This window comes from Odocoileus virginianus, chromosome 31 (assembly GCF_023699985.2).
Source record: "Odocoileus virginianus isolate 20LAN1187 ecotype Illinois chromosome 31, Ovbor_1.2, whole genome shotgun sequence".
In the NCBI taxonomy this organism is placed as follows: Eukaryota; Metazoa; Chordata; class Mammalia; order Artiodactyla; family Cervidae; genus Odocoileus; species Odocoileus virginianus.
In genome coordinates this window covers 8,785,778-9,067,215 of record NC_069704.1, presented here as the reverse complement: position 1 = coordinate 9,067,215, position 281,438 = coordinate 8,785,778, and the positions used below count along the sequence as shown (strand labels likewise).

The 281,438-nt window shown below is 52.4% G+C and overlaps 4 protein-coding genes and 2 long non-coding RNA genes across 19 annotated transcripts in view; 2 read left to right on the top strand and 4 right to left on the bottom strand.

The window, feature by feature from the left end:
• The window catches only part of KIF12 (kinesin family member 12), a 12,790-nt gene extending 4,609 nt beyond the window's left edge, over window positions 1–8,181 (bottom strand). For 2 of the 3 annotated variants that reach the window (XM_070459245.1, XM_020906690.2), the window contains exons 1-9: window positions 3,059–8,181; window positions 2,923–2,988; window positions 2,747–2,825; window positions 2,471–2,598; window positions 2,274–2,349; window positions 1,526–1,660; window positions 1,217–1,352; window positions 178–269; window position 1 (exon numbers count right to left, since the gene is read on the bottom strand). The exon at window position 1 is cut by the window's left edge and continues 150 nt beyond it. In XM_070459245.1, the coding sequence (XP_070315346.1) occupies window position 1; window positions 178–269; window positions 1,217–1,352; window positions 1,526–1,660; window positions 2,274–2,349; window positions 2,471–2,598; window positions 2,747–2,825; window positions 2,923–2,988; window positions 3,059–3,084 (739 nt within the window). In that variant the 5' untranslated portion in view covers window positions 3,085–8,181. The remainder of the gene's footprint in view (window positions 2–177; window positions 270–1,216; window positions 1,353–1,525; window positions 1,661–2,273; window positions 2,350–2,470; window positions 2,599–2,746; window positions 2,826–2,922; window positions 2,989–3,058) is intronic. The other variant, XM_070459246.1, reaches the window with a different exon arrangement.
• A 46,619-nt stretch (window positions 8,182–54,800) lies between these two features.
• On the top strand, window positions 54,801–202,489 carry COL27A1 (collagen type XXVII alpha 1 chain). 5 transcript variants are annotated; one of them, XM_070459240.1, is made up of 61 exons: window positions 54,805–54,954; window positions 61,530–61,600; window positions 66,081–67,798; window positions 75,998–76,051; window positions 80,177–80,230; window positions 90,026–90,079; window positions 91,544–91,597; window positions 100,864–100,908; window positions 101,549–101,602; window positions 102,031–102,075; window positions 105,322–105,375; window positions 106,259–106,303; window positions 115,108–115,161; window positions 117,435–117,479; window positions 126,138–126,191; window positions 126,898–126,942; window positions 130,281–130,334; window positions 131,645–131,698; window positions 132,540–132,593; window positions 135,396–135,449; window positions 135,598–135,651; window positions 137,777–137,821; window positions 139,185–139,238; window positions 141,099–141,143; window positions 146,361–146,414; window positions 147,077–147,130; window positions 147,366–147,419; window positions 151,247–151,300; window positions 156,957–157,010; window positions 157,546–157,590; window positions 157,674–157,718; window positions 158,004–158,057; window positions 159,162–159,215; window positions 160,089–160,142; window positions 161,537–161,590; window positions 163,467–163,520; window positions 167,461–167,568; window positions 170,048–170,101; window positions 170,215–170,322; window positions 171,495–171,548; window positions 172,501–172,554; window positions 176,809–176,865; window positions 177,029–177,082; window positions 177,845–177,898; window positions 178,183–178,236; window positions 179,022–179,075; window positions 179,159–179,266; window positions 179,729–179,836; window positions 180,684–180,791; window positions 182,507–182,560; window positions 183,043–183,105; window positions 183,620–183,673; window positions 183,816–183,851; window positions 183,962–183,979; window positions 184,186–184,221; window positions 184,476–184,502; window positions 187,677–187,742; window positions 188,554–188,722; window positions 189,773–189,882; window positions 199,010–199,228; window positions 200,461–202,489. In XM_070459240.1, exons 1-61 carry the CDS (start codon window positions 54,890–54,892, stop codon window positions 200,605–200,607), a joined length of 5,529 nt encoding a protein of 1,842 aa, XP_070315341.1. In that variant the 5' UTR covers window positions 54,805–54,889; the 3' UTR covers window positions 200,608–202,489. The 5 variants fall into 5 exon arrangements, with proteins under 5 accessions (XP_070315345.1, XP_070315341.1, XP_070315344.1 ...); XM_070459241.1 differs by lacking the exon at window positions 54,805–54,954 and adding an exon at window positions 59,923–60,121; XM_070459243.1 differs by lacking the exon at window positions 90,026–90,079.
• Window positions 171,210–176,950, bottom strand: LOC110146054 (uncharacterized). The gene is made up of 4 exons (XR_011484921.1): window positions 176,657–176,950; window positions 175,464–175,756; window positions 173,354–173,539; window positions 171,210–171,418 (listed from the first exon to the last, which is right to left on the bottom strand). It is a non-coding gene; the product is annotated as an uncharacterized lncRNA (long non-coding RNA).
• On the bottom strand, window positions 190,911–191,357 carry LOC110146056 (uncharacterized). Its single transcript, XR_002316395.2, has 2 exons — window positions 191,242–191,357; window positions 190,911–191,078 (listed from the first exon to the last, which is right to left on the bottom strand). It is a non-coding gene; the product is annotated as an uncharacterized lncRNA (long non-coding RNA).
• A 12,957-nt stretch (window positions 202,490–215,446) lies between the features above and the next one.
• ORM1 (orosomucoid 1) lies at window positions 215,447–218,999 on the top strand. Its single transcript, XM_020906680.2, has 6 exons — window positions 215,447–215,737; window positions 216,124–216,266; window positions 216,505–216,575; window positions 217,341–217,448; window positions 217,587–217,690; window positions 218,825–218,999. Exons 1-6 carry the CDS (start codon window positions 215,570–215,572, stop codon window positions 218,888–218,890), a joined length of 660 nt encoding a protein of 219 aa, XP_020762339.2. The 5' UTR covers window positions 215,447–215,569; the 3' UTR covers window positions 218,891–218,999.
• A 2,127-nt stretch (window positions 219,000–221,126) lies between these two features.
• Window positions 221,127–278,296, bottom strand: AKNA (AT-hook transcription factor). 8 transcript variants are annotated; one of them, XM_070459238.1, is made up of 22 exons: window positions 278,262–278,296; window positions 261,750–262,136; window positions 257,437–258,479; window positions 255,455–255,529; window positions 248,962–249,118; window positions 248,087–248,244; window positions 245,711–245,770; window positions 243,258–243,385; window positions 242,591–242,798; window positions 240,740–240,894; window positions 240,466–240,648; window positions 239,380–239,626; window positions 238,170–238,276; window positions 237,364–237,575; window positions 235,246–235,408; window positions 231,943–232,119; window positions 231,183–231,298; window positions 230,405–230,551; window positions 228,029–228,124; window positions 226,234–226,350; window positions 225,789–225,981; window positions 221,127–222,295 (listed from the first exon to the last, which is right to left on the bottom strand). In XM_070459238.1, the coding sequence occupies exons 2-22, from the start codon at window positions 262,021–262,023 to the stop codon at window positions 222,037–222,039; spliced, it is 4,275 nt and encodes a 1,424-aa protein (XP_070315339.1). In that variant the 5' UTR covers window positions 262,024–262,136; window positions 278,262–278,296; the 3' UTR covers window positions 221,127–222,036. The 8 variants fall into 8 exon arrangements, with proteins under 8 accessions (XP_070315339.1, XP_070315338.1, XP_020762341.2 ...); XM_070459237.1 differs by lacking the exon at window positions 278,262–278,296 and adding an exon at window positions 277,573–277,686; XM_020906682.2 differs by lacking the exon at window positions 278,262–278,296 and adding an exon at window positions 268,189–268,352.
• Window positions 278,297–281,438: the final 3,142 nt, after the last annotated feature.

Here is a 281,438-nt window from a genome sequence, read left to right as displayed (position 1 = left end):
GCTGGGGTTGGAGGATCAGGGCTCCATGGGGACTTGGGAGGGGCTGTCATCATCAAAGTCACAGGGCCAAGGGTTTCCACCATAACCTCCCATGCAAGCCCGAGTTGGTTTATCCATCCAGAGGCAGACCCTTGCTGGGTGGCCCTGGGCCACTCCTTTCCAAGCTGGGGCACTCACAGTTTGGTGGCTGATGTAGAGTGTGAGCAGGGCATGGCTTCGGCTGGAGGCCTGGTTCAGGGTGTGAGCAGAACTCCTTCGACGGCTAAGACCTAGAGAGGAAAAACATCCTAGAGTTGGATGTGGTAGGAAGAGCAAGTGGTCACCGATGAATAAAAAAGGAGCGAAGAAGACATCCTGATAGAGGGGCCAGCTGGTGGAAAGGCACAGCGGCAGGAGTGGAATGATGGGTGTTGAATCAGTTCTAGCTCGAACAGGTAAAAGGGGACTGGAGAGAACTGAGGGGAAGAATGTCAGTCTGATTCACATTTTACTAATATCAACATCTCTCTCACTGCTGTGTGAACAGAGAGAAACTCAGGCAGAGATCGACTGGGAGGCATGGCACAATGCTCGGTTGGAACCCTGAGACTGGCCACAGCCGGTGCTCAATAAATAGCTGATGAATGGATGGGTGAGACCCAAACAGAAGAGCCTTTAGGCCAGGGCTTCCCAGGTGGCTCCGTGGTAAAGAATCCACCTGTCAATGCAGGATTCACGGGTTCGATTTCTGGGTTGGGAAGATCCCCTGGAAGAGGAAATATTCTTGCGGGGATAATCCTATGGACAGAGGAGCCTAGAGGGCTACAGTCCATGGGGTTGCAAAGAGTTGGACACAACTTAGCTACTGAGTATGCAAGAAGTATGACTTTTACTCTCAGGGTTCTGGAAAGGGATAGGGATGTGGTTTGCTTTGTTTGATGCAGAAGCATGCACTTAAAGGGGGAGATCCCTCCAGGAGGTAAAATTGAGGCTTGACCGAGGCAGAAGCCTAGTGCTGCAGAGAAGGGTAGGAAGAGTCTGGAAGGCAGTATCAGTAGGCCTGAGGGGTAGGAGTGGGGGGCACCCTTGGTTTGTGTCTGAATTGTTGGTTTGCTGGCCCTTTTCTCCCACAAGGGTCATCTCTGAACCCATAGCTCCTGGGACCCCGAGAGCACTAAGTGAACAGGTAAAATACTAGCGTCCCACGTATCCCAAAGCAGCTTGAAGTAGCACGCACCCATTTGCAGAAGTTCCATGAGGGCCCCCAGGCTCCCAAACTCCACCACCCGCAGCTGCTCCACATAGAAGCCCCGGGTCTTGTTCCAGCGAACAGGGAGGGGCCGGGGAGCCCCCAGACTCAGCAAGTCCCGAATCTGAGAGAAGAGGGTGGAGGGTGAGGGAGGGGCCTGAGTCCTTGTTCCATCCACCCTCAGACCTTAGGGTCAACAGCCACCCTCCCACCCCACCTATTCTATTTCCAGTTTCCTTGGAAAGAAATGCCTCCCTTTCCTTATGGGCTGTCTTTCTAGCCATCCCAGGCCCCCACCTGCTCATTGTAGATCTCCAGGTAAGAAGCCTGGAGAGTGACAGGAACATCCATGTGCTGGACGCGGTCTAACAGCCAGGTGAAGGTCCTCTGCACGATGCCAGCCAGGCTGGGGGGCACAGGCACCCCCTCTCCCTGGGAGCAGAAACAGCCAAGCCTGGGGCTGGGCTACCACCATCACCACCACCGTTATAATTACTCTTTGTAGAGCACTGTGCCCGGAGAAGGCAATGGCACCCCACTCCCCTACTCTTGCCTGGAAAATCCCATGGACAGAGGAGCCTGGTGGGCTGCAGTCCATGGGGTCCCTAAGAGTCGGACACGACTGAGCGATTTCACTTTCATGCATTGGAGAAGGAAATGGCAACCCACTCCAGTGTTCTTGCCTGGAGAATCCCAGGGAGGGCGGAGCCTGGTGGGCTGCCGTCTATGGGGTCGCAGAGAGTCGGGCACGACTGAAGCGACTTAGCAGCAGAGCACTGTGCCAAGTTCCCATACCCTCGGTCAGTGCTATCCCTTCCATTTCACAGAGGGAAAACCGGAGAGCTAGTGAGTAAAGGGGACACCTGAACCCAGGTGCTCTGGATTGGCCGAGACCCTTTACCTTCCCTGATCTTTCCTTGCCTGCAAATAAACGGAGCTGGGCTGCCCCGTCCAATTCCTTTCCCTCTGGGAGTCTGCGCTCCCCAAGGCTTCTCGCTCGCCCACCGATCCCTGACCCCCGGGGCTTTGCTAGAGCTCGGCCCACCTGGGGAGGAGGTCCGGTCAGGGTGTAGGTCTTCCCGGAGCCGGTCTGGCCGAAGGTGAAGACGGTGCAGGAGAAGCTGCGGGCCGCAGGAGTGTGGCTGTACCGAGGCTGGTGCGTGGTGGGCTTGGGGGAGAAGGGACGGAGGGGGGGCGGGGGCGGGGCCGTGCGCGGGCGGGGCGGCCCCCGGTTTCACTCACCCGCGCAGCGCCAGCTCGCCCAGACGCCGCACGCCGCACGCGCGGAACACGTCATCTTGGGTGCTCGCTCCGTCCAGCACCGCGCCGAAGCGGAAAGCCACGTCCGGGCCCCCGCCCGGGGGGCTCACCTGGGGAAGGGGGCCTCAGAGAAGAAGGCGGGGCACCCTGGGGAGGGCGGAGCTCGCCTCGGGGAGGGCGGGGCCTGGGGGAAATTGACCTGGAGGGACCTGGCGTGTTCCCCGAAGGTGTTTTTTTGGGGGTGGGGGAGGTCCTCACCTGCAGAGTCCGGGTCCCTGAGCAGTGCAGCACGCTCTGCTCCCCTCGACGAAGCTCGGCAGCGCTCATGGGACGCACCCTGTGGTCGGACGAGGCGGGGAGGGGGCGGATGGTCCATCCTGAAATCTCCATCAGTCCCTTCCTCGCCGCGGACCTCCGAGCCAACCTACGCCTACCTGAGCACCACCTGGATGGGCGTTTCTGGCCCCTCCGGCCCCTGCTCCAGGTTCCGAGCGGGGTCCCTGTGGCAGCAACTCGAGTTAACCGTCCGTGTCCCTGCGGCTCCTTGAACCTCCCTAAATCTGTACTTACCCGTCGGGCGACCCGCGTTCCTCCATGTCCTGCTTTGCACACAGAGTTAGCTCCGCCCGAGTCTGGTTCTTTTCCTTCCCCAGTACCCTCCCCCTTCACACTGGGACTGGCTATACACACTTAGATCCCCCACTCTCATCGCCCCCCTTCCCCAGGCAATCATCCATCCGGAAAGGCTCGACCTGCCCAGGGTTAGCTAGTTAAAGATTTACCCAAACTCCCACCTGCGTGGTGGAAAAGTCTGGAGCTAGAGGGTTCGGTAGTCTGAGGATCTCTTGCCCTTGGCCAGTCCCATCAGGAGGGACCACCAGACCAACCTCCTCTGTGCACAGATGGGGATACCGAGGCCGGGACTGGGACGGGCTCAGCCCAGGCCACACAGACAGTCTCGGCAAGCATGGGACCAGGCTCTTTCTACTCTCTCCGCATACTCCTTCCGTTTTGTAATCTTCCTTCCCACCTCACCCCTCCGCAGCAATTCCAGCTGCTTCCAGCTGAGCCCAGGGAGGGGAGAGGGGTCTAGAGGAATGGGAGGGGCCCAGGTCCCAGGTCCAGGAAGGTGCGGCTGGATTGGATTCCTGAGCTTAGCAGACTACTAAGGCTCCAAAGCATCTGGTTTAAGCTTTGGGCCACCTGCCTCTCCAAGGCCAGGGCAGTTTAACCCTCTCCTGGCCTGGCTGATGAGAGCAGCAGAGATGTCTGTGAATGTGCTGAGATGGGGCAGTCACCCACTCAGTGCCAGTCTCCATACAGGGCACCAGGACGGAAGAATCCCATGCAGATCCTGCCCCTTCTGAGCAAACAGTCTTGCTGGGAAGACAGGTAAGTTCAAATTAGTGCTGGGGTTTAGGGGGAGGGTAGATTTGGAGGCCTGTAGGAGCAGGACGGTGAGAGTGGTGGGTGAGGATGTTCCAGGCAGAAGGAACACCCTGCAGGAAGGCCAGGGTAGGGTGGGGAGATGTGTGTGGCATTGAGAGGTTTGAAGCTGGGCCCCACTCGTGAAAGGCACATTAAAGAATCTGGACTCATTCCCCAGAGAATCAGGAAGTCAGTGAAGGGTTATTAACAAGAAAGTGACACCGTCAATGGGTATTGATTGTTATAATTATTGCCATTCTAGCTATCTCTGCCTGTTCTCTGGATACTTCTGTTAATTCATCTTCCTTCAAGCAAACATTAGAATGAAAGTTCTAATCATCACCCCCTCTCAATGCAACATGATCTGTACACCATAAATGACAGCCGACTATCAGAGCAACCCAAATAGCAAATGGTGTATCTTGGGTGGCAGTGAGTTCCCCACGCACTGGAGGCATGCACGCCAGAGCCAGTTGACTTTCTGGATTTATAGGGCTACTAGCTAGATCTGTAGGGAGAATTAGAGAGAGCAATGAGCCGCTGCCTCCAGCTCTGCCACTAATGAACCGCAGAGCCCTGGGCAAGTTATTTCCTCCTTCAACCTGTTTCCTACCCATGAAAAGAGATTATCATTCCGTGATTTCAATGAACCAGTGTAACTGAAAGTGATTCTTATATTGTAAAGAATTATTTAAAAGCAAATCCCTGGTGAGCTCTAAGATTCTTTTTTACTCTGAAATTCCTTAATTTATTATAATCTTTTGAATAACTGAGGTAGGCAGGACAAGAATTACCATCCTTGGTTTTCAAATTAAAAAAACAACAACAGGACGGTAGAGGTAGGCAGGGGAAGTTGTCTAAGGAGAAAGCAGCTGTAAAATGGCTGATCTGAGAGAGTGTAACCGAGAACTTGGAACTTTTAAGTCCTGGCCTGAACTTTCTGCTCCAACAGGTTGCCCTTTTCAATTGTAAACCCAGCAAGTGAACAAGTTGCTCCTTTAAATGCTTTTGAAAGTGTTAAGGACTCAGTCACTCACATCTTAGTGTGTGTTGGTATGATCAGACTGCTGTTCCTCCTCAAACTAGGGTGAGGGGAGCCACACTGAAGGGATTTTGAGCAGAGTGCCTAGACTAAGGGCCTGTGCACGCTGGCGTGTGATGAGCCCAACCTGGATCTGAATGTGGTCATCACTGGGTGTCCAGAAGCAGGAGCACAGTTCTGGTTCTGGTCTCTAATGCTGAAAGTGGACGTCTGCTACCCTCATGTTGAGCATTCATTCAGCAAATTTGTATTAAGCCTCGTCTATGCACCAGGCTTCCAGGCATTTGAGATACATTAATGAACGAAAAGACAATACTAAGTGTCGGGATGTGGAGCACCAAGAATTTATACGTTACAGGTAAAAGTGTGAAAACAACTGTTTTTTGGAAAACTGTTGGGCAACATATACTAAAGTTAAACACGTGCCTGTCCTCTGACCCAGCAATTCCACTCCAAGATCTGTGCCCAATAGAAATGAGTCATGCTCCCACCCAAAGATGTATACAAGAATGTTCTTAGTAGCTTTATAGCCCTATTAGCCACCGCCTCCATCACCACTGCCAGTTTTTCTACCTCCATCTTTGTCATCACCGCTGCCACCACCACCACCATCACCCCATCACCATCATCACCAGAACGACCATCACCAACAGCTACACAAGCAGTAGGGCCCATAATTATTAGTCACTGCAACCACCAGCTCCACCACCATCATCCCTGTTACCGATGTGTGTAGCCTGTATTTATTCCCTGAGAAAATTCAAGATGCACTACCTGGGCCCCAAGCCTCACATTGACCCTGGTGCTGCCTGTTCCCACAGCTGGAACTGAGTCCTTCTGTGTCCTCCTCCCCCTTTTCACCCTGCTTTAAGCTTGTCCTCTACTTCCAGACTGCACCTTTTCCTTGGGAGCAGTGGGACTCCTGTGTTTGAGGGACAGATAGAGAGAAGGCATGCAGAAAATCTAAAATTCGGAGAATTTTAGAAACCAGCTGGACCCTGCAGTCCAAGACCACCCCCAAGAAAAAGAAATGCAAAAAGGCAAAATGGTTGTCTGATGAGGCCTTACAAATAGCTGAGAAAAGAAGAGAAGCTCAGGCAAAGGAGAAAAGGAAAGATATACCCATTTGAATGCAGAGTTCCAAAGAATAGCGAGGAGAGATAGGAAAGCCTTCCTCAGTGATCAGTGCAAAGAAATAGAGGAAAGCAATAGAATGGGAAAGACCAGAGATCTCTTGAAGAAAATTAGAGATACCAAGGGAACATTTCATGCAAGATGGGCATAATAAAGGACAGAAATGGTATGGACCTAACAGAATCAGAAGATATTAAGAAGAGGTGGCAAGAATACACAGAACTATACAAAAAAGATCTTCATGACCCAGATAACCATGGTGGTGTGATTCACTCACCTAGAGCCAGACATCCTGGAATGCGAAGTCAAGTGGGCCTTAGGAAGCATCACTATAAACAAAGCCAGTGGAGGTGATGGCATTCCAGTTGAGCTATTTCAAATCCTAAAAGATGATGCTGTGAAAGTGCTGCACTTAACATGCCAGCAAATCTGGAAAACTCAGCAGTGGCCACAGTACTGGAAAAGGTCAGTTTTCATTTCAGTCCCGAAGAAAGGCAATGCCGAAGAATGCTCAGACTACCACACAATTGCACTAATCTCACACGCTAGCAAAGTAATGTTCAAAATTCTCCAAGCCAGGCTTCAACAGTACATGAACCGTGAAATTCCAGATGTTCAAGCTGGATTTAGAAAACACAGAGGTACCAGAGATAAAATTGCCATCTGCTGGATCATCAGGAAAGCAAGGGAGTTCCAGAAAAATATCTACTTTTGCTTTATTGACTACACCAAAGCCTTTGACTGTGTGGATCACAACAAACTGTGGAAAATTCTTATCAAGAGATGGAAATACCAGACCACCTGACCTGCCTCCTGAGAAACCTGTATACAGGTCAAGAAGCAACTGACCTAGAAATGGACATGGAACAACAGACTGGTTCCAAATCAGGAAAGGAGTATGTCAAGGCTGTATATTGTCACTCTGCTTATTTAACTTATATGCAGAGTGCATCATGCGAAATACCAGGCTGGATGAAGCACAAGCTGGAATCAAGATTGCTGGGATAATATCAATAACCTCAGATATGCAGATGACACCACCCTTATGGCAGAAAGCGAAGAAGAACTAAAGAGCCTCTTGATGAAAGTGAAAGAGGAGAATGAAAAAGTTGGCTTAAAACTCAACATTCAGAAAACTAAGATCATGGCATCTGGTCCCATCACTTCATGGCAAATACATAGGGAAACAATGGAAATAGTGAGATACTTTATTTTGGGGGCTCCAAAATCACTGCATATGGTGACTGCAGCCATGAAATTAAAAGATGCTTGCTCCTTTGAAGAAAAGCTATGACCAACCTAGACAGGGTATTAAAAAGCAGAGATGTTACTTTGCCAACAAAGGTCCATCTAGTCAAGGCTATGGTTTTTCCAGTAGTCATGTATGGATGTGAGAGGTGGACTATAAAGAAAGCTGAGTGCCAAAGAATTGATGCTTTTGAACTGTGGTGTTGGAGAAGACTCTTGAGAGTCCCTTGGACTGCTATGAGATCCAGCCAATCCATCCTAAAGGAAATCAGTCCTGAATATTCATTGGAAGGACTGATGCTGAAACTGAAACTCCAATACTTTGGCCACCTGATGCAAAGAACCCTCAGGTGGCCAAGACCCTGGAAAAGACCCTGATGCTGGGATAGATTGAAGGTGCGAGGAGAAGAGGACGACAGAGGATGAGACGTTTGGATGGCATCACCGATGCGATGAACATGAGCTTGAGTAGGCTCCGGGAGTTGGTAATGGACAGGGAAGCCTGGCGTGCTGCAGTCCACGGGGTTGTAGAGTCGGACACGACTGAGCGACTGAACTAACTGGACCCTGCGGGGGTGCCTCCCCAGGCTTCGCTAGGGGGCAGCAGAGCATCGCGTCAACGTGGCCCCCAGGCGCATCACAAAGGAGGCTTTGTGGAGCGCGGGCACGCTCTTTCTATACATTTTCTCCGGAGCTTGTGTGCTGTGGAGGGGCTGGCTAGCCTGGTCCTGTGGACAGGGATGAGCAACCCCTCAAGAAGGATTCCCTTGCTCCTCAAGGGAATGAATAAAAGCAGCATTGAGCAATCATGGGGCCCTCCCACAAACACCCTGCTCCTGGCTCCAGCCCCTTCAATCCACTCTCCCTTCAGCTCCAGCCATCCTCCCTGAGAAAACCCAACGCGGACTCCCTGGGGCGGCAGAATAAGGTCTGATGTTCCCTACCTGGGACTGCAGACCATTCAGACCCAAGGCCATTCGGGTTCTGTCTCCTGCTGCCCCCTCCAGCTGTCCCGCTCCACTCCCCACCACCCTCAACCCCTGCACCCAGTGCTCCAGCCCAAAGCTTTCCCAGGCTTTCCTTTGGCTCCTTTAAACCTTTGCCGCTGCAGTCCCCTCTGGTGGACTGCTCCCTTCTTGCTGCTTGGTGGATCTGTCCTGCAAGTCTTCCCGTGCGTAGAAAGCCTTTCCTGGCACCCCGGACCCACCAGGTCAGGTTGGAACCACTTCAGCATCCCCAGAGCCTCCCTCTTGTTACAAGGTGGATCACACTGGATTGCTCCTCCTGTCTACTGGGGAGCAGGGACCATGCTGCTCCATCCCTGGAATCTCTGAGCCAGAGCCGGGCCCTGCACACAGTAAGAATTCAACAGATGCTGATGAGAGGGAGAAAGGAGCCGAGGAGGAGGAAGGGAGCCTGGCGAGAGGGCTGCTGGCTGCCTCCCACCCCGACCTCCGTGTCTCCTCCCTCCCTTCCTCTCCAGGCTAACCGCACACTCTCAGCTTCATGAGCTAAGGACTCATTTAGGGACCCATTTATCATAGAGATCATCAGCTCCTGCCACAAAGCTGCTCTCAAATATGCCCAGAAACTGAGTGATACTCTTCTAGCCCCAGCCAAGCCAGCCTCTTGGGCCCAACTGTGAGCTACAGATTTAGAGCTCCCGTAGTGAGGAGGATAGGCTCCAGTGGGCCCTGGAAAGCCCAGGTGTCCGTGCCCCCTGCTCCTCCCGACGCATGACACAGGAGGGCTCATCCTCCCTTGAGAGGTGCGGAGACCGAGGCCCTGTGGGAAGAGGTGGAGCCCAGCCCAGGGCTCGCCCGGCCAGGCAGCCTTGCCTTGGACTGAGATGGAGGAAAGATGAGAAAGAAGATCAGCGAGGAGGACGGGCTCTCTGCATCACGTGACACTCATCTGTCATTGCTCCACTCGTCTCCCCCGCGGAGGAAAAGCCAGATGGGTCCAAGGCCTGTTGTGAAATTTTCCAAACAGAGCTTGCTGTAATCTTTAATTAAAACATCAATGTGGGCCACAGGACTCGTTTCACAGAGTTCTCCAAAGCAGGGACTGCAGGGATCGCTGAATGAACGTCTCTCTGGCCCCCTAGCCCATTTTACAGATGGTTAAATGGAAGGGGGCCAGCACAGGCTAGAACGCCAGTTGCATGCGTGATCAAGAGTAGTAATTATAGCATAAGATGGAGAGAATAACCCACTGGCAGCCCTGGGCCACCACTCTTTCTCCTTAAGTGCCTGGATCCTCTCCTCCAAAGCCTTATCCAGTTTCTCTGCTGTATATGGTGGGTACTGGGCTTCCTCGTAAAGAACCTACCTGCCAATGTAGGAGACATAAAGGATGTGGGTTTGATCCCTGGGTGGAGAAGATCCCTGGAGGAGGGCATGGCAACCCACGCCAGTATTCTTGCCTGGAGAATCCCATGGACAGAGGAGCCTGGCGGGCTACAGTCCATAGGGTTGCAAAGAGTCAGACATGACAGAAGTGACTTAACACACACACGTGCACATGGTGGGTACCGGCAGCCTTGCCAGGCTTTCCACTAGACAAGGAGCCTGGTGAGGATTAGGGACTCCATCCGCATGCTCAGCACAGGGCCTGGCACAGAGACACACTCCCTGTCTGTCTGTCTGTCTGATGAAGGCATGAAGGTCCAGCCAGAGGAAACGATACTGCCTGAAGCCAAGCTTCATCTTTTGGTGAAGATGAGGCTCTATAGGGTGGTTGTGAAATCAAAGGACCCAGGGTTGTTGAAACTCCCGTTGTTTCCAGGATCTCAGCTCTTCTCCCTAGAAACAGAAACAACTTTCCCCTGACTCAGTCCACCCACTACTCACCCAGGAATGACTTACCTATGAGCTGGATATCTTCCTCTAAAGGCGATAATACATAAGAGTGTTTAGGGACATTAAGTACTGTCTCTTGCACAATGATGCCTCATGGTGTCTGAAACCTTCTGGGTCAGAGGGCTGGGAGTTAATGTTTATTGACCACTGAACACTTTTTCTAATTTAATTAATTTTCAAAGCAGCCCTCTGGGATTGGCACTACAATTGTCCCCATTTTACAGATGAAGAAAATGAGGCTCAGAGATGTTTCGTAACTTGCTCAGAGTCAGGCACTCACTGAATGGTGTAGTGGGGATCTGTCTGTTGCCAGAATTTGTATTCTGTCCTCTACTCTCTGCAGCCTTTTCCTGTGAGCCGTTCTGCAAAGCTAAACTTGGATAACTGAAGTTGACCTTTTGCGTCCACAATTTGCCTTAATTTTACCGTCTCTCTTACAACAGGCTCCCCTATCAGCTTTCACACTCCCCTGCCTTCTTCCCCGGGGAAAGCTGAGTGATACTTTAAGGCGTTGGAGCTCCACCCCTGGCATCAAAATTACCTGGGGACTCCAGGCCCCACCCGTGGAGAGTCTGTTTAATTGGTTTGGGGGTGGGGACCAGGCATCAGTGTTTCCAAAGCACTCCAGATGGTTTTAATGCACAGTCAGGATTGACAACTCCGGCTTTCGATTTTTCTTGATAACGAAGTCATTCCATGCAGCATGTATCTTGAAGTGTGTCCTGGGAGAGTGATTTCTCAGATCTTGATGGGCATTTTTGAGACCTTGTATCTGCTTTATTAATAGAACATCTGGGATTTCCCTGGTGGTACAGTGGATAAGACTCTGCCTGCTAGTGCAGAGGACACGGGTTCGATCCCTGGTCCGAGAAGATTTCACGTGCTGTGAAGCAACTAAACCTGTGCTCTAGAGCCCACGAGTCATAACTACTAAACCCACATACTGCAGCTGCTGAAGACCACGTGCTGAGAGCCTGTGTTCTACAAAGAGAAGCCACTGCCGTGAGAAGCCCGTGCACCGCAAGTAAAGCGTGGCCGCAGCTCACCGCTACCAGGGAAAAGCCCACACAGCAATGAAGACCTAGTACCGCCAGAAATAAAATAAATAAATAAAAATTATTTAGCACATCCGCCCTTCTCTTGGGACCAGACTTCCAGAAAAGCCATCTCATTGTGGCCTGAGAGTCCCTCTTTTCAAGCTTAGAATCCACTGAGGATTCATAGATTGAAAAGTGCACAACTGCCCACAGTCTCTGCCTGCAGGGACCATAGGATCCATTAAGAGTTTTCCAGATTTTTCTCCCTTTCTAGATATTCTCCACTCAGGTGACAAGAAGCTGTCCGATGTGTAAGGTGAAGCTGCACTATCAAGTTGAATGTGAATTAAGCACATTCAAAGCACCCACTCTGTGCCAGGTCACTAACTAGGTGCTAATGATCCACTGTGTCATTTGTGTTGTTTGGTTGGGCATAGAGAAGCTGCACACTCTCCCAGGAAGCCCTCCTGGATTGACATGGGAGCCCTCTTCTGAGGACCCACACCTCCCATACCTACCAGCCCCAGGACCTGAGCCCATCTGATGGAGTTGGGGTGGGGCAGTAAAATCTGTCTGCCTGGGAGAACTGTAAGCTCTCTGAGGGCAGGGACTGGGTGTTGAATCAGGGTATGTCTGTTAAGCTGAATGACTCACAGCAGTTAAAACCAAATGCCATGGGAGCACAGGCGAAAAAGGTGAATCCTGACCAGAGAGCAAGCGCTGGGGAATCTGGGAAGGCTTCCTGGAGGAGGCAACATTGGGACAGGCTTTATAAACGGGTAGAAATTGGGACAGGCAGAAGGGAAAAGGAGCATTTCAGGCAAAGGGAACAGCACGAGCAACGGCCCAGAGGTAGAACAAATTGAAGAGCAAACTGTGGTTTAGTGGGATCAAAGGCCAGGGAGTGTGATGGGATCATACTCCAAACTTCCAGAACACAGAAGTTTCCATGGAAGCCCTGGGAACGGTTCTAAGAACTGGTGTTCACTCACTCCTCCAGATGAGCCTGGAGATGCCCTAGCGCCCCTCCTTGTGATTATTCAGGCTCTCTCCAGAAAGCCCCGCCCACCTTATCAGCACGGGGGTGCTGAGTTCCAGCCTGGGTGGGGGCCAGGCCCCACTGCTGACTCGCGCCTCTGGCAGCTGAGGCGCTGGAACATGAAGCTGAGGCTTCCTCACCAAGTCCAGCTGCCAAGCCCTCTGAGCTGGTCCCGCTGGAGCTGCAGGAACTCTCCCGAGGCCACGAAGTCATCATTTCCCTGCTTTGTGACCCGAGGGACACACACACACACACACAGCCTCAGTGTGCGGGAAGGACAGTGGACAGAGGCATCTATGCCCTGCCTCCTTCAGCACTCTGGGATTTCTGGGAATAAACACTGTGCCTGCCTCCCTGTGGGAGGAGGAGAGGGAGACTCAGCCCCCCGCCCACAACTCCAAGACTGTCGCGGAAACAGAGTCATCGTCTCTCACCGAGCCTCGGAGGATTTGATTAGCACCAATTTGCAGGGCTCTGCACCCCTTCATTCCTTTCCAACCTCATATCTGTGGGCCCTTCTCCTTTTCTGATTTCCATAACCTGGACCCTGATGTCCTGTCTCCCCAGAATTTAAAGGGGCTGAATTCTCTCGGCCTTACTTACCTCTCTACTTTGGCACTGTGCTATTATCACAATAGCACATCCACCTGTACTACTACTTCTGTACGATTGCTGCCACTGTTCACTAGTCCAGCCAGTGCTTCTACCACCACGCTCCAACTACTGCTTCTGTTGGTACTAGTCCTTTACACTATGAGGAATGCAGGATCTTAATTCCTTGACCAGGGATCAAATCCTCACCTCCTGCAGTGAAAGCACGCAGTCTTAACTGCTGGACTGCCAGGAAAGTCTCACTACTTCTTAGGTACTTTAGTAAGAGTATTAAGAAGTACTGGTACTACCAGTATTTCAGCTACTATTACTAGCATGATTTATATTACTACTACCATCGCCTTAGGGTTTCCCAGGTGGCTCAGTGGTAAGGAGCCCGCCTGCCAACACAGAAGATGCAAGCTTGATCCCTGGGTCAGGAAGATCCCCTGGAGAAGGAAATGGCAACCCACTCCAGCATTCTTGCCTGGGAAATCCCACGGACAGATGAGCCTGGCAGGCTACAGTCCCTGGGGTCACAAAAGAGCTGGTCATGACTTAGCAACATCCATCACCTCTACTGCGGCCACTAGTATTTATCCTGCCACTATTTTACTGCTGTTACTGCCACTATTTTACTACAACAATGAACTTCTATTTACTGCTACTTCTGATAGCTCAAACATGATGAATTAAACAAGAGCTAAGCTCAGCCCTATCAACTGACGTCATTTATCACAGTAACAGCCTGCTGTGCTGATACTATCCTCCCTACTCTATGGATGGGGAAACTGAGGCGTGTGGGAGGTAAGTGCCTTGGCCCAAGTGCAGGGACAGGAAGAGAATGAGACTGGATCTTGACCAGCAGCCTGACTCTGGGGGCCAACTCTGAGACCCAGGATCCTTCTCCTCCCCTGTTCTTTGTCTGGTTTCCTGAGTACATCCCTGGGTTATCTTGAATCCTCAGGAAAAGATTCCTTGAAGTTGAAGAAGGGAAGGGACCTTACCCTTTGCAAGATGTCTAGAATGCCATGAGCAAGGCACATAGTAGTTGCTCAGTGCACACATTATTTCCAATCAGTGTATAATGGAACTCTCCTAACAATCTTTTATGTGAGGACAAGGACCTGGGTGTTACAGCTGGGGAAACAGACTCTCAGGAGTGCTGTGATCTATCCAAAGGCTGGATCTGGGACTGTATGCCAGAACTGAAACAGAGCAAGACGCTATGGTCCTTGTCCTCCATGCCTTCTGCCTACCTTTTGTCTGTGAAAAAACCCACTGTAGCCAAAGAATAAGCTTAATCAGAGAAGTGAGAACATGCAGGAACAAAGGAATACAGTCAAAGGGTGTGTGTGTGCTAAGTCGGTTCAGTTGTGTCCAGCTCTTCGCTGGACCCAGGGACTGTAGCCCACCAGGGTCCTCTGTCCATGGGATTCCCGAGGTAAAAAGGTTGGAGTGGGTTGCCATGCCCTTCGCCAGGGGATCTTCCCCGCCCAGAGATTGAACCCGTGTCTCTCATGTCTCCTGCGCTGGCAGGTGGGTTCTTTGCCACTAGCGCCACCTGGGAAGCCTTTGTCAAAGGAGTGCAAATAATAATAATTCAGACATTAAGCATAGTCAAGGACCTTCAGCTCCTTTTCAAAAGCTATAGATAATGTTTTGAGCCATATCCTGTGAGCTGTCCTATAGATACTGAAACCGCCACCAGACTGGAGAAGTTTACTACACTATGACCGGACTGTAGCCATGACATAAACTGGTACAACTCTGAGAACTGGCCTCAAGGAAACGGGAACAAACCACCCCTGGAACTGAAGATCAGCTGCACCAAAAACAATCAAGGTGACACTGGTCAGACCCCTGCTGCTCAATTTCAAGATGACTGTCAGAACTGACTGTGCTGTTTCCACCTGTAGCCCCCTGCCTCAGCCTATAAAAGCTGTTGCCCCGCTGATTGTCAGTGAAGAGAGTTGGCCTTTGGACAGACTCTTGCCCTCCCTTCCCTGCCCCTGGCTGCCAGAATCAAAAATAAAGAAAACTTTCCTTTCCACCAACCTGGTCTCTTTATTCGCTTTTTGAGTGGCAAGCAGCCGGACCCCACTTTTGTTACAGAACTGTCTTTTCATGACCTCACACATGATGTGACCTGCTCACCCTTGGCATGAGCTCTTCTATGCACTCTGTATTTTACAGTTTACAAAGCTCACACATATATTCATATTATTTCTCACAATGACCCTCAGAGGGAATGATCAACTCCATTGTATGGATAAGAAAACTGAGGCTCAGATGGCAAAGACAGATTTTGGAGCCCTCCTGAGGAGTCAGTGGCCAATCCAGGATTTGAATCCGTCTGCACCCCAACCCCCGTGGAGCCTGAGAGTAGGGGCCTCCCAGCTGGAAGAATCCGAGAGGCCTCTCTTGGGACAGCCCTCCTGCTTTACTCTGCTCAGCCACCCCAGCCCCTGTGGTGGGCGAGCCCACAGCCCTGAGGGGTGGAGAAGGCTGGCTATTTCCAGCCTGGTACTTAAGGGCTGGCCAGGGAGTGGGGTGTGGGCTGGCCAGAGGGCTCTGTGTTCCCAAGAGGGTCTGGCCTTCGGCTGCTGAGACCGAGGCAGGGGGTCAGGGATTTCTGTCCAAGCCATCTAGGCTAGCCAAAGCTTGGCAGGCCACCCCCTCCCCCAAAAGGTAAGATGTAGGTAGCCAAGATGCACACAGGCAGCTCATTCAACCCCCTCCAGCTCAGCTGACCCTGTCCTGGGCTGGGGCCCAGGCTGGGCAGTGCCCTTGCTACTCCCGAGAGATGGAAAGAGCAGACTGCAGTCCTGATATGGGCCCAAGGATCAGTTACAAGCAAACACATGCGCTCTGAACAACTACTCTGTGTCACCCTGTCTCCCAGCTCGCAGTGGGTCTGGGAAATTGCCACCCATCCCAGGCCCCTCTCCCCCTGTATGAGAAATGTTCACGACACCAAGCCCTTTCAAAGCACCAAACATTTCCTGCCCCAGGACCTTAGCACGTGCAGTTCCCTCTGCTGAGGGCGCCCTTCCTTCAGCTCCTCACATGCTAGGCTCCTCTGTCTTCACATTTAAATTTTAAAAAGTCACCCTTCAGTGATGTCTTCCCTGACTCCCCAGGCTAATAAGTTCCTTCCAACTCCCTGCCTCCATCCACAACTTTTCTCTCACCCTCCTCTGCTTCTTCCTCAGCGTTTGTATTTAATTTTTAACCTACACATTGATGGGCTGTCTCCCCCACAAGAGCAAGGACAAATTTCACTTTGCTATCACTCCCTCAAGGTTCAGCAGATGGCCAGACACTTGGAATAAACATTTATCACCTGAGCAAATGGAAAGGAAGTGAATGCATTTATTTGCCCACATCCTCACAGGGGCATTGTACTTGAGGGCATGGCTCTGTCTCCAAGGCACCACCTTGCCCCTGTGAGCACGCTGAGATGGGGCCACATTCTCTGTAGCGGTCCTTCCTCAGCCCCAGAGGCACATCCTTTAAACAAGGGGCTCCGCATCTTCTCTGACTTCCTTTATGGACCCTCCAGCCTCTGCTTGCATACCTCCAAAGGACAGGGAGCTCATCCCATCCAGTGCAATATTAGATGCTCCCTTTCAATGTTGCGTGACCTTCCAAATGACAGGATGAGCTGTTTTTCACAAGTTCTCAAATGCTGGTGAGGAAGACTTCCTGTTGCTATCACAAGGCTTTGGACTTTGACAATGCACTTTTCTTCATATATTCCCTGTGCTCCAGCTACAAGCCAGAACTGTGCTCACCAAGTAGGGAAAACTTAGAGAGTTTGGTGGCTTGATGATGTTTAAGGTCTCTGATGGCCTTTGGGCCGGACAGCAGTGCTGTTGGTGGCACATGCTGTGAATCTGACGCCTCCAAAACCTCACTGTGCACACAGGTCACCCGGGGAGCTTAAGATGCCGCTTCTGACACAGCACATCTGGCCAGAGGATCTGCATCTCTCAAGTGACACTGATGCTGCCGGGGTATGGACCACACTTTGAGTGACAGGGTGTAGGCCCAACTGACAAAGAAGGATGGTGAGGCCTGGAGAGAGTAGGGACTTGCCTAGGGTCACCCAGCCCGACAGCAGGGGCTGAAGGGGGACCGTCCGGCTCCCCCGGCCAGGGCTCTGGAATTCACGGGGCAGGTTGGGCTCAGTGCGTCTTTGTGAGATGCAGCATACCTGGACTCACCCGGGCTGCCCGCCCCTGCCCATGAATAGTGGGCCTCTTTCCTTCCTGCACCAGGCTGGCGGGCGCACGCCCACAGACGCCCCCTCCCCTGCACACACACTCACACACACTCACACACCCTGGCCAGCCCGGCGGCCCTCCCTGTTAGGGGAAAGTCAACAAGAGCATTTGAAAAGTCTTTCTGTGTGGAGAATCTGTTTGTATAGGGGGAGGAAACGGAGAGCTGGCCAATAGGTAGAAATATTAATGAAGCTTGTTATAAAGGGCCCATTCACGGCTCTTCGAGTAAATAGGGCTCTTGTCGGGCTGCCATGTTATCTGCCAAGTTCAAGAATGTGGTTTGAAAAAATAGAATTTAAAGGGGTAAGGTGGAGCCTTAAATGGACAGCCTGCTGGAGCTGGAACCAAGGACGGGAGGAGCCTCAGCTGAGGGGCTGGAGGCACTGGGGCGCTGGGGCGCTGGGTCTTGGAGTGAGGGGTAAGGGGCTGCCCAGGAGAAGGGCAGGTGGGAATCACCGGAGGGCAGAGCTCAGAGGGCATCCACTGTCCACCCTCCATCGTCCACCATCCACCTTCCACTGGTGTGGAAGGCCGCCTTGGTGTCTGGCCCAGGGCTTACAGTTCTTCTGTTTGGACTCTGACATGGTGATGCGGGTCAGGAATGGAGTGTTTCAGTCCCACACCCAAACTCCTCTGGGCATTTTGCTTTCGGGGTGTTGGTAAGGGGGTCTCTGAGTGGCAGGAGGGGGGCTTTTTAGTAACTCTCAGCCACACGGCATCACAACCCCACAAAGCTCACCCAGCTTCTCCCACCCGCCAAATTCTACTTTGTAGACTGTTACCCAGACAACACATAAGACAGAGCACAAAAGACTCGAATTCTCGGTCCCCTCAGCCCACACAGGGCAAATTCTGCGTCCAGAGAAGGAGAGTGACCAACTCAAAGTCACTCAGCAAGTCTTTAGCAGAACTGGGACTTGCTTCTCCCAGTTTCTTGTTGGACCAGGTCCCCAGGACTGCAGACAGTGTCTGGCCCAGAGGAGGTGACTCGCTATTTCAAGTGCACAATGTTTTATTTTTAGCCCTCGACTTAAATCAACGTACAAACAAGGGTTCTGTCCTGTGCCCAATTTGCTCCTGGCCAGCTCTGTGGTCTTGGGCAGGTGACTCTGCCTCTCTGGGCCTTAGCTTTCCTTTCCATTGTAAAATGGGGTTATTGAGACCAACCTCTCCTGTGGAGGAGACTCAGAGAGGATGTTGGGGCGGTGCCCAGCGCAGTGCCAGGCCCTCGGTGGGTGGCCCAGGACAGTGGCTATGGCGTTTCTTTTTCTGTCCCAGCCTGAGGTACAAGAATAGAATTTCCAGAAGGACTGTTCCCCTGGTCTCTAGGTTTCAGGGGATGGTTTCTGCTTGGGTCCTAGAAGGCTGCCCTGTGCTGAAGGTCACAGAAAGCCTGCAAATTGGGAGTCGGGGGCTTCTGGCAGCACAGCTACATCTGTGTGTGAACTATCACAAGGGTCCGAGAAAAGGCCCTGCAGGAAACAGTGGCCAGCAGCTGCCCTTCCGTCCCCGCCTTAAAGGGTGGCTCAGAGTACACCTCTGCCTGACAAGGGTTAATCTATGTGTATGGAGCACATTTACACTGGCTTTTCTTTACAAATAAAAGGGGTGAAATTCCTATGAAGCAAAAAGGAAATAATCCATGCAAAAACTAAATGGAAACACTTTGGTAAAGACTCTGCCAGGCGCTTGCTGGGTGACCTTGAACGGTGGGGACTTAAGGACACTGGGGATGTAGGAAGGCCGCAGTATCCCCTTAAAGGGAGGTGCTGTGGGGTGCCATCACAAGCACACGTCTGGGGGCTCACAGCCCCAGGTTCAAACCTGGACTGTGCTCCTCACTGGCTGTGTGACCTTGTGCAAATGATGGACGTCTCTGGGCTTCCATTTTTTTGATCTGTACAAGAAACGAGAAGACAGGCTTAAAGTGTGTGGAGCCCTGGCACATCGTGGATGCTCATTAAATGTCAATTTCCTTTCCTTTCTGGGCCTCTTGGCAGGCCGAGGGGAAGCGTCTGACAGGTCTCACCAGCCAGACCTGAGAGGGACCGGGTCTGCAGGCCCCAGCACTCGCAGAGCCTGATGCTGACTATGTCTGCATAGCCCTTGACAGTTTGCAAAGCATTCGTCTACTCCCCTTTAGACCTTCACAAAAGTCCTGTGAGGTGAGTAGGGCACTGTTGACTCCTTACTGCGCTAAGACTAGGAGAAGGTGAAAGACTCAAACCCAGAGTTCATAGACTGGGCCCAAATCTCTCTTCGTTCCTTCACAAATATTGGTTGAGGATTATGTGCCAGGCATGGGGGATGCAATAGTGAGTAAAACTAGCCATAGAGGAACGGATGACGATGGGATGAGTGGATGATGTTTGGCTGATGGATGGATGGTGGTTGGATGATGAATGGATGGTGGATGGATGATAGATGGATGTGTAAAGGAAAGAATGACAGATTTCTTGAGGGCAGGATTCCTGTCTCTCCTTTTCACCACTGGGCCCTCAATACTGAGGATGGTGCCTGATACAGAGGAGGAGCAGAAACTTGTCACATGATATCTTCTTTGGTGGTATGGGCTCAAGAAACAGGCTACACACCTGTCTAGCTGTGTGACCAAGGGGAAGTTACTTAACCTCGGGGTGCCTCAGTTTGATCTGTAAAATGGGACTAGCTACTTTACAGGTCACTGTGAGGATTAAATGAGTTAACACGCAATGCTCTTAGGACAGGACTAGCTGGTGCACCGTAAGTGCCACGTAAGCTTTGATCATTATTATTTTTCTGGTTTGACTCCTGAATTCCCTTCTGTCTTCTTGCTTAGTCACCTCAGTTATGTCCAACTCTTTGCGACCCTATGGACTGTAGCCTGCCAGGCTCCTCTGTCCATGGGGATTCTTCAGGCAAGAATACTGGAGTGGGTTGCCATGCCCTCCTCCAGGGGAATCTTCCTGACCTAGGGACTGAACCTGCGTCTCTTAAGTCTCCTGCATTAGCAGGCGGATTCTGGTGCTATATTCTCAAGACAGGACTCTGGGTTCTCTGCCTGGGATGCCTCCTAGTAGAAGCATCTACTCAGGCTGCAGTCGAGAGAGAGGAGATCTTGGGTCCAGATCAGGGTCAGAGAAGTCCAGGGTGCACACTCCCCTGGGGCCAAGGGCCGGGCTGATCCCTGGCTAAAGGAGGCAGTAGAGCAGGATGGTCAGAGCTTTGGGCTGGGAGTGGAAGAGTCACGTGTCCATTCTGGCCCTGCCATGGCCCTGGGCCTCCCCAGTTAGACATCCAGAGAGATAGACTGCTGTGAACCAGTTGAGTCGCTGACTGAGGAAGCACGAATTAAGCTATCTTCAGTTCCTCATCCTCAATTTTCCTCTCTTTGAACGGATTTTTCCGGATCGGAAAAACTGAGCCTTTGCTAGCCTTGGAACACACACGCGCTCTCTCGCATGGCCGAAATGCTGTGTCAGCGTCAGCTAGTGGTTGAGGATGGCTCCAGATGGAGTGCTCATTAATGCCCCTGAGCAGGGCCCAGGGTCCCCCCGGGTCACCTCCCCGGAGCACACAGGCTGAGCTTTCTCTCTGAGGGCTGCCGACAGTCCCACCTTGTCCCAGCCCTGCGATTTATAGGAGCCGGTGGTTGACACAAATTCCCGCTCGGCGTGGGCTCGTGGGCCCGTGGGCTCCACTGGACGCCAAGAGCCACAGCTCCCGCCCGCCTGCCCCTCACTCTGCAAGTGAGTCACTGGGGTTTAGAGTGGGCCACCCTGGGGGTGGCTCCTTGTTGGAATAAGACAGTCACCTTCGAACAGAGCAGGCAAAGACAGCATGCCAAACCCTTAGCTTGGCAAAGCTTCTGCCCAGAGGGCACCAAGGCACCTCCTTCCAGCCAAGGAATTGCAGGCACTCAGGCTGGCATAGCCCTGTAGGAGCCACGAGCCCAACAACTCCAGATTGAGACAGGCTCGACCAGAGAGGGGAGCCGATGCGGCCACGGCGCAGAGCAAGTCAATGGAAGGGCTAATCACAGAACCATGGAGACCCAGTTCCTGGGCATCGCCTGCTCCCCTAATGGAAAGGAAGTAGCTGAGGGCCTTCCTGGCTGCTAAATCTGACCCCTGGCTCGTCTTCTGGGAGCTAGGTGGGCTCCTGGACCTCTGGTTTTTGGGACAGATTCCTGGGTCTCCCAAGCTTCCAGGGAAGCCGATTCGATGCCCCTTTGATATGACAGGAGGAGAAAAGGATGGGGTGTGGAAGAAAGCCTTGGGCTTTGCAGTTGGGTGCAGTTGGGGCCTAACCTTGGCTCTGTCGGTTCCTAGCAGGAGAAACACAGGCAACTTACTTAACTTCCTCTGAGCCTCTGCCTCCTCATGTACACAACGTGGCAACTTGTCACCTACGTGGTGGGTCATGATGTCAAGTGTTTGGCACACAGCAGGCACTTAACAAATGGTTGCAATGCGTTCCGCTCCAACTGGCTTGGGCAGCCTGAGTGAAGGGCAGGATGGGGACAGGCCCTGGGCTTTTTAGGTGACGGGGCACCGGGTGCTGTGCAGGTTTCCTCTTGGCACAGGCAGGAGAGCCCTGGGGTTGAAAGCCTGGTGGCCAGCTTGGGTTACCAACCTGCAGAAGAGGTGGGCAAGTCTCAGCACTCTCTTGGACTCAGGCTCCCTATCTGTGAAATGGGTGTTGGAATAGTGGATTGAGGGTGCTACTGCAAACCCCAGGCTGGCCCAGCTGGCAGAGTAAGAGCCACACCTACCCTGGGCCTGCTTCCTGCCTAAATGAGTGCTGTCTCCGGAGGCAGAGATTCCACCCAGGGCATCCAAGACAGGAGGTGGGTGAGCGGGTGGTAGGAAGAAAGGGACAGGACTAGGCTGAGCCTGGCAGAGTAGGGCTACTGTCTCAGGTCCCTGGGCTGGTCAGATCATCCAAAAGACTGGTCAGATCATCCAAGAGGGCCCCGTCTTCTTGGGTCAAGCCCAGGCGCTCAGGACCACGGGTTCTTGTCAGCAGTGGGGAGAGGGCCCCAGCCCTTCCCTCTGACGCCGAGCATCCTGGGCTGTAGCCACTCTGGCTCGGGGCTCAGACCCACTCCCCTGTGTTAGGTCCAAGCAGCCTGCAGAGCCTCCAGGAAGCAGTGGACACTCTGGGAGGCCGGGGGCCTAGTGAGTCAGGCTGCCAGAGGCCCTTCTGCTGCACAATGAAGGCTCCCAGCGGCAGAGTCACCGTCGCACAGTGAGACTCCACGCCTGCCATCTCCCCCAGCTCAGAAACCTCACTGGCTCCCCAGCCCAGAACCAACTTTGTGTCCTGGGCTGTATGTGGCTCGTGGAAGAACTTCAGGGTCCCAGAAGCCTTGACCTGCCAGGTGCCAAACATCGGCCATGTACTCTTCTCAGGGGAGAGTTCTGGAATTTCATCAGATTCACTTAAAGAGCCACCGCCCCATGGGCTGAAGTCCAGGCTCTTGGTCAGCATTCAAGGCTCTCCCCAAGCTGGCCCCAGGTCTCAACATCTGCCCCTTCTGGTCCCCCCTACTCCACTCCCTGCCCTCCCTTCCTCATCTCCCCTCCTGGACGTTTTCCCAGCTGCTGGCCTTCCTCCCAAGCCCCAAAGCATCCTCGAGGCCCCCTCCTTTGCAGTTTGTTCTCAGAACTGTCCTCTCCTCCACACGTAGCTTTCACGGGGCTTAGACCTTGCCCTCCCCTGCCCAGACGTTTGCAGTAGCCTCTTGTCCACCTGCCCCGCTCTCTCGTCCTCCAGCCGACCAGCCAGCGCTGCTGGGTCACTCTCCCCCCTCCCTAGAACTATTCTCTGTCCTAGGTGAGTTGGATGATACGGCAGAGGTGGGACGGAGACGGAGGAAGAGGAGCAGGCAGAGGAGGAAAGGCAGAAACAAGAGAGAAACAGGGAGGGAGAGAGAAAGGCCTTGGATTGCAGAGAGAAGCACAGCCAGATCAAAAGCGAGGCAGAAACCGGGGGAGACACATGGAGAGATTGACAAGAAAAAGGGAGGGGGGAAGACAGGGAGACAGGACGCAGAGAGAGGAGAGCTATAGCGTGAGAAACAGAAAGAGACAGAACGAGGCAAAGCAACGCCGGCACAGACAGGGACAGACAAATACGGAGACTGCAGCCAGAAAGGATTGGAGCCAGAAGTCAGGCAGAGAGAGAAAAGGAGACTGAGGCTGGGGGAGCCCTCGGCTGACACTGGAGAAATGGCTTTCCAGTGCCTTCCCGGGCTGGATCCTGGCCCTCCTCCCCTTCTCTGAGCAACTGATCCTCACTGGGGAGCAAAGGAGCAGAGCCTGGTACCCGATCCTGCCACCTGTTGGCTCCCCACCCTCCCCACTCTGGAGGCTCTGGCCTGGCTTGTGGTTCAAGTCCCATGTGAAGGGCTCCCCCCCTCATCACCCGCTGGCCCCTAAGAAGTGACCCTGGGCTGGGCTAGTGAGCACTGCAGGGTCAGGAACCTCCAGAACTTATCCAACTGGCTGCCAGATAAGCTGTGTGATACTGACCCAGGACCTTAACCTCTCTGGGCCTCTGGCGAAGTCAAAGGGCAGATTCAGTGTTGTCTGCAAGAGAGATTGAGAAGGTTTGTGTTACACCCTCCCAACCCACCTGCTCCCGACACCCTCCCAACCCCGTTCCCACTTGAGGCTGATCTTGTTTCACCGTATCTATGACCACCACTCTGGAAGGCGGGAGAAGAAAGAGTTGGGGGTGAAAGCTCTGGCCATTTCTTTGGGGAGTACGTGGCCCAGGGCCGATCTCATGTTCCATCCACATCAGCCTCTGCCTTAGCATCTGAGATGGGAGTTAAGTTGCCTGTTGTCAAAAAGAGTTTGGTTAACTGTTCTTTGCCCAGGAGGATCACTGGTCCTTGCAAAGCCAGGGTCCTGTTGGGAATCCTGGCAGGAGTAAGGAAGAACAACAAAAATAATAATAACGATGGCCAGCATCCACTGAGCTCTCACCTGCTACCTTGCTCAGCATTGAACATCCTGGTCTAAGTCACAAGACCATATGACTTGGGCACTCTGATTACATCCTCTGATAGTTGGGGAAACTGAGGCTTGGGGCCAGTAAATGGTGGTGATGTTCAACTCCAGGCAACCTGATTTCAGAGCACTCTTATCCCTCTAAAGGGCATGACAAGAGTGATACCCTTGTTGATGCCACACCTATCAAGGCATCACTTCTATGGGTCCAGCCCCAGGTTGGGGACCAGAAGACAGGATCAGCAGCCCCACTCTTAAATGCTCATCATCCAGTGGGAGGTGGCTCAGACAATAAAGAGTCTGCCTGTAATGCAGGAGACCCAGGTTCAGCTCTGGGGTCAGGAAGATCCCCTGGAGAATGGTTACCCACTCAGTATTCTTGTTTGGAGAATTCCATGGACAGAGGAGTCTGGTGGGCTGCAGTCCATGGGATTGCAAAGAGTCAGACATGACCGAGCAACTAACACCTTCTTCTTTTCAGCCCTGGGAGAGAAGACAGCTGCCCAGTGGGCAGAGGACTCGGCCCTTAGTAGTTCCTATTGCATGCCAGGTCCTGTAGTATGCATTTGGAGTATGGGCTCGGCCTGGGTTTGAATTTGTAATGTACAGCTTATCAACTGCGTGACCTTTGGCAAGTTGCTTAGCCTCTCTGTGCCTCAGTTTCCTTATCTGTAAAATATTTCCCCGAGTTGCTGCAAAGATGAAAGATACTGATTCATAGAGGGGGTCTTGGAGCTGAGTCTGACATGTGCCAAGGGCTTAGGCCTGTTACACACCATCTTCTCCATCACCATCATCATCATCTTCTTTTTTTTCTTAAATTTTTTAAAAATTTATTTGGCTGCATTGGGTCTCAATTGCGTTGCATAGGCTCCAGGGTACACAGGCTCAGTAGTTGCAGCGCTTGGGCTAGGTTGCCCTGTTGGATCTCAGTTCCCTGACCAGGGATTGAACCCGCAACCCCTGATTTGGAAGGTGGATTCTGAGCCACTGGACCACCAGGGAAGCCCCCATCATCTTTATCAGCACTTTTTGGAGACCATCCTGTTTAGTCATTCCTTAGCTTAGGGTGATTTGTTGCTATGATTATCCCCATCTTACAGATGAGGAAACTGAGACTCAGAAAGGTAAGATGATTTGCAGTAAATTAGTAAAAAGCTGAACTAAGATTTGAACCCACGACTATCAAACATGGCCTGTGTTTTTCTCCATCTTTATTGTGTCAGAGAAAAGACTCTTCCTTTTTTTTTCTTTTCCTTCCTCCCTCCTTCCCTTTATTTCTTTTCTTTTTCTCTCTGTCTCCCTCTCCCCCTCTCCCCCTCTCTCTGTCTTTCTTTCCTTTATTCAGGGAATATTTATTGAGCATCTTCTACATGCCAAATCCTATGCCGGGGCTGGAATTCTTGTGCTGACCCTGGAGACCAGAGAAATGTTTTCTGCTCTGTCCTTACTGGCTGGACCTGGGCCTCCCCCCACCTCTGGCTGCAGCTGTGAGGGGAAGAAAGCTTGGATTGGTCCCTAAAACGTGGGCAGGGGGCAGGCCTGGGAGGCATCGGGTTGGGAGGTAGGCTCCCTGTGTGCACACTGCCTGTCTCTGCATCCCACTGGCTCTATTTACCTTTATGAGAAAGTGCACTTGTCCAGCCCTGGGTTCATGAGGTAAGACCTCATCTGGTGGAGCCTGGGAAAGGATGTCTGGGAGGAAAGTGCAGACCACGGCGGGCACAGAAAGAGCTGACTCAAAGGGCAGGAAGCGGACACCTTTACCACGGTCTGCTTGAGTCTGTAGGGGGTCCCAGGCCTAGTGGGAGAGGAGCTTGGACCAGTCGTCTGAGCCCATGGTAGTCCCAGGGCCCCGAGAGAGAGGAGTTTGGACCCCTCCTTAGCACTCCATGAGGTGGAGTGCAGAGTATGTAAGAGGGGTTACCAAGTCCTCCAACATGAGCCATGTCAGCTCCAATCATCAGCCCTCTGCTCACACATTCCTTCCTTCTAGAACCTTCTCCGCCTGATTCCAGGGCCCCGTGCTGGATTCCACAACCCCTTGAGCCCCCGTTGATCGCTTGTCACGTGAACCAGAGCTGCCTGGTTATTTGCCTGTCCTGTTCTCACATCTGGGCTTTAGCACTTCTGTTTTCTTCCTTGGAGCTCTCTGCCAGCTTCACTCACTCACCTCATCCAGCCTCTTTTCAAATGTCACCTCCTCAGAGGAGTCTTCCCTGACCACCCTATCTAATCTAGCCTTGCGGTGATTTTAAAATCAAGGCTGCAAATGCTCCAATACTCTTCCTAGCAAGAGGTGGGGTCTCTGTCCCTTCTCTTTGATTCTGGGTGGACTTGTATCTGCTTTGATCCATTGTGTATGATGGAAGCGACACTAGGAAATTCTGAGGCTGGGTTGTAGAAGGCCATGGAACTTCTGCCTTTTTGCTAAAACACTTGTTTTGAGAGCTCTGGACCAGCATGGAAAGTCCAGCCACCCTGAGGCCCCCATGCCAAGAGGAAGACGAAGCCACATGGAGAGGTCGTGGTGGGGGAGGGGGGAGTGGTGATCTGGTTAGCCGTCCTGGCTGAGCCCATTTTTTACTTACCTAAAGCCAATGCACCAGACACATTGTTTTAGCTGCTTAGTGCCGCTGTCTTCAAATTACTGCAAGCTTGGTGGCTTAAAATAATGCAAATGCGTTCTCTTAACACTTCTGGAGTCAAGTCGCAAATGGGTCTCATGGGCTAAAATCAAGATGCTAGCCAGGCTGCATTTCTCTGGAGACTCTGGGGGAAATGCTTTCCTTTTTCAGCTCCTAGAAGCTGCCTGCATTCCTCAGTTCATAGTCCCTTTCTCCAACTTCAAGGCTAACAGCATATCATCTTCTAATCTCTCTGACTATGTCTCCTGTTTCCACTGTCATATTTCTTTCTCTGACTTTCCAGTGGCCCCGTCTGAGTAACCAAGGATACTCTTCCAACTTCAAAATCCTGAAGTTAATCACACCTACAGAGCCTTTTTTTTTTTTTTTTACCACCTAAGGTACACTATTCACTGGTTCCAGGATGAGGACGTGGGCATCTTTGGTCCGGAGCAGGGCACTGTGGTGCCTGCCACACACATGAATGGAGATGCTTGCAGGTGAGTCCAGCCCCCACCTCTTCGAGCTCCCACAGCCATTTCAGTCTTCCCAGTCCAGACCCCAGACCTCAAGGAACTGAGACAAGCCCTCAGCTTGTCTGGTTGTTATGTGAGTCACTCTGCTTGCAATTGTTTTTCACACCCCAACTGATAACTTTAACAAGCCTCAAGGTTCTCATCATATTCAAACCACTTAGGCTGCTTTGGTTTTCTTCACAATGCTTATAAAATTATACATTTATGGGTTTCCTTCTTTCTTTTCTGTCTTCCCCAGCAAATATAAGGTCAGGGGAATTAATGCCTGTTGCTATGTAACCAACACCCAACCATGCCTTCTAGATATTTGTTCAACAAATTCAAGTCACCCCCCATTAGACTGTAAGTTCTCCGAGGATTAAAACCAGTCTGTCTTGATAATCACTGGTTTCCCAGAACACCCGCTGGTTCCCAGCACAGGGAAGGGGTTCAGTACAGTTTCAGCAATGGCCTTTCTTTTCTTAATCTACCCCACTCCTCCCTGGGAATCAGGAAGTCGAAGGGGCCTTGGAAGTCACTTCTGAGTTCAGTTTTCTGGGGCTCACAAACTCAGCTGCCTACAGGGGCCAGCTGGGAACCTATTAAACCAGGCCAGTTGGACTGTCAAGTAGTTGGGAGTGCTGAGGTCTGTGGTCAACTGGAAATTGCCCTACCAGCCAAGGTATTTTTTTTTTTTAAAGGTGGACATATGGACAACCAATCAAAACACATCTTGTTATTCTCTTCCCCTTCCCTGGTCCCCTCATCCACTCCCTGCACCTCCTTGCCCTGCCCTGTGCCCCAGGAGGCTGACCTCTGGGGGCTGCATGGCCTCGCCTCGGCTTGGCTCCCGTGCCCCCTAACTTCTGGGTGGGTTTGCTTTGTGGGGGGACCCGCTACTGGAGGGCAGGAGGAGAGAGGTTGGGATATTTGCTCCCTCTCAGCTCCCGCTGCTGGAACTTCGTGATGGTGGCTTTCCTATTGTAGCTCCCGCTCAGCTCCACTAACCTGTTCCCTCCCCTCATCCCTTCAGAATGAGATGGCAAGGGTTTCTCACTGTCCCGAGTGCTTCACCAGCCCTGGCTGAGTCCCACAACCTAGCCCAGTCCTCTGTGGATGGCTTGTTTTGAATATTTCCACTGAGACGTTCCATTCTAATTTTTTTTTTTTTTTTAATCACGGTCACTAGTAGCAGCGTCACTAGCTATCAGCTACTTGGTCTGTTTGCCGGGAGCATTGAATACTCTCTCGGTTGACCCCTGTAGCAGCGTGTGCTGCCTCCTGCCAGGATCCTGAGTGTGACAACATCTGTAGACCTCATTTGGCCCTGGGTTCTGATCCAAGCCCCTAACCGGGCCAGAAGTTTCCCCTTCAGCCTCTGCCAAGGAGTCATTGGTTTCTGCTGTCCTCCCCCCACCCCCAGCCCCACCCTGGCCAGGCCTGCCTGTTCACCACCCTCCGTTTTCACCCTCTGTACCTTGTTTGAAAACTCAAGTTCCTTTTCAGCACGGGGTAAAATGTCCCTCCGGAGCCTTCCCCCAAACCACCCAGACCGCGTGGACTCATACGGGATGGCCCTTCACGTGGCTGTCCCCACCCCCACTCAGGTGACTCTGCTTCAGGTCAGAATCCCCCGGTGCTTGTCCTGGGCCTCGGAGGACCTCCCCGCCCTCCCCTGCCCCAACGTCACATCTGTGCCCCACACAAACACACAACGTCATCATCTGTTGATTTTGTTCCTGGGTTTTGGAGGCCAAGAAGAGGGTGAAACATGTCCCTCCTCGGGCTGGATTGGATTTTTTTGGTAACAATCATTGAGTCACATTTCCATTAATAGACAGATTTAATGAGCTTTGGAGACAATTTCCTTATACACTTGGCTTTTATCAATGGTGGCCAACCAGTTCCCCATAGCCTTAAAGCAGGAGGGAAGTGAAGTGAGTAGGGCACAAACTTTGAAGGAATGACATAGTTCAGGGTTCTATCCTTGGGAAGATCCCCTGGAGAAGGAAATGGCAACCCCCTCCAGTATTCTTGCCTGGGAAATCCCGTGGACAGAGGAGCCTGGTGGGCTACAGTCCACGGGGTCACAAAAACTCAGACAGGACTGAGTGACTGAACACTCACTTAAGGACACAACCTAAACTGACTAGAACCAAATGGGCCCAAGATGGCAGACAAGTCAACTTCCACTAGACCTTGAGCCTCAGTCCATGCTCATTAACACATCGGCAAGCTAAGTGACACACCCACAGGCGCCATGACAGTTCCAGGGCTGACCTTCAAAGACCAAAAAGTGGGTGGTGGCCCAATTCCTGGAATTCTCCGCCCTTTCCCCCAAATAGTTGGAATAATCCTCCCACTCATTAGCCTAGGAAATTACCCAGCCCATAAAAGCTAACTGCACCACACGGTGAGGCTGCTCTCACCTCCCGAGATGGCCCACAGTCTGTCTGTGGAGTGTGTTTCTCTCTAAATAAATCCCCTTCTTAGCTGTCACTTTGTCTCTCACTGAATTCTTTCTGCGATGAGATATTGAGAACCTGGGCGTCATTAAGTCCTGAAACCAGGTGTGTGATCTCAGTTGGAAGACTGTGGGTTTTAGCCGTGTTCGAGTCCCGGCACACGGGTTCAAGTCCCAATCTGAAGTGAACGTTTCATCCTGGTCTTCTTCACATAGTCCCCCAGTAACAAGGCAAGATGGTCTGGATCCCATCACTGCCCAGGTTGTTCTGCCACGGCCCAGCCAAAGTTGGGGGAGTATAGCTCTGGACCCTGGTACCCTATCTGGGTACCCAAAAGTCGCTATCCCTCTTTGGATCTTTTTTTTTTTTTTGAAAAATTTGGATTGGGTGATTTGGACAAAAGCTGAAGTCTGACATCCTCTGTATCGGGGCCTTCTTTTCCACAGCCCTTGACCCCAGTGGTAGGATCCCTTTATCAGTGTGATGACCCAACTAATGCCGTCTCCGTAGTAGGCTGTGGGCTCCTCCTGAGTAGAAACCTTTGTGCATCACCTGATGACAGCAGGTACTCAGTAAATGTGGGTTATATGAATGACTGCCTGATTGAATTTGAAAATATCGTTTTCAGTCCAGCGTGAGTACAGTCCAGCTCAGCCCCACGGATCACCTGGGGCCTCTATGCTGGCCCCTAGCCCAAAATGAGACACTGAAGAGCTTCCTTGAGCAATTGTTGTTGTTGTTGTTTTGAGAGTATCTTTTTTTCCTTGCAGCCTGCCTGGCTGCCAGGCCCCCTTGAATGCCCCAGCAATGTTCCTCCAAGCCTGCCCTGGTGGATAGGCCCAGAACTCTGTGAGGAGCTGCCTTAGGTTGCCCTTTTTTTTTTTTTTTTTTTTTCCCCTGCTACCTCCTAATATTAACCTGGCGCTGGGCCCCCGGCCCCCACGCAAGGATGGGAGGCCCTGGATGGAGCCAGAAAACAGATCCATCTGGAAATAGAAAAATAATCCCAACACTAGCGGTTTTGTCCGGCCTCCCCAGTGGGGTGTGGAGTAGGCCCATGAAAGGGGCTTTGAGGGCTGGTGGGTGAGCGCCGTGCATGGGCGCGCCTGTGCACACAGCATCAGCTGGGTACCCAGGCCCCCAGGGCAAGGGGACAGGCCTGCAGGGATAGGGAACTGTGTCTCGGCTGACTCTGGGGCCAGCCAGGACTCCACAGAGGTCCAGCCCAACCTTGAATCTGCATGATCTAGAGTGAGTGACTCAGGTTTTCAAGGCTACATGGCCCCTATGTTTCAAATGGGGGTTATAAAAGCTACGTCTAGGAACTGAGCCCGTCCGTGGCCACAGCAGCCCGCAGGGCGCCTGGGGTAGAGAAGGGGCTGGACGAATGGCAGCTCCAGCAGTTACTGTAACTTCTGACTTCAGGAGGTGTGGTGTCAAAGCCTTGCACCCACTCACAGGGTGACCTTGGGCCAGCCCACTGGGCCTCTGTCTTCCCATCTGGGCAGTGGGCCGTGGCCCAGAGCCCTGCGGTCCCGGGGGCCAGAGAGACACGTTCCTCAGCTTCTGCCCCAGGACAGAAGGAGGTGCCTCCCTCCCACAGGAGCCCACCTGCATGCACAGCGCCTGCGCGGAGGACTCAGAAGTGGCTGGAAGCTCCCCGCGGCCCGTCGCCAGCTCCCTAGGAGAGCCCGTGCGCATCCCTGGGCATCTGCTGGTTGCTCTCATTCTTTCCATGATTCAGGAGAGGCTGGACGTTGGCAGGGAGGTGCTGCCCGCGGAGACTCCAAGGGCCCGGGGTGGGGGCAGATGGAGTGGCAGGCTGGCCCCCAGCAGCGCCGGCTGCCTGCTTACCTTGCAGGAGTCTGTGAGGGCAGGAACCCTGCGTCTGGGTTTATTTTCACCATGCTTGGTATGTTCTTAGGCAAGTTAGGTCTTTCCTGGTTGCTGTGTCCCCTTCACTCACTCATTCATTCATTCGGCAAACACGTATTGAGTATCGCTTGTATGCCAGGCTCTGTTCTTGTCATCAGAAATATCAATGAATGTGCTTAGTCACTCAGTCGTGTCCAACTCTTTGTGACCCCACGGACAGTAGCCCACCAGGCTCCTCTGTCCATGGGGTTTTCCCAGGTAAGTATACTAGAGTGGGTTGCCATTTCCTTCTTCAGTCAATGAATGACGAAGTATCTATCCCCCTTGGGGGCAGGAGATGGGAGGGGAGCACCGAAGGGGCAGCAAGCTGGCGTAAGACGAGGTGACACTTTCAGACAGGCTAAGGGTGCAGTGTCCATGGGACAGCTGGGTGGGCCTCCAGGGAGGTGGGTAGATGATTGCGAAGCTCATGGAAGCCAGTTGTGCTGGAAACAGCAGTGGAGAGAGGAAGGTGCTGCCCGGCCTCAGTCTCCCCATTTCCCCACAGCCCTCTGCGCTGGTGATGACAGTGGGGATGGTGGTGATGACAGCAAGCATTTATCAAAGGCTTACTCAATGCCAGGCAGGCCCCATATCAAGTGATTTGTGAATTGTCTTTCATTATCAGAACGACCCTGAGGAATGAGTCTGATCATCCCTATTTTCAGAAAGAATTGAAGCTGAGAGGTGAGTATCTGTGGCCAGGTTTCCCAGTAACAAAGCCTGAGAGAGAGAGAGACCAGATGTGTGGTTTAGGGACAAAACCTGGAAGGGAGTGAGGGAGGCCAGGGGAGCAGGGCAGGGAAGGAAGGGGTGAGGTTGTGGGCTCCGCAGCGTTAGCAGCATGACGGGCCCTGCTGGACTTCTGTATCTGAGTCTAGGGCCCTGGCCTCCAAGGGCTGGCTCTGGAGGAGACCACCGCCTTGAGAAGTTCTCTGGGCCGGGCACACCGCGGGCGGAGGGGGCAGCCCTGTAGTGATGTGACCTGAGCTCACCAGGCTGCAGCTCTGGGGGCTTCTTGGGGTCATCAGGGGTCACTGGGGGTCTGAGTAGGAGAGGCCTTCTAGCTAGAGGCTCAGCCTGGGCTTCCAGCTCCTCTCCTGCCTGTCTTTGGTGCGTGTGATGGTGTGTGTGCATGTGTGTGACTGTGTGTATGTATGTGTGAGTGTGTGTGGCTGTATGTGACTACGTGTGTGACTGTGTATGTGTGTGAATGACTGTGTGTGCCTCTGTGTGTGCCTCTGTGTGTGATTCGACTGTTTGTGTAATTGTGTGTGTGCCTGTGTGTGTTCTCCTTTCTCTCTTGGCCCACGACCCTCCATATTTCTCCTTCATTCTCTCGGCCTGTAACTCAACGCCTCTGACCCTTCTCTTGCTCTCCTCCTGTGACGTTTCTCTTCTCTCTTGAAGACCTATCTTTCTCCCCATGCCATCTGTCTTGCTCCTCACTATCTTTTTCCACCATCCTCTCTCTTCTTGTAGATGACTGTCTTCTCTTTCTCCATTTCTCTTTCTGTTTTCGCTTTCCTATCTGTCCATCTCTGAATACTCTCTCTCTGTCTGTCTTCTCCTGCTTCTGTGTCTTGTGTCTCTGCCTTTCTTGTTTCTCTCCCATTTCTGTCCACAGCTGGGTCTGATCCTGGTGACTGGGGGCCAGGAGAACTGGCAGGGTACTGCAATAAGGCCCAAAGGGTGACAGGCAGGACCACAGGGGTCTTGCTGCCTAGGGGAGACAAAGATGCCTTGAGGTGGTCTCCTTACCAGGCAGCCCTCATTCTCCTCCTGAAGGCCAGAGCGTGTGTGCATGTGTGTGCGTGTAGATGTTCTGTGGACTGGAGTTTTGGAAGAGCTGAGAGCTGCGGCTGCTTGATGTTAAGTCTCGTGTGAGCTCAGAGAGGAGATGAGGGTCCCAGAGGGGAAGGGAAGAGACAAGGAGAAGGAGAAAGTTGGCGTTGCTGGGACCTCGAGTTGGTGGGAAACAGATAAAGCCTTCAAGCGTGTTCCGTGGAGTCCTTGGGAAGGCTGGGCATGACACATTGGAATCTTATCTTCCCGTGTTCAGAGCATGCCACACACACGCGCGCACACACACACACGCACACACATGCACACACGCGCACACACACGCACACACGCATGCACACGCACACACGCATGTGCGCACGTGCACACACACACACACACACACACACGCACACACGCACACACTGTGTGTGTCAGGCGTGGTGGGAGAGTGCCAGACTGGCCTCTACAGCTGGGAAGAAAGGAACCAGGAGATGCAGCCCCTTCTTTTTCACCTTTATTGAGATAAATAATTGACAATGACATTGTATAGTTAAAGTTATAGAACATTATGATTTAATATAGGTATATCTTGCAAACTGATTACCATGGTAAATTTAGTTAATGGATCCATCACTTCACATAATTACAATTGTTTTGTGTGTTTAAGATGGGAACTTTGAAGATTTACTCTCTTTGCAACTTTCAAATAGTTCAGTATAGATCTGACTAGAGTCTCTCTGCTGTCCATCACATCTCCAAGTATTCATCTGATGACCAGAAGTCTGGGCTTTCTGACAACCTTCATCTGACAACCTTCATCCATTTACCCTCTCCCTATCCCCTGCCTCTGGCAACCAGCAATCTGTTCTTTATTTCTGTGATTTGGGTTTTTAAGATTCCATATAAAAGTGAGATCATACAGTATTTATCTTTCTCTAACATATTTCACTTATCAGAATGCCCTCGAGGTTCACCCATGTTCCTGCAGATGGATTTCCTTCTTTTTTACTGTTGAATAATAAATATTCCATGCCCATGTAGAGATGTTACCACTTCTGATTGGCTTGTGTCTGACCCCACCCCCAGCCATTCTTCAGCTGCGATTCCAGACCAGAGTCCACTCTGACAGCAGCCTTTGGCCACCTCTGTTCAAGATGGTGGGAGGGGTTCAATGGAGGCCAAAGACAAGGGTGATGGTAGACCGCCAGCTGGAGATTGTGATCATCATCACCAGGAATCAGGACCTGGCCCGATGCTTGTATTTTCAGCTGGAGAATCAGGGCCTGGAGGAGGCGGATGGGGGGCTTTGGGGGTTTGGTGGACAGACTTGATCAAGCTCTCACAATGAGTTATGGTGGTCCAGGACCAGAAGTCAGGGCCTGGTGTGTTTTGCACGGCTGCCAGATGCCTCCTCAGAAGGTGTGGCTGTTCTCTTTCCCTAGCAGCTCCCAAGACCCTTCTTAGGGTTACAGGCAGGGCCAGGGGAACACGAGCCAATCAGGCCTCCCCCAAATATCCTACTCCCTTCAAAGCCCCTCCCTATCAACATTGCCACGCCCAGCTTTAATTTCCCAGAACTTACTTCCTTGCTGACCCCACAAACTGTACCCAAGCTGTGCCCAATTCCTCCGGTGTTCTGCTCTTGTCTTTGTCAGCAAAGAACCAGCCAGTTGTTCCAGTGACTCTCCAAGGTCACGTGGGTATAAACGTGTGTGGGATGATGAGCTCGTGAGGTGCTACTTGGTGCTGCCCTCTGTGTGCTTCTTCCTTCATCCTCAGTTCAGGCAGCTGGTCAGCCCTTGAGATGTTCTGGGGGCTGGAGTTTTGGAAGAGCTGAGAGCTGCGGTTGCTTGATGTTAAGTCTCGTGTGAGTTTGGAGAGAAGATGAGGGTCCCAGAAGGGAAGGGAAGAGACAAGGAGGAGGAGAAAGTTTGCGTTGGTGGGACCTCGGGTTTGGGAAACAGATAAAGCCTCAGAGTAGATGTTCCATGAAGTCCTTGGGAAGGCTGGACATGACACATTGGAATCCTACCTTCTTGTGACCAGAGCATGCCACCAGGTCAATGGACGTTAAGGTACCTCTGACCCAGACAGTTAGAACCTCAGTGGCCACAGATGGAAGCAGACGGACAAAGAAATCTCCCCAAATTATTCTGCCTAAGACCCCAGGACCTTTGCACAACCAGAACCAGGATGGGGGATGTAGAGGAGCTTCTTGCTTATGTGCTTGCCAGGTTATTTCAGTTGTGTCTGACTCTGTTCAACACTACAGCCTACAGTCTGCCAGGCTCCTCTGTCCATGGGATTCTCCAGGCAGGGATACTGGAGTGGGTTGCCATGGCCTCCTCCAGGGGAGCTTCCCAACCCGGGGATCGAACCCATGTCTCTTATATCTCCTACATGGGCAGGCGGGTTCTTTACCGCTAGCGCCACCTAGGGAGCCCATGAAGCAGCCTCAGTAATGACCAACACTGAATTTCCGGCCAGCATGGTGATACACAGACTCAATGCTGGAATTTAGTTTATCCAAAGAAAAAGAAAAACCATATTTCTTGTGCTCTGTGTTGTGGACTGAGAGTTAGCCTTCGTGCACGGTGAATAAATGAGTAAGACAATGAAAGAAGAATGAAGGATCCCTCTCTCACGTCCAGCTAACACAGTCAGTCTATCCAGAGACCTTCATCTAAAGGACATCTCCTCCAGATGGGGTTTCCAACTAGGGTAGGCCATGGAAGGACATATTTTGAGGCTGAAGGAATCTCTGGATCACCAGAAACAAGCTACAGCTGAGTCCAGGGACTAACCCACCTTCTCTGTTTTTTCCAGTTGTGAGTCCCTGGGGGAGCACACTGCCTGAGGAAACTAGTTACTGCCTTTCTTTCTCTCTGTCCTATAGGAATAGATGCTGCCCTGGGGAGACCAGGGCATTGGCTACCTTAGCAGCATCCTTGCCCACACCTGGTGACGTGGGCTGGGTGGGGCTGAGTGGGATTAAGTAGGGGCCAAGTGAGGAGATGGCTAGGAAAAGGTCAGAAGGCAAGTTAAGCTCTGGGAGCCTCCAGGCCAGGAATGTTGCCCATCACAGTGGTCGGGCAGCCACGTGGGGCGCCTTTGAGCAATATCCTTGCCGGGAATGAATACCCCCTTGTGTGAAGTCCTTGTCTACCCTAAAGTAGGTCACAGGGTTGAAGGATCACAGAAATCTTAGCCTCAGAAGCATGGAATCATAGAAGCCAAAAGGCAGTGCCAGGTAGGATTCCAGGATTTTAGAGCCTTAGAGCTCTGGCGCCAAAAGGCATGAGAAGTTGAACACTTTGGGCATGAAATTTTATGGCTCAAGTGATCTAGGAACCGCAGAACCTTCCACTTGGATGACCCTTGGAGGTGCTCATGTCTGATACACTCTCCAGTGCAGTGTTCCCTTCTAGAAAGTTCCAGAAGGTAGCTGTCTTCTTCAGATAGGCAAGGAGGTGACAGTAAGGCAGGATAGGACATAGGAGGTTTCCCTGTGGGGTCGTTTTAGCTGTCCTGGGTTGGAATTCCTCACCTAGAATGTCTCATCAGTGACTGTCGTAGAGACTGAAATTGCATCATTAGCCGTTCTGTCTCTGGATCTGAGAAGTCCATTGACTTCCAAGGGTCTGTTTTATAGTAAACCATGTCTCGGGTCAGAACTGCATCTCAGGACTTCCTCTACACAGGTTCTGATGAGCAAGGCAACTCAAGATCCAGATGAGTCTCTCTCTGCTGCTGCCCTGGGACCCTCCCCCCGACCCAGCTCCATCTCTGCGTCCTCCTTTCCTTTGCATTGACCACCCGGCTCCCGGCAGGAAACCAGCTGGCTGGGAGAGGCGATTCCAGCAGCCCTGAGGCTGGCCACCGTGTACAGTGTGCTCCCGCCTCTAATCCCACCACCTCCTGGGGGCAGGCGACAGGGGCAGCAGCCTGTAATTTGGGGGTGGGAGATGGGACGCCCAGGTCAGCTTCGACCACGGGGTCCCCAGAGGAAGGGAGTGGTCCAGGGGTTTGGGGAATCAAAGCCTTCCTCACAACTCCCTTGGTAACTGTGAAGATAAAAATATTTATGGACAGTTTTCCTCTCTCTGGGGACGGCCGGGCACAGAACGGGGCTGTTTTTTTCCTTGGTTGTGGCTGACCTCTCAGGATGGAGGGAGCTGAGACAAACACAGGTTGTTTATGGGGTCTGCAGCAGCCCCAGAGAGACACGCCGCACACAGTTTCCCCTTTTCAAGGGGGATGTGAGTGTCTGGAAAGTTGCCCAGAGGAACAAGGGTGGGTTTCTGTCTTCTATTAGCTTAGTTCTTGGTGGGGCTGAAGGGATTTTTTTTTTCCCTGAGAGATGGGGCGAGTGTGTTATGGTGAATAACATGTTTCCTATAATTTGCCTTTTGAAAACACAAGGAAATTTGCGTATGTGGCTGAAACAGCCTGGGCAGAGAGCCTCTGGTCCTTCATTTCCCCACTGTGTCAGGCTGCTCGAACTCAATAAACACTTGTTGACGAATGAATGGGTCATAGAAATGGCAAGCCAAGGCTGGAAGGAAGGCCCCTTGGAGATCCTCTGGGCCAAACTGCTCAGGTTTCAGGCAGGGAAACTGAGGCCCAAAGAGGGGGAAGGGATGGAGGCTGCATACAGTGGTAGATTTCACAGCTTACGATGATGATGATAACAGTGATAATGATAATAATAAACTGTTTCTGAGTATTGGGTATTTTACAATTTACCAAACGCTTTATCCTTGGCCAGATTCCCAGCAAAATTGTGGCAGAGGAAAGAAAAAGATTAGAATTCCTTTTATCGTGGACCAGAGAAAAGAAGCTTGAAGATATGGAGCAATTTGCCCACTCAACCAGAAAGGGGTGAGGTAGAGTGTGGCAAAAATTTGGGGCTGTTTTTCTACTTGGATGTGAAATCCACCCTCAACTCAGCCTGAAGTTAAATCCCAGCTCCGCCATATACAAGCTGTTAAAACAGTTCCCTGTGCACATCCAAGCCTCAGTTTCCCCATCTGTAAGTTGGTTCTTGCACTCTCCCCATTTACCGTACTGACTTTCCAGATTAGAATGGTGAGAGAACGGCACCAGAGAATGGATATGAACCCGCCTTGGAAACTGTCAAGCGAAAAGGAGGTCTTATTGCTAGAATTGTGATGTATCAGTGGATCCTTCCATCCATCCAAGGGAGACAGCATTCCGATTCCAGCTCTTAAGATAAAAATAGCTTTAAAGGGAGGGGGGAAGTTCCCCAGGATATCTGGGCGGGATAAAAATAACCCTTAAGAACAGCTGGCTCCTTTTCTTCACTTTGGTATTCACCCACAGTCTTCTGATCTCTTATTTGGTTTCCCAAGTCGACCTACCATCCCAGGCAAACAATCGTCCTTGTTCTGGGGCCAGGCAGTGGCAAATATATTCCAGGCTCTGGGAATAGAGGATTTGGAAGCGAGAAATATGGGTCCCATCCCAGTTCTGTTTGCAACTCTCTGTGTGGTTCCAAGCAAGTCATTCTCAGAGTCCCCATTCTTCTTCCATACAGTGCTGTCCAATAGAATTTGCTCCGAGAGTGGAAATATTCTATGCCTGCACTGTCCAATACAGTAGCCACCAGCTGCATATGGCTTTTGAACACTTGTATTTCTTCCTTTAGGTCTATTAGTATTTGTTATATATATTTTGTTGTTTCGTTGCTAAGTCATGTCTGTTTCTTTTTGCGACCCTATGGACGGTAGCTCCTCTGTTCACGGGATTTCTCAGGCAAGAATAATGGAGTAGGTTGCTAATGCCTTCTTCAGGGAATCCTCCTGACCCAGGAATTGAAACTGCATCTCCTGCATTGGCAGGAGGATTCTTTACCGCTGAGCCACCTGGGCAGCCCCCTTGATACATTTAGGTGCACTTATATTGTGTGCATACGTGTATAACGAGTATAGTATCTTCTTGTATTGATCCCTTTATCATTATACAGTGTCCTTCTTTGTTGTTCAGTCTCTAAGTTGTGTCCGACTTTGTTTAAAGCCTGTTTTGTCTGATATGAGTATTGCTACCCCCACTTTCTTGTTGTTTCCATTCGCACCATGTATCTTTTTCCATCCCCTCACTTTCAATCTATGTGTGTCTTTTGCCCTAAAGTGAATCTCTTGGGGCCGCATATTGTAGGTTCTTTTTTTTTTTTATTTAATCTGCTACTTTCTGTTTTTTGATTCGAGCGTTTGGCTGTTGAGCCCTTGAAATGTGGCTAGCGTGATGAAGAAATTTACTTTTATTTTATTTTTTAATTTTTAGGAATTTACACTTAAATAGCCACGTGTGGCTAGCCCTTTAAATGGAGATGGGGAGAGCCTCTGCCCCCTAGTCCTGGGGTGAGAAGGGCTGAATGCATGTATGTGGCGTCTGGCATGGAGGGGGGCTCACTACTTTTTTACTGGCCCCTTCTCCCCTGCTCCCCTTAAATATGGATTTACAAGTGTCTTTGAGCTGAGGAATCTTGCTTTGGGGACATACAACTCCTCTTTGCAGACTGATGGAGAGGTGAATGGAATGGTGGGGGGAAAGGGGCCTCTGGGATGGGTGGGCTGGGAGAGCAGGAAGCATGTCCAAAGCAGAGCACAAGGCCAGGACAGAAGAAGACAAAAATGGCTGCATCTGCCCATTTCTACCTCTATTTTTGACTTTCATGGGCACAGTGCTTAAAAGGAAATTATCTTAGAAATTCCTTTTCTTGCTTAGACATGGTTTCCATCATGGTTCCTATCGTGGTTCCTAGGTTTGAATTTCAGTTCAACTGGTTATCAGCTGTGTGACCTTGGGCAAGTTACCAACCTCTCTGTTTCCCAGCTTTAAAATGGGTAGAATAATTCCTACCTCAGAGACTTTTGTGAGCAATCAATGAGCTAAGGTATGCAAAGCTCTTTGCCTTGGGCCCAGCACATAACAAGTGCTTAAGAAACAGAAGCCATGGCCAATCTTATAGAAAGAAAACCCTTTAACTCCAACCCCAACTGGAGTCCAGTGAGATGCCTGAGAAGCCGATGGTGGGGCATTTCCAGAAGACCTCTTTTTAGGTGGTCCTCAAGGTGAGTGAGGGACCAGGCGCAAGAACAGGTCCTGGTACCCTCAGATGGCAGATCACCCATCAAACTGAGCTGGAAGCTATCCTGAAGTATCTAGCATTTCTGTTGACTCTGCCAAATGGCAGTTTTGGGGACCCATCCAGAGGCAAGAAATTGGCTTCTTCTTGAGGTAGGCGATACAAACGGATAGAAATTCTTTCCTGGGATCCAAGGGACACCGGTCTTTCTGTGATTTCCTGCCCTTGATTTTAGGACAGTCTCCACTTTCCAAATCCAACTTCCTTCCATCGCTGCCCCAGGCGGGAGGCATCTGCTGATTGGTCCTGGTGAAAAAACCCAGCTCACAGGCTGGCTTACTCAGGTCAAGGACAGGGTTAATCCTTGTTGAGTTGGAGTAGCTGAAAGTCAAAAGCTCCAAACCTGCTCCCAGTTAAGAACAGAGGATGTTTTTCATCAGCACGTATTTTTTTGTGGGCAAAGGGACTGAGGGGTTGTTTCATCCATCTGTTCATCTACTCCCTTGCTGGAAAATAGTTATTGAGCTCCTACTGTGTGCCAAGGAACACAGAAATAATTTCTTGTCCCCTGGTTTATAACCTGGTAGGGAGACAGCTACACAATGGTGATTACAATTGTGTGATGTAGGCTATTATGTTAGGGCTGAGAACAGGATGAGGCAAGCAAGGCACTTATCTGAGGAACAAAATTTAATGCAGTGCCAAAAGAATTCAATAAAAAAACTCAAAAATACTGTAATATTTTTAAAAAATCAAATGAATGTAAAAAATTATGAACCAAAGATAAAACTTTTAAATGAAGGCAGAATCGAAATGACTGATTATTTCTTTTGCCTCAAGCTGCAGTATGGCTTGGCTTAGCATTGTATTATGGGGAATGTAGGGGGACAGAAAAAAAGCAGGCACGTGATCCAGCAGGTGAGGTGCTGGGGTGAATTCATATTGCTCTGCACATCTCTTCCCAACTTTGCACTCAGAAACTGGCAGATGCTAAAATTCATGGCTTTCTCCTTCCTCTCTTGAGAGCAGGTTGTTAAGTATTTGCCAGTACACTGCTATATCCAGCCTGTACTGGGATGAGAGCAGGCCTTTAAGAAAATTTTCCTGGAAAAGGAAATACCTTCCAAATTTTGCAGAGTAAGAATCTAGAAAGGTAAAGAAAGAACATTTCTCTAAAGAAGAAAGTCCATGTGCAAAGCACCAGAGAACTGGTGGGGTGGTGGTGTGGAGATTATATTTTCTGGGAGGTGTCAATTTTATTTTTATTCATTAATTTTTTTTTGGCAACACTGTGAGGCATGTGGGCTCCTAGTTCCCAGAGCAGGGATCGAACCCACACTCCTGCAGTGGAAGCATGGAGCCTCAACCACAGAATGCCCAGGGCACTCTCAAAAGTGTATTGCTTCTAGAAAACTGAGAGTAGTCGAGTGTAGTTGGCATGGGTGATGCTGCAGAAGAAGGAAGTCTCAAGGAGGCAGAGAGAGTTATAGCATCAAGTGATGCCCAAAGACTGAGCAAGATCCAGGACTGTGCTGGAGGAGAAGACAGAAGATATAGGGGAAGAGGAGGATGCTCTCTGCTTCTGCAGCATCCAGACTACCAGCCCAAGCAGGAGAACTCAGTGCTGAGCTAATAAATGTTTCACAACAGGGTCTCTGGGGGGAAAAGCCCTGGTATATAGCATTGACCAGTTTCAGAGGTGGAAATACTCCCACCCTGGCCCATTTGAAGCTGCCTTTGTGATGTCACTGAATGCTGAGTTAAGCAGAGATGCTCATCATTACAGAGTACATCCACCTTCCAGCTGCAGCAGATGTAAATAACCCTGAGAACACAGATAAGAGTAAAATGCACCAAGATAACTAGAAAGAGATGAGCGTTGAGCATTTATTACTTTGTTTTTAATATAATTTGTTTTCAAAATTTTAAGTTTATGCAATTAGGTCATGTATGGATGTGAGAGTTGGACTATAAAGAAAGCTGAGCACATAAGAATTGATGCTTTTGAACTGTGGTGTCGGAGAAGACTCTTGAGAGTCCCCTGGACTGCAAGGAGATCCAACCAATCCATCCCAAAGGAGATCAGTCCTGGGTGTTCATTGGAAGGACTGATGCTGCAGCTGAAACTCCAATCCTTTGGCCACCTGATGTGAAGAGCTGACTCATTTGAAAAGATCCTGATGCTGGGAAAGATTGAGGGCAGGAGGAGAAGGGGACGACAGAGGATGAGATGGTTGGATGGCATCACCTACTCAATGGACATGGGTTTGGGTGGACTCCAGGAGTTGGTGATAGACAGGAAGGCCTGGCGTGCTGCAGTTCATGGGGTCGCACAGAGTCGGATATGACTGAGTGACTGAACTGAGCTGAATTTAGTTCTTAATAAGAGCTCACAATAACAGCAGCTCACAAACTTCCTGTAAGTTAAAACATCTCTTCTCGAGAGCCAATCAGAGTAGGCATGAGCCAGCTCCAGCACGCCACTGGGAGAAGAGATTTTGGTCCTTACTCACTGCATGTTTGTGGGGTAGGGAGTCAGTGCTTCCTGACTCCCTGCGCTTCATTCTCCCCACTTGAGAGACTGGATCAGCTTGGTCATGACGTGCTCTTTGCCCTGACTTTCTGTGTGCAGGGACATGGATGCCTGCCTCTGGGTGGTCTCCTGGGATGAAGCAGCAGTCCCTGGGTCACCAGAGAGTTAAAAGCAGTCAAGATTCTTAGAAGGAGAGGAGAAAGAACAGTCTGGGGCCCGTCTTGGCCCCAGTGCCTTATGTCTTCATCACTTCAAGAATTACTGTTTTATTCCAAAGCATTGGCAACTAAACGATCTGAGTATATTGCAAAAATAATAATAGTAATAAATACAATTTATATTTGCTATATTTTTACCATGTGCCAGACACTCTTCTAAGTGCTCTCTCTATATTAACTCATTGAGTCCTCATTATAGGCACAAGGTTGGTAATATTATTATACCAATTTAAAAGATGAGGATGTTCAATAAAAAGAAATAGATAAATAAATAAGGAGTTTGGGATTAACAGATACACACTACTATATATAAAATAAACAACAAGGTCATACTCTACAGCACAGGGAAATATGTTCAGTATGTTATAATAAACTATAAAGAAAAAGAATCTGAAAATATATATATACATATATATATAGATGCATATATTCTTTTTTTTGCCAAGAAGCCAACACTTTATTTGGGGCTGAAGCACTTTGTTATACACAGGAAACTAACACAACATTGTAAATAACTATGCTTTAATAAAAGATGAGGCGAATATTGTTATTAATATCCCAAATCAAAAGATGGAGAAATGTACAAAAGAGGTTACCAGGAGGTTAAATGGTGTGTCTGAGACCACACAGCCAGGGATTTGAACTGAGATATGCCATTAACCATTACTGACCTGTCCATCAAGGGCAGTGAGGGAAAAGGAGCATGCTTTGCAACTCAACGCAACTGGCAAAGATCCCATTAGCTCGGGAGCGACATCTAGTCAAGAGCAACTGAATATGACCAGATAGCTCACCTCACAGTGACTGATGAAGTTGGGAGAAAGGAAGGGTCACAGTGGTGGCATGTATTAATCACTCCAAGTTCACAGATGAGGAAACAGGCTCGAGGGGTAAAGAGAGCTTCTGAGGTCCCACAGCGCTGGCACAGGGTGGAGCTGTGATACAAGCCCAAGGGTGTCAACTTGGCCACACCCTACAGCCAGCCTCAGGCGCTGGGCAGGCATGGGGTTCCTATAAAATGACAGCCATTCCCAGATGTCAAGATAGGTGAGATCCCAAATAAGAATCTGGTTGGAAAACTGCAGTTAATATGGGGGAAATACCCCTCAATGAATAAATCTCCCAGCCCCAAGGGAGATGAACAGTAATCACCCATCCCTGATTATCAGCAGATCCTTTTTCACCCTCGCAAACACCTGTGCCTGGGTATTTGTGCATAGGTTCCTGCACTAGTGACAGCAGTTAGACAGGGTTCAGTTCCATTCAGTTCCATTCAGTCACTCAGTCGTGTCTGACTCTTCATAACCCCATGGACTGCAGCACGCCAGGCCTCCCTGTCCATCATCAATTCCCGGAGTTTACCCAAACCCATTTCCATTGAGTCAGTGATGCCATCCGACCATCTCATCCTCTGTCATCTCCTTCTCCTGCCATCAATCTTTCCCAGCACCAGGGTTTTTCAAATGACTTAGTTCTTCACATCAGGTGGCCAAAGTATTGGGTTCAAGGGGTGATAAAGTCTCAGAGGGGTCAAAGGGACATTGTTAACACACCTATAATTCTTTGCAGGAAAACAGTGCAATTGAGCAACTATGCATAGGTGAGAATATTCTTCACAGCCAAAGACTCTCTCACAACAACGGCTCTGGTGAGGCCAGGCTTGAGCCCCAACTGTCCTTCTGAAGGGCCAGACCAGGGCACACTTCTCTCAGATCAGTGACAACTAACTTGTGCATGGAACACCCCTAATCCAGAGGACCCCCAAATGGAGTCTCAATTAGGGCTTCTTATCTCTAGCTTGTCCTGTAGGCATGTTTTTGCCAGCAAACCAGCCCCAATGGCAGAGCCTTTGGGGGTCTCACCAAGACTAGGTACAAATCATTAGTCTCACTTTTATCAATTACAGTGTTATCAATCACAGTGTTTTCGAACACTGAACTGTGAAATGCCTCTGACTCATGAGGACAAAGCAATGCTATTAATCAGTCTGGTCATCAGTATGACCAGACATACAACCACAGGTCATTAAACAAAGATGAGAAATACATACTTAACAAACCATTCAGATAAGCTGAAGGGATGGGCCATGCTTAAAAAGGGTTCCACTCAGGAGCGCAAAACTCTACTACCCCAGAGGAGGCACAGGAGAAAAACTTAGGAGTTATCAGCGGTCATCAGTTTAGTGTGAACGTTGTGGTATGGTTACAAAAAAGCTAATAAGCATTTGGGTCATATTAACAGAAGCACAGAATATATATCAGGGGAGGTGATATTCCTGCTTAACCCTGTGCTAGGCAGATGCCACCTGGACCTTTGAGCTTTGCTGTGGTCCCTCGGCAAGAGTAGGAGGAGATGATGTTGGAAGATATGACAAGGCTGCCAGATAAGTAGTGGCTGGAGGAAATGAGAATGCTGGGCCTGAGAAAAGGATGCCTTGTGTGTGTGTGTGTGTGTGTGTGTGTGTGTGTGTGTTGGGGGCGTTGTTACTTTCAGAGTGATTTCAGCAGTCGAGTCAGGCTTTAGCTGATTTTGGAGCTGCTTTTCTCAATAGTCATTGTAAAGGGACTCCGATCTGATCATACTTGGAGATACGTCTGAAGAGCTCTTTGCTGGTTCTTGGGTGGAAAGGCAGAGTGGGGTGTGTGTGTGTGTGTGTGTGTGTGTGTGTGCATGTGTGTGTGTGTGTGCGCCTCCTCAGTCTTGACTTTCAGACTAGGAGAAACATCCAAAGGCACTTGCATTGGCCAACTTTTCCTGGAACTACCCACAGCAGGAATGTATCACATCCCATGGTGTGGGCAAGGGGTGATGGCGCGGCCAAGATCCTGGAGTATGGATTTCAGCTGGTGGAGGAGGGGTGACAACTCCCTAACACAGCTGTCTGTTCAGTGTCTTTGACAGCAGGCCTGCCACTTAGGAGTTTGCTAAAGAAGTTGTGGAACCGTGGACTGGATGCATTTTCAACTCTTTGAGACTCACCTGGGTGTCCCCTCCCCAGCAAGCTCTGACTGATCACTCCTTGGGCCAAGAAGATATCACCCTCAAACCTCACCACACACACAGATCCTGGTGTTATTATAGTGAGCCCTTGGGACCTCAGTTCTAGCCCCATTTTTGTACCTCACTGCTGGTGAACTTGGGCAAGCCTCTGCCCTTTTGGGATTTGGTTCTTCATCTCTAAACCAGAGATGCAGCGATCTGTGCCATGTTATGGGGGTTGTTATGAGGAAATTTGAGATGCTGGCAATGGACTTGTTCTGGGCTATCTGGGAGAGGGACTCTGATTGCCATTGCTGTCATTGCAATCCCCTGGCCTGTGTGGTATGAACCAAAGCTCCTATTCCCCTGCTACATCAGCTAGAACGCTTTCAGCTGGCAGCAAGAGAAAACCCTGCCTAAAGCAGTTTTGAAATGAGGGCACGATTGTTTTGAGAAAGGGCAGTCCAGTTGTGTGTACCTGATTCATCATCTCAGTAATGTCCGGAAGGACCTGGCTTCTTACTGCCTTTCCTCTCTGCCGTCCTCAGCCTGTGGCCATGGACCTAGGACTTACCACCTCATTGTGGCAAGATGGCTGCAACCTCTCCAAGTAACGTATCCTCACTCAACCATGTTCAAAGTGAAGAAAGGGGTATGTCGCTGGTCCATGTCTGTTTATAAAAGTGAGGGAAACTTTCTCAGAACTCCTCTCACATCTCAGTGGCTGGTTTGTGGCTTATGTCTACCCCCAGGCCACTCACAGGCCACTCACTGGCCACTCACAGGCCACTCACTGGCCAAGAGAAGGAGACCACCATGGTGGTCTTAGTCTAAGCAGAAGTCAACCCTTATGGCTTGGGGGGGACATGGTCTCTACTGAAGAATGAGGCTTCTTAGAAGAGGGCAGGGTGAAGATGGAATTCTGTTAGCAGAGATGATCCAACAGGGTCTACCCCATCTTGAGAACAACCTAGGATAATGGTCAACCAGCCTCCAGCTCTGCCTCGGCTCCCTCGCTTATTCCCTCCTTCCCTCAACTTTCTCTCCTTCCCTTCCTTCCTTGTTCACCCAAGGTCCAACTGAGTGGGTCCTGGGGAGTCTGTGAAGACAAGGCATAGCCACGTCTTCAGGAGGTCCCGTCGAGTAGATGCGTGAGATAAATACACAACCTGATGTGAAATAGTGGGATGGAGGCAGGGAGGAGTACAGCTGTGGAAAATCTGAGGGCAGATCCAGCGAAGAAAGACACTCTAGCAGAAGTGATGATGGGGGTGACGGCCTGAAAAGTCTCGGAGCTCGCCCACTGCTTGCTCTTCACTCTTGGTGGCAGGCGTGGCCCAGCATTCCTGAGCCCCTGTGCTGAATAGCCAATGGTTCCAGACACATCATCAGAGACAGTCCGGAGAACTTGATCTGCCACAACTGCCACATCTGGAAAATGGGTCTAATTCTTCCACCACTGGCTGAAGGGATTGAAGGCTGAGGAGACAGGTTTGACTTTTGACATCAACATGGGAGGCCTGGCTTCCCACCCCAGCCCCACCATTGACTCTGTGTGAACTTGAGCATCATACACCGTCTCTGAGCCTCAGTTTCCCCACCTGTAATATGAGGAAAGTGGGTTCAGCGGCACTAGGGGCTCTTTCAGGGCTGAATTTCTTTTGGGGAAGGTCCCCACACTTGGGTCAATATCAATCCCCTGCAAAACAATCTTTGGATGTCTCCCAGCTCTCTGCGACTTGGCTCAGCCCTGAGGAAATAAAACCAGACTGGAGAGTGGGGAAAAGGCTCCGGGGAGATGGTCTGGGATGCCCAGACAATGGGATCACGTGCCCAGAGGATATGCTCTCTCCTGGAGAGTGGCCCAGGAACTTCTCTGGCTTCAGAGCTCATTCCTCTTGGTGGAATGATTGTTTCTGGGGTCTTGGCAGCCAGTGGGCCAGAGTGACGTGGTCCCCCAGGCAGGCAGAACCCAAGCCCTGGGAGACAGGCGGGCAGTGATGAGAGCCAGTGCTAACTCCAGCCTCTTCCCCTGGGAAGCAGAACTAGACTGGCATTGTCTGGAGGGGGCAGAGGGAAGGGACCCTCTTGGAGGCTGCTTCATTCTCCAGCTTAGCGTTCAAGTTCAGTTTACTTTACCGGAATGCTTTGTCCTGGGTGTTGAGAGTACAGCCGGGAGCAGGACGGAGGACGACTGGTGTTCCCGCAGCCCCTGAAATTGGGCCCTGCTGCGCGGCCCTGCCGCGTGGCAGACGAATACACGGGAGGATCCCGCTATAGGAGAGGGAGCGGGTGGGGAGGAGCTGCCCTGGCCTAATCTGATAGACTTTACTCCCATGCATGCATGTCTGCCTTCCTCCCTTCCTTCCTTCTCTCCTTCCCTCCCTCCCTTCCTTCCTCCTTCCCTTCCTCCCGTGGCAGCTGCTCACCGCAGGGACCGTAGCTTGTATTCACCTGTGACCAGCTCAGGACCTGATGCACTTAGAGGTAACGTCCCCCCTCTCCCTCTCATCCTTCCTCCCTCCCTCCTTCCCTCCCTTCCTTCCTATCTCCCTTTCCCTCCCCCTCTCATCCTTCCCCCTCTCTCCTTCCCATCCTTCCCCTTCTCTCCCTCCCTCCCTTCCACCCTGCCTCCCTTCTTTCCTCCCTCCCTCCCTTCCTTTCTTCCTGCTTTCCCCCTTCCTTCCCTCCCTTCCTTCCCCCTCTTTCCCTCTCATCCTTCCTCCCTCCCTCCTTCCCTCCCTCCTTCCTTCCCTTTTTCCCTCCCCTCCTTCCTTTTTACCTTTCTTCCTCCCTCCCTTCCTTCTTTCCTCCCTCCCTACTTTCCCTCCTTCAATCATTTCACTCAGCGTCTATGGAGTCCTTCACATGTGCCAGGCACTGTGCTTCATGTTAGGGTTAGAAACTCAGCATGGCAGCTGCTCACAGCTTGCATTCACTGTGACCAGCACCCAGCTCAGGACCTGATGCACGGCAGCGTCTCCTGATTGGCTGAGTGACCAGGGAGTGAACGACTCTATCATGAGACATGCACTGTCTGTACATGTCCTCTGGGACACGCAGAGCAAGCCGGATATGAAAGAAAGGCCCGTCGCGGTGTGCCCAGCAGAGCCGGGCATCGGAAGATCGGGGCTTATACGTGGCATCCAAGTTCTCCTCCCAGCTCTGGGCACCAGTGGAGCCGGTGTGAGTTGAAAAAGGCAGGACTTCCTGACCTGTGCTCTCTGTCTGTCTGCCTCCTTGCTCACCTCCTCCAGCAAACCCTGGAGAGCAGGAAGCACACGGGTACATGGTGGCCCTCCAGAAAGGCCTGGTGGGTGAATCTGTGGGGGCTGATAGCAGGGTGGTGTGCACCCCTCTTTCTGCAGGTAGAGTTCATCTAGCGATTTAGCCAAACATTTATTGAGCCCCGACTAAGTGTCCGTCATTGAGCTACTGAGATCAACAGTTTCTCTCAAGGCAGACGTGCCCCAAAGAGCCACGGGTCCACGGCTGCTCTGCTTGGGCAGAAAGTAAGCCATGTGCCTCAAAGTGTTCTCACCAGGCTGGGAACTCCTAGCCTTCTGCCTTGTCCCTCATCTTCTTGGGCCTGCAGGGAGTGTCTGCTCAGTTCCCAGGCTGATCGCCTTCTGCCCCACAGAGGTGTCCCCCTTTCGGCTGGCCTGTGAGTGCTTCATCCCTTTCACAGGGTGGGGGATGGCTCCGTGGCTCCTGGATCCAACTTTCCTCAGGACTGTTTGTGCCAGGCACTGGCGCTGTGCCAGGAGCCTACTTGGCAGAAAGACTGGGTGTGAAGAAGCAGCTGAGGTAGGAAGCGAGGTCCTCTGTAGCGGTCTAATCGATGTCCGTGTCTCCTCCTTGCAACTGACCATGAGCTCCTGGAAGGCCATGAACCTCACTTCCTTTCCAGCCCGGGAGAACACAGGTAGCCCACAATAATTATTTACTGCACCGGACTGTTTGGTGAACAACCATCTCCCTCTCTCAAGCTCAGGACACGATGAGGATCACGTTCAATGTACCTTTTTGACAGATGAGAACAGTGAGGCTCAAAGGGGATGCCATCAATCTTTATGGACTTTGGGGGAGGTTTCCTGTGGGTCTCTGGGGCTTCCCTCACGAAAGCAAGTCTCCCTGGGGCTCACCACATCACACTCAGATTTGGGGGTAAAATTTGGAAAGAGCTTGGCACTCAGCCACTGACCTGCTGTCTGACCTTGGAGGAAATACATGCTCTTGCCTAGAAAGGTCCTTCTGGCCGGTAAGTTGCACATCATCACCCACGTGGTGCCATGGGGAAAACTGGATGGTTTCTCCACTTGGGCTCCCTCACTCCTCCTACAAAGATCTGCCTGAAATCTGCTCCCACCCCCCCGGCCCTTCTGTGACTCTTCCACTTGAGTTGTCATCCCCCATGGTTGTAGGTTTATCCAACACACAGTTGGGAGCCAAAGCCTAACTCCTCCTGGGAGCCTTCCTTGGTTTCTCTCGATCCTTCAGTTGGCTTGACAATTCAATTCACCTGTATCTATCTGATGGTATCTACCACATTCTTCTTGTGTTATCTTTATGTGATTGCAAGGGGTTCCCTATGACATGGCAGCATCTTATGTCTCCCATACAGGCTCCTTTCCCCGCCCCAAGCTGCTGACCACAATACAAACGTGTGTGTGCCCGGGAAGCAGGACCAGTTACACATTTGTCTCCACTCCATAGTGGCAGACCCTCTTCCCCCAACTTTGAACAAGGGTTAGCACATTGGAGGAGTTATAGGAGTTAAAGAAATTCATTTAAATTATTAATGGTTTGAGCATCTGTTTTATTCTAGGCTTTACGCTGGGTATGGGGTTAGATCTAATCATGACAATACCACGTGATGTGTCCTACAATATGGGCTGGAAGGGGTGGCTTCCCCGGCGGCTCATTGGTAAAGAATCTGCCTGCCAGTGAAGGAGACACGGGTTCGATCCCTGATCCAGGAAGACCCCACGTGCCACAGGGCAACAAATTCTGAGGGCCACAACTATTGAGCCTGTACTCTAGAGCCCGGGAACTGCAGCTACTGAAGCCCACACACCCTAGAGCTCATGCTCAGCAACAAGAGATGCCATCGCAATGTAAAGCCTCTGCACCACAACTAGGGAGTAGCCCCCACTTGCTGCAACTAGAGAAGAAGCCTGTGCAGCAAAGAAGAATGAGCATAGCCAAAAATAGATAAATAAAATGATTTTTTAAAATATGGGTGCAGGGCAGAGCTTTGAGCTTCACCTAAAAGGACAGAGAGTGTGTGAACATGCAGAAATGGGGCTTGGGGAAGAGAAGAACCTGGGAAGAGACAGCGTGGATAAGACTTTGAACTGGGCCAGCTTGTCTAGAACCTGGGTCCAGGCACCAGAAAGAGGGTGCTCACCCCAGACAGAATTTGAGGCTGGAGAGGTTGGCAAAGATCTGCTCGGAATCCTTTAGAGGCTAACATTTGAATTATCACGCTCAGCTCCGAAGACAGGAATCAGACAACCCCAGGTTCCAGCCCCACCTCCATCACTGAACAGCTTAGTGATCTCAGGAAAGTTATTTTACTTTCTGAAAGTTATTCAGAATCTCCTTTTTCTCATCTGAAAAATAGAGATAACAGGCCTTCCATAAGTGGTGGCATTTAGAACAGTGCTGCACCTGGCTCAGGGGAGGCATGTGAGCTGCAAAATACTAGCAGAAAGAAAATCCCCAAAGGAGGGGTATATGCATACATATAGCTGATGCACTGCTGTGCCACAGAAACGAACACAGCATGTAAAGCAACTATACTCCAATAAAAATTAATAAGAAATGAAAATACTAAGGGATGCCCCAAACCCTCAGTAATGAAATTTTATATTTAAGGGAAGGGGGTGCCAAAAGGATAACAAGAGTCAGACACGACTTAGTGACTAAATAACAAAAAGCAAAAAACCCACCAAGATACATAACATTTTAATGCAATATTTTAAAAATGTCATACATACACGTCAAAAAAATAATCCACGATGAACAAAATAGCAAAAAATGTAAATAAAGGCCAGCGCAAAGGAGGTAGCTCAAAACACATCAAAGATGATTGGTCTAGGAGTTCTCAGTCTTCAAGAGCCCTGGACTTTTGAAAACCCGAGAACGGGTGGCCCCTCTCCCCCAGAAGAATGTACAAACAGGTACAGTTTGTGCAGATTTGGGTGGTGTTCCTGCATGCCTGGGACTCGGCCAGGTGGAGGTTAAGAACTCAAGTCCAACGTGGCCATGCGAGGGTGGGTCCACGTGCCATCCAGCCGCCTGCGGGCACCGCAGTACCAAGCCGAGCCTCCGTCCTGGCAGCCTCGGGCGCTCTGCCCCCTGCAGGAAGCCTCGCAAAGGCTTGCTGCTGCTTTTTCTAACTTGCTTGGCTCGCCCTCCGCTCCCTCCTCCCCCCATCACCCCCCTCTTCGGCTTGGGACTTTTCCTAAAGTTGCTGAAACCAGACACCTTGCTCGACCGAGCCCGCGTGCAGCCACGGTTTAAAAGGCTGCCTTCAGCGCCCCCTCCCCGCCCCCAGCGGAGACTTCAAAAGGCCCGGCGGGCGCCGCGGCCCCTGCACCTATGAACCGCCCCCCGCGCCCGGAGCCCGTGCTGGAGTCCGAGGACGCAGAGCGGCTGAAGCTCGAGCGCAGGCGGACCCGGCGGGTGGCTCAGCCCAGCGCGCCCATGCCCCTCCCGGTGCCGCTGCGCTCCGAGCGCCCGCGCCCAGTTTAGGGAAGGGGACCCCGCACCCCCGCCCCCGCGCCCGCGCCCGGGGCTGCGGGGACCCATGAATACAAATGCCGTTAGGCGCCCGAGGAAGGACCGACCGTCCAGCCTCGCACCTAGGGATCCAGTAAGTGCCCCGGGGTTCCTGGAGCGCTGGGGATACGGGTGTGTGTGTGTGTGCGTAAAGAGACGCGCGGGTGGGGTGGGGGTGCACGTGCGAGGAGTGAGTGTGTGCCCTCCGCGTGCAATGGGCACTAGCGGAAAGCTCTGTGCAGGTGGGGGTAGGGCGCGAGTGTGTGTGCACTTGGGCTGTACGTTGAGTGTGTGCGCACGTGAAGGTATGTATGAGAAGTATGCACGCGGGTGTGTACGTTGGGAGGGTCTGACGAGGCTAGTGTGCATTTACGCGCATGTAAGCACTGATGTGCATGCATCTGCGTGGGTAGAGTCTGGGTGTGCGCTTGATTCCAGACACCCCAGGGTGGGTTCGTGTGAGCCCAGAAGGAATGCGTGGCTGCGCTTGCGTGTGAGTGAGTGTGTGTCTGAACTTGGAGCAAGTGTAGAGATGTGTGGGAATGTAAACAAGCCTTTGGAGGTGGAGGCGGAGGGGCTTCTGATGCCAGGGTTCGGACTGGACCTGGGAGTGTGCGAATTTGCCAGGTGTTCGTGGCTTCAAGGTGTGCAGGCCTGCGCTCCGGCGGCGGGGGGTGGGGGTGGTCTGAGTGAGACTGGTCTACGCTGAGGTGGGGAGGTAGGTTCAACTCCCGGTTCTTACCGCGTACAGAGGACAGAGAGATCTCCCGCACTGTAGGCAGACGCTTTACGGCCTGAGCCACCAGGCAAGATTGGGGAGAGAGAGGTGACCAGCATTAACAAACCCACCCACTACGTGCCCAGGGAAGTCCGTTCTCCAGGATGCTGTGAATCTGAGACGAAAATAGGTGTGTGTGTGTGTGTGTGTGTGTGTGTGTGTGTGTGTGTGTGGTGTGGTGTGGTGGGACACTAGTTGCTGTTTTCATGGGAGTCAAGACACCGAGCCCTGGTCCCAGATTTATCCCTGGAACTCCTTGGAACTTCGGGTTCCTTTCAGCAGTAGTAGGTCCCCTTACCTCCTCTATCTTTGCCCCCAACTCAGGGACTCCCGGTCTCACAAAGAGGTCCCGAATCTCCGAACTGTGACCACCCTGCTGTACAGTCTTGGCGACCTTCTCCTCCCTGTGAATCTGTTTCCCCATCTTTCCAAGGGGGCTGGGGGGTGGGGTGCCCCCGCGGGACAGTCGTGGGCGCGCGGAGGCTGTGTCCCCGGCTGTGGCCGGCAGGGGGCAGCAGGGGGCAGCAGAGGGCGGCCCGGCGCGGGGAGGAGAGAAGGTGGAGAGCCACCGCGGGCCGAGACTTTAAATCGCCTTCATTTCCCCCAAATCCTTCCTTTTCCTCTCCTCCCCCAGGCCGGCGGGGAGGCAGCTTCTACCGCCCTCCGCGCGCCCTCGCCCGGCCTTGCTCTGTCTCCGGGGACCGCCAGCAGCCCGCCTCCAAAAGTTTGATCATCTTTTTTTTTTTTTCTTCTGCTTCTTCTTCCTTTTCGGTGGAAGCAGAAAAGAGCGAGGCAGGGGCGAGCGCGGCGCCGGGACTCCTGGGACCATGGGCCTGGCGCGGGCGCCCGCGGAGCCCCGGCCGCGCTGCCTGCTTGCTCGGGCGCCCCTGGGAGCCGGACTGCGCTGGGGGCGCGGGGGCCGCGCGCTCTGAGCCGGCCTGGCGCGGCGGGGCGGGGGGCTGGCGGCCCCATGGGGCGCGCCCACACTTGCCCCCCGGGCTCGGGAGCATGAAGTAGGGGCCCGCCATGGGAGCGGGATCGGCGCGGGGGGCCCGAGGCACAGCGGCGGCGGCGGCGGCGGCGCAAGGGGGGTGAGTACGGGCTCGGGGACGCCGCCTCCCCAGCTTCTGGCGGCTCCAGCCCCGGGGCGGGCTGGGGTTCCCCGCCGCGCGGGACGCTTCCAGCGGAACGTCAGCTTCCTGCCCCTTCCTGCGCCCCTGCAGGGCGGGCCGCCAAGGGTTAACGCGGGCAGCGCCCCCGGCCCGGCGAGGGTTGGCGAGCCGAGCGCTGCCCGCCCTGCCCCGCCTGGCGCGGCGGCCGGATCGCGTTGGGGCGGGGGCCGAGCTGGGGAGGGTCGCTGCAGAGCCCGCCCCGGGGTCGAGATTGAGGGCTGGGGGTGGTGCCTGGAGCGGTGGGCGGGGGAGGCGGAGGGGGCTCTTTGGATGCATGGGGGAGGAGGGGTCTCCGTTTCTGGCTGTCTCGACGTGTTCCCGTGTGGGCGTCCATAGGTCCCCAGCCTGTGAGTCTCCGTTTCTGTCTGTTCTTGGGAAACTGCCTGCAGATTTCCAGGGCTCCTGCTTCTGTCTCGGTGTCTGTGTGTCTTTGCACGTCCCCTGTTTCTGGAAATCGCCGCGTGTGTGTCAGGCTGTTTGGGTCTGTGTGTCTCAGCGCTTCCTTGCTTGGGGAGGGGCGGGGGTGGGAGTGGGGGTGGTCCTGAGTTCCTGTCGCTTTCCCGTCATCTGTGTTAGGAAAAGTGAGAGCCAGCATGTCAGGGCAGAAAGGGCCCGGGGAGATGACTAATTCGAACCCCTCGTGGCACAGATGTGAGCCCCCGCGGGCCCCTGAGGGCCAGGGAATCTCTGGTTCCCAGCCTGTGGAGTAGAAGTTGTGAAGAGGGAGCGTGTGCAGGACTCACTGGTGTGGGTGTGTGTGGGAGCGAGCAGGCGGGGAGCAGCCCCTCAGGACTGTGGTTCATGCTCACTGCTGGGCTGGAGAAGCACAGAGCTTGCTCCCTGTCCTTCCTGCCCCCAGGAGCAGAGGACTGTTCCCAAGAGGCTGGTCTGGGTTGTAGCTCCGCCCTACCCCACCGGGTCCTGCCCCCTCTGCGCTGGAATCAGGGGGGCGATGCCTCCCCCTTTCTTTCCCATGTCTTGGAAAAAGCTGGCTGGCTGAGATTCCCTCGCCCGCCCGCCCCCCACCCCCACCCCCACCGCAAGGGGCTCGCGCGCTCACACACACACACACACACACCCCACCACCACCACCAGTAAGGGCACTGCTGACTCATTTTCTCCAGAAGACCCTGTGCCAGGGCAGATGCCAGCGGTTGGGTAGAGAGGCGGTGCCAGGAGAGCACCCCACAGCGGGGCCCAAGCTTTAGGCAAGTGGGCAGTCCCGCGGCTTTGAGACCCTGAGCATCTGATACCCTGAGCATCTGAGTACCCCAGATGCTCTGCCCGCTGGCCCCCTAGCTTTGCTCTTCCGCACCTCCCAGATCAGGTTCCACAACACTGTTATGGAGCATCCCTGGCTTCTCTTTGCTTCTCCGTCCTCCCTGTCCTCAGAGCACTCCCCCTTCCTTATGCTTCCATAAGCATGCTGTATGCCCAGGCTCAGTCATCAGCAACCCTGGTGTTGCGCTGGCGGGGGCCCTGCCCTCCACGTGTAAGCCCCTGTCTGCCCCTCTCTGAGCACACTCTACCTGTTACTTTATTGGCATATTCTCTTCCTCTCTCTCTGTGTTTCAGGGACCCTCTTGATACCCCACAACCTGCCTGACCCACAAAATGCCATTTCAATTGATGGCGGAAACGGAAGCAAAACATAAACTCACACCCATGAGCAGGGAGAGCATGGCAGTCAGGCCGTGTGAATCCCTGCCTCTGTCCTGCAAGCTGGGGCGGACACCTTGCCTTTCCACTTCTTTTTCTCATCCCCCAAACAGGCATCTTCATTTCCAGCAAGCAGGGTTTTGTGAGGATTAGTGGGGCTGTGCTTGTAAAAGGCTTTTAGAACAGGGCCTGGCATGTAGTAAGTGCTCAATAAATGGCAGCTGCTGTTTGTATCATTATTCACTTCATCTTGAATGGATGTGTGAGTCAGCTGGAAAATTCTGGGCCGCATCCTGTCCAGACAGATGACCTGTCTGTGTTCCCATAGAAGAGGTGTAAGGTGTGAAGAAGGCCGGGGCGTGGCTGTCTGGGCACATGGGGCCTGGCCAGTCCATGGAGGCAGGTGAGACAGGTTCACCCCTTTTCTCTTCTCTGTGGTCCTCTGGCCAGCATCCTTCCCAGCTCACTCCATGGGAGCGCAGCCAAGCCCAGAGACCATGGGTCTACTTGGCCTTGTGTTTCTATGCCCCGGGTCTCAGCTCTGAGCGCTCAGTGGATGTTCAGACTGGTATCGGTCCCTGAAGCTCCCCTGTGTTCTCAGGTAACAAGGAGGGAGGAGGAAATCATGCAAGCCAGCTGCAGGTTCTGGCAGCCTCGTGGTCCAGGAGTAACCACTTTGGGTGTACTGGCAGAGGGCTTTTTGCAGGAGAGAGGAACACCTGGGATCCCTTCTTGGAGGGCTCAGTGGCCAGGTTGTGTATTCAAGGTCAGGCTCCCTAACTCATGGCTTCCGTTCCGGCCGCCTTCTGCCATCTCTGGCCCCTGTGCTCTGGTCTTCCCGACATTCTGGAGCCCTGGCTTCGCTGAGCCAGGCCCACAAGTCAGCGGTGAAAACAGAAGTCTGGAAGAACAAAGCTCTGAGCCAGCGCAGGCACTAAACGTTATTAGCAGTAGCCTAAACAGGATTGGAACGGGAGCAAAAGAATCGGCAGGCCTCCCTCTGGGAGCCAACTTTCCAGGCCTGGAGCTTACTTAGATGGCTGTTGGCTCCCTAGGCTGCATCTCTGTTCCTGTTGGTGAAGGCTGGGGCTCTGGTCTCTGGCAAGTAGGAAGTCCCTGTAAGTCTTTGATTTCTTCTTGGGAGACGAGTCAAGCAAAAATGGTCTGCTAAGTAGTGGAGTCAGATGATATGGGTCACTGACATGCTGTGTGGCTTTGAGCAAGTTGCTTCCCCTCTCTGGGCCTCAGTGGCCCATCTCTCCAAAGGGGATGAGACTAGAATCTGGCCTTGAAATGATCTCAGAGGACCTTCTCCCACTCTATGAAGTGAAGTGAAAGTCGCATAGTTGTGTCCGACTTGTTGTGACCCCATGGACTATATAGTCCATGGAACTCTCCCGGCCAGAATGCTGGAGTGGGTAGCTCTTCCCTTCTCTAGGGGATCTTCCCAACCCAGGGATCGAACTCAGGTCTCCCACATTGCAGGCAGATTCTCTACCAGCTGAGCCACCAGGAAAGCCCAGTTCATTTACACTCTATACTCCCTTGCTATACTTTGGAAGTTTCTGGGTCAAGTGCACACGGAATCCAGGTCTGAGAGGGTCAGTTGCATTTGTTGAGGTGAATGAAAGGGAGACAAATATTTTTTTTTAAATAGCTCTTTCAGAGCTGAAATTCTTGAGTTAGAAACCATGGTGTTAGGAAGCTTAATTGAAGGGGCTAGTCTGATCCCATCTCCCCTGGGAGTCTTCTTTCTCCTGGGATTACAAATGTTGCCTCTGAATTTATCCTTTTATTCTCTACAGGGTAGTCACCTTGGCATAACTCCAGCAGGAGAAATTGACCGAGAAGGATGTGCGTGGTTCTTGTACCTTCCCCTCTCCACCTGGCCTGTCTTTATCAGCTTGGGGAGCATCCAGAAGGGTGGATGTGACGACACAGGGAGAGACTCAGGAATGAGGGCTGGTGCCTGGAAAAGGCTGGGAACAGAGGAGACCGAAAGGAAATGGAACAGAAACTAGTGAGGCTGCAGGGACACTGCAGAGCCAGGAGCACTGTCTTCTGAGGAGGTCTTCTCAGGAGAAATGAGTTCTCTGGTCCTCTAGTTTCAGGGACTGCTGACCAACAGAAAGGGCAGTTGATTTCTTTATTGCAGAACTTTCAGAGCCTTTGATACGCAGTTGTGCTTTGGAACTACCAAGAGTAGGATGTAGGAGATGGCTCTTCCCCAGTAGATCTGGCCAGCTTCCTGGTGTAGCCTACCTGGTGGGTATGGGAAATAGTACTGAAGACCTATGTCCTCAGAGTCTGCCCATGGTGACCTTGAGAAAGTACCTGTCCTCCCGAAGGCTCAGCTTTTGTCGAATCAAAAAGAGCTGCCTCTTATTGTTTGTCGCAGCTGATGGGGCTACCATTTGCTCTAAGTAGGCAGGACATGCCAGAAGGGTCAGCCTCTACCCCTCTCCCAACTGAGGGCAGCTAGGCACTGACCTTTCGTTGTTGCTGGTGGTAAGCTGGAGACAGGGAGGACAGGTCCCATGTAAAAAGCATTCTCACGGCAGTGGCAGCAGATTGGAGAAGAGAAGGAAGGAGCAAGGGTTATCCAGGAGCATCCTCGGAAAAAGTCAGAGGTGGGGTGGGCCTACTGGCATTAAGTCTTTGGGAAGATACTTTTTTAAAGTCCAGAGTCCTGTAGTTCCAGATGACATTCATTTCTTCTGTAAAAATACACTGAACACTTACTACATGCCTGCCAGGTGCTGGGAATCCAAGGCAGACGCGGGCCCTGTCCTTCAGGGACTTGAGTTAGAAAATGAGACAGGAAAGTAGACAGATATACATGGGATACCTTGGGAGGTATGTGCAGCAGACGGTGTGAAATGACACTCTGGCTAGACTCTAACACGTGAGTGGGAGCTGAGCAGGCGAAAGAGTGGAGTCCAGAGCACTTGAGATTGGCATGTGCTAAGGCCCAGAAGCCGAAGGCTTTCAAGGGACCGCCATCAGCGTCTGAGTGCTGTTTCAGCTAGCTTGCCTTATGCTGCATGTAATTCCCAATTGAACATGGCTTAAGCAGTAAGGGACTCATTACCTCCTATATCAAGAGGTCCAAAGGAAAAGCCGTAATAGGATTGGACAATTCGGCATCTCAAGTGTCATCAAACACCCACCGTTTTTCCGTTCTGGCATTCTCACAGGCTCATGTGGCTTGTTACTTCATGTGCACAAAACAGCTGCAGCGGCAGGTCTTCATTCAACAACATTCAAAGGCTAGAAGAAAGCCCTTACTGTGCTCCTTTGAAATGTTTTCTTCGAGGTCCTGATAGACATTCCTGACATCTCATTGGCCAAATTTGCGTCATATATGCAGGCCTAAACCAGTCAATGGCATGGCAAATTCTCAAGATGGACTTAGATCTATCCAGAGGTATCTAATTTCCTTTGTAGTTCATGTCTCCCTGAACAAGCAAGAAGAGGGGGGAGGCTATGGGTAGGTAACCACCAGTGCCTTCTCCATTGTCTAGGTCAGGATTACCACTGATGCTAATTACAATTAAATTGGAGGATTTGTTATTAAATCACAGAGCGTGAGCTTGTTTTCCAAAGCCCCCGGGGAGCTAGGAAGAACCTGGGACTCCCGACCTCCACTCTGGCAGATGGGTTTCCTGGATTACACAGTTCCCCAGAAGCACACCATCCTAGCCTTCCTCTTGGAAATGGATCCTGGGCCAGCGTGTCCCAGCCTTTGCCCTCACCACCCGCCTGGCGGGGTTCTTTCTGCCTGCCTCCTGGCTGGCCGACTCTGGCCACGTGCCGCCCTCCCCTTTGCCTGCCTGGGGATCAGATGCCCCAGTGGCTTCGGGTGTCACCAGTGGCTGCTCCCACAGGAAGGTGAAATCGGATCACTGCCTCTGCCCGTCTTGGCAGGAGCCCCTGAGCAGAGCATTAACCCTTCTGGGACCCAGCGTGGAAGGGCAGCAGGGTTGGTCTAAGAAGCACTTCTGTGGCTGGCAGCAGTCCGAGCCCTTGACATGCATGAGCTCATTTAATCCTCACGCCTGGCTTGCAAGATAGGGAACGTCAGCTGAACTGCAGAGAAGGAGACAGGCTCAGGGAGACTGAGGGACTCATCCAGGGTCACACAGCTGGTATGCAATGGGGCCAGGTTTGCACCTGAGGGGGAGGCCTGACTCCCCACCTTCTCCTCTTCTCTTCTTCCCTCTTCCATTTTCTGTGAGCATGAAGCTAGTAGGCAGCTTCCTTAACATGCAGTGGTCCTGGCTAAGCGGTCGTCTCCCACCCCCGGCCCTGAGTCTGGAGACTGAGTTCTTCTCTTTCCTGCCCTTTGAAGATACCTGTCATCTAAGCAGACCCCTCTGGTCTTCCTGCTGACCTTTCCTCCCCGGCTCTGCTGCCTACTGGGTCTCAAAGTCCTGAGGCCATAATACAGATGGGGAGACTGAGGTCCAGCGACAGGGAGGCGCAGGGGCTGGTCTTCTGTTGCCCAGTGCATCAGTAGCAGATTTTGATCTGGACCCTGAGTCTCCTGATGTCCTGGGCAGGGCTTCCTGCCTGTGACCTTGATTTACTGATCTGTAAAAAGCAAGATTGTATTTGTACTGTGTAAGCAGTTCCTTTTTCAGAAGGCTGTGCCTGGACCCTAGGAGTGTGGGCTGGTCCGATGGGGTCCTAGAGTCTGCACCTCACCTCCCGCCTCCCCTGGGCAGGACTGGGGTGGCACCGGGGCTGGAGGATCCCCTCCCAACTCCCCAGCCGGATCTGGACGCGCGGGGTGGAAGCTGATGCCGCATCTGCTTGTGTCTCCTGGTCTCTAGGGGGTTTCTCTTCACCTGGATCTTAGTCTCGCTCGCCTGTCACCTGGCCTCCACCCAAGGAGTTCCTGAAGGTAACTGTCTCTTCTCTTTGTCCAGGGGGAGACAAAGCAGGACGGAAGGGATCTGAGAATGCAGGGGTGGGAGACATCGGTGCTCCTAATGGGGAACTCGGGACCTCAATTTTCTCATCACTAGAATGGAGCCAATCATTAACAAATTCTCTCCGGCCTTGAAAGCATCCCGTTTGATGTTTTGTGAGGGTAGGAAGCGCCCAGTGCAGAAATGTAGAGGCGATGCTTTTGTTCCTCTCCAGGGCAGAATGTGAGTAAGTTGCACTAGGTCAGTAAGCCTCAGTTGCCCCCCTTTGTCTGATGGGTACCCCAAGAAGGGCTGACAAGAGGCACGAAGGCCTCCAGCATCCTTGCCCACTCGTGTGATCTGCACTTCCCTTCCCATGAGATGCTGCTTTTCCCTGCTATCCCTGAGGATCTGTCCAGGGGGCCCCAGGTGGCGGGTGGGGGGGCAGAGGGGGCTGGCTACATAGCTGTGCATGGAAACTGAAACCTCTCCCACATCTGTTTGTCAAGCAGCCACAATGCCTCTTAAAATAGCAGCCCCTCCCCCTCCTGCACGCCCGGCCGTGTTGCCGGGACAGGCACCCGGGCACTCCCAGAGCCCCTGTGGCCTGACCTGGCTGCTGGGCAGGGATTGGGCCCCTGGGAGGGGAGGGCTGTGCCCGGAAGAGACTTCTGCCGCCCAGCAACATTTTGTGCAAATGTCATATTTTCCAAGCTTGCTGTTTCCCCCACAAAGTAGGTGAACAGCTGTCCAGAGTCCTGAGTCAGGCACTGGGAAGGGGGGTTAGGGGGCGGAGAGGCTGGGGCAGCATGAAGCCAGGTTTATGTAATAAAGGGATCTTGCTGCGGCCAGCTGGCCGGGTCCCTCCATCTCGGCGTTGGGCTGAATTCATTCCCTGGTCCCCCAGCTCCTCTCCCCTGATGGGATCCTGTTCGCATCTCTAGCCTGCCTTCCAAGCAGTCGAGGGGCTCCAGTGCAGGAAGGCATAGTGATGAAGGAAGGACCTGGGGCCAAGCAGCCTGGGTTTCAAGCCCACTTCTGATTATAAGCTGTGTGATCCTGGGCAAGTTATTGAGTTGGCCAAAAAGTTCATTTGTTATGGGGGCATCCAAAGGAACCTTTGGCCAACCCAACACTATATATAGCTCAGCTTTCTCACCCTCTTCTCCGAAAGAGTAGGGATGACAGACAGTACCTGCTTCATAGATGATGGAGAGAGTCAAGAGTTAATGCTTGTAAAGCACTTGATACATAGTAAATACTCAATAAGCATCAGTTCTTCTTCTTATCATTGATTGTATATTTACCTGTAAAGTTGGGGCAACAGTGGCCCTTCTGTATCTCCATGGAGCCCGCAGGGGTCAGAGACCCCTGGAGGCTCAGCGGTGACCAGCTCTGCCAGCTCCAGGTAGCTGAGTCGGGAGGACTTGGCCGCTGAGCTACAGTGAGTGTGTGGGGGAGGCCTGGAGACTGTGTGGTGTCAGCTTTAAAGCCCACCTGGAGAGGGTGATAAGGGGAACCTCCTCGGTGCCCCCTGGCCTGGCCGGTTGTCATCTTCTCGGGGCAAGTGCGAGGGGCTGTACGTGGTAGGGTGCAGAGTGAGGTCTGCAGGGCTGGGAGCCTTTCGATCCCTGGTGAGGTGGGATGCGGAGAGAGGAGAGCTGGCTTTAAAAAGGAGCTCCTCCCTTTTAAGTTGTTTATAGTGAGAAGCATTTTATGGTAGTAAGCGGCTTTCCATGATTAAGTGTATAAAAGACACTGCTACTCAGAGAATCCCTAAATGGTGGCTTATTTTAGCTTAGGAACTGGGGACAGACAGAGGTGGGAGAAAGGAGGAATTTGAAGTGAAGCGAAGGCCCTTGGGTCCTAGAGAGGAATAAGAACCTTCAAGCCACAACCTGAAACAGCAGCCTGCAGCTACAGTTTTTATAATGTTCTTAGGACTCTGTGGCCACCTCCAGGTCAGGTTTCCCTTGTCTCACAGGCAGGGAAACTGGCCTGGCAATGGGAGGTGGGGGGAGTGCAGGAAGAAACTTCATCAGCGGCACAGAGTGCAGGTGTGGGTGAGGATCGAGACGAAGACCGCCTTATCATCTCCCAGGGCCCTGATGACGTCAGCACTCTTCATAGCCTCGTCTTATAGTGGAGGGAATGGAGGCTCAGAGTCCAGACCTGCAGGTGGTCTTGTCTGGCTCTGAAGTCCAGCCTTCTGCTTGCAGAACCTGCCATGGAGCCATTATGCTGCAACGTTGCCAGTGCCCAGGTTCTGAGGTTCCCCCAGCCCATTTGTCTCTCTGTCCATCCATCTCACAGCAGTCAGCCTAGGGTCTACGAGCTGGCTGCATTCAGCCCAGCGCACACCCCTTACTTTAGGTGATGAGGGAGAGAGCTTTCCACATTCAGGGGTCAGGATGCGGAGCTCAGGGGAGGGGGCCTTTGGACCTTTCCCAGAGCTCAGTTCCAGATGGAACCTGTTCTTTCCTGCTGAGATGGGGCTCCCGAGCAGGCTTCTGCAGGCGCTGGCAGCTCAGCTGACTGAAGGAGGTTGAATGACCCGACGAGAGGCAAGGTCAGGAAACCTTTCCATAAACACCCTGGAAACCCTCCTTTTGCTCTGGCAAGCTCTTGCCAGTGTAATTACCACACGGATGTGACCTGGCCAGACCACGGTCAGATGTCCAAACACTTTGCCAGAGGACAGAGGTTACAAGAATGCCTTGATTACTTCCTCTGCTCTCTCCAAAGCCACACAGGGAAGGGGGGGGTCACTGGAAATGTCCTCTGCCTTCCGTGTAGACAGTGGCTCCCCCAGTAGTCTGCTCTAGCAGATTAGGGTTCCTTAAGATGGTCAGACTAGTCCAGTCCCCTGGACATCCTTACCAAGCCCTGGTGACACCAACATTCCTGTTGGTCCCTCACTTATGGGACTGCTTCCTGGAGGAGATGGCTTTTCAGGCAGAGAAAGGGGGAAACGCCACATTGGGCAGTCTCTAATACTTTTAGCTCTAGCATTTGGTGATTATCATTATTTTTCATATTAAGAGCTATCCTTCAAATGTGCTTATTTTGTGCCAGGCCACTTCCCTCCGCCCCCCCCCCCAGGTGCATTAGCTCATTTAATCTTCACCACGTCCTTCTGAGTTTTGGCACTCCTATTATCCCATCTAAAAGGTGGGAAAACTGAGGCAGAGACATCACAACCCTAGTTGAGTGGTGGAGCTGGGATTTGAACTCAGGAAGCTTGGCTTCAGCGTCTGTGTTTTTAGCCACTTACAGACGGTCCTTAACTTGACAATGGTTCTATTTATGAATTTTCGACTTAATGATGGTGCAAAAGTGAAACTGTACTTGGAGTGTTTGATTTTGATCTTTTTGATCTTCTCCTGGGCTAGCGATATGCAGTACGATTATCTCTGTGACACTGGGCAGCAGCAGCCACAGCTCCCAGTTGACCGTAGGATCACAAAGGGAAACAACCCATACACTTAAACCATCTGAACCAGCACAATCATTGTTTCTTGGTTTCAGTATGTGTGTGTGAGATAGGTGCTCAGTCGTGTCTGACTCTTTGCGACCACATGGACGATAGCCCACCAGGCTCTTCTGTCCAAGCAATTCTCCAGGCAAGAATACTAGAGTGGGTTGCTATTCCCTTCTCCAGGGGATCTTCCTGACCCAGGGGTCAAACCTGGGTCTTCTGCATTGCAGGCAGATTCTTTACCATCTGAGCTAGCAGAGAAGCCCTGCTTATAGTTTAGCACTCAATATATTATATGAGATATTCAGCACTTTGTTGTAGAATAGGCTTTGTGTGGAGGCTTCCCTGATAGCTCAGTTGGTAAAGAATCCGCCCGCAATGCAGGAGACCCTGGTTCGATTCCTGGGTTGGGAAGATCCGCTGGAGAAGGGATAGGCTACCCACTCCAGTATTCTTGGACTTCCCTTGTGGCTCAGCTGGTAGAGAATCCGCCCGTAATGCCAGAGACCTGTGTTTGATCCCTGGGTTGGGAAGATCCCCTGGAGAAGGGAAAGGCTATCCACTCCAGTATTCTGGCCTGGAGAATTCCACGGACTGTATAGTCCATGGGGTCACAAAGAGTTGGACATGACTGGGCAGCTTTCACTTTCAGGCTTTGTGTGAGCTGATTTAGCCTAAAGCCTAACAATAAGTGTTCTGAGTTTAAGGTAGGCTAGGCTAAGCTGTGATGCTCACTAGGTTAGGTGTATTAAGTGCATCTTTGACTTAGGATGTTTTCAGCTGACATTTGCCGTATGGGGCTGTAACTGCATTGGAAGTGAAGGATGGTCTGTATATACACAGATCACACAGCCCAGCAAGGGGCTGGTTCCAGCTCTGCTCTGTCAGTCAGCTGTGGGGCAGCAGGCAGCAGTGGGTGGGCTGTCCTCACTGTCGCTGTGGCCGGAAGCAGGCCCTGACCGTGCCCTCTGTCCCGTCCCGTCCTCCCCCTCCAGATGTGGACGTCCTCCAGCGGCTGGGCCTCAGCTGGACGAAGGCAGCGGGTGGCCGGAGCCCCCCGCCCCCAGGGGTCATCCCGTTCCAGACGGGCTTCATCTTCACGCAGCGGGCCCGGCTCCAGGCTCCCACGGCCGCTGTTGTCCCTGCCGCCCTGGGCACGGAGCTGGCGCTGGTGCTCAGCCTCTGCTCCCACCGGGTGAACCATGCCTTCCTCTTCGCTGTCCGCAGCCGGAAGCGCAAGCTGCAGCTGGGCCTGCAGTTCCTCCCCGGCAAGACTGTGGTCCACCTGGGGCCCCGGCGCTCCGTGGCCTTCGACCTCGACGTCCACGACGGGCGCTGGCACCACCTGGCCCTGGAGCTCCGCGGCCGCACGGTCACCCTGGTGACGGCCTGCGGGCAGCGCCGGGTGCCCATCTCGCTGCCTTTCCACAGGGACCCAGCGCTCGACCCTGACGGCTTGTTCCTCTTTGGGAAGATGAGCCCGCAGGCGGTCCAGTTCGAGGGGGCCCTGTGCCAGTTCAGTATCTACCCCGTGGCGCAGGTCGCTCATAATTACTGTACCCACCTGAGAAAGCAGTGTGGACAGGCTGACACCTACCGGCCTCAGCTGGGACCTTTCTTCCCCCGAGACTCTGGCACACCCCTCATCTTCCAGAGCGATCCCGCCCAGCTGGGCCTGGAGAACCTGACCACTGCCATGCCAGCCCTGGGGTCACGGCCGGCAGGCAGGGGCCCTGGGGTGACCGTGGTGCCTGCCGTGCCCATCAAGCCCACGAGGACTAGCACCACAGGCCCGCCCCAGCCCATCACATCCCATCCAGCCTGGACCCCCCTGCCCTCCGCCAATCTATCAGCCAGTGAAGGGCCTCCTCCCGTGTCCCCGGTCCCTCCCGCCAGCTCCCCCAGACCTGTCCAGCCATTGCAGAAGAACACAGCCACCAAGACCCCTAAGAGTCACCCCGCCACACCGTCAGCCCTTTCTCCTTCAATTGCCCCGGTCAGAAGCCCCCGCCCCACCCAGAAGACAGCTCTGCCTGCCTTCATAAAGCCAGCCTCACCCACCAAGAAGCTGGTGCCACCTACTTCCCAGCCCATTCCTGCCAAAGTCTCCCGTCCCACAGCGAAGCCGATCCAGAGGAACTCCGGCATGCCCAGATTCCCGCCACCCAGTGCCCGGCCCCTACCTCCAGCCGCTGGCTCCTCTAAAAAGCCTTTGCCCCCAGTGGTCCGGGCTGAGGCCAAGATGAGTAGTCGTGCCAGTGAGCCGGCTCCTGCCCGCACCAGCACACACAGACCTCCCCCACCCACAGTCCCGCCCTCATCACCTGTCCCCAGTCCTAGCCCTCCCAGGACCGCTCGGCCACTGGCCACAGCGATGCCTCCCACCCTTGCTCCTGGTTCAGCCTCCACTGGAAGCAAGAAACCCACTGGATCAGAAGCCACAAAGAAAGCCAGACCCCGGAAGCCCGTCCCACTCAGATCCGGGAAGGCAGCCCGAGATGTCCCGCTGAACGATCCGACAAGGGAGTCCAGCCCCAGGCAGCCCCGGGCCAGGCAGCAGACCACCCCGGCCCCAGCGCTGGCCCCGGCGCGATTCCTGTCCTCCAGCCCCCAGCCCATGAGTACTGGCTATTCGCTCTTCCACTTGGTGGGACCCACACCTTTCCTGCTGCTGATTGGACCTCCGGGACCCAAGGGAGACTGTGGTTTGCCGGTAAGACTGGGTGGGTGTGCGTGCTGCTTGGAGCTTGAGTGACTGATAGGGGCGGTTGGGCGGTTGCTCTTGATCAGGGCAGAGGAGGAGAAGCTAGAGCGAAGAGCTGGTTATGGGCAGAGCCTCGACTTGAACCCGGGCCCCCCCATGCCTCCATCTCTCCCATATTCATGAATTGCACATCCTGCCTCAGATCTGTGGTCCCCTGGGATGAACTTGGGTCTGGTGGCCCCCTCCAGGTAAGAGCACCTCTGGGCTTTGGTTGGCCCAAGCCCCAGGTGACTGTGCGCTAACATAACCGTAAAGGTTGAGCGGCTGAAGGAAAACCACGAACTGACTGGCCCCTGGTCCTGCAGTCCCCAAAGGCCACCTCTCTGACTCCTGGGCCAGAGCTCCTCCCGTCCCCTGGCTTGTCCGCAAGTTTCAGGCGAAGGTTGTCCATGGGTAGTCCTGAATATGTTTTGTTTGGCACATGCAACATTGTTTAAAAAATATTTAATAAGTGATTAATATTTTTTGAATGTGAGAGATTTCTTATAAAAGACGGGGTGACCAGCTTTTCTTGGAAGAGGGAGAAAGGCAGTAGTCCGTGGGTTGTGGCCGGGTTGTTGCTGCTTCCTTGGACAGGACAGGCCCGTTCTTGTCTATGCTCATCCACACATCTCTTGATTGGTCTTCCAACCCAGTCCTTTCATCTTGTTTCTTTTACCTGCCCGGCTCCTGTAGATTTGATTTGTGGGCTCTGGTAGAGGAGTTTGGTGTAAGAAGGGTCAGGGTGAGTGTGAACAATCAAGGAAGAAAGAAAGAACATTCCACGTGCAGGAGACCATCTTGGGGTTGATGCCTCCAGTGTGCCTGGGACTGTCTCCAGGGGCAACGACCTTTCTGCAGCTGGAGGCCAATTCCTCCGGGTGGGGGTGGGGTGGGGGTGGGGTGGGGATTGATGAGATGGCATTTCCAGAAAGCTTGGCCTCAGCTCTGTTCTTCTGCCTTGGAGGTGACCACCATGTGGGTTCCTCCTTCCCGGGGCTGAGTCTCCCGCCAGGCCCCGGGCTTGGGGTTAGGCTCCCCGCAATGTGGAGGCATTGGCAGATGCTGGGAATTCCCAGGCCTTACAAACACACTTAATGAGTTTTAATAATCATGAGGAATAATATTTATTCAGTCTGTCTCCAAGGGGACTGAGAGCCCGTTTTTATTATAACCATATTGTAGAACTTATGGAAATTGTATGCATTGCTTTGCAATTATGTCAACATTCTCTTCAGGTCCCGCATTCTGAAATTGGCAGGGTAGGGAGCGGGGAGCCGAGGGAAGCAGGCTTCCACCCCCTCCAGGCTGCCCAATCCTACTCAGGCACCAGCTACCTTTGGCCTGTGACAGCTCAGCTTCCCAGGCTGTGGGGCTGCCAGCCTCACAGGGGGGCTGTGAGGTTGAAAGGGGGTGAATTTTCCCCCTCTGACAGAGGAGGGTGAAGTGTAGGGTCTCCACGCGGCCGGGTGGAGGGGGCCAACCCTGTCCCCCAGGGCTGTGTGTGATGCAGAGCAAGAGAGGCCATGGCCGAGCCTGCAGAGCTGGAGCAGGAGCAGGTTCCCAGGGTGTAGACTCTGCCTCGGGGCCGGTTGGCTGCCTGAGCTGCAGACTTTCCTCCTGGAGTTTAATGATGCGGGTCAGCAGGAGGTGAGGCCTTCTGCCGGAACTGGTCTTGAACTCCTCCCACCCTGATCAAAGAAGGTGCTGGAGTTGACCTGTTCAGTGGATGGGTGCTTAGGGATCATTCAGTTCATCCTCACCATTGTGCAGGTGGGGAGCCTAGAGACTGGGTCCAGAAAGGGCCAGGATTCACTCAGAAGCCACACAGCATGTCGGAGGCCGAGCTGAAGTTTACGCCGCAGCTCCAGACCCCAAGATCAGCATGTTCCAATCCACCCCCTAAGTGTCCGCTCTGAGATGCTAGGACTCAGGGCTTAGAGGCCGGGGGCTTGAGAGAGGGAGGCCTTGTCCTTGATCTCAAGTGAAGTGTTCAGTGTCTAGAACATCTGTTTCTATACCTAGCACATTCATAAGTAATTTCCACACATGTAGCATCTTCCTTTAGGGCCTTGTAGAAACTGGTCCACAGGGTAGGATGTGTCCCCTGACCCCTGCTCTATGAAGGAGAGGACCAGGGCTGGGGAGACAAAAGACTTGGCCAAGGGCACCCGGAATGATCTTGCAGGAGGAATTGGGATGCAATTCCTGCTTCTCCAGCCCAGAACAGATGAGGGCAAGAGGGAAGACATCAGTCTGTCCGGGTGCCATCCTGCCTGACGTCCTATGCAATCCCCTCATCCCGCCCGCCCCCCAGCTCGGAACCTAATCTTACTCCAGTAGGAACCAAGAAGCTTCTAGAAGCTTTGTCCAGTCTGCTGTGGCAAGCTGATCATTTATATTTCACCGGATAGCAGAAATTATTAATCAAAGTGGTGTCTTTGAGCAACAGCGATAAGAACTGATTCTGACAAGTGTTCCTTCTCTTCTCCCTTGTCCCCACCCAGAACCCTCATCTGTATTCGGGATGTAACCCCAGCAGAGCGGAAGCTGCAGTGCCCGGGCATGAGATTTAATTGTCTACAGTCTGGGTACACACCAGCCTGGGTTTAAATCCTGGCTCCACTCCTTACTAGCTCTGCAGGCCTGACCCACACGAAGCTTCAGTTTCTGCAGAATGTAAGAGGATAATAGCTCCCACCTCCTGTGAGGAAGCGAGTTGAGGGCTCTCCAGGGCCACCTGGGAGTTCTAGATTTGTTGGGTGATACAGGGAACTTCTTTCCGCTCCCCGAGGCTGTCTCTCCTCTGTGACGGGCTTTGGGAGAGTTCCTTTCTTAGAATTCACTCCGGGTCCTTTCAGAGCCTGAGAAGGTTTTCTTTCTTTCTAAAAAAAATAATTATTTGTTTATTTATTTTTGGCTGCGCTGGGTCTCCAGTGCTGCATGGGCTTTTCTCTAGTTGTGCACGGGGGCTTATTGCAGTGGCTTCTCTTGTTGCGGAGCTTGGGCGCGGGTACACGGGCTTTAGTAGTTGTGGCTCTTGGGCTCTAGAGCACAGGCTCAGTAATTGTGGGACACGGGCTTAGTTGCTCCACTGTATGTGGGATCTTCCTGGACCGGGGATCGAACCTGTGTCTCTTGCATCGGCAGGCAGGATTCTTTACCACTGAGCCACTAGGAAAGCCCCAGAGAGGGTTTTCAAGGCTGTATCTGACCTGTTCTGCGTGGATCTCAAGGGGCACGGGACAGGCTGGCAGAGACTGAGACACAGCTCTGGTGAGGCTGGCCAGGAGTTGTAGCCACTTCGAGAGGGAGCTCTGTGGGAGCCCCGGGGAGCAGGGGGGAGCATGGAAAAGCTGAGCTTGGCCCCGGGTGAGTAGGGGCGGGGAGGCTGCGGTTCACAGAGGCTGCACAGAAGCCGCACAGAAGCCCCACGCCCAAGAGGAGGCGAGTCAAGGCCTTATTTATTCACACTCAGGCCGCTGGCATTTGCACGCCCTTGCACTTTTTCCAAGCGTCACCTCGGGGAGACCCGGCTGAGCGCCTGGCCTGCAGCAGATACTCCATGACTATCTAGGAGATGAATGAAGGAATTTGATCCTTACAAAAAACAGGTCGTCCTGACACGCAGGCCAGGCTCTTTGAAGTTACACAGATCTCTGCTGCCGGTGGGGTAAGAAGGGCGCATGGAGTGCAAAAGCACATAGAATTTGGATTTGAAATGACCTGAGTTTGAACCATTGCCTGATCCAGCCATCTTTTCCTTCTTTCAACAGATGTTGAATGAGTGCCTTCTGGGTGCTAGGTGCTGTGTGACATTTGGCAAGTCACTTGACCTCTTTGAATCCCAGTTTTTACCTTTGTAAAAAGAGGGTATGGTACCACCTACTTTTCCAGGGCTGTGTGAGTTGTCTGCCTCCAACATTAGAATCTGGTTAGGGATGTGCTGATGGCTGAGGCAGGGGCATTGTCACCCTGAGAACCAAGAGCTTCTGGCACAGGAGGGCCTTTACGCTGTTGGCAGTTAGGAATCAGAACTAGATTGTGAGTCGTTTACCCCTTATGCTGGCATCATCTAGAACACAGGAGAACGGAGGAGTGTTGGCTTTGTCTTTGGCGTCTCCTTTTTGAGCTCCTGCTGCGTGCCAGGCTCTGTGTGGAGCAGTTGGCATGCTGTATCCTGTGGCCCAAGGCAGGGAATAGTGTAACTGAGGGGAGTTTAAGGAAGGAACTCTTTACAGAGGTGCGGGCACCGTCAAGGGAATCAACAGGGGCTGGAGAAGCACATGGGGTCCCACCTGAAGGTGCAAGAGTAGGGGGAGGTGTTGCCACGAGCCAGGGCGTTAAAACGTGAGCCGGGGTCTCCGACAGGAGCTGGAGCCAAACAGAGCAAGGAGGGAGAAGGGAGAGAAATACCCCACCCACCCTCTCCTGCTCTGCAGTTTCTTGCTGGGCCCGCCTGTTGACCAGACTCAGCCAGAAGCCTGCAGGTGCAGCCTGTAGATGGGGGCTTCCCAAGGACACAGAATGGATTTGGAGAGTGAACGGAGAACTCCCGGCACACATACACGTTATCTTGGGGAAAAAAAAAAAAAAAAAAAAAAAAATATATATATATATATATATATATATGGCTATTGTATTCCCATTTTACAGTGGGGCAAACTGAGGCCAGGAGGTACAAGGAGATGAAGTAATTTGCTCAAGGCCTCACTGAGAAGCCCTGTCCCAGTATTCCCTTCCCTAGGACAGAGACTGGGGAGAGCTCAGGGCCCTGTGGGCTAACCTTGGGAATAATCTTGAACTCAGGTAGTTAGCGATGGAGGAGCCTTTTGAGATCCCCTGCCTCCCCCCACCTGGCTACAGGCACCGAGCAGAGCCCTGAGAATGAAAGGTCATTGCTCAGGGTCACCCAGATGTTAGCAGCACGGTCAGGACTGGACTTGGGTCTCCCAGGTCCCAGGCCTGCGAAACCTCTCTTGCTTGCTGCCAGGGGCCAGGCCAGCCAGGATTTACTTCCTTCTGCAAAGCTTGGCAGGCAGGCTCTTGTCGCTGGACACAAGGGTGGACTTGTTCCGTGGGAAGGGGTTCCCCGAGGCCTGGCTGTCGGGGGCCGGGACCCTTGGGGAAAGCCCGAAACGGCTGCTTGTTTCCATGGCTCTGTTTGCATGAGCCCACCTCCCCCAGACAGGCCTGCGGCCCCCGCGCCCCTCCCCCTCAGCTCCAGGCCCTCTCAGAGGCCCCGTTGTTTGCAGCGTGGAGTGGAAAAATCCCACCCCGGCCTCGTGAATCATCCCAGAGTCACTCGCTCAGGCTTCAGGCCTTGGAAAGAAATGGCAGCATTTTTCCACTGCATGGGGAGCAGGCAGGGTCTCGGATCAAGCGAGAGGGGCAGGGGGCATCCAGCCTCACTGAATGTGGGAGGGTCGGACCTGGGAACGCACGCGGCTGGGCGGCTGGGCTGCTGTGTCAAGGAGTGCGGCCGTGAGCTCACCTCACCAGGCCGGGCCATGGGTCCTGACTGGCACTTGAGTCTGCTCCGCAAATGTTGCGGATGACGTCAGACTCCAGGCTGGATGCCCCCGTTTCTGGGGCAGGAAGCGTGCCAAGAGGGTGTGTCCAGGCCTCTCCAGTGTCGGCCCTCCCAGAGTCCACCAGGGAGCTACACCCCGCAGAGACGTCCCTCCCTGGAGCGCTACCCCAGCCCTTCACTCCGCTGGGCCTTGGCCCTCTTCTCTGGAAGCTGGGCATGATCTCACCTTTTCTCTCCCGCTGAATAACCTAGAAGAGGAAATCATCACCACCCAGAAATTCAGGAGATGCCCAGTGTGGGGGAGGTCCTGGGATGTTCATTTCACCGATGCCTACAGAGGAGAGGGGACTGGCCCAGGTTTGCACACCTAGTCACAATGCACCTGGCCAAGATTGTGTGGATGCTCCCCAGGCTAGGAGAATAAGTCAAACCCAGCTTCTCTGAGCTGTGTGGCCTAGAGTAAATCACTCTGCCTCTCGGAGCCTCTCTCTGCTTTCTCACCCGTGTAAAGGGCTTGGTGATGAGAATGATACCTACGGGAATGCTTGGCCTCAGACCCCTGCATTTCCCTTTGATTCTGGGTCATTCGGAAGAGGCGGGCCGAGGAAGGGCCTTCTAGGAAGGGAAATCTTTTGCTCTCCCCCAAAACAGATGCTGAGAAAAGTGGTGGCTTGACACTTTGAGTTGGGGAGTTTCCAGCAGCTTGCTTAACAGAAACGGCACTAACTTTCTGGGCATGAACTGTGTGCCAGGCACCAGGATTAGCACTTTTTATAGATTATCTGTCAGCGAGGTGCTCTTACCGCCTCCTTTTACAGTGAAGGAGTGAAGCCTTGGAAACTGGAAAGAACTCGGCCAAAGCCACACAGCTAGTAAGCGGGGGTGCGCAGTGTGCGCCCAGGGCCCTGTCTGATACTGTATTCTACTGCTCCTCAGGGAGAAACAGAGTAGGCTGGCCTTGATTCTCAAACCTGCAGTGGTAGATAGAAGACTAGAAACTGTCTGCCCAACCCCTGGGCTCTGGATCGAAGGAACGCTGCCGGCTGCCAGCTTGGCCAGAGGTACCTGGAGGCTTGAGGTGCCCAGGACTTGCCTGAGGTCACGCAGCAGCCCCCCTCCCTCCAGCTGGGGCTCTTTCCAGTGGCCCATTGGCCTTGGTGGTACCATATCTGCCTGTCTGGCTCTCTCTTCTGATTTTTTTTCACAGATGAGCAAGCACGTGGCGTTCACAGACCAGAGCTGTGAGCCGAGGCTGCCCAGTGTGAGATCTGGATTAATTACCAGCCAAATCATACTGGGTTTTCAACACCGATTCTAACTCTGGGCAGGAAACCTGGAATCTCATTGATGGTTATTTGAAACAAATGAATTCCCCAGGCCTCACACATCCTCGAAAGCCTGGCTTCCGTTGAAAGTTCTGTGTTCAGTTCTTTACATCAGACACTCGGTTAATCCTCCTTTTCTCCTCTGAAGTAGACAGGACAGGAGCTGTGGTGCGGGACAGCCGCGGAGACTCAGGCCACAGGCTCTGTGCCAAGTCTCCAGCTAGTAAATAGTGAGACCAGGATTTGCATGAAGGTCAGCCTGCGGCTCCGCAAGTCTGCTCGGGTGCCTCGCTTCCTATGGGAAGGAAGAGAACTGAGAACAGACAGGTGCTCCCCAAATGCCGTGTGGCAGGATTAGGCCTGTCTTATGGGGGAAATGGGGAGCCACTGAGTGTTGTTGAGCCGGGAGATGCCGTGGGAAGGTGAACCTGGCTGTGTGGAGGAAGACGAGAGGGGAGAGGGTGGAGGTGGGGCCCAGACCAAGTGAAGGAGGTGATGCAAGTTCTTGGAGGGTGATGATAGAGGCTGAACCCGGCTGTGACCCCTGGACTAGAGGGGACATTTGAGTGATGATTGCATACTAGGCACCGTGTTATATGTTTGCCATCTCATTTCATCTTTGCAGTAATCTGATGAGATGGGTATTATTGACCCTTTTATAGGCACAGGCTGGTTATGGAACCTGCCCAAACCCAGCTGGTAGGTGGCAGCACTGGGATTTGAACCCGAAAGCCTTGGCGTACACCCATTAGTGACACTGACTCTCTGTGTGTGACTCAGAGATGCTGGTGTGACCTTGGACAGGTCCTTTCTCTGCTCAGGCTCTGCAGAGAACTTGGCTGAACTCTGAGGTCTTTTGCTGTTTTAGTTTCTCAAACATTTGGCTGAGGCTTAGGGAGAGAGAGAGATGACTCATATCCCATTAATTCCTTTGAGGAGACCATGGTCTAGTGGGAGAGCGGGCTTCTAAGCAGACAATTCCCCGAATAAAATACAGTGGCCTTTAAAGCAGAGGGAAAGAGGGGACTTGGCCCAACTTGGGGGAGGGATCAAAGAAGGCTTCCTGGAGGAAGCGATGCCCTGAATTAGCTATGTAATAAAAGATGAGAGCTTCAGAGACCAAGAAACAACAGCTGCCAAGACCGGAAAGCCCCAAAGAGCAGAATTCCTCAGGTTAGGACCTCAAGGGACCTCTCTTCTCAGCTCTGGGGTCTTCATGCCCAGAGCTCTGCATAAGTTTGTTGAATGACTATCTGATCCCATTCTATTCTGCCACGTGGCACTGATGCTATCTTCTTGCTTTTTATTCAGGGTCCCCCTGGACTGCCTGGGCTTCCTGGACCCCCTGGTGCACGGGGTCCTCGGGTAAGTGATCACACATCGTGCTTGAGTTCTGGTTGTTTCAATGTCCTGTATCCCTTTGCCCCTGGAGTCCCAGCTTTGCTGTGTGTCCTCATGCTGTCTGGCATCCCTTTTCCACGTTGTCCATTGGAGTAGATGTGGGGCTTTTAGGGGTCACTGGGTGTCCAGACAAGGCATGGGACAGTGAGAACCTCTTTCAGGGTCTCAGCTGTCCATTGTGGGTATCACCTTTGGCAGCCTGGAGTAGAGTAGGGGTTTCTGCAGATCACATCCCCTTAGTTGATGGGCTTTGGTGTTCGGCTGGGAAAAAGCTGACTTGGAAGAGCATGACCCTTGCATCCATCTTCCCATCTCTGCTGGGCCAAGCTGGGGTAGGGATGCTGACAGAGGCAACCAGATGGGCCTTGCCAGGGATGGGGCGAGCTCCCCATGCTGAGGAGTTCAACCAGAGTCTGGAGGATGGCTTGGCAGGGCTTTGGTGGCTGATAGGAGCTAGCCCGAACCTCGGAGTGGAAAATATTAATAGCTCTGGTCTTTTATGCTTGGCATGTCACTTAATGCTGCCTTACTTGATCCCCTCTCCTTCCAAGACCCCCGTGGGCCAGTATGATCACTCTCATTTAGGGATGAGAAAACCGAATAACTCAGAAATGGAAGAGCCAGGACTGGAACCCAGCTCCTAACCATATGATACGGGGACTCTTGAGGGTCCTCTTGGAGAGAAATCTCTCCTTTTCCCAAGGGGGCTCAGACCCACGGCGCCTGGCATCTGTGCCCAGGCTGAATCAGCCTTTCCCACGCTGGGTGCCTGGTGAGGCCCTGGCAGAGATAGCTGCCTGGGGCATATTTTTAGCGCTGAGCCCAGTGGATGGTTCTGGTTATGCAATTACTCGAGCCCTAGTTCCCTCCAGACCTGGCCCTGTGCTCCCTGGGCCCAGGACTCTGGAATCTGCTGTCTGAAGTGGCATTTCCTCCTGGCTTTGGAGTCTCCATGGAGCACTTGCCCAGAGCTGGGGACACATGGACATTGCTGGCCAAGGGACCTTGTTGCCTGGGACCAGGATGTGGCCCCAGGACCTAGCCTCCCAGGTACTGGCAGTCTGCCTGCGTCTCTAAACTCCTTCTGAGCCCCCAGCTTCTGCAGGACTGTCCTCCTGACCCGACGTGTCCTCCTTTGCAAACTCCTCCTCCATCCGTGGCTCAGATCAAATGCTCCCTCCTTTTCTGATGATCACCTCCTTCTTGGAGCTCCTGTGGCAGTTAACTGCATGGATTCCTTGGTAGAAAGCTCACATTGACCATTGAACCCTGTCACCTGAGTGGCATATGCAGGATCCTCTCCCAGCTTTCTAGCCTTCCTGATAAATAAGTTCCAGCATTATCCCCATTTTACAGGTGAGGAGACTGAGGCACAGAAAGATGCAGTTACTTTGACTAAAGCCCAGCATGGAGTAAATGCCAGAGCCCAGATTGAACCTGGACAGTCTGACTCCGGAGCCCGTGACCTTAAACTACCTGTTGTGATTGTTTTCCATTCTACTTAGCTGAGCCCATCTGGGCCAGAGACAGGTCCTATTGACTATTCTTTCTTACCTGATGCCTAGCAAAGTCCCCTGCATCAGAATGTGCTGGGCGTATGGTTGCTGGCGGGTTCTAGTCTAGGAGTCGAGAACATTTCCCGTGAAAGAATGGATGCATGTACATGTATGGTTGAGTTCCTTTACTGTTCACTGGTAACTGTCACAACACTGTTTGTTACTTGGCTATCCCCCAATACCAAAGAAAAGAGAAAAAGAGTATTTCCCCCCCCCAAGAAGCTGTGTGACCTTAGGCAAGTCCTTTCCCTATTGTGGGGTTCAGTTTCTGCATTTATAAAACTTAGGATCTTGGTAAGGCATTTTCAGCCAAGATTCCTTCCAGCTCTGAAGTTCCGCAAGTGAGGGAATGACTCTCTTGACATCCCTCTCAGGCTGTTGGAGGACTCCCCCCCGCTCCCTGGAGCCCATCACCCTGTTTCTAGACTGGAAATTCCATAGATCGTAAAATTCCAAAGATAATACATTGCTGGGACTAAGCAATCCCAGTTCCTCTTTACAGATGGTGATGGCTCTGGGGCTCGGGGAGGGATCGGGGCCTTACCTGAGGTTGCCTAAGGCTTCATGGCTTGGCCCTCTCCACCTCCACAGACTCCCCCGGCCCAACCGGGGGAATCCCTCGGCCTCCCTCCACTCAGCTTTCTGGGCTGCAGCGTTTGTAGAATCGGTCTGCTTGGCTCCCAGTCAACTATGCGGTTCGTTTCTCTGCAAGGCAGTGGCTGGAGAGGGGAATGAAGGTGGGGGCGGGAAAGCAGGAAGCCCCCACCTCCCTGAGGGGTAGCCGGGTGCTCTAACCCTCCATCTGTGGGCAGCTGGGGGCACGACTGGGGAGAAGTAGTCATTCCTGACCTTGTCTACCACACCCCTCATCTCATTCTGGGGTACTGGATGTGAGGGTCCCCTCCTCAAACATCCTTCATCTAACCTTTTCCCAATTCGGGCTGAGCTTTGAGCTTAGAACCCAGGAGCCCAGACTGGGGTGAAGCTCTGAGGTCTTCCAGATTCCTTGGAGACCATGAGTTTCCCATCATTCATGGAATTGATGGGGAGACCGAGCCTGGGGAGAAGGGAGACGCAGAGCTGGGACCAGGTTGCATCTAGTTGACAGGATACAGCCTTTGGTGAAATATCAGGAAGGGGCTGGAGGGCTGATTATTTTGGAGGTTACCCATGACACCGTTATAAATCCCCTAGGCTGAGTGAGCTTCTGAACTCGGTTCCTTCTTGACATGGATGGAGAAGGGGAGGGTCCCAGCTCAGGCATGAAGGAAGAGGGAGGTGCCTTGGGCGGAGTGTGATGGGCTGCAGCTGGGAAGTTGGCCTTGAAGCGAGAGGAAGGAAGCAAATTCATACATAGCCCGATGAGTCAAGAGGGGCCAAGGAGGAGGCAGTGTGTCTGGAGGCTGTTGTGGTAGGGGGCACCCCTTGAGGTGCCTGTCTCCACCCTCAGTGCCTCAGATTATTCCTATTGGACAAAGACTCTCGGAAAGTAGTCGACTCTTAGGATTCTGTTTATATTACTGGGCTGCAGGATGCTAGCCCAGGGCCTTTGCAGAGAAAGTGGACATAAGGCCCCAGCTGTTATAAGGGACATTCAAATATGGCCTGGGAAAATCTAGTGCCACAAATAAGCCTTGGACTTGAAGCCAACAAACTGGGTTCCAGCCCTTGTTTGGCCACTACTCTGCTGTGTGACCTTGGCCAAGACCCTCTGACTCTCTGGGTTTAGTCTTCCCAGCTGTTTCATGGTCCCCGAGGGACTCTGTAAGCGCGGAACATGTAGGAATCTAAGGGAGAGAGCTCTGACTACTGCGGTGGCCCTAGAAGAGACGCGCCCTTGTTCGGAGGAGGCCGGTACTCCCGTGACTGCGCGTGCAGCTCCAGAGGATCATGCAGAGTCCAGTTGGAGTCTGAAGGGTACAAAGTTTCCCTTAAGCAGGAGGAGTCCCAGAAGGTTCCCTGGAGGAAGTGGCATTAAAGCGAGGTCTTGAAGGATGGGCTGGGTTTCATCTGGAGGGGAGGGATGGGAAAGGCATTCCAGATGATGGAACAGCATGGCATAGGTGATGTGAGTGGGAAGTACCAGGCGTGGGGCAGGGCAATCACTGAGTGTGCTGAGTCGAAGGAAGCAAGTGTGGGAGAGGCTGGTGCGGCCAGGTGCAGAGAGTATGCAGAGGTGATCCAGTTCAGGGGCTTGTGCTTGGAAGCTGCACATCTGAGGTTTGTCCATTAGCAGCCGGGTGACCTGGGAAAGTTGTAAAACTCTCTGGATGGCAGCTTCCTCATCTTGAAAATGGGAATCATGGTAGCACCTATCGTGTGGGTTAAAAAGGTAAAATGAGGTGATGTACAGAAAGAGCTGAGCACAGGGCCAGGCATCATGAGAGCCTTTCTGCAAGCAGCTGCCGTGGCCAGACTGCTGAGACTCAGCTAGCAGAGAAGACCCAGTGGGCGGGCGGAAGTGCCAGGCCTTGCTTTAGGAAGTGGGATGCTCCTCTTTTCCCCTCATCTCTTTTTCACTTTTCCCTTTCAGGGTCCTCCTGGGCCTTATGGAAATCCAGGCCTCCCTGGCCCCCCTGGAGCCAAAGTGAGTATATGTTGTGGGGTCTGGTGATACTGCCATGGGGTGGATGCTGGGGTTAAGGGCCCTGCATTGGGGGACGCTTCTTTTCTTAGGGGCTCCTGGCAGGAGGGCCTCAGAGTCTCCATGGAGGATCCATGTCTAGGCCACCAGCACTCCCTGAAGGCCTCCCAGGTGCCATGCCCCGGACTGGGCTGGAGATGCAGCGAGGAGTTAGGAGTTTAGCAACCAGTGTGGAGGAGCTGGGTGGAAAAGGGCGTCTGGAACTTAGGGCCCTCAAAGTGGGTGGGAAGAAAAGTCATCTGCTGCTAAACATGGGAGGGCCTTGGAGGTCCAGCCTCAGTGTGTTACTGGGTCATAGGACACACCCTGGGGAGGCAGGTCATGTTTTGAGCTGGGGAGGGATATGGCGAGGTCACGTTTGAGAAAAATCCCTGGATGCCGTGTGGAAGGCGGGCTGGGGGGCTGAGGACCAGAGTAGAGGCAGGGAGACCTGGGGTGATACAGGCCAGCGTGGGGTGCGGGAGGAAGGGAATGGGTGCCTCGGCGACGTGGAGGTGAGGTAGAGAGGACTCAGTGATGGACAAGAGGAGAGAGATGGGGATTCTCTCTTTAGCCTCAGTGGCCAAACCAGGGAACTGGAGGAAGGAATGTTGCCTTTGGGAATCTGTAGCCCAGCCAGGCGGAGATGATTAGTGGACATTCTGAAACTCAGGGGAGCTCTGAGCTGGAGCTGAAGCCCTGGGGGGTGGCCCGCACAGAGATGCCACCTCTGGGCTGCAGATGAGACCAGAAACCCAGGTGACTGGTGCTCTGATGACTATGGGGACTCCAGCTCTGGGGCGCCGGGAGAGACCAGAGCTGTCTAGGGCTGTGCGTGGAGTGAGAAGCCCCAGGATGAGTGTGGGGCCAGCAATATTAAGGTTATAAGAAGTAGCCTCAAGTGATGGCTGGAGAATAGAAGGAGGGGGACAGGGGAGCCGAGAGCACAGCAACTGAGCCAAGAAGAGCACGGGGCAGGCTGGGAACGGCAGAGGGTCTGCCTGGCTGTCAGCTGTGGGGTAACCAGGTGAAGCGCATCCCTGGGCTTTGGTTGGCCTAGGCTCAGGGTCCTTTGCTAACCCATTACAAAGGTCTTGCAGCTTGCGGAAAACCGTTAGCCGAGTGGCCCCAGTGCATGCTGTGATTGAGGGCTGAGCATCCTCTATAAGCTAGTTCTGACTCCTGGAGCTCTTTCTGGGAGAGATGTACACAGGCAGCCCTGGATGTATGACAGCGTGGCACCGGAGTGCTGGTGCAGAGCCCTCGTAGGGAGCGGTGGGGGCGCTCGCCTCCGCCCCTGTGGGCATGTGACTTCCGCCAGCGCTGGGCTGGGGTCCTTTCTTGGAAAGTGCGCCCAGAGGCCTTGCCCGCAGCTGCCTGGAGGTGCTCTGGGTTTTAACAAGGCAAACACCGATGATGCCAAGCACTGTATACTGAACCCTTACTCTGTGCTAGACACTCTGCATGCACTTCACGTAGCCTCATTTGATCTCCACAAAGACCTAATGAGATGGTAGAGTTACTGCACCCATTTACAGATGGGGAAACTGAGACTCAGGCAGATGATGAAGACCCTGCCTGGGAAATGGCAGTGGGACCTGCCCCCATGAGTCAGGCAGAGGGTCCGAATTCTCCTTGGGAAACTTCTGCTTTGCAGAGGCTTCTGGTCTCCCAGGCCTGGGTAGATCAAGATGCTGAGGATTAGCCACTGTTTTGATTGCCAGGCTTGCTCAAGAACACGCCTTTCTTGGCCTGCTCTGGGACTGTTTGGTCCTCCCCCCACTCCCCCACCACTCCCAGACTTGACCCCCTGCTTCTGTGGTAGCAGATGCTCCATCATCTTCTCCCCGGTCCACACCGGCCCCAGTCTGGCCTGCAGCCCACCCCTCATCCTGCCAGCAGATGTAGGGAGGCAGGAGGAGGACCTACCAGCTGCCTTTCCTGCCATTTTGAGGAGCTGTTCTGAGTGTGGTGAGGGAGGCTCAGACCTCGAAGGTGAGCCCTCCTGCAGCTGTGTGGAGCCGGAACCTGTGACTCAGGGCCTCCTGGACAGGTTTCCAGCTTGCTTCTGTATAAACAAATAAGGGAGTGGGTTCCAGAAAATACACTGGAATGGGAGTTTTCTCCCAGTAGAACTTCCATTAAAATGCCCAGGGGAAAAGTCACGCCCTTTTCCTGGACGCTGGACTGCGAGTCTAAGAGGTGAGCCCAAGTGGATCCAGGGCAGTTCAGTTGAACTGAAGGCCCCAGGCTGCTGGACTTTGGCCCTGGGCTGGTGTTCATCTGTGGTTTGGCCAGGATGGGGTTAAAGAGAGGCGCTTCTGGGACAGAATTCCTGAGATTGGAAGAGAATGTTGTGGATCTGCAGGAATGGGTGTGATTCTGGGGAGAGGGTCCTTGCTGTTTACCAGATCCTTTCTGGGTCTGGGTGGTGACCTGGTGGGACTGTAGGGCTGGCTCCCTCCAGGCCCGGTGCTGGCTCCTCCTTTTCCAAACAGTGTTGGCTTCTAAAGCTACCTCTGGGACCACTTATCTGTTTATTTCCCTTCAATGGGCAAACGATTATCGAGCATTTACTATGCGCCATTGATGGAAAAATCAGCCCAACAGGCAGGGCCTGCACGGTGGCAGGGAACCCGCCCATCATCTGCATGGGTCACAGTGGGCTCACTCCTGTACCGTATTTATTGAGCCCTTGGGAGTATGGCCTTGTGGGTTAAAGATCCCCCTGCCAGACTAAGGATGGGAGAGACTGGTGGATTGAGGAATCAAGAAGGGGAGACAGAGCAAAGTGAGGGACTTCATTGCTCTTGAGGTCAGGGGAGCAGAGACCCAAAGGGCCCGTGACTTGCTGGGGTCACTTGCAGTGACCAGCAGTGGCAGGACTGAATTTCAGGTCCTTGGGTTTTCTGGCTGGAAGACACTTATTAGGTCTCTACAGATGGTTCAGGCCAGAGCCAGGCTTCAGTCCCTTCTGCCTCCTCCAGAGCCCAAGGCTTTCCTTATGTACCACATACCCATATGTTCCACGTTCAAACCCATCAAGAAGAGGGTTTGTCAGTTCCCACAGAGTCAAGATCAAGGACTTTGAGACTGAAGCAGAGAAGCCAGAACCCTGGGTGAATGGTGTTAGCTGACCTTGGAGGCCAAGTGTTGAGTTATGTGTCCAGCAACCACAGTTGTCGTGCAGGAGAGCACGGTGGTTAAGAGCACGGACTCTGGAGCCAGATGGTGGAAGTTCACATCCCAGGTCTGTTAGTAATACCTTCTAGTTCTGTGACTCTGAGCAAATTATCTGAATTTCGCGTGCCTTAGTTTGCTCATCTGGAAAATGGGACAACAATAGTAGCTGTCCTCCCGGCATCCCCAGTTGTCATGAGATATAACTGAGTTAAGAGCAGTGCTGGCCTGTGGCGGTGGTCAGCTGTCAGCAGGTGCAAGGCGCCCAGCGTACAAGGGGGCACAGACAGGGACGGTTCCTGATCTTGTGGAAGCAAGCTGACCACACCATGCAGAGGGCCCCACATGAGAGGCACTGGGTGCTCAGAGACCCCACAGAATGGCAATTGATCTGGTCTGGAAGGTAAGGCCTGCCTTCCTGGAGGGTGGGAAGGTTGAATCAAGTCTGAAGGGCAGCAGGCCGCCAGGCCAAGGGGTGGGAGGAGGTTGGGGAGGGCAGCAGGCCTGCTGGGTGTGCTAAGACTTTTAGACTTCATACAAAGAGCAGTTGGAAGGTGTGAGGTTTGCAGCAGGCAGGACACGATCAGATGTACCATTTTGCAAAGGTCACTTAGGCAGTTGCGGAAGCTGGGTCCGTGGCCATCAAGTCCGTGGCCATCAAGTTGAAGGGTGGCCAGCGGGGAGGCCTGGAGCTGTGGCTGTGGTGATGCTGATTCTGGGCCAGGTGAAATCAGATGGGATGCAGGGCCCAGGTCAGGTGAGAAGCTCTGGGTCCTAGGTGGGCGGGGCTCTGACTATGCTTGTGCTGGGTGATGAGGCATCTGGCCCCTTTCTCCCTGGCAGCCAGCTGCCCCTTCCCTCCTCTGGCCTGCTTGGTTTGCAGTGAATTACTCAGGATTACTGTGAGCCCTTGGGCATCTGGGGAGGATAGGTGGGCAAGAAGGGCCATGCTTAGTGATCTGAGTGACTCCTTACAGGAGTCTCGGGCCTCAGACCCCAGCTTCCCCTTTCCCTTTCTCCAGTGACTGAAGTAGGACATATTCTTTAAGGAAAATGTGGAAAAGTCTAGAAAGTATCAAGAAGAAAGCAGGCCTCCTGATCTGGCCCTGCCTAGCGATAGGCACTGACTGCATTTTAAACAGCCTGTGCATCCAGGACTGGCCAAGAACCTGACATACTTTGCAGGGTGGATGTTATTACCCCCATTTTACAGATGGGAAAACTAAGGGCCAAAATGTCTAAGTAACTAGCCTATCTCTGATAAGTATCCAGGACAAAATTTGAATCCTCTGCTGTCTGACTCCAAAGCACATAGTTTTAGCGTATCCATTAGCTTCATAGCCCTTTAGCTCTGTAGATTAAGCTATATATGTATATATATATTATATATATATATATATATATACACACATGGATATACATATATATACATTCATGCTACATATATATGAATAATTTAAAATATGCTTGTACCTAAGTGCCATATAGTGTTTAGCTGTTATTTTATTAACAATTGCCTTGTAGAAAGACTGAACCAATTTATGCCACTGCTAGCATTAGAAGAGGATATTTGTAAAAGATAATTCATTATTGCTTCCAATACACTGCACTGATCATCTATGAATAATTTTCTTACATTTGCTTTCTATTTGCATTTCACCATTTATGAGTTTGTTTATTTTAGGGGTTAGGATGTTGTCTTTTGTTATTTATTTGTAAACATCATTTGTGTTTATATATGAAGGTTTATTAAGGCTTCATCTATCTTAACAAATTATTTTTGAGTTTATTATTTGCCTATTGAGAGTATTCGTGATGATTTTCACAAATGAGAGTGTTGCCTATTTTTTTTGAATCAACAATAACTGACATTTATTAGGAACTTACAGTGTGTCAGAATCTGAGCCTTCAGGAAAGCCCTAATTTGAAGAGAGCTCTATCATAAGTAGGGGCTTCCCTGGTGGCCGAGGAAAGAATCTGCCTGCACTGCGGTGGGCTGGCGTTTGATGCCTGGGTCAGGAAGATCCTCTGGAGAAGGGGATAGCAATCTACTCCAATATTCTTACCTGGAGAATTCCATGGACAGAGGAGTACAGTACATGGGGTCACAAAGAGTCAGACACGACTGAGCGACTAACACTACCATATGTAAAATTTATGATTCTTTACTTTTGTACTTAGACATTTCTTTCCCATACTAGGACCAGAGAGGTATTCACTAATATTGCATTTTATAATTTCATTTGTACTCAAAATTTTAAACCATCTGGAATTAATCTTTTTGGAAGTAGGTATGGGTATAGCTTTATTTTCCCAACAGTAGTTGATCATTTATTAAATAACTTTTCCTCCACTATTATATGATAGACCAGGGTCTATTTTAGGCCATTCAAGTATGTTTCATTGCTATGTTTGTATATTTTTAGGCTAGTAAAATACTATTTTATGACAGTTATTATCTTTATACTGTGTGTCTCCCTCCTCCACTTATAAAAAATGTTCTGGCTATTTAATCTGTCAGATGAACTTTATGCCCATCTTAATAATTTCATTAAAAAAAACCTCTCTTGGGGTTTTTCTTGGAATTGTGTTAAATGTGTTTATTTGTGAATAACTACCATCTTTAAAATATTAACTTTATCCATCTAAAACCATGCCATATCTTCCCATTTGGTTGAGTTTTTTAAATGTCTCATAATAAACCTCTATAGTTTTTATTGCATAAACCTGGCACATTTCTTACTAAGTTTATTCTTAGAAATTTCATATTTTTGTTGCTGTTATGAATGGAATATTTTCCCCATTATATTTTCTAGCTGGCTTACAGCTATTGAAAAAGAACTATTGACTTTGTATATTTGTACTTTTGGTGTTTATTTTACAATCATGCCCTTTGCTGAATTATTTTATTAGTTCTAACAGTATTTTACTTAGTTCTCCTGAATTTCTAGACAGGCACTCATATTGTTTGCAAAAAAGGACATATTTTTGTCTCCTTTTCCTCAAAGGTTAGTAGCCTTATTTGTTTTTCCTGCCTTATTGCTGTGGCCAGAACTTATAAACACATGAAATAGTAGTAGTGATAGTGAGAGACCTAGTGAATCTTCAGAGGACCTTCCGGAGCTGGGGCCAGGTCTGACCCAATCCTCACCCTAGAGTTGTCACTTGAGACGCCACTGATTTATTTTCTCACTTGAGAAATATTTTTCTGATGCCTCCTCTAGGCCGGGCCCTGTGCTACATACTCGGGATCATGTATCTTGTAAAAGATGACTTGCACAGGGGATTTCTTGGCCAGAATTTTCCGGTCCTTCATGGTTTGCTTCTTCTTTGTCTCAGCCCCTTGAGGCCTCATCTAACCACTTCCCAACTTCACCTGCAAGAAAGAAGCTCATAGTTTCCATTCCCGCTCTGTTAGTAGCATTTCTGGTTTAGTATATACCTTCCTAACCATCTTCTAGCTCCTCAAGTCTCTGTTAACTAGAGTCTGCTGTTCCATACAGAGGGAAAGGGACTCGTCCAAGATCACACAGGCTCATTGACTGGAGAGCTGGGTCTGGCACCCACGTCCTCAACCTCACCAAGGTGTAAACAATTAGTTAGACTTTATGATTCCTTATATCTCTTACTGGAGAATTTGCTGGAGTCTGGCTGGGAAGATGGATAAGTTTCTGCATCCCAGAAGTCACACCTTCAGCTGAGCAAGGGTGCCTTGAGCATCCCTGGAGCCTACACTGCATCTGCCCCCTTCTTGTCTTCCTCCAGCTTTAGCTTGGCTGATTGACTCTCAGTCTGGGTCAAGTTCTCCCAGCTTCCTCCTGTACTCCACGTATCACTGATCCTAGTTGTTCATCTCTCGTGTATTGAAATGTAAAGATCTTGGGCTCTGGAAACAGACTTCCTGAATCAAAATCCCACTTATGAATTATAGGATCTTGGACAAATTACTTACCCTCTCTTACCTCAGTTTCCTCGTCTGTGAAATGGGGATAGTGATTATGGCTCCCTTTTAGATTTATATGTTGAAGACTTAGAAGAGCACTCAGAAAATGCTAGAGCAGATCAGCATTACCAGTCTCTGGTTTCTCCCTTGAGAGGTCCCCACAGGCACGACTTGTGTCTTGATCCCCACCATGGTATTTCCAGTGTGCACAGTAGGATGTGTAGATGTTCAATAAATTTCAGTTCTTTTTTTTTGTTGTACTCGGGCAGGGATTAAGTCCCAAACATGGTGCTGGCTGCTGAGAGTGCAGAGAGCAGTCCATAGAAACTAAAATGCCCCCGGATATGACCTCTGGGCAAAGGAACCAATCTGGCATCCCTTTGGATCTGTTTCCCCCTTTGTAAGATGACAGAACCGGATGCAAAAGGCCCACCCCTGAGAGCATTTTAAGCCCAGCTCCTCTGTTGGCTGTGGAGCGAGGTGGGCAAGGGCGGGGTGGGTAGAAGTGGCTATCCTTTTTTGGCCGTTGGAATCCTGGGTGGCCCTGGGCCTGGCCTTGCACATGGACATAAAAGGCATTGGAGCTGGGCTTGTGAACGCCGAGGCTGGGAGAGTGTCAAGGGGCTGCTGCAGCGTGAGGCTGTTGATCCTAGAGGTGAGGCCTGCAGCAGTGACTTGGAGGGACCTCGGTGGACAGAGAGTTGGGGTTCTAGCAAAGAGGGACTGGCCTGCAGCCTGGGGCAGCCGGTGGGCATGTGGGAGAGGCACCTAGGCTTCCCATTTGTAAGTGGGGGCTCTGGAGTCAGATTGACCCAGGACCTAGTCAGACCTAGTGAGACTTGGCCTCTGACCTGCACGCCTCCCTGGGCTATGACTCAGCCCCTCTGAATCTGGGGCTTGGTCCTGTGTTGCCACAAGTGGGTGTAAGAGGCCTGGCGAGGTGCTGCATTGAGTGGGCCAGTGTTGGGCACGTGGTCGGCGGGCAGCGAAAGGGCGCCCTCACTCTTCTAAGGCTTGTTCCGGTTTGGATGCAGTGATTTCTCGTGCAGAGTGACTGAGTCCGGATTTGGAGGATCTGGGTCCTGACACAGAAAAGAATCAAGTGGGAACTAATTAAAGTTGGCCAAACCACCCTCCCCACGTGTCACATCCATCATCGCACTGGCTCCTTGCCAAGAAACCGGGATGCCAGGCGGCCATGTGTACCGGTACCCCTGTGTGTGTGTGCACGTGTGTGTGTGTGTATGTGTATGTGTGTCTGTGTGCATGTGTGTCTGTGAGCACAGACCTGTGTGTGTGCATGTGTGTGTGTGTGTGTGTCTGTGTGCATGTGTGTCTGTGAGCACAGACCTGTGTGTATGTGTGTGTGTGTGTGTGTGCGCGCGCGCTATGCAGCCCGCATTTTAAAGGTGAGGAAACAGGCTCAGAGAAGTGAAGTCACTTGCTTGAGACCCTGCTGCGAGTCTGTAACCCAGGACTTCTGACTCAGGACCCAGACTGGGGAGGGAGCTGGGGAGTGAGGCTAAGCGACAGAGACCAGGAGACTGACTTCTCAAAGGACTGTCTCCTGAGTCATTTAAGCAGGTCGGGCCATAGCCCAGAGCCCTCTTTAGCTGTGAGAGACACAGCTGGTGGGTGCTTCCCTGAGCACATGCTCTTAAGAGCCAGGATACTTGTGATGGGGATGCTCCCGTGTGCTTGGGACTAGGAATGCCGGTCTGACTGAGGACACGCTACTTGTCAGTTTCTCTGCTCTTACCTGCCTATTCTAACTTATTGGGTCCCAGGTCTCTGTTCTGGGAATTGAAAATTCAGGGTCCTAGTCTTAGCTCTGCCAGTGCCTCAACTTGGGGTCCTGGGCTGTCCTTTTCCTTCTCCAGGCCTCAGTTTGCCTGAATGTGTTATGGGGTAATAACACTTCCTTTGTCCGCTTCATCAGGCTACCCCACCCTGGTGGGGTGAAGGATATTGCAAACTGTGAAGGGCTATACATAGAGTAAGTGGCTGTTAGTGCACTGGCTCTAGGTAATTTGAGATGGTGAGGTGAGCATCAGGGGCTAGGAAAAGCAGAAAGAATCAAGCTTACCTCCAGGGTGTGTCTCTCAGAAGGTCTCTGAGAACCCTGGGGGAACACATCACCTGTACAGTGGGCCCAGGGGTCTATAGGTTGGTGGAGGAGGATGCAGTCAAACTGCATCTTGGGAATGTTTCTGGTTTGGCTAATGATGATTGGGGGGAGTGGTTTTCTACTTGGGGGTGACTACCTGCACAAGGACCCAGCAGCATGAATGTGAAAGTTCTGGTGGAGGAAGGTGGTCTGGGGATGGGGCAGAGGGGCCCCGTCTACAGGCTGGGCTGGTAGGAGGAGAGGAGTTCTGAATAGGGTGGGTGGTACCAGATGATGGAAGACCTGGGACACCCCAGGGGGAGTTCGGGCTTTGTCGGTAGGGTGGTGGGCAGCTCTGGAGGGTTGCTGAAGCAGGGGAGTGATGGGGTTGAAGAGGACCTTGTGAAGGAATGTGAGTGGGGTGGAAGGGGAGGGCATTTAAGCAGAGGTCAGGGATTTGAGCGGAGTTGGCGGGGAGATACCCTCTTTAGAAGACGTGGCGGCCAAAGTGGAATTGTTTCTGTTTCAGGGACAGAAAGGGGACCCCGGGCTCTCACCAGGAAAGGCCCACGATGGGCCAAAGGTAGGTTTCCAGGGACCCCAGCGCTCAGGGAAGCGGAGGAGTGGATGGTAGGGAATCCGCCTCTGTGCTCCAGCACAAACCTCCTGACAGAGGCCTCTGCGTAACAAAAGGCCGGAGGCAGGATGTAGAAAAGGACGTGGTCTGTTCTCTTTGAAGCCCTTCAGCTGTCCCTGCACCAAACCCAAAGCCGTCCCCGCTGCCTTCTTCCCTTGTGCAGCCAATAAAACCGACAAAAAATGTGACCTGTGGACATTGCTTTGGTGAATGTCCTTTGGCCTGATGCTCTGAGTGGGTTTTCTGCAGGGCCTGCTAGGTGGCCCTCGGCATCCAGAAGCTTCTTGGTAGCATACGCTCAGGAAGCTTCCAGCAGACATTCGAAGACCCCTCCAAGTTGGTTAGTTGGACACACAGGTGTGCGGATTTTCAGGACGTGGAAGGGAATGGGCTGGAGAGGCAGGGCTCCCTGACTCTGAAGCACCGAGACCAGAAGTTCTCCCATGGGAGAGAGAAGAGTTAGCCCCAAGGACTTCATTGCCCCTGAAGCATCCACCCTGTAAGTTAAGCAAGGGGCCTGGAGGGAGCGCAGGTCAGGCCAGAGCAGGGGAACCCAGAACTCCAAGTAAGGCCGCCCCGCGTCCCGGACACCCATCCTCTGGAAGGAGCCCTCAAGTCTGGTGTCCTTCTGACACAACCCCAAAGCCCTCCTGACCGGGAGGACTCTGCTTCTCAGCCTCAGCCCAGTCCCCGCGTGGGGACTTAAAGGTGGCGGCTCCTGTTGATTTCTCTGAGACACACGTGGCTCATTCCTTCACATCTTCGTGAGAAGTTTTTTCACTCAGCAAACGCTTCCTGTATATATACATCCACATGCACTCCCATTGGATTCTCGGAAGCTTATAAGCCAAGCAGCTGGGCCTAGCTTGCCTGGGAGGAAACAGAGGCCCCAGAGGCAGGTGGCTGGAGGCCACGCAGCTGGTCAGGTGCAGACCAGACTTTGTACCTGGGCTGGATGACCTCCAGGGGCCCAGGCTTCTCTCCCGCTCCTGCATTGTCTGCTGCTGGGTCTCATGGTGGTGGCAGAAATCCCCCCCTCCTGGGTGGCCACCATGTTCAGCACTGGCAGGAGGGAGGGAGGGGGATTGCCGATTGAAACAGGTTGCATGTTCTGCAGGGCAGTGGTTTTCAAACATGCTTTTGGCAGTGTAACCCATTCCCCAAATGGTACCTTCTGCCGAAGTCCAACATAGAAAACAGATCAAATGGAGCGACTGAGTCAAGTGAGGAGGGACTGGGTCCCCTGCCCACTTGGTTGCACTCACCCTGCACAGAGGACCTGAGTCTCCTCTGAGGCCTCTAGGCCTCCGTGAATCCTGTTCGCAAACCACTGGCCATGGGAGGCTGAACTTTCAATGAGTGTCTGCTCCTGTTTTCTCATCTCACCTCATTTTCTGCGTCTTTTTTCAGGGCGACATGGGCTTGCCCGGGCTCACTGGGAATCCAGGACCCCTTGGACGAAAGGTACACCTTGGTGTTGATGCTTTGCTTTGCCGAGTGGGTTTCCTAGCAAGTGGGGTCTTCAGGCAAGAGTGCTGTGTGCTGCCCACTTGTCCGCCTGCCTCTCCCCAGCTCTGGCCCAGATCCTCAGCAGTGGGCTGGTGGCCAGAGGGGAGAGAGGTTTCTGAGGCTCTGTGCTTACCCAGGGGCGTGGAGCACCTTGGCTTGGAGCAGGTCCCCCCACCATGGTTAGTGAGATGTGACAAGAAGTGACGCTGGTTTGCTGTCCTTCCTCTTGCAGCCCAGCTGCTCCAGGGAGGTCCTGAGGGTGCTCCTGGTGGTGGAAGGAATACTGTCAGAGCCAGGAGCCCCCATAGGTTCAGCTCCACCTGCCATGAGCTGAGGGCCTGGGACCTGCACAGCCCCTGTCTGAGCCTCAGCCTCCTTCTACCTGGAGTGACCATGACCTGCCCCCTCCCCCGTCCCTGATCTTCCTGGGGCTGTAAACCGGGAGTGAGATCTGGAGCCTGGGAGTTGAGAAAGTGGGCTCTGGGGTCAGCTGCATCTGGGCTCTGCTCCCTGCTCCACCATTTGCTCGCTGTGACCTGGAGCAAGTCAGCAACCTCTCTGGGTCTCATCTCATCCCTCCCATATACTGCAGGGAAATCCCTGTAGAGCCTGAGAGTTCTCTGTGCATTTTGAGCTGTTCTCATCCGCCCCCACCCCATCACTGCTTCAGTCAGGCAGGGAGTGTTAGCTCTCCAACAGCCTTTGGAGGAGGAGCTGTCATTTTCCTAGGTGGTGGGTTTCTGGCTGGCTGTGCCCCTGAATTCCTCTCCAGCTTTGCAGCTAGGGTATCCCATCCTTCAGACTCAACTCTACTTGTGCCCCCTCCAGGAAGCCCTTCAAGAACCCAGCTTTTGGCTCGAGAGCCTCTACGCTGCTCGAGGACCCATAGTCCATCTAAACGGCTTTCTTTTCGGCCCCCAGACCAGCCCCGCCAACCAGGACATGCAAAACTGGTTTGTCGCTCTTCCCACAGAGCCTCGCTCAGGGCCTGTGTGTAGTAGGGAGGACAGTGCAGAGTCAGGGTCAGCTGCTATTTTTGCAGGAAAATCCCCCATTGCAGACGGGTTTTCACTCCGTAGATCAGCCTAGGGCCGCGGCTTGAGCGTCCATGCTGGCTCCCAGCTGTAACCACAGCTGCCCTCTTCCTTGGCCATCTGGTTCTCATTCGGGCAGCCGTGGCATCTCCTGGCTCCATCTTGTCCGTGCTCTTGAGGGTCCCCGTGGCGCAGGTGGACATGGAACATCACTGCCCCCCTGGACCCCTTCTCCAACCTCCTTGGCCAGAACGGGTCTTGCTGCAGATCTGAAGAAGCCAGACCCAGACAGGAGTGCGTGGCTGTCTGTGAGCTGGGGAAACGTGGTCTCTTCTGGCTCAGAGAACGCAGAGGGACTCCCTCTCCCCGCTCACTTCCTCTCTGGGCTCCAGCACTTTCTGATGGATGAGGTGTGAGTGGAAAAGTCTTCTTCCAGTCCTGGCTCATAAAGCAGCCAGTGGTGGTCTCGCTTGGCACGGGAGTAGGAATCTAGCAGAGGAGGCGGGAGATGGAAAACCAGACTGGATTGGCTCCTGCCTGGGGTTCTCGCCTTCCTGCTCTTAGCAGATGTCCAGGGAGGCCCAGAGTCCCCAGCCTAGGGGAACCAGCTCACCTGAGCAGGGAGAGACATCTTTTCTAAATTAAGGAAGAGTCTCTGTGTGGTAGGAAAACGATTTGGCAAAGCCATTTCCACCGAGTCCCTCTGGCCCCGGTCTAGGCAAACACAGAGGAGCTTGGTCTGGCTGGCCAGTGTCACCTGCTCACAGTGGGTGGTGGGCAGATCATGGGGCCGCTCAGATCTCAAGGCAGGGACCCCTGACCGGTGGTGAGGGTCAGGGAGGCAGACCAATGGGCTGGGCAACCTCAGCTGGAACCATCCCCGTTTGTCAGTAGTCTCTCCTCCCCCAAGCATCTTCGGTAACAACAGTAGCCATTTTGCACTGATCCTGTTGGGTGGTTTGCCTGCATCATCTTATGTGGGGAGCCTTGAGCGAGAAAGAACATCAGTGGCTGAGAGGTGAGGTCAGCGTGTCCTTTGCTCATCAGCACACTGGATTTTGGTGTCACCTCATAGTGACGCCAGTAGCCCTATTCATTCATTTCTTCAACAGAACGAATTGATTGTCTTTTGTGTGTCCGGAAGTGTGCAGGCCTCTGAGCTGAATGATGAGACAAAAACCCCTGATCCTCAGAGGTTGCAACCTTGTGGAAGGAAGGAGGCAACAAAAATGGTAAAAACACGAGATATGTTAGAAGATGAAAAAGGCCATTGAGAAAAGTAGGCAGGAAAAAAGGAACTTTGAGTTGGGAGTTTCTCATATTGACTAGTGTGACAGAAAGGCTGACTGTTCCTCATCATATCTCTTCCTCATAATAGCCTCCAGCAGTTAAGCAGTATTACGCCCGTTTCACAGCTGAGAAAACTAAGGCCCAAATAGGTCTCATTCGTTCATTCACTCTTCCAGTCATTGCGCAAAGATGTTCCTATGTACCTGGCCCTGTACTGACACAGGTGTTACATGCCAGTGAGCTCACTGGGGGCTTTCAGAGATTGAAGTCCACAGCCCTGGTTCCCAGCCCCTCTGAGTGTGAGAACCAGTGGGGGAGTTTGTCCTCCACCTCCACAGGGTTCCAGTTCAGCTGGTCTAAGCGGACTAGAGCACTAGATTGTCACGGGCAGCCCAGGCCGAGAGCCACTGGGTCAGTGGACACAGCTGCCAAGGTCTCTAAATGGCAGAGCTGGGATTTGAACTCAGGTCTTCTAACCTTCAGGCCCTTTCCCTTTCTACAATGCCGATGGAAACAGCTTCTTAAATAAGAGCCTCCTCACCCTCAATAACGGAGAAGGCAATGGCACCCCACTCCAGTACTCTTGCCTGGAAAATCCCATGGACGGACGAGCCTGGCAGGCTGCAGTCCGTGGGGTCGCGAAGAGTCGGACAGGACTAGGGACTCACACACACACCCTCCTGTAGCCCAGAAGGCTGCCAGAGCCCTGTTTGCTCCTTGGAAGGGCAGAATCCTGTGCTGTCCCTAGTCTAATCCCCCTGCCTTCTCTCCTATAGAGCAGCGCTACTCAACTGCCTCCTGGGAACAATTCACAGTGGAGGCATTTTTGGTCATTACCCCCGGGAGCGGGCGCTTCTAGCTTTGAATGAGTAGACAGCAGAGATGCTGTTACAGATCTTGTCATGCATGGCACACACACCCCACCCACAGCAAAGACTGATCCAGCCCCCAGCGTCAGTGGTGCCAAGACCAAGGAATTCTGCTGCATAGAAACCCTCGAAGCATCCAACCCTGTGTGCCCTGGGCCTTCCTGCCTCCCCGTGTTTGCTTATGCTGGGCTCTCCCCTCCCTCCTCATCTTCATGGATCAGTCTCTCGATTCTACCCTCACATGCCATCTTTTCCAAGAGTATCTGCCCAGCACCTCCAGGCGGAATTCGTATCTCCCTTCTCACACCAGCCCGTTTTCTCAGCCTCTTTGGGACTCTGCATTTTCTGGCTAGCGGGCAACTCGTTGATATTCTTGGCATAGTTGTCAGACTAGAGCAAGTTCACAGAGGAGGGCCTCTTCTTCTGTGTTTCCTCGTGCGGGGCTCAGCACAGTGCTGGACCCGGACATCTGCTCTTTCACCCCACGCCTCCCTGCCTGCTCTGCCCATGGCAGAAATAACTAGTTGCTCTTTCTTGCCAAGCCTAATTCAGCCTCAGACTCTTTCTTAACACATTGCTCCAGGTAGACATGACTGATGGAATAAAGTTGGTACCCAAGTTGGAACTTCCTCTTGGCTCCCTCCTGCCACCCTGCCCATGAGCCCTCCCTCTGCCTTCTGCGTTGGCCACTGTCTGAGAATCTATAGTAAAATGGGCAGGCAGAGGGGGTCACCTGGGGGTGTATTGGGGGTGTGTGTAATTGACAAATCTTAAGGCAATCTCCTGCCTTTCTGCAGAACTGCCAGTTCTATCTGGACATAGCATCCCCAGTTCCATGTAGCACCCCCAGTTCCATGCAGTGCCCCTACTGAGGACCTCCTTGGATTCCCCCTGTTGCTGAGCTGTTCTGATCTTCTGGTGCCCATACCCACTCTGTTTTTTTTTTTTTTCTTTTAAAGAAAATTTATTTATTTAAAAAAATTATTTATTTTAAATGGCTCTACTGGTCACATTGTTGTGGCATGTGGGATCTTCAGTTGTGGCATGTGGGATCTAGTTCCCCAACCCAGGGTTGAATCCGGGCCCCCTGTTTTGGGAGCACAGAGTCTTAGCCACCAGACCACCAGGGAAGCCCCTCCAGCTCCATTTCTGCACTCCACTGACCCTCTGCTCTCCTTCAAGCCTCAGCTTACACCACCACCTCCTCTGCTTGGCTGTCTGTGCTCTCCCAGCAGTCAGTACTACTTAGTTCCGCTTCGTATGTGCTTAATATCCTATTCTAGAAGGTAGAGAGCAAGTTTGCTTTGTTTACCTGTGCATTTTCAGTGCTAAGATAGAGTCTGCCCTGTTGGTGGGGCTCCGCAAAACTTGGAATGAAGGAGTAACCAGATGAATGAAGGATTCGCACAGAAACTCTACGTTCCTGCTCTGACCTGTCTCAGGTACCCACTGAGCAGATCTCAGCATCAGATGCCTGACTGTACTGTGCTTTTGGACAAGCCACGCATCATATTGCAGAATCTTACAGAATCCTATTATTTTGGGGCCAACAGGATGCTTTGAGAGGTCAGCTAGGGAAACTGAGGTTCAGAGAGGATCAGGAACTTGGCGGGTCTGGTGTTGTGACTCACTCTGCCTCTTGGCAGATGTTTCTTCCAACTGACCCTTTCTGTTGACTGGGGCTCTCCGTCCTGCCGGCCGCCCAGTGTGGCCTGGGGGCTGCCAGGGTGGTAGAGAAGTTTAGCGGGAAGCCTCATGGAATGCTGAGCGGGTCTGGTGAGCTTTATTCTACTGCGAGAGAAGCTGGGGCCTCTTGCAGGCTGAGGTGGAGCCTTCGAGATCAGCGTGCGAGAGGCGATCAGCTGAGAGGTCTAGGCTGGTTCTCAGGACCCCCAGGCAGGGACAGGACCCCCCTCCCCTCCCTGCCCAAAGCCCAAATAGCATCCCAGCCGACAGGGAGACTGTCTGCAGTAACAGTGAGGTGATGTCTGGTTTTTACTTGTGCATTGTAAGCAATGATTAATCTGGCTCCGAAACCAAAATATAGCCCAAGTTCTATTATAAACATGGGTCCTGTGGAGACCCGCCTGCCGAGCAGCCAGAGGCCCCTTGCAGATTTCTGTGGTCCCTGGAACTCCCCTGAAGCCTCTGCTCTCCTCTCGTCCCCATCAGGCAGCCATCACCCATGGGGAAATCACTGCCCATGGGTCCACCTTGCGGTCAATGCCCGCCCCGTAATTGCTGGGGCCCTGGAGAAGGTAATGGTTTAGATTCTTCCAAGACCTGGGGCCCTGTCATTTGAAGCTATTTGACTGGCCCCAGCTTGGTAAACACTGTTAAGGTGCTTTCCAGGGAGCGTAGGAACCCCCATCCCCACCCCAACCCCATGTCTCTGCTGTGTTCAATCTCAGCTGCTCCCAGTCCTCTAAGAGAAACGGGTTCGTGGCAGTGTTCAAGGCCCTTCAGGGCCCATGGTTTGGAAAAGACCTAGGAACTGTGGCCTTCTGGACAAAGCCCAGCCCAGTGGGTCTGGAGTCGTGGGGAACTGTCTGGGCTTGGCCGTAACCTGCTAACTAGTCTTCGGCGAGTGCCTTTAACCTCTCTGAGCCTCGGTTTCTCATTGTATCCAATGAAGGAGGCTGTGAAACTGATGGCTTAGGTCCCGTCCAACTCAGACAGTGGGTTCATGATGCTACAGTGTGATCCACAAGCTCAGACCTGGGGAGGCGAGTCTGTAAGAGAGTCTTTCCCTTGGTATCCCTGTGACTCTTGCAGGTGGGCTGGGGTCTCAACAGTTAGGACATAGGACTTTGCAGCCTGCTGTGTGGCCTCTTTACCTCACTGAGCCTCAGTTTCCTCATCCGGCAAGTGGGCCTGGTAATTCCTGCCTCTCAGGGATGATAGCAGGTTGTTGATGAACTGATGTATCTAGGCCTTAGTGCGGGGCCAGGCATAGAGTGAGTCACTGTCCATGTCCCCGATGGTCATTTGCTTCCTTTTCACTGCATCCTGAAAAGAAGATTTACTTGAAATCTCCTCCTGGGATTTCACTGGCAAGTCTGCCAAAGGTTTCTAGCTTCTTTGTGACTGCAGACGAAGCCAAAGGAGCATGTGGTACTCAGGGCTCCCTGGATCCCTCTCTCGCTTCTCCTGGGATTCTTGCTCCATTATCGCACTGGCTGCATTATGGCAGCAGTGCATTATGCATTATATAATGCATATATGCGTTATGCTGCATTGAGGCAGCAGAAGATGGCAGAGAGAGGCTCAGAGAAGGCAGTCGCCTGGACTGAGTCACACAGCTTAGAGCTCGGGGCTCCACTCAGCTCTTCGTGGGAAAAGGCTTTGCTTGTTTTTCCTCATCTGCAGCCTTCAAGTGGAGAAAGGATGATGGTCATGCATCCTGTCCATGACACATCCCTGCTCACAACCCTCCTGTGCTTTCCTGCCATCTTTCCACCTGGCATGCTCTGGTTTCCTGCTTCCTCTCTGACCATCTCGTCACTCTGCCCCTCACCGCTCACTCATTCTGCTCCAGTCCCAGGGGGCTCATTCTTTCTTGAGAGCAATCTCAAGCCTCAGGGCTTCTGCCCCTATTGTTCCCTCTGCCTGGAAAGCCTTTCCCCAGAGAGCCAGCCCTGTGTCTAGCTCCCCTGCCTGCTTACCCGCGGTCACCACCCTGCCCAACGTGGGCCGCTCTGTCCTCTGCTCACGTTTCTCCACAGCACTAGTCGTTGCCACACATGATCCCTTTTTTAGATTTTCAGTGATGATAAAAAACACATCACGTACATTTTCCACCTGAACCCTGTTTGTGTGTGCAGTTCAGTGTTGGGTATGTTCACATTGTCATGCAATCGATCGCCAGAACTTTTTCGTCTTGCAAGACTGAAACTCTACCCCCATGTAAGCAAATCCTTGAGACATTATGTTTTATATTTATTTGTTGTTATATCTACTTAATTAGACTGTAAATTCTGTTAAGGCAAAGGATCTTGTCTTCTTGTTCACCCAGTGCCTAGAATGGGGCTGGATCTTGAAAGAACAGCAAATGTTTGTTGAATGAATGAATGTAATATAAAGATCATGCTACTAACAGCAGCTAGCCTTTATGGGGCTTTTGAATTCAATGTGGTGCTAAGTGCTTCACACATTATATCATGCAGTCTGCAACGCCAACCCCTTAGAACCCCCTTTTGCAAGATGAAACCAGGACTCAGGGAGGTGGTCCCAGGTCCTCCAGCCAGTAGGGAAGCAGGATAGGGATCCAGATTAATCTGAAACAAGAGATCTTAACCACTCTGCATGCTGGCTGCTGGCTGTGGCCTCTGCCTCAGTTTGCCCATTGGGGAAGAATGGCATGCTGGAGGAATCTCACCCAGCCATGTTGCATCAATCACATGGGCCCCAGTTCTGAGATGCAATCACAACGCTGAGCAGTCTCGAGGCGTGAGTAGGTGCAGAAGGAATGCTCGTAAACTCCCCAAACCTCTTGGATCAGAGCGATGCTGTTTATAATTAAAGAGTGCCGCTTTCTGGGGGTCTGCGGGGGTGCCAAATGTGTGTGCCTGTGGGTGTTTGTGGATGTGCATAAACTGTACATGCCCAGGGGGGCTGTGAAGCTCTCCGCGTGGCCTCTGGTGTCAGAAAGACCCAGTGGTGAGCTTGAGCCGCTGCTCCTTAGTAGTGGGATTCTGGACAAGTGACTTCTATTCATCGAGACTCGGTTTTCTGTAGGATGGAGATGATATAAACAACAGTGGGTAGAGGGGGTTCACAGACATCATGTGTGTGTGTGTGTGTGTGTGTGTGTGTAGTCTAGAGTCTCATTTATCACCAGCCTGGGGGAGCCCTAGGGCTTCTACCTGCAATGCAGGAGACCCAGGTTCGATCCCTGGGTCTGGAAGATCCCCTGGAGAAGGGAATGGCTACCCACTCCAGTATTCTTGTCTGGAGAAATCCATGGACAGAGGAGCCTGGTGGGCTACGGTCCATGGGGTTGCAACAAGTCAGACATGAATGAGTGACTCACACGCTGGGGGAGCCCTAGAACTCCTGAGTTCCAGAACACCAGGGCTGAAGAGTACTCGGAGTTCTGACTCCCTTGTCTGACAACCAGAGAAAGGCATCAACCCCTCCAGGGTCGCACAGGAAGTCAGAGACGGTCTGGACCCAGCCCAGGGCTCCCTGTGAGGGGGCATCTAATGGAGATAACCCCGTCTCCACCACACTGTCTGAAACGGAAGCCCCTGCTCCGTCTTGTTTCATAACAGCCCTAAGCTTAGGGAAGTTTGCAGTCTGGGGTTTCCCTGCAAAGAGCTCCTTACACTCATGAAATCGTCCAAGTGGCTGCACCCAGTACCACCTGAAGACACACACTCGTTTTGATTCTCTTGACCTGGAGACCTGGCCTTGGACCATGGGAATTAGACCATGGGGACAGGACGCATGGTTGGTACTGAAATGTCACCAGAGTCTTTCTCAGTTAATCTAGTGGCCTCTTTCCCCCTGGAATAGTGGCTGGAATCACTGGGAAGGAGGGTAGCTATTTGGGGGTCACACAATCGGTCAATAGGTGTGAGATCTTTTCTGATAGGGGGTCAATGAGAAGGTTCTGACAAAAAATTCCCAGCAGACTTTAAGGCCCTCATCAGTCCACCCATCACTTAGACATCCCTCCAGCCCTGCTTCGGATGTTCTTACCTTCTCTCTGGGTTTGGAAAGAAGGGTAGTGATAGCAGCATCAGTCTCTCCCAGTTGCCATATCCTAATTCAGCTCACAAGTCCTGCCCAAGGAAGGATCAATCCCTACTGTCTTCTGGTCTAAGAACCATTGATGACAGAGAGGAAACTGCAGGATGCCTGATGTACATATCTCCACTCGGAGAGCGGTTCTCAAACGCGTGCTGCCATGCGTCCCTGCCAAAGTGCCTGCAGCGCTGCAAAGGCAGGCGGGAAGGCTGGGCCTCTGTGATCCCTGGACCCAGACGTGTCCTCCTAGGCTCAAGTGGTTTCTTTCCCTCCGCAGGGACAGAAGGGTTATCCTGGACCGACGGGGCACCCCGGAGAACAGGTGAGGGCTGCAGCCTCAGCCCCGCCCTCCTCGTCCTCCCTTGCTCCAGTCCCCCTGCCTGCCCTTGGCCTCCACCCCACCCTGCCTGGTTCCACGAGTAAGCTCCAGAGCCAGGAGGCTCTGCCTCCCATCCCACTGGGGCCCCCACCCGACCCCACCTCTCCCCCAGCCACATCTGCCTGAAAGGGCTGGAGTCCACGCCGGCCCAGAGCTGGCATGAGCCGCTGGACTCTGGTTAGAGCCATGAATAGCTGGCCTGTTCCGGGCGATGTTAGGGGATATTATACACGCCGCCACGGGGTTTGCAGGAATTTTGGCTGCCCTGGCCCAAGTCAAACATCAGCCGCTGCCAGCGTGGGAGAGCCCAGCCAGGCCCCCTCAGCGCTTTATTCCTGGGCTGCAAGGACAGGGGGTTTTGTCCCTCCGAGCTGGTCGGACCGGTTTCTCAAAAGGGTGGGCTGGAGGGAGAGGGTGGGTTAGCGGGGGCACCCAGCAGGCTGACGGCCTCCCTTCCCTCCACTTTCGTCTCACATTCCTGCCCTTCTCTTTGTCCATTGTAAACCCCGGCCCCCCACCGCCCCCCAGACCTGGAGCTGGGCAGGGTCTCCCCTTTCATTATGCTTCTCTTGTTCCTTTGCAGGGGCAGCCGGGACCCGAGGGTAGCCCAGGGGCCAAAGGTTACCCTGGCAGGCAGGTGCAGTATATGGCTTCTGGAAGCTCTGTGGCCGCGGTGGTGTGGAGCTGGCCACGGGTGCCCCCAGGCAGAGGGAGGCGGTGGGCTGGGGGCCCAGGAGCTACACCTGCCAGGGGGGCCCTGAAGGAAAGGGCTGTTCAGGGGGCCGTGCTGAGGAGCCTTCTCTGAAGGCAGCAGGACAAGGATGCTCAGGAGGACACAGAAGGAAGCGTAGCTCTGGGGTGTGGGGGCGTGGCTCCAGAAGCTCTTCCCAGCCGCCTGCTTGGCCCTGGGGTAGCTGGGGGCTCAGTTTGAAGACCAGGAGTGTAACCCCACTCCTGTCATACAGAGGAACAGCTGAAGCCAAAGGAGACAGGACTTGGCCTGGGTTGTTGGCAGTAGCTAGAACGTCTCCATATGTCCTTGCCCTTCTGTCTTTTGTGTTTCAGGGGCTGCCTGGACCCATAGGAGACCCTGGGCCCAAAGGCAGCCGGGTAAGTGAGACTTGGCAAGTGCCACCTGCCTGGGGCCCCGGGTGGGCATTTCTTGTCCCTCCAGTGGGCCTGGTGGGCGATCGGGGCTGTAAAGCCTGCAGTGTCTCCTGGGGGAGCTGGGGCCTCGGTCCTCCTGCCTGAGTGCTCCCGAGAGCAGAGGGGCAGCAGGATGGCTACATGGTGGGGAACCCTGGGGCCAGCTTGGTGCCCATGGCCAGGCAGCTGGGCAGCATAGGTCTGCTGAGGGCTTGGCCACAGTCCAGCTGCTATAATCACACATTTGCTTGCTGTGTCTCCCAGCAAGTCCAATCAGTAGGGAACCAAAGCTGGGACCACTTTGTCTGTCCCTGGAATCCTCTGAGGCCTCACTCTTGCACCTAGCTGAGGGCTGGGGTATCACCCTTTAGGGAGGGCAGTGCTGACCAATGGGCGAATGCTGTCCAGGCCTGGAGGCTGATGGAGCATCTCCTCTGCCCCTCCTTCACAGCCCCTGAAACAAACCCTGAGTAGCCAGCAGTCTGTTTGCCCATCTTTCCAGTGGGAGGGGTGTCCGTTCCTACTCCTGGCATGGTTAGGGGGATGCTAGGAATTTGGGAGCAAATACTGCTGAAGGGGCTCCCAGGTGGGTTGTGGGGCAATGGAGAAGGTTCTGGGTGAATTGAATGGGGGTAAAATGGAATTTAGAAGACTAAAGAAGCAATCTGGTGGAATCCTGTCTTCTATATACAAGGAAACTGGGCTCATGGTGGGGCCCCAGTTCCCACAGCTTGCCTAAGGTGGGGCTGGAATTGAGGACCCAGGTATTTGGAGGGCTGCGCTGCCTGCCTCTCAAAGAATGCTCAGCAAGTGGGTCACACAGTCCTTGGTCAGGCCAGGTCAGGTCAGGTATGACGTGTCCTTCAAGCCCAGCCAAAGCTATTTATGGCTGCAGTCTCAGCCTGAATCCCTGGTCCTGATGGGCGGATGTTAGGAGAGCGGCTGGGAGGTGGGAAAGTTCCCCGGGATGTGTTGATGATGTCATTGATGATGATGATGATGGTGATGGGGGCGGGGCAGTGATAGACAGGGGCTGAGGAGGCTCCTGTCTTAGGAGCTGGGTCTCCCCCTCCTTCCCTTTATCCAACTGGTCCCATGAGCTTTGGCCCCAGAGGGGCCTCCTGAACCAAGGGAGAAGGGCTTCCTGGTTCAGCCCCAGGTCTCTGATCTACCAGGAGCACTGGAGGAGTGAGGCAGGCTAATGACATCTGGGGCTGCTTGCCGTTTGCCTTGCTGTGGCATTTAGAGGCCACACGTGGGGGGATTGCTGGTCTGACCCTGGCACACCCCTTTTCAGGGTCACAGGTCCCTGAGCAGCCTCGGTGAGCCAGGGCCTCTCAGGCTGCCTGCCCAATCCTGCCATCAGTGGCCTTATGTTTATGAAGTAGGCAGAGCACAGACTTGGGGTCAGGGCAGGTGGTTTGGAGACCTACCCTGCCATTACCCAGCTGTGGGAGCTTGGGCACATCTCTGGACCTCTCTGAGCCCATCACCGCCAATCTGGGATATAAGCCCTGCTAGGAAGGATCAGTAAACATCATTGGTTAAGATGATGCTGAGAAGGGGGCCCCCGCACCTCTTCTAGGGACGGAGAAATGCTTGTGAGCCTGTACTGGTTGCTTTTTTATGGGAGGCAGAGTAGCAAAGTGGTTAGAGCGGCCCAGGCCCTGGGAGTCGGATGACCTCAATTCAAATACCACATTCTGCTACGTTCCAGCTGTGTGACTCTGGGCAAGTCACTTAGCCTCTCTGGGCCTAAATGATCTCACCTCTACAGGAGGCTGACTAATAATTCCTACCTCCTAAGGGTGTGGAGAGGGCACAGTAGATGCCTGAAATTCCTGCAGCGCATGGAGAAGTGGGTCTGGCACATACTTTGTGCTCAGTAAATGTTAGCTTATGTTGTTCTGTCGCCCAGTCGTGTCTGACTCTGTGACCCCGTGGACTGTAGCACACGAGGCTTCCGTGTCCTCCACCATCGCCCTGAGTCTGCTCAAACTCAAGGCCATTCAATCAGTGAAGTCATTTTACAAACATCTAGAGAGTACAGATAGTGATAGGAACCATGGGCTAGGTCCCTGCTCTGGAGAAGTTCCTGGGCTAATGAGGCCATGAAACGTGGACACAGATAATGAAGATACAGAAAAGGAAGCGGTAAATCTATTAAGTGGGGTACAAATAGGGGCTTCCTTGGTGGCTCAGTGGTTAAGAATCCACCTGCAATGCAGGAGTCACGAGAGATGCAGGTTCAGTCCCTGGGTCGGAAAGACTTTCTGGAGGAGGAAACGGCAACCCACTCTAGTATTCTTGCCTGGAGAATCTCATGGACAGAGGAGCCTGGTGGGCTGCAGTCCTTGGGGTCGCAAAGAGTCAGACATGACACTGAAGCAACTTAGCACAAATGCAGGGGGTATAAATAGGGGGCCGGGGAGAGGGGAGGAGGTTGCTTCTGGTTGGAGGCATCAGGGATGCTAGCCAGAGGAGAGCACCTCTGAGCTGGGCTTGAAAGCATTGGTTCTGCAGTCGTGGGGGTGGGAAGGGCATGCCTGGTGGAGGGCATGGAGTGGATAGAGGCTGGAGGGCAGACGAACCAGACTCCACCCCTGTCTCGCTGTGCTGCTTTCTCTCCAGAGCCTGGGTCTTCTTTGTTCAGTGAGGAGGAGGATGGGCCATCTGCAGGGTCCTTGGGCGGGCTGGATGCAGCGGCACACATGCTTGGCAGGATGCCAGCATGCCGGGGTGGCAGTGGCTGTCACTGCCGGCCACACTCAGGCGGTCCAGGGTGATGCGAGCCCCACGTGCACAGCCTTGGAGGCCTAGGAGGGAGCCGCGAGTGCCCCCCCCCCCAGCCTCCCTGGGAGGGTGGGTAGGGCTTGCTGCCACCCCGGCATCTAACCCGGCAGAGAGCTTCCTTCCAGCAGGTCCAGGAGCCCCCGGCATGGGGCGGGCCTTCCCCTGCGAGCGCCCGTGCCCTTCCCTGGCGTGAGGGTATGTGCCTTTGGACTACATCGTGGAAGCCAGCACCATGCAGTCCATGGGCATATACACTTGCCTCAAGGCCTATGTCATCGTGGAACCACTGGAGCCGCCGCCGCTGCCTGCGAGGAAGAGGACCTGGGCGCAGAGTGCAGCTAGAGGGGGCCAGGCCGGGCCGGGCAAGCCATGCCCCGCCAGCCAGCCCTTCTGACCTCCCCTCTGCTCTTTGCCTAGGGCTACATTGGACTCCCGGGGCTCTTCGGCCTGCCAGGGTCCGATGGCGAGCGAGTGAGTATGCCTTCTCTGTTTATCTCTCACCTACCTCACCACCCTCTGCCACAGGCCAGCCTGGAAAAGTTCTAGAATCCCTCCTGGAGGAGGTGCCCCTGAGTTAAACAGTCCACTAAGGGGTGAAATCGAGGCAGACGCCTTCCAGACACAGAGAACAGCATGTGCAAAGTCAGGGACAGAAGCTTACCTGGCGAGTTTGACAGCACGGAGCTCTGAGTGCAAGGCAGGAATGCGGACAGGAGACGGGCTGGAGGGGGCCCCTGGGCACAGCTCTACGGCCCCCAGGAACTGGGATTAGGAGAGGGACTGTTCCGAGAGCATGAGGAGCTCCTGAAAGGCTTTCGGCAAACGAAAAGTGGGCTTATTTTGTATTTCCAATCAATATGGCCCATGGACCAGATCCACCAGGCACTAGTTATGTGAACCTTTCCTGAACACACTGCCCTCATTTGTGTATATGTGTCCAGGGCTGCTGGAGTTCCCAGAACAGAGGTGGTGTGCCCCACCTGCCTCTGGACCGGCTCTGTCCCCTCTCCACCTGAGCCTACATTTGGGGACTCAACTGTAATCTCATCAATAAGCTGGGGAATAAGAATCACAGGGAAACAGCGGGAGCATGTATTGAGTATCTGCTGAATACCAGAGTCCTGGGTGCTTTCCTTAGGGATCTCCCCAGCTCAGGTCCTTGCAGGCCCTCACTCTGAGGACCTGCATTTAAGGACCATCCGTCCGACGTGCCCATCACTGGCGCCTGTTGTGTTTGTGGACGCCAGGCCTACTGTGACTTTCTCTTGTGGGTGGAAGAGAGGCGGGTTTGGAGCAACGCTGTCAGTCTCCTGCTGGAATCCTGTGCTGATCTCTTCCCTGTTTCCTTCTGCAGGGCCTGCCTGGCGTTCCTGGCAAGAGGGGCAAGATGGGTAGGCCGGTAAAGATTTTCCGTGTCTATTACGCAGATTCTATGGGTGAACCTGACCTCCCACTGGCCATGTGGCCCCGTCCACCCATGGCCTGGGCGTTCTTTGCTTCTCTCTGCTCTTCTGCTTTGAGTGTGTGGGCAGGCCCGGGGGGCTGTCTGGGCCTCGTGTCCTGCTGCCGGAACACTTCAGTGGCTGCTGCACGGCTGGGGCTGGGGGCTCCTGAGGACTCTGGGCCCTTCTGGGATGGAGCTTCTCAGCGCATCCAACAATTGTCCTGCAAGGCGGTTCTGTGTCGGGGGGCTTCTGTTGTCTGGGTCATGAATGCCATGCTGGGGGACCTTGTCTAGACCTTGTCTGTGCTTCTCTGTCTGAGAACACTCAGTCTCTGTATTGTCCTGATGTTACCTGTTTTACTCCCGCACACACAAGGCCAGAGGACCCTGGGGTGTTGGGCAGGCCCACCGGAGATGTGACCACGAGAAGGGCTCAGCAGGAACCCCAGTTCACCAGCTCTGACCCTGATTGTCCATTGTAGATGGAAATGATTTCTCCCTTTATTGGAGCATCTGTGGGGCAGGAAGAAAAAGCCAAGGCCCAGAGAGCTCAAGTAACTTGCCCACAGTTTGACAACAAGAGCCAGGACACTAATTCGGTTTTTGTCCAGGGCCTCTGACCTCAGCGTTGGCTCAAGTTCACTAGTTGGCAATAACGCTGTGGAAGTGGAGTCCTAGAATCTTCGCTTGGGGGAAAGTCATTCATTCCAACAATCTCATTTTTCACAAGGGGAGACTGAGGCTCTGAGAGGCGGGGTGATATGTCCAGGGTCTCGTTGTCAGGTCGAAGGAGACCCAGGATTGTAACTGAAGCATCTTTCTTTCAGGCCCGGCCCCTGCTGGTGGCTTAAGATTCTCTGCTGCTGCCCCGCAGGTTAACTCCTGGGCTTGGAACCATCTTCAGCTCTGGGTCTGGGCCTCCCTTTGTTTGTGGTTGATGGAGAAGGGATAGTGGGGGTGGTTAGAAGGTGAGAGGCAGCTGCGAGGGAGACAGGAACACTCAGGGTGGCCAGAAAGGGGGTTGACTGTGATTCTGGTGTTGACATGCGTGTCCATGACGCCTTACCTCTTGTAGTATAGGGATCTGGACCCTCTGGGGGCCAAGTTGAGAGGTTCAGAGAAAAGCAACATCCAGGTCCTGACCTTATGGAATTAACAGAAGGGATACCTCACCCTCAGACCTAGAACAGTCCTTTGTGCCTGACAGCTAATTGTTGTTCAGTCACTTAGTCCTGTTTTGCGACCCCATGGACTGCAGCACATCAGGCTTCCCTGTCCTTCACCATCTCCCTGAGTTTATTCAAACCCATGTCCATTGAGTCAGTGTTTCCATCAAATCATCTCATCCTCTGTCGTCCCCTTCTCCTCCTGCCTTCAATCTTTCCCAGCATCAGGGTCTTCTCCAATGAGTTGGCTCTTCACATCAGGTAGCCAAGTATTGGAGTTTCAGCTTCAGCATCAGTCCTTCCAGTGAATATTCAGGGTTGATTTTCCTTTAGGATTGACTGGTTTCATCTCCTTGCAGTGCAAGGGACTCTCAAGAGTCTTTTTCAAGGCCACAGTTTGAAAGCATCAATTCTTCGGTGCTCAGCCTTCTTTATGGTCCAGCCTCACATGCATACATGACTACTGGAAAAGCCATAGCTTTGACTATATGGACCTTTGTCAGCAAAGTGATGTCCCTGCTTTTTAATATGCTGTCTAGCTTTGTCATAGCTTTTCTTCCATGGAGCGAGCATCTTTTAATTTTGTGGCTGCTGTGGGGAAGAGCATTCCAGGTTGAGGGACGAGCAGGTGCAAAGGCCCTGGGGCAGGAGTACTACTGGGTCTGAACTGCAGTTTTCTCATCTGAAAAATGGGGATAATAGCTTCTAGCTCATAGGGTCATTGTGCTTGTCACAGAATAAAAACTCATAGATAGTAGCAGTCATTGTTTCTATTTTTAGTTTTGTGGCTGACTGAGGATTCCTCTGGGCTGTGTGAATTTAAGCCAATGGCCTTACCTCTCTGGGTCTGTTTTCCCAAAGTTTCAGTCACAGAGTGGGAGCAGTTGGCTCAGGTAGAATGTCTCAGTGCAGCCCTGGAAATCACCTGCCAAGGCAGGAGACACAGGAGACATGGGTTCAATCCCTGGGTCAGGAGAGCCCCTGGAGTTGGAAATGGCCACTCAATCCAGTATTCTTGCCTGGAAAATTCCATGGACAGAGGAGCCTGGTGGGCTACAGTCTATGGGGTCGCAAAGAGTCGGATACAACTACGTGACCAAGCACGCATTCCCGGACCCTGCTACCTGCCTGGCATTTGAACCACTACATGTGGTTCTCATATTGATTCACTGAGTTATGATTGATTATCTATTTTCCAGGCAAGGAAACCATGGCTTCAAAGCCATGTACCCAGAGACCCTCTGAGGCCTTGCCACGCTTCAACCCCTGTAACAGACAACTCATTTCTGTCCCTTCACTCCACGTCTTTGTGCCTTTAACTCCCTAAGATTCCACCCTGCCCCCCATAATAGGTGTTCCCTGGCACTGGGGTGTCAGGCGAGGAACCACCGCCACTCCACCAAGGAGCCCTATGGCCGTACAATACCCCAGAGGGCCGTGAAAGTCTGCTTGACTCTGGTCCAGTCATCTTGGCCAGCACGTGGGCAGGGTCTGCCTCGGAATGATTTAATGTGTATGGAATAGACTTTATATCCCTGAGTCCTTTGGGCTTTGCGTGTGCCTTTGCCTGGCCTCCCAGTCTGCTGTGCCCTTGGCCCTCACACTCCTCGCCTGGTCTTTAGGGCCATCCCCTGGTTACGTGCTCCTAAGCCCCTGATCTGCCTGATGGGAGCTGGGGGCTCCTTCTGTGAATGGATTTTCCTCTGGTCAAAAGCTTGGGGCCAGATGATTTCTAGGCACTTATTACCAAGAGGAAATGTCAGGAGAATGAGCTGAATCCCTTCATGCCAGATCGCAGCTGGCCTCATTTCTGGCAGGGCTGGTGATGATTTTGCTGTGGTCCGTTTCTCTCCAGCAAGCAAAACCTCAGGCCCATGCATACGGCCTGCTCAGCATCAGGAGGCTGTGTGGGAGTCTTCTGCGGATGGGAGCTGTGAAACACAGCAGAGGTCAGAGCACATCAGAGCTGCAGGAACCCTAGTGATGACCTGGCCCCACCTCTAGGTCAGACGTATAAGTAGACATAGCTCAGAGAGGCCAGTAAACTCACCCGAGGTCACACAGCACATGGGTGGCAGAATCCGGACTTGAACCCAGGACCCTTGCCTGCTCAGGCAGAGTGCTCTCCACGTCACCCCTCTCCTCTCTGTGCTCCCCCTTCAGCCTCCAAAGGAAAGCTTGCTCCACAGCTTTCATCTCACATCGCCTGCTAGAAAGAGAAATGTGCTGTGGTTTCCGGAGGAGGGGTCCAGATATAAGATGTTACAAGCTTGGCTGGAGTCAAAGAGGTTTCTGCTGGCCTGTTAGAGGCACGACGCAGTGACATGGCTGGGGACAGAGCCATGCCTTGCAGAATCTCATGGGGCCTAGGAAGACGCCATATTGCATCCTCTTGTCCTGCGCTTTGTGGCCTCACTGTCAAGCCCGCTGGAATGCCTGGCAAGGCCAGCCCCTGCTCACAGCTTCTCTCATGGCTTCTGGCCAGACCTGCCAGGACTGGTCTTGTGTAGCGAGTCAGGCGGGCAGACCCTGAAGCTTAGAGCTGGAAAGGTCCAGCCTTGGCTCCGGTTCCCTCCGTGTGTGGCTTAGGGACACTTGGGACTCGTCCAAGGCCACATGCCTGTCTGGGGCAGGACAGGGCTTCTCACATAGTTCAGTTTTGGCTTCAAGCTCTTTCTCAGCCCGAGGGCAGCAGGGAGCAGAGTGTTTTCCAAATGGAGAAACTGAGGACAAAACAGATGAAGGTTCTAAGCGCTGGTGATGCTGTGAGCTGGGGGTGTGATCCCTAGGGTCCAAAACTGGAACTGAAACTGTCTCCAGGGCTGTTGGCAACCCTGGGATTCTGCTGAGCACTCTCCCTTCCTCCCTCCTCCTTCCTCCCCGTGGTGACTCCTTGTGGGGGGATTCCCTCCCAGCTGGATATCAGAAGGTAGGGTGAAGACATGCTCAGCGTGAGAAAAGGGTGCAGGGATCTTCAGGAGTCTTCCCCTGTTGGAGCACTCGGAGGGCACGCATCTCCTGGAAAAGAATACAGGCTGTTGTCAATGTATTAGGAAGGATACAGATCAAACCTGTGCAGGATCTTCTCAACTTTAGAGACTGTAAACCCTGTAAAGAGGGCTCCAAGTTTCTTCTGCAGGCTTCTCCTCGAGGTTATTATGAATTCCCCTGTTAGCACCTAACCAGCGTGTGATGTCGTTGTAGAGTCTTTCGGAAACTAAGGCCTAATGTTACCAGAGGCGGGATTGCAAACATCTCACTTCTTCCTTAGCACAGGGGAAGCTGGGCAGGTGAGTTGTCAGGTGGGTGGGGCAGGACTGACCATCTCGCCAGCCAGAGAGCTGTGTCTTCAAGATGTAGCAGAGCTTCTGATCCTGGAGACTGCAGGCATCCCTGCCCTGACATCTCAGCTTCTGGAGCAGGCCGTCGGTGTAGACACTGGCTGGAGGGAGGGGGCGGAGAAGATGGCCCTCAGAGGCCTCCTCAGCCCCTGGCATCCGGCCACAGATGTGGTTATGAGAACCGTCCCTGTTTGGGCGTCTGTTCCTCTGAATTGCTGTAGCCAGGAGAGAATGTGGTCTCGCCCTGGATCCTGGTTCTGTCTCCTCCTGGGCCTTGTTCTGCTCCAAGTACGAGGCATTCAGTTCCCCAGGGGGTACTGACCTGGGGAAGTGGAGAAACCACGTGGCTGGGGCCCAGCAGGGCGCCGAGCTCATTCCTTGGGCCTCGGGCCAGCTTGCTGTAGCCGGGAGCTCGAGCCTGCGGAGCTCCCGCCATCGGCCGCCGGGCTGTTAGTGCACGCTGTGCACGGGTGGGCGCGGCCAGACAGGCAGAAGCAAGCAGGGTGGAAGCAGTGGTACGCGTCCAGCTCCACCGCCACCTCTCTGGGATCCCTTGGATCAAGAGTCAGGGCCCTGGGCAAGTGTCGGAACTGGGATGTGTTGCTCAGTGGTGGAGGGGTACAGCAAGCTAGCGAGGTGAGGGGGCCTTGGGCAGGTTCTGGGCCTCAGTTTCCCCACTGACGAATGAGGTGCTGAATGCCAAGAACAGCTAGGGTCTTTCCATCTTAGACCATCTGTGATTATTCCAGTTGCAGATCTGGATGCCAATTCCAGCTCTTTTAAAGCCCTGTCTTTTTTCTGATTGTTCTGTGCCTAATCATTCAGTTGTGTCCGACTCTTTGTGACCCCATGGTCTGTAGGCCAGGCTCCTCTGTCCATGGGATTCTCCAGGCAAGAATCCTGGACTGGGTTGTCATGCCCTCCTCCAGGACATCTTCCCAACCCAGGGATCAAACCCAGGTCTCCCACATTGCAGGCAGATTCTTTACCATCTGAGCCACCAGGAAGACCTTTTTTGGATTACTGTTCTTAATTACCCTAAATTTCTAGGTCATCTGCTTGGCTCTGAAGAAAGGGAGAAAAGGTGGATACGGGGCTGGCTATTGAGGCCGCTGAGCACATCGGATAAACCAGAATCAGTCCTGAGCCTCAGCAATGCCATTCCCTCTTACACATTAGCCTAGGGCTCTCATGCGCCCTTGAGAGGCCACAGGCTTGCTCTAGCCATTCTGTGTACTCACTGTTCATTCATAGCCAAGAGAATGGTCTCTGGAGTCAGACTGCCTGAGTTCAGATCCCAGTTCTGCTATTCCATAGCTGTGTGACTTCAGACAAGTTCCCTAATATCCTTGGACCTCAGTTTCCTCATCTCAAAAATGGGGCCAATAATAGGCCCTCTGTCATGGGGCTGTTTCTGTTGTTGCTGTCATCCCACCATCATCAGCCACTGGCTCTCCTCAGGCTGCATTTTGTCCACATAAGTGTCTCTCTTTGGGTTTTCGACCATTGATTCTGATGGTCTCGTCTTGGCTTAAGCCTCAGAGAGGTGCCCTGGCATCGCTGCTGCCTCCACGTGCCGGCAGGGACTTGCCGTCCATCCAGCATCTTGGCTCAAACTCTCAGGACCCCGATTGTACAGCAGAGAAAACCGAGGCTTGGAGAGGCCCGCGCGTGGTGGAGGGCTGGCATCCTGTTGCTTTAGTTCTAAAGCCTCATGGGGTAAGCTGGCCTGGCAACTGGGTCTGAGAGGAGTCCCGGGGCCAGCCTAGCATGGCCCTGACTGCAGACCCATGGGTTTGAACCTGTCTGGTGGCTTCTGTGTGTGAACACGTTGGGCATCTCAGCCAGGATTGATGCCCAGGGAGTACAGTCACGCTGTCTTGTCTTCCTGAGGTGATGGGGCTGGTGGCGGGGTCCAGGGGCACTCCTGCTCCTCCCTTCCAGGCTTTATCTAAGGGGTGGGCCAAGCCGCAGGGTTCTCAGATCACACCCCCAGCCTGAGAGGACAGTGGGTCAGGTGAGGGCCTGCCTGTAGTCACACAGCCCACCTGGGGGTGAGCCCAGGTCAGTCTCCAGGCTGTCTCCAGAGCCTGGATCTGGAGAGCACAGCATGGACTCCCCAAACCCTGCCTCGTGAAGCCAGCCAGGTGTCCGGCTAGACAGCATCCCACCTTGTCGCCTGACGGATTGTCCTTCTGTCTCGCCAAGCCCCCAGCCGCATGCTCCACGGTCAGAGGCGGTGGCTCAGATGCCTTCAGAAGCCTCTCCTGCCCACTACTCGCCCAGCTGATCTCTCTTGCCCCAGGACAGGAGAGGGCTCTCTACCTTATAGCATGCCCAAGCGGGGCTGGGTTGGAATTTGCCAGGGGGGGACCCTAAGGATGTGGGAAGAGGCATCTTAGATAGGGTCAGATGTAGCCCCATGAAACCTTGATCTGGAGGGGCATGCTCATGTGTGCACGCACACACACACGCACACACACACGTGCACACGCACGCACGCGCCTACCTTTACCGCTCTCTAAAATCAGTCAGGCACACATTTGAGCAGCTTCTGCATGCCAGGATGTGCTCATACTCAGATCATGCAAACATGGCAGAGTTCAGAGAGGTGGGACCTGGGCTCAGCTCTGCCACAGACTTTCTTTTTGTCTTTGCTGAGGTGACATTTCTCTCTCTGAACCTCAATTTCCCTTTCTGTTAAATGGGACCAATAACCTTCCCTTCAAGGGCGAATGTCAAAGGCACGTAAAGTTTTGCATGCAGAGTCGCTGGCTTGGCCCAGATCTCTTTAATGTGTCCTCATTTCCTCCTTTGGGTGTCAGAATGAAGCCACACCTCCTACAGGGTCCATATCAACGCCTTCCCTTCTGGTCCACTAGGGTTTCCTGGCAGAGGAGGGATTTGAGGGGAATAGTATTCTGGGCAGGGCGAGACAAAGGCCTAGATGCGCACACACTTCAAGGTCTCTTTGCTCAGCCAGTATAGACTTTGTAATTGGCTTGGGTTTTGTTTTCATCTTTGGTCTTTTTAGTTTAATCTACTTTCTGGATTCCCCCGGTGGCTTCAGAAACCAGAAATAAATTATCCTCCGTGAAGAATCTTGACTGTTTGAACAGCTCAGGCCTCCTCTTGGTCAGAGAAACATGTGCTTTGTTTTTTTTTATTAAATTTCCCTGGAAAAACAGTGATTTGAATTCAAGGAGAGGAGAACAGGTTTCCCTGAATTCCAAGCTCAGGGACTTTCTCTTCCTTTTGAAGTAGAATGGAGTTATGCCCCCCTCCTCGGCTCCAAGAAGCTTCTCCACAGCTGATGTTTTTCCAGCTGCCTGTCTCCCCAGAGAGCGTGGAGAAGGGGTCAGGGCGGGGGCGAGAGGGCCAGACCTGCCCGCGCCGGGCCGCCTGTTCCTCTTGGCTGCCGAAACTCACCTGTGGTCGTGCTGCCTGTATTCCCTATCTGTGTGACTCTGTGACCTTGACACCTGCCCTTTCAGAGCCTCACTTTCTTCATCTGTAAAATGAGGGTCGTGACTCCAGAGGGTAGCTTTTAAAGAGCACATCACAGAAATCGCAGAAGGTCTGGACTGGGAAATGCTGCAGAAGCCTCTCCTGCTTGGACCAGTGGGGAAACTGAGGCTCACTCAGGGGGAAGGCATGACTCAAAACTCTCAGCAAGTCAGTGACTGGTGCAGGCCTAGACCTACCTGACCCCCCACTCCATCCGGACCGGGTCTCAGCCTGGTGATAGTTCAGTTGCTAAGTCATACACGACTGCATGGTCTGTAGCCTGCCAGGCTCCTCTGTCCATGGAATTTCCAGGCAAGAGTACTAGAGTGGCTGGCCGTTTCCTTCTCCAGGGGATCTTCCCGATCCAGAGATCAAACTTGGGTCTCCTGCATTGTAGGTGGATTCTTTCCTGAGCCACCAGGGAAGTCTCAGCTTGGGGTTTGGCCCTTACGTGCCAGGGAGCTGGGTGCTCTTTTCTGACACTCAGGAAACATGAAAAGAAGGCTCCCCGGCCATGGGCTTCTGTACAGTAGCCAGTCCTTGGGAAGTTCTTTAGTGGGGGCCGACAGGGGAAGGATGTTTGTTGAGGGCTCAAGGTGACTCAGGACTCCAGAGCCTGCCCAGGTCCTGGAACCAGCGAGTGAGACTGCATGGACGTGTCCTGTGTCCCCTCGGGGTCTGGATCCAAGCCGCCCGCAGGTATACACACTAATCTGCAGATGTTTGCTCTCTCTCCTACCCTCAGGGGTTTCCTGGAGACTTTGGGGAAAGAGGCCCTCCAGGACTGGATGGAAACCCTGTAAGTATTTCACATCTTTTTTTGGGAACAGGAAAGAGATTAAGAACAAGCACACAGCAGGTTTTAGGACCCTAAGCTTTTAGGTCACCCAGCCGGGTCACCCACGAGCTGGGTGCTCCTGGGTGGACTGCATGATTTTCCTGAATTCCTGGCTTCTGTCTACTATGGATGGCCTTTGAGCCACCCCACCCCACTCCAGGAGAGTCCTCCAGCCCACTGAGCCCCAGGTCCCAAAGCCCTAGGCTTTGTTCCATCCTCAAGGAGTCAGGAAGGTTCGTGGGTCACTTCCTGCTGGGGAATCCAGGGCCACTACCATGTTATAAAGTCTGAGAAATGTTTATGGGACGGCAGCGGCCTGGGGGAGCAGATGGTTTGCAGGCCCTGTATGGAGGGAAGAGCTGAGTTCTAAAGAAAATCTCCAGCACAGGCATGTTTATAGAGTTTGTAAATAATTGAGGGCCGTCAGGGAGCCAGGTCAGCCTGCCCTGGGGAGCCGAGCCCGCCTCTCCCTTGCCGTCCTAGACTCCAGCTCCAGTGGTGGGAAAGCATGCTCTCTGCCTGGAAGTGCAGATCATGTCCAGGGCTCTTTGGCACATCTGCCGTGTGCCCCCCCATCTGTCCTGGGGCTTCCCGCCTGCGCAGCTGTGCCTAGCCATGCCCTCGGCAGAGGTGGCTGCTAGATCCATAGTCAGCACCTGATATGTGCTTGTTTTAAATTCCACAAATGCTCCTGGAGCCTCACCCAGCTTGGGGCTGACTCCCGGGCTCCCCAGAGACCTGCAGCCCTGGCCTCAGAGCCAGATGGGTCTGGGTTCGGATCCTTCTGCACCCCTTGCCAGGCGTGGAAGCTTGGACAAATCAGTTGCCCTGTCTGGATCTCAGTTTCCTCATCTGTAAATGATGGGGATCTGACGCTAGTCTCCGAGAGGTGTTGCGGGAATGCAGTGAGGGAGGGCAGAGAGGTGCTGGGTTTTCACTGGACGGAGGGGTTGGGAAGAGTGGGTAATGATGGGGCCTGTTCCTGCCCTGGAGGAGCTCATGGCTGTCTCCCTAGTCCATTGCACGGGGTGAAGTGAGACACGTGGGATCAGAGAGGTCACAGGTGCTATGGAGGCGGGAGAATGAAGCAGAGAAGACTCCTGGGGAAGATGGCATTGGAATTGGCATGAGGAGAGAGGTGGTGGTGGGGCATTCCAGGTGGAGGAAAGAGCACTGGCAAGGGTCCGAAGTGGGAAACCAGAGTCTTTCCTTCAGTGTGCCAGTCACCGGATTAACCACTATTCATATAACAGGTGATGTCATCCTGGAAGCGTCCTTGGGGAGGGGATGACTCTGTACTCATGGTCCGGAGGAGGAGGAAGAGGACCTGATGACTGGTCCCGGCTCTGCCGCATAGTCGAGTGGCCTTGAACAAGTCCCTTCCCTTTCCCGAGTCTCAGACCCTTCGCTTTAAAGCCAAGGCTCCTCCTCACCTCCTGTTCCCCTTCTCAGTGGCTGTAGTGATGACGTCCCATCTGATCACACAGATGAAGGAAGACAACCCCCCAGGAGGATGTTGGTGGTTCATAATCACCATTTCTAGAGCTTCCTATTTTTATTCCCACTTTTGCGGTTTGAATTTGATCCAATCCCCTCTACCTGTCTTTTCTGGTGCAAACAATTGAAAGTCCATTTATAGAGATTTGGAAAACAAACTTGCCCATACATGGCCGTATCTCCTGACTCCCAGGCGAGAGCTTCCCAGCCTCTCAGAGGCCCTGGGAGGTGGAACCTGAGAGCCTCTTTCTTCTGGGGGGTTCAGGGGTTCTCTCAAGGCCCCCAGTATCTTCTGACTGAGAAATGGAGGGAGGCTGGCCGGGTGGGTCTCGGCTTGGTGTCCTCACCCCCCTGTTATTTCCTCGCTCTTGACCTTAGGACAATTGCCTGACCTTGGGCCTAAGTTTTGCCATCTGTAAGGTGAGAGTGAAATGAGATCTCCTGGGCCAGGCATCCTGCCCATCTCTATTGCCACAGTCAGGATTCTGCCCATTCTCACACCTGCCACTGGAAGGTGCTGGATTAGAAACCCAACCTCCCCACCTTACAGATGTGGAAAGCTGATGACAAAGGAGGAAGTTCTCATACAAACTCCAGGCCAGGCTCAAGGAGAGTCAGGAACAAAGAATGGTCAGCTCTGAAGGAGTCTGCCAGAGGCCCACATGGAGGATGGGGTGGAGGGCGTGGTCTGGAGGGTGACAGAGCCAGTAACCACCTTGGTCTCTCTTTCTTTGCAGGGAGAACTGGGCCTGCCAGGGCCCCAAGGAGTCCCCGGCCTCATCGTAAGTACACAGATGCCTGGGGAGGGGAATGGCCAGGAGGGAGAGTGTGGGGAATGAGCTACAAGTCCTGCTGAAAACGCTCCTCTCTCATCAGACCCCTGGAGGAGCTGGGAGAGCAGGACAGGGCAGTCGGGGCAGGGGACTAACGGAGGACAGCCATGCCGTGTGGCCTCAGGCGGATCACCAACCTTCTCTGAGCCCCTTTCGTCATTGCTCAAACGGGGAAGGGTTTGGAGCGTGAGACGGCTGTGTGCTTTCACCCCTGCTACCTGTCCATTGCTCTGCAGCAAGGTCTAGGCAGGCGGTAGTGTGTCCATCCGACAGATGAGGTGCTTCAGGTCCAGACAAAGGAAGTGACTAGCAGAGGAGCTGAGTCTCTGGACCACGCTGGACAGTCTTCTCCATCCTTTTCAGAACACTGACCTTGGAGCCAGATCACCTGAAGTCAAGTCCCAGTTCTGCCATGACCAGGCTGTGTGACCTGGGTCAAGTCACTTACCCTCTCTGAGCCTTAGTTCCTCATCTGTAAAATGGGTATGATGGTAGACTCCTCTTGGAAGGGCTGTGAGGATTAAAAAAGGCATTCTTGTACTATCTTTGGTACATCTGGCATTCAGTAAATATGCAATTAGTGGAAAATATTGCTTTTATTTTAAAATGTCATTTCTTGTTGCTATCTCTTGATGTGCCCGGGATTGAGAGAGGCCTGTACCAGGGAGGTAGGAGGCAATCTGACTTCTGACTTCATCCAGGTTGGGGTAGCTTTGTGGAGTAGTGCTATTAACCAAAACCGGAGCTCCCCAATAGACCTTCAGAGGGTGAGCCCTGACCTTGGGCCCAGGCCCGAGGGCCAGTGACAGGCCTGAGTCTAGGAAATAAGTCCAAGAGCTTCCCTAAGGGTCTGATGCTCCTTCTCTGTTCTTTGGGACATATCCTGTGGGATTTGAGTCTCAGGGGCTCACACAAGGAGGCTGTTGCCTGGTTTGACAAATGGGCTGCCAGCTTTGGCTACTCCAGCCATCGTGCTGAGACCTTCTATTGAGAAGGAGGCTGGGGAAGGCCCTGGAGAGTTGGGGAGGTCATTGTTCAGGGAAGACCAGTCCTGGGAAGAAGGCCCAGAGGCTCCCATGGGCAGTGTGCTCCTGCTCAGGTAGGTGAGAGCAGAACCAGGGCAGGGTGCAGAGTGGAGGTCCGATCAGCCTGTGTGCAGATCCTGGCCTCGCCTCCTCTGGGCTCTGTGGTCTTCAGTTATAGGCTCACTTCCTGAGCCTCAGGGATCCACTGTCAGATGGGATCTTTATGCTCACTCTTGTTAGGACCACATGTATACCCAGACCAGTCCAGAACCAGGTTACCTGGGTTCAAATCCTAGCTCTATCACTCTTTTAATTGCCATTCTGAGCACATTTTCTAAGCCTCCCATGTCTCAATTTCTTCATCTTTAAAATGGGAATAATATCAGTACCTAACTTGGGAGAGTGCTGTGAGGATTCAGGGAAACTAGTACCTATAAACTGCTAGTACTGATGCTGAGAAAGATCGAAGGCAGGAGGAGAAGGGGACGACAGAGGATGACATGGTTGGATGGCGTCACCAACTCAGTGGACTTGAGTTTGAGGAAAGTCCTGGAGATCGTGAAGGACAGGGAAGCCTGGCGTGCTGCAGTCCATGGGCTTACAAAGAGTCGGACACAACTTAGCAACTGAACAACAGCCAGAAGTACATAGTAAGCACTCAAGAAGCGCTAGGAATAATGACAATAAATTTAGTAATAATCATAATAATGATTTTATGACTACTACTTGTTAATAAATAGTAAAGTAGTTACTGCTAATAAGTAGTGATTCAGTAGTAGTAGTAGTGTTTTATGTACACTAGGGCTTCCTTGGCGGCTCAAGACAGTAAAGAATCTGCCTGCAATGCAGGAAACCCAGAGTCAATCCCTGGGTTGGGAAGATCCCCTGGAGAAGGGCATGGCAACCCACTCCAGTATTCTTGCATGAAGAATTCCATGGACAGAGGAGCCTGGTGGACTGCAGTCCATAGCGTCACAAAAAGTCGGACACGACTGAGCCACCAAGCCCATCTCAGAACCGCAGCCGTTTAGAATGCTGCATTGAGAAAGAGTTCAAAGTCACATTAGAAATCATCGGGAGATAGTGCTGCAATTGATTGGTGATGTCTGCCTTGGCTTGGGATTAAGAAGTGTCAACATGTGAGTCATACATTTGTCATCCCTGAAGTCCTTTGTGGAGCACCTTCTTTGGCACAAGGCACTGACCTGAATGCTTTGGAAAAAGAAATTTCTGCAATGAGTATTTGGGAACCTGACTTTATGAGGATCTCAGAGGTCTTCTGGTCCAGCCTTCTTGAAGCTCAGCAGGACTCCCTTCTGGAGGATTTTGGTCATATGGTCATTAAACTCCAACTTAGAACACCCTGGTTTTGGACGCTCCCTCCCCTGAAAGTCCATCTACTTTCACAGAGCTCTCATTGTGCAGGGTTTTCCTGTGTTTTGAGTCCAACTCATCTCCCTGTCCCTGGGAGAGGCTGTTCAAGATGTAAAGATGGTTGCGTCTGTTCTTCCTAAGGCTGCTTCTTCAGGCTATATGATCCCCGTCCCTAAAGCTTTTCTGCAGGGATGTTTACATATCTTGGCTGTCATTCTTGGCACACAATCCTATTTGTCATTGTTGGCGTCCACTGGGTTGGATCCTGAGAGGGGCGAGAGTATTGCTTGGCCGAACGCACGCGGATTCTAGAGACTGTGCCATTACAGCCCTTGGCCTTCCTGACTCTTTAAAAGCTCTTCCCACCGATGCTCCCCTTTGCTCTCCACAGTAAGGGCTGCCAGATAAAATAGAAGAGGCCCAGTGAAATTTGAATTTCAGATACATTATTTAAAACACATTTACATTCTAATGTCATTCCTTTGTTTGACTGTTTATCTGACATTCACATTTTAACCAGGCATCCTGTATTCACTCAATCTGACAACCCTGTGCTCAGTATGTCTTAGGAAAATCCCATTGGACATATAGGAAAAGTGAGGCCCTAGGTCAAGGTCACACCCAAGGCAGGAGAAGATGGAGGCATGATCAGAGGCCGTGCCTCCTAACTCTTAGCTCAGGGCACTTCTCTTCCCTCCTTTTTCTGAGGGGCCTGAGCTGGGGGTGAGCCCTGGATGTCCCTGCATTTCTCAGGCCCTACGATCCTCCTGTTGCTCCTTTCCGAAGAACTGAGTCCACCCCACCCTCCATCCCCCACACCTTGCCTCATGTCTTTCTTTGGCCACTTTCAATCCTGCTTCCCCTGTTCTTAAACTCCCTCTGGTGCCAGGGTGATCTTCCTTTCCCCGTATGCCTGGCAGGGAGGGTGGGTCGTGGGTCTAGACCTGCACCCACCAAGTCACCATCAGCCTCCAAGCCAGTACCCTGTCCCACCCAAGGCACCCACTCCTGACCTGGATTTTTGGGGACAGCAGCTTCTGTGTCTGGGGAAAAAAAAATTGCCTCCCCAAAGAGTTGGAGAGGAAAAGGAATTTTCTAACCAGGAGCTAAAGGGAAGAGGGATTGTGAGTCACCTACAGTTTCCAGAGGATGTGGGTTTCTAGCTGAGCAAATGGGAATTCCATGTACTGACCATCATGTTCGTGGAGATCCACATTTATTCAGTGCCTTTGGACTAGTCAGCTACAGCAGTCTGCATGCAGACCAAAACTGAAACATCCCCTGTGCCTGGGGCCCTTGCAGATGGGAGGAAGGGTGAGAGAGGACAGACAAACATTTGCAGAGCTTCTGTCTCTCTGTGCGTGCTTGACACGCATTAGGCTGGGGGCCTCAAGATGCATGAGGCAGGTGGCAGCAGCCTGGTACCCCGGTGGGAAGGCTGGGGCCCGAGGTCACCAGCAGGGGGATTGCCACTCAGACCTGTGTGACCCTGATCCCAAAAGCCACTGGGTGGACCGCTGCAGTCTCTGAGGTGAGCCAGTCTTGAAGCAGCCCCCTTTGAGTAATTGAATCCCTTTGGCTAGCCCTCAAACAAAGTATGCCTGATTCTAGAGTCTGCTCAACAGAGAAGATTTCTGTCTTTTGTATTCTGAGTGACACAAAGGGAATCTTGCCTCCTCCGTTTAATGAGGCCCAAAGGATATGTGATCTGGCCAAATCCCAGCGTGTGAGATATAGTGGACAAGTGCACCGTGTCCTGTCACCAAATGATCCCCCGACTTTGTTTCTTTGTCTATAAAGCAAGGTCAGGAACCCTGCTAGCTGACATCTACCAAACCCTCATGTGCCGGGCACTATGCTAGATATTTAATTATCACAGAAACCCTCTGAGTAAAGAGTGGGATTACCATTGTACAGTTAAGGAAACTGAGGCTCAGAGAGGCTGACACACCTTCCCAAGGTCACACAGCCCTGAAGCTGTCTGTTTCACAGTTCATGCCCTTTGCCACGGCACCGTCCCTCCAGCTCCGCATGACTTCTGGGGTGAATGGAGACAGTAGGTGTGTGAGACTGTGAACTGGACAGTGCCAGGAGATTTTCTGGGTGAGAGATGGTGCTTATGAAGACCACACAGGAGCCAGGGCTGGTCACCTGGGTCCCCATCCCCGGGCTTCTGACCTCCTGCTGGAGTTTCAAGGAGGCCTTGTTGCCTTCAAAAGGCAGTTTCAGGGAGGGTTTTTCCCTAGAGGGTTTGGAAAAGAGTGAGTGGGCTTCTTTTTCACCCACTGATTTAGCCCCTTTTAGTGAGCGCTTCCTCTAGGGCACCGGGCAGGCAGTGGCCACATACGCACACATGTCAATGGTCATCGTGTAGAATAGGCCATGAGTTAAAGCCTCATCAGGCTCGGACATGATGGCGGGAGCCTGACCTGGCCTGTGGGGTCAGGGAAGTGATGCTCATGCTGAGGACAGTGGACAGCGTGAGCTCAGGGTGGAGCGCTCGGTGTCGGAGGCAGTGGCCAGGGATGCCCAGCACCAGAGGAACAACAGGGAGGAAGGCTCTGCCAGCACCCGTGAGGGTGGGCACTGGGAGCACCCCAGGTGTTCTTTCAGGGGTTCCTAGCAAGCCCCAGCCTGGACACCTGCTGACCTGTTGGGCAAGGGAGTGGGACTCTCACCTGTTTTTGAATCTCAAGCGTGCCTCATGATTGAGAGCAACGAGGAAAGGCATCATTGGGTCCTTCATTGGAGTAAGCTGAGTCAGCCCCAGGCCTGTGAGCATGGACTCCGAGACCCGACGGACACCCAGACCTGTTCTGGTCCTGCCTGTGTCCCCTGCCTGTTGCTTGGTCTTGGGGATGTTGCTTCACCTCACTCTGAGCCTCAGTTTTCTCATCTGTGACGTGGCACCAACGATGGTGCTGACCCCGTGAGACAGCTGTGAGCAGCTGGAGAGCGTCCGAACAGATCTGCTGAAGCTGGAAACCGTCTGGTGTGGTGTCTGGCACTCAGGAGCTCTTTCAGTGGTCGCAGATGTGGCCCGTTGATGTTGCATTCTTGGTGGGAGTCTGTGAGATGAGGGGTGAAGTGTGTTGAGCAGGATCTGGGAGGGCCGGCAGACAGGGAAACAGGTTCCAGATTACGGGCATGACTCACTGTGCTTTCTTGTGGGACCCAACTTCGTGTGTCTCTTGGCCAGTCTGCCCACGACAGTGCTGAGTGCAAAGCAGGCTGGTATCTGCGGGCTACACTGGAGGGGGGCACGGAATGAGGCCTGGGGTTTTCTCTGTTCTCCCCCAAAAGCTTTTCTGGTCCAACATGGGGGTCCTGCCCACATGAAGAAGACCTGTCCTCAGCAAGCAGCCACCTTTTTCCCACAGGTTCTTGGGTGGGAAGCCCACACTGGCCCTGGCCCCCAACCAGACACAGACCCCTTTGGAGAGGGGTGGTGTATGCATGTGGAGTGCCTCCATCCAGCCTCCATGCAGCAAGCCGCCATCAGGTCTGGATTGGGGAAGAGGGAGTGTGTGTTCCCAGAGCTGCTGGGTGGTCCTCTCTGTTCAAGACCCAGGCCCCCATCGGAGCCTCTTCATCAGCAGGACCTTGTCTGTGTGTGCACCACTGCGGGGAACTCTGGGTGACCACCCTTTGCTCCCTTCCTCCAGGAAAAGCGGGGTGGGGGCAGTGCAGGGGTCGGGGGGGGGGGGGGGCGAGGGTGAGGGACCAGCCAAAGCATCCAAAGAGCTGAAATGCTTTTCTCTGAGCTTTGGCCACCTAATGCGAAGAACTGACTCATTGGAAGAGACCCTGATGCTGGGAAAGATTGAAGGCAGGAGCAGAAGGGGATAACAGAGGATGAGATGGTTGATGGCATCACCAACTCGATGGACATGAGTTTGAGCAAGGTCTGGGAGTTGGTGATGGACTCTGCAGTCCATGGGGTCACAAAGAGTCGGACACGACTGAGTGACTGAACAGAACCTAACTGAGAAGCTGGCTGTCCTTCCCTCCAGCCTCTGTCTGGCCAGCAATCCTGGCTTCTTCTCTCCCAAGATTACTTCAGAATTGCTTAGAAACTCTGGGGACAGACTACCCAATGTGAATCCCAACTCTGCTAAGCTCTGCGACTTGCTCAAGCCCTCACCTCTCTGAGCCTCAGTTTCCTCATCTGTAAAACGGGGAGATCAGGCAGATCGTGAAGGGCTGTCGGGAGCAGTAACAGAGGTGAGGCATGTGAAGTGTGCAGCGTGGTGCCTGCCCGGGGGTCATCTATGTTGCTATGATCACCCATTCTACTGAGCGCTCCCTTTCTTAATAAGATCACCTGATGGGCACTGAAAGCAGAATTCCTTGCAAAGGCTCAGCGAGAAGGTTTGGTTTCACTCAGTCAGGTGGGTTCAAGAGGGTGGTGGGGTGGGGGATGAGAATAAGCATTGCCTCAGCCAGGCCCAGCTGCTGTCTCTGAGCTCAGCGTGTTTCCCTCCATCTCGGCCCTTCCTTCCACAGGAGTCGGCAGGAATGTGATGTTCCATTCTCTGCCAGCCTCCCTCCGAGCCAGCTCCAGGCAGCTCCCACAAGAACCGGTTCTTGAGCCTAGCCACCTGGGTCAGGCTGCGTTCCTCCAGGGCTTCGGAGGGCTTGCCAGGGGCCTCCATGGAGCCTGACTCAGGGAGTGGGGAACTGAGGCCCAGAGAGGTCAGGCACGCTGATGGAGCTCACAAAGCAGCCAGACACGTACATCAGTCACAGAGGATGGAAAAGGGGGCAAAGAGAGTGTTTCGGGGGCTCCCTCTCTCTGGGCGAAGGCTTAATTTGATGGCTGTGGCTGAGGGCAGTAGTGGTAGGGCAGGGCAGGGCAGGAAGTGAGGAAGGCTTCAGGGAAAGAGGGTGCATTCCTGCACTCTAGACCAGGCTTTCTCACCTCAACACTGTTGACATTTGAGCCAGATAATTATTGTTTTCTAAACGTCATCTATTTACTTGTCTGTGGTGGGGCTTAGCTGAGGCCTGTGAACTCTTAGTTGAGGTGTGTGAGATCTCGTTCCCTGACCAGGGATCAAACCTGGGCCCCCTGTTTTGGGAGCACACAGTCTTAGCCACTGGACCACCAGGGAAGTCCCCCGAGCCAGATAACCCTTTGCTGTGGGGCCTCCGCCCGTGAGATGCCAGTAGCACCTCTTCAGTTGTAACCGCCAAAAATGCCTCCAGGCTGTGCCAAGTACTTTATCCATGTCAATTACTTCTTCAGACTCCAGGAGGTACAGAGTATTAGTCCCTGTTGGAGATGAGGAATCTGAGGCACGGAGATCTCATAATGGGCAATCTCACAATGAGCGAGTGAGCCTCGGAGGAGAGATGGGACCGAGTGGTCTGGCCTTGACCTACGCTGACCGCCTTGCAGCCTTTCCCCAGCCCTCAGTGAATGTGACTCTCCAGGGTGAATGAACTACGTGACCTGCTCCCACCTTGAGTGGGCTGATCTGATGGGATGCTGGGTCTCCAACCTGTGGTCCAGGACTTACCCGCTGATCTTAGTGTCCTCCGGGGTCCGTCTGCAACTCTGATGTCTGTGATCGACAGCCCCGCTCCTTCCTTGCTCCTGGGCCCAGCTTCTGGAAGCAGAAATTCCTACCCCTCACTAAACTAGAGTCAAAGCCTGTGTGTGTGCTTATTTTGCCCTTTCAGCAGCTCTCGGAGGGGAGGGTTCCTCATCTGCATTTTATAGATCAGGAGGCTGAGGACCACAGAAGCCCAATGAAATGCCCTGAATCCCTTAGCTCAGCAGTTCCCAGCCTCTCTGGCACGAGTGGGTTTCCTGGAAGAATTTTTCCATGGACCGGGGAGGCAGGATGGTTTCAGGATGATTCAAGCGCATTACATTTATTGTGCACTTCATCCCTATTATTATTCTATCAGCTCCACCTCGGATCATCAGGCATTAAATCCTGGAGGTTGGGAACCCCTGCCTTAGCTAGTAGGGGTATGAAGAATCCAATATGAGGTGGAAAGAGGTAGTGGGAGGGGCACCAATCAAGAAATGAGCTTGGGAGAGGACCTCTGTGAAATTAACTCCTGTATTTCGGTGGAGGCGAACATGCCTAATTACAAGATCAACCCAGGGATAGGGGGTTTGCATCCTTGGAATTCTTCCCAGGCCAGCCTCCTATGAGCCTCTCTCATTGCTGCCTTCTTCTCTTTCTCTTCCCAGGGCGACATGGGAACACTGGGTCCAATCGGCTACCCAGGACCCAAGGGCATGAAGGTAAACAAAAACCGTTCTTTAATCTGGGTCTCATCGCAGCCAGGCGCCCCCTGACTCATTTCAGCTTAGAAGGAAGGGTACCCTGACACGGTGTTGGGGGAGTGTACTCAGAGGGCTGCTGGGGTGGAACGTGGCAGATCAGGGGCTCAGTGCTTCTCAGTCCTGAGAGCCAAACATCGTGTGCATGTCACTTATGCCAGACATCCTTACTGGACGGCAGTCCCCCAGCTGAGCATGAGTCAGACGTGGTTCTGGACCTCAGCACTGCAGTGCTGAGCATCACCAGGGGGACAGAAACTATAACAGCAAGCCAGTGAGCTCAGGACATCCCTGAGTGGGACGGGTGTGCAGGCGAAAGGTGGGCTTACGCTGCCAGGGCCACGTTCCAGGGATGATTCCATTTGGCTAACAAGCGTGTGTGACATGGCTCATGAAGGCCGTCTCCCCCCATCAGCGCCCTTCTCCCCTGGATGTGCCCAGAGCTCTGTGATTCACAAGTCAGCCACCCCTTCTTATGGTCCTGCACGCCACACCATCGCCCTTTGGACTGGGGCTCATTGCCCCCTTTTACAGATGAGAAAACTGAGCCCTGGGCTGGAGAATCCAGCACAGGGTCTTGCAGCAAACCAATGGGTTTATGCCAGGGCTCCTGACTTTTGGGGCTTTCACCCTCCTTCACCACTGAACCCTGGCCTCTGTCTTGCAGGGACTGATGGGAAACGTGGGGGAACCCGGACTGAAAGGTGATAAGGTGATCTGAATACTCCCTTATTGCACTGTGTTTTATCTGCATGCGAATTCCCTCCGCCTCGACGCTGCTGCTGATTTCTCGCCAGGTCCACTCCCCTGCACTCTGCCTGCCTCCCCTCTGACCCTCCCTAAATCTGTGCTCCCCAGCTTCTTCCCTGTAACTCTGGGTGGGATTCAGGCAGACGGTTCTGGAAGCATGCAGATCTTGGCAGACAAGAGTGGGGGGGCTGGGGCTGTTGAAGCTTGGGTTAGGGGTAAGTTAAGGCAGGTCTCCAAATTTTTTTTTTTCTGGGGGGAGCAAAGCTGAGGCTAGCATCTGGGCTTTGAATTCAAAGCCAGAGGATACAGAGGGTGGGGAGATGGAGAGATGGGGAGATGTGGTGCTGAGATGATGGGCCCCAGGGCAGGGGTGATGTGGGGTCCAAAGAACCCTCCCAGGCATAGGAGGAAACAAATGCACATACACTGTCAAGATTGGAGTTGGGAGCCCAATCCCAGAGTCTGAAAATGTAACAGAAAAGCCAGGACAGGCCTGAGCCCCTGACCAGCATTCCTCCCAGCTGTGCGGAGTGGGCAATGGGCTGGGGAGACCCTGCTACATGTCTTACACCGTTCCACTGCCGAGCCAACCCTGGGCCCAACCAGAGCTGGAGGTGGGTCGGTGGGACCCCGGGGCCCAGAGCGGGGCAGCACCTGGCCTGGGCCCTGCGGCATCCATGTGAAGAAACTCGGGGGGTAGGGGCCGTGCTTCTGTGCTTGGCCCTGTGGCCTTCTTCCTGCCCTCCCCGGCAGCCTCTTGACAAACCAGGCCCCCCAGAGGGAGTGTGGGAGAGCTGTTGGGCAGCATCCAAGTTTCCATAAGCCTGAGCAGATAGGAGCCGCTCACCTGCTCGGGGGGGCCTCGCTCCCTGCACCTGTCTCCCGATGACACTGCTCCTCCTCAGCTCGAGGAACAGGAGCAGGGACCAACACTGGTCCCCCTCTGAGCGTGCTGCAGGGCTTAGCTCGCCCATCCTCCACCTCTCTATGAGGTGGGAAGCTTGCTGGGCACGCACAGCTGGTACGTAGCGTCAGGATTCGGACCCCGGCACCCGTCAGCCGAGACCTCCACCCTGAAGCAGGACTGGGGTCAGCAGGGCAGAGCCGATGAGATCCTTAGAGGTCACCTCCTCCAGTGCCTACCTGTCACAACTGGAGAAGCAGACCCGGAGAGGAGAAGAGATTCTTCAAAGGAAACTCAGGGATCTGTAGGAGCCCGCCCGGAGCCTGGGCTCTTAGAAAAACTAGAGCTGCTGGGCTGAAATGAGCATCCCGGGTTGCCCTACCCACCCCCACCCCTGGTACCCAGCCGCGCGGTGCTCACCACTCTCCTCTCTGTCTGTTTCCACCTCTCCCGTCTCCTCCCTCGTGCCCAAGCCTCAAGCTGGCCCTCCCCCCACCCCACTCAGCTTTGCCCTCTGGCTCTGCCCTGCTGGTTGCTAAGCCCCCTCTTCCACAGCCCGCCCTCTGGAGATGTAGGGGCTTTCTGTTGGAGGCGGGGGCTTCCCCACAGCTACCTGTTTACCCCGTGGTTTGAGTCATCAGCACTCTGGAAATGTTGAAGTCATGGACGAAGGGAAAGGAAGTGGGGGGGAAATAGGAGTGTAGGCAGGGAGCTTTTTATAGGCCCTTTGCAGAGCTGGCCTCCAGCTCACTGTTTCTTCAGGAACATGGAAATAAACGTGTTACATAGAACTCGGCTGGCTTGCTGACTGGTGCTGCCTGGGACATGTAAAAGCCCCGAAAAAAAAAAAAGAGGAGGAAATTATTTTCCTGCTCACAGATCTCAGCACAATCAAATAAGTCTTTAGAGTTGAAAAAAAAAAAAAGAAGAAGAAAAGAAAAAGAAATCACTTTTCTGCTTCTTTGGCTAGGATAGGATCATAATATTTTGAGGAACAGTGTTCTTATCAGCCCCTCCTCACTCCACCCCACCTTCTTGCCCTCCCCTGGGATGACAGAGCCACCCCTTCATGTTCCACGGTCATCCTGCCTAGAATCCCAGATTGTCATGACCCAGTCTGGCCTCGGTCCCGTTTACCACCACCTGGCTCCCTCTCCCCCCATGGAGGTACATTCTGGAACCCAGGCTCCTGCTCCAGGCCCAGCTTTCTCCAGATCCCTTGTCCTGGTTTCTTAGGGGCCTTTGAAACTTTTTTTAAAAAGCCATCTTACTCTTTCTTTGGACATTTAAAAAAAAAAAAATGTTCCTAAGTTCCTAAAACTCTGGGATATTGTATAAGATTTTCCAAATTGGAAAAACCAAAGTAAGTTTTTAAAAAAAAAACAAAAAAAACTTTTTTTATTTAAAAAAAAAAAAATCTGGCTTTTCTTCTACCAAGGAAGTTCTGTTGGATCATGGCCTTAGCTGCACGACATGAGTTCTCTAAGATTCTCCATTCTTCTTGGGTTTTTCTCCCCATCCATCCAACTGCTGCCAGGGCTGTGAATGTTTTCTGAGTCCTGGGGCCAACGTACCAACATGGAAAGCTGGAAAGGATGAGGGCTGTGTGAGACGGTTCCAGCTTCAAGGAGAAACCTCCCAATCTGGTTCTGTGACAGCTCATTTACCAGGATGTGGTTGAGTACAGGGAGGGGGCAGAAGAGACCTCTGACAGCCAAAATCAGTGTCACCAAGTCCATGCAATGTGTCATCTTAAAAGGGAAACACCCAGACTTAACTCCAGACCAGTTTACTTGCTGGTTACACGTAGTCTTAATGAGCCAAGCTCTCTGGCTTCTCATGCTATAGCTGATTCAAAGCAGTTAATCAGACGTAGACCGAAGCCGATTGCTGGCACAGAAACTCCCACAGAAGGAAGACATGACAACTCACAGCCTGGCAGTGAAAAATATCAAGCAACATATGCAAGTGCTCTGAACCCACGATGGTGTGGGGACGCTGTCCAAGCTGCACGCTCTTCCGTGTGACGTCAGTTGATGATGAAGAGGTTGAAGGATCAAGACACGGTTCCTTTGACCCACAAGTGTCTGATCTCCCGCCAAGGCCAGGCAACATGGCACAGCTTAGCTTCTGTTAGTGGAGTGTTCAGCCACCTGAGCAACCCCAGGCAGACCTGCGGCTAAGCTGGCTCTGTCCCCCGAGGGGGCCCACCTTCCCCACCCAGGCTCCTCTGGGGCTGGGGGCTGCCCTTTTCTCTAACAAGGCTGCTGCTGGGTGGATCGACTTGGGGAACGGCCTCGGCAAAGCTGCACCTCGCCACTGGGTCTGGATGTGGGGGAGGCTTCCAGAACTCACCGTGGTTTCCATCGTAACCTTCTTTGCTGGTGTGTATTTAGGGTGAACAAGGGCTTCCTGGTGTGTCAGGAGATGCCGGATTCCAAGGAGACAAGGTAACTCCTGCACATTCGCCCCCTGCCCCCCCCCCCCACCCCCGCCCCAGCCCTGCTCTGCTCAGGGGCTGACATGGGCTGGGACCCACCTGGAAGGTGGCATCCTTTCCCACCATCCTGTCTCCTCCATCTTCATCCACCCTCTCGTTGTCTCTTCTCTGGACTTCACAGTGGCCTCCTGGCGTATTGCCAGGCCCCAGCCTGTCTTCCTCACCTGCACCAAACTGTGTCCAGGGCCCAGCTCTGCTCCGTGCTCACCCACGGCTCCTCGCTGCCCCAGAGTGGAGTCCCAGCTCCTGGCCCCCGTACCTGGGCCGCCAGTGTGCGGCCCCTCTGACATTCCTGCCCCTCGCCCTTCCAGCCCTGAGCCCCAGCCCCACTGACCTCCTCACTGCACCAAGCGGGCACACGCGGCTGCCTCGCTGGGCACACCCTCCGCCCCACCTGCGCACGGCCAGCCCCAGCCCAGAGCCCCGCGTGGATGCCGTGTTCTCTGCCTGCTCAGGGGGTCGCCGTGGCCCTCACCTGCAGGCCCACCCCAAGCACGCTTATCCTCCCAGGACCCAAAACCCTTTGGCTTGTAGATTTTTTACGAGTGCTTACCAGATGCCAAAGAGCGTGCCCCTCACCTGCGGCAGCACATTTCTCCCCTGGCTGATGGGGACTGGTGCTTCGCCCCCTGCCAGACGGCAGGTTCCCCAGAATAGGGCCCCCAGCTGGCCTGGAAGGGCTCAGGTCAGGGTCCTGCGCAGGACGGTGAACACTTAAAAAGATACGTCTGAGTGAGTGGCTGGCCGGGATGACGGAGGATCCCAGGCCGCCTGCCAGGCCGGCTCCTCTTTGCCTATGTCCGGCACCATGTGGCCACATCTGGAGTTCTCCCAGCCAGTCAACGAGGCCCAGATGTTGGCCAGCTCTCGCTCTTCCTCTCCCCTCCCTCCTGGCTGGCCTGTCCTGACCCAGCCTCGATGTCTCCGGGTTGCGAGCCACGCAGGCCGGGCTGCCTCTGCAGCTGGGCCCCAGTCTCCAGACTTCCCCAGGCATCACGGGCGCAGCAGCAGTGCCTGCTCAGTGGCCCCGGGGTCCCGGATTCCCGGATAACTTGCTGAGGACAGGAGCAGTCATTTCACCTTTGTGTCCCCGGGTCCCAGCCTACAGAGCTGCCAAGCTGGAGCTTGCAAGCAGAGGGCTTATCCTCTCTCTCAAAGCGGGTGTTGTTCAGGCCTCAGGCTGGCAGGGATGACCAAGCAGCTGTCCATCTGGCCATTTCTGGGCGTTACTAACCCCAGTTTGCTCTGCATCTTTTTCAGGGAAGCCAGGGCTTGCCAGGGTTCCCAGGTGCACGGGGGAAGCCAGGGCCTGTGGTGAGTACCTTCTGCTTCTAGATCCTCAGGCTCATGGTGTCCAAATGGTCATGGAATATGGCCAGAGATGCCTTCACATCCCAGGACCTCATTTCCTCCTGTAGCAGCTCTGGGAGGCGAGTAAAGCAAAGTAGAAACGGATATTCGCCCCTTTTACAGATGAGGACACTGAGGCCCAAGGGGCAGGAGCACACCCAGGCATCAGGCATTGGCAGAGCTCTGGTGCGAATCAGGGCTTCCAGTGCCTTGTAAATAATAGTAGTGTTATCAACAATGGCAGTGGATGTCATTTATTTATTGAACGTTCCTGTTGGCGCTAACGGTAAAGAACCTGCCTGCCAGTGCAGGAGACTTAAAGAGACACAGGTTCGATCCCTGGGTCGAGAAGATCCCCTGGAGGAGGGCATGGCAACCCACCCCAGTATTCTTGCCTGGAGAATCCCATGGACAGAGGACCCTGGCGGGCTACTGTCCATAGTGTCGCAAAGAGTTGGATGTGACTGAAGCGACTTAGCATGCATGCATACATGCATCAGATCTTTCCTGTGCTGTATCTCTTTGAAAGACTCAACAACCCCAGGAGTTAGAGAATTGTTACTGTTCCCATTTCACAGATGGGGAAAGTAAGGTTCAAAGGTGAAGTGACTTGCCCAGGATCCAGTGCCAAGGAAGAGTAGGAGCTGGGGCTTGAACAGTAACTCCTTGTAGTTGTCTGGGCAGATTTCACTCATATTCTCTTGAATTTTCCAACCATCCCCAGCCTGGGGCTTAATACAAGGGATCCAGGAAAGGTGGACCCTCACTTACCCCTGCCTCCCCTACAATCTCTTCTCTTCCACAGGGCAAAGTTGGAGACAAAGGATCCATTGGGTTTCCTGGGCCCCCGGGACCTGAGGTATATAATGCCCTTATTTCTCTGTGGCTGGCTGTTACTGGGACTGCATGTCATCCTTGGGAAACCAAAGCTCAGAGACAGGGAGAGACTTGCCTGAGGTCACACAGCAAATAAAAGATGGGATTAGAAATTCCTAGAGCAGTCATCTTTCCTTTTCTTCCTGGCTTCCCGGCTACCCTGGGGGCTCGCAAAGGCAGTGGGGCCGCAGCTGGCTTCAGACTCCCTCCCCAACACCATGGCCGCCTTTACAGTTTCCAGAAAGAAGCATCAGGAAAACCCTCTGAGCGGAGCTGCCTGGACCCTTCATGGGAGCTCCCTGCATTCTCTACCCTTCTGAGCCCTGGAACTTTTCCAGCTACTTACAGCCACCCTGGAGAGGTGCAGGGCTCAGAGCTCACAGGTACAGAGAGCAAGAAACAAGTGGAAGATTCTGGTATTTGAACAGAGAAGAAGTCACGACAGATAGATTAAGCAATTAACATGGTAACTACAGCTGAGTCAGTAGAACCTGAGAGTTTCCGACATGTGTGATAGTGAGCACAGGTATGTTAAATGTCCATCACTGGCATTTCTGCACAACGGGGGCGAGGCAGCTGGGCAGCTGATTGAACCCCTCTTCCCACCCCCCGCCCCATGCCTCGCCCCCCAGTACAGAGACCAGCTCTGGAGAACAGGGTGAACGGTGCTGGGGGATGCTGTCTCTCGCAGGGGCTCTAGGTCAGGCCTGGTCCCCCCCACCCCACCCCTATGTCATACGTCCCTGGCCTGGCGCCTTGCACATCCCTGAGGCCTCGGAGACAGAAGTCTGGTCCATCCTTCCAAAGATCTCTCCTGGTATCGCCCGGGTGGATGAGGGAGTGTTTCCTAAAAGCCACAAGTTCTACTTTCCACTGTGTTGACTTTGGCCTTGACACAGTCCTATCTTTAGACAAATGGACTTGGCCTCTCTTCCATGGCCCTGATTCCTTCCCCTGGTCACTGTGGAAAAAGACTTCTCTGAGAGGCCGGGTTTCCCAGCAGTCTGGCCAGTGCGGGTGGAAAGCCGGCTCCCTCGTTTTATTAGGCACTGCCCCGTGCCAGGAGGCTGCGTCGTATCTTCGGGATGGGAGCCGGCTGAACGGCCATCACGGCCAGCGAGGGAGATACTGTCACCACCACGCTTGGCAGAGGAGGGGGCTGAGTGACAGGAGGGTGGGGGCGACCCCCTCCGGGTCGCCCTGCTACTTGTAGCAAAAGAGTTCTTCATTTTGCCCTTTGGCTCCCTCCCGGGTCCCTGGACAGCTCTGGGGTCTGCTTCCCCCATCTTTGGGTTCTGTTTGGATTGGCGGACTCAGCATCCGGTAGATGGTTCTGCTCAGCCTAGGAGAAAAGCCGACGAGCCTCAGTGCCTTCCGGGGTCTTTGCCGCCTTTCCGAGGCCGTGGGTGCAGCTTCCACTCCCCAGCCCCCGAGGGAAACAGCTCTTTCATTCATTAGTGGGTCGGATCTGTGTGACACCAGAATTTGATCAGTGTCCTGGCCTCCTTCAAATTCTCCCTGGAGACGGGCCCACCCCAAGCAGGCTTGTTTTCCCAGGACCCAAAACCCTTTGGCTTGTAGATTTTTTATTGAGTGCTTACCAGATGCCAAATTCCAACTCAGCGATGCACTCACCTTATTCTCTTCAAGCCGCAGAAAAGCCTTGTTAGGTGATTTTTATAGTTACCATTTTAGAGATGAGGAAGCCAGGGCCCAGACAGGCTTAGAAACCTGCTGGGGTCACACAGTGAGTCGATGGCAGAGTGGGACTTTGAGCCTCGCGCTTTGAAGAAGAAGACGTGGGTCTTTGGCTTCCTGTGTTAGCTCCAAATTCAAGACCAGACTTGCCTTCCCTAGTGAGAAGGATGAGAGGATGGTGGAGCTGGAATCTAATGGGAGTTACCAAAACCTCAAAAGAGAAAGAAAATAAAGCCACTTACTAAGGTGAAGTCGGGGAGCATCCTGACTTTAGGGACTCATATTCAAAGGTTTGGTTTCTGGTTGGCAGACAACTGAGGGAGTAATGGGTCTGCCCTGAAAGCAAATGGGGTTCTAGGCTGAATTAATGGAGATATTATACCTAAAACAAGGGAGGAGATGTTCTTACACCAACCTCTGCTGGTCGGTTCACGAGTATCCTAGTGACCACCAACAATGGAAGCTAAGCGGTTGGAGGCAGCCAGACTGAGGGCTCCTGACTAGGGGCAGTTGAAGGGACAGAGAAGTCTGGTCTTTTCTGCTGAGGAAGGAAAGAGATTCTGCTCCATGTCCTAAAGAAGCTTCCACTGCAACCATCCATCAGATGGGAGCAGTGAACTTTCAATGGTGGTGTGGGGCAGAGTCCAAGGATACACTGGGGATTTCTGCTTCCGATAGTTGCTGATACTTATGGATCAGTGCTTTTCTAGCCTTTCAAAGTCACAGCAAACCCAGAATATTCAGAATCCCTGCAATAAAGGGTGGCACTTCTCAGAGCAGAAGACGGCTAGCTGTGAAGCCCTGGCTGCCCCAGGACTAAGACTTGGGCAGGTCTGGATTAGATGACCTTGTATGTGCTAGTTCCTATGCTAGGACCTTCCTGCACTGTCCTGCCTCGTTTTCTCAGCGCCCCTCTGAAGTGCAGGGGCTGATTCTTTGTTTTAGAACCGTGATAACTGACCTTCCCAGGGTCATCTCCCCTGCAGGATGAGATGGAGACCTAGGTCGGTTCCCCTCCAAGACCTATGGTCTTTGCATTTCCCTATGTAGTCCCCATGGGTGATCCCAGCTCTCTGCTTCTTTTCAGGGATTCCCTGGAGACATTGGCCCCCCCGGGGACAACGGCCCAGAAGGCATGAAGGTGAGTCCCTGCCCAGGGGAGCTCCAGCTGATGAGGCTGACCACTGTATGCAAACCACAGGCTTGATTCCAAGCCAGCGGGAGTCTCGCCAGCCTGTGATGGAGACGGAGGTGCTGCCTCTGAGCCCGCTCTCTTTCCCTCTCACCAGGGTAAGCCTGGAGCTCGAGGCCTACCAGGACCCCGTGGGCAGCTGGGGCCCGAGGTGAGACTATCTGACCCTGCCTCCTGCCCATCCCCCTGCCACCCCAGCCCCTAGCTTGCTCTCCCCTGGGTCCTGGAGACCTTAGCTGAGTTCCAGGGCCCCTCAGTCAGGAGACACAGGGCCCAGGGCCACCTCAGGCTTGCCCTCCAAGTCATCCTTTATAGCTCTGCCTTGTGACCCTTCCAGGGTTCTCGTCTGCCCTGGTCTGGCTGGCAGGTCATTCCCATCACAGCAACGCCACTGCCCTGGGGTTTCGTCTTTAGGAGCCACTGTCACTGCTTCTTCTCCCTGTAGCCAGTTTATTGGGGTGCTGCTATAGGAGGGGGACATCGTCAGCTCAGGGGAGGTCCTGACTCTCAAGGGGATAGACTATATCAGGTTCCTGTGGTTAGTGGCAGGCAGCGTCAGGATTCGAACCCGAGTCCGCTGAGCCCAAAGCTCCTGGCATGGACCCTGTGCTGTTTAACTTCTGGGCTCCTGGGGGCTGCCTGAGGCCTGCTGGGAGAATGACATGACTTGTGCAGCTAGTAAGTGGCAGACTGAAGATTTGTTTACTGACTCATCCGTGATGAAGGGGATTGATGATTTCCCCGGGCCTGTTGGAGCACCAGCTGGAGGGCTGTTGGCTACCCCATGGGCTGGCCCCAGGCTTTTCCCATGCGCAAGGCCCTCCCTTGCACACCTTGGCTCAGGCCCCAGAGCTCCCATGACGCAGCCCTGGGGGAGGGCGCAGGAGGCCCCGACTCACCGCAACCACAGGCAGGCATCTGGCTGACATGGATCCCTTCTCGGGCTGGTTCTGGGTCTGGCAGGGTCCCAGTACTGGCCCTGTGAGCTGCCACGTGGGGCTACTTTCCTGGAAGCTGGGGTGGGGTGGAGTGGGCTCTGAAGGGGGCCTCTTGGTTAGGGTTGGCATGCCAGAGGGGCCAGTCTGGAAGCTCCCTGAGCCTGCAGGAGGGCCTGAGGCATCTCCATGGGTGGGAAGTGGGCAGGAGGGTGCGAGGGAAAGATGGCACCAGCCTGTACTCCCGTTGACGCTCACATTACAACATCACCACTGAAGCAGACCCTCAATATGCCTGCCACTTGCTCACATCCCCAGTGATTCATCTGTCCACGCGTCCATTCATTCACTCCTTCATTTGTTACCCTCTCTCAGGCCCTTCTCCCTGCCTTCCTGAACCACACACCCACTAGACCCTGGGCACCCCCATCCTGAGTGATGTTGGGGGTCGTGGTGTCAAAAAAGAATAAGAGATCCTGGCTGTCCTCCAGGAATCCAGATTACTCATCAGTGGGGTTTTGTTTGTTTGTTTTTTTAAATGTAATCGCAATAATAAAAGATGTTTATCAGTTTTCACAATCAATAGCCAGACAAAACATAAAAGATAATTACATTTCCAAGTCATAATGGGGCTTCCCTGGTAGCTCAGACAGTTAAGAATCTGCCTGCAATGCAGGAGACATGGGTTCAATCCCTGGGCTGGGAAGGTCCCCTGGAGAAGGAAATGGCAACCCACTCCAGTATTCTTGCCGGGGAAATCCCATGGACAGAGGAGCCTGGCAAGCTACAGTCCATGGGGTTGTGAAGAGTTGGACATGACTGAGCAACTAACTCTAACTCATGGGAACATGATTAACCTAACAATGTAAAATAATTACATACAATTTGGAGGGTCAAGCAGGGTGGTACTCATGTGTTTAAGGTGATCCTCTCTGCCCCGCACCATTTTACAGACGGGGAGACTGAGGCATGGTGAGGCTAACGTCTGCCGCCGGGTAAATGGCAGAGCTCGGAACAGAGCCCGTATCTTTAAGCTGCAGTCTGGGGCTCTGCTCAAACAGCATATGATAGGGTTTGGCTTTCCTGTCCGGCACTTCTGCCAACCCAGACTGACCACATTCACATCACAGGGGAGCCCCGTTCACCCAGAAGCCCACGTGTGGTCTGGCCTCCAGGCCTGTGCCCTGGGTGGGGCCAGGCAGGGGGCCCAGGTCTACCATTGCTCACTCAGGGAGGGCTCTCCTGTGCCCACCCCTTGCCCTCCTGACAGGTCAAGTTCTCCAAGACTCCCACTGAATTGACTTTGTCCTTTTTCTCCTCTCTCGTGTCTCCTGACCCTAGGGAGATGAGGGGCCCATGGGGCCACCAGGGGCCCCTGGCTTGGAGGTGAGTGTTGCTGGCCTGGGGGGTGGGGTTTGCTGCCGCAAGCCAGCTGTGTGCAGGCGGGTGTCGTTTGGGTGGTGCTTTGGAGAGCAGCTGTCTGTGAGAGCCTTGGGCCTGCCAAGGTGAGGACAGACCCCAGAGGAGAGAGGCAAGAGGCAAGAAGCTGTTGTGCACCTACTGTGTGCAGGGGCCTTGCATCCACTGTCACTCATTCGATTCTCCCTTGAGAGAGGCACTGCCTTTCTTAGTATTGTTCAAGGCCCTCAGGCTCAAAGAGCATAACCCAGGGAACATCCCTGGTAATCCAGCAGTTAAGAATCCGCCTCCTTATGGAGGGGATATGGGTTCATTCCCTGGTCAGGGAACTGAGATCCAAGGTGCCAAGGGGCACTCACTTAAGCCTGCAGATCATAACTAAAACCCATCTCAGTCATAAAAAAAATTTTTTTTAAAAAAGTAAAAAACTTAGCCCAGAATCTCACAGCCAGGAAGTCAGGATACCCTCCCTGGAACCTGAATCAGACTTCTCTCTACTGCTTCAAGTGGCCTTCCAGAAAGAAGGTGTATGCCCAGCCACCATCAGTCTCAATTGCATAAATTGGCAATTTGTAGATTTTTTTGGTCTTGGGACCTTTTGACATCCTTGGAAATAATTGAGGACCCTGAATTCTTTTCTTTACATGGGTTACATCTATCGACATGAGTACCTAAAACCAAGATATTTTAAATGCTTTTAACAATTCGTTCAAGATTAACAACCGACTCATTTCATGTTAACAAAAATAATAGTTACCCCCCCAAAAAGCTATATTTTCCAAAACAAAAATCATCTAATGAAAAGAGTGGCATTGTTTTACCATTTTTTGCAAATCTCTTTAATGTCTGGCTTAATAGGAGTCAGCTGGATTCTCCAGCCTGCCTCTGCATTCCATCTGTGGATAAAACCACGCGCCATGTAGTCTCTGGAAAACTCCACTTGCATTCATGAAAATGAGTGACACGGGCAAATGACATCTTAATATTCTTATGAAGATAGTTTTGACCTTGTGAATTTCCTGTGAAAGGGTCTTGGGGTCCCCCAGAGGGCCCCGGGACCACAGTTTGAGAACTACTGGCATAAAACCACGCCCCTTGTCCTTTATCTTCTGTTCCAGTCCCTTCCTTTTCCTCACTCCTTGAAAGCAGTTTTCATCATTCCCGTTAACAAACACAAACCAGCCTGGGAGGGGAGGCTTCCCAAGGTCACACAGCTGAAGACTCTCCCTGACTCCCCGAGGGCAGCTGGCAGCCTGGCAGCTGGCAGTGACCTCGGGGCTCTGTGTCCCTGCCCCTCCTGGCCTCTCTCACTCACTTCTTCCTGTCGCAGGGTCAGCCCGGCAGGAAGGGGTTTCCTGGAAGACCTGGCCCAGATGGCTTGAAGGTGAGGGGACCTGGAAGTGATGTGGCCAGAATGGGGAGGAGGGAACACCTGGGGAGGAGAAGCGGGGGTGGGGAGCCAACCGATGAGGCCCTGGGATGACCCCTGAATCCCTGACCTGTTGTGAAAAGGGGACCAGATGGTCCCCATTTATCACAAAGTGTGTGTGAGTAACAGGAAAGCGTGGACAGAATCCCAGTGTCCACCAGGGGACTAGTGTTTTAAGTCACGGGGCACAGTGCAGCCACAAAAGATGGTGTGTTGGGGGCATTGACAGGATGGGAAGACGCCCGTGTGTTGCGGGGTGATGGTGGGCGCGTGGGAAGCAGGTCACATAGTGGAATGGTCCAGGAGGAGCCCGTGGCTGGGGCTGGCTGTACCACGTTCCTGAAGGCTCAGAGCAAAGGCTGGAGCGTGGACGGGGGTTAGCTCTGGGTAGTGGGATTATCGGAGATTTCCATTTTCCTCTCTGGACTTCTATATTTTCCCCATCATCAACCATAAATATGCATTTCACTTATTAACAGGTTTTTTGAAGTTATCAAAATGAAAAAGAATTGGCCCCAGTAGGAGATTATGTTCCTCAACACATGGGCAGCTTAATGCCTTTCCCGGGACTCTGTCTGAAGGCTGGATTTCCCTGGCCGTCCCAGGCAGGGATCGCTGGGCTGGGTTGACAGCTGGACAGACACACAGAGGGTTAGGGTGGACCTGGGGGCCCCAGGCTGTCCAAGTGCCCTCCTCTCAGGAGAAATGGCCCCCAAGTCTGTGTCTGTCTGCCTCCTCTGGGGGTCTCGAGCCTGAGGTCTCGGGGCAGACCTGGAGGGGAGGCTGAGTCTCGAGCTGGGATCGCTGTGAACCCCAACTATGAGCCCAGCTCCCGGCCGGTCCGAGCCCATGTCCTGCCCTCTGAGGCCTGGGCCTTTCTCCCTCAGATACCAGCTGGGTTTCTGTGGTGGGAGCGGTGACAGGGCCCCGGGCAGATTGATCCCACGGTTCTGCTTGCCAGGGCGGCTGTGGCTGCAGAAGGAGCAGGCGTCACCCCGGCGTGGGATAAAGCCGCCAGACAAGGCCTCGAATGGCCACCTAGCATGAGGGCTCGGGGATTTCCCAGGGGGCGCTGGTGGTAAAGAGCCCGCCTGTCAGTGCAGGAGCCATGAGACAAGGGCTCGATCCCTGCAGGAGGAAACGGCAACCCGTTTCAGTACTCTTGCCTGGAGAATCCCATGGACAGAGGAGCCTGGTGGGCTACCGTCCGTAGGGTCACAGTCAGACATAACGGAGGTGACGCAGGACACAGCGCCTGTGAGAGCTTGGAGGCAAATGAGTTTGATTTTCCTTATTTGTGAGTGGGCCGAGCCCAGAGCAGAGATCCCCTTCCGTGTCACTTGTGAGCTGGTGGCAGAGCTCTGGGAGTCCAGTGCCCTGATCCCCCGGCTCCCTGCTCATCCTGGTGCAGCAGGGGATCTCCATCAGTCAGACCCAAGTTCCAGTTCTAGCCCTGCTTCCAGTTCGCTGTGTGACCTCGGCAGGTCACGTCACCTCTGTGAGCTTCAGTTTCCATCTCCCGCGGAATGCCGTGGGTTGATGGGGGTCCCAGATGAGATAAAGACCCCGTGCCAGGTAACCGGCCCAGGGCCCCTCCAAGGGAATGATGACTAGGATCATCTCTGGGGCCAGAGGAGGTTTTGTCCCAGTGTCCCTTATCCTTTCCATTTGTTTGGAGTTTCTAAGGCCAGACTGCAGTGGAGTTTCTTGGTTCATCCCCACCAGAGGGGACTGAGGCCAGTCGACCCAGGTGTCTCCCGGGAGGCCTAGCCTCCTGCCACCCATCCCAAGTGACCCTCCTCTGTTTCTCTGCAGGGCGAGCCAGGCGATCCTGGGAGGCCGGGGCCTGTGGGCGAGCAGGTGAGTCACCGCCGTCTCGGACCCTACTGGCTCCCTTAGCTGTGGGAAGCGCGTGTATGGAGCTCATTCATCCCCAACCCCAGCTGGAGTGGTTGGGTGAGGGTTATCTAACCCTAAACGGCTCATCTCCCCGCTTCACTGACATGGACAAACTCTGGCTCTCGGGGAGGTGAGGTCACTGCATGAAAAAGTCACGAATCTCAGTCCCCATGGTTGCTCCCCACAGCCTGACTCTGCAGATGTTCTGGGGCATTCGCCCAAAAGACATTACGTGACTTTGCTCCCAGAACGTGCAAAGTGGAAGAGCCCTTTCACAGTCACCCCCCGTGCTCGATATAACGGGAGGGCCGGAAGAGCCGAGAACTAGAGCCACGTGCCAGGGGCTCTTAGTTCAGGCATCCCTAGTTTATAAAGAAAACGAAATTCACCGCAGTGGCTCTGGCTATGCGGGAAGTCAGGCCAGGGTCTGAAGAGGAGAGGAGGTTGCACATGATCACTGAAAAGGAGGTTGGAGAAACATAACCTTCAGTGTTGAGGTCCAGGGCCCTTGGCTCTGGACGCTGATGGGTGGATGACTGGCCTTAGTCCCTCCCCTGCAGCGCGGCGCCTCCTGAAAGCGTAAGCTCTGGGCTCGTAGGTCAGGTCGGAACGTAGCAGCCTCGTCCACTCCTTTAAAGAAGGACCCCATCCTCTGAACCCAGCGAGGGGCTGCCTCGGGCTGGAAGGGGAATGATGCTGGGGACCCAGAAGAATTTGTCTCTGCCGAGAAACGCCATCAATGCCGTGAGAGTCACGCACACGAGGAGCTTCCTCACCAGGCCTGCAACATCTGTTGGGGGGAAGAAAGGAATTAAAGCAGGGGGAGGATTGGATTTTTGAAACCTTTCCAGTGTCATTCGAGCACATTCTGTGGGAAGCCCGGGAGTTTGGAAGGGCTGCCGCGGCCTGGATGTATTTCCTGATTGGAAAAAAAAGGCAATACGTTCAGCAAATTTAATTTCATAGTTATGCTCATGGTAGGGCCCTTGGGAAATAGATACTTGGAATCCTAGGATGGCAGTGCACAAAGCCTCCTTTGAAATCCCTCTATCCTGGAGTCCTAACCTTTTATTTTGTGCCTTAGACCCCTTTGGCAGGCTGGAGAAGATCACAGACCCCTTCTCAGAATTTGTTGTTAAGTCACTGAGTTGTGTTCGACTCTGCAACTGTGTGGACTGCAGCGCGCCAGGCTCCCCTATCCTTCACTCTCTACCGGAGTTTGCTCAAATGCATGTCCATTGAGCCGGTGATGCTATCTAACCATCTCAGAATAGAGAGCTTCTTTAAATGCACAAAATTCAAAACATAAGACTACAAAGGAAATGGATAATGTTGAAATACAGATGTGAGACTATGCTAAATTGTGGTCTCCTCAAAGATATGGTTCTTTATTCTTGCCTTGAATAATGAGATCTAATGGCAGGTTCAATAATGACCTCAATTTTGAAGTGGTGACCGGCCTTACTGATACCTTTTGAACTCTCTGCCGCAGTGACTGTAGTGTGACATGTAAAGATCTGTGACCATTACCGATGCTGTAGATTTGTTGCCTGCATGCCTCAAACTCATGTTTGAGAGAAGTGCTCAATTTCAGCTAGAGGCTGGTGAAGATGACAGTTGTAGTTTTTCCCATTCAAGTTCATGGACCCCGGAAATGCATCCATGGAGCTTTACAGGGACCCCAGATTGAGAACTCCTGGATCCTCAACCACATTGACAAGTCTGGGATTTAGGGAGGGGAATGGCTCAGTGGGTAAAGAATCCACCTGCAATACAGGAGATACAGGAGAAGAGGGCTGTCTCCCTGGGTGGCAAAGATCCCCTGGAGGAGGAAATGGCAGCCCACTCCAGTATTCTTGGAGAATCCATGGACAGAGGAGCCTGGAGGGCTACGGTCCAAAGGATCACAAAGAGTCGGACTTGACTGAGTGACTAAGCAAGAACACACACACACACACAGGTTTAACTTAGACCAAGTAAGCAAAGGAATGGGCAGGAGGAGTGGGAACCTGGCCTGGGGCGACCGCAGGCACACTTGTTCGGTAGAGACCTCAGCTAGCTGCCCCGTCAGCTGAGCAGGGAAGACAGAGACCTTTCTGAGTTGTGAGGCAGGGCTGGAGCCGTGCCTGCTGTTCCCTCAGCCCCTTCCCCGTGTGGGAAGGAGCAGGCCTTTCCCATTCAAGGCAGAATCAGAGGATTCCTGGGAAGAGTGGAAGGACCCCCTTATAGTCACAGTATCTGCTCCGTTTATCAGGCGCCTGTTAGGGACCAGGCTGTGTGCCAAACACTTTCCATACCATCCCGAGTTCTCTAGCAGTCCTATGACAGTACGTACTACTATCCCCATTTTCCAAACGAGGAAACCAAGACTCTGAGAAGTACTTAGACCATGATCTTCCAGGCAGTGCTGTCACTGTCAGAGCCCAGGCTGATGCTCAGGCCTGCTGGATTCCCATGACCTGCCCCGAAGACACTAAAAAACCCTTGACCTTCTGAGTCCTTGCGGTTTCTTTAACAGAGTGCAGCCAGCCTGCAGGGCCCTGTCCTAGGTGCTGGGCACACAAAGATACTTACAAATCATGGGCCTTGCCTTTAAGAAGCTCTGTCCAGGGTGAAGCCGGGCATCTCAACACCCAAGCCTGAGATGTCTAGCCCAGCAGAGCATCCATGACTGTTTGGTTCCCAGTTGCATCTCCAGCACCCAGCAGAAGGTCATGAGAGCAGGGAGGGAGGGAGAAAAACTCCCATAGTCGACAGCAGGGAGTTGTAGGCTGTGTGAGGACAGGCCAGCTTGCTCTCCAGCTCAGGGGACTCGGATCCCACCCAGGCAGTGTCTGCTGTAGGTGACAATGCCGCCCCCTTCCCCACGCCAGCCAAGAGGCGCCAGCTGTGCCCACAGCTGGCGAGACTGCTGCTCCACCAGCCCCGCCAGGTGGAAGCCCTGGGCCTCGGGGGCAGGCTTCCCTGGACCAGCCTCCGCTCCATCCGTGGGACAGGGTGCCAGGATGTTCTGGAACAGTGCTCCCTGTGGGGAGGGGGGACTGTTCTGGGGTGGAGGCAGGGAATAGGGGCACTTGCTGTATGGCCCTTATTCATTAGGATTTTTTTTTTTTTTTTTTGCTTCTTATTTGAAGTTTATGACCTGCCTGCCTTTCAGGACCCAACAACTCATAAATTTAAAGTAGCTATGAAATTTCTGTTTCTCTGGGCCGGTCGGGCCAGGGCTTTTTAACAGAGTGGTTTTTATTCCCTTTCCTCAGTGTCCTCTAAATGTCTGACTGCTCCCTTGTGGGGAGCTCAGGCCTCTGTCTTAACCCCGTGGCCTTTTAAAATAAATTAGAATAGGATAGGAGGGAAGTACCTTTTATAGAGTGCCTACATGTGCCATGCATTATCACCAATACTCAGAACAACCCCAGGAGGAAGGGTAAATCCTTTCTCGTAAGTTCTCTCACTCTGCACTTTGCCCCAGGTCCACAAGCCTAAAGACTGAATGGTGATGACAGATAAAGTGTCAGTTACAGGGCTCGGCCCGTCATAAGTGACAGCTGTTGTCATTAATATTGCTATCACCTTGAAAGTAGGTGAGAGTGTTGGTTGCTCAGTCGTGTCTGACTCTTTGCGGCCCCATGGACTGTAGCCCACCAGTCTCCTCTGTCCATGGAATTCTCCAGGCGAGAATACTGGAGTGGGTTGCCATTCCCTTCTCCAGGGGATCGTCTTGACCCAGGGATCAAACCCATGTCTCCTGCATTGCAGGCTGATTCTTTACTGTCTGAGTCACTAGGGGACCCCCCTATCACCTTGAACATGATCTAATTAATTTTTAAAGTAGGTTGTTGCAAAAGACAAACACTTGGTCATTTTCTCTGACTTATTAGCTATGATCTCATACCTTGAACCTCATCCCTCTGATCTCATACTTCAACCCTGAAAGGCCTCTGAACCCAGGGAACCAGGCCCTCCCACCATATGGGGATGGGGTTGGAGTACCAGGGAGACCTGTGACCTGATCATGGCTACGTGCGTTGGGGTGACAGGTGCGTGGGCTTCGGGGCCACACAGACCAGCGTTGCATTCTAGGCTGCAGTTGCAGGACACACATAGTCCTGGTCTGACCTGACACTTTAAGACTGTTTCTGAGCCCTGCAGAAAAGGCCCTTTGGAATCCGGTGCATTTTCTTCCCTCTAGTTGCTGGGCCAGCTTCACTGCCCTAGTGAACAACTTCCGATCTGCTTCTGATCAGGTTCAAGGTCTCATTTTTTTCTGGATATGGTTTGGGGACAGGGAGCAGATCTTATGGGACCAATCCACTCATCCGTGAGTTTTCACTGTTTCTCCCAGAAACTCTTGGCTGCAAACCTGGGATCTTCCAAAACAACTTTTGCGACCCTTGTACCACACTAGACCTCCATCTGCTGGAATTTTCCTGAAGAGAGTGGGGTCTGGACTGAGAATTGTCTGACTCCCTCCTCTAACTAAGCCCTTCATCCTTGCTAAGCGTGAGGGAGTTGCCTGCTCAGGGCAGTGAGCGAAGCGTACAGCCACCTTGGAGCACAGGGGCCAGTTATCACCCAGTGAAGTTAAAAAGAGCAACAGGAACTAAAGCGTGTGTGTGCCCTTTCAGAAATGAGAGGAAGCCTTTCACAAGACAGTAAAAGGGCCTCCACTTCCCAGATTCCAATCAGGTCTTTTGGCAGAGACTGGCAGCGTGTTTCTCTTCCAGCCAGCAGGTTTGTTTCTCTCTGAAACAACCCCAGAACCCCGAAAGATGGGGACAGATTTCTCACAAGCACCACTCTTCCCAGCACCACTTAAGGACCTGCTCCCCCGCTGCCGACTCCCCCATCCCACCCCCTCCCCAAACGTGGCCGCCTCCCAGCTTCTGGCGAGGAAAGAATGTGTGGTGCTCCCAGGGTTGCTGGCAGCAGCCCCACCGCTTGGCTCCGAAATCAGAACCATCTGGTGGAGTGAAGGAAGTCAGGACGGTGCCCACAGAGACAGCTCTCTTCTTGGTGGCAGCCCCATGCCAGCTGGATCACCGGGCATGGGGCAGGAGACACGGGCAGACGGCTCCAGTGCAAGAGAGACTTGGGCCAGTTGCCTTTGAAACTCAGCGCATCCCTGAATTCACGTTGCTTCCTTCTTTCTCTTGCTTTTGTCCATGTTTCTTCTAGGGACTTCTGGGATTCATTGGTCTGGTCGGGGAGCCAGGAATCATGGGAGAAAAGGTAAGTCACGTTGGCGGGAATATTTAAGCAAATAGAGCTTGTGTTTTAAAATGTTAAAAAGCTGAAGGGGCCAGCTGCCCTGCGGATTTCAGACCTCTCTCCCTGGCCTTTCATCCTTTCCCTGGCCTTCCAGACCCTCAGAGAACCATTGTCACCTGTCCCAGCTTTTCCTGGGGCTTCTACCCTGCCCTCTGCCCAGCACCCCAAAGTGCAGCCAGATGTCTGTGAGAGTCATCCCCGTGGTCTGGGCTGCTCACGGCTGCAAGCTGACACTGCGTGGGGCAGGCAACAGGGGGAGGCAGAGATTTACCTTTTAAAAAAGCATCCCAATTCTTTAAGTTGCCTTATGAATGCCAGCAGGTGTGTTTTACAGACCAGACAACCAAGGCTCCAGTGGGGGAGGTGACTTGCTCAAGGTCACCTGGATGGAAAGTGGCAGAGCTGGGATTCGAACCACATTAAGTGCCCATGGCCACACTTTGCTGGGCATCTTGGCTTCTGATGACTGGAATCCCCTTTCCCCCATCGCCACTCCGGGTGATGTGGCCGTAGATCTTGGACAAGTCTTTGTCCCTCTCTAGTCCCCGGAGGGCATATCTGCACCTGTCCCCACAGAGCCGCCCCACTGCCGTGACCTCCCTGAATTGCTGTCTCCATCACAGGGTGACCGGGGCATGATGGGACCCCCAGGCGCGCCCGGACCCAAGGGGTCGATGGTAAGGAGCAGTCTGCATCCCCTTGCCCTCTTCTGTCCCAGCCACGGTGACAACTCTGCTGTCATCTGCCTGCCTTTGGGTACCCCAGGCCTTCAGAATGACCAGCCCTTCCTCCTGGGGGCCTGGCTGCTGCCTGCATAGACCTGGGCTGGAGCTGAGCTGGCCGAGGCAGGACTGCAGATGGAAGAGAAACCTTCCAGAACTGATTCCTCCTTGTTCATCTCTTTCTTGGCAGGGCCATCCTGGAACCCCAGGTGTGGTGGGAAGCCCTGGAGAGCCTGGACCTCTGGTAAGCAAAGCCTTCGCATTCGCTGAGCTCAGACTTCACTGTTGAGTCACGGTGGAGTCTAGGTCTCAACGCCAGGCAGACCTGGGTCAGATCCCAGCTTCCCGCTATATTGCCAGAGCAGATCGTTGAACTTATGTGTGCCTGAACTGTGCTTATCTGAAAAGATAGATAAAATAATCTTGGTCATGATAGTGCGAGCAAGTAGGTGAAATGAAACCAGGCGGCTAATGTTCATTACCTGGGGATAGTCATTGCAAGGGAGTATCATGGCCATTAGCATTGCTGTTGCTCTCTTCATTCACTCGGGAAATACCGTGTCACATGTCCATTCCCCGAAGTGCCGTCAACAGGGCAGAAAGCTGTCGCTGCCCTTGAGGAGCTCATCTTCTGGCATGGGGGACGAGACGGCGGTAGATAAGTGACCACTGCTTTGGAGAAGGCAGGGGAAGAGATGGGAAATGCTGGGGCAAATGGGCGGAGGGCCCAAGGGTGCAGGGGTTCTGGGCTTCTCATGATGACTGAAGTGTCAGGGATGTTCTTAAGGCTCCCGAAGCAGCAAGGGGTGGGAGAGGCAGTGCTGGCTGCTGAGGAGGAATACCGAGCACTAGCCCAGGTGCAGGAAACCTGGATACATAAGCATCATCTAGAGATGGAGGTTCCAGCCTGCAGGTGGCCCCCTCAGTCCTCTATAACTTTTTTGTTTTTTAATTTGGCCCTGCCAAGTCTTAGTTGTAGGCTGTGGGATCTTTAGTTGCAGCATGCACACTCTTGGTTGCAGCATGTGGGATCTAGTTTCCTGACCAGGGATTGAACCCGGGCTCCCTGCACTGGCAGCCACCAGACCACCAGGAAAGTCCCCCACAATCCTTTTGATGAGGGGGAAAGCTCACGGTGCAGAGCTAGGATCAAAAGCCAGTGCTCTGGGCTCTTGATGGCATGGTTTCCCCCTGTTTGTGAGAAGGAGGAAAAAAGTTACATCTGGCCTGGGCCTGGAGAGACTGGTCAGCAGACTGAGGCATTCACCTGAGGGTCCTAGCCCATCCAGCCTGAAAGTTGCTGAACCACCTTCCTTCCCAGTGCTCAGAGGGCCTGAGGACCAGGCCCAGCAGATGCTCCTGGAGAGGGTGTGCTTGGAGTTCAGGAGTGTGGGAGGTGCTCAGGGCAGGGCCAAAGTCAGAGAGCAAGGATGCTGGGGCTGTATCATCAAGTCCCAGCTGTGTTGCTGGGCCTGGACCTCCCTGAGCCTCAGTCTGCCCATCTGTCCAATGGGAGGAGGAAAGTCTGAAAAGAATTGATGGGACAAAAAAGAAGGCCAGGTGGAGATGAGAAAACAGCAGAGCCTTCAGGCCAGTACGTAGAAGGAAGCAGCAGGCCTCCAGGGCTCTCTGACCCCGCCCCATCCCATTTCCTCAGTGCTTCCATCTGTTCAGTGGGTTGCCTCTGACTTAGCAAGGTCAGACAGTGAGTTGCTGCCTTCACATCCCAAGGTTGCCACTGGCCTTCCAGTGGGGATGGACACTTGGGTCTCTTTGGACATCCAGCTGCCCCCAGTGCCCCTGGGGAAGCAGGATGGCATGGAGGTCCAGAAAGCTTTAGAATCAGACACTTTGAGTCAAATCCTGGCTCCCTCTTTGTTAGCTGTGTGATTGTTGGCAACATTTATAGCATCTCTGAGCCTCAGTTTCCCCATCTGTGAGTCGGCATAATACCACCTTCATGATGAGACTGTTGTGAGACATAAATACCATGCATGATGTAATGTTTAGCAAACTACCTGCATATAGCAAGTGCTTAATGAATGGGAACAATAATAATTACTATCCCTATTTGTTAGATATGATAATTTCTACTATTATTAGTAAGGCTATTACTATGAAACTGACATTTCTGATAACACTGTTCATATCTGATTGACATTTTTCACTTTTCCAATCTCTGTAACATCCATGTTCTCCTACAGCCCACTGAAGTCAGCCAGGGTTACTGTCTTCATTATTTGGAGGGGGAGCAGTCAGGCCCTGGGTCCCTCCGTTTCTGACCTCTTCCCCCTTTGAGAGAGCTGACAGTGACCCTTTACTGAGGACCTCCAAGTCATTTCATCTTCCTAGCAACTCTAGGAGGCAAAGACTCTCCTTATACCCATTTTATAGATGATGAAACTGAGGCCCAGAGAGGGTAAGCCACTTGCGAAAGGCCACACAATTAGTAAGTGGCAGAGTCAGGATTTGAACCTAGTTCTCTGGTGGATCAGTCTGCTCTTTTAAGCACCCTACGACCTCTGAGTTAAGACTTGGCTCCTGCAGTTTCCCAGTGATGCAATTGCATGCCTTTTGCAGTCTGCGATCCCTCTATAAAATGGTCTGTGGTTCTCACCCAGTCTTCATGTTCTTCATCATCCAGAAGTCCAGTCTCTCTTTTTATGGGGCCAAGCCTGGGTCCACACCCTGCTTGCTGTGCTGACAAGGGGTCAGGTTGGAATCCAGCCCCTCACCTTGGCTCTTGAGCAGTTGGAGGGTCTGCACCCCTTGAGGCCTGGGAAAGAGAGAGCAGAAAGAAGAGTTTTTCCTGAGGCCCCAAACTGAGCTGGGCCTCTCCCTGGTATTCAGAGGGGGGATGAGGCCACCTCTTCTTGGAAAGGGAGCACGCCCAGCCTGAGAATTGCCGCTTGAGCTGGGAGGCTCTTTCAGCTGTTGGAGGGGTCCTCGGCCTGCATGGGGTGAAGAGGCAGCCTGACAGCCTGACATGTGCAGCTGGGCCTGGAACCTCGGAGGGGCTGGGGGCGGGGAGGAACCAGGCAGCGAGGCGGCCTGCTTCCTCTCTTCACCTTCCATCCCTCCCTTCCTGTCCTGTCCTCTCCCATCCTTCCCAAAATCCTTGTCATCGGCCTGCTCTGGGCCAGGTGCTGGGAATTCCAGGAACAAGGCCAGCTATGTGTTTTCTTTTCCTCCCTCCCTGTCTCTTCTTGTCATCCCTTCATCAAGCCGCGATAACCCGGGCCTCCTCCCTGGGCCAGACCCTGCTCCCTCCTTTATGCCTCCCCAACCCCCTCTTCTCTGCTCAGCCTCTCCCCTCCCCACCCCATGCCTGCATCCCGTTCACCCACCCTCACCGCAGGGCCCTGGTCTGGCTCTGCCCTCTCTTGCCCCTTGCCCTCTGGCTCTTTCTGTCCTCTTCAGAGCCTTCTGGATGCTTTCAGGTAGTATTCGAGGTCAGGGTCGGAAACAGGACGTGGGGCCCCCCATATTCTTCTGACTGATGGAGAGAGAAAGAGTGAAGTGGGCGTTGGAGGAGGCTTTGGTCAGGAATGTCTTCCTAGCTTCTGGTTGTTGATTTTGAGATAAAGAAGGAAGTGGCTCATCCATCCAGGATGCCTTCTCCGGCTACCGGATTCCCAGGCACTGACTCCTGCTCAAGGTGGCAGCTCCTTGGCTGATTCTCTGGGGGTGGAGGCGGGGAAGGTGGGCGCGACAGACCTTCCTTCCCACCGGGCTAAGTGCGTAGTGTTTCTTTCTGGAATTGCTGGGCTCAGGAGGGGCCGCTCCCGAGCAGCGCCTGAGGTTGCAAGCCCAGCCTTCCGTGTTGCCCCTCAGTGTTACTCACTCAGTTGTGTCCGACTCTTTGTGACCCCGTGGACTGTAGCCCACCCAGGCTCCTCTGTCCATGGGATTCTCCAGGCAAGAACGCTAGAGTAGGTTGCCATTCCCTTCTCCAGGGGAATCTTCCCGACCCAGGGATTGAACCCAAGTCTCCTGCATTGCAGGCAGATTCTTCAGTGTTGCACTTGCTTCTGAAAAGGGGGCTTCTCCAGACTCTTTCTCTTCCCACAGGGTCCTCCAGGATCTCGAGGCCCACCGGGCATGCGGGGAGCAAAGGGACGCCGGGTAAGTGGGGCCCAGCCCCTGGGGCAGATGCTGGCAGGGGCCACCTGCTTGGAGAGACCCCTCCTGATCCTTCCCCCGCCACCCCAGACCTGAGATCTGTGACTTGCAGAGCACCAGCCAGGGTTCCGGGCTCCTGCTGGCTGTGGGAACCCCACTCATCTTTCGCAGCCCACTTCTGAGCACCAGGCCTTGCCACCCAGTGGGCACAGAGGGGCTCTGTGGCCAGTGCTTTGCCTGTTCTTGTGTTTGTTCATGCATTCGTTTGCCTGCAACTAGGCACCTCCTAGGGGCCAGCCATTGTTAGCGGTTCTGAAGATATCCAGAGAATAGCACCCGCAGGACACCTGCTTGGCTTTGTGGCTCCCTCCAGGCCAAACAGACAGTACAGGGTCGTTACCACATTGATGGCAGACTGGGAGCCCGGAGGAGGCATCTCACCTGGCCAGGGTACCAGGGAACCCTTCAAGCAGAGGCAGATGCTTGAATGGATGCCAGGTTCCAGACAGAGAGGAAGCACTAGGGTGAGCTGGAGTGGCATGTTTAGGAATCCCCATTCAACAGAGGAGCCAGGGAGAGACGTGAAACCAAGAATCAGTAGGTATCAAACCAAGTGGGCCTCAAACACCGCAGCTAGACCTATGGGCAGTGCTTCAAGGGTAGTGGGGAGCCACAGAATGTTTTACACAGGGCTGGCCTGAACATGGGAGCCAGAGGTGATCACTAATACTTACTCTGTGCCGAACACTATCGATCACATGCCTTGACTCAGCTAATCATCAACACTACCCTATAAGTAAGAATAGGTGCTATTCTTAATTATCATCGTACAGAAAAGGAAAGTAAGGCACAGAGAGGATGAGTCACTTGCCTTAGGTTGCACAGCTAGAAAGTGGCAGAACTGTGTTTTGAACCCAGGGAATCTGAGTCTTCTGGAGGCAGGGAGGGCTGATGGAGCAGTTTCCTGCCCCCAGTGGACATTCAGGTGCCAGGACAGCAGCTTTGTGAAAAGGAAACAGGATGGCACGGGTGGAGCAGGCAGCCCAGGCCTGCGTTCAGGCTCATATAGGGGATCTGAGACAGTTCTTCTCTCCTTGGCTGAATTTCAAGTAGTTGAACAATTTCCCCTGAACCAGATGGTCTGAGCAGTCGGCCTGCGAGAGGTGAGATTTAGAGGCATTCCTCGGACCCGGCGGGGCCTCTCCCTCTCCCATATCCTGGTCTCTGCCAGTGGCTGAGGCCTGTTGGCAGCCAGGTTCCACCTTGGCCCTCTGCACATCCTCTCCTGCCCCAGGATGCCAGGTTAGCAGGAGGGGGAGCTGCGCTGCCCCCCACAACCTGCCAGATGCATAGGCTAAGGCCCCCGTCAGCTCACTGAGCTCCCCGCAGCCGTCTGACCGTCTTTCCCAGTGGTGGCTTGAAGAAGGTATCTCCTCCTTGAGAAAATCCACGTTCCCGAACAGAGAATCTCCAGGGCTGGAAGGGGAACTTCAGGAACATGAGCCCCTCCCCCGGCTGGGTTTGGTGGAAATGCAAAACCTGTGGGACCCCGTGCCCTGGGTCCCCTACCTGACAGGCCACGTTTGGCCACTTTGTAGATAACATGGTTCCTGAGGGCGGGCGGGGACTGGAGAGGTGCCCGCTGAGCCAGTTAAAGAGCTCAAGTCTGGACCAGCTCCCTGTGTAGCTCCTGGCTTGCCCTGTGACCCTGGCAAGCCCTTTCTGTCCTCTGGGCCTCAGTTTCCCCAAATACACTCTGGGAAATGAGCTTGGACGTCTGCAAGGCCCTGCCTGCTTCTCTACCCGTGTGTAGGATGGGCCCCGCTACCCACCCCCTGTCTCCCCCACCCTCTGACTCTCCTACCCCCCTGCCTGGGGAAGAATGAGCACTAAGAGGTCAAGTCCAGGGCCAGGATGGGGCCTCAGACCCTCAGATCTTGGTAGAGCTGCTGATCAGGGTCTGGGTCCATGGGCCACAAAGAGTGGGGGCTCTGGGGTCACATAGGGGCACATCTCAGGCTTTCCAGTGACCAGCTCTGAGATCTCACGCCAGCTTCTTTCCCCCCTTGCCACCCCCCCACCCCCATTTATTTGGCTGCGCTGGGTCTTAGTGTGGCATTTTTTGCCAGATGCAGGTCTTTTTTTTTTGAGGCATGCAGGATCTTTAGCTGTGGCTTGTAGGATCTAGTTCCCCAACCAGGGATCAAACCTGGGCCCCCTGCGTTGGGACCTCGGGGTCTTAGCCACTGGACCACCAGGGAAGTCCCTCACACCAGTTTGTCTATAAGGCTCAGTGGTTGACATTAGGTGGAAGTTGTAAGGAGCCAGAATTTGAACTCAGGTCAGCCAAATGCCCAATTTTTTCCCACTACTAACCGGTCACTGTTCATCAGTGTGAGGATGAACTTCCTGTCTCAAGGAGTATGCAGCGAGAGCCTGGGGCAGGATACTGCAGGAGACAATGTCCAAACGTCCTGCACCAAGCTCTGGTTGTGTGAGTGGGGCTGAGAGCTCAGCAGATCTGGCCTCGAATCCCAGCTCCTCCTCGCCTCTGACCTTGGACAGCTGACTTACTCTCCCTGAAGCCCCAGTTTTTTCTCTATAAAAAGGGGTCAGCAGCAGAACCGACCTCTTTGGATGGCCGTGGGGATAGACTTACTTTGCCAGCACCTCCCATGGTAAGCACCTGGAAGGGCAGCGGTGCGTAGCGAGTGCTGGGAGCGAGTGCTGGGCACATGTTCACTCCCTTTTCATCCCTTATTCACTAGAACTGTGATTGGCTGGATTTTCTGTCCCCTGGGGCTCCTTCCCGCCAAGCTAGAAACCCAGTCTGGCTGGGAGGCAGCCCCAGCTGTGACTGCGAACCTCTTCCTGGGAAGTGGCTACACGGGAACCAATTTGTGGCTCTGAAACCCGGACCTGCCTCCTGTGTTTAGTGTTCCCCTGGGGAAGGAAGGGGCAGGTTTGGGGCAGCCGCAGGACATAGGACGAGCAGCAGAGAGGCCCAGAGCAGGGTTAGGCTTGCCTCTCTCTGCACAGGGGAACTGGGGAGGGGGGTGGCTGGGGCCCCTCTGCTTTCTCCTCTCCCCAGACAAGAAAGGTTGGTCCTGTTTCCCCCAGCCAACCCCAGGTGCTCCCAGAGGATAGCAGTGCCTCCCAGGTAAGAGGGATTTTAGATATTATCTCCTGGGACACTGTGCCCTGGCCCTGACTCGCATACCCCCTGTGATGGGGAACTTACTCCCTCACTGATAAGTAGAGACCGGTAATGGTGGGAAAAAATGGTCATCTAGCTGACTTAAGAGTCACATGCTGGTTCCTCCATCTACTATCAGGGCCACCACAGGCTATTTGCTTATATGTCAAATGAGAAAAATAGCTTTCACTATGATTGCTGCTGCTGCTGTTGATGCTATTATTGTTATAGATCTCACGACTTTTCTCACAGAGAGACTTTGATTCCCAGAGTAAAGAGGGTGCTGTGTGATTCAGGCCAAGCCATCAACACCTCTGGGCCTCCGCTCTGTTCCTAGAGCTGTCCCTTTCCAGGAAGATTTATGCTCAGGTAGAGACAGAGGCCGGGGCTCAGCAGCCATCTCTCAGGAGGACCCAGAGACCTGCCATCAGCTCAGCCTCTGACCCGACTCTCATCACCTGGGATGCCCCGCATCTCCATCTATCTCCATCTCTACCAGGCCCCTGTCTATGAATCAGGGGTATTAAGTCCAACAGGTGGTCTGACAATATCCACCTGAGACCGAGGCCCAGAGAAAGGAAGGGGCTTCCTGGGGTCACGCAGCAAGCCAGCAGAAACCCCAGGACTTGCACCCACACCCTCTAATCAAACATCATCTTGAACCCATGAACATTCTCAGTCTGATATAAGCTGCCTATACTAAGGAGGGACCTGAATCCAGATTCCCCAGGACATCCAGTGCTCTGTGCCCCTGCACCTAGGGAGCCTGCAGCCTCCCTTTGGCAAAATCAGATCTTCTGAGAACTTAACTATATGCCAGGTGCTGAGCTGCCCGTGTGTATTACTTCCCGCGTTGAGGGAGCGATTTCTTATTCCCATTTCAGAGATGGTATAACTGAGGCTCAATCAGGAGCTGTCACTTTCCCCTAGACACAGCATTTCCTAAGCAGCACAGTGCCCACTGCCAGACCCCTGGTAGTTCTGGGCAGAGGCCTGAGACCCCAGGAGCAAAGACTCCCAGCCCCGTGTTCTCCTGGCCCAGGTTGATTGCATCAGTGAGCACTATTTAAGGCTGCAACGTGGGGTTGAAACATGGGGAGCCCCAGGTGGCTGATAAGAGGAATCATAACTTTTTCTGGTTCCATTATTAATTGAAAATATCCTTGTCCAATATTTAAATGATTTCTCGGTTTTCTGTTTTCTCATCCCTCATATCCCCTCCCCTGAGATGCTTCCCTGGCCCCTTATGTGGCTGGTCCCCACACTCCCAGGCTAGGGTGGGTCAGCCTCCTGCACAGCCTCCTCCTCCTTGTCTTCCCAACACCCAGCACAGCCTTTCTGGCCCTCTATAGAACAAACACTACACTGTTCTCAATGGGGGACCCCAGGGCACCCTCATCTGTGTTCCTATGGGGCCCACAGGACCCTGCAGGGAATACCAGCTGCTTATATGCTGCTGCTGCTAAGTCGCTTCAGTCGTGTCCGACTCTGTGTGACCCCACAGACGGCAGCCCACCAGGCTCCCCCGTCCCTGGGATTCTCCAGGCAAGAACACTGGAGTGGGTTGCCATTTCCTTCTCCAGTGCATGAAAGTGGAAAGTGAAAGTGAAGTCTTTCAGTCGTGTCCGACTCTTCGCGACCCCATGGACTGCAGCCCACTAGGCTCCTCTGTCCATGGGGTTTTCCAGGCGAGAGTCCTGGAGTGGGGTGCCATTGCCTTCTCCAGGTACCATAAACGAATTTCCTCCTTTGCAGGGCCTCAGTGTTCCCATCTGTGCAGTGAGGGGGAAGGAGAGAGTCTGCCTGCCCCAGGGGCCTCCCAGTTCTCAAAGGGCCAGACATCCGGTCTCAAGGGTCAGACTTGAGCCCAAGTCTCCCGCCACAGCTGCCCTGTGCCTGCCCCTCCTCATGTGAGCTGGACCAGAGTAGCTGCTCATCTGGCTGGAGAGGGGGCAGCTCCACACATCAGACCATGTGGAGACCCTCCCCAGGGCCTCCTCTGTCAGGTTCCCCCAAGGACTGTGGTCCACAAGCTGCTTCAAGCCCACATGTGCTCTGCGAAGAGCAGGTGATGGAGTCTGAAGACCTGGCTGCCGGGACGTGGCCACATGTCTCTTGGCTCTGCCCTCAGTTTCTGAATCTGTGAAATGGGTTGGCTGGCTGACCTCCACCCTCCTCCCCCTCCAAGGTTTCTTTAAACAGGTTTTAAATATACCACCACCAGGCTCACTCCAGAACGGTAGGGCCTCTGACTGCGTCCACCTTTGCCAAGCCCTCCGCAGAGCCGTGTTAGCAGGCACATTGCCGTGGCTGACCCACCTGAGGGTGGGGAGTGTGTGGGAGGCAGGGAGGTGGAGCTTGTGCAGGGCAAAACTCAAGGCTCTGGGCAGCCCCGCCCCCCTGGTTCCCAGCCCAAGGGAGACCCCTGCTGTCCACTGTGCTAGTCCCTTTTTCCTATTCCAGGGACCCCGAGGACCGGACGGACCAGCTGGGGAGCAGGGGTCCAAGGGCCTGAAGGTACTGACCCCTGTGGCCGACACTTCCTCTCTTCTCCTGACCCAGGGTGCTGGGTCAGGAATCCAGGCTCCCAGCCTCCTCTGTAACAGGCCCCTTGGGGACAGCAGGGCATCCCCGAGAGGCTGCAGGACATGCTCCTGAGAGCTCATCTGGCCACCCTCCCTGGGGCTGGCATGCCCCCTGCGTGGGGGCAGAGAAGGGAGAATGAGCCATCAGACTCAGAGCGACAGAGGAGGCAAGGATGAGAGAGAGCGAGGCGGAATTGGGCCTGGCCCCTGACTCCCCAAGCCCTTCCAGGGTCCCTGATTTCTGAGACAGCTTCCAGCCCCATAGGGATGCAGGGGTCCTTTGTTTTCGGCGCAGAGCTCCTGGCCACTGGCCAGCCTCCCCCGAGTTTGCGCCCCTGCACACTGGGGAGGGGCGTGTATGCGGTGAGCCCCGGGGCTCCTTCCGTCTCCCATGGAAGCAAGGGTCCCTTCTCGGGGAGGGGTCCTCCACAGCACCCACTCCCCCGTTCATGCTTGGCTTCCTGCAGGGCCCGCCAGGACCACAGGGCAGACTGGGCCAGCCCGGGCAGCAGGTATGTGAGGCCAGAGCTGCCAGCCCCTCTCCCCGCTCCCTGTTCCGTGATATGCGCTTCTAACAGCCCGCGTGTGTTTCCAGGGCGTGGCTGGCGAGCGGGGCCACTTGGGCACGCGAGGCTTTCCTGTAAGTAGCACCGCCGGCTCGTGCACGTCTCTCTGTGGGACTGGGCGGGGAGGGAACTGCCCCGTTGGCCACCTTTCTCATCCTCCTCTGGAAATCCTGGAGGTTCTAGCTGCCCACTCCTGCCCTGAAGACCCTCCAGCCTGTCTGTTCCCCTCTGGGACTCGGGCTCCCGTCTGTCACGTGGCAGGACCCTCATTCGATACGACAGCTTGACTGAGACCCAGGGGCCAGGCAGGGCGCAGGAGGCCAGGGAGGGACTGAGGTCAGCTTGCTTTGTCCCTGCAGGGCCTCCCGGGTCCCTCCGGTCCCCCAGGCGCCAAGGGCCTCCCAGGAGAACCGGTAAGTGCCCGTTCCCTCGCTCTTTGCATCTTTGGCCCTGGCCAGCTGGTCTCAGCGGCGTCCTCACCTGCCGGGTGGGGGCAGGGGTGTTGTTCTGTGATGAGACCAGGAGAGAGGTTAGAGAGGGGCAGTGCGGGATTCTACCACCCGCAAGGATAGGCCTCGGGTCAGGGAGAGAACACTGGCTGGGGAGGTTCGGGGCTCTAGATTGGGTCTAGCTCCCTTGCCTTCCAGCCTCGGTTTTCTTGCCAGTAAGATGGGAATAATGGTTCCTGTCTTGCCGTCCTATGGTGAGGATGAAATAAGGAAGTGTGTAGAGACTGTTCAGCACAGTGCAGAGTGGAGGGAACAGAGTCCTTCAGGTCTGTGAAGGAGGGAAAGGGGTGCAGATAAACTGACGCGCTCTCGGGGCCCTGCGGAGTCCAGCATGGCTGGTGCGGTCAGAGCCGGACCTCGGGAAAGGCAGGACGAGGTCACAGGGGCCAGTCACCCAGAGCCGCGGATGCAGTTAGTTCTTTGTCCCAGAGGCAACAGGAAGCTGTTGAGGGGATGGAAACAGAGGGGACCTTTCAGATCTCCCTGGAAGGGTGGGTTTTGGGGGAAGGTATACCCTGTGTTGGGGAGCCCCATGAAGAGGCTGTGGCTGTACTGATGGTGATGCAGAGAGCACCGTCTTGGGGCTTGGGAGGAGGGGTCTAGGGGACAGGGGGAGGACTGGAGGCTGAGGAGCCCACATCTAGAAGCTTGGGCAGATGCCCTTTGGAACAACGGGTGGGCGAAACGGTGTTCCAGGCCGAGGGCACAGAGTGAGCAAGGCTCAGGAGCCAGCCGGGGGTTCTGAGCAGGGGAGGCTGCGCTGAGTCTTCAGAGATGCCTAGCAGAGGGTGCCGGTGGACGGGCGGGGGGTGACGCTGGATGCAGGTGAGGAGGGAGCTCAGGACCAGGGTCGTCAGTGAGGCAGCGGTGGGGGTGAGACCCACAGAGTCCCGGGTTCCATGGTACTCTCCCTCACCCGTCCCTCCAGACTGCACTACCAAATCTCGGACCCCAAAGAGGGCCCAGGCTGGCTTCTCCCGACTGTCTGTGTGTCTGTCTATCTTCCAGGGCCCTCAGGGACCCCAGGGGCCAATTGGCCCTCCAGGAGAGATGGGACCCAAGGTGAGTGCCGAAGGCCCATGTTCGCCCGTGGTCTTGCTGGGGAGGAATCAGCCCTTCCCGGCCCTTCTCCTCGGGGCTGCCTGTCCTGTCCTATAGGCACTGGTGGGGAGACGTCTTGGCAGAGAGAGTAGATCCACTATGATGCCAGAGGGGGTGGAGGTGGGCTCCCCAGCTCAGGGGCAGCGGGTGGGATGCAGGCATGCCAGGACCCTCATGGGGGGTTGGCAGTGCCTCTTTTTCGGCACCCTGGAGAGCAACAATAGCCCCACCCTGACCCTACTGGGACTTCACCCTGACATGGAGGTTTGACTATGGACGCAGTCCTCCTAAGGTCTTGCAGCAAGGAGCTTGGAAGGGGTCTCAGGCACCCCTGCCTTCTCCAGGGGAGAAAACTGAGCCCTTGGGTTTATGCAGGGGCTGTGGCCATGCTAACGATGATAACTTGGGGATCTCTCCCACCCTTGTCTTCCTGGCCCGGCTGCAGAGAGAAGGAAAGCCTGGAATCCCTCAGCCCTGAATGCAGCATCTGTTGGCTCCCTCCCCTGTTGTTATGTGAATCATGAAATTTTCCTCTCCACGCTTGCCAAGGGCTCCTACTGTGGTCAACCACACTCGTAGGGGGGGCGAGGGCTCCGGCAGCCTCTGGGTAGCCCCAAGGCTCCGCAGTGTGGGCCCAACCACCCCGCCCCTTGCCTGCTCCCAGTTCTAAGCTCCCAAAGGCTGCAGCCTGCTCCCAGCTCTGGGTATCTCAGGGTGTGCGACCTTGGGCTCATCCCTTGCCTTCTCTGAGCCTGCCTCAGTTATCTCTTCGCTTGGCAACCAGGGACCAGCCCTTGCTTGAGAATAGACCGATGCCATTTTCTTTTTTTGCAGGGACCACCAGGTGCAGTGGGAGAACCAGGCCTTCCTGGGGAAGCTGGCATGAAGGTAAGGGGGGATGAAAGAAGAGAAAAATAACTTGCTGAAACCAACTCCCAGCTGGCGGCCACGTCCTCTCCATGGAAGAGAAATGAGCCTTTCTTGTGCCCGGGATAATGGGTTCTCTGTGCTCCTGGCTGGGGAGTAGGGCCTGGCCATGGCCACAGCAGATGGCCCAGCCGGCCTGGAGCCCCCGTTGCTGCCCGCCCCCCCGGGTCTGGCAGTGTTTTCTCTGGCACCTGCCCCATGCCGGGGCGGCCGGACCTCCTGGCCTCCCGTGATAGCATCTGCATTTCAACACCGGTGCCCCTCATTACCTGCGGGGAAACAGGAGCCCATTGATCCCTGGGCTCTCCGGAGACCCCGTCCCCGCCCTGCTGTTGGAAGAGGACCCACTCCCTGTGCAGGACTCGGAGGCCTGGAACCTTCAGTCTTAACTTAGTTTCAGAATCTTTTGCTTGAATAATGCAAGAAACTACCCCATGTATAAAACAGATAGAAATGGGACGGTTCTGGTTGGAGCGGGGCTGGGGAACTCAGAGCTCCGCCTCCTCCTTGTGCCCGCAGACACCAGCAGGGAGAGAGTGTAGCTTGGAAACCTCCAGATGAGAGAGACCCTTCTGAGATCTTTCGGAGGAGGTGGGGGATGTTTAGGTCTTCCCAGGTGACTCACTGGTGAAGACTCCGCCTGCCAGTAGACACAGGAGAAGCGGGTTTGATCCCTGGGTCAGGAAGATTCCCTGGAGGAGGAAATGGCAGCCCACTCCAGTATCCCTGCCTGGAGAATACCACGGACAGAGGAGCCTGGCAGATTGTAAAGAGGCAGATAGGACTGAGTGACTAAGCCCACACGCATGCACAAGGGACATGCACTCTGGTTCATTTAGGGCCTCTTCCTCATTTGGGTTTCTCTCCAGGGCTCTCGGGGTGGATAAAGAAGGTGATCAGCCTCAGAGCTGCCGTCTCTGCATCTGATTCTCCCTGGAGCCAAACCAACTGCTTGGGTTTGGATCCTAAAGCTGTCAGTAGCTTCATGAGCTCGGTCTGGTTACTTAACCAGTAGTCACTCAGTCTGCCCGTTTGTAAAAGCAGACTTCTTCCCCGGCAGGGCTGTTCTGACAATTGGCTGTGTGAAATAAAAAAGCACCGAAGCAGGGCTACGTACGTGTGAGCTAAGCTGTGATGGTGATGTGGTGGTGGTGGTCCTGAGCATGCCCAGGGTTTACTGGGAACAGGCGCTCTGGTTGGCATTTCACCATTTCTCTCTGGTCCTGGAGAAGAAAGAACTTCCTTGGTCCCATCCCTGCTTCCCCACATCAGAACCGATGAGAATAAGAAGGTGGGGTAAAAGCTGGGGCTGGTCCTACCTTCCTACCCATGAACTTGTGTTTGGCTTCTTCTAGGGTGACCTTGGGCCTCTTGGCATCCCTGGGGAGCAGGGCCTCATTGGGCAGCGGGTAAGTCAAAGCAAATTGATTCTCCCTGGAAAGTCCCCCTCCCCATCCCCCCTGATATTTAGTGGGGGGGGGGGTGCTTTACTCAACTTCCCTGAGCCTCTGTTTCCTCAACTGTACAAACAGACCACGAATTTCTACAGCCGCATCCAGCCTGCCTCTTGGCAGGCCAGCATTTCTGCAATTCAGAGGTGCTCTGCAGAGAAAAACATTCTGTGGTCAAAATATTTGAGACTGCATGCCCGGTGTTCTATCTTACACATTAGCGATAGCATTTTCAAGGCTCTGAGAAGGCCTGCAACCAAGAAATTGGGGGTTCTTTGGGGGGGATCCAGAATCTCCAAACTTATTTGACCTCCAAGTGTTTTTATTGATAAACACCTATTATCACCCTGTCCCATGGAAAGTTATGTGGAAGGTTATCTTTCCTTTTACCAAAAGAAACCCACAGAGCTTGGCTTCCTTTGAGAAGCTTTGGGACATCTCTGCACCCATCTGTCTATGCCCTGCGCTTGAATTATAAGGTCTCTGCCTAAATGTGGACTCTGGGGTGCTGTGAGGGATACAGAGCAAGCATCTTCTAGCGCCTTATGGATGGGGAAGGTGGGGCCCAGGAGTGAGGGAGAGTTAGTGTGGAGGGCTTGGTTAATGCGGGCACCAAGCACCCAATCCAGTTTCTCATTTGTCCCTTTCCCCATGCCTCCTGTTACTTGCTGCCTAAAGTTAAGAGGCTCCACGAGCCGAGCTAAGACATGAAATGAGAGGAGAAGGCCACAGGGCACTAGAGGATGAGTGTGGAGCTTGAAGCCTTCAGATGGCAGTCTTGTCTATCAATGAAAATTGAGCAGTGTAGTTTCTTGGAGTGCTATGTTAAGCAGGATCCTGAGGCTCCATCTGGGCTCACTAGGAAAGAGCATGACATTCACTCACTTGATGCCCACTGTGTGCCAGGCACTTCACAGCAATGAGTAACAGAAGGCCCTGTCCTCATGGAGCCTCATTCTAGTAGATGGATTAGTGATATCTGCTAGGGACACAGGAGGAATGGCTAGTAGGTGGATTAGTGATGCCTGCCATGGACGCATCAAGGATGGAATCTACACACCTGTCCCGTCTGTGCCATTCCTGCATTTGATGACTTCTGAGGCCCCTTCCAGCTCAGATGCTGAACAGCCACGAACAAGCAGAGGGAGACACAAACTTTGTCTGACAGCCCGTTAGAGACCTGAGGCATCCAGAGGCATCTCTGGAGCTAGAAAGCCTAGCAGGGAACCTGGCTGAAGGTCAGATGTAGATTCAGGGACTTCGTATCATTCCCAAACTTGCTGGCAATAAAGTCTGAGAAATGACCTCATTTTCTTCATCTGAGAAATGGGATTCCACCAAGGTGTTTTATGAGGGCTCACTCCAAATTCCCAGAAGAATATATCTAACAGCTATCATCTTATACTAGCTCTCAGAGGAACCCTTAAAGGAAGTATATCAGCCCATTTTCAGATGAGGAAGCAGACACCCATGGGGGCTACGGAGATTGCTTATGGCCAGACCACCATGCATGGGAAGCCCAGTGGGGGCATCGAGGTCTGACATCAAAGCCTGTTCAACCAGTAGGCTTCACCTCCCCAGTCCAACCAGCCCCCCTGAACACAGGACCAGTCCTTTATATCTTGGGTAGCCCCTTCCTCACCCCGCCCTGCACACAGAACAGGTTGTGGCTTGGGGGTCTTTTCCACCGCTTCCTTGTTGTGCCAGGCATTCCAGGGCACTGCTAGAGGAGATCAGGGGTTAGGGTCTTGCCCTAGTGCGGGGGAGGAAATAAAACCACACTGGAACCCCCTCCCCAATAATGTCTCCTCATCTTTCCCACTGCCCTTTCCAGGGAGAGCCAGGCCTCGAGGGCGACAGTGGCCCTGCAGGGCCTGACGGGCTGAAGGTAAGTGTCCTTCTGGTGCAGTCTGGGGGAGAGGGAATATTCTGAAGCCACCTTCTGCCTCTGGCCCCACTACCCTCCCATCTAATACCCAGGTATTCCCCCAGAAGCACTGTGTTCTCATAAACTCTGAGATCAGTCCTCCAGCTTCTAGGGCGTGCAGGCTGTGTAGGGGTGAGCCCTGCCTAGCGCCCATTCCCTTCCCTGCTCAGGTGGGACTAGGAACCAACCCCACCTTCTGCTCCTCACTGCCGCCTTTCTCCTTAAAACTGCAGCTTCTCTTGGCTCAAGGTGGTACCGGGCCAGCAGCTTTGATGTGGGTAATCACCACCCATGACTCATAGCCACTATTTCTGGAGGACTAGTCACAGGCTATCAGGGACTACACTAAGCCCTTTGTGTGTATCACTTAGATCAGTGCTATGGGGTAAGTCCTGTCTTTGGATGAGAAACTGAGACTCAGGTTAAACAACATGTCCAAGGACACATGCTAGTAACTGGCACAGGCAAGACCCAAGACCTGGCTACCTCTCTGCACCATGCGCCCATTCTAAAGGTGAAGAGACTGAGGCTCAGGCTGAGGTGTATTCATCCAGAGTCTATGGCTGTGAGTGAAAATCCAAAATTCAAACCCAGGGTTCATTGGCACCAAAGCATGTGGGCCCATCTCAGCCCTGCTGCTGGGATTCATCTGTCAGCCACAGATGCTGGGACCTTAAGGCGGGGCTAGGGCTCCCCCAAACCCCAGGGCAGATGGGCATCGCTCTCTGACCTTCCAGTCCCCACCCCCAGCCCTGGCTTGTCCCTGGCCCTCACCCCTGACCTAGCCCTGAACTATTGTTAGGTGGGTTTCCCCAGGGCTGACCTGTCAGCTGCCCAGCCCAGGCTTCAAAGTGTCACATCCCAGGATTCCCTCAGTCACCGCTGATTCTCCTATGACCTCAGATAAGCACCCCCTTCTCTGGGCCTGCATTGCCCTGTGCCCAGGATGCCTAGGTGACAGGCCCCTGGCTGGCTCCTCATCTGCCTGCCTTTTGCCTGAAAGGTTGAGAGCACTCCCTGTCTGCCATCTGTCTGCCTTCTCTCACCTCCAGCCCCGCTGCATCCTAGGGTCTGGCTCCAGAGACCCAGAGCAGCTGATGGCCTCTCCACACTCTTTGACAAGTGCCTGCATGAATTGCGATGATGCTGACGAACATTCTGGCTAAAATGCTTTGCACACTCAGTACGCTTGCGTCACCTGCCTTCAGAGCTTTAGATGAATTAACCCATTTAATTCTCCCAGCAACCCTCCGAGCTGGATTCATTACCGCCTCCATTTGATGGATGAGGAAACCAAGGGATGGTGTGTGGGGGCCTCCTTCACTTCTGGGCAGTCACCTGTCATCTCCTTGGAATCTCTGCTGAGGTGGGGTGGGAGGGGACCTTCCAGGCTTGGGTGCCTCGCACAGTCATTGCCGCTCACTTGTGATGGCTCCTGGGCCCTACTGCTCCCAATTCTACCTAGGGCTGGAGTAGTCGTGCAGATGTGTGGTGTCTGGGCTTCCCTGGTGGCTCAGATGGGAAAGAATCTGCCTGCAAAGCATGAGAACCTAGTTCAATCTCTGGGTCGGGAAGAACCCCTGGAGAAGGAAATGGCTACACACTCCAGTATTCTTGCCTGGAGGATCCCATGGACAGTGGAGCCTGATGGGCTACAGTCCATGGGGTTGCAAAGAGTCGGACACAACTGAAGCAACTTAGCACGCATGCACAGCATCTTCCTGGGTCCTTGAGTGACTCCAGGAGAGAATCTATTTCCCTTTACGGCATTTGTCCAAGCATCACCTTCATGGTGAAAACAGCCTCTCAGACATGCACAGCACTTTATCGTTTATGCTGATTATTTTAAGTTTGCTGACGACCAGCTGATGGTGGCAACCATGATGGGGATTCCTGCTAATAGCTCACGTTTATCCAGCGCTTGGGCACTAGATGCTATGCTAAGCTATTTACATGGATTATCTCCTTCACTCCCCACAGTAACCCTTTGATGCTTATTTTGCAAATGAGGAAACTTGCCCAAGTCAACAGCTGTTGAGATCTGAATCCAATAGCGGGGAAGGAGATATTGTCCCCTGAGCAGAGAACCTTGGAATGAAAAGAACCAGAACCCAGGGTCTTACCTGTGCTCTGCCGTGAACTCACATGTGGCGTTAGGAAGTCTCTACCTCTCTCTGGGCCTCAGTTTCCCCATCTGTAAATATCGAGGGTTGAGCTGGGCAACTTGTAAATGCTCTTCTGAGCAGTGACAGATGTCCTGGACTCTGGGACCCTGGTCCTTTACCCCCGGAGCCCTTTCTGCATGGGATCCACCACTGGGTGTGTGGGAACCCAGGCTCTGGGGGTCTGGGCAGTTCTTGGAGCCAGTGTCCCTGCAGGGCCCAGGCTAGGGCCCCTCGCAGAAAGCCAGCCCAGCCACCTGGAACAAGCTGCCCGCCTCTGAGGGCGAGGAGAGCAGGTGGCCAGGATAACAGGCCAGAACGGGAATTCTGGAGCCAAGAGCATCCACAGGAGGATCGTCAGGGCCAGCCCTGTCTCCGTGCCAGGCTGGGCTTGGAATCTGAGCATCTCAGTGGGAAGGGTTTTCAGAGACCCACCTGCTCGACCCTCTCCTGGTGCCCAGATCTGTTCTGCACCGGCCCACACCCCAGCTTGGCTCTTGCCTCCCTCAGCTGTGTCATCTCTGGATCGCCCCCCACACCTACTCATTGGGGCATCCTCTCGGACCAGAGCTAGAAACTGCTCCAGCCATCCTGGGCCCCAGCTGCCTACCCCCAGAGCCTGGGGCCCTGGCGCAACCGGCCTGCAGACTGCTCTCAGCGTTCTGGCTCCCAGGCTCCCACTGCTTGCCCTGTGCACCCTGCTCTTTCTGCTGGACCCACACCAGTCTGTCAGCGTCCCTCGTAAAGTGTGGCGCCAGAAAACAAAACTGGCAAAGATGCTCTCTGCCTTTCCAAGCCTGCTCCTCCGCCCATCCCTTCCTCCCACCCGTGGCTTCATACGCTTTCCCCGGGGGCTTCTCTCTCCAGTCACAGCTCAGCCACCTGCAGACCAGCCACAGGCCCCTGCTGCCCTGCTCCTCCCCGCACCCACTGCCCATCCTGCAGCCCTTGCACCTGCTTTGCTCACGGGGGCCGAGGGCAAGAGCCCCATCCTGGCACAGCCCGGCCTGCTAGAACACGGCCTGAAATGACAAGTGCTGTGTAAGCATTCACTGCCACCCACCCTATTGCAGCCAGTGAAAATGAGAGCTGTGTGGAGCAGACAGCAAAGGGAGCGCGTACCCGCAGTAAATGGAGTAAGACATTTAAAAAAAACAATAGATGGAGACGTGCAGTCCAATTGGACTAAGCCTTTAAAGCTAAATTTACTAACTAATTTCATTGCTTTGGAACAATTGTTCTAGCGCTCTGAGCCTGGTACGAAGCCATTGAAGCTATTACTTTTTACTTGTTGTAAGTGGTTTTGTGTAAACAAGGGTTGAAAATGCAACTCAGAAACATGGAAAGAGTTTGTTCCGAGAGGCTGAATCGGTTGAATTTTTTCCTTTATAAAAATTTCCTTAAGTTTTTTAAGGCTCTTCTCCCAATGTGTCTACAGGGCTGGAGAGAAAGCATCTCGGCCTTCCAGCCTGTCCCTCCTCTCCACGGGGTGGGCGTGGTTGAGATCCTCTCTTCCCTCTGATTGGCCCGCTCCTTGGCCTAAGGCAGGGCCCCTGGACGACGTCATGTGCCGCATGCTGTCTGTGCCAGGCTGACCCTTTTGGCTGAGCCATCAGGGGAATCCAGGGTCTGGTCGGCTCTGGACATCCCAACGGAGCCCTGAGGTTTGGCACCTCTGATGGACTTAGTGACTAATTTATTCTCTCTCTGTCTTCCTTCCTCATGTCTTTCCACCCCAGGGGGACAGGGGTGACCCCGGGCCTGACGGTGAACGTGGCGAGAAGGGCCACGAGGGACTGAAGGGCGAGGACGGGCCCCCCGGCCCTCCCGGCATCACTGGCGTCCGGGTGAGCGCGCACAGCTGTGTGCCAGCATTTGTGGCTCCTGGGTTAGAATAATACTGTCGTGCCTTCCGGCAGTTGGGTGGGAGGTCGTTGGACAGCAGCCACCAAAGGATCTTGTGCTTCTATCCTTCCTTCACTGGAGCATTTTGCAGAGCACAAACCTGTGTCCCTCCAGTACCTTCCTAGTGCCCACAGGAATGATGTCACTCTCCTTGGTCTGTCTGCTGTGCCCTACACAAACCTGGACCCTGCTGACCTCATCCTGCCCACCCCCCACATTCGGCCACGCTGAAATTAGCAGGAGAGGCATTGGTCCAGTTCTCCATCAGCAACTTACTGCGTGACCTTTCACTTGTTCTTGCCCTCTCTGGGTCACCCCTTTGGTATGATGAAGGCTTTGGAAGAACACATGCTGAGACTGTTTTTGAGTTCCAGTGTTCCAGGAGCTCTTTCTTAGTGAACTTTTGAGCATCATGACCGTGGAATGGGCAGAAACCTGTGGCAGAAATAATCCTGACCCAGAGCCCAAAGGCTGAGTTCTGGCTCAAGCACCCACTATCACTGTGACTTTAGGCACATCACTGCCTCTCTCTGAGCCTTGGATTTTTCATCTAAAGAACTGATGAAACTTTGGATAGGAAAGCACTTTATAAAATTAACTAGAAATATAGCACATTATGAGTATGGAGGAGGACGTGGCTGAAGCTGGTGGTGGTGATGATGTAGTGATGATGGTGGGGATGGTGATGATAGTGATGAAGATAGTGGTGATGGCAATAGTGAGGATGATGGTGGTGGTCATGGCGGTGGTGATGATGATGGGCATGGTGGTGATGATGGTGTTAGTGTGGTGGTGGTGGTGAGAATGGTGATGATGATGATGATGTGGTGATGATGGTGTAGTGATGACGATGGTGTTTGTTAGTGTGATGGTGGTGGTGGTGAGAATGATGATGATGATGATGATGTGGTGATGATGATGTAGTGATGACGATGGTGTTTGTTAGTGTGATGGTGGTGGTGGTGGGAATGGTGATGATGATGATGATGTGGTGATGACGATGGTGTTTGTTAGTGTGATGGTGGTGGTGGTGGGAATGGTGATGATGGGGATGATGACGGTGGTGGTACTGATGTTGGTGTGTCAGTGGCTATGGTGATGGGAATGATGATGATGCTGGTGGTAGTGGTGATGATGGTGTTAGTGTGTGATGGAGGGGATGGTATTGATGTTAGTGAAGAGGACAGTGGTTATGGTGATGGTGACAGTGGGGTTGATAATGGCAGTTGTGGTCGTGATAATGATGATGGTGGCGGTGATGATGGTATGGTGATGGTGATGATGGCGGGGTTGATGATGGCGGTGGGACTGATGCACTGGTGATGGTGGTGGCCGAGGCAGGGGTATGACAGTGGATCTGGGGATGGGGATGGTGTCCGTGGTGGTGTTGCAGTGTTTCTGTCCATATTTCACTGTCACTGCCAACTCTCCTACGCTGGGACTGGAAAGAGGTTCGCTGGGGCCAGACTGAGTGTGTGTCGGGTGGCAGAGGTGATGAGAGGCCTGTATTTGAGTGTCTTTGGCATTGAGGCTGCAGAACAGGAATCTCCCACTCTGTGGCCTGGAAACAGTGGAGGATTTAAAAATAGAATTTTATGAGCCATCAGGGCCTTTCCAGAAAGACATCTATATGGATGGGGGCCCAGCAAATGTCTTCATTCTGGCCCCACAGTCTCACCCCACTGGATGCTCTCACCCTTACTCAGGGTTTCCCACACCATCGGGGATGCTCCCAGCTGGAGATGGGCCTGTCAGAACAAGTGGCCAGCAGGCTGCCCTGTCCTGGGGGAGACTCCCGTCTCCCTGGCCCTGGACTGCATTCTTTGTCCCTGACTCACTCCTCCTGCTGATGAGGAATCAGCCATTGCAGTCACCTCAGCCCGCTGGCAGATGCCACCAGCTCCTGTAATCATGACTCACAATTGCCCAGACAGGACCAGCTTAGGAAAAGGGGTGTCCCAGAAAGTAAGAATCCACATTTCATTCTACCTAGCTGGGTGATAAGTGTCCACAGGGTCTCCGTCTCCCCGAGACTGTTTCTTTAGCTCTAACATGGGATAAACAATCCCTTCCTCCCAGCCCTGTGGCCAGAATTGCACAAAGCGTGATACAGAGTTCAGATACAGTACCTGGCCCGTGACTGAGGCCACGCTGTATTTAATCACTGGAGAAGCAAAAGACCTTGAGACTGTCAGGCCCAGAGCTGTCAGCTCCGTGAGGCCAATACCGCCACTGCCCCTACTTGGCAAAGATGTAGATCGCAGGAAGTATGCTGATGCTCAAGGTCACATGGGGTTGAGCGCAGAATCAGTTTGAACCCACGCAGTCTGCCTCGAGACCTAGTGCTCTGCAAATCTGTGGATCTGCCTCAGTTTCCTCTCATTGCTCATCTTTTCCTCTCTTCCCCTCTTTTCCTTTCAGGGTCCTGAAGGAAAACCAGGGAAGCAAGGCGAGAAGGGCCGGACGGGAGCCAAGGTAGGGACCCCCTCCTCCTCCCACCCGAATCGGCCATGTCCCTGCCCCCTAGCTCCCGCCCTCCCCTCCCCTCTGCAGACACCTGGCAACACCTTGTCTCTCCTCCACTGCAGGGTGCCAAGGGCTACCAAGGACAGCTGGGTGAGATGGGCGTCCCTGGAGATCCTGGACCCCTTGGCACCCCAGGCCCTAAAGGGTCCCGGGGCAGCCTGGGACCAACGGTGAGAACTCTCTGGGTGGCTGGGGTGAGGGTCATGGAGCCAAGTGCAGAGAGGAAAGCATTGCCCTCCTCACTTTGTGTCTGCCCTCCCAGCCATATCTTTGGAATCGTGCATCCCTTTGGGTACCTACAGAAGCTCCCTCCCCCTGTAAAGTACATACAGCCCAGAATTTCTTGCCACTTGGAGGGGGTCTGTGGATCTTCTGAAGCCCTTTATAACCCCTGATTATCAAGTCCTGCTGTCAGGGTGTAGGGAGGGGACAAGACCCTTGGGGGTATTTTTATTGGACAAGGATTTTTCCCCTTGGAAATAGATTCATGGGGGAGCAGGATGAAGCTATTGCAGATTGCCGGGTGACCCTGGGGGTGGCCCAGCCCGTCGCTGGCCTGCCCTGAAGGGAGGGTCCCTTAAGGGTTTGGTCACTGCCGCAGGAGGGAGACCCCAGGAGGAAGCGAGGGAAGGGGGCAGACAAGGCTGACGCGGCATCTCTGAGCTGCGCGCCGATGTGCACCGATAAACAGCTGTGCTGGTTTGTGGAATTTGCAAGATTCTGTGGTGTAAATGCTCCCACAGTAGCCGATTTCCAGCTACCAGCATGATGTCACTGAAAGCAGACTTGGAGGGGATGTGTGAGAAAGCTCCATTAGCTGGTAGAGTCGGTCTGTGTCCCCAGGGTTCCACATCCACAGGGGGTCCTGGAACTGTTCCCCTGCACATACCGGCTACCCAGGGATAACAGCGTTTCCGCCACACAGATTCAATCAACAGAAATATCCTCATGAGCCTAGATAACAACAAAATGTCATAAAATAATTAGGAAGGGATGAGTGTGGGATATTTATCATCTGTGTTTTTAATATAATTGATTTATCTGTAAGTTCATATAATTTAAGTTTTCATCATGGTTTTATTTAATAATTGGCTCACAAAATTGGGGAAATTTAGCAACTGGCTCTCTAAACCTCTGGAGCTGGAAGAGGGAAGGGCTGGGGGAGGAGGAGTGCTCCGGAGAGCCGCTTGCTTTCCACCTCGGTCTCTGGACCGGCTTCTGAGCAGAGCGGACGTGCCAGGCTGCTGGGCTGAAGTGGGCGGGAGCCTGTGGGAGAGACAGTGTCCGCGTTCCTTCTGTGAGAGACATACTGGGCACCAACGGGGGTCTTCTCCCCTCACAGGGTGCTCCAGGACGGATGGGGGCCCAAGGAGAGCCGGGACTGGCTGGTTACGACGTAAGGAGCTCTCACCTCCCCACTTTCTGGAACTCTGCCCTGCAGGCCTGGACTCAGGCTGCCTCGGCCGCTGCCCCCACCTCCTCCCAGCTGAGGGCCACACAGATTCATGGTCTCCCTGGCCCCCAGGAACACCTGGGTCCACCGACCACCAGTGGGCCAGACAGGGCTGGGGTGAACAGCGACCTCCCCTGAACCCCTGGCCTCGCTAAGTCTTTGTTTCCTATGGTGGGTGCCGCACACACCTCGTGTCTTAACTTCACAACTGCTCTCTGTGGAAGTGGAGGGTCGGAGCCTGTTTTTGCATCCGATGTGGCAACCCCCCCACCCCACACCCCTTAGAGGCGGCTGAGCCAAACCCATGTTAGACATCTGGGAGGTGAGGCCTCAGAGAGGCATGCGGCTTGCTCAGAAAGGGAAACTGAGGCTCGGGGAGCCAAAACAATGTGTGTGTAAGGCCCGACAGCTTCTGAAGCTTGACGGTGGGATGCAGTGTCTGAAAGAGAAGGAGGAGGGGGAGAGGCAGAGGGCAAAGGAGAGGGGAGCCGGAGAGTGGGTGCTGGGAGCCCAAGCTGGGGGTCTGCATCTTCAGGCCTCACCCCGGCCTGGGAAAGCCTGCTGAGGTGAGCGTTCGCCCCCTGCCTCTGCCCAGGAGGACACAGCTAGGGGCTCTGCCGAGATCTGGACCCAGGTCTGCTCCAAGATGCGTGAGCAGAGGCTTCAGCCACTCAAGCAAACACCCCTTAGAGGAGTGTCTGGGACCAACATGGCGTGTCCAGGAGGCCATTGCTCAGAGAGCCTGCTCAGAGTCACACGGCGCGTTGGGACAGAGCCAGGACCTGATGGCACAGCCCAGATTATCTCCACCTCTGAGTTCTTATCCTTCCTCCTCTGCTCCTCCCGACTCCTCCCTCTCCCGTGCTCTCACCTCCTGCCGTCTTATTTCTTGCAGGGACACAAAGGCATCATGGGACCCCTCGGACCTCCTGGACCCAAGGGTGAAAAGGTGGGTGTCTGGTCCTGGGTGGCAACTGCTTTCCATATCTGGAGCCGCTGGGAGCGAGTCCTGGGGCCACTGTGGCTGGGCTAGCGTGGGTTCATGGCTCACCCCTGTCCACACCCTGGCCAGACCAGAGCCCAGTGTCATCCTGGCTGTGGCCTTCAGGAGTCTGACCTACGTTGAGCACAGGTATCTCGGGTGTCATCTCTGTGCCTGGCACCAGAACAAAAATGGACACAGTTGCTGCCTTCCTGGGGCTTCCAGTTGAGCAGGGGAAATGGACATCAGTGATGTAAGGATGCCATCTATCATCTGTGTGAAGTTGGGGGAGCAAAGCCTCACTTGTGAATGAGATCACCCGGTGAGAGCTGGGGGAGGGCTTGGGATCCTGAGTGAGAAGCACCAGCATTTCAAGGCCAGGAACCGCCCAGGCAGAAAGAAGGTGTGTCCAGGCCCCACCCCTTGGCTCCAGATTCAACGGAAGACAGGAAGTGGTGGAAGGAACCTCGCTGATGGCCACACCCCTCCCCACTGTGTAGGTGGGGATGTGGATCCCACAGGTCTGAGGGTCACATTCCAAGGCAGCACCGGGCTAGCCCAGGACCCAAGTCTCTGGGTCTTACATTAATGGAGTCCCTCCTTCCTTTCTCCCTCTTCCCCTGATGGAGCAGGAACAGGCTTCTATCAGGCTCCCCCGACCCCACCCCACCGCCCACCGCGGAATCCTTGTTCCCAGCTCCCCAAGCCTCCTTTCTTTTGCCGAGTCAGCTCCCCACTAACTACATCCCGCTGTTGAGTGAATCACCCTGGCCTAGCTTGCCATCCAGCTGGCCCCTTCCTCCTGCTTGGAGAAGAATAGCTCTGCAATCGCAGCGGGCCGCAGGCTCTGACACATCCCGCAGGAAGCCGCACAAGCCGCACACAGGATCCCGAGTGCCTCCTCGGCCCTCACGGTCTGCCAGGGCTGGCGCAGAAAGGGTTAACACGAAGCCTGAAACAAGAGGGTGCCTTCACTTTGGGCCATCCACACCCCGGAAGTAGTCCCTGTGCCTGCCGAGAACTAGATCCTAACCCCAAATCTGCCCTGGGTCTTCTGCGGCCTTGGGAGGGGCCCCAGGATTCCCCAAGCCTTGACTGCCTCATCTGTGAAGTGTGTGGGTACCTTGAGCACATGAAGCTAAGCAGGACATCACATATATACATATGTGTATATCATCACATATACGTCAGCCAGATGCACTTTCTGACTTGTCACGCATCTGCTAATCAACAGGTGTTTATGGATTTATAATGGTTATTATAATGATTTAATATTTAGTATGTTCTCATCTCTGAGCTGGGGGCTGTGAAATGATGCCCTAAAGAGCTAGCCAACTCATTGGAAAAAAAAAAACCCTGATGCTGGGAAAGAGTGAAGGCAGGAAGAGAAGGGGGCAACAGAGGATGAGATGGTTGGATGGTATCACTGACTCAATGGACATGAGTTTGAGCAAGCTCTGGGAGATGGTGAAGGACAGGGAAGCCTGGTGTGCTGCAGTCCATGGGTCACAAAGGGTTGGACACAACTGAGTGACTGAACACCACCACCGCCACGTGAATGAATATCTGACTGGTCACAGCAGGATGGCACTAGGGAGGGAGGAAGAGCAGGTTCCTGGGGGAGACCCCCAGGGCAGACCTCCGCCCCAGGATTTCTTCACACTCATCACCATGACCCTGGCACAGAGGTGTCTGGGTCCCACTCGACAGGTGGAGAAACAGAGTCTCCTTGACATTCCAGGACTAGCTCAGGATCAGTGTGGGGTATGGTAGGACCAGGATTCAGACTGTCTGATGCCAGGCCTCGCATTTCCAGTCAGAAACAAGACGTTTAGATGAACCAATATATTGTTCAACTTGGGGCTTCCCTCTGGGGCATGTGTCTATCTTCAAAGGCAGTGGCCCAAGGGACTGGGAGATGGGATAGGACTCTGGGAACAAGGAGAAAGGGGGAATGGGAGGCTTCGTTTTGGGGTGCTAAAAATGCATCCCCAAAATTCAGCTACAATGTGTGGTGGGTAGGAGAGGGAGATATCTGTATAGCTAGCTTTTGGCCCAGTCATTGCTTTGATTCTTGTGTGACCTTGGCTAAGACCCTTCCTCCCCTGGGTATCAGTTTCTTCATCTGTAAAATGGGACCAACGGTCACAGCAGAATAAGCGTGTTATATGGATTCTATGCAACATGCCTCACAAAGGGCCTGGCACACAGAACCCACTAGGTAAACAGTAGGTAAAGCCCCCCAGTCCAGCTCTCTCCCTTCACAGGAAGATGGAGCCTTGGGACAAGGAGCATAGAGAGTGGTCAGGGCAGAGAGGGAATCCCTGCTTCTTGGGCCAGCCACCTCCCCCTGTTCCTGCCTACAGCTGGTTCTAGGCCTCAGGCCTACTCTCCTGCCTTCCGTCTCTGCCCACAGGAGCCACAGAGGCCCCAGGCCAAGGCTTACGGCCGTCAGCCCTCAGGACTGATGCAGGCCCGGGACAGGCTCCAGCCCCCAGGACTGTCCCCTTTCTCCTGCCTCTCAGACCTCCCCTTCAGTCCCTGCCAGCAGCCAAGGGGCTTGGAGGTGCCCTGGCTTGAGCCGCCTGCCCAGCATGTCCCCCCATGGGAGGTGACACTAACTGTCTGGGGTTAGATCATGCTGAGCCCTCAGACTCTGCCTGCACCTTCCCTGTAGCTGGCACATGGCTTGCAGCCACTTGTCCGGCGGGTGGACCGGGGCCCGGGGCGGCCTGCCATGGCCCAAGGACCTTGGCTCTAAACTCTGCTCTTCCCCCCGTCTCTGACCACCTCCCTGCCACCCATCCTCCCCGCTGTTATCATTAGCAACAACAGCAATTTCTACAGAGCCTCTTCTCTCTGTGCTGAGAGCTTACCACGCCTCTGCTTCCTGCGTCATCAGAGCAGCGCTATGAGACATAACAATCTCATTTTGCAGACGGGAAACTGTCTTATGAGCAAGACCTGCGGGTGGGCGGCTGCTGAGTGCCTCCGGGGGAGGCTCAGGGCCTTCCCTGGGGCTCCCGTCAAGAGTTGGAGGTTCATCCTAAAGCAGGTTCTCGGCCCGCCTTCTCCCAGCAAGGGTCGGAGAAAGGGGCTCTTTCATTGAGGGCTGAATGGCTAAGCAGCTCACACTGCCTCTTTGGGCCTCCGTGTCCTCATCTGTAAACTAAGGAGAAAAATATCACCTACTTTGTGGGGCTGTTGGCAGAATTCAGCCTTCCCAGGTGGTGCTAGAGGTAAAGCACCCTCCTGCCAGTACAGGAGACACAAGAAGCGTGGATTTGATCCCTGGGTTGGGAAGCTCCCCTGGAGGAGGGCCTGGCAACCCACTCCAGTATTCTTCCCTGGAGAATCCCGCAGACAGAGGAGGCTGGTGGGCTGCAGTTCATAGTGTTCAAAGTCTTCTACACAACTGAAGGGATTTAGCGCGCCCAGCGCCGGGAGGACTCACTAAGTGTCTGCGTTCAGCTGTGGTCGTCGGTGCTCACGCTTGCCAGCTGTGGGAATTATTGTCACTGCCTGCTGAGCACCGTGCGGGGGCTTCTGCATCACTTCATGGAAGCCCCACCACCTTCCATGGGTATCAGCATTGTCCCCTTCACTGCCCCACCACCCCCCATTTTGCAGCTGAGAAAAAGCTCTGAAACCAGAAGGGCCCTGTTGAAGGCCTGGGCAGCTGGTCCCCTACAAAGCCGACTGACCAAGTCTCTGCTCAGCTACCCTGGCTGACAGCCTGAGAGTGTCAGCCTCAGGGTATCCAGCCTGAAAATGAAAGTGATAGTCACTTAGTTGTGCCTGACTCTGAGACTGCATGGACCATAGCCTGCCAGGCTCCTCTGTCCTTGGAATTCTCCAGGCAAGAATACTGGAGTGGGTAGCCATTCCCTTCTCCAGGGGATCTCCTCGAGCCAGGGATCGAACCCGGGTCTCCTGCATTGCAGGCGGATTCTTTGCCGTCTGAACCCCCAGGGAAGTCTAGCATAGGGGAGGGTAAGGAGCAGCATCCTGTGCTCCAAATTTCTGCTTCCATGCCCGGGTCTGCCTTGGACCCCATGTCTTCCCTTACCTCTTGGCCTCGGTCTTTCTATCTGCAACCCTAAGTAGACTGGGTTCTTCATCTCTGATGAAGGCCCTGTTGGCCTCAATGTGGAGTGTCTGGAATTCCCAAAATTCACCAGGAGCAGGAAGGTCGTCTTAATGCTGGTTTTGCATCCACAGGGGGAGCAGGGCGAGGATGGCAAGGCTGAGGGGCCCCCCGGACCACCTGGAGATCGGGTAAGCAGCCCCCCCCATCCTCTGGACCACTACCAGGGTGGAGCCCCAAGCCCCGGCTGTGTGGGGAGCTGGGGGGGGAGGCTGCTGCGAGCTCTGCCGAGGGCGTGGCCCAGGAGGCCCGGGTCTGGCACCCCCTGCAGTCTTCTATTGTCCTTTCATTTAGGGCCCCGTGGGTGATCGAGGAGACCGTGGGGAACCAGGGGACCCTGGATACCCTGTGAGTATCGGAGCTCCAGCTTGCTGGCAGCATCGCAAGCGTTGTAAGAAGGCATTCCTTAGCCTCCGTTTCATGCAACCTGGAATTAGAACAGCCTTCGCCAGGAAACGGGCCCATCCTTCCGCCACTAGTGCCCGGGGTTACGCATCCCCAAGGATTCATCCACCATCCCCAAGCGCTCAGGGCTCAATTCACACTGAAAGGGGCAGGGTCCGAGATCTTTCCCTAGGGAGGGAGAGGATGGGCGGGGCAGAGAGACCCTTCCCCTCCAGGACCCTCAGTATCCCCATCTGTGACTGAGAACAGCTCTTCCAGCAAAGCAATGAGGACGAGCCACTGAACGGGCACCAGGCCCCCACCCCCACCCCCACCCAGGCTCCTCATCCTTCGTCCCTGATGGCAGGAGTCCTTTCCTTGGTTCCTGCTCGGCTGTGTCCTGCTCTTTGTAACCCCATGGACTGTAGCCCTCCAGGCTCTTCTGTCCATGGAATTCTCCAGGCAAGGATACTGGAGTGGGTTGCCATTTCCTCCTCCAGGGGATCTTCCCCACCCAGGGATCGAACCCGAGTCTCTTCTGTCTCTTACACTGGCAGGTGGATTCTTTCCCACCCATTTCGCAGATGAAGAAGCTGAGACTTAGGGGAACAATGCCACATGGCTAGGAAGAACAAGGGCTTCCTTGGGGTCCTCCAGGCTAGAAGTTGCCCTGGCCCCCACTCCCTCCAAGATGAGCCCCTTCACCTGTCTCTCCTTGACTTCCAGGGGCAGGAGGGTGTACAAGGCCTCCGTGGAAATCCAGGCCAGCAGGGGCAACCCGTGAGTGGTGCTTCCTGTCCCATCCCCCTCCTGCCCTGAGTGGGGGGGCTGGTGGAGGAGCAGTGGGGGAATTAAATATCTGGTCTCTTTAAAGCTTAAAGGGACCCGCCCTGAGGGAGGGCCTGGGACAGCCCATTCTGGTTTCTCCTACCCTGACCCTGGGGGTACCCCCAGAGCCTGCACCCCCAAACCCCTCCCCACCCTCCCCCTCCAGGCGGAGACTGGCCACCCTCCCCGGGAAAGAATCCTGGGGCTGCCTTGCGTCATCTCACCTTGGTTTGCAGGGGCATCCGGGACCCCGGGGACGGCCGGGCCCCAAAGGATCGAAAGGGGAAGAGGTAAGCGGCCCGGGTGCTCACGGGGAAGGTAGACCCTGGGACAGGCCTAAGCACATAGCATGTGGGAGGCAGCACTGGGGTGTGATGAGAGACAGGGACCACGGGGCCCTGCAGGCTGTGGTCCAGCCAGGATTCCTTTAGCCGGCCTGGGGGATGGGAGATGACCAGTCCCAGTTACAGAGGCTCTGGGAGGAGGACCGTCTGTTCGGTCAGCCAGCGGGATTTGAACCCCGGGCAGTCAAGATCCGAAGCTAGGCTCCCTTTCCACCACAATGCACTGCAGAAAGAAAACTGGGAGCAGTGAAGTGAGAGCATGTGGAGGAAGACGGGGAGGACGCCACTCATGGAGGCCTTCAGAGGCGGTGGAGAGGGAGTTGCCTGTCTTCAGCCAGGCCTCCTGCACCGGCCTCCACTGAGGCTGGGCCAGGGCTGTCTCCATGCCCTCCACTTCCTCCCAGGGGTGCACACACACGCCCCTGACGATCAGACGGACCTGCCAGCCGTGGGGCTCAGCTCCCACCAGGAAGTTGCCAATGCCTGGAGCCTCTGCCACCGGGCTCCCCGTGAGGGCCCAGCACCCAGAGCAGGGTCAGGGGCCACATCTGGCAGGTCCCAAGGCCAGCCTTGACCCTGGGCTTCCGGGTGGGGGTGCTTGGGCCCATTGGCAGATTCAGATGCCAAGGTAGAGGGGCAGGGCCGAGCCACAGAAGGATCTCCCTTCCGGAGCCCCTCGGGTTCTGCGCCTCCTCCAGGAAGCCTCCATCGTGTACCCCTTGATTTTTCAGGGACCAAAGGGAAAGCAAGGCAAGGCTGGGGCGCCAGGACGGAGGGGGATCCAGGTGAGTGGCCCGCAGCTTTTCGCTTGCCCACCCCACCCCCTGCCCTCCCCAGAAGCCCTCACCAGCTTCCTATTTACCCCCAGGGCCTGCAGGGGCTCCCGGGGCCTCGGGGCGTGGTGGGGAGACAGGGCCCCGAGGGTGTTGCTGGACCAGATGGGCTTCCTGGCCGTGATGGTCAAGCTGGACAACAGGTGAGCCATACTGGGGGTTAACAGAGGGTGTCTCCGTTCGAGATGAGGTGTGCGCGTGGTGGTATATGGGATGCCTAGGCCATGGGCCAGGAGGAGCAGGTTTGGGAACTTGGATGGGCAGACCAGTATATCTAGAAGCTTCCTGCATGGGCAGTGGCTTCTGGATGATGGCCTGTCTCACTGTCTCTCCTCCATGCCAGCACCCAGAGGGACAACCCCTGTCCAGGGCAGAGAGCTTCTGGTTTTTAAGATCCTTCTCCTCCCCATCCACGAATCCTCAAATCCTCTTGTCCCGCTGGTCCAGCCATTCTCACACACAGGCAGTACGGCCTCCATCCCCGAGTCTGACCTCCACCTCCACCAGGGTTCTCCCACACTGGTGGGTTTTGAAGTCACCCTGCCTCCTTTGGCTGCCTATTTCCTGAAACATGAAAAATCTTCCTTTGCCCTCTTTCTTCACAGGGGGAGCAAGGAGATGACGGGGACCCTGGGCCCATGGGCCCCACTGGGAAGAGAGGAGATCCAGGTGTGGCTGGCTTGCCTGGGGCACAGGGGCCCCCAGGATTCAAGGTCAGACCCTTGTTAATCCTCTTATCCGCGCTCCCCACCCTTTCTGCCTTGGTACCGACTACAGTGACCCTGATTACAGTGCTGACATAGGCACCCATGTCCCAGGGACCGTGTGAAAAATGGAGTCTACTTTCTCAGGGGTCCGTCCCCAGGCCTGAACCTGGCTTAAAGGATAGGAATCCCCAGAGCTGTAATACTGCCCCCTACCAGGCCTTTGAGGCTGTCAACTCTTTGTTGAGTTGTCCGTGGGCGCCCTCTTGTGGGCCTTTGTGGAGCAATGGCTGTTGCTAGCTGCGGGGACCCTCCAAGGCATCTTTATAGAAGTTTCCTTGATAAGCAGGGGAGGCTGTCTGAACCCAGGGTTAGACACTTGAAGGGAAGATTGAGATGAATGAATGAGGCAGGGCTCTCACCCTCTAAGTTGAAGTTCAGTTGGAGAGAGGTTGTAAGCCTCTTTAAAGACAGAGGGCAGAGGGGAGAGGAGGCCTTGGCCCGTGGAAGATTTAAATGAGGCCAGAAGGGGAGGCGACATTCTAGGCAAGAGGAACAGCGTGATTGGAGGTAGGGACTGCCTGGCCTGTTGGGAAGAAACAATGAAGAGGAAAGGTGTTTGAGAGAAGGGACAGGAAGTGGGCCCTTCAATGCCAGAACAAGGAAAGAGACTTTCTTCTTAAGGAGGCTGAAGTTTTGAGCACCCTCCCCCATCCCCAGGCCTACACCTGTTGCCCCAGCAACCAGAGATGTTAACTGACCCGGTGGAATCACTGTTCTCTCTCTCCAACTGCCCTCCTCATCTTCTAGAGCCGTTTTCTCCCTTTGACTGGTCATCTTGGTGTATTTCTTTAAGGGTGAAAGTGGGTTACCTGGGCAGATGGGACCCCCTGGCAAACGAGGGACAGAAGGTGGAATGGGGCTTCCTGGGAACCAGGGGGAGCCTGGATCCAAAGGCCAGCCGGTGAGTGAGCCCCAGGGGACACACATGTGCACACACGTGAGCACACACGCACACAGACCCACCAGCCACTTTCCTGCTCTGTAAAAAGCACAGAGCAACACTCTCCATGGGCATGAGATACCACTCTGCCTCCCCTGAGTCAGGGATGAGGGGATGGAAGAAAGCTGAGAAATGAGATATGAGTGGTCCCTTAAGAATGAGGAGAGGCCATCCCAACCAGAACCTTAAGTAGCCTGAAATAACCTTGAATCTGGCTTTCCCAGGTGGCGCTAGTGGTAAAGAACCCACCTATCCATGCGGGAGACCGTAAGAGACATGGGTTTAGTCCCTGGATTGGGAAGATCCCCGACTTCAGTATTGTTGCCTGGAGAATCCTGTGGACAGAGGAGCCTGGAGGGCTACATCCATAGGGTCACAAAGAGTCAGGCACGACTGAAGTGACTTAGCACACATACAGCCTTGTATCTGTTGGAGAAATTGCATCTGTAGTTTAAAAACTTCCCACAAAGGTTCAGATGACTTCACTGGTAAATTCTAGTCATTGTTTATGGAAGAAAAATACCAATTCTGCATACATTCTTCCAGAAAAGTGAAGGGGAGGGATACTTCCAAACACATGCTATGAGGTTAGCATTACCCTGATGTCTATGCTAGACAAAGATTACAAGAAAAGAAAACTACAGACCAATATACCTCAGAAGTATAGATACAAAAGTTCTCAATACTGTTTTAGGAAAATCAATCAAAGAACACATTAAAAGAATAGCAGGTCAAGATCAAGTGAGATTTGAAACTTCCCTGGTGGTCCAGTGGCTAAGACACCATGCTGCTAATGCAGGGGGCCCAGGTTTGATTCCCTGGTCAGGGGACTAGATCCCACATGCACCACCAAGAGTTCACATGCCACAACTACAGATCCTGCATGGTACAACTAAAAATAAAATAAAAATCCCACATGCTGCAGGTAAGAACCAACACAGTCAAATAAAGAAATGTATTTTTTCAAAAAAGAATATCAAGTGAATCAGGAAAAAAAGATCAGGAATGCAAGGACAGTATAACATTTGAAAATAAATCAATATAATTCACCATATTAACAAGCTAAAATTTGGTGTTCAGTCGCTCAGTCTTGTCTAATTCTTTGCAACCCCATGGACTGCAGCACACCAGGCTTCCCTGTCCATCACCATCTCCCAGAATTTGATCATACTCATGTCCATTAAGTCGGTGATGCCATCCAATCATCTCATCGTCTGTTGCCCCGTCTCCTCCTGCCTGCAATCTTCCCCAGACTAAAATAGAAGATCTAATTAATCATTTCAGTAGATGCAAGAAAAGCAATTGATAGAATCCGACTCCATTTCTGATGAAAATTCTCAGCAAACTTGGTATAGAACAAACTTCCTCAACTTGATAAAGGACAGTCATGAAAAATCTGTAGTTAATATTGTAGTTCCTAGTGAATGATTAAATTCTTTCTCCCAAAGAGCAGAAATAAGTTGGATACCTGTTCACACCACTTCTGTTCAACATTGTATTGGCATTTCTAGCCACTGCTATAAGGCATCATATCTGTGAGCTAGTCACACTCGTTTGATCGCCTCGAGGTGGAGTGGCTGATATCCCTTCAAGGAGGCAGGCCCGGGGTCCTGCCAGACTGGCCGGGCACCTTGTCTTGGCCTCACTTGCCCTGTCTCATCCTGTTCTCCCCGTAGGGTGACTCTGGTGAGATGGGATTCCCAGGAGTGGCTGGCCTCTTCGGACCCAAGGTACAGATTCTCTATTCTTCTTGGGGTCCTGTCCATCCACCTACTTGTTCACTATTCATTCAACAAATATTTCTTGGGCCTGTGCAATGGGGGCTAGAACACAGCCAGAATCTAGCACGAACACCCTTGTCTCCCAGCCTCACGTTCCAGCAGGCCTGGGTTCTAAGCCCAACTCCACAGTGTATCTGCTCTGTGCCTGAGCAGATTACTTAGTCTCTCCAAGCCTCACTTTTCTCATCTATAAAATGGGCACAGTAGCAGCAAAAGGTTGTTACAATGAAGATTAGGCCTACACCATTTAGCACCGAGCCAGCACCCTGCCTGCTGCTTTGTGGACATTTGTTGCTCTTTCTGGAGCCTCTCAGGGAAGGCATCTCTTGACCGGGAGGGCAGAGGCTGGGCAGACCCCAGGGGTGGTGGAGCTGCTGGAGCCCTCGCCCAGCGGCCGCCCAGACACAGCAGCCCTTCTCCGCCTCCCGCAGGGCCCCCCAGGAGACCTCGGCTTCAAAGGCATCCAGGGCCCTCGGGGGCCCCCTGGATTGATGGTGAGTCCTCTCCCGGGCTGTCCCCGCATGGTCAGTCATCCGAGGCTGGCCAGCCATCAGCTGGGTGACGTCACCCTTCCTGATCCTTCGGTCTTGAGCCCTCTCTGCCCACTGTCTCCACTCCTGTTTCTTAACATTTATTTTTTAATTGGAGGATAATTGCTGTACAATGTTGTGTTCGTTTCTCACATGACGTGAATCGGCCATAAGCACACATATGTCCCCTCCCTCTCGAACCTCCTTCCCACCCCCCACCGGGTTTCCACACCTTTGCTCGTGACGTTCCTGCCAGCTGGGCTGCCATCTTTCCTGCTTTCACCTGTTCCCGTCCCCCACCAATGGCCCACCCCAACGCACATCGCATGGGCTCGGCAGACACGTGGCCTGGCCCCGCCCGGGGAGGTCTCCCTTCCACCTCCTTGGGGCCTTCAGGCTGCCCCCTACCCTCCTGTCCCGGTGATTCTGTTTCCCAGGCGCTGGGACAAGGACACACAAGCCTTTCTCTCCCCTTTAGGGAAAGGAAGGTATCATCGGGCCCCTAGGAATCCTGGGGCCTTCGGGACACCAGGTATGTGCAGGGGGCTGGCCAGAAAGACCGCTGGGGCAAGACTGTCTGTGTGACCTGGAGCCAGTCCGAGCCTCAGTTTCCCCATCCGGGCGGTGGGGCTCCTCCTCCGAGCCCCCTCTCACTGGGCCGTGGTTTCTTGCAGGGTCCAAAGGGCGACAAAGGCAGCCGAGGGGACTTGGTGAGTGGACGGGCTGGTGGGCAGCGTGGCGGGGTGGGGGGCTGGGCAGGGGGGCGGCACAGCTCAGCCTGCTCCTGAAACTCTGTCTCCCCGCTTCTGTCCCCTTCCAGGGATTGCAAGGTCCGAGGGTGAGTGGGCTGGGGTGTGAGGGCTGGGGGGATGGTGGAGTCGGGGGGCGGCAGGCACTCTGGGCTCTCCTGCCGTGACCAGTCACGTCCTGGGACCTCAGTCTGTACGCGGGTGGCCACGGCGCTGGGTCTCAGGAGGAGGCCTGGGCTGGGATGGGGGATGAGAGGCCTTTGAACAGGGCCTCACTGTTCTCCTCTTCCTCCAGGGTCCTCCTGGTCCCAGAGGGCAGCCCGGCCCACCGGTAGGTAGTGTCTGCGCCCCTTGAACTGCAGGGCAGCTGGTGGGACCCCAGGCTGTGTTGGCGGCCTTCACAGGACTGGCCCTGACGTCACAGGCCAGGCCTCCGGGAGGGTACAGCTCAGCCCGGGTGGCGCCAGGCAGAGACCAGGGCGGTGGGTCCTCTCTTGCCCTGAGAGCCCCTCCCGGCTCCCGACAGCCCCCAGGACTGCAGCGCGCAGTCCCCGTCAGACACAGACCCAGCCTCTTCTTTTGCAGGGTCCTCCAGGGAGCCCTGTCCACTTTGTAAGTTGGAGAACTTTCTCTTCGGTCTACTTGGAGTAAGGCCTGGGGTGTGGTGGGGGAGGGATGACAACAGACTGCCTCCCTGGCCCGGGGCAGCCCACCCCGCATCCTACGTCACTCCATACTGAACCCTGGACCCTACACCGAGAGGCAGGGAACCCAGGTATTAGCCAGAATGCACCCCGGACAGTGGATCCAGGAAGACCTCTCACCTCTGGCCCCGGGGTCCTGTTGGTCCACTCTGTGCTGTTCCACTGACATATCTTTAAGCCTCTGGTACTGATTCCGACCCCTGTGTTTTGGGAAGGGAGCCTCCCCACACCAGTGACCAATCTGGGGGACACCAGCTAGGTGTCCTAGGATTTAAGTCAGCCCTGACACTACTTGGAGCAGCATCAGATTCCACGGGTTGAGGGCTCAGTCCTACAAGATTGCTGCTGGCTACCCCCCAGGACCCCACACCTTCTTCCCTCACCCCCCCTTCCCTGCCTCGCTTCCGATGCCAGTGGCAAACCCAGGTGTCATTTGTGCTTCTGACCGACTAGCTATACACCAAAAGTTCCCACCAGGCCCTCCTCGGCATCTGTTAATTTGTTAGGGCAGCTCACAGAACTCAGAGACACATTCTATGTACCAGATTAGTGGCTTATTATAAAAGGCTGTAACTCACATGTGTCATTTTGGACTTCCCTCGTGGCTCAGCGGTTAAAGAATCCACCTGCGACGCAGGAGACACAAGAGATGCGGGTTTGTTCCCTGGGTTGGGAAAATCTCCTGGAGGAGGAAATGGCAGCCCACCCCAGTATTTTGCCTGGAGAATCCCATGGACAGAGGAGCCTGGCGGGCTGCCTCCCACAGAGTTGCAGAGAGTCGGACACGACTGAGCACACACACAGAGGAGCAGCCAGATAGAGGTTGTGCATCATCAAGCAAGGCATGGGGTCGGGGCATGAGCTTCTGTGTCCTTTCCGAATCTCCACCTGTTCACCAACCTGGGAGCCCTCCGAGCCCAGTCCTTTTAGGATTTTAGGGAGGCTTCATTACACAGACACGATTGATTAAGTCATCGGCGATGGGCGATTGACTCAACCTCCAGCCCCTCTCCCCTCCTTGGAGGCTGTGGGACTGAAAGTTGCCACCCTCTGATCACGTGGTTGGTTCCAGAGACCACCAGCTCCCATCCTTAGGTTACTTAGGAGCTTTCCAAAAGTCATCTCATGAACACAGCAAAAGATACCCTATTTCAGAAAATTCCAAGGGTTTTCAGAGCTCTCTGCCAGGAACTGGGTTGAAGACCAAGAATAGATTTCTTATTATGCATCACCACAAGACAGAGTCCATCCAGTTCAGATTCTGAGTCCAAAGAGGGTCCGGCAAGGTTGCAGGTTGGGCCCCGCTGTTCCTCACTGGCTTGAATGAAAACATATCCCCCTCTCACAAGCCCTCTGGCAGTCTGTTCACATTTGACCATGGTCCTGGTTAACTGTTAGAAGCAGGCCCTGACTATGTCCCAGGGAATGGCCAAGGGGAAGGACTGCATGGAGAAGGAGCCCCTGGCCACAAGCAGCTTGAATCCCTGCTCTTCTGCCCTCACTGTCCGTCCCTCTGTCTCACCCACGAAACTGGAACGACAGCCCTGGCCTCTTCCTATACATCCTTCCTTCTTCAGTAAGGAAGCAAGCTAGGAGAAAATTAAGAGATCTAGGAAAAAGACTTTTCCCTCTAAAAAAATAAAGAAAAATGAGAGGACTTTGATTTTTTGAATAATAACTAATAGATTCAGTGCTTGTTATATGCTACTTAGCATTGGTAGCACTTTTCTGGAATTCCCTTGTGGTCTGGTGGTTAGGACCCCACACTTTCACTGCTAAGGGCTCAGGCTCAGTCCCTGAGCCCTGATCAGGGAATTAGGATCTCTCAGGCTGTGTGGGGAGGCCAAAAAAAAAAAAAAGAAGTGCTTTTCATGTATTTTGCTGTTTAGTCACTAAGTTTGGTCCGACTCTTTGCAACGCCGTGGACTGTAGCTTGCCAGGCTTCTCTGTCCATGGGATTTTCCAGGCGAGAATACTGGAGTGGGTCACCATTTCCTTCTCCAGGGGATCTTCCCGACCCAGGGATCAAACCCAAGTCTCCTGTGTCTTCCTGCCTTGTAGGCGGATTCTTTACCTTGAAATCATTTATTCCTCTCAACAGTTCTGAGTTTTATTATCAAGATGAGAGAACTGAGTTTAAGCAACTTGCCCAGATTGTAGTTAGTAAGTTGCAAGGCTTGGGATCTGAACTTGAGAAGGACTGCCAGAGTCCTGGCTCTAGACCCCACTGTCGGATTCCCCGCTCTTGATTTTCATGGGGAGCTCGTGGAGCTATGCTTCCAGGAAGCCCAGGGCCAGGGTTGCAGGTGCAAGTGGAAGTGAGACAGTTACAGTGCAAACCAAAGGGGAGACCCTGGGGCTGTGGGAATGTGGAAAGGGGTCCACACCCAGCCTGGGGGCGGAGGCATCAGGAGAGAGTTCCCATCGCAGGGTGGCATCTATAGGAGGCGTGCAGGGCAGGGTTTCTCACCCACAGCACTGTGGACATTTGGAGCCAGATGATTCTTTGCTGTGAGCGATTGTCCTGTGCATTGGAGGATGTTTAGCTGCAGCCTGGCTTCCACCCACTGCATCCCAGTAGAACCGCCTCCTCCATTTGTGACAGCCCCTGAAGTCTAGAGATATTGCCAGATGTCCTCTAGGGGGCAGCATCACCCCTGGCTGAGAACCACCGGAGTAGTAGATGGAATGATGGAGGACGGAATAGGCAAAGGGAGCAGTCCGTGCAAAGGCCCGGTGGCTGAATAGAGCCTGGTACTTAGGAGCTGAGAAGTGCAATAGTGTGTCTGGTGAGAGGCAGCACCCGTGGGAGACAGAAGAGAGGCAGGACCAGAGAACACAGCACGCAGGCCACTTCGAGGAGTTTGGACTTAATCTTGGGGGTGACAGAGCGCAATGGAAGTGCCTGGAAGAAACGAGCGGAAGCATCTGTTTGCAAGGGGAGGGAGAACAGAGTTCCCCAGAAGGCATGCTATGGGCCAGGATCCCACTGGGGAAGGTGGGGTGGGAGGGCCCTTGCTCAGACCCTGGGGCTCCTGCTCGGTGGGGGCCAGGAGGCACTGCCTGTCTTCTCTCTGCACAGCAACAAGACGACCTTGGGGCAGCTTTCCAGACGTGGATGGACACTAGCAGCGCACTGAGAGCGGAGGTAGCGCCCGGGGCCCTGCCCACAGGGGGTCCCTTCCTTGGGGAGGGGGGTGCAGAGATGATGACCCACGTGTGGTCAGTGGCCTCCACGTGACCCACGCTGAGCAGTTCATGGCCAGCAAGTGACCCAGGAGCAGGGCCGAGTCCTTTTGCTCTCCTCCTGAGTCAGGTAGAGCTGTCAGAAGCAGCTTCTTGGTTCCGTCCCAGAATCTGCCAGAGGGAGGAAACTTGTCCACGGGCTCTGCTAAGACCCCGGCCAGGGTCTCAGCACCAGGATACCAGGCTGAACAGGGTCAAGCCCTGTCAAGAGTGTCCTTTGCTGCTTTGCTTTCCTCCCATGATGGGGAACTCACTACCTCCAAGCTCAGACTGTCAGACTTTTCCATTTGTGCCCTGAGCGCTCTCTCCAGGTTCACAAGCCAAGGGAAGAGCAGATGGAAAAGCTTGTTATCTTCCTTCCATTCTGGGGAGTGGGGGAAAGGGTAGTCCGTGGAAAGTCCTTCACCAACCCCTTCCTGAGGGGTTTGGGACCCCTCCCTTGACTCCTTGCTCACGGGACCCTCCTGTTCTGCAGTAGAAGCCAGGCTGACTGTCCACATCTCTCAAGCCCCCAGGCCCTCTGGGTAGATCTGCCCCTGGCCACCGCTGGTCCCCAGTTTCTTTATTTGTTAAGTGGAGGGAGACCCAAGCATAGCCCCTGCAGGGAGCTCAGATGTCTCCTCAGTGGCGAGAACCTGGGGCTGTGGAGGCTCAGAGCTCCAGCCGGACAAGGACCTCAAGGGGCCGACGGCCGCCCTCTTTTCTCACGACAGAGTTACAGCCATCCGGACCGGCTGGTGCTGGACCAGGGAGGGGAGATCTTTAAAACCTTACACTACCTCAGCAACCTCATCCAGAGCATTAAGACGCCCCTGGGTACCAAAGAGAACCCCGCCCGAGTCTGCCGGGACCTCATGGACTGTGAGCAGAAGATGGTGGATGGTATGAGGGCCGGCGGGGTCTGTCTCAAGTGAGGGCTTCCCGGCCCCAGGGGCGGGGCAGGGCGGGGCAGGGGATTCCAGAAGGAGCTGAAGGAGATGGTTAACTGCTCTAAGACAGAGCACGTAGCCATTACATTCTCTGCTCAACTGGACCGACTATCTGTCCTTGGGGAGGCAGTCATTTATTCACTCAACAAACAGTCACAGAGCCCCACAATGTGCCAGGCATCGCACCTCCTGGGGCGTGGGGATATGGTGGGAAACATAGAGGATGGGTCCCACCCTTCCAGAGTTGAACCCGCAGATCCACAAGCTGGGGATGACCACTTCACTGCAATGGGCCAAGAGCTTTGGCAGAAAAAGCCCCCAGGGCCAGGAGGGCCCCCATCATAGCTCCCCTGGAGAGCCAGGATTCCCGTTTCTGTCCTCCACACCTCATCCAACTCCTCTCTCTCCGTGAGCTGTGTGGTGCCTTGGAAGGACCACAGTTTTAGAGGCGGACAGACCTGAGTTCAAATGTCCATCCTGCCTCCAACCGGCTCTGTGAGCTGGGTGACCCTTCTCTCTGCTGCATGAGAAAGCTGTCCTACGCTATCAGCTGTGGGGCCTTTGGCTCCTTGGAAACCCAAAAGGGGAAACCGGGTGCCGGCAGAACTGCCTGGTTGATGGGATAGAAGCCCTGACTCCCACCAAGCTCGGGAGGATCAGAGCCTTGGCAGCAAAACCTTTCAATTGAATAATCCCTAAATCCCTCGGACAAGTGGCTCAGCCTCTCTCAACCTCAGTTTTCCTTTCTGGAAGATGATACTTCCCAGTGGCGACAAGGGGATGCTTCCCATGTGGCCCCGCTGAAGACTCTGCCAGCTCTGAGCTCTGCCAGAGCGTTTCCTTCCATCACTACAGCTCACAGAATCCCTTTTCTGCTCCACCTCCCTGACTTCATGTCCCAATAGGACCTAGCAGGTGACCAGGTGTCAGATTCACCTGTAGAACCAAGCCTGGGGTTCCTCCCCGCATACGTACACCGCCCCCCATCCCATGTTGCCTATAGGTACCTACTGGGTGGATCCAAACCTTGGCTGCTCATCCGACACCATCGAAGTTTCCTGCAACTTCACACATGGTGGACAGACGTGTCTCAAGCCCATCACGGCCTCCAAGGTACCCATCTGCTCCCCAGCGCTCACTGGCTTGCCCTCTCTACGCCCCTCGTCCCCTGCCCTGGACCACAGTCCATCCAGGCTTGTGACTGAGCCTTAGCTATCTTGCTACATGACCTTGGGAATGTCATCTCCTCTTTCTGAACCCCAGTTCCACATCTCTACATTTGGTTTCCAAATCCTTTTGTGTTGGGCGATGCTTATGGCTCTTTTTTCAAATAGAACTTTCTGCCTAATGTCTAAGAGCAGTTAGCCAAGCTGGCTTGGCTTGGACAACTATGACCATAAGCACAAAACAAGTCAGCGTGATGGTCACCTGGGACACGTGTTCCGGGGTTGTGTATGCAAATATGTAGCTCATGTTTGGTGCCCGCTTACCACGCGATAGTCTCTGGGCTAAGAATTTTGGGTGGCCCAGGGCAACTCCAACAAACCACAGTGTGCAGCATGTGGGCGTGGAACATAACCACGCCCCTGGCTAGGAAGCCCCTCGCTGGATGGTGGGTCTGTAGTTGCAGCAAGTCCTCCAAATGAGACAATTCATGCTACAGAGAAAAGGGTTTCTCTGGCTGCAGGAGAGGTGGGACTCCAGAGCCCCCCAGGGGAAGCTCCGGAAAGTACTTTGTGCTGACCATGTCAGACCCAGAGTCTGAACGTCCGTAGCCCAGCCAGCTGGGTAACAAGTCTTGGCTGGGTCCCCACCATGTGCCAGGCACTGAGCCAGGTGCTGGGTTCAACAGGAAGCATGGCAGCCTCCACAAGCAGAGCTCACCGTCCAACAGGTCCTTTCCCCTCTAACACAGAGGGTCAGCGGCTTTGTGGCAAACCAGCCCGGCAGACGGGTGAGGCTGGCACCTGGGTTGGCAATGTGACTGCCCATCTGAGTCGCCATCCCCATCAGGAACAATGAACCACTGTTCTGTGCTGGTCTCAGCCTAATGATAACCAGTGTTGTGGCTGGACCAGCCTCTCTGATTTTTATTAAGGTTGCAAAATGCCCTCCAGCAATAACCACCCGGAAACAGGAAAAAAAAAAAACATAGAAAGGTTTATTACTTACAGGACCTGGAAATTACAGCACATCTGGGACCACAGAGTGAGGTCTCTGGTAGAGAGAGAAAGGGACAGTGCATCTCCTTGTATTGGAGGAGGAGGCTAGGATTTCATAAGTTCACTCTGTGCTGGTGAATTTAAAACCTAAGGGTGGGAATTTAAAGCAGGAGAAGAGAAAAAAATAAGTGGTCCAAATAGTTGTTGAAATCAACCAGAGCTCTAACACAAAAGAGCCGCAGTGTTGGGAGGTGGCCCAGCCCTTCCAGCATTAGTCTGTGGGGCTGACAGTGTGTTTATTGGAGATAACCTTCTTTGAAGTGTATGCCTCAACGATCAGAGCTTAACTCAGGCACTTGCATCCCACAGAAGAGGAGAAAACCCAACTGTCTGGGCTTATACTACCCTCTGCCCTGTGATGCCCTGTGATGCCCTGTGATGCCCTGTGATGCCCTGTGATTGTGATGCCCTGTGATGCCCTGTGATGCCCTGTGATTGTGATGCCCTGTGATGCCCTGTGATGTGAGGCATCAAAGTCAACAGTGAGGACAGTAACCTCATGGGTAGCTGATATGTTAACAGTCAAGGGTCAGGCACCTTGAAACCCAGGAAATACACATCTGAACAGGATCACAGTAGAAAATCCTGTGATTATTATAGAGGCAATAGTCTGAAATTCAGTCGGGAGCTGTTGTCCCAAACTTGAAGGATCCCATAATGAAACTCAGTGATCTGAGGTACCCTAGAATCTGTTCCAAGATTTGTGTGATACTGTGAAGCATTTATACATCTTGGGCACCGTGTGTAAGTAGGTCAATCTGAATCTATCCTGAATAGGTAGATTGTTTCATATCTCATCCAACCAGTCTCTTGGCCCTGCTGCTGCTGCTGCTAAGTCACTTCAGTCGTGTCCAACTCTGTGCGACCCCATCCCTGGGATTCTCCAGGCAAGAATACTGGACTGGGTTGCCATTTCCTTCTCCAATGCATAAAAGTGAAAAGTGAAAGTGAAGTCGCTCAGTCATGTCTGACTCTTCGCGACCCCATGGACTGCAGCCTGCCAGGCTCTGCCGTCCATGGGATTTTCCAGGCAAGAGTACTGGAGTGGGGTGCCATTGCCTTCTCCCTCTTGGCCCTGGGAATAGGTCAATTCAGTAAAAGAGTAGTATCTTGTTTCAGGAGGCAGTGATATCCAAATAAGGTACAGTACAAGTAATCGGGTATTTAATTTAAAGAGGCATCTGTATGGAAACAAAAAATGTCAAGAATTCCCTGGCAGTCCAGTGGTTAGGACTTGGCGTTTTCATCACCATGGTCCTGGGTTCAACCCCTGGTTGAGAAACTAAGATCCCACAAGAGGCATAATGTGGCCAAAAAACAGAAAAAAACGAAAAGTCAATGATTGGAGAAGATTATAATCCAAGTTTTTGAGTTCTAAAGGTACTAGTCAAGATTTCTAGATGTTGGGCTCCAAACATCTTCAGATGGAGTGAGGGCAGACAGAGGCAGTTTGATAGGTTTCCTTGGGTTGCAATTTGAATGTGTCTGGTCATCTTTCTGAGTGACCCACATGGCAACGGGCATGAAGATTGTCCATACATGAACAGCTGTGATGATCTCTCTGTAGTTTATACCTCGTTAGCCCAGTGTAGCTTGCATGGCTTTGGGAAACATGCAGTCTTCATTTTCAATAGAAAATGAAATCAGAAGGGTGGGAGAAAAACTGGAAACAATAGTTTGGAGAGTTGTACCTAGATATTGGAGGAGCCAAGAAGAATTCAGCATCCTATCCAATTTACAGGTAGAAAACAAAGTCTCAGATGATTAACAGAACTAGAATCCGATGTCCACAACCATTGTCATCTGTACAGTCACCCCCATTTCTATTAAAGAGAGCCATAGAAAGACTAATTTATTTGCAAATTAAGTCTAATTTCAACAAATGTGGTTATTTACACAAGTGCAGCTAGAAAAGTGATTGACAACATGAAACTCTTTGCTGCTTTGCTGAAACCTTTCATAAGGAGTGTCAGATTGAATTTTAGAAGCTTCTTCAGGGCAAGAAACCAAGAACTAACCATCAGACTTTGCCTGGAATATCTGTAAATTTGGATAAATTCCTCTCTTCTCAAAGTGCTCAAAATATCTTCTGATACCTGTACCTGCCAGGAAGTGGGCTTCCTTACTCACCTGATAAGACTGCTGGGAACCCTGTAGTCAAGGTAACAGACCAATTTTTCCAAGGGTCTTTATTGGCTCCATGAAGTCAGCCTTAGTTCCTTAAGCGATCTGGTCGTATCAGAGTCTCTCTCTCTCTCTCTCTCTCTCTCTCTCTCAAATATGACAATCCAGTCAAAGCCTTGCTGATAACCAGTATTTCCAATTGTGTCCTGTTACAAGAATAGATTCTTACTGAGTTTATGCAAATAACTATACTGCCATGAGAATAAGAAAACTCATAGAGTGAATTCTAGAAGGATCAGGTAGGGAGAAACAGCAATTATTTCATCTTTGTTCACAAAGGTGTACTTCCCCAAATTGCTGTAAGTCATTGCTAACTTTAGAGAACAATTTTCCTTAAAGGTGGAAGCAAAGATTAGTAACTGCCAAACAAAAGTCATAAAAAATTATAATCATCCTCATCAGTTCATTCAATGATTCATTCAACAATTCATTCTATGCAATTGATCACTGATCTTGATCTTTTGTTAGCAGTTTCATAAATCCAGTTTTTCCTTAGAGTTCTGTAAATTCATGCCCATTCAGTGGTATGATTTAAAAGTTATCAAAAATCTGTACTTGTGAGAGTCCTGTTCATGAATCTGAAGATGGAGCACTTTTGCAAAGGCATCAGAGTAAAGCAATAATTATAAATAACAAAAGAAATGACATTTTTCACGCCCACAGTTAAAGATCTGATGACAGTTCATTATGATGAAGTTGACAAGGAAAATTTTGTTATTTCTGTAACACACAAAATTTTAGGATAACTGGAGTTATGATGGATAATATTACATATCAGAATTTCAGGAATTTCATATGATTTCTTAAATATTGTATTAATAAAATATATCCATTTGAGGATATCCATAAAGAAGGTGTAGCATTATTTCCTACTTGACAATATTTCCCATGTGATTTAACATATCAAATAAGCCTAATTAGTTTAGTGTCTCTCTTTTTATTAGGAAAGAGAAGGATATTTTGAGATGTTCCAAGGATCCTCTGGAAAACCCCAAAGTTACTTTCAGATTAAAAAAACCTCATTTAGAATTTGACTTGCAGAAGTTTGTCAAAAATATCAAAGATTTTCAACACTTGATTACAAAGAATCACAGATCATTATTTTTAAAAATGTTTAATTATCTACTTAGCTGAAGTGACAAAGGATTTTAAAAGCAAATACAGAAGGTTCCATAGTTGTGAGCAAAAGTTAGCTCTTTTGGTATTGAGAAGACTGTTTTCTAGGTAACTAAAGATCCAATTAAGACAACATGAAGCTCAGGAGATTATTCTGATAAAACACAAAATCTTTGCTTTCTAGCCAGATTACTTAAAAACTAAAGAATAACTTTTCATACTTTTAACAGGAGCAGATCAATACTCCAAGAAAATGTGTCCTTTTAGCAAATGAAAGAAAATTACATAAGAACATTATTGATATTAGCTTATGTTTTAAAAGCCTCTTATAATAACAATCCAATTTTAGCCAACTTGACCACACAAAAAAATTCTTTTTCTCTCTTCTGACAATATGATTAAACTATCTATAAAATCTTCATTAGACAGTAGACAAAGTCAGCTATCATCCCAAGCTAATTTTTTTTGTAATAAAAATAACATGGATTTATTTGGCTAGTAAACACTGGAAAAGTTGTCTGTCTGCAGTATATTTAATGTTGTTAACTCTGAAGACATACCTATTTTAATTAAAACAAATTTAGGCTAGCTTTTATTTACCAAAGGTTATCCCAGATCACATGAACTTGAAAAAATTTGGATTAGTTTCTGTATTTCTGAATGTTAGGAGTAACTAATACATAAGTGCTTATTTTTAAGCCAATTGAACAGAGCTCTTTTACACATTAACTTTGGCTATACTATTCAGAGATAGAGAGAAAAAAAAACACATACTCATCCAGAGATTACAAAAACACACAGACCCTGAGACCCTATAGCTTCCTTTCCAAAATTTTAGCCATGAATCAGATACAATATAAAACTCACTTTTTTATAAATAACATTTGGCTCCAAATTGTGTCTGGCAGACAGAACAAGTTAAAGTTACCTGCTTCAGCAGCTAATACTTTCTACCAATATTTGTGGAGATGACTTAGGATCTGTATTGGTTCCTGACAAGTAATCTTAAGGAGGATGTGGACTAGATATTGCTTTTATAGCAGTTTGTATTTTGAAAGGTCCCTTTCTCTGCTGTTATTTTATTTTTTTTTTTTCTTCATACTCAGGCAATTGTAGGTAGAGTTTTAGTTATCTCCTGGGGTGTTTCCATTTCAAAGATTTAATCTTCAAGGGACAGAGAAAGAATATGAATTTTCTTCTAGGAGTTTTAGTCCCTTTTGTATGGTTTTGGCAGTTCCAATAAAATGTTGTAGTACTGCCCTGTAATTAGGGTAGTGCTCTATTAAAATAATTCCCTGGGTCAAATGGGGCCTCTTTGGAGTTGAAAATGAAGAGGGGGTCATCTGGATAACCACAACTGTGGAAACGGTAAACCCACTAGATCAGGCCAATTTTGTGCAGCAGGAGATGGGCCTCATCTTAATGTTTTCCGTTCACTGTGAGCCTTAGCAGTGATCACCAGGATGGAAGGATGCAACCACGCCAAGAATAAACATCCAGGAGAGGAGGGGCCCTGGTGGAGCATCAGTGGTCTCGGGTCCTTTGCTTCCTCAGCTCCCTCTTTCTTATCCAAGACGGCGAGATGACCCTTTTCAGCTTTTCCCTTGAGGGATGCATTATAGGGTGTGTTTCTTAGTTCTGCCTTGTTCAGGGGAAAGCCCAGGGAGCTGAAGATCTTGGAGGAAATGAGCGTATAGCCTAGATGGATCTTTAAGAAAGATTATGGATTTTAGGGTCTTTAGAAATATTGGCCAGTTGATGCATTTTGGCAGCCTTGAATAACAACAATTGAGGGCCTATAACAAACAAATCAACCCTCCCAAATAGCCAGTTAGCGCCTTTCTTTCCATCCTGCTGCATAAAATATTTAAGAAAAATTTGGATTTCATATAAGGTATAGTTTTTCATCTCAGTTTCTACTTCTTGATTTTCTCCTATTATCTTAATACAAAGTGGGTTACAGGAAAAGTTTGGATGGCACTGTGAACCGTCTTCCCAGCTGGCCGCTTTCCTTCCCAGGGTGTTCCAAGAGACCTCTTCGGGACTGAGGTCTGCGGCCACTCACATGATGTGTGTGGGGTCTTTGGGAAAAGCCGTCAGGCTCCTGGAGTGAGATATCAGAGACTTGGCATGTTGGTATGCCCCCCGGGATGCTTCCATGGGGCTTTGCCTTTATCAAGAAACCCCCTCAGTATTCTTAGGAGATGCTGACATCAGATGTTTAGGACATTTATATTTGCCCATTAATTCTTTGAGTAACATCACATCAGGGATAGGAGCCATAATACCCCATTGGGTCAGGGATGAAGAATGACAGTGATGAGTGAAGCTTGGACCGTGGAGACCATAGACCTCTGTTATGTTTTCCGTCTGCTGGTCCCCTGGTTTCCAGTTGCAAGGCTATTGCACTTTTCTGGCACAACCACCAACTCTGGTCGTAGGTGGAGGTCTCCTATCCTCCCTATGTACAGGAATATTTCTCTTATGCCTTTATCCCAGAACCTTGCCTTGGGCAGTGACATAGCCTTGTGATCCAATTCACTGTCCTTAACTCTGCCCAAGGCATGGAGCAGCTTTTATTGTTGTTGTTGTTTAGTCGCTAACTTGTGGCCGACTCTTTCTCCACCCCACGGACTGTAGCCCGCCAGGTTCCTCTGTCCATGGGATTTCCCAGGCAAGAGTACAGGGGTGGGTTGCCATTTCCTTCTCCAGGGGATCTTCCCAGCCCAGGGATCTAACCCACCCAGAGGACCTTTATACACATTAATTGTCAATTAAGGCCTTTATTGGACCATAAGGAAAGCTGAGTGTTGAAGAATTGATGCTTTTGTCTCGTGGTGCTGGAGAAGACTCTTGAGAGTCGCTTGGACTGTGAGGAGATCAAACCAGTCAATCCTGAAGGAAATCAACCCTGAATATTTATTGGAAGGACTGATGCTGAAGCTGAAGCACTAATACTTTGACTACCTGATGCAAACAGCTGACGTTAGAAAAGACCCTGATTCTGGGAAAGATTGAAGGCAGGTGTAGAAGGGGATGACAGAGGATGAAACGGTTGGATGGCATCACTGACTTAATGGACATGAGTTTGAGCAGGCTTCAGGAGATGGTGAAGGACAGGGAAGCCTGGCATGCTGCAGTCCATGGGATCGCAAAGAGTCAGACACAACTCTTTATAAAAAGTCAGACACTTTATAGTCAGTGGTCTCAGTGGCTAGTAAGAGCCTGTGGCCTTGATCACACTGCTCTGGGAAGACTGTTGGATTATCAAGGCAGGTGTGACCTTTTGGGTTGGATCTTCTCCAGTGGCTCAGCAGTAAAGAATCCGCCTGCAATGCCGAAGATGGAGCAGGAGCTGCAGGTTCGAGTCCTGGGTTGGAAAGAGCCACTGAAGAAGGACATGGCCATCCATTCCAGTATTCTTCCCTGGAAAATCCCATGGCCAGAGGAGCCTGGTGGGCTATAGTCCATGGGGTTGCAAAAGAGTCAGACACGGATTGGTGACTAAACAACAGCAATAACAATCAAGGAATGTGCAGAAGCACACAGCAGTGAGACAGATTCCTTTCCCAGATGCTAACACCCACCTGAATTAGGTGGTTAGTAAGCAAGCTGCGGGTCAGGGGCATCCTTTCCATGGATTGCAAGGGAGATTGTGCAGTCCTGCCTACTATGCCAATTGTTATATACCTCTCAATCTATCAATCAACAACCATGTCACGGTCGGACCAGCCTTCGTGGTTCTTATTAGGATTTCAAGATGACCTTCAGCAGTTACTATCAGGAAACTTTGAGAAAAATAAAGGTTTACTATGTATAGGGCCTGGGATTTACAGAGCCCCCCTGGAGCCACACACTGGGGTCATGGGTAGAGAGAGAGAGAGAGAGAGAGAGTGCATGGGCCTGGGGTTCTGCTTTTATTGGGGTGGGGGTGCACTAAGGTTTCACAGGCTCAGTCTTCATTGGTGAATTTAAAATATAAGGGCCAGAATTTAAAGCATGGAGAAAGAAAAAAGAAGTAGCCCAAGTGGTTGGTTATTGAAATCAATCCAGAGCTCAAAAACAAAGGAGCCTCAGTTCTGGAGGTGGCCTGGCTGTTTATCTAGTCCTGTGACTGGCAGGGTATTATTTATAGGAAGTAGTCTGTCTTTGAAGTGGATGCGTCTTTTAAGTGGATGTCTCAGCAATCAAAGCTTAAGTCAGGCACTCGAATCACCAAAAAGAAAGAAAACCCAACTGTCAGGACTTAGAGTACAGCCATTTAAGCCCTAAATCCTGCCCTTTTGTTTGCTGTCTGCTCTGCCTTTTCCAGCAGCACCACCCCGCCCCACCTGGAGCTTAGGACTTAGAAACGTGGTGAATCCACTTCTCCTCTCCTTTGCCCTCTAAGAGCCTCTCGATCCCGGGCAAGATCCTCTCCCTCTCTGAGCCTCTGTATCCCAGCTCAGCCCCGGAGACAGTACATCAGGACGCTCCTGGCTCTGGCTGGAGTCAGGCAGACTTGGTTCTTTCCCTTCCTTACTCCTTAGCTGTGGGACTAACTCACACCCACCTCAGTATTTCTGTCTTTCGAGTGAGCAACACCTCTGGGGACCATGACTGGGAACTGCTTCCCAGGAAAGGGCTTGTGCCTGGACCTTCCAGGGGAAGGTGAGGAAATTGGAGCGTTGGTGGGCAGCCAAGTCCAACCCTGCCTGACCGCTGTGTCTCCTCCACAGGTGGAGTTTGCCATCAGCCGGGTCCAGATGAATTTTCTGCACCTGCTAAGCTCTGAGGTGACGCAGCAGATCACCATCCACTGCCTTAACATGACCGTGTGGCAGGAGGGCACCGGGCAGACCCCAGCTAAGCAGGCTGTGCGCTTCCGGGCCTGGAACGGGCAGATCTTTGAGGCCGGGGGTCAGTTCAGTCCAGAAGTGTCCATGGATGGCTGCAAGGTAACTCTTGGGGCCCCTCATAGGCCCCTCATGCACAGACAGGTATAAAAACGTGTTCTTACATATAACAATTTTATACTATACTGTATTAGTATACCATATACTATACTATATTAGTATACTATGCCATAATTTATACTATACTATAATATATATTAGTATAATTTTATACTATACTATAATATAAATATTAGTATGCATATAATTCTTATCTTTGTGTAATAATTTTTTATAGCAGTTTTATAAAATTGCTTTCATCCTCTTTCCTCCCTGGGAAACTTTCAAGGGAAGGTCTGGGCTGGTAGATTGGTACTTATTTGCGAGGCTTACTTATAGAAGGAAATATTTCTACTCTTCTCTCTGCTCCCTGCCCTCCGGTTAATTTCTTCTCTTAACCTGGTTGTTTTCTGAGGCTTAAAACAGGCTGAGTTATAATTGAAGAGGGAGACAGAAAGTCGTCCAAAAAACCAGGCTCATAATATTAAACAAAACCAGTAATGCGCAGTATTACTGAGGATGTGGGGAAACCCAACACTCTCACACAAAGCTATTTGGAAAAATTAAAAATAAATTGGTAGAGGTTTTCAGGTCAGCAGCTACATATATATCTCCAGTATATATCCAGAGCCTTACAAATGTACCTATCCTTTGATCCAGCAAATCTATTGATACTTCTGGAATTTGTTCTAAGGTAACAATGTGCACAAGTTTAGCTACAATGATATTCATGACAGCTTTACCTGTAGGAATCAAAATAGTGGAAGCAATCTAAATGGACACATACAGGTCATTGTGACAGTGAAACGCCATGTGGACATTAAAAATTGTGAAGAAAGATGATGAAAGGGAGAGCTTTCCTGGTGGTCCAGTGGTTAAGAATCCACCTGCCAATGCGGGGGCCACAGGTTCGTTTCCTGGTCCGGGAAGGTCCCACATGTCTCAGAGCAGCTAAGCCCGTGAACCACAGCTGCTGAGGCCTGGGCATCCTAGAGCCCATGCTCTGCAACAAGAGAAGCTGTGGCAATGAGAAGCCTGTGTAATGTAACTAGAGAGTAGCCCATGCTTGTTGCAACTAGAGAAAGCCCTCGCACAGCGAAAAAAAAAAAACCCGGTGCAGCCAAAATGAAAATAAGTATTTTAAAAAGAAGAAGAAGAAAGATATGGGGAAAGGCATGTGATACATGATGAGGACCATGATGGGTGTGTGTGTACTCCTTTCTCTCTACCCTCAGATCCAGGATGGCCACTGGCATCAGACGCTCTTCACCTTCCGGACCCAGGACCCCCAGCAGCTGCCCATTGTCGGCGTGGACAACCTCCCTCCTGCCTCATCAGGGAAGCAGTACCGCCTAGAAGTTGGACCTGCGTGCTTCCTCTGACCTCTGACCTCCTGGCTCCTCTAGGCCTCGAGGAGGAGGGAAGAGGAGAAAGAGGCAAAGGGAGGGTACCTAGGGGTAGGTGGGCCCAGGAAAGGCAGCTCACCTGCCCAGGGATCCTTGAGCAGACCCCAGCTGTTGTCTGCCCAGTGGAAGAGGCTGATGGGTAGCAGGACACATGGGGTGTCCTTGGGAACAGCTGATCCCAACTCAGCCCCAAACACCAACCAAAGAGCCGGCCAGAGCAAGCTGGGCCTGCAACCCGCCTGAGCCCCATGGCCTGTCTCCCAGCAATGCGGCCACCCCTTCCCTGCCCAGCTTCCTGCCCAAAGAGCCCCACCTTCCAGCCAGCTTGAGAGAAGGGGGCATCTTGTCAGCTGGTCCCTGCCGGGGAGCTTTGATGTGCAATATTAGAGAGGAGACATGAAAAAAGGAGAAAAGGAAAGAAGTATATATATATTATTTAAACAAACACAAAGAAGGTGCGTTACTATTTTTTTTTTTCATCTGAGAAAGATGTGAGAAGGTGAGAGAGCAGCCAGGGGGTGGGAAGTGATGGATGCAGAGAGGGAGAGGTGAGATCCTCGGGGCCGGGGGTGTCCACATCTGCTACCTCCCACTGTGAAATCGCTGGTGCTCACAATTGTCTTGTAGTGTATGTGATTTTTTAAGGAAAAAAAAAACTCTATTTAAGATTCTGAAGGTGCTACCATTTTTGCCACAGACTTTGAAGAAACATTTAGATGTGGGGTATCATCCACGTTTTTCTCTCTCCTCCAAATAACAAAGTTCGGGGAATTTTAAAAATTTTCCTAATGTCACCCTTGTGCTCATCAGGTAATCTGTTAAGGAGGTGGGGAAAGAAGGTAAAAGTGAAAAAAAAAAAAAAAAGCAAAGCAAAAAAACAAAAACAAAAAATAACCAGAAACAGAAGTAGGAAAGATTTACCTTTTAACTTATGGACTTTGAAATGTTTGTCCTCTGAAGGCAGGGGGAGGCCTGAGCATGAAGGATCTTATTTTGGCCTTTCTTGGTCTTGGAGGGAAGTTAGCTTATCTTGGATGGCGTGATCTAGACTGAGGAGTCCTGACCTTGAGCTTCGACCTTGAAGAAACCAATGAGGAGAATGGCGCTGGGTCAGGACTGGCCTTGGAGGTGGAATGTAAATACGGACCCATCTCATGAAGGCACAGACCATCTCCTAAGGTCTTCCATTCTGGAGCTTGTCCTTCCAAGATAACAGTCATCACTCTTGCTTTTTCACTGTCATTCAATTCTGTAGAAACCCAGTGTTGCTAACTCCAAGTGTAAATGTGGGCGCAGGAGAAAGGCTTGTTATGGGAATCTCAGAGTTCAGCATGGCAGGGCTCACCAGGGTAATCTGAATTGTCCTGTATCAGTGAACCAGTCAGCATCCAGGTTGGATTTTTGAGGTCATTTTAACTATGGAATTATTTTTATAGAAGGGGAAATTTTATGTGAAAGTCTATTTGTGTCTCTCTTTTTTTTTTTCTTTCTAAAGTTGTGTCTCTTTGGGAATTGGATTTGATTTTCATTATTCAATACCTCACTCCGGCCCGCCCCCCCTACCCCACCCCCACAGCCCACCCCCCACCCCCACTTCCTGTCTCCCTGCCCCGCCCACCGCCCCCTTGCTCCCGGAAGTGCGTTTTTTGTAGCAGCTCGGGCCTCATCTCAGCCCTCGGTCTCCCAAGCCGCCAGTCTCCACCTGGCCTCTGTCCCGGCGTCTGTCTTGTCCTTGGGTTTCTCTGCTGTCCTCGTTCACGTCTCTGTCCACATGTCAGTGTGTTAAAACCCAAGTGGGTTCTGTTTCTCCTTTTCCCTTCTGGATTTTAAATAAATATTTAAAACTGAGGCAATGGAATGACGCACCTGTGGCCGCGTGCTTCTTTGAAGAGACCGGAGGGAAGTTTCTGGCAGGGCTGAGGGTTGGAGGAGGTGTGGAGGGGTGGTGGGGTGCCCTGTTAATGCTGCTTCCCCCAAAGGAGAGGGGACAGGGAGAGATGTGGTGCCTCGGAGTGAGAGGGCCTAAAAACGAGGGAGTCGGGTCCTGCAGGGTCCCACTGGTTTCTTAGGGCTGCTGTAACAGTACCACAAGCCTGGTGCCTTAGAAGAGCAGAAAGGGGCTTGAAGATCAGCTGCCATCATGAACGGCAGGGTAACTATCCGAACCAGGAAGTTCATGAGCAACCGACTGCTTCAGCGGAAACGCATGGTCATTGACATGCTTCACCCCGAAAAGACAACAGTACCTAAAACAGAATATGTGGGAAACTGGCCAAAATGTACAAGACCACGCCAGATGTCATCTTTGTGTTTGAATTCAGAGCCCATTTTGGTGGTGGCCAGACTACAGTGCTGGAGAAGACTCTTGAGAGTCTCTCTTGGCTTTGGCATGATTTACGATTCCTTGGATTATGTGAAGAAGAAGGAATCCAAACAAATACTTGCAAGACATGGCCTGTATGAGAAGAAAAAGACCTCAAGAAAACAGCAAAAGGAACACAAGAACAGAATGAAGAAAGTCAGTTCAGTTCAGTTGCTCAGTTTTTTAATTTCATGGCTGCAGTCACCATCTACAGTGATTTTGGAGCCCCCAAAAATAAAGTCTCTATTTCCACTGTTTCCGCATCTATTTGCCATGCGGTGATGGGACCGGATGCCATGATCTTAGTTTTCTGAATGTTGAGTTTTAAGCCAACTTTTTCACTCTCCTCTTTCACTTTCATCAAGAGGCTTTTTAGTTCTTTGTTGCTTTCTGCCGTGAGTGTGGTGTCATCTGCATATCTGAAGTTATTGATATTTCTCCCGGCAGTCTTGATTCCAGCTTGTGCTTCATCCAGTTGAGCATTTCTCATGATGTGTTCTGCATATAAGTTAAATAAGCAGGATGACAATATACAGCCTTGATGTACTCCTTTCCCAATTTGGAACCAAGCTGTTGTTCCATATCCAGTTCTAACTGTTGCATCTTGAACTGCATACAGATATCTCAAGAGGCAGATCAGGTGGTCTAGTATTCCCATCTCTTGAAGAATTTTCCACAGTTTATTGTGATCCACACAGTCAAAGGCTTTGGCATAGTCAATAAAGCAGAAGTAGTTGTTTTTCTGGAACTCTCTTGCTTTTTCAATGATCCAGTGGATGTTGGCAATTTGACCTCTGGTTCCTCAGCCTTTTCTAAATCCAGCTTGAACATCTGGAAGTTCATGGTTCACGTACTGTTGAAGCATGCCCCTGGAAACCTCTAATCTGCTTTCGGGGTCTCCATAGATTTGTTGACTATGGATATTTTGTGTAAATGGAATCTTAACGATATCTGACCTCTTGTGAATGAATGCTTTCATGCAGCATGATGTTTTCACCTTATAGCATGGATCAAGGCTGCATTCTTTTTCACAGCTGAATAGTATTTCATTATGTGGATAGACCAAATTCCGCTTATTCATTCATGCATTGATAACCCGTGGGTTGTTTCCATCTTTTGGTGATTATTAGTAGTGCTTCAATGTGAACAGTTCTTAGCTGTGAGATTCTTGAGAGAAGCCCCCGCAGCACCTGCTTTGGAAGAAGCGAGTGAGAACCTGGCAGACAGAGTTAGCCAGAGTCAGTGAATAGATATACAGACACACAGATGAATTTGAATTTCAGGTAAACAGTATCGGGACTCCCCAGGTGGCTCTAGTGGTGAAGAATCCTCCTGCCGATGCAGGAGACGCAAGAGATAAGGGTTCAACCCCTAGGTCAGGGCGATCCCTTGGAGTTGTAAATGGCAAACTGTTCCAGTACTCTTGCTGGAAAATTCCATGAACAGAGGAGTTTGCTGGGCTACAGTCCATGGGGTCCCAAAGAGTCGGACCCGACCAAGCAACTGAGCACACACACACACACACACATGCACACATACACACGTCCCATTCAGTATCTGGTGTATACTTTTATCCGCCAGACCTGAAATCCATATCTCCTGACTCAGTTCAGAGTACTTTAGCTTGTTCCTCCTTTCCTGGGATGTTGAAGAAATCAGAACATTTCTGCCCTTCTCATTTGCAAGAAAGAACAAATCATGAGAAGCTGAGCTCATATCCAGGATTTTATGTTTTAAAGACTAGCTGTAAGGTTCTAGGTTATCAGTCCACAACTGGGTCTTCTCTACCCTCCCCATCCTGGCATCTGTCCCAGACTACGAGCTCCTGGAGCCTCTGTCCTGCTGTGACTCTAAGACTTCCATCCATGGAGCCCAGGGTTTGTGGTCTGGAAGGGCTTGGAGATTTTCACATCCTAGATACACTCTCCTGTTCGACAAAGAGGTACCTCATGGTTCAGTTCAATTGACATAAAATGAATCATCACAAGCTAAGGCTAAGAGAGAATGAATAGAGGTTAGTCAGGCAGGGAAAGGCATTGGGAAGAGAGGGAACAGTTAAGGCCTGGAAGTAAAGAAGCACTGCATATCTGGGGAGGAGCAAGGAGTCCCAGGTGGCACTGGTGGTAAAGAACCTGCTTGCCCATGCAGGAGACGTAAAAGACACAGGTTCAATCCCAGGGCCGGGAAGATCCCTTGGAGGAGTGCTTGGCAACCCACTCCAGTGTTCTTGCCTGGAGAAGCCCGTGAACAGAGGGTTCTGGAAGGCTACAGTCCATAGGGTCGCAGAGAGTCAGACACGACTGAAGCGACTTAGCACGCTTGCATACAAGTAGTTCAAAGTGGTACCAGAGGGTCAGGGGAAGCCTGGGATATTGGGTTAGGAATAGGACAAGCCACAGGTTTGTAGAGGAGAGCAGGGTTTACATTGGCCAGATGGAGTCTGTGCTGTGATGGGGCACTTGAGCAGAGCTGTCCAGGGGCAACTGACCAAACTGAGGACAGGACAGAGGTGTGCAACCCAGTCTGTGTTCCGGAGAGTCACCAGCTGTGAAGATGTGAAAGGTGAGAGAGGCAGGAAGAAGGGCCAGAGGGAAAAGAGAAGAGGAGGTATGCTAAAGCTGCGCCGCTCAGCACCCTCGGCACAGGCTCCCTTCCAAGGAGGCCTCTGTGACCCGACCGGGGAAGCCACTGAAATGGGGCCAGCTTGTTCCCAGCAAGGGCAGGTAGAGAGTGTCAGGGACAGAAGACAGCTCTTCCCGACACAGCTAAGGTGGACATCCCCAGGGGAAAGCCCAGGCCTGTGTTCACTCTGTCCCCCGCGAATCAAGCCCTAGCCAAGGACAGCCATATTTCACAATGGCCAGCAGCCTGGTGCTGGGTAAGTGAGAGAGGGATGGGGGAGAAGTGGGGAGGCCGGCAGGTGGATTCCAGTCTCAGCTTCCAACTGTCACGTGGCCCTGGGCAAGTCATTCTCTCTGGGTCTCCGCTTTTCCCCAGCAAAATGGGGGTGACTTGTCTTTCTCTGGTTGCCAACCACAGACCAGGTGATTGTTCTATTCATACAATAGTTGGATGAGCCAAGTGAAATGGAATGATATTCAATTTTTTTTAATCTCTGAAATCCACAGTTTTCATATGGTTCAACCCCTAATAACACCCTTCAAAATAACAGTGGTTACTTGCACACTTTCTGTGAACCAGGAGGCATGTGGAATGTGACCCGTGTTCATCTCACGCACAGTCTCGGAGACACATGTTATTGCCCTGGCTCTTCCGATGAGGGAACTAAAGTCCAAAGAGGTTACAAAAGTTACACAAGATCACAAAACAGGATCTGGACTTGGGCAAATATTTTGGGGGTATTTCCTCAGTCCAGACACAAAGTTCTTAATGCAGACTGTTTGCTCTGCTGGTGTGTTCTTGTGTCGGCTCATGCAGAAGATCACGTATGAGTTGTCAGACAGAGAGCTCAGCCCTGGCTCGTATAAAATGGCCAGAAATACGTACAAAGTGGTTTTCTTAGGAAGTGAATCATTTCAGACTGGTGCCTTTCCCTGGTTACCATGTCACCTTAACCCTCCGTGTGTATGTTAGTCACTAACTCGTGTCCGATTCTTTGCGACCCCGTGGACTGTAGCCCTCCAGGCTCCTCTGTCCATGGGAGTTTTTCAGGCAAGAATACTGGAGTGAGTTGCCAATTTCTTCTCCAGGGCATCTTCCTGACCCAGGTCACTGGTTTTCTCATTTATCTAATGTGGGGTGGGGAGATATTTCCTGAATCTAATAGAGACATATTTTTGCATGTTGGTATCTTGAGAAGGGGGATGTAACTTGCTATCAACTGAAGTATTTATGTAATGCAGGAGTCTGTCTTTCCTTCCTCACCACCCCACTTCTCATTAAACAGATGGTGATGACTATTATAATAGGAGAACCCTTAGAAGCAAGTTTGTTTCATCTAATATTTAGTTCATCTAAATGTGAACAGATTGAATGCACATAACAATCCAATGAGTAGAATTTATTACTATTATCCCCACTTTACAGCTAGGGAAATTGAGACAAGAGAAGTTAGATAACTTGCCCAAGGTCACACAGTTAGCAAGTAGTAAAACTAGGACATCTGGTCCCATAACTTCGTGGCAAATAGAAGGGGAAAAGTTGGAAGCAGTGACAGATTTCCTCTTCCTGGGCTCTGAAATCACTGTGGTTGGTGACTGCAGGCGTGAAATTAGAAGATGGTTGCTTCTTGTCAGGAAAGCTATGACAAACCTAGACAGTGTGTTAAAAAGCAAAGACATCACTTTGCCAACAAAGATCGGTATAGTCAAGGCTATGGTCTTTTCAGTAGTCATGTACGGATGTGAGAGCTGGACAATAAAGAAGGCTGAGCACCAAAGAATTGATGCTTTCAAACTGTGGTGCTGGAGAAGGCTCTTGAGAATCCCTTGGACAGCAAGATCAAACCAGTCAATTTGGGGAAATCAACCCCGAATACTCTTTGGAAAGACTGATGCTGAAGCTTAAGCTCCTGTAGTTTGGCCACCTGATGCAAACAAACTGACTCCCTGGAAAAGACCCTGAAGCTGGGAAAGATTGAAGGCAGAAGGAGAAGTGGGCGACAGAGGATGAGATGGTTGGATGGCATCACCGATTCAGTGGACATGAACTTGGGCAAACTCCGGGAGATGGTGGGCTGGGAAAGCCTGGCAGGCTGCAGTCCATGGGGTTGCAAAGAGTCAGACACGACTTAGCAATTGAACAGCAAAACCAGGACAACTCCTTTACCAGCACCCTACACTGCCCTGATTGCTTTTCTGTCTCTTTCCTGCCAAACTTCTCTTGACATTGTGCCAGGGACAGATGGAAGGGCAGGCTGTGGAGGGCTGCTTAAGACCTCAGTTCATGGAGGTTCCAAACCATCCTTGAAATGTATTAATAAACAGGTGGAGAAAATTGTGCTGTGTGAAGATGAGTGCTGGGTGTGCTTGGAGAAACTACTTGCATGGCTTCTTGGGAGGAGAGTGAGACATACCCCTGCCTGCCACATGGGGCAGCCTGGGGGTGAGACTGGTGAGGACCACTCACTCCTTCCCAGGGGAGGCACTCTACTTACTCCCTGGAAGGGAAACTTTCATTTCTCTCTCCTCTGCTCACATACTTATGGCCACAAAGTGTGTGAATTTTCTCCCACACCAAGCAGTTCTCTGACTTTCCAGACACCAACTGCGTGTACGCTCAATTGCTCAGTTGTGTCCGATTCTTTGCAACCCCGTGGACTGTAGCCCACCAGGCTCCTCTGTCCATGGGATTCTCCAGGCAAGAATACCGGAGTGGGTTGCCATTTCCTTCTCCAGGAGATCTTCCTGATCCGGGGATTGAACCCAGGTCCCCTGTGTTTTCTGCACTGGCAGATGGATTCTTCACCACTGGACACTTGGGAAGCCCGAGACACCAACTGGGTGTCCTACAATTCAGTTCAGTCCTGGTACTGTTATAGAACCAAACTTGGGTCTACTTGCCATATACACAGCAAAGCCAATCTACTGGCACTGGGTTGTGGTGAAGCAAAGTCCAGCATTTATTGCAGGCACCAAGCGAGAGGAGTGGGCAACTCATACTCAAAAGACTAGAACTCCCCAATGGCGTTCAGCAAGGGTTTTAAAAGAAAGTGTTAGGGGAGAGGGTCTTGGGAGGCATGATCAGCTCATAGACCTTCTTCTGATTTGTTTGTGGTGGGGTAACAGGGAGATGTTTCAGAAATCTTGATCATCAAGCTTTTGATTTCAACTAGTCTAGGATCTACATGCTTATGGTCAGCATGTTGTCCCCATCCTCCACCTGGGTACAGGTCTTAGTTTCTGCAGAACAACTCAAAGGTAAGCATCAAATTGCTGTCTACATCCCTTCTGGAGGGACTAGGAGTCCTGTGTCTATATTGTCCTAGTTATTGACTGCTTAAGCCTGCTCTTTGGAACTCGAGGAAAGGCTTAGAAAGGTGCAAAGACCCTGCAGAGTCCTTCTCAGTTTCAATCTCCCCTTTTCCTTGATACCCCTCAATCCTGAGGGAAAGAGGGGTTGAACAAGAAAGGAAATAAAAGTTTGGATAGAGAGATTCATTATAAACTCAGTAAGGACACTTGGATTTAGGGGGACTCGGTTTCAACACTAATCAGGGTGAGCATCAGATCCTGCAGGTTAAGGCCTCAGACCCACAAGCCTGTCCCCATTGCAAAGGCAGTCACAAGTCCAGGTTGTCCTCTGTGCTTCCAACCCACCAGCTATAAGTCACAGACTCCCATAACCCCTTCTTTGGGTTTGACCATTTATTAGAACAGCTCACAGAATTCAATAGATCATTTACTTACTAGATTACCAGTTTAGTATAAAAGGATACAATTCAGGAATAGTCAGATAGCAGTGAGGGCAAGATATGTGGGAAACAGCACAGGGCTTCCATGACTTCTTTGGATTGGCCACCTACCCAGCACCTCCACATGTCCTAACTCCATCATTTAGGAGTTCATTGAAAGCACCCTTACCTGGGCATGGTTGATTAAATCATCATTCATCATTAGTGACCAAGTCAATCTCCAGCACCAGTTCTCTTCCCAGAGATGAGGGGGTGGAGCTGAAAATTTCAACCCTCTAATCACAAAGTCAGTCCATTCTGAGGGTATCCAGGAGCCCCCAGCCAAGGGACATCTCATTAGTCTAAAAGGACAAGTATCACTTTGGAGATCCCAGGAGTTTTCTGACCTGTGTTACCAGAAATGGAGGTAGAGATCAAGCATATGTTTCTTATGACAGTCAGTCCCCTACATACGAATGAGGTCTGTTCAGAGAGTGCCTTTGTAAGTCTGGTATATTCGTAAGTCCAACAAAGTGAGCCTAGGTACTCAGCTAACACAACTGGCTATATAGTACTGTACTGTAGTAAGTTTATATTACCTTTCACACAAATAATACATGAAAAAACAAACACAAAAAATAAAGAAAGCATTTTAAATCTCACAGCACAGTACCTTGAAAAGTACAGTAATATAGTACAGCAGCTGGCATACCGGGGCTGGCGTCACGTGAACAGCCAAGAGCCAGTGACTGGAGGGGTGAGAAGAGGTGGAAGATGGTAGAGCTGAAGGATCTTAGGAGATGGAGGGCAAGGTGCAATTTCACGCCTGATGCTGATGGAACACATGTTCACAACTTGCAGGTTTGTATGTAGGCACTTCCTGTATATCACAACCACTATCTATGGTTTTGCTTCAGGAGGCATGCAGGTCAGGCCGGAGCTGAATTGCTCTGGACGAAAGAAAGACCGAGTCCTGCTGTTTACTGGCTCTCCCTGTTCACCCTTTGCCCACACGGGGGGCAACCGTAGCATTTCTGTGCATGAAAAAATGAAGGCCCGCAGACCACACTGTTCTAGATAACTAAACATCATACATCAAAAGTTTTTAAATAAAACTGACTCTTCAACATTTTGGAAATTTAATCACTGGATTAAGACTTGTTCAAAAGTTTTTGAAGCTATAAATCATTCGCCATGTTAGCATTCAGCCTTGAGTTGCTGATGCCAAGAATCAGATCCATGCCTAATGGGTGTTATGTCTACCTATACATGAATTTAAGAGGAACATGAATGATTTCATGTTGCAAATATCTTGCAAAATATCTCTTGGCTACCACATGCAACTGCTGCAAATACTGCCTATTTCTAATTCAGGAGGGCCTCTCCAACCACAGGTTGCAAAAAAAAAAGTGGTTTCTCATTACTATTGGGAAGCAAGGGCTAATGTGGTAAGAAAGCATGGCCTTATGTAGAGAGGGAGGAATGAGAAAGTTAATTAATTAAACTGAGAAAGGTAATTAATCTGTTTTTTTCTGTAGTCAGATCAAAGCTCCTACACCCCACACACAGTGAGGTCAAATGGAGACATCAGAGTCTGGAGCAGAGAAAGCTAATTGAGGAGGTGCCAACACGGAGAATGGAGACTTAGACCAGTCTCAAGTCCATCTGGTTAGCTGGTTAGCTGGCTGGGGCACAAAGTTTTTAAAGGCAGGAAGGGTGAAAAGAAGAGAGATGTAGGATGAGTGATCAGCTCGTGAATCTTCTGATTGGTTGGTGGGGAGGTAACAGGGGGTTGTTTCAGAAATCTCTATCATCAGCTTTCTGGTTCCAACTAGTCTGGGGTCTACGTGCTCGTGGTCAGGATGTCATCCCCATCCTCCACCTGGGTACAGGTCTTAGTTTCTGCAAAACAACTCAAAGATAAACATCAAATTGTTATCTACATCCCTTCCGGAGGGAGTAGGAGTCCAGTGTCCCTGTTGTCTTAATCATTAACTGCTTGAGCCTGCTCTTTGGAACTCAGAGAAGTTCCTACCACACCCCCCTTTTTTCTTCCTATCAGCAAGAAATGGAGGGGTTTTTATTTTACCTAGGAGGGCCTTGCAGGGTCCTGCTAGGTTTCTCTACCTCGAAGTCCACTCAAATCTTCCCTGGACTCTGAAGTGGGTCTGCAGTGATGGAGGCATCAGCCTTCATCACTCTGACCCCATCATATGCTCCAACCACACAGACCGTCCTAATCCTACTGCTATCTCCCGTGTCAGCAGTAGCATCACCTTCAAAACCTCAGGATGTTTGGGAAGAGCACCTGGTGTTTCAAGGATAGAGTACAAGATGGGAAGACTTGTTCCCCTGGGCTCTGAACATAGTTGGCTGTGACAAAAAGCACTTAGGGTTATGGGTTACCCTGTGCCTGGGCAGCAGATCCCAAGGGACAGAGGTACTTGTGCGTCGGTGTGTGAACTCGTGTGTGAGTGTGTGTCCATGTGTGTGTGATATGTGGGGACCTGGAAAGATCTGGGTTCCAGGTAAGAACGTCATTGGCCCAGGTCCAATGGTAGCAGGTGTCCCCACACGGTGTCCAGCATGTCCTTACACAGTGTCTTGAAACTGCCCACTCCCATCATCTCACACCTGGACCACTGCACCTGCCCAGCTGCTCCACCAAGTCCATTCTCTGGTGCTTGTCCTCCCGGCCCCCTGTTCTTCTCACTGCAGACAGTGGGCTCTCTCTAAAGGGCAAGTCTGAGACTACCCCTCCATACACACCTCACTTAAAATCTTTCCCTTTCTCCCCAGTACCCTCAGAGGACACTGCACACTCCTCGGCCTGGTTTCCGCGCTCTCAGCTTGGGTTCCCACCAAGGTCCCCTCCCCCAGCATCAGCCCTCGACCCTCTGGCCCCATCACACGCTCCAGTCACACAGACTGTCTTGATTGTTCCTGTATCGCCCTCTCCCTTCCCTGCATTGTTCCCTCTTGAAGAGCTCCACTCGTGTTTGCAAGACTCCAGTTAGAGCAATGCAAGTTCAAGACACTAACTGAGCTGATAAAAAAAGAAAAAGAAGGGAAGTTCTAGTTCTGACAAGGACGTGGAGGGAGAGACTCATTTCTGCATTGCCATATCGGGGCAGCATTAAACGTTGTTAGTGCTTTTTGATTTGTGATGTTTTTGCTTTCTCTCTTTTGGGGGAGAAGTTTTTTTTTTTTTAATCAACTCAATTGAGGTATACTAGGCATACAATGAGGGCTTCCCCAGTGGCTCAGGGGTAAAAGAAACCCCCTGCAATGCAGGAGTCACAGGAGACGCGAGTTCAATCCCTGGGTAGGGAAGATCCCCTGGAGGAGGGCATGGCAACCCACTCCAGCATTCTTGCCTAGAGAATCTCATAGACAGAGGAACCTGGTGGGCTATGTCCATGGGGTCGCAAAGAATTGAACACGACTGAAATGACTTAGCATGCACAGCATACAATAAAATTCACACGTTTTCAGTTTCCAGCTCAAAGAGTTTCACAAATGTACATATCAATATGTGTGTAACCACCACCAGAATGAAAATATACAACATGGTCATCTACTTCAAAAAGTTCTCTCGCATCCTTGGGCAAATTGTCAAGGCAACCACTGATCTGATTTCTACCATTATAATTAGTTTTGGCTGTTCTCGAACTTCATATAAGTGGAATTACAGAGTCTGTGTGCTGGGTTGTTTTTTTTTAAATGTTTATTTATTTATTTGACTGCACCAAGTGTGAGTTGCAGCAGCTGGGATCTTAATTACAACATGTGGGATTTTGCGTGGCATGTGAACTCTTAGTTGAGGCATGTAGGATCTAGTTTCCTGACCAGGGTGGAATCCAGGCCCCCTCATCAGGAGCATGGAGTCTTAGCAACGGAAACACCAGGGAAGTCCAGTCCCTGAGCTGTTCAATCTAGCACCTTTCTTTTTTGGGGGGGGGGAACGGGGGGGGCTGCACTGGGTCTGCATTGCTGTTCACTGGCTTTCTCTATTTGCAGTGAGCAGGGCAACCCTTCCCTCTGGTGCGTGGGCTCCTCACTGTTGCAGAGAACCAGCTCTAGAGCGTGTTCTCGGTAGCTGTGGCACATGGGCTCACTTCTCCCGCTGCTTGTGGGATCTTCCTGGACCAGGGGTTGAACTTATGTTCCCTGAATTGGCAGGTGGATTCCCAACCACTGGACCATCAGGGAAGCCTGAGTCTGGTTTCTTTTGTTCAGCATGTTTTTGAAATTCATTTACATTGCTATATATAGCTGTAGTTCATTCTTTTTTTGTTGCTAAGTATTATTCCATTGTATAAAAATACCACAGTTTGTTTTTCCATTTTCCTTTTGACAGATACCTGAATTGTTTGTAGCTTGGGGGCTATTTATTTTTATTTATTGGGGGGAGCTTTTAAATATCATTAAAATCTTGTATTTTTAAAGACATATGCTTTTCTTTCTCTTGAAAGGAATTTGGATGGTCTCTGACGTATCTTCAGAGGAAAAATTACAATCTAAAATGCTATCGGCAACTGCATCTCAATAAAGTTGGAAGAAAAAAAAAAACAAAATAAAATGCTCTAGGTATAAAGAGAGGACATGTTTAGGGAAGTTAGAATCCAGGAAGTAAATGAAAGGTTATTCATCCATTCAAATTACAACTGCTGGCTACACTGCCACAGGAAAAATTATTCAAATGTATGCAATGAATAAGAAAACAAAATGGTAAGCCTATCATAATAATATTTTTGGAATCTATTTATACAAATAAAGATTTGACTCCATCACATAGAAATGCAAATGAGCAGTGGAATTATTTATTCCATGGTTTATACTGAGTGTCTGCTCCTTGCTGGGCATTGTTCCAGGACTGAGAACATATGCGGGAAAACAGAGGCAAGCTCGCTGCTCAACCAGCAGGGGGTGGAGAAAACACAGAGACCGTTTCCTATTTTAGATGTTGAGAGGTGCTTTAAGTGGTATCAGCTAGGCCAGAATATTCATCCATCTCCCGTAACATCTTACAGAAAAACTCGAGTGGACTTTTTGGCCAACCCAATACATGTGCTCCCCTGGTGGCTCAGACGGTAAAGAGTCTGCCTGCAGTGCAGAAGACCTGGGCTCGATCTGTAGGTTGGGAAGATCCCCAGGAGAAGGGAATGGCTACCCACTCCAGTATTCTGGCCTGGAAAATTCCATGGACTGCATAGTCCATGGGGTCACAAAAAGTCGGATAGACTGAGCGACTTTCTCTCACTCACTCAATACTGGAAATAGACATTCGACTTAGAGATCCCTTTCTTTTGGAAATGTCCCTGCCTCCAGGATTCAGTTGGGGCCCCTCTGGATTTTTGTTCAGTTTTCCCCACACTCATTTGGGATTGATCCCACGTTTGCCCACACATTCTACCCCTAAAACCCTCCCCCTCTCATTCCCGTATACACCACACTCGCCTGGGAACTCTCTGAGTTGCCTTCAGCACTCAATTTACAGCTGGATCCTTTAAAAGAGTTGAGTTATAAAGAAAGCTGAGCGCCAAAGAATTGATGCTTTTGAACTGTGGTGTTGGAGAAGACTCTTGAGAGTCCCTTGGACTGCAAGGAGATCCAACCTGTCCATCCTAAAGGAAATCAGTCCTGAATATTCATTGGAAGGACTGATGCTGAAACTGAAACTCCAATTCTTTGGCCACCTGATTTGAAGAACTGATTCACTAGAAAAGACCCTGATGCTTGGAAACATTGAAGGCAGGAGGAGAAGGGGATGACAGAGGATGAGATGGTTGGATGGCATCACCGACTCCATGGACATGAGTTTGAGTAAACTCCAGGAATTGTTGATGAACAGGGAGGCCTGGCATGCTGCAGTCCATGGGGTTGCAGAGTCAGATACAACTGAGTGACTGAACTGACTGACTGACCTTTAAGTCTTGGCGTTTAATAGAATAGGAATTGAATGAACACAGGAGACTTTGTTTACAGGCCCCTGGATCATTATCTAAACACATTAACTAGTGCCACTCAGGTCCAAACCTTTGGACCCTGGTAACTCCTCCAGGTTAGGGACCCAAATTAGACCCAGGCTTGCAAGCTTTACCTACAGCTGGCTTTGCAGGACGGATGGAAGGATTTGTGCAAGACATTTCACAAGAGTTTGCCAGATTGTGTCACAGCTGGGTCCTAGGGACCCGCCCACAACTCCTTTATAAAAGTCACTGATGCCTTCCAACCACCAGCTTGCTTGGCTGCAGGTGTCTCCTGGTCTCAGCATGGCTCTGCTTTGGGCTCTCACTCTCCTGAGCCTCCTTCCCCTGCTGGATGCCCAGAGCCCCGAGTGCGCCAACCTAACAACTGTGGCGCCCATTACCAATGCCACCATGGACTGGGTAAGTGCCTGATTCCCTGAGCACCGTGGGCAGCTGCTTCCCTCCCTGGGCTTTCTTTTGCCCGCCTGATACCCTCCTTTTCTCTCCTGGGGCCTGGGCTGACATTCCGACTGGCCTGCAGAGGCATTTTTCTGCCTCCAAATTCAGACGTCTCCTTGCAAGTTCCCTGAGCAGAGAACAATTCTGTCCTAGGCGGGGAGGGGCTGCCCAGGGGTTGGGGGGCATTTGGGGAGACACCTGGTTCCCTGAGTGAGCTCTTGTATGATCGCTCCTCGCCTGGGGCCCCAGTCTCCTTGTTTGCAAAAGCAGAGCAGAGATCTGCTAAGTCTTATCCCAGCTGACTGTCAAGGATTCGGCTCCATCATCATTTCCTGGCTTCTCCCCAGCTCACTGGCAAGTGGTTTTATATCGGCTCCGCTTTCCGAAACCCCGAGTACAATGAGTCGGCTAGAACGATCCAGGCGGCTTTCTTTTACTTCGAGCCCAGGCATGCGGAGGACAAGCTGATCGTCAGAGAGTACCAGACCATGTGAGAGCCCACACTGCCAGCCCTAGCTTCTGGCTCTCACTCCCAGCTGCAGAAAAACCTCGAGCGAGTCCAGCTTTCCTCCTGGCCTCAGCCTCAGCCTCCCCATTGATGGAATTGCAGGGGGGAGGGGAGGGGACACTGACTCTAATCGTCATCTGACTCGTTGACTGCGATGGGTGATCGTGCACTTCTCTTTGACCGTCTTACTGTTTTTCTCCCCGCTTCTATCTGGCTGTAGTGCGGACAAGTGCATCTACAACCGCAGCACCATAAACATCTATCGTCAGAATGGGACCATGTCTAAAATTGGTGAGAGCCAGCCTTCAGGTGGAGGACTGTTCTGTGGAGTGGGGAGATGGTGGGTTGTCCAGCCTCAAGGAGGGGGCCCAGAGGACTTCTTATATCTCTGTGGTCCTAGTACCTGCACACAGCAAATAATCAGTAATAACTGCCAGCATTTTCAAGTTCTTGCTGTGTGCCAGGCACTGTTTGAAGAGCTTTGCAGTTAATCCCCTTCATACTCACTAACAACCCCAGGAGGACATCATAGTGTTCAGATGGGGAAACAGAGAAACAGAGACGTCAAGGCGTTTCCCCGAGGTCACACAGCTTACAATTAGAACTAGGACCTAAACCCCAGGTTGGCTCCAGTCCTACGTCTCAGTCAATTATTCCATATCTTCTGGGAGCTAAAGGTAGGAGCCTGTATGGGGCAGGCAGTGACTTCACCCATGTCCCACTAACACTGAAGAGGGCACCCAGTAGGAGCCGATGGAATTGGACAGATGTCACTTTGCAGCCCAGAGGCTCCTGTCTGAGTCTGGTTTCCTCATCTATAAGACGGGGAGATAAAGGCCTTGACAACCACGGTCCACGTGAGGCTCCTAAGATTGTACACATGGAGGGCACTCAGTGCAGAGCCTGGCACACGGCAGAAGCGAGGGACCAGCGGCCCCAGGGGACCCCTGGCCTTCCCGGATCGGCTGTCTGGCCTTGGGCACATCCCCGTTCCTCGCCCATGAGATGGGAACCGTTGTGGTTTCCCGTGGTCTCACCAGAGGCTTTCTTTTTCAGAGTCGGACAGAGAACACTTTGCTGATCTGCTGCTCAACAAGCACCTCAGGACCTTCATGCTTGCTGCCTCCTGGAATGGCATAAAGAACGTGGGGGTGTCTTTCTATGGTAGATGTCCCAAACCCCCACTCCCCCCAAGCCTCACCCCAGGACCACCACTCCCGAGCTAGATCCCCAGAACCCCAGCCCTCCCTGGCCTCCCACTTGGGCCTCCCAGCATCCCAGCCCCCTTGTTCCCTCTTGTAGCTGACAAGCCGGAGGTGACCCAGGAGCAGAAGAAAGAGTTCTTAGATGTCATCAAGTGCATAGGCATCCAGGAATCAGAAATCACATACAGCGACGAGAAGAAGGTGAGTGCAAGGAGGATGGGGTGGTGCTCACCCTGAGGGTGGTCCCCCCGTGGGCAGCCTCAGAGGCCTAGAGAGGCAAGCTGTCAGTCAAGTCTGCACAGAAAGACAGGACATCTTGTTCAAGCACCGGCTTCCCTGCAGAACCCCCAGGGGATGGATGAGTGTCCAGGAGGGAAAAGTCACTGGGAAATCAGGGAGGATGCCTGGAGCACGTGGGGGGACTGGAAAACCTAGCAGGAGGGGAAGAGCAGAGTCAAGTTGTGGCAAATGGAAAAGAGACACATACAGGAAATGATCATTTACAGCTGCTGCCTGCCACACCCCAGGCCTCTAATGCCCGTGTGATGGGCAATAGGTCTTATGGTTTTGGAGTCACCCAAACTGCAAGTCCAGGACCACTGTCCTGATTTTTGCTTTAACTGAGAATTTTCTGTATCCTCTTAATGCTTTCCTTTAAATCTGTGTTAAATGAAAGGCTTTCCTTGGTCTTGTCCTGTGCAATATCTGAAGTCACAGAGCTGATAAGCTGGCTACCCTTTTTTGATATATGTGAAATACTTTCATGATTGTTAAAATGAAAACATCTCCATCTGCCTGCCACTGAAGGTCATTTCCCATGACCGCCTGTGGCACAAATCACCACCCCCCATTTTTGGGAACTTCGGAAAAGAGCTTATGAACACAAGCCCCGGAGTTGGTCCCGGCGGCCAGCAGCCTACCTCCCCCATCTGCTGGCTGGGGGACAGGCCCCAGGCCACCCTGAACCTCCCTCTCATCATCTTCAAAACGGTGTGAGGAATCCAGGAGCTCAACAGAAGGGCAGACAGGGAATAAGTGCTCAGACGTGCCCGTTGTTGAGGGTTTGAGCCTCTGTTTCAGTGGTGAATGAGCTGAGATGCGGAGAGAAAATGACCTGCCCAAGGTCACCCAGCAGGAGCTCTGCCTGGGCTGGTGCCACAGTCCAGAGCTCATTCCCCTCCGAAGACCCTGAGTCTCTCTCTGGCCGGCCCCTCCCCTCACCCCCGCTCCGTGCCCACTGCCAGGCCTGGCGCATCGGTTTCCTGGGCTCAGTCGGCCCTGCCTCCTGCCCAGCCCACCCCTCCCTTCCCTGACCACACAGTCTTCTCCCATCAGGATGTGTGTGGGCCGCTGGAGAAGCAGCATGAGGAGGAAAGGAAGAAGGAGACGGAAGCGTCCTAGTATTGGGTCAGGATCTGGGGGGCTACGAGGGCCCACCCTCGGCCCCCTGCTCACCCTTTGTACCTCAGTTCCCTCAGCTGCATCAATAAAGTTTGTTTTGGTACAGTCAGATTGCCCTTTGCGCGTTCATTCATCCATTCATTCATGTGCCTGCCTGAGTCAACTGAGGTCAGCCCTGGCTGATCAACTGCCCTGAGCCGATCCCTGGTTGGAGGGCCTTTGCTGTAATCCCCAGCACATGTGCCAGAACAGACAGCCACATGCTTTGAGCACCAAGGGACCCCCGCACGGGGGAGGTTCCTTCTGGTGGGGAGTCTGGGAAGGCTACCCGGAAGGGGCACCTGAACGCCTCTAGAGAGATGAGAGCTTGATAGCACCTGCTGTTCCCACTGAGGCCAAAGATCTGTTTAAGGAATATCGAGACAGAGGGCCGTGAGCAGGAGGTCATGTAGATAGAGGGTGGTGAAGACTCAGGAGTGTGGCGCCAGGCACCAGGGTCCTTACTTTATTAATAGATGTCACCCTGGCCATCTGGGGAGGTGAGTTGGGAGGGGCAAGGCAGGGGGCAGGGAGACCAGCTCGGAGTCTTCTATGAGCATCCTGGAAGAGGCAGGTGCCTGGGCCAGGGCAGGGGCCGGATGCAGGAGGCTCAGAGGACTCAGGGCCAGGCCAGAGGGACTGTGTGTCTCCTTGAGGTGGCTCCAGAGTGCCCGCCTGTCACGCAGGAGGAAGAAAGGACCCCTGGGGTAAGGAGGGTCTCTCAAATCCAGACAACTGGGTATGTGATTGGAGTGCTCTCCATGGAGCCATGTCCAAGGCAGACCCACTTAGAGGTGTAGAGAGGACTGAGAGTCTGAAGCCAGGAGTTCAGCAAGGAAGGCGGGTGTCTGGGACTTCCCCGGTGGTCCAGTGGCTAAGACTCCATGCTCCCAATGCAGGGGGCCTGGGTTCTGTCCCTGGTCAGGGAACTATCCCACATGCAGCAACAAAGATCCCACGTGCAGCAACTAAGGCCCCAGTGCAGCCAAATAAATAAATAGACAAACATTAAAAAAAATAAAAAAGAAGGCTGTTCTCCTTCCAGACCCAAGGCCTCTGCGATATGTGGTCACGTGAGAGAAGCGGCACGATGCAGGTGGCAGAGAAGTTGCACTGAATAATTCAAGTATTCTGTGTGCACAGGTCCTAAGCCATCTGGAGTGAGAGGACCATAACCCTGGCTCCTGAAACCCAGTCCTGTGGCTCACCCACCTGCATCCTCCAAAGAGCCACACCCCCAAGACTCCAGCATCCTTTGTCCAAAGCTGCAGCCATGCTGTGCCTGGGGCACTGAGGCTGGAGACACTGTCCTGGGTCCCTACCTTGCACTCCCCCTTCCCATCCACTTCCCACGAGGGTGTGGGCCTGGAGGCTCAGAACCTACAAGAAATCCTTCCTCTCAGCAAGATGCCATTGTCAACTCTCCTGAGAAGGATCAGCTGAAAAATGAAATCGAAATGGGTTCTGGAGAAGCAAGTGAGCTGAGAGGTGGGGAAGACTGAAGAAAAGGCCAAGGGAAGAGGAAGCAGGAGTCGGGGAGAAAATGGCATGGAGGTTTAGGGAGAGTAAAACAGTCACAAAGAACATGGACTGTGGACTCAGACCATCACAAGTTCCGGTAGACGGAACCTCGGTCTCCTCATCGATAAAATGGGGGGCACACTTAGCTCAAGGATCGGCATCTAGGAGATGCTCAGTCAATAGCAGCTGTTGTTTGGTGTCATAAGGAGCACTGTAAAGAGAGTCCAGGCTCGGGCTCATCCAGACACCAATTTGCTCACAATGTCTCACAAAAGAGGCTTGGCCAGACGGCCTCGCCTCGCAGACCCCCTCCAGCGGAAAGTTTCATGGTTCTGAGTGGGTAAAGTTGGAGAAGGAAGGCAGATGGGTAGAGTCTGGAAATGTGCACCCAACCTGTCCTCCGGGGACAGGGCTCTGCTCAGCACCGAATCTTTTGCACCCTAACGTGACCTTAGAAACCACAAGTGGATGACATACACGACAGATGTGGGTGGGTTTGGGACTGTTTGGGGTGTTCTTTGACCTCCATTTCTTAAGATTACCATTTAGGGACTTCCATGATGGGCCAGTGTTAGGACTCCGTGCTGCCACTGCAGGGGGCACGGGTTCAGTCCCAGGTCAGGGAACTAAGATCCCACATGCCACGGGGCATGGCCAAAAAATAAAAACAAAACAGTTTTAAAGATCAATATTCACTCTTCTTTATTTGCTCTCATAACGAAAATAGATTTTTTTTTAATGCCCCACATATACAAATATCAGTGATGCACACACATTCCAGAAAAGCTGAGGTCTGAGCTGCTACAGGGTCGGGGAGCAGAAGGCCTGGCCTCAGGGGCACACACCAGGAGCTGGCAGGAAGCTGGCCACTGGCCCAACCCCACAGGGGTCCGAGGGGAGAGCCAGGGGTCTCGGCATGAGGTACTGAGGGGGGACCGTGGTGGACAGTTTTCTGGGGCCCCCTATGGGGTGTCTCCATTGCAGCAAGCCCGTGGGAAAGGCCTCTTGACCATGGGGAAGCTGGGCGCTTCTAAGATATTCCAATGGCCTCAAAGTACCCCATGGACCGACCACTAGTCACCAGCAGGAAGGTCCACAGCCACGTCCTTCCCAGAGACAACTACCCTGGAGCAGCTGGTCACAGGTGGGGGACAAATTTTCACCAGGGACCCTGGCCCTGTCCTCTCTTATCTGGCCTCCTAAGAAGGATTGAAGGACAGAAAAATGCCTCAGTTAAAAAAAAAAAAAAAAACCTGTCCATAGTATATAAAATACATATTATTAGCTGGAGATGGACCCGTGCAGGCCAGGGGCCTCCCAGAGACGGCGTCTGGGCAGAGGGTGGCCTCAGTCCCAGCCTCAACCTCCTTCAAGGCTAGGAAGTGACTTCTCTGAGTCTCCCGCTGACACTCCTTCCGTTTTGGAAACACGGAGGCTGAGAAGGCCGGCCCGGGGCGCAGGGAGCCTTCCTCGTGAGGGTCTGCGGGGCCTCTGGGAGTGGCTCAGCACCCTCTGGCCTGGGCCAGGGGGGCGACAGGGGACCGCCAGGCCCCTGCCCGCCGCGTGTCCCTGAGCCTCAAGCACAGTCAGAAGAGGCAGGAGCCCCGCAGGCCGCGGGCCTGGCGCAGCTCGGCCGACAGCGAGCGGCTCATGTGCTGGGTGGTGGAGCGGACGCTCTCGGCGGCCTCGACTGCCCGGCTCAGGGCTTTGTTGAGCTCCTCCAGGTCCTTCAGGTCCAGCTGGACGGAGTGCCGGGGGCCCCGGGCTGGCCCGGAGCGGGCGGCGGGGGGCCACTCATTGGCTGCGCGGACAGAGGGGGCTGAGGTAGGTGCCGGCGCGTAGTACCTGCGGGGAGAGATGGGTGAGTTCCCCGGCCACGGAGATGCCTTGGGGCGTCTCAGGTCCGGCTCGGTCCTTGGCCCCTACATTCTGAGTCTCAGCCTCTTCACCTCCAAAATGGGAAAAATACCCCCCGCCAAGGGATGTGTTGGAGGGATGAAGCCAGAATAGTGCTCGAACACGGTCACCTATCCATCTATCCACTCATTGAACAAATATGTATTGACCTTATACTAAGTACCAACTGGTGTGCTGCGGCCTGGGGTTACCGTGGTGAATGAACAACACTGCCTGCTGCCTTCCTGGAGCTTCGAGTCTGGAAGACTGGTCTCAGGGAGACTGGGACCACCCCAGGTTCTGGAGCAAGACTCCTTCACCATGGAATTCCTATTTGTCAGGTGTGGAGTGATGGAGAAGCGTGACGACAATAATTAGGATTCTGCAGGAGCTCGATGGTCTGGCTCCTCTCAACCCAGAGCAGGGGGTGGAAGTGCGTCCTTCCCAGCCTGGTCCTGCAAGAATGTGGGGTGTTGTTTAAAAGTCCTGGGGAAAATGGCCAGAGGAGCCACGAGATGAAGCACAGATTTCTCCAAGAAGTGACTTCTGCATTCATCCAAAGATGCCCAAGTTTAGGGTTCAAGGAGACTAGTGCTGGGCAAGAAGCGGTGGCACCTGTGACGTGGAATACAGTGTCTAGAGAGGGACAAAGTGAAAGATGGGGACAAAGAAGTATTTTGCATAAATGGAGCAGGAATGGGTTTAGGAAGACCTGGCTGGAGACATTCGCTGGTGTTTTGCATGGGCTGCGGTAAACTCCGGTCTTACTCCTGATCCTTCTTTCTCATTTGCATTATTGCACAGTGTGACAAAAGGACTATGCTAGAATCTGAACAGATGTCTCTCCAAACAAGATAAACAGATGGCCAACAAGCACAGGAAAAGATGCTCAGTATCATCAGCCATCAGGGAAACGCAAATCAAAACTACACAAGATGCCACTTCACACACTCCCCACCCACTGGGTTGCCTAAAAACAAAGACAGATAGCAGTGAGTTTTGTGGGAGGCGGTGAGAGACTGGAACCCTCAATACACTGCTGGTGGGAATGTGAAATGGTGCCGCTAGCTTGGAAGGCAGTTTGACTGTTGCTCAAGCAGTTAAACCCAAGGCCTAGCCCAGGGCTGGAATCTTCATCTTTGGTACCCACAGGCCAGGCTCTGACATAAGTGCTTTACTAGCACTATCTCATTTATTTCGTAGGTCCTTATATGCTTATTTTACAGATGAGTGAAGTGAAGCTCAGAGAAGCTAAGGGATGCAGAAGGCTGCCCCAAACCCTGATCATTCCTCTTGGCCACCCGCACAACCATGAACAAGCGACTTCACTTTCAAGGGCTCCACTTCCCCCCGAAAGCAGCCACACTGAGCTACCTCCCCGGGTAGAGCCATAGGAAAACTCAGGCCAAAAGCTCTGGATGTCTGCCGCTCTGTAAATAACAGCTACTGAGGATTCTCCCAGAATCAGGGGGCTGGGGCAGTACGCGATTTAAACCCACAGCTACTTAGCTCCCAGTAGATCCTGATACATATTATCTGAACCAAATGAATGAATGGGTTTCTTGAACCCAGTTCTCTCCCTGAGCTGGTGTAACTCCTGGATTCCCACACACCCCTGCCTTCTGATACTCTGATGACCAGATTGACCTGAAAGTTACCCTGAATTTCCCATAGGGCAGATGCTACAAAACAGAACAAACAACAACCAGAAAACTTCGCTAAACGGAAACATTTGCTAGAAGCTAGAAAGCCGGACTAGAAAGAAAACGATAACCTCTAGTTCAGAGGTTATAAGGCAGCTGGCCAGCAGGTGGCAGCACAGGCCCACTCAGCTTTCTAAGGCGTTCCTGGCTGAACCACCGAGCATATTCAGTCCTGCTTGACTGGCCGGTGGAGAAACAGTCATCAGTCCCAATTTCAGCAGTATTAGCAGCACTGTTACTGGCCGCCCTGACCCACTTATTTTACAGCAAAGGAAACTGGTATAGAACTACTGACAACACTCTGGAGAAGAAGACAAATCTCCTAATTCCAGGGTCTGGGCTTTTTTTTTTTTCCCTGCACAATCCTGTCTTGTTGAAAGCACCTTCCCTCATTTTTCTTCTTACTGACAATATTGAACAGTAGCAGCATCCGTGGCGATGACACAGCTGCGGTTTATTCAGCAAAGCACACGTCTAGCAGGCACTACACACCCCGCAAACATCTCGTGGGGTTCTTGCCCCCTTGCCTCATCTAATCCTCATACAAACTGTATGTGACCGAGACTCTGACCCCATTTAACAGAGAGCGAAACTGAGGCTCAGAGAGGAAGTAGCTTTACCAAGGCCACAGCAATAATAAACGGCAGACAGGATTCCAGCGCCGCTCTGATTCTAAAACCTAAGCCTGGAAGTAGCTTTACACAAGGCCACGGATAATAAACGGCAGACAGGATTCCAGCGCTGCTCTGATTCTAAAACCTAAGCCTTTTCCACCTCGACTCCTGTGTCTTTCGTCTTAACTGATGCTACCTCCAAATGTAACATGCAAACAGTGATTGCTCATCCTAACACGGACCAGACCGGTATGCCTCTGAACTGTCAAGACCATCGAGAACAAGGAAAGTCTGAGAAACTGTCTCAGCCAGGAGGAGCCTGGGAGATGCGACAACTAAATGTATGTGGTACCTTGGGGCAGGCGATCCTGGAACAGAAAAAGGACTTCAGGAAAAAACTAAAGAGGCCTAAATAAACTGTGGACTGTATTTAATAACCATGTATTAGTAACGGCTCACTAACTGCACATGGACCATATCAAGGTGTGCGTGTGTGTTAGCTGCCCTGTTGTGTCCGACTCTTTGCAACCCCATGGACCACCAGGCTTCTCTGTCCATGGAATTTTCCAGGCAAGAATCCTGGAGTGGGTTGCCATTTCCTTCTCCAGCGGGTCTTCCTGACCCAGGGATTGATCCAAGTCTCTTGCATCTCCTGCACTGGCAGGCAGATTCTTTACCATTGTGCTCCCTGGAAAGGTTACCACATCAAGGTGAGATGTTAGCATCAGAGGAAACGGTGTTTGGGCTGTATATGAGAACTCTCTGTCTTATCTGCTCCTTTTCTCTATAAATCTAAAACTGTTCTAAAAAGAAAGTTTTTTTTTTTTTAAGCGACGGCATTAGTTGCTTGCTGAGAAGACCTACAAGGAAATGGGAAATGATTAGGGTTCTAAGTCCCCATGAGGGCAAGGCCCTCTGCCAGGCTCCTTCACTGTTGGGTCCCCAGGGTCAAGCAGTCTCCCTGGTACCCAAACAGCATTCCAGGTTTGTTGAGTGACTATCTGAGTGTTGTGGGAGAAACACAGGAGTACTCAGTGCTGAGTTCTCAGCTACCCAGCTCAGGGCTGAATGCTAACTATTAAGCAATTCAGACAGGCCAAGAGGGCTGGAAGGGAAGGTTCTTACACAGTGGCTGATGGATAAGGCAGGACGGGAACCGAGGAGATGTAGGCAAAGGCAGGAGGGGCTGGTGCTGAGGGCGCGGCAGCCAGATACCACAATCCAGGGGGCGGCCGGGACGGCGACCCTGCCCGCTTGCTCCTCCGCTTGGGGCTGGATGTTGAAGGTGCATTTCTCCTGGTGGCGGCCTTTTCTGGCGCTGTCAGGGAGGGACCGCGGAGACACAGTCTCACAACCTGGCGGAGAACAGAGGGCCCCCCAGCCCCGCCCGCCCCACTGGAGCTAGACGGGGAGCTGGCCACGCAGGGAGTGCCTCGCTTTGGGAAGCCAGCTCTCATCCAGTTTGCTCTTCCCCAGACTGGGCGAGCTGCCACCCCAGATAAACCCCCTCCCAGGGCCCCAAACCCAAATCCAGGGGAGCAGGGGGGAAGAGACGGAGCATCGGTCCTACCAGAGGTGGCTGAGTCTGGGCCATCCCCCTCAGAGGGGGACCCAACTTGACTACACAGGGGACATCGCAAGGTCTCACTGCGAGACGGTCCCAGGGGGTCCCTGGTGACAGCATCACCTGGAAGAGGAGGCAGGGAGGTCAGGAGAGGATGATGTCTAAGTCATCAGGCCCCCCCACAGGCCTCCCACGGCACTGAGCTCCCCTCAGGGACCACTGCAGAGGAGACAAGCCGCCTCCAGTAGGTGACAACGTTGATGGTAACCATGACAACGAGAGGCATCTCATGGCCGGGCCCGCTGCTCAGGGTCTTCATGCATTAACTGATCGAATCCAACAAGCCACTGGACTAGCTAGTATGATCACTTCCCCATTTTACAGATGGAGAAACTGAGGCTCTAATAGGTTGAATAATCTGCTGTCTCGGAGCTAGGAAGCAGCGGTCCTCTGTCTGATCTCAAGCCTGGCTCTCCTGTCTCCAGCCCCTGTATCTGTGGCCGTTCTCCACAGTGACACAGGCCCATTCTCCAGGAGGGACTGGTCCACAAAGGCCCCTGGGCACCAGGCAGGTCAGTGGAAGTCTAAGTGAGCAGGAGTGTGGGCACCCTGGTTCTCTTCCCGTGCAAATCCTCAACACCGCATCTGGGAGAATTCCAGGGTCCACCTGCCTCTCCTTCAGGCCTCAGCTCAGCATCACTCCCTCTGGGAAGCCCTCCCGCCCCCTGGGCTGAGTTATGGGCTCTCCAGCCCCACTCTGTGCTCTCCCATCCTCGTTCTGACCTTTCAGTTTTGTCTGCTAAGCTGAATTTGTCAGGGGCAAGGCCCAGAGCCCAGTATAAGAGGATGCTGAATAATGAATAAGTGAGTAGGCCTGCTGGGACTCTAGCAAAAGCACAGAAATATAGTGGTGAAGAGCCAGGGCTTTAGAGTCACAAACACCAGGGTTCAAACAACAATGTTGTTGGTAACCATGATGGTGAGAGGCATCTCATGAACCAGGCCCTCTGCTCAGAGTCTTCATTTATTAATTGATTGAATCCAACAAGCCACTGAACTAGCTGGCTTTACCACTTATGAGCTGTGTGTGCTTTGGCAAGTCACTTGACCTCTCTGAGGCTCAGTTTCATGGGTATGGTAATAAAATGGACAAAACCTACTTCATGGGGTTGTGAGGATAATGCTTGTAAAACCCTTAGCATGTTGCTAAGTAAGGGCTTCACAAACGACAGCGCTATCATTATCATCATCACTGCTAGAAAGGGCCTCAGAGACCATCTCCAGACCTTTCATTATAGATATGGAGCCCAAGGCTCAGAGTAGTTAAGGAATTGTCTGATGTCACACAGCACGTCAGTGGCAGAAGCGGGACTAGAACTTGGGGTCCACATTCTCAGGCCACTGCTCTCCCCACTACTCACCCCCGAAACCCTTGGGTTTGGGGGAGGGGGTGGGGAGGGCAGAAGGTAGACAGAGGGGAGATAAGGTAATCATCGCTGTCAGCCTGCCTACTGCTCACTCCCCTGCCCGCATCAGGAACTTCTGAAATCATGTTCATGGTTTCTCCACGTCAAGGTGAAGGAGAGTGGCTTCAGGCAAAGCACCTGGAGAAACAGGTGTGAGGGCAGGACACTCTGGGAAAGCTGAGAAGTCTAAAAAAGTCCTGCTGTCGTCTGTACGTTGACCCACCACTGAGTTCAGGGCAATCTATGTCCGGCCCAACTGCACCCCTGCCCCCCAACCAAGGGCAAGAAGCGGCAGCCTTATAGCCCTGGCTGCTTCCCCAGGTACCACCCCCTACCTGGATCCTCTGTCCTAGGGGGTCGGCAGTGGGGACAGCAGACCAGGGCACTGCTTCTTGAGACAGCCTTGGGTGTCAGAACATAGTACTCCTGGCCTGGGGAAGAAAGCAGAACAGCATCAGCTGTGCGTGGATGCAGAACGGGGGATGATTTAGAATACAAATCTCTCTCCTCTTCCTCCAGATGGTTTAACAATCTCCCCCTCATTTTCTCATGCACACACAACATGTGCGTAAATATGTAGATACATAAGTGTGCATGTACACATACACATAGAGATAAAACACATTTATCTGTCCGTTTATTGTAAGCTCTTTCCAGACTCCTGTTTCATCTCAGATCCTATTTGGAACCAACTGCCTAGCTCTTGACATACGGGAAAAAAGTCAACAAACCCAAGCTCAGCCAGGACTGGAAAGCAGGCAGGGAGACAGGATAAGCAATGACAAAGCATGATGGTTCTCCCCAGACCCCAGCTTGCTGGTTAGGATTACAAAGGCTTGGGCTTGGAGTCAGTGGTGTTTTCTCTATGCTTCACGTGGCTGGGAAACGGGAAGAGTCATGCTGTGGGTTTCACAGGCTGCTTGGGAGGACTGAGTGGGGCTGTATCCATGTATTCTGCCCTGCACTCAGCAGATGTCAGGAGCTCAAGGTTATCAAAAAATCGGAAAGACTCTTGGGTCTGCACTCAGCCCCACTATTCCCTGCCTTATCCATCTCTGAGTCTCACATAAGACCTTTGGGATGATGCCTGATTCATTATTTTTTTCTCTGTCCTCTGCCATACAGGGTCTCCACTTTAGACTCCGTGTGTGTTGCACTGGTGCTTCTGGACACGCTGTTGTTTTCACTTCTAAGCCTCAGTGTCTATTTGCTCCGTTGGGAGATGTGTATCTCATTTCCTGCTTTGTCTGCATCGCTCAGCCTTCTGGATCTGAGGTTAACCGCCCTCCTTCCCAGCGATGTATGGGTGAGCGCCAAGTCTGTAATTTACTCACTGTAATTTACATGCTTACTGTAATTGCTTATTTGTTACTGTCTTCTCTGCTGTGCAGTCAGATTCATGAAAGTAGGAACCGTATCCATATTTAATATTTGACCTGTGGGCGTGATGTCATGTCCGACTCTTTGTGACCCCGTGGGCTGTAGCCCCCCAGGCTCCTCTGTCCGTGGGATTCTCCAGGCGAGAGCGCTGGGAGGCATTGCCATTTCCTCCTCCGGGGAATAGGTCCCATCACTTCACGGCAAATAGATGGGGGAACAGTGGAAACAGTGACAGACTTTATTTTGGGGGGCTCCGAAATCACTACAGATGGGGACTGCAGCCATGAAATTAAAAGACACTTGCTCCTTGGAAGGAAAGTTATGACCAACCTAGACAGCATATTAAAAAGCAGAGACATTACTTTGCCAACAAAGGTCTGTCTAGTCAAAGCTGTGGTTTTTCCAGTGGTCATGTACGGATGTGAGGGTTGGACTACAACAAAAGCTGAGCACTGAAGAATTGATGCTTTTGAACTGTGGTGTTGGAGAAGACTCTTGAGAGTCCCTTGGACTGCAAGGAGATCCAACCAGTCCATCCTAAAGGAAATCAGTCCTGAATGTTCATTGGAAGGACTGATGCTGAAGCTGAAACTCCAATACTTTGGCCACCTCATGAGAAGAGTTGACTTATTTGAAAAGATCCTGATGCTGGGGAAGACTGAAGGCAGGAAGAGAAGGGACGACAGAGGATGAGATGGTTGGATGGCATCACCAACTCCATGGACATGAGTTTGAGTAAACTCCGGGAGTTGGTGATGGACAGGGAGCCCTGGCATGCTGCAGTCCATGGGGTTGCAAAGAGTCGGACATGACTGAGCAACTGAAGTAACTGAACTGAACTCCAGGGGATCTTCCCAACCCAAGGGTCAAACCCACATCTTCCATGTCTCCTGAACTGGCAGGTAGAATTGACCACCTGGGAAACTAGGTTATATTTAATGTAATGCACTTTGAAATCCTACTATGTGTCACCACAAGCAATGTGCTGATGCCTCCTGGGGAATCACAACCTTAATGGAAGGCAGGAGGAAGTGATTCTGTGTCCAGTTACCCAGGTCCTGCAAGCATCAAGCTCTTCCGAAGCCACTTCATGACTGACCAGCCGAGTGGACTTTCTCTGAACTCAGCATAGGCCTCAACAAAGCGGAGGTCTGAGAAACTGTTTGCTGACTGAATCAATGGACAAACACACCCAGATTCATAGAGACAATGCTCCCTGAAGTTTTTGTATCACAGAACTCATAGAAAAGGACAATGTTTCAACGGCCCACTGGCTAAATGGAAGCGACCGCCTGCGGACTGTGCACCACCAGCGCCCCCTCCTGGCTCACCTGTGTATTGGCCTCGGAAGGTGACCCTGTCGGGCCGTCCGGTGCTACTCACTCCTTTTGTTCCATCCCCAGCGGCCTGCTGACTGTTCTCGGTGGCCCTGCCCCTCTCAGAGAACAGCCTGGGGGAGGCTGGCTCAGATTCGGAGCCTGGGATGGAAAGAGGGGCATCAGAGGGGGAGGGGACGGGGGACACGTAGCTAAGGGATGGGGCAGATCATGAGTCCAGGCTCTGGGATTTTAAGCCTGCAGCCCCCCTTCCCCCGGCCCCTTAGTAATCACAGCTGACACACCTGGGCCCCTGACCCTGTGCTAAGCGCTTTGCATGCTCCCTGTCACGCACCCTCGCAGCAGTCCCAGGAGTGCACACTGTGGTCACTGCACTGTTAGCTGTCCCCTTAACTGCCAGGGCAGGTCAACAGCCTGCTCAAGGCCACACAGCTGGGAAGACGGGAGCTGGGGCCACTGATTTCAGAGCCATGTTCCTCCAGGCAAGTCCCCCATGCTTTTGGGCTTTGGCGTCCTGATCTGCAGAAGGTGGATGATTCGACCCACCCTGCAGTGAAGAAGAAGCAAGATGACACGCACGCTTGAAGCCCTTACAGGAGCTGCGGCTGCCACTGGAAGCATGTGGTATTTCAGAGCGCTACGACTGCCTAACAGAGAAACCCGAAAGCCTGCTCTGAGTTTCCTCGAGGGCTGCTGCTGTGGTCCCTGACCCCTGAGCCAACATGCCCAGACGGTGGCCTCCAAAAATCAGTCCTGGTGGGTGGGCACTTACTCAGGGACAATCGAGGCTCCTCCCGAGGCACCGAGGAGGACCTGGCTCGCCGTCTTCCCATGGGGACAGCTTGCTCTGCGCCCCCAGGCTCACCAGACAACCTCTCCGTGGATCTGCTAGCAAAAGAGAGAGAGCGAGGATGTCACTGGATGCGGTTTTATGCAGCCTTTAAAGATGATCAGTGAGAAGGCCAACCCAGAGAAATGCTTCTAACATAGGAAAGAGGAGAACATGAAAGTTGAAACCAAAGACTCTGGAGTCAGACCCACAGAAGGTGGCTCTGAGCCTCTCCGAGCCTCGGTTTCCTCATGTGTCAAATGGGGATACAGGCGTGATTACTTCAAAGTGTTGGAAGAAGCGATGAGACAGTGTCCTTTGAAAACCTTAACCTAGTGCCCTCTGATAGGAACACTCAGAAGTTAAAAGTTAGAGATGATTTTATAAGTCATCATAGGTGAATAGCTAAGGAGTGAGTGGGTGAGGGGGTGAGTGTCCTGCAAATGTTCTAGCTCTTCACTTGGGTGATGAGTTTGGGAATATTCACTGTATCATGCTTTATTAGTAACACATGTGTTTAATCTATTCTTTTATGCATCATATATGACATGGCTAAAAAAAATCTAAGCGTGAATGAATGAGTGAGTAAGTGAGAGAGGGGGATGACTGTGCCCAAGTCCACATGTCAGGGGACAGCCAGAGACCAGCTAACTCTGCCTTCTGCAGCTCCCACCAAGGCATAGGGGCAGTGGGGGTCACCTACCTGCCGTAATGGGAGCTCCAAGCGGCTGAAGAATCCCCTGACCGCTCCCGGGCCCGGGTGGGCCGGTCGCAGCTGGACGCTGAGCGCGTGGGGCGGCCCTGGGGGTGCTGGTGGAGGCTGTCCTCCAGCCTCAGACGGAGCCGGGAGACCTCATCCTGCAGCTCCCGGATGGCCTGGCTGGGGTCGGGGGTGGAGACGGGAACGAAGAACAGGTGCAAAATGAACAGAGCTGCACCCGCCCCCTGGGCGCTGGGGCTCTGTCCCGTTCCAGCAAACGCAGTCTAACTCTGCTATCAGTGGATTCTTGAACTCTCGTGTGTGTCTGCTTTTCTCGCTGCATATCTTAACACCTCTCTGAGTTCATGTCCCTGCATGTTCGGTAAGCAAAGCAGAACTTTCTTTGAGGTTTACCCAACCTAGCATGCACGGCCTCTGAGTAGCTATTCTGAAATGCCAGTGACAAATTTTCAAGATTGAGATGAGGATGCAGAGTAGAGAGAGTCACCCAGTTGTGCCCGGCTCTTTGTGACCCCACAGACTGCAGCATGCCAGGCTTCCCTGTCCTTCACCATCTCGGAGCTTGCTCAAACTCCTATCCATTGAGTCAGTGATGCCATCCAACCATCTCATCCTCTGATGAGTAGAGCGGGCATTGGCTAAAGTTGCACTTTAAAATTTCAATTCTGGGACTTCCCTGGCAGTTCAGAGGTTAAGATTCCACACTCCCAATGCAGGGGGGCAGAGGTTCAGTCCCTGGGCAGGGACCTAAGATCCCACAGGCCACATAGTGAGGCCTCAGCAAAACAAAAACTTTCAATTTGGATCTGCCTCAGGCCCTGGACTGCTGTCCCCTTCCTCTACTTCTGTCTCTAGAAACCCTGACTGTCTCTCCAGGCCTGTTCCTTCCCGCCCTGCTTAGCACCTCCCCTACAGGGTTTCCCTAAACCTTTCCCAAGTTGCTCAAGCCCATCACTCTGCTCCAGGCAGAAAATGCTTATCTGTCTGTCTCCTGACCCAGATGGTGAGCGCCTGTGAGCCAAGGAGCAGACCTCCCCATCTCACAACACCTGAAAGCCTCACACCTCGTAGATGCTCAGGGAATGTCACTGATCTGGCCTCCAGACTCTAAGAGGGAGCGGAGTAAAGATGTGCGTGTGGAGAGGGGACAAGCAGACACACGTTGGACCCATCACCAACTGGATATGAGCAGACGGTCATCTCAGGGAAGCCCCCAAACACAGCCCAACCTGTGATTGGTAAGGAACCTCATGAGCCCCTAGCATCTCAGGAGTAAATCTTAGTTGTGTTTCTCCTTGATCGGTCCCTGAATCTCTAGGGTCTTGTTTTGAGGGCATCACTGGCATTGAGGCAGCCAATCCCACCCAGACACCCCTGCACACAAACCCCCTATGCCCGGGGCTTTAGAGTCCAGGTTGAGCATGGCATTCCTCTGGGCTGATACAGGTTCTCTGTCTACCGTTTGGACCAGCTTCTGGGGTGAGGGCTCCCCTCAGGGTTAGTTCTTGCCTGGTGGTCCCTGGACTCGTGGGGGGGTGGCCCCTAGCGCCACCTGCAGCAGACATCGGCTCCCAGATGGGTGTGCCCAGAGGGAGCAGAGACCTCTCTCTGCCTATGCCCTGGTGCTCTGGGCGTCCAAGGGCAGTTGGTTCCCTTGGCAATCCCCAGGGAAACGCTTGTTGGGGTTTCCAAGGCAAACCATGAGGGTGGCGGCTGCAGGAGAGTGAGAACTCTGGCCACCTGTTAACCCCTGAAAGGCAGGATCGCAGTCCTGCAATGGGTGAAAGACCAGGGTGGCCCTGGCTCTGTCCAGGTCAGAGGCCGCTGGACGAGGGCCTGGAATTTGGAACGCACCCTTGGGTGTTGCTTGCCCCTTACGGCTTGTTTCCATCACGATCTTGGCCTTCCTGACCTAATCTTTCAGTGACTGAGTGCAGCTGGCACCTAAAAGTCAACTTTCCCTGCAATTTCACTCCCCCTCCTAGGTTCCCCATCTCTGCATCAGTATCCAACTGGTTGACCAGCCAGAAATCTGAGTCATTCTAAACCTTTCTTTTCCCCCGAGCACCCTGAAAGTTAACCAACTCCCAAATTCTGTTGGCCCAATGCCTAATTACCCCTTTTCAAATACACTCCCCGCCCTCGCTGACGGCCCCAACACCTCTCTCCGGGGTGTAGCAGCCTTCTCAGCAGTCCCTGGCCTCCACACCCACCATCACGGGGGCCAGAGAATTCTTTCTACAATGTAAATCCAACCCTGCAGCTTCCTTACTTAAAGCCTCCCTCATTATCCTTAGATGAAACTTTCCACATTCATAAATATTCAGTGAGCACCTCCTCTGAGCAAAGACCTCATCCAAACGTCTCACCAGCTGTGTCGGAGGTTCTCTAAGCTCTCCCCCAGGTCTCCCCGTCTTCCTCTCTGCTTTTATTGTTTAACAGCCCACCTTATACTTGAGGATCTGGCTATAATAAACATTAGGTTCCCTCTAGGCCTTTGCACATGCTGTTCCCTATGCCATTCCCTTGCAGCTCTCTGCCTTCTGGTCTCAGTTGAGATGCCACTTCCTCCAGGAAGCCCTCCCTGAAGCCTCTGACTGGGCTAGATGCCCCTTCTCTGTGCTCCCACAGATCTTCGGGCCTATGCTATCACTCTACTTATCATCCTGGGGGTGCAACCTTGTTTCTGGGTCCATCTTACAGGATGGTGAGCTTTATGAGGTCAAGGACTGTCTTGTCCACTATTGTATTCCCAGGGGCTGGCATACTATAGGTAAATAAGCCTCTCACTGACTCAATGGACGTGAGTTTGAGCAAACTCTGGGAGACAGTGGAGGACAGGGAAGCCTGGCGTGCTGCAGTCCATGGGGTCGCAAAGATTCCGACACGACTTAGTGACTGAACAACAATAGAAAAACTGCACTTGGATTAAAAAGAAAAAATTGAAAAAACATTCTCTTTTTCGTTCATATAAGGAACACATAAACACACCCCCGGTAAGTGTAGACCCGTTTTGGAAGGGAAATGCTGGGAGGCAGGGAGAGGGGTCCTAGCACCAGCAAGGTGAACTTCTAGGCTTTTTCTCTAGCCATTTCTTACGGGCTAGAGAAGTGTCCTCAGGGTCCACACCACGGAGGACCCACAGGATCAACCGGGAGGCAGGATGCCTGGTCCCAGCACAGCCACCACTGGATGGAGACCCTAGAGGGCCCCTGCCTCCCTCGGGCATCACCCTCCCGTCTCTCTGACGCACTTGAATCCTCAGCGCCCAAGCATCCGACTTACTCGCGCCCCGTCCTGGTGAGGAGGAAGGAGGAGGTGATCTCTGCGGGTCCACGGGGTGGAGTGGCAGCCACAGGGGCAGGGGTGGGAGGTGGGCTGATTGTCGCGCCGGAGAGGATCTGTTCAGAAATCCGCTTTCGCTGCTTAAACTCTGAGCCCGGCACCGCTAGGGAGGCGGAAGGAGACCAAAGTGAGTTTACTCAGAGAGGACCTGTGAAGTGTGAACTTATGTGGGTGGAAGCATGGTGGGCGTGAAGAGATGGGCCCCGGCTAAGGTCACAGATGAAGCTCCTGTGGAGGCCAGTGACCCTCAAAACAGGAAGATGTGGTTTTCACTGGGAGCTTGAGGTGCAAAGCTGCAGGCCCCTTATGACTAGATTCCCCCACCCATCCATCATTTTTGCATCAGATTCGAGTCTCCGGGGCTCTCTTCCTGCAAAGAGCTCCCTTCTCCTCCACATGGACCCTCAGACTCTGCACATCACCGGGTTGCCCCGGGACCAGCCTCGGAGCCTCCGCCTCCCTCTGCAATTAGTCACAGTTTGCCAACAAAGGTCGGTCTAGTCAAGGCTATGGTTTTTCTGGTGGTCATGTATGGATGTGAGAGTTGGACTGTGAAGAAAGCTGAGCGCTGAAAAATTGATGCTTTGGAACTGTGGTGTTGGAGAAGACTCTTGAGAGTCCCTTGGACTGCAAGGAGATCCAACCAGTCCATCCTAAAGGAGATCACTCCTGGGTGTTCATTGGAAGGACTGATGCTGAATCTGAAACTCCAGTACTTTGGCCACCTTATGTGAAGAGTTGACTCATTGGAAAAGACCCTGATGCTGGGAGGGATTTTGGGGCAGGAAGAGAAGGGGACGACAGAGGATGGGATAGCTGGATAGCATCACCGAATCGATAGACATGAGTTTGAGTAAACTCCGGGAGTTGGTGATAGACAGGGAGGCCTGGCGTGCTGAGATTCATGGAGTTGCAAAGAGTCGGACACGACTGAGCGACTGAACTGAACTGAGCTTGCTGGCTTGCATGTTTCTCAGAGCATTCAAAACTTTAGCCTCTCAACAGGGTGGGTGACCAGAGTTCCAAACCACTCATTCGGCATGTACATTAAAAACAATGCATCCTGGGAAGACAATGCAACAATATAAAAAAGAATAGACTATTGATTTATGGAATAATCTATGTGAATCTCCAGAAAAGTATGCTGAGTGAAAAATAAGCCGATCCTGAAAGGTTATATGTTATACGATTCCATTGCTATGACATTCTGAAATGACAAAATTACAGAGATGGAGAACAGATTGGTGGTTACCAGGAGTTAAGGTGGGGTTGGATATGTTTATAAAAGGACAACAGAGATGGTGGAAATGTTCTGTGTCTTGACAGAGTCCATGTCAGAATCTGGTTGTGACATTGCTCTAAGGTTTTGCAAGATATTGTTGGGAAAAACTAGGGGAAGGGCTTGTAGGCTCTCAGGGTATTATTTCTTACAACTGCATGTGACTTAATTAAACTTTTAATTAAAAAGTTTAATTTTAAAAAATTAAATGGGAACCTCAAAAAGAGGCAAAGCTAATCTGAGAACAGTGGTTACCTTTGAGAAGGATGGGAATGTCTAGGCGGGGCTTGGAGGGGGCTGGGGTTCTGATCATGTGGAGTTTCTCTGTCTGTGGTCACCTTGGGAAAATTCATCAGTTTCTGTTCTTTCCTGTATATTTGTTTTATTTCAATAAAAAGGTCACATGCATTTTTTAAAAAGTAAACAAAGAAATCACAGATTTTATAGACACAGAAAGAGTTCATTAAACAGCGTTTTGTGGGGAAAAAAGGTTGTAAAACATTCATGTGTAATATCCCATTTCCATTTTAAGTATTTGCAAATAAACACACACACAATGGCATCGAAAACAGCTCAAAGGTTCTAGACCAAAATGTCATCAATGATGGTTTTTAGCTAATTATTGTTTTTTTGTTCCCTTTTCAAATTTTCCTATAATGAACTTGTATGATATTTTGCATCCCAAAGGGTAATGCAGATTTTCTTATTGGTTTGATGTTCTTTATCCCATGCGATCCAGCCACCCCCAGGTTCTGGCCAACCCAGATACATCCACTCACCTATCTCAGATGCCAGTGCCCGCTCTAGGCAGAAGCTGGGCATCCTCTGCTGGAGAGGACTGTCCTGGCCAGACGGAGGCCTCTGGGCTTGGCTCCTGGGTCTGCTGGGCTCGGAGGTTCTTCTGGGGACCGGAAGACCCCTGTTCTGGTGGTGGGGGGCTGCATCTTGGGGTACAGGCAGAGTGAAGGACTGGGCTAACATCCCTGGGGTGCTGGGAGCCCATGGAAAGAGAGACATGTTGAGGTCACACAGAATGAGGCCGCAGCCTCTGAGCCCCTCCACATGCTAAACCATCCTTATCCTTTGGGACTTGGCATCCCTGGCAGTATAGTATTTCTGAGGATGCATCTCCATTACACACGCATTTTCTTTATAAACTGCAGAGCTGTATACTTGCCTACTCATATACACAAAATCATAAAGCTCAACTTAGTTTTTAGATAATATACCCAGCAGTGAAGTTTGTAATCTTCCCTTCTCACACAGCCCTGGGTAGCCCCAGGGACCTTCCTCCAGCTTTGGAGGTTGTCCCTCAACCTGGCGGCTCTGTCACGCCTCCCTCCCGGCACATCTTATTCATTCACCGTTTCATCACCCATTTGTTCAACAAATTCCCAGTCTGTCGATATGTGGTGGAGTGACCCTGGGCAAGTCACTTTCCCTCTATCCATAACATGAAGGCAATAACCCGTCCTTGGTGGGGATGCAGTGTGGGGCTCTGAGAACCCCAGGCCCTGTTCTGAGCTCACAGGCACTTTGACTCTAGGCTATCCCAGGTGGGTAACATTGATGGGGTCCCCATTACCTGATCTGGGAGAGCCGGTGCTCTGGGGTCTGAGTGAGGGGCGACACTCTGCTGCTTTCTGAGCCCACGAAGCCACTGTCTGTCTCCGGGGATGCCATCCAGGGCTCCTGAAAGAGACAGTGTCCCTTTAAATCTGAGGAATGTGTCCGAGGAACACTGGGAAACCCTTCCCCAGTGCTGGCCTGGGCCTCACATTCCAGAGGCTCACAGACAGGGAGGCTGGCCCAGCTCCCAAGAGCCAGGCCCTGGGCGTGCGGGGTCCTGGGGTGCTCAGGGCCTGGCATGAGCCCTGGGCCAACAGCAGGGACTCCACGCCCTGAGAGGACCCTGAGCATGCCCCGTGTCCCTGAGGAGTGGGAGCCAGGGCCCTTGGGAGGGAGACTGTCACAGATTTCCTAAGCTGAGAAATAGAAAGGGTAGGAGGAGAAAGCAGTCCCACTGCGAAAATGGGATTCTCGCATCCACACGTCTTCCAGGGTGGGCCTTGAATGCCATGTCCTAACTGATTGCAGAAATGCCCAGGTCCCATGAATTGGGAAAACCAAACTGATCAGCCACGCACACCTCCAACACACCGCGTCTAACGCAAGGTGCAAAGATCGTCAACAGAGAGACACGGGTGTCTGCCCTCAATGAGTTCATGGTGGAGTGCATGTTCCTTACCATGGGCTCATTAGGACTACAGGGGTGTGTGTGCGTGTATGTGTGTGTACACATGCAAATGTATGTGTTTATTTATTTATTTTGGATTTGGACCATGTGGTCTTTATTGAATTTGTTACAATATTGCTTCTCTTTTATTTATTTATTTTTTTACTACAAGGCATGTAGGATCTTAGCTCCACTACCAGGAATCGAACTTGTGCCCCCTGCATTGCAGGGCAAAGTTTTAACCCCTGGGATATCACATATGGGGATATGATCCCATAAGTCATATTTCCACAGTGATTTGTGATTCCTGTCATAGTTTAAAAAGTGCTATCCTCATGGCACAAACTACCTGGAGTCAAAGACACCACCCCCACCTCCAGCTGTGCTAAGCAGGCTCAGAAAGATACTGGCACTGAGCTACAGGTCTCAGAGGAGAAAGAGGAGGTCCGGGCAGAGGGGTGGGGGTGTGGGGAGCCACGGCAGAAGTGGGAGCAGTAGACACTCTGAGCAAAGGCCTGGAGGCAGGAGGCTCCAGGAGAGGCCCCACACCGACGCGTACCTCCAGCGGGGGCCCGCCGGCCTGGCGCAGAGACTTTGGCGGGAGGCGCTCAGAGATGCCACTTCCCTCGAGGCTGGCCAGACTGCTCTGGTGGGACGTCGCGGACTTGGGGCCCCGAGGATCGGGGGGCCTGCTGGGGCGGGGAGGGGCCTCCTCGGCTTCGCCCAGACCCTGCAGGTGCCCATCTCTGGTCATGGATGCACCGACGTCTGCTGGCTTCACAGACGCCATCTGCTCCACGGTCTCCCTGGCAGCGGAAGGAGAGGCATGGTGCACCCGAGCCCTGGCATGGGCTGGGCAGCTCTGTGCTGGGAGCCATGCAACCCAGGACACCAGCTCTGCAGTCAGGCAGCCCTGCATCCTCTCCCTGTGCTAACACCCTCTGGCTGTGTGACCCTGGGCAAGGCACTGCCCCTCTCTGAACCTCACTTATCTCAACTGTAAAATGAGGATGCTGGCAAAACCCACCCCATACACTGGGGCAGAAACCATGTGGAAATAGAGGTGCCAGAGTACCCTTTCCTAGGCTCCTGGAATTTGCCTTCCCTCTCTCCTATTCCAGCCATTTCCATCAACTTCCATCTACTCAAAAAGACCATGTCACTATTGTAAACAGAAGACCGGTATTTTGTGTTACAGACAGAAGTGAACTTTGCAAATAAATACAAGGAACATGAAAACAGCATTATCATAGTCAAGATAAAGCCTGTTGCCTAGTAAAGGCTCTTGGCCTGAGGCCTGCTGGCTTTCTTTCTCGTTCTCTCTTTTTAAAGGAAGATCAAGAGAGGCCCTGAAGACTTTATAGCCCTGAGACTTTCTCCTTGTTGTACATGGAATCTCTGAGACTGAGAATAAGAGTGGTGCTATTTAATGCTGCATCTCTCCTACCAAAGATCTCATCCCACACCTCCCCAAATCATTTCAAGCACTATCAATGGTGTACATTTCATGGTTTGTAGAGACACTGAGCTACAGGTCAGGAAAGCCGTTTCTAAACTGTAAAGGGCTGTCTAGCTCCTAGGACAGTTACTACCCCTGTGGTTTCTGAGCTGGTGTGGGACCGGCGGGGAAGGATCAGTGACCTACTCGAGGAGAACCCCGTGACTTCTCTCAGCCCGCGCCAGGGGCTGCCTGGTGGGGAGCCTCGAGGCCACTGCTTTTGCTGGAGCTGGAGCCGGTCTGTCAAAACCCAGGGTGTGGTCCTGGCCCTCCGCCTCTTCCTCCTCCTCCATCCTCAGGGCTTCTGGAAGGGACTTCACACTGAGGTACCTGCAGAAAAACACAGAGGAGCATGACTTCAACCCACAAGGCCAGCAAGATCCCATCAGCAACCCTGGCCTCGGGCCTGGTGGGCACTCACCGCTCCAGCAGGCCGTGGAAATCCTGCTCCACCGGCAGCCCCTTGTGCCTGAGCAGGGCCGGGAGGCCCGGCGGCCCGTCCTCTGCCTCGTTGCTGGGAGCGCTCAGATCCGAGTTCACATGCAATAGGTGGGGGCCAGTGACGGTGGCGTCGAGCTGGAGAAAGGAGGAGGGGCGGAGAGTAGCAGATACCTAAGATCACTCTGTAAGGACCTACCTTATGCCAGGCTCACGCTGGGTGCTGAAGAGCAAGAAAGAGGTTAGATTCACTGGCCTATTACCCTTTCCTGTGTGTAGAAGTAGGGACTGGGTCATTGATCTTCAATACCAGCTGCCATGAATGTGCTATGTGCCAGGCACTGTACAGATATCGCTTGACAAGAATCCCACCAGTATACAGGCTATTACAGCCCATTTTACAGACAGGTAACCGAGGCTCAAATGATTTGCTGAAAATCATACAGCAGCAAGGGGTGGTGCCAGGATTTGAACCCAGATTTTCATTTCAATATGAACACGCAGCTGCTCAAAACACCTTCACTGGGAGAGCAGGGGAGTCCCTCAAGATAATGCACTAGAGATGGCCATCTCCCATAGTGCTGTGATGTGGGCTGGAGAGAATGCTACAAAGCCCCCTTCCATGTATGGTTCTTATCTAGTGTAGCAATCTCTGTGAATAGTCCCCAGATCCACCTGGGTCTCCAAGCTAGAAGCCTGGAGGTCATCGTTTGCTCCTTTCCTCTCAGCATCACTCCAGCCCCCGTCCAAAGCCCCTTCTAAACCTCTCTCAAGTCCAGGCATGTCTCTGCATCTGCCCCACTACCTCCCCAGCTCTGAAAGTGAAAGTGTTAGTCGCTTAGTCATGTCCACTCTTTGTGACCCCATGGACTGTAGCCTGCCAGGCTCCTCTGTGCATGGAGTTCTCCAGGCAAGAATACTGGAGTGGGTAGCGATTCCCTTCTCCAGATGATCTTGCTGACCCAGGGATCAAACTTGTATCTCCTGCAGTGCAGACGGTCTCCTGCATTGCAGGCAGATTCTTTATCATTTGAGCCACCAGGGAAGCCCAACCTGCAAATCCTCTTATATCATCCCCTGCTGAAAAAACAAGAGTTTAAGACCATCTCCCTGATGTGACCACATACCTAATTCCTGGGGCCCCTACCTGCCTCTCCAGCCACATCTCTTAGACAATGGACCCCTCACAGTCCATGCTCTAACCACAGGGCCTTTGCACAGGCTGTTTTTCCTGCCAGAATTTTTTTTTCCTCTTCTGCACCTAGTAATTCCCACTCCTTTTCAGATTTCATTCCAACATGACTTCCTCAAGGAAAGTTTTCTGATTCCTTAGTGAACTCAGATATGTTAGCTCGTTATCTACTTGGTGTAGAACTCCATAATTCTCCTTCAGAGCACTGATCAAAATTCAAGTAACAAGTTTAACTCTACAGAAAATTCCATGAGGGTGAAAGTGTTAGTTGCTCAGTCCGACTCTCTGTGTCTGACGCTTTCCTATCCCATGGACTGTAGCCTGCCAGGCTCCTCTGTCCGTGGAATTCTCTGGGCAAGAATACTGGGCTGGGTGGCCATTCCTTTCTCCAGGGCGTCCTCCTGACCCAGGGATTGAATCCGGGTCTCCTGCATTGCAAGCAGACTCATTATCATCTCAGCCACCAGGGAAGCCCATAGAGGGTAGAGGCCACCTATTATTTTGGTTGTTTTCTACTGAATTCCCACCATATGTCTTGAGTTTCGGCATATGGTAAAAACTTCTCAAATGTCAGGAAGAAGTTAACTAACGGAGGAACCAATGAATGAAGGAACAGTCCAACATGGTTGGGCAAACAGGTACCTCAGGGCCGAGGGTCTGGATGCCCGGCGTGCAGGTTTGTTCCAAAGGAGAGGGCAGGTCTGTTGGCTGGTGGGGGGAGGGCGTGGCTGGGGGGCTGCCTGAAGCCAAGTCTGACCCGACTCGCCCAGGCTCCTGCTCGTTGTGGTCCATGAGGTCCTTCAGCTCATCCAGGCGAATTCCCAGCTGGAATATCTCTGCCTCCAGCTCCCTGGAACAAGGAAACATCAGCGGGTCTCAAAGGCTGTGCTTTAGAGCAGAGACCCCAGAAATGCCCATGGAGGGCCCACCTGACATCATCATTTAGAATATAAATAAAAAAGATAAAAGTAGACTTCACTGGGAATAAGGAGGCTTAGCCCGAGTTCCCTTCTGCCACCAACTGGGTGTAGGACCTTGAGCAAATCCCTTCCCCCTCTGGCCTCAGTTTCCCCATTCTCCAGTGAGGGGCTTCCACTCTTATCTCCAAGGGTATTTCTCATGGCAGGGAGTCTAAAAGCACACAGATCTCAGCCTTCAAGTACCCCCCCATCTGGACATGCTGCTAATTGGGATGGGATTTCTCCCTGCTCCCCAAGTGTGTGAATTAAAAGGATGAAGTGTGCCCCTCCGGGTGGGCACCTGGGGCCTGGCCCATCTGTCCTCCTGGGCCTCCCTTCCCAGCAGGTACCTGTTAGGATCAAATCTCCTGGGTGTCCCCTTGGAGCCAGCAGGCTGCTGGGACAGGTGCCACTCCCTGCAGGCCTTCAGGTACTCCTCCTCCAGGGCCGCGTGGGCAGCCTTTAGCTGCTGGAAGACCTGAAACCAGACAGGCCAGCAAGACTTGAGTGCCCAGGCCCTGTGGGCTCCATCCTTGCAGACACAGTGGATGAGCTGCTCGTGGGTGCGTGGGATGGCTATGGGACTCACCCTGAACTGCAGAGACCTCTGGGCTCCCGAGTGTCTGGAAGGCTGGGGTTGGTACCCTCTGGAACCTGTTTGCCCTGGTTGATCTCCCTGCCCTTAGACTGGTAGGACAGAGGCATGGCTTAGAGCCTTGGCATGAGCCCCAGAGGGTGCCAGTCTTCCCTGGGTAGACCCATAAGAACCCTGATGTTCCATGATGGTTACAGTGTCAAATATACTATTGCTGTATCGCTATAAAGACCTACTTCTTGAGAGGCCTTAGTTCCTCATATTTGATTCTCAAAACTGTGCGTTTTGGAATATTAGTCACTCTTCTCCTGAATCTTTATTGGTTTCTCCTGAATCCAATACATCCTGTTGGATAATACACCCAACAGATGTATTATCATCATCATCATACTATTGATAATGATAACTAACATTTACGGAGCACTGAGTCTTTGTCTAAAGGATGCTGCATTATTCATTTAATCTTCAACATAACCCTAATGAGAGGGGTAATTTATCATCTTCATCTAAATGGGAAGAAACTGAGGCACAGAGAGGTTACTTAAGTTGGTGAAGGTCACACAGTGAGTGAGCAAGTTGTAGAGTTAGGATTTGAACCCAGGTCCTCGAGCTCCAGAACTCATAGTCCCAACCACTACACGAGGCTCCCATAGTAAATGTGATAGTAGTTAACTCTTAGCTAGAACTATGGGAGGTAGGATCATTATCCCTGACTTCTTATCATCCTCATCTCACTCATTCTATCCTGACAACTGAGGTTGGCCAAGGACAGCCTAGAGCCTCATCCCCAGCGCAGCTTGATCTTCCAGCTGCTCTCAACTTCCCTGGATATGGAGGAATTAGAAGAGGCGGGTGGGGGGGGGGGGGATAATTTTGGTTTTCAAGGTCCTTGACTCTCTACTCAATGAGACAATATGATCCATGTGACATATCTTGTAATTGGAGCATGTCTGCAACATCTATATAACAACATGCATGCCTGTTGAGTCAGTTCAACCGTATCCAACTCTTTGCAACCCTATGGACTGTAACCTGCCGGTCTCCTCTGCCCGTGGGACTGCCCAGGCAAGAATAGTGGAGTGGGTTGCTATGCCCTCCTCCAGGGGATCTTCTCCACCCAGGGCTGGACCCGCGTCTCTTACGCCTCCTGCGTGGGCAGGTGGGTTCTTTACCACTAGTGTCCCCTGGTAAGTCCATATAACAACACAGTAACTACTAATATAATAACAGCAAAAACTATCAAACCAGGTATGTTGCATTTGCCCCTCCCAGTCCTCCCTTGGCTCCTCTCCTCACCCAGCTCTATGCCTTGAGCATCAGCTGGGCTCCTGACCTGCTGGCTTCCCCTGGGGTCTTTCTAGGGGAGGCATCTATTAGAGGGCAGAGGGTGGGAGAGGAGAGACCTGGGAGAGAACAGCTTCAGGCAGGTGTGAGTCCCTGGGCTTCCCTGTCCCTTGTCGGACCCCCTGAGGCTGCTGCCTACACCCCTCACCCCTGCTAACAGCCCCTTCGCTGATCCCTACACCCGCAACTTTGAGAGCTCCATCTGCACCTTCCCGGGACCCTGTCTGATGCAGCAAAAATCTAAATTTTATGTGTGACCATAGTTATCTAGAAATACTGGAGTCCAGAAGGAAATAAGCCAATAATGGTTAGATTAGGGGGTCTCTTCACTTCCCCATCCCCAGTTTTCAAGCTTTAGCAATCACTTTTATAGTAAAGAAAATTTAAAAAGAAAATGCCTTTTCCTGGTTGCCGACAGGCAGGATAATCAGTGGGAAGCTGGGCAGGGCAGTGGTTACAACCCTGGACTTGGAATTCAGACAGATCTCTGTCTGGGCGGTACCGCCTACTGGCCGTGTGGTGTTCAAGTCACCTCCCTGGGTTTCGGTTCATCCCAGTTATGTGGGGTGATGACTGTAACTGCCTCGCCAGGTTTTTATGACAATAAAATGAATTAATGTGCATCAAGGGCTTGCCACAGAGCCTGGCACACCACGACCGTTGCATAATAAGTGGCGACTATTGTACTCTAGCGATCATTATCATGGAAAGCTAAGTGGGGGCTGTCTGTTCAAAAGGGAGACACTGTGTCTGGGATTCCCCGGTCTGTCTTGCAGCAAACGAGGCTTTGGAGACTGTGCAGTCATTGGAGACACAGAGCAGTCGCCTAGCAGCTCCGTGGGCGTCTTCTGCAGGGGACAGTACCTTGAGTTGGTCCCGGGGTGTCAGCCGTCCTGCGTGTATCAGCTCTATAAAGGACTCCACCTGGGCATTGGAGGGGAAAGAAACACGCTCCATGAATCCAGGCTCAGGTGAGTTCTGCCGACTCCCACACTTAGCCACAGTCACACTTTGGCATAGGGAGCTGGGTCCCGCCGCGAGACGTGGGTTTTCTGACAAGCACAGAGAAGCAGAAGCCAGAAACAGGCTCCAGCACTGGCTCTGGCCATGGCAGCCTTGGGAAAAACCTAAGCGGAGCTTCCAGGATTTGATTTTATTTCACTCATGTGCATGAAACCTATGAGGCAGGATATTAGCTGCATCCTGGTGGGGATGGGGCGACAGGAAACAATCCGGATGACTACCCATGGAATAGTATGCAGCCATCCAGAGGAGGAAGGTATGTGTGTGTGTTCTTATGTATAAATGCCTCCATGAACCACTTTTCAGCATCAAATCAAGGTACAGAACAGTATGTGTGGTATGCTACCATCTGTTATAAAATATAGAGAGAAGAAAAAAGGAAAAATGCAAATACAATTGCTTATATATTATAACCTATCTCTAGAAGAATGAAAGAAACTAAAATATTAACTGCTTCTGGGGAGGAGAACTGGATGGTGTGGGAGGACACCACCATATAAACCTACTATATGTATTCTCTGAACTTTGAACAAAGTGAATTTATTGCCTACTCACAAATATACGAATTTGGGATATTAAAAAAAAAAAACCCAGGTACAATATAGTGTATATACTTATGTGATCATTTCTATAAACACATGTGTGTTCATTAAACCTTTGGTACAAAGCAGAAGGGCAAGAGTGGGAAAGAAAATTTCACTGAATGTATTCTTTGTCCTGGTGTGATGGTCTTTACCATGAGTATCTATTACAGTTACAAAAAAAATTTTAATTAGGGGAAAAAAGGCAAAGACAATTTGTAGATTTCTAGGATTTCTAGGAAAGCTCTAGATCAGTGCCATAATATACAACTTTTCCTAATATAATTACATTATATTATATAACTTATATAACGTATAAAACTGAAACATAATGCAAGCTACGTATGTAATTTAAAATGTTCCAGTAACCATACTAAAGATGTGAAAAGACATAGGTGAATTAATGTTAATGAGATATTTTATAAACCTAAAATATTATTTTGACATGTAATCATGTAAAGAAAGTATTGAGATGCTTAACAGCACACAGGACAGGAGAAATGTCTCTCCAGTTACAGGACCCAGAATGGCGGTGATAAAGAGGAATAAAGTTCATGTTGCTACGACATGGGTGAGCCTTGAAAAGACGGTGCTAAGTGAAAGAAGCCAAACACAAAAGGACAAACGGTACACGAATTCATTTATATGAAATGTCCAAAACAGGCAAACTCAAAGAGACAGAAAGTAGATGAGCAGCTGACTGGGGCTGGGGGGAAGGGGAATAGGAAGTGACTGCTTAATGGATATGGAGTTTCTTAGTGGGTAATGAAGATGTTCTAAAATCGTATCGTGTTAATGGCAGCACAACTATGAGATACTAAAGCCATGAAGCATTAACTTTAAATGACTGAACTGCACGTTACGTGAATTGTATTTCAGTAAAGTTGTTACCAAGAAAGAAAGAAAAGAGAATGGTAGTGTTTCTTTGAAAGAATTTGTTTTATGGACATGGTGATATAACTATTGCATTTCCCTTTTTGCACTGACTACTAGGAAGTTCAAAGCCAAACGTGAATCTGATAAAGTGTTCAGGGTCTTTGTTTATTCATGTCTCCCTAAGTTCATCTTATTTTTGTCCCTACACGTACTTCCCCTTTACCCCAGTTTTCTCGCTTCTGTTTTCAGAATGTGGTTATGATGCATGTATTTTCTAAGCCGCTTTAAAGTACTTTTGGAAATAGGCCAAGCATATAGTTATAAACAATAAGAAATTCATAGTTATTTCGATGAAAATGAAAAGGCCTTTTGAGAAGTAACTGAGAGTTGATTCCATAATGAAAGGACCTAGAGAAGTCGGGTGATCCAGAGAGGAAAAGGGAGAGTAAAGGTTCCATAACCCTTCCAGAATCCTGAAAAGGCTGAAAGTCTCCATGAGTGAACCAGGAGATACTTTCAAGCACAGTTAGAGAGAGTTTGATGAGACACAGTGCCAAAAAGGAAGTTAAACCTAGCACTGGGTAACAAGGAGGCTAGAGCTTCGTGGCCTCTAAAACCAGCAGGAAAGTCCCAAGTTAACTCTTGCAGGGGCGTGATGAGTGAGCCTGGCACACAGACAGCCCCTCACCTGAGCGGGCGGAGGCTCTGCTTTCTTCGAGTGAAGTCTGTCTCCCGTGGGCAAAGCTGGGGTTCCACTCACCTTGGTCAGGAACCGGCTGGCCTGAGAAGCCAGCTCCTGGGCCCGCTCCGCTGAGGGCTGGTCCTGGGCAATGCCCCCTGCATCTTCCTGAAGCCACCCTAGGGCAGGCATGCTGGGGGGTGAGGAGGGGCTCAGGTCTCCTCCAGCTGATGGTGACCCTGGAATACACAGTCACTACACGTTGGGGCCAAGAACAGTCCTTCCTGGGGCTGAGAGACTGGTGGTCAACTTCAAAACCACCACCTCCATCCTCCAGTAACAGCTCAGCTTTCTCACGATCTCCCCATCTTTCAGCCAGCCCCAGGAAGTGACCTGGGCAATGTTGACCCCATTTATAGGCAAGGACACGGCTCTAGCTGGATCACACAGCTAGAGCCAAGCCAGACCTCTGGGTTCCCAGCCAATAGTGTGGGCTTCAACTCAGAAGGATGGAGGTTCAAATCCTGACCCTCCTCTGGAGCGGTGTGACCTACATGTCGTCACCTCTCCAAGCCTTGGTCGCCTTAACTGCCAGTGCGGTAACACCAGCGGGGGCCTCACCAGGCTGCTGTGATTAACTGAGACCGTGCCTGGCAAGGCTTGGCCAGGGTCTAGCCCGATATGGGCTCCGCTGTGATGATGTGCTTTGTCATACAAATTGTCCAAGACCATCCAGCTGCTAAATAGAGAGAGCTAGGGCTTCACCCATGCTGCTCTGGCTCAAAGCTGACATTTGCACATCTCCGTCCGACCCGTTCAAGTCACAGGGCCCAGAGAGGGGCCTCACGTCCCTCCCTCCCCCAGCCAGAAGCTAATGCCACCCTGGGGCGGACCAAGCGTCCCCAGAGAAGCCACCACAGAGGAGCCTCCAGACACATCTCATCTCCCAGACTCACCTGGAGCCTCAGAGGCCTGCGGGCCCTCGGCGGGGCCCACACACCACTTCACAGAGTGGGGCTGTGGGATGGTGAAGGACAAGACCTTGGTGCCCTGGGGCATCGTCCCCGCGTGGATGCTGTGGCTGGGCCGGGGCGGGTCCGAGTACAGGTTCACCTGTCGGGGAGGGGAGGCCCAGTCAGGGGCGGGGCAAACCCACCCAGGAGGCCTCACCTTCATTCCTGCCGTCACTCAGGTGCTCAGTAAAGGTGGATAATAAATGTAAATAAATAAATATAAATAAATAAAAATGGACAATAAATACTGCCTTTCAGTGGAACCTATGGATGGGGGCCAAACACCGGGCTAAGGGCTTATACATCCTTCCCTTCTCTCTTTGTGGCAATCCTGAGAGGGAGGGACCACATGCTTATTTTACAAAAGAGGGAACTGAGACTCAGAGAGGCTGAGTTACTTACTCAACCTCTCCAACTGGGATTATAACCCTGCTCTGACTCCAAAGTCTATGGCTTTCCATATTAATAATCTTATTAATTTTTGTTGTGATTTATAATATAATCTAATCATATCGCAATCAATATAGTGTTTAACAGAGAGCAAGTATAGTCATTTTACAATAATATAATCATTATTATTTTTTATTAAAATCATTTCTAAGAATTACCGTTGCATGGATAATAAAGGCAACTAATAGCTGTTTCAATGAGTGCATAAACCAACAAGTGAAGGAGTTGTTTCTCAGTTGTAGCAGATCTCCATCATTTGAGGATGGATTTCCTACGGTAATCGTCCAGCGTGTGGGAGAGAGGTAGTCAGGCAGATGGCCAAGGAAGACCATCTGAGGTTAAAGACCTGAGTGCCAAATAGTGGTTTAAAGCAGGGGCTGGCAAACTATGGTTTGTTTTAATGAACATGGTTTCAGTGAACACAGCCACACTCGCTTGCTTATGTATTGTCTGTGGTTGCTTTCATGCTATAATGGCAGAAATGAATCGTTACCACAGAGAATGTACGGCCCACAGAGCTGAAAATAATCACTATCTGGCCTTCTAAACAGGAAGTCCGCTGATCCCTGGTTTTGTTGTATGAGCTCTGTAATGCCTGGGTTCACGTCGAGGCTCTGCTACTGGCTTTGAGTCCTAGAAGGGCTGACTGAGCTAACCTGTCTGTGCCCAAAGTGAGTGCTCAATGAACAGTAGCCATCACCCTCATATTTGTCATCATTGGTAGTATAATTATTACCATCACCATCACCACCATCACTATCAACTTCATCACCACCATCACTACCATTATCACCATCACCACCATCATCACCAACATCACCACCATCACCATCACCATCATCACCACCATCACCATCACATCATCACCATCATCACCATCATCACCATCACCATCACCACCACCATCACCATCATCATCATCACCACCATCATCATCACATCATCACCATCATCACCATCATCACCACCATCACCATCACATCATCACCATCATCACCATCACCATCACCACCATCATCACCATCATCACCACCATCACCATCACCATCACCACCATCATCACCATCACCATCATCACCATCACCATCACCATCACCACCATCATCACCATCATCACCACCATCACCATCACATCATCACCATCATCACCATCACCATCACCATCACCATCACCACCATCATCACCATCATCACCACCATCACCATCACTATCACCATCATCACTGCCATTCTTATTTACATGGCCCTCATGGAGGCAAGTCCCTAAAAAAGGTACTCTCCTGTGATGCCTCAGCGCCCCCTGGTCCTCGACATCAGGCAGTTTATCTTACTGCGCTCTGCTCCTCTAAGGTCAGGAGTGGACAGTTCAGGGTGGGCTCCCAGGCCTACAGACAGGCAGCCTCTCGCTGTTTAAGCTGCTCTTCACGTCCTGGCCATGGCAGAGAAATCTCCTCTAAAGTGAGGGACAATGGCCCAGCCATGGCTTGGCCCCTGCTGCCTCCCCCCTCTTCCAGGCCCAGCCCCTCTGAGAACAAAGCTGGATTTTAATAATCCCCTTGGCCATCTGCTCAAGCCCGCCTGGGGGGACTTGCCCCCCAGCACCCCTCTCCTCCCAGGGTGACCCAAATCTGGGGAAGGCCTGGCCCTCCTGCATGCTCCCCCTTCCCGACCCTGCCCATCCCCTAGCCTCAGGCCTGGCCCCCGCCCCACAAAGGCCCAGCCTGGGGGAGCAGCGGGAACAAGCAGTTCTTAGCACCTCTGTTTCCGCAGAGAGACCAACGGCCTGTGTGGGGGCCCGGGGAAGCGGGAGCTGGGGGTGAGTGTGGGCAATCGCTGAGCTGCTCAGGCCTGCCCCTCCCAACCTGGCTCCTGACACGGGCAGGACCTGACCCAGGGCCCCCCTTTAAACCAAGGCATCCCATGGTACTCCCTGAGGCTGGACTGGCTCCCTTGCGGGTGTTAAGCGTGAAGGGTGGATCAGCAAGGGTGGGAAGCAGTGGGTTAAATAACCGGACTATTCTCAGCACAGCTGGGTTTCTCACAGTCTTTAAAATGCTAATGGGCTTTATGAAAGGGGCGGGGAGTGGAGAGAAAAGGAAATGTTTCCTCAGCCACTCAGAACACACAAACCTCCCCAGCCCCTCTCCCCAGTCCTCTCCTCCCCCTCCCCCAGCCCCTCCCCCATCCTTGCAGCCCCACCCCGACCTCCACCAGGGGGCTTGCAGAACACACACTTCAGGAGTGACGGTTTTGTATCACGCCCCCTGATTCTCTCTGGGGTAACTCTGGTCTCAACCCCTCCAGATCCTCCTACAGCTGAGATGGGGGACAGCAGCTGGAGGGAGGTGGCCACAGGGCAGCAATGCAGGGCACTCCTATAAATTCTGATCAGAAGCTGGTCCCCGGGCAGTGACTACTGTCCAGCCCTAGCTCCCTGCCCCCACCCCGGACCAGATCCAGCAGTGCCCCCAGGCCAGGTCCTGGGACCCCCTGGTCAGCCTCCGAGCGGCAGAAACCAGGATCATCTAGTTCGGCTCGGTTAAACCTAAAACATAAATACATAAATAAACTCCTAAGCCTAAAAAGACAGTCGACTAGGAGGGGGCTTTGCAGCCAGACCATTGGGCTCAAACCGCAGCTTTAGCACCTGCTTGTCGAGTGATCTTGGGTGAATCCCTTAACCTCTGCGCCTCAGTTTCCCCAGCGGTAGATGACAGGACGGTGGTCAGTAAGCATCACTTATCACTATTGTTGTTACACTGTAACATCCTCATTCTGCCTTGTCTCTATGCCTCTGCCACATCTTGCCAGGGCCTGAACTGCGCTCACACAGGCACGGTGAAAAACAGTGCCCACTCTGGAATCAGGCAGAGTTTAATCCCCCACTTTTAATCTCTAACCGGCTGTGGAAAGGTTGTGCAAACCGCTCCATCTGGCCGAGCCTCACTTTCCTCTTGTGAAGAGGATCAAACGAGGTGACCCTGGCAGTGTGCTTGGCCTGAGGCCTGGCAGCTTTTTACTGCTCAGCAAATGCCAGTCTCCTTCCCCCCGGTCCCCACCTGTCGCTGCTCCTCTATTGCGGTGCCTGGCCTGTGTCTCCAGGATCACATCCCTGGCCTGGGGTCCAGGCCTCCCCCTGGGGGCTCTGAGCAGAGTGAGTGGCTCAGCTGGCTGCTGGGAAGGTCACTCTAGCCAGGTCAACCTCAGTTCAGTTCAGTCACTCAGTCATGTCTGACTCCTTGCGACCCCATGGACTGCAGCACATCAGGCCTCCCTGTCCTTCACCAACTCCCAGAGTTTACTCAAACTCATGTCCATTGAGCTGGTGATGCCATCCAACCATCTTGTCCTCTGTCGTCCCCTTCTCCTCCTGCCTTCAGTCTTTCCCAGCATCAGGGTCTTTTCAAAAGAGTCAGCTCTTTGCATCAGGTAGCCAAAGAATTGGAGTTTCATCTTCAGCACCAGTTCTTCCAGTGAATATTCAGGACTGATTTTCTTTAGGATGGACTGGCTGGATCTCCTTGCAGTCCAAGGGACTCTCAGCAGCTCAGCCGCAGCTCAGCCGCAGCTCAGCCTGCGGGGGCAGTGACACTTTTGCCTCTGTGAGCTGGCCTCCCTGGTGAGGGCTCTGAGCAGGAAGCCGTCCTGGGGTTTCCCGAGCCTGGACAGAGCTCTGGACACAGTGAGAGGCCTGGCTGGAAACTCAGCTCCACAAGCTCTGCAGACCCAGTGAGGCCCCTCCCCACTCAGGCTCCACGTCCTCCTCAGCACGCTGGGATGTGAGTCCCGCCTCTCCTGTCCCCAGGGCTGGGAGAGGATTGTTCTGCTTCCAGAAGAGTCAAGCTGACCTCTGCTCACCTTTCTCTTGAGGAGAATTTTCAGGCCAAAGAATCACTTTTTCTAGAATGCAAAAGCAGGTGAGCTAATGCTGCACCATTCCTGGCTTCTTCTGCCTTCCCTCTTCACACACTGGGGTCTGGGATACCAGCCGGGCTGGCGTGCCCACATGGTGAGTCCCCGCTGGGTCGGGGGAAATGTCCAGGAGATGCACATGGCTGTGATCCCATTGAGTCCCCCTGCTCATACATACTCTGTGCCTGGCACACATGGGCACCCAACGAACACCTTCATTTTAATACTATTAATATTCTCTAATTCTTAGATAAGCACTTCCAACACCTAGACTCATTCCCTTTAAAGAGTAAAGGAGGAAGGTAGGAAAGGAGGGAGAGAGAAGATATTCCCAGCCTCTGTTCTTGACCTTGACCTTTGGCAACACCTGCCCTTTTTTGGGTCCTGATTCTCCATCTATGAGACAGGGGACCTGATGACCAGATCCTTTCCCCTTGGACCTTCTAGGAGCCTATGACAATGTGGTTTCCCCAGAAGGGATGTCTCATCAAGCCCCCTCAGTGGTCCTCCAGCTCTCTCTTCTGCCCCTGAATCTGACTCAGAGAGCTGAAAGAAGCCTTAAGACATGGGGGGTGGGAGGGGGCAGCCCAGGGGCTCCCAAGAGGCCTGTTGTTGTTCAGTCCCTAAGTTGTGTCCAACTCTTTGCAACTCCATGGACTGCAGCACGCTAGGCTCCCCCTGTCCTCTATCTGCCGGAGTTTGCTCAAATTCATGTCCATTGAGTCAGTGAGGCTATCTAACCATCTCTCCTCTGTTGCCCCCTTCTCCTTTTGCCTTCAGTCTTTCTCAGCATCAGGGTCTTTTGCAATGAGTTGGCTCTTTGCCTCAGGTGGTCAAAATATTGGAACTTCAGCTTCATCATCAGTCCTTCCAATGAATATTCAGAATTGATTTCCTTTAGGATTGACCAGTTTTATCTCTGTGCAGTCCAAGGGACTCTCAAGAGTTTTTTCCAACACCACAGTTCAAAAGCATCAATTCTTCAGTGCTCAGCTTTCTTTATAGTCCAACTCTCACATCCACACATGACTACTGGAAAAACCATAGCTTTGACTATATGGACCTTTGTGGGCAAAATGATGTCTCTGCTTTTGAATACACTGTCTAGTTTGGTCATAGCTTTCCTTCCCAGGAGGAAGCATGTTTAACCCCCTTTTACAGTTGTGCCTAAGGAGGCCAGGATAGAAAGGATCTGCCTGTGTCAGGAGGATGTGGGGACGCAGGGGAAGTCTTGCTCCTAGAACAGGGCCTCTCCGCTTTCTCAACGTGGCGGCCTCGGCAACATGTCATGGAAGAAGAGTTGTTAGATGGTGGAAAGCAGCTTCCTGGCAGGGAGAGGGGTCTCGGAGCAGAATGGGGGCAGCCTGGGTAGGGGCCCTGAGAGAGCAGGCAAGTGAGAGGGAGGGTCTGCATCTCTGCACCCCAGCTCCCACCCCTCCTCCACTGCTGCCTGATGAGGCAAGAGGCCCGTAGGCGGAAGCAGGAAGCCAGGAGGGACTGTGACAAGTCCCACTTCCTGCCTCACCCCAGAAAAGGGGAAGGTCCCAAGTGCAGCATTCACAGCCTCCCCTAGACGGGGGGAGGACTGGGCAGGATTGGGGTGGGGGGGGCAGATATCCCCCTCCACACTCCCCTGTCCCACGCTAGACATTCAGAATGGGGGGAGAGGCTGTGGGTGAGAAGGCCGAGGGGAGTATCAGCCCCGGGGGTTGAGCAGAAATTCTGCACTACTCCCTTGGGGCTCAGAGAGTCCAAGTAACTTCCTTAAGGTCACAGAGCTAGTCAGTAATGGAGACAGGAGTTGCGGCCAGGTGGTCTTACTCCAGAGCTTATCTAGAAGGACAGCCTCTGGTGAAATTCCTGGGCACCCCAGATTCTAGGATTCGAGGACTCAGAGCTCATCAATAGCCTGGATAGGGCAGGTTGCCGCCCCAGGGTCACAGTGACCCCACAGTAGAACAAGGCAGGACCGCGTCCTCTAGCCTCAGGGTGTCTGGAGGCAGGAGGCCGTGGCTATGGAAAAGCATCATCTCGGGGGGCCGGGCCCAGCCCTCCACCCTACCCAGCCCAGTACCTTGGCCCCGAGGCGCAGCTGGTCGATGGTATTCTCGGCCTCGGCATACTTGGTGAGGAGCTTGTGGTAGTCCTCCTGTGGGAAGTGGGGCAACAAGGTCACACACCAGGCCTCTGACTGTGAGATTCCCTCCACCCCAGGAACCCCCTCCCCAAAGGGGGTCTCTGGGTGTCTCGGAGAGAAAGGGCTCAGTAGTGGCAGTTCAGCAGCCCCCTGCAATACAGACCCCATGGCCAAATTCTGGACGGTCGAAGGCCGCAGGACCACTCACCCACCAACCTGGCTATGGCCCTGACAGCAGCGATGGCCTCAGGGCCGGCTCACTGTGATGCATAATCCCGTCACAGAGAATCTCAGCTGCTTGGCTATCTATCTGAACTCCCTGCCTGCATGTGCCTTCCCCGTGGCTCTACTCCCAGGAGTTAAGTAATATGTGTTAGTAAGTATTTTTGAATGGCTGAGTGAATGAACCATCTAAGGGTCCATTGGTAGGAAAATAGAAGACTGGAAAATCACAGTTGCATTTACTCAGAGTTACTACTCGCCATAAACAAAACTGAAGTGCTTCTTAAAACAAGTCATTTCAGAGGAAAAGCAAAAAAACAAGTGTCACTGGTTGCCTTTGAAGGTGGCCAGGGAACTGATGCATTGTTCTGAAAACTAGTCAGTAGAAGGACAGAATCCAGCATTTCTCTTGTCTTTTCCATGTGAATGAGACCTTGGTAACCAAATAGTTAATGAAGGAAAGTTTTATTTTATAGAAGATTTCCAGCAAAAAAAAAAAAAAAAAAATGCAGGGGACTACCACTCTGTCACCCTCAATGAAAGCCTGGATCAAGGTAACGACCATCAGTAGTCATTAACATCATGAATGAGACCAGCAGGCAGTCAATGCCTCCTGAAGGCACCATCTATGATGGGCTCTTGGCCAAAAATCCCTACCCACATGGAACTATGATCGGGGTGGGCGGGGGGGGGGGGGGGGGAAACAAGCAAATGACTACAACCTGGAAACACCTCTAGTTCTAACTGGGCAAAACACAGGACAGAGAGGGTCAAGGAGACACATGAAAAGAGATCAGAGGGTGTATCATAAAACCCCAGAATGTGGGAGACTCTACAGGACAGAACTGGTTCCTTTAACAGATAAATTACACAGAAAAAAGAGATTTGGCAGAAAATGCAAAGAAGGGACTTCCCTGGCAGCCCAGTGGTTATGACTTTTTGTCTTCAAATGCAGGGGATTTGGGTTTGATCGCTGGCTAGGAAGTTAAGATCCCACATACCTCTCAGCCAAAAAAAAACCCAATAAAGACTTTAAAAATGGTCCTCATCAAAAAAAAAAAAAAAAGCAAAAAAGGCAGAAGGTGATGGTGAGAGACTTGAGGGCACAACAACCAATACCTATCTGAGCCGTGTTTGGATCCTGCTTCAAACAAACTGAAATAAACAAGCCATTTATGAGACAAAGAGGGAGATCTGAATACAACTAGACATTGGTTATTATTAAGGAATGGGCCTTAAGTTTTAGGTAGGCCGATGATTAAGAGAGATTCCTTATTGTTGGACACACACACTAAAATATTTGAGGGTAAAATCATCTGGTGCCTGAAATTTGCTTCAAAATACCCCAGGAGTAGCAGGTGAGAGGAGGAAGAGGTGAGGCCATTGATGAAAAAGGTAGATATGGTTGTATGATCAGGCTATGGGGGTTCATCATTGCTATTTTCTCTCTTGTATGTTTCGAATTTTTCTTTGCAAGACTTGAAAACAAACACAGCCTATCTTTATAGCATGAGTGCAATCACTGCTTTTTTTTTGAACAACGGGCTTGGGAGTATCTTCACTGTTGCGGGTACAACACTCCCATCATGATCAGGGGGCTCCTGGACAGGCCCCCCAGATCCCCCAGACCCCCTCATCCTATCCAGCCTCCAACCCACACCAGCAGGCACCTCGGGGTGGATGTGAGTCAGGCTTACCTGGAGCTGATGGACAAGCTTGGTGGCTTGCTCGGGTGTCTGAAATTCTTGGGGCACGCTGGTTATGGGGTGGGTAGGAGGTGGGTTCTTTCCGGGGCAGACATCTCCGCTGCTCAGAAGCACCTCCCGCACAATCTCGGCAGGAGACTTGAAGATCAGTGGCTTGGCAGGGCCTTCAGGCAGCCTGCTGTGGCTCCGGGCCTTGGGGGGGCGGTAGCTCTCATCTTTGGGGAACTTCACCCGGGGTCCCACCTTGGAGAAATCAGGGAGTGGGTAGTTCAGCCGCCCCCGGCCGTACTTGGGGGCATCAGAAGATAAGTGGCCAGCCAGAGTGGCTCCCGGTCTGGGGGGCAGCCTGTCCTGCCGAGCTGGCCTAGGTGAGGGATTGAGAGGGCTGATGGAGCCGGTGAATCGGGAAGGGAGAGGCTTAGGTGATATCCGTGTCTGCTTCCAGGACTGGTCCCCGGGCTGTCTCCTCCATCCATCTGCAGGACACTGGAGGCTCTGGGTGGGTGGTGCTGAGGATCCCTGGAATTCCGTGGGCGTTGCCAGAGCAACGTTTCCTTCAGTTCTGTCGTTTGGGTTGAGGAGGTGGTGGCTGGGGCTCTGGGCTGAAGTTTCTGCCAGGGCAATGGGCTGGGGGACATCAGTCTCTCCTTCCCAGGTAGAATCCAGGTTGTCACTGGAGTGGTTGAGGCTCACAGTCCCACTGCTCCAGGACCTGGGCGAACTGAAGTCAACAGTTGGGTTGACCTCAGAATGTTCTGGAAGTTTGTCTCCACTGGCTTGTTTGCTAGAAGCCACCCAGCCTGCAGACTGACCCCAGTCCAGAGCGGTGGGGCTGGTGTTCCCATGGCCCCCTGAGCTGAGATAGGTCTCATACCCCAACCTCGAGGAGCTCTCTCCAGCTTCCTGGACCTCAGGACCTTGCAGAGCCTCACTGGGCTCCTCTCTGGTCATGTCCATTTGAGGATCCTGCTGGGGGAGCCAACTGAGAGGCAAGTTGGAACTTTCTGGGCTGTCCTCATCCTCTTCTTCAGACTCTGGAAAGACACACCATGGCTTCGTTTACACTAGACCTGGACTCATTGAGTCCCACTAGGTCATCTCAACCCCTGGGCTTTCATTTTCTTAATATGGGATGACAGCAAGAAGCCCAGTAAATTCCCCCATATGGCCAAATACTTACCTAATACCTCTTCTGCTGGTCTCAAGTTCCTCCAACCTCAATCCTCAAACCTGGTTGTCCCCCTAGTGTTTCTGGTCTCAGCAAATGGAAACATCACCCCCATCCAACTGTACAAGACAGAAACCTGCAGGGTATCTTTGTCATTTCCCTCCCCCTAAACCCCACAATCCAACCTGTCACCTGCTCCTGTCCTGATTACCTTCTAGGGTGCTCTCAAACTCACTTACTGCCCTAAAGTCTAGAACCACCAGCTTTGCCCAAGCTGATATCCTCTCTTGCCTGGACCACTGTAGTAGCTACCTAATCATCTCATCCTCCATCTGAAAATTCACCAGTATCTTCCTATTGTTCCCAGGACAGAACTGAGCCTTTAACATGGGCCAAAGGTCGCTGTCTCCATCCCCCATTAGCTCTCTTGCTCCAGCTCTTTCCATGGTTCCCCTCAGTCTTTCCCTGGTCTAGCCATGCCACATCCTCTCCTGCCACAGGGTCTCTGTACATGCTGACCCCTCTGGTAGGGTCCTCTCTCCCTCTGTTTGCCTAGTTAACTCCTATGTATCCTTCACACATTAGCTCAACCTTGACCTCATCAAGGCAGTCTTCTCTAACCTTCCTAACTTAGGTCAAACTCTCCCTTTTATAGGCTTTCACATGACTGAATACTTCTACTTTGAAATACTTCTTACAGTGGAAGCTTTCTATTTATTTATATGATTGTTTCATTAATATTTTCTTCCCCCACTATACTGTAAGCTCCATGAGGACAAAGACACCCTTTGCTTTTATTTACTATTGTATTTGCAGAGGAAGTGCTCAATATTGATTGACAGAATAGAAAGAAGGAAAGAAGGAAGGATGAAAGAAGGAGGGATAAAAGACAATAATGCATGCCAAACTCCCCAAAAATGGATAGTTGTTGTAATTATTATACAGTAGGTGCTCAGGAAATATTCATTCATCCATCCTACTCACCCACCCTCCCACTCATCCATTTGTCATCCACTCATCCATTGATCCAACCATCCATCCTTCCAATCATCCATCCATCCACCTATCCACCCACTCACCCATCCATCATCCACTCACCTACCTATCCATTCCTTACCCATCCATTTACCCACTCATCTACCTATCCATCCATCCATTCACATATCCACTACCCACTCACCTATCAACCACTCACCCAATCATCCATTTATCCACCTATCTGCCTATCCACCCACCACCCATTCATCTCTCCATCCATCCATCCATCCATCCATCCATCCATCCATCCATCTATCCATCTATGCATCATTCATGAAGTCAATGTTTATTGAGCACTTACTCTCTCCTAGAACCCATGTCAGCCTCTGGCACAGATCCAGAGTTTCAGGAGATACAGTCTGGGTACCACCAATCACAGACTCTCTGCTCTGGCAGATGCACCTTTGCCATAATCCTTATGTCGCTCTTTGCTCCCCCATGCTCTTTCCTCTAGCCTGGGCACTTCTCTATCTTTCCACTCCTTAAAATCTCCTTTAGCAAGCCTCTCTTGTTTACAGCAGCACCCTTGAGAGAGGGTAAGAAACTTGCCCATGCAGTGGCTCAGAGCAGTTCTGGACTTAGAAGCAAGGTCCCAGCTATGAAGGCAAGTTAATCTCTGCTGATGGGGAACGTGCGGTGGGAGGAAGAAGTCGGACTTTGGAACCAGGCAGCCGTCGGTTCATTCCTGGCTTTTCTGATCCCTCACAGGGCACCATGAACAAGAAGTTGACCGCTGTGGCGATCTTTATCTGGAGGCTAATCTCTCCTACTGGCAGAAGGTGGTGAGTAAAGAAGCAGGCACGGTTTGCGCCCTGCCCAGCCCTGTGCCTGGGACACAGTAAGGATACAGGACATGGCAGCAGCTGTTACATCACAGCAGGGGTCACCACGTGACCTCAGGAACTTGCCATTCCCTGAGGACAGCTCAGAAATCCTGAGTGGGTAACTGTGGGCAAACCCCACTTTACACAGACCTGGCCTGAAAAACCTGAGGTCACTGCACAATCTGCTATCAGCCTGATGGCCTCTCTGACATCCATGAGGGCCTACCTGATTGCAGAATCCTAAGACAGGGGTGTTTCATTCATGTTCAAATGCAGTAGGCACAATGTAATCAAGCTTAATGGTATTATTACTCCCATTTCACAGATGGGGAAAATCAAGCTTCAGAGAGGAGAAAGGACTTGCTGAGCCAAGCCAGGAATTTAGTCTCAGTTGTTCTTGATGCAAAGAGAATGGTTATTTTAGAAAATAAGGGAGGCCACCATTCTCATTGCTAACTGGGATTTTTAAAAATTGTAAAAATGGGCACAACCCCTGAACCAGGCAATTAAAATTATCAAGGCTATTATCAAATCAGGTGTGCAAAGATAGACTAATGACATACCTGTGCATTATTTGTAAGAGCAAAAAACTAGAAACTACCCATTGCTCAGCAGTAAGAGGATTAGTTCAACAAAGTACAGAATACCCACACCATGGAATTCCTAAGCAGACATTAAAAATGATTTGTGGAAGAATATTTGATAAGCTGGGAAAGTGTTCACGTCTGTTAAGTTACAAAAAAGCAAGATACAATATAGCTTGTAGAATGTTCCATATTCATATACATATATATATATTCACACATATGAAAAAGAGCAGCTATCTGGATAATGAGTAATTTTCAGTCTTTTTCTCTTTTTGTTTGAATTTTCTGATTTTTCTGCAATGGAAAATATTGTTTATATAATTTAAATCTTTAAAAAATTTTAAATTATAGGCTTCATAAGTGGATAACCAACAACGTCCTACTATATAGCACAGGGAACTCTACTCAATGTTATGTGGCAACTGGATGGGAGGGATGTCTGGGGGACAAAGTATACATGTATATGAATGACCGAGTCCCTTCGCTATCCACCTGAAGATATCACAACATTTTTAATCAGCTATACTTCAGTATAAAATTAAAAGCTAAAAAAAAATTTTAAGCATAGATTTCATAGATTTTAATTTAAAAAATTTCTGAAACTCCACACTCACTTCCCGCCTCCCTCCCGCCAGAAGGTGGGATGTTCGGGGTACCACTGGGGCATTGTAGGGGAGTCAGCCTCACCTGCTCCTGCAGACTCTCCAGACTCGGGACCCTGGCACCCGGCAGGCTGTGAGTCTGGGCCCCACTTCAGTGGCTGCAGGCCCTGCTGGGCCCGCCGGAAGTCCCCCCGGAGCTCGGGGCTGGTCGCCGTGGGAAAGGGCCCCTCGTCTTCCGAGCTGCGTGTGCCCCGCCCATCAGCATCCTTTCCCTTTTCAGCCCAGGCCCAGCGCCGCCGCTGGGGCCCCTTCCCCAGGCCCGGCTCGACCCAGTGGACCTCTGTTCCAGAGCTGGCCATTGGGCCTGGACTGCGTTTCACCTGGGCCCCTTCATCTTCAGGAGGTGGAGCTGCCCCTATGGGCACCAAAGTCCCCACTGGCCCATCTCAGCACCAGCCATCCTGCTTGTGGCCTGTCGGGGACACAATCAAAGGGAGACCATGAGTCCTTGAACCCCCTCCTGTCTTCAAGAGCAGGAATCAGCAGCAGGAACTTTGCAATCAGAAGCCCTGGTTCAGTCCTGGCCTCCAGCCTTTTGAAGCTGTGTGACCTTGGCCCGATCATTCCACCTTGAATTCCTTCATCAGTAAAACTGGGGTAATAATTCTTCTTTCCCTAAAGAGTTTTGTAAAATGACCTGAGATCCGGGATATGGAGCCCAGACGTCGGCAAACGGCAGGGTTCCCTGTGTGCTGTGACCATGTGCCAGGGTCCCCACGTGGGCTCTGGGGCACAGGCCCTGCTCACGTGAGAAGAACTGAGGGCCCAGAGGCAGCAGACAAACAACCGGCAACTACAAATCCAAGTGAGAGTGATGGGGAAGCGCAGGAGGGATCCCAGGGGTCCAGAGCTGGCCCAGGAGGTCAAGATGGGTCCCATGTAGAGAGCATATCCTCTGGGAAACTTCCTGAGCCCCCTCGGGTAAGAATCAAGACTGGGAGTGAGGGAATGGTGAAAAGAGCATTCCGGTACCCCAGATAATTGAAAACAGGGACTCAGATGAATACCGGTACACACACTTTTCTAGCAGCACCGTTTGCAACCGCCAAAAGGTAGAAACAACCCAGACGGCCATCCATGGATGAATAGACAATCGAGTTGTAGCCCATCCACATGGAGGAATATCGTTCAGCCGTGAAAAGGAATGAAGCGCTCACACACGCTATAGGGATGAACCTCCAAAATAGGATGCTAAGTAAAAGAAGCCCAACACAAAAGGCCACATGCTGTATGATTCTGTCTATATGGAATATCCACAATAGGTGAATCCACAGAGATAGGAGACTAGCGCTCTTAGCTGGGGCAGAGGGGAGTGACTGCTGAGCGGACATAAGTGTCCTTTTGGGATGATGAAAATGGTTTGGAACTAGATAGCAGTGGTTGCACAACTTTATAAATATACTAAATGTTGCTGAGTTGTTCACTGGAAAGTGGTTAGATTCATGTGAATTTCACCTCAAGTGGAAAAAAAAAAAAAGGGCATTCCAGGCAGGGGACCATCAAGTACAAAGGCCTGGAGGCAGGAGGGGGCACATGGACGTGATTTCTTGATGGCTGAGCTATTGCGGGCAGGGTCGAGGGCTCTGAGCACAGACAGTGTGGGCATGAGACGTGATGATCAGACCCGGGGGGGCCTCTTGGGTTCTGTTCAGGAGTTTGCAGCATATCTCTGATTTGGGAGAGCACCCAGAGGTGTAGTTAGAAGTTTCACTCCAGCTGCTTGGGGAGAATGTACCAGAAGGGAGAGCCTGGCTACTGAGGGAGCCGTGGCAAGGGAAGGATGGCTGGAGAAGAGCTCCTCACCGCCTGCCTTCGCCCGTCTCCTCTTTTCCCTCTTCCCTTCTTCCCTCCCATCTCCTCTCCTCTCCTGCTATGGCCAACACCCCCCAAACACTCCCTCTGAGTCCTGGAAACACAAAGCTGACAGAGCAGTGGCATGGTCCCAACCAAGGAGCTCCTGCAAAGGACCCACTCTGCAGATGGAGAAACTGAGGCCCAGAGCATGGAGGGGCCTTGCCTGAAGCCATGCACAGGTCAGGACAAGGCTGTCATGAGAGGTCACCTTGCAGCTTGGGTCTTGGCTCTTCCATCTGTACCCTGGGGACAGTGAGAATAACTCCAGGCCTCTCAGGACAAACTTATCTGTGTTTGTCCCTGCAGCCTATTGAGCGATCGGGTCCTGGTCAGAGCGTTGGTTTTTACCGTTGAGAAAAGCCAGCAGGCAACGATTTCTAGACAGAGTCCCCCAGGGATCAGCGCAGCCCGAGAAAGGCTGCCGCCTACTCAAGGGCTGGCATAGGAACGGGGAATAACACTGCTCCCTCTCTGGTCCCAGGGTCCTCACCCTCTTCCCCTGACCCAGCTGTCTTCCCTCCTCCTCGAGTGTCCCCCAGATCACCCTGGAAGCCTCTGCGTGATCCCCACCACACAGGCTGGACCCTCTGTGTGCCGGCCCAGACAAGACGCCTTACTGCCTGTTCTCGATCTGTTCTCACCCTGAACAGGAAAGGAGGTCAAAAGAAAACTAGTTTTCAAATGAGAAAACTAGACCTCAGCATGGAATAGTGACATGGCCGAGACCACCCAGCTGGTTAGTGACAGCAAGATTTGCAACTGTCACTTGTGGACACAGCGGGGGAAGGAGCGGGTGGATGGATTCAGAGCATGGATGCCCTGGAGCATGTATATTACTATATAGAAACGAGACAGCTAGTGGGAAGTTGCTGTGTGACGCAGGAAGCCCCACCTGGCGCCCTGTGACACCCGAGAGGTGTGGGATGGAGCTGGGCGGCGGGAAGGAGGTTCAAGAAGGAGGGGCACGTGTGTCTACTCATGGCTGACTCATGTTGTTGTATGGCAGAAACCAACGCAGTATTGTAAAGCAGTAATCCTCCAGTTAAAGTTTTTTAAAAAAAAAAGAATTTGTAACAATTGACTTTGGCCCAGTGAGGGGCCAATTTTTTTTTTAAATCACACACTCACCATTAAAAATATATTTGCTCATATACCTAAGACATATGTATTTCTTATAACATTATCCATGTGAATTCTCACATGAACGCATATTAAAAAAAAAAAATATATATATATATATATATAAACTGAATTTTTTAAAGATCCCATAGAAAACAAACATTTGAAAAGGAAGTTCTAATCCTTGCTCCTTCTACCCTCTTGGGGGGCCTGTACCCCTCTTGGAAATTCCTGATAACTTGCATGCTCATACAAGAGGCTGATTCACTTTGCTGCATAGCAGAAACGAACACAACAATGTACAGCAATTATACTCCAATTAAAAAAAAAAGACAAAAAAAATAAAAATAAAAATAAAAGACAAAAAAAATAAGCAATTTACTTGTTTTGCCTAATAGTAATAAAAACTCAAGGGGAAAAAAATCCTCTAAGAATGCAGAGCCCTAGGTTGACCCAAAGAGAGCTGGATTCCAGGGCCTGGGAATCTTCATTTTAAACAGCTCTTCAGGTAAGGCCCATTCTTTGCCCTTGGCTAGAATTCTTCCCGGAGAATCCCAGGGACAGAGGAGCCAGGTGGGCTGCCGTCTACGGGGTCGCACGGAGTCGGACGCGACTGAAGCGACTCAGCAGCAGCCGCAGCAGGCCTTCCGGACCCTGTTACTATGGCAGGTGTAGGAGGTGCTAAAAGCCGTTGCTTTTCTCTTTTTGAAACTTCTGCCAAGGAAGGGGGTGGGGAGGCATGTGGGGTTTTTTTTGATGCTTTAAATGGCTTTTTTCTAGCCCTGCCACAGAGAAGCCCGCCCAATCACAGAGGCCTCGGCTGCACAAAGAGGAACATCCTGTCTCCTGGGATGACTCAGTCATGGCAGAAATCTCACTGTGACCGGGGGTAGCCGCCTGGCAGAGGCAGCTGCGGTCACTGGCTGGACTTCTGCACATGTTCCCCAGGCCCCCAAACCTGTCAGCCTTTCGTGAGCAACAGCCCTGCCTTTCGCGCAAGCCACAGGCTCCAGGACCAGTCGGTCAGCCAGTCAGTCAACACACACACACGAGTGTCCATCACATGCGGACTTCACGCTGGGCCGGGACAGTCGTTCACTAGGCAACCGAGAGAGAGACGCAGGCAGGGGTCCAGAGACCAGCTTCTGGGCTTCGAGCAGCTGCTCCACCTGAACAGCTGGGCTTAGGTTTTCTCACCAAGATGGAGAAAATGCCACCTGCCTTGCCACCATGGGAGGCGGCGCCCTTTGAGGGTGGTCTGGGAGGCTGGGGCTGGGATAAGAGAACTTTGAGTTTCCTGGTTGACTTGTTAGCTTCTGAAGACCACAGACTCAGAACTCTCGACACCCTCCTCTTCCCTGAGGTCCTACTTCAGAATAACAAAGATATTAACATAGACTGAGTGCCCAGTGGGTGCAAATTAACCTGAAAAAAAAAAGAAAAACCTGGGACTTCCCTGGCCACACAGTGACTGGGATTTCACCTTCTAGGGTGCGGGTTAGAACCCTGATTGGGGAGCTAAGATCCCGTGTGACTCGAGGCCAAAAAACCAAAACATAAAACAGAAGCAATATTGTAACAAATTCAATAAAGACTAAAAATGGTCCACATCAAAAAAAAAAAAAGTTAAAAAAGAAAACCAACCCTGTGATCTACTGTGTGCCAAGCACCACACAATACATGAGGAACACAGACGTGAGTAAAAGCGTTCCAAAATTTCAGATGGGGGGTACAGAAGGGTTATTGTTGCAGGAAGCCTGAAGCTGGGCCTGAGAGACAAAGGATTTGGAGGAAGAAGAATGAGGAAGGGCATTGTAGGCAGAGGGAACGTACAGGCAAAGGTGCAGAGGTCTGAAAGGGTGAAGAGAAGTTGCCTGAGGGCGACGGCAGGGACCCCTGACTGAGGGCCAAAGGCAGGGAGGTCCTAGTCAGCCTTCTGAGGGCCCAGGGCGGCTTCCGAGGGGCGGTGCGGTGGGAGGCGAGCTCCAGAGAGCCCCAGGAGCACTCACTCTCCTCAAGAGCTGGGCTGTCCTTGGGGGGCCCTGCCAGCCCTGGGGGAGCTAGCCCCAGAAGGCAGTGCCAGCCACTCCCCGCGTCTTTGCTGCGCCTTCTCCCTGCCGCTCAGACGGTAAAGCGTCTGTCTACAATGCGGGAGACCTGGGTTCGATCCCTGGCTCGGGAAGATCCCCTGGAGAAGGAAACGGCAACCCACTCCAGTACTCTTGCCTGGAAAAATCCCATGGATGGAGGAGACTGGTGGGCTACAGTCCATGGGGTCTCTAAGAGTCGGACACGACTGAGCGACTTCACTTTCTTTCCTACCCTTCCCTGCCGCCACACCACCTCTCGCCTGGCCCTGCTGAGGGTCTGTGAGCCCCTGGTGGTGTCTATCCACTTCCCGAGGGGCTCAGTCACCCCCACAGGGCTTCTCTGTCCCCTTAGTCCAAAAGTGAAGACCCTTCCCTTCACGGCTCCGGCCCCAGGGTCTGCTCTGCCAACTTCAGCCGCACAGCCCACCTCCACGCCCCCCGCTGCCCTCCAAAGCCCTGTACTGTCCATCCAGGGCTCTCCGAGGCAGCCCCCGGCCCCCACCCAGTCCCTGACTTCTCCCAGATGTAGAAGCTGAGCTGGAGAGAGGCGGCCGGCTTTCACAAGACCTCGCGACCCGGAAGTGTGGCCAGGGTTCAAAACCCAGGGCTTGCGACTCCGAAACCAAGTCCGTCAGACTCGGTGGGGCAGTGAGAGGGAGGGGAAGGAAGCCCCCTCGGCCCTTCACCCAGGGGCTGGGCCTCTCCGACAAGGCAGGGCTTTTGAGCTCACAGCCCCGTACGCAGCTGCCCCCCGTGACTAGCCGGCAGGGCACAGACCTGCTGTTATCAAGAGGGGGTCCCACCAGCTGTGTAGTTCACCAGCCCACCTTTCCATGCCAGGTGCGCCCCCTGCCCGTCGGCGGCAGCAGAGGGCGAGGAGAAAGAGGAGAGATGCCCCCTCGCTGCAGTGGACTCTCGTTCCACCAGTCTGAAGGGCTGGGCTGGGCTGGGTCTGGGGGCCCCTCCCTGGCTTCTCTCCCTGTCCTTGCGCAGCAGAAGGGCCACTCTCTAGTGGGGAACCCCCCCAGCTGCCCCCCGGCTGCTCCCCATCCCTGCATCATGCCCGAAGCCCCTTAGCAGCCCATGGGATGAACTCGCCATGTGCAGAGGAGTTCTTGGGACCAGCGCTTGCCCAGGTTCACCAAGATCAGAATCAGAGCTCAGGTTGGGACCCAGCATTCGGAGGCTTGAGGAAATGCCCCCCAAATCCACCCCTGCCCCCAGGGGGGCTGGGCTCCCCGAAGCCGCAGAGAACTAACAGAGCTGCTACAGCTGCCACTTCCTGGCTGGGCTGGTCCAGACTCCCGGACTGTCCCAGAGAGCCTGTGACTGGCCCGTCCAGGGGGAAGGCGGCTCCTCCGATTCCCCCCCCCCCCACCCCGCCCTCCTCCGCTCCCTCACCTCTCTCAGGCTCCACCACCATCCTGCTGGCCCAGGCTCAGGGGACCTGCATGTGAGGTCTTTGTTCCAAACCTGGGGAGCCCCCTGTCTCCACGGCGCCCTGGCCCGCCTCCAGGCCGCTCTGCCAGCCCCAGCCGCGGCTCACAGACAAGCATCGCTCCCCACCTCTCCCCGCCCCTGCTGTGGCTGAGGCCGCCTTGCCTCGGCAGGAAGCGCCCAGCCTGATTTCCTACAAGTGTTTCTCAGAAGGAGGGGGTTTGTCTGTGTGCAGAGTAAGAGGGAAGAGAGGGAGCTTAACCCCTTGCAGGCCCTCTGCGGGTTGGCACCGCTCAGGAAAGGACTTGAAGAAACTTCCAATGTCAGAGCTTGGGACCATCTCCACCAGAGTACAGACTGGGGACAAAAAGGCCCAGAGAAGGTCAGAGACTTGGCCAACGTCACACAGCATGCTGAGCCTGGAAGGAGGCCTCCAGGAGCCTCAGCCCTCTAAGAGCTTTCTGCACAGCCCCTGCTCTCCAGATCATGACCTTGTTCAAAGCCCTCTCACCAGGGCACAATGCCCATCTGTACAATGGGAGCCTAGGCTGGGACTGGATGGGAATGGGAGTCAGATGCTTGCTTGGCACCCTTCCAGACCTTCGCAGCCTGTGGGATGAACTCATCATGTGCAGATAAGGACATCCCAGGCACCAGCATTTGCCCAAGTTCACTGAGATCAAAATCAGAGATCAGGTTGGGATCCAGCTAGGATACTCTGGCCTGTGTGCTGATATGTGATCCAACACCTCAGGGAGGCTGCAATGATTCCTGCCATCTCAACCACTGTCCTCACCCCAAGCTGGGCCTGTAATTAAGAGGGGTATTTTCCAGGCATCATGGAGGTAGAGAACTGGCTGATTGCTGGTCGAACTGAATTTCACTGGCAGGGCACAAGACAGGCCAAGCCCTGGCTCCACTAGACATAGACAGTAAACAAATATGGAGAGACAGAGAGGGTGACATGAGATGAAGATCCATATCCCAGGCTGCTTTCAGTACCACAGATGCCTGGGTTCACCCAGAGTGACAGCAGCAGTCTTTGGGCATCCGTGATTTTAATGTGTCCCAGGTGACTGGAATGTGTGGCCCTGGTAGCCAATCTGTGGGTCAGAGGGTCATGTGTTGGGGCAAAGAGTTTGAGGGTGGCCAGGAGGGTCTTTGTGAGAAGGTGACATTCAAACAGGGGACCAGAAGGAAAAGATGGGCAGGAGTAAGCCACAAGAAGGGCTGAAGTTAGAGTATTCTGGAAGGGCGAGTGCAGAGGGCAAGGTGGGAACCAGTCTGTGGCTCCCAGCCCTGGCCCTGCCCAGGATCCAGGGATTCTGATTCAGGAAAAAGAAAGAAAAAGGAGACAATGTGGCCTCTGTATTGTCCAAAAAGCCCTCCGATTAGTGCTGGTGAGCAGCCAGGTTTGGAACCTACCCATGTAGGACAGAAAAATGCATTTTACAGACAGTTCGGACCTGGCTTCAAATCCAGGTCCCACCTTTCTTGAGAACTCTGTGACCTTTGAGCCTTCACCCGTCCAAGCCTCAGTTTCTTCATTTATAGAACAGGGATGAGAAGAGTAGCTGCTCTGCAGGACTGCTGCCAAGATCCAATGAGGTAACATTTGCAAAGTGCAGAGCCCCGGGGCTTGGAACAGGCACGTGGGAAGGAATGAATGAATTCTCCCAAGGTCAGTCTGTATCCGGCAAAGCTAGAACCGGGTGCCCTTATCCCAGTAATCACCCCATCCCCTCCCCTGCCTTTTTCTCACATCTGGGGGGCGGGGTCTACCCGCAGCCTCAGCCAAAGGTGGAACGGAGCCAAATCCTAATAAGGCTCCTCCCTGCCAGTTCTGGTGACCATGTGGGCCATTGTGTGAGGGGCGGGCTCCCCTGACACCCCATCACTCACTCACTCTCCCTCCCTGGCCATTAATTCAGGCAGCACTGCCATCAAAACGCCAGGTGGCTGCTGCTGCCAGGCATGCCCTGCGGCCCCTAGATAACTCCCAACCCCCAACTTAGAAGCAGCCACTGAACCCCAAGGGAGACAGCCCCTGTGGGCTCTGTCCCATCTCCCTGACACCCCGGGCTTACCAACCCTTCTCCCTGCCTTTGCTTATGTGGTGCCCTCTGCCAGCACACCATCTCCAACCACAGCCAAATCCTACTTAACCAAACCGAGCTCGTTCATTATATGGTTACCCTGGCACCACCCTGGGCTTCCCTGGTGACACAGATGGTAGAGAATCTGCCTGCAATGTGGGAGACCTGGATTTGATCCCTGGGTCGAGAAGATCCCCAGGAGAAGGGAATTGCGACGAACACTCACTTTTCAAACCCACCCTTCTGTACGCAGCGTGGCCTCCATCTTTGACTCAAGTGTGCAGGCCAGAACCAACCATCATGCTGGACACTTCCCTCTCTGTTACACCCCATAACCAATCCATCATCAAGTCCTAGTGATTTTATTTCCTAAATCTCACTGGAATCCATCCCATCTCTGCATCCCTAAGTGGCCTCTTGCAACAGCCTCTCCTGGAAAGCCCATGGATCTCTCCAGGCCCTTCCGAACCACTGTACCAAGAGCTCTTTGCAAAACGGAAGTGTCCAAACCAGCCCTTCTCTGCTTAAAACATGGTGCTAAGCTGTCCACTGTTCTGAGAAAGAAGGTGAAACTCCACCTTCTTGGCTAGGCTGCCACTCCAGCCTCTTTGTCCTCAGCATGCTTGGGGGACATGGGGAGCTCCTTGGTGTCCCTGGGACACATGTATGGTGCTCCCCCTCTTCACTCAACCCCACTTCTTCTCCCTGGTGACCTGCAGTCAGCCTGTAGGTCCCAGAACCATGTGCCCTCTTTGGGGACTTGCCATTTGGAATGAGACGTTGGGTCTGCTTCCCAGGTGGCGCTAGTGGTAAAGAATCTGCCTGCCAATGCAGGAGACACAAGAGACATGGGGTCGGGGAGATCCTCTGGAGGAGGAAGTGGCAACCCACTCCAGTATTCTTGCCTGAAAAATCCCACGGACAGACGAGCCCGGCAGGCAAGTCTGTAGGGTCGCAGAGAGTTGGACGTGACTGAGCACTGTCTTCCTGATACCTGGGAGCTCTGTGAAGGGCACCACTACATCCCAGCGCCCAGCACAGCCCCTGACCCGCAGAAGCACTGTGAACGCCTGCTGGAGGACCTTCTGAATCCAGCCTGACGTCCCAGCCTTGTCTGTGGCCCTCACAGCCACCACCCAGTGAGGCTGACGTGACAGCCCCAATGTACAGGTAGGTAAACAGAGGCCCCAAGAGCCACAACAACTTGCCCACAGTCACCAAGCTGGTGAGTGCCGCTGGAGATTCAGACACGCAAAGACCCAAGTCTTAACAACCATGCTTGGGGCTCACACTGTATATACTGGGGGGATCACTAATAATCCAGGCACCAGAAAATCAGGAGGGGAGTTTGTAACCAGCGAATTGTAACTCACTAAGTCAATGTTCTGACTCTATGAGGAGGCTCTGGTTCCACACAAAGCCTTTTGGTTTTCTAAAGTGCTTTTCTCATCCTTCATAGCATTAGATGCTTGAGAATCACCTTGGGAAACGGGCAGGACGAGGATATGATTCCATCGTATGCATCAGGAAAACAGAGGCCCAGAGATGGGTCAGAAACAAGCGCAAACACAAACCTTTGGCCCCTACTGCCGGGGCTTGAGTTCCTTCATCAGAAAAGCACGCTTGGAGAACTGTGTCTGCAAGAGCCAGCTCTCACCACAGGAGCCCAGCTAGCCCTGGCCATTTGTCCCCTCAGCCCCTGGGTCACAATGCTCCAATGTCCTGATGGCTATTTCTCACCCACACTCCCTACTCCCCGCCTCCACAATCATTCTTAAGCCCCACCTAAATGCCTGGCACATTAATCAGGCTGGAAAGTGAATCTCTTTCTTCAAGCCTTCCGGTGCCTCCCAGGACACAGCACAGGACACGGCCCAGGATCCAGACGGGCGTTGCTGGCTGACGTGATGAGCCCTGGACAGTAGCCTCTTTACACGATGTCCTGAGGCCCATGGGGTACGGGGAACCACCAGACTTCTCAGGCATCCTGAAGGAAACCGTGGCTGTTAATTCATCCTCAGTCCTTCCTTGAGCTCTCCCCTTCCCTGGGGAAGAAATGAAAACCTACCCTGAGGTCACCCACTCCTTCCTACTCAGGTTGCTGAATTTGCTCCCATCGTTAAAATCCACAGGGGTGAGGAGGCAGGAGAGACTTTCAGGAGTGGACCCGGAACTGATGGAAGCATGGCTTGGGAAGTGGAGACCCAGTTTCAGCCTGAGTGATGCTGGACAAAAGCTTTTCCCTCTCTTAGCTCTGGATCCTCGAGGCTTAATGGGATTCTCTCTGAGGTTATCAGAGTGACCTTCTATCATGAAATCTCCTGGGTTCTTTGATCCCACTTGCCCACACAGGCAGAAACACTAAGCTGATGGGAGGCTGTGAGGAGCGGGGTTCAGGGCACATGGCTTTTGTGAATAATCAGAGGCCTCCAGGGTCTCTCTTGGAAGTTGTGTGGCCTTAGACAAGTCACTTAACTTCTCTGAACTCCAGATTCCTTATCTATAAAATGGAGCTTTCCAGGATCTTTGGTCAATTAGACTACACACCCTAAAGCCATGGCCAATGCCTAGTTGGCACAGAACTCATGAACAAATGACTTTGGACATATCTATGAAATGGCTTTATGGCCTGCTCCCTGCAGGACCGAGTTTAACTTTCCTGGCTCTCCTTATATTAGCCACAGATCAAGCTCTGAGTCCTTCACACAAAAGGCAGCAGCCAGCCCTTCTGACCAAGTGGAGAGAAATGCTGCTAATTCCCAGGGATTCTTCTCCCTGTGGCTCCCAAACCTGGTCTGGGGATCACTGACCCAGCTAGAACCTGTGTCATCACCCTGAATCATTAAGGAGGGGAAGAAAGGTCTCCCTCAGCCAAAACACAGGTTATAAAGGAGAGTGTGCTCACATTGAGGAAAACACACTCATACTCACACACTCACACACACACTCAAATTTATCTTCCATGGAAAGAGTTCAACAACAAAAAAATGTGCATGTGCTGGGAACACATTGCTAACAGCAAAATCTTATTGTGCATCTATTACATAAAGGTCCTTCCGTGGATTAGAAATCATTATTTAATCCTCATACCAATCCAAGGAGGCAGGAATTATTATGCCCATGTCCCAGGAGAGGAAGCTGGGTTTGAATCAAATTGTCTGAAACCAGACAGTACAATCTAAATCACTTTGCAACTGAATCTTACAGTGGGTGGAAAGGTGGGAAACAATCTCAGTATCCACTAACGGGGGATCATTAAAAAGATGAATGATGGTATTTCCACTCAAAGGAGTATTATGCAGCAATGAACAGTTATATTGTAGAAGAATATAAAGTAATGCAAAAAACCTGTTACATGTTAAGTGAACAAGCCAATTAGAAAATAATAAATATCTGATTTGAGCCCATTAAAGAAAAACACAGTAAAATATGGAGGAAGTGTAGGGAAGGAGGGAAAGAGGAAAAGAAAGAGAGAGTGCCTCCAAAATGTTTACAATAAATATTACTAGGTAGAAAACGAAGGCAAATTCACTCTTTTTCCTTATGTGTATTTTCTAAAAATAACAGCTATTTTAAAAGAGTAAAATGAACTTTCACTATTTGGTATAAAAAACAAAGCAAAGCAAACACAAGCCCTGTGGCACAGCTGTGCAGTCTTCATTCTGATGTGACCTCGGTCCACCCTGCTGCTTCCTGCCCGTGAAAGCTGGCAAGAGTGGCTGGGCTCTTCGAGGGCCTTCGCAGCTCCGACATTCTGTGATATTCGGTACCCCCATCCCACACCGCCTCTCCTCCTCTTTCTAGACTCTGGCCCTGTGCTTTTTCACAGGGCTTACTCACGAATAAATAATACATAGCCATTGGAGGATTATGTGACGATCACAAAAAGGAAAGGAAGCAATCCCAGCCTTAGCCTCAGTCTAAACATCTCAGGACATGGCATGTGTTGTCTCGTTGGAACTTCATAATCAGGCATTTAACAGACAAGAAAAGACCCAGAGAGGTTATACAATTTGCCCAAAGTCACACAGCACAATAGGAACAGAGTTGGCTCTGCACCCACAAGTAAAGTGTTACCCTCCAAATGAACCCCTGATTTGAGGGCAGAGGGGCTGAAAGTAGCCTCCTGACCCCTGAGGTCCCTCCTTGTCCTTCGTCCTTGGCTGTGGTCCCAAGACTCTAAGAAGACTCACAGCTAGGCACCCAAGTCTGGCTTTGATCACTGGCCCCTCCCCGACAAGAGGCTCAGCTTGGAGAGGAGGATGGGAGGAATGCTGGTGGTGATCTAGGGAGGGGGTGCAGGACCACCTCTGGGGGCCGGCAGTCTCTCCCTACGGTCTAGCTGGAATATGGCCAACACTCAGCAAGGAAGATCAGACTAAGATGGGACTGCAGGCTGGAATAGAGGAGGGATCAAGAAATTAAAAATGTGAGAGTGTGGGGGCAGAGAGGCCTGGGTCCAAATCTGGTGGTTTCCAAACATATATTCTATAGCCTCCTCTACAGATGGAGGGTAACACTGTCCTCAGGGCTTTGCTTATAAGGAAGCAAGGCTGGGGAAGTAGAGACCCAGTTTCACTTAAAAAGTTACAGGATTAAAAAAAAAAGTTCATGTCAATGTATGACAAGACCCACTGTGGTATTGTAAAGTGATTAGCCTCCAACTAATGAAAATAAATGAAAAAAAAAAAAGTTACAGGATAGTGTTTGCCAGGCTTAGCACACACACTCAGAAAACCAGGGGCCCTGTTAAAAGGGTGAGATGAATGGAGAGAGTAGCATGGAAGCATATACATATGTAAAATAAATAGCTAATAGAAATCTGCTCTAAGACTCAGGAAACTCAAAATGTAACAACCTAGAGGGGTGGGAAAGGGTGGGAGGTGGGAGGAAGGTTCAGGAAGGAGGGGCCATATGTATCCCTATGGCTAATTCATGCAGATGTACGGCAGAAATCAAACCAATATTGTAAAGCAATCATCAATCAATTAAAAATAAGTAAATATAATTTAAAAAAAAAAGAAAGAAAAGAAAACCAGGGACCCGGTTAGCTTTCTCCTGGCTCCCCTGATCAACCAGAGCCTCTTCCCAGCTGCCCTGCCCCCAGCTCATCCTCCAATCCTTTCAGCACATGCTGCTGGATAAATCGTCTTAGAGCATCATTCTAACCAAGTCTTCCCTGCTTAGAGGCCACCGGTGGCCGCTGTCACTTTCAGGTTAAGGGTAGACATTTTGGCCTGGAATCCAGGCTTGTAACAACCTATTCCCAAGTCAGAGGGCTGTTGCACTGCACCACTCACATCACAGACTAGCAGCCTCATCCCATGAAATTTACTTCCCAAAATTCTCCACTTCAGGGGAACAGTAGTGGGGAGCAGGCCTTGACTAACTTTGGCAGTCATGCAAAGGCCAGTCTTTCATTATGCAATACACTTCACACACAGCTCTCTTATTTAAACAGCGGGGCGGGGGGTGGGGAGGGCGCACTGAATTCCCTGGCAGTCCAGTGACCGGGACCCCATGCTTCCACCACAGGGGGCCTGGGTTAGATTCCCAGTTAGGGAACTGAGATCCTGCATGCCCCATGGCTCAGTCAAGAAAGAAAGAAGCAAGGAGAGAAAGAAAGGAAAAGAAAAAGCCCTGAACTATGGCATTTACTGATTTCTATAATATAAATGCCCTTATTATGGTCAATTTCAGGCTACCAATGCAACATCACTGAACACAGCAGTGGGAAGAGATACACACAATCAGCTCTCACCAGATGACACACCCCTGCAACATCCAGAATAACAGCAGACTAACTCCAAAGAAGAGCTGTGTGACCTCAGGCGAGTGACTTAACCTGTCTGAATCTCCAACTTCTCATTTGTAAAACGTAAAACGCTGGCACTCATCTCATGGCAGCAACGCGAACACTAGCTGATCAACAATATACAGGGCGCCTAGCATGCGGCAGAGCTCTGTAAAGGCACAGAGGGGGTGACTGGGGGCAAGATGCACAAAAATCCTGCCTTCCCAGACTTTACTTGATGCAGTAAAACCGTTGGCACAGTAGCTGGAAGATAGCATTCTGTATTATCAAGGGTCTTATTGTTGCTATGCCTTCCTTTCTGCGGACCTCAGTGTCCCCATCGCCAAACTTAGAATGTAGCCTGAACAAAACTTTCTATGATGCCACTTGAGCCTTAAAATGGCATTACCATTCCCATTTTACAGAGGGGGAAACTAAGGCACTCAGACTTGAAGCCAGGCTGAGGATTCAATCCAAGTTTTCTAATTTCCACTCTTCAGATCTGTCCCATCTCCCGGACTAAGGAAACACAAAAAGGCCTGGAATTCAGCTGGTGACTCAACCGGATGCTGAAAAAAAAAAAAATACTCTTTCTTTCCTACTTTATGGGGGTACATTGAAATGTCCTTGGTGTGCACCAGTTTCCAAAATATTCTCTCAGCACGCCAGCCACAGTGCAGGGACAATTCCCAGTCTCTCTGGAAACCCTGGCACTTCTGGTGGACTCTGTGAGCTGATGGGAGCTGATGAAACCCCCTTGCAAGAAACAACCCAAATCACATGTTTCAAATGCAAACCGCTGGACTTTGGGCCTTTGCCTAAATGCCTCACATGGGCATCTTCTCCCTCTTTCTGAAGAACGGAGACCACCCCTGAGAATAAATAATCCTCCAAAGACCACAGGGTCCATCCCCTATTGGTAAGTAAGACAGACTTAGGGCCCCTCAAATGGATAGGTAGCAATTCTGTTTCTTGAAAAAACAAAACCAACAGCCAAAAAACAAACCCCACCAACTCCAAAGGAGGTGCCTGGAAATGGCTCGTTGGAAGTCCCTCTATGTGTCTAACCCCAATCCTTCATGCTTCACTTTCAGTCATTTCTTCTCCTTGTGTTCTAGAGGACAGGAACAATGTCTCTTTTCACCGAAACCTATCTCAGCTTCTCTTCTCAGCTCCAGAATAACCCAGTCTTATTATCAGCAATGTTCCTTTCCAATTTTCTTAACTTTGAAGCAGACACTTTCCAAATGTAGGCAATGATCCGTGCCAACATGTCATTTCTTTCAACGAAAGCCAGGGAAAGGAGCAGGGAAGAGTCTTGTCCAAGGTGGCGCAGTAAGAAGGCTCCGGCTCTGCTTGGGCCAGACCCATCACACAGGGGAGAAGCTAGCTGTGCGTCCGCCCCGCTGCGCGCCCTTGGGCAAGTCTCAGCTCCTCTTTGGGCCTCAGTGTCCCTACCTTCGCAACAAGAGAGGCTGGCCTTATGCCTGCAGTCCGCTCCAGACCCCACCACTGTCACGGTGGCCCACCCTCATGCTGGGCCTTGGTCTACCTCCCTGCCCCTGCCAAAAAGAGGAAAAGAAACTTGCGTTAGTTGTCCAGGGAGCGCACGCGGCTCGGGGTTGTCAGGCTGCGCAGGTTGTTGCCGGGTGCGCGAATATCACACAAATCCCAGGGCAGAGAAGTCCCACCTCCCGAGTAACCACAGCTACCCGGGCCACACCTCCAACCCAAACACAGCCATAAACGCAGCCAGGGTCCACCCCCAGATTCCCTCGGGACCCCTCCCCTCCCTGTGACCAGCCCCAGCTGAAGAGAGAGGCAGAGAAAAAGCCAACGCCCCCATTGCGCGGAGGTGGAAACTGAGGTCAGAGGGTGGAACCTGTTCAAACCCGAGGCCGGCGGGGTTTGGACTCGAATCCCATAGCCCATCCAGAGCTCCCTCCCATTCCCGGAGCGGCGATCGGTCTCCTTCCCTAGGGCAGGGATTTCCACGTGGGAGAGGCCGAAAGCTGCGCGGTCCCTGTAGATCGGAGCCCACCGACGCTGTCCACTGTTCCTCCCCATTCCCCCGATGGAGAAACTGAGACCCGGCAAGGGGCCAGGACCCGCCCTAGACCCTCCGCGAGCCCCTCCCCGGGTCTCACCTGCCGGCTGCCGCGGCGCGCGGGTGGTTTCCTGGAGTTGAGCGGCAAACAAAGGCCTCCAATCCGGGCGCGGGGCGGAGCGGCGATGTTTTGCATAATCTCGAGACCGGCCTATGACGGCCCGGGAGCGGCCCCGGGAGGCGGGGTTTCTAGAAGTTTCACCAATCGCTGAGAGGTGGCAGCCTATGTGCCGCCCCAAGAGGTTTGGACGTAAACTCCAGGCTCCAGGACTGAAAATCTCAAATCTGGGAGATTGCGTGTTCTTCTGAAACCCGCCCAGCCGCAGATGGGAGACTGAGGCGCCTGGAGTTAAGATGTTTGTGAAGGGTTTCACAGAGCCACAGTGAGGAGGAATCCATCAACTTTGATGGCGGAAACGAATAATTAACACGACAGTGACGATAATAAACTTTTCTAGAGCCCTTATGTGTCAGGCACGGTTGTAAACTTTTCCTGTGTCCGATCCTTTCCTATAAGGTAAGTAGGTATTATCACTACCCCTCAAGTGTATTCTACTCGAAACCATCTTTTAGACAAGCAGGCAAACGCAGGCCTGGGCAGAGATGGGAACTTGCCTAAGGTCCTGCAGTGAGAACGAGACAGAAATAATCCATTGTTCAGTGAGAGTGCTCAGGGAAGGATGACAGTGTAAGGTGTCAAACTGGCCTAGGTTCTAGCCCCAGTTCTGCCGCTCGCTGCCACTGAACTTCAGGTAAACAGGATTCTTTCTCACCTCACAGGGTTGCTGAAGGGAGTAAATGAATAAACATCGCACCAGGCTTGTAAGAAATAAACCAGTGACACTAGTTTAAAGGGCTCCTCGACCAATCCTGTCTCACAGGGGGAAGGGCGTGTAACAGGCCCTGAGACAGGAAGTGATCTGCCCAAGGTCTGGTATCCAGCTGTGTTACAGCCCAGTTCTCTTTCCTTTTGGTGGAAAGCTCCTCCCATTCCCCAGGTTCGGTGACCCCCTACACGCTTATCTAATGGTGATTGTAGTAACAGCTTCTATGCACTGAAGGTTTACTCTGTGCCAGGAGCAGCCATTTTAGCTACTCCTTACAATAGCCCACAAGTTAGGTTAGTATTATACTCCTGATTTAAAGATGAGAAAATTACAATGCTAATTATATGTGTAATTAAAAGAAAGAACTTATTTACAAAATAGAAATAGACTCATGGACACTGAAAACAAACTTAGGTTACCAAAGGGGAAAGCAGGAGAGAGATAAATTAGGAGTTTGGGGTTAGCAGATACACACTGCGTGCTGAATTGCTTCAGTTATGTCTGATTCTTTGAGACCCCATGGACTATAGCCTGCCAGGCTCCTCTGTCCATGGGATTTTCCAGGCAAGGATACTGGAGTGGGTTTCTGTACCCTCCTCCAGGGAATCTTCCCAACCCAGGGATCTGGCCTGCGTCTCTTACGTCTCCTGCGTTGGCAGGTGTATTCTTTACCACCAGTGCCACCTGGGAAGCCCAACAGGTACACGCTACCGTATATCAAATAGATAAACAACAAGAACCTGCTAAACTATATTCAAGATCTTGTAATAACCTATAATGGAAAGAATCTGAAAAAGGATGTGTGTGTGTGTGTGTGTGTGTGTGTGTGTGTGTGTGTGTGTGTGCATGTTTGTACTTACATAACTGAAGCACTTTGCCGTATACCTGAAACTAACACAACATTCAATTTAAAAATAAACAAATATGGTGATGGGGAAAAAAGGAAATATGAGGCTCGGAGAAGTTAAGTGATCTGCCCAACTCACACAGCCAGGAAGGGTGGAAATCAAAGTTGAGTCCAAATGTCAGACTCTGAGGTCTGGACTGTCTGAGGTGCGCCTTGTTCTCTGTCCTCATGACCCTCACAGTGGGCGGCTCCATCCGTCAGCCTGCTTTCTCCCAAGCAGAGAGGGCGCCAAGTGATTTGAAGGCCAGCTTGGCACTTGCTTGGGCAGGCCCAGTCTCAAACCAAAAACTTGCCCTTTTCCTGCCTTCTCCTTCATCTAGCAGCAGATCCTGAAATTGTCTAGCTGTGCCTTCCCTCTTCCACCTTCCCCCAGCTCTGACATTATGCGTGAAGACATTAGGGCCATAGACATATATGTGGCCAGGCAGACCTCTGGCCCCTCACTCTCCCAATGTCCAAGCTGCCTTAGCCCACTGTTTTGGGTCCCTTAAAAGGCAACAGGACATCTGCTTATTATCTTGGAGCTTCACATGGTGAACCTCAGGTAGCCGTGGGTCCAAATTTGTCCGCTACCACTCACTAGCTATGCAACTTTGAACAGTAACTTGGCCTTTCTAAGCCCACTTACAGAGGTATGTTTGTAAGTTTAAAATTCCACTGGGAGGGGAACCCTCACAGCCAATGGCCTACAGTCCCAGAGTCAGACCCAGGAATTTCAGAACCAACAGCTCCAGAAATTCTTTCTTATTCTTTTTCAGAGAACGAATTTGGGACAGCAGGCAAGCAGTTGCCAGGAGTTCCCAGACCCCTGGGGTTGGACTGAGTGGGGAGATGGCTAGTTCAAGACACAAGAAGTCATGACCTGTCCTGGAGTTCGTAGAGCAGGCCAATAACTGGCCTGAAATTCATACCGCAAGTAGATAACAGACAAAAACCTCTGGATTCAGAACAGATCCACAAGGACTTGGGCCTAGAAAAGATGTGGTTTATAAGGTCAGAGGGCTCCTCCTTCACCGTCATTCTGACTGCAATCATCTCCCTGGGGCAGACTCAGCCTGGTACTCTGAGCCCACACACAGCATCCCAGGCTCCATCAGAAGCGAGCAGCAGTATCCCCACTGTATTTGTTTCCTGTGGCTGTTGTAACAAATTACCACCAGTTCATGGTTTAAGACAATACCAGGTCTTCCCTGGAGATCTAGTGGTTGCAATTCCACGCTTCCACCGCACGGGGTGTGGGTTTGATCAGTGAAATGAGATCCTGCATGCAATGCAGCTTGGCCAAAAAAATAAAATAAAAAGCTAAAACGACACTAACTTGTTCTTCCAAAGAGAGGTCATAAGTCCAAAATCAGTCTCACCTTACTAAAGTCAGGGTGTCGGCAGGGCAGGTTTCTTCGGCAGGCTCTCAGGGAGAATCCATTTCTTTGCCTTTCTTCAGTTTCTAAACGGCCACCTGTGTTCCTGGGCTCGTGGTCCCTTC

Bases quoted from the DNA above. Each gene is read 5' to 3' on its own strand.
- ORM1 (XM_020906680.2), top strand. From the start codon at position 215,570: ATGCCTTCCAACCACCAGCTTGCTTGGCTGCAGGTGTCTCCTGGTCTC. The intron at 215,738-216,123 runs GTAAGTGCCTGA...GCTTCTCCCCAG, and splicing joins CCAATGCCACCATGGACTGG to CTCACTGGCAAGTGGTTTTA. The intron at 216,576-217,340 runs GTGAGAGCCAGC...TTTCTTTTTCAG, and splicing joins TGGGACCATGTCTAAAATTG to AGTCGGACAGAGAACACTTT.
- AKNA (XM_070459238.1), bottom strand. From the start codon at position 262,023: ATGGCCAGCTCTGGAACAGAGGTCCACTGGGTCGAGCCGGGCCTGGGG. The intron at 245,771-248,086 runs GTGAGTGGAACC...TCCAATGCCCAG, and splicing joins CCAGCCGGTTCCTGACCAAG to GTGGAGTCCTTTATAGAGCT. The intron at 240,649-240,739 runs GTGAGTGCCCAC...GTTTTTCTGCAG, and splicing joins TTCCACGGCCTGCTGGAGCG to GTACCTCAGTGTGAAGTCCC.
- COL27A1 (XM_070459240.1), top strand. From the start codon at position 54,890: ATGGGAGCGGGATCGGCGCGGGGGGCCCGAGGCACAGCGGCGGCGGCG. The intron at 141,144-146,360 runs GTGAGTCACCGC...TGTTTCTTCTAG, and splicing joins CGGGGCCTGTGGGCGAGCAG to GGACTTCTGGGATTCATTGG. The intron at 182,561-183,042 runs GTACAGATTCTC...CGCCTCCCGCAG, and splicing joins CTGGCCTCTTCGGACCCAAG to GGCCCCCCAGGAGACCTCGG.